Genomic DNA, 253,390 nt, shown 5'->3' on the forward strand with positions numbered 1-253,390 from the left:
ACATCTCAGCCTGGATGGAATCTGACCTTTTGACTGCTTATTATCCTAACAGAACATCTGGCAAAAACTCAAGATACTGATTGGACCTTACCCTAAAACGACCCATGATAGCCTTCCCTTAAGGACAAATATTTCCTTTCTTGTATCAGAGTACAGCTTCATGGCTTTTGCCTTTATAAGCCCCTGACTCCTTCTCTTCCCCTGAACACTCTTTCCACTTTACCGGAATCTGTGTCTCCTGACTTGCAATTCTATTCTTTTTTTTTCTTTAATTTACTTTTGGCTGCGTTGGGTCTTCGTTGCTGCGTGCAGACTTTCTCTAGTTGCGGCGAGTGGGGGCTACTCTTCGCTGCGCTGCGCAGGCTTCTCATTGCGGTGGCTTCTCTTGTTGCGGAGCACAGGCTCTAGGCACACGGGCTTCAGTAGTTGTGGCACGAGGGCTCAGTAGTTGTGGCTCGCGGGCTCTAGACAGCAGGCTCAGTAGTTGTGGCACACAGCCTTAGTTGCTCTGTGGCATGTGGGATCTTCCCGGACCAGGGCTTGAAACTGTGTCCCCTGCATTGGCAGGCGGATTCTTAACCACTGCTCCACCAGGCAAGCCCCTAACTTGCAGTTCTTAAGACCCCAAATACACTCTTTTCTTATTTGCAGCCTTCTGTGGTTTTCTGGTTGATACTCCATGTTAAGACAATGAGTTCTGACTTTCCACATGCCGTGAACCAGCATATGAGTTCGCCAACCCAGGCGACATTAGACTCACAGAGCTGCCCAGATTAGCACAGTGAATTACAGAACCTTGGGCTAGGGCATCCAGAGTAATAAGTTCAACCTGACACAACATTTTACTCTTGGTGGGGGAGCCTCAACATCTTTTCTCACAATTTCTCCCCAGATCTTTTTATAATACGAATTAGCAAATTCTTTTGACTCTTTCTGGGATAACGCTTCTATTTCTTACTCTAGAAATTCTAAACTAGAGCTCGCTGTTTAGTCGTGCATGCATTTGCTCACTTAAGTGCCTACCTTGTGCCAGGCATTGTTCTAGGCACTGGAGGAAGAACAGTGCTCGAGACAAAGTGTCTGCCCTCAAGGAACTCACATTCTATGAGGGGAGAACAGAAGAAATAAACAAATCTGACATATAATATGTTGCGTGGTCCTGGGTATGATAAATACCTTCCTCTTTAACCAAATGCCGTCAAAACAATCATCCCGTCATGAGGTATTTCTATTCCTCATCCCTCTTAAGTTGTTGTACGTCAGCAAGCACCCAGCACGCCAAGCTTTGCCCTTGTGAGCAGGTGGCTGTTTAATGACTATGGGTACCATGGGCAGCTGGCATTCGAAAATCATGGCCCCGTCTGTGCCCGTTAACCTATCCCAGGGCCTATTGCTTACAACCTTCTTTCTGGTGCCAATTTCTATATGAAATAAAGGTTTTTGTTTGCAAGCACATTGAACGGTTACAGAAACCTACTCTGGTTAACCAAAGTCAAAAAGGAATTTGGTGAAAGGAAACTGGATGACTCATGAACTAGAAGAGCTCAGGGCGGAGTCAAGATGGCATACTAGGAGGACGTGGAATTCGCGTCTCTGCACAGCTAGGGTACCTACCAGGCACCGGTGGGGGACCACGGACACCTAAGGGGTCAGGAGGAACCCCCAGCGACCTGGTATGATGTGAGCGCGGGGGGGAGGGAGGGAGGAGGAGAAGTGGAGGCAGGAGAGGACTGGCACCCCTCAGGGGCGGCGCGGGGGAGGGGAAGGGATCTCAGGCCCGAAGCGGAAACTGGGAGGGCAGAGGATCAAACGGGAGCGTGGCCAGGTTTCCCCTGCCTACTTGGGCCCCGGGGAGCCTGCTGAGATCCCGGGCCTGATCCTCTGCCCACCAAGGCCCCCTCCAGCCGCGCGGGTCCTGAGGGAGTGGGAGGGAGGGAAGGGGGAGCAAAAGTAAAGGCTGGACCTCCAGGATCGGCACCCCTGAGGGGTGGCTGGAGGAGGGGAGGAGTTCCTACACCCACTTGGACCCACTCATGGCTAGGGGTCCAGCGGGGACGGGGAGACCCTGGGGGTGGACCGTGCGGGGGTGGGGGGCGGAGGAACGGAAGGGATGTGGCCAGCGCTTTCCCTGTGCACTTTGGCACTGGGGAGCCTATTGGGCTCCCAGGCCTAATCCTCTGCCCTTGGAGCCTCCCTCTTGCCAGCGCAGAGCCCAAGCCCCGCCCCTACACCCCCCCCGCCCCAGGGCCCACCTCTACACTGGGAGACCCCCTCCAGTGCGCTGAGTCTAAACTCCACCCACACCCCGTCACCCAGGGCCTTAGCTCCCAACTCCGGAACTCCACACTCCGGAGGCCCTCCTTTGGAGGTGCGGCCTCTCCCCTTCTGCACAGGTGCTAAGCAGGGCCCAGGCCCTGCCCCACGCCTGAACATCACCCCTCGACCGGCCTAGGTCCCACCTCACCCTAAACCCCACCCCTGCCTAAGTTCCTGCCCCGCCTAAACTCCACCCGCCATGGTCAAGGCTTTTTTTTTTTTTTTTTCTGTTGTGGTTTTATTTTACCTTATTGCAGTTGTTTCAATTATATTTTTTATCTTTCTAATTTTATTTTGTTTTTCATTCTTTGTTATTGTATTGCTCTTTTTTTTTTTTTTTTTTTTTTTGCCATGCCACACGGCTCGTGGGATCTTAGTTCCCAGGCCAGAGGTCAGGCTCAAGCTCCTGTGGTGGGAGCTCCAAGTCCAAACCGCTGGACTAACAGAGAACCTCAGGCCCCAGGGAATATTCATCAGAATGAGGCCTCCCAGACGTCCTCACCTCAGCACCAAGACCCAGCTCTATCCAACTGCCTGCAAACTCTAGTGCTGGAAGCCTCAGGCCAAACAACCAGTAAGACAGGAATACAGTTCCACCCAACAAAAAAAAAAAAAAAAAAAAAAAAAGTTACAGACAAAGAAGCAAGGTAAAAACTTACAAGACCAAATAAATGAACATGAAATAGGCAACCTACCTGAAAAAGAATTCCAAGTAATGATAGTAAAGATGATCCAAAATCTCAGAAATAGAATGGAGAAAATAAAAGAAACATTCAACAAGGATCTAGAAGAACTAAAGAGCAAACAAACAGTGATGAACAACACAATAACTGAAATTAAAAATACTCTAGATGGGCTTCCCTGGTGGCGCAGTGGTTGAGAGTCCGCCTGCCGATGCAGGGGACACGGGTTCGTGCCCCGGTCCGGGAGGATCCCACATGCCGCGGAGCGGCTGGGCCCGTGAGCCATGGCCGCTGAGCCTGCGTGTCCGGAGCCTGTGCTCCACAACGGGAGAGGCCACAACAGTGAGAGGCCCGCGTACCGCAAAAAAAAAAAAAAAAAAAAAACCCTAGAAGGAATGAATAGCAGAATAACTGAGGCAGAAAAACAGATAAGTGAGCTGGAAGGGAAAGTGGTAGAAACAACTTTCAGGGAGCAGAAAAAAGAAAGAAAAGAATTGAGGACAGTCTCAGAGACCTCTGGGACAACATTAAATGCACAACATTCAAATTATAGGGGTCCCAGAAGAAGAGAAAAGAAAGTGTCTGAGAAAATATTTGAAGAGATTATAGTCGAAAACTTCCCTAACATGGGAAAGGAGATAGTTAATCAAGTCCAGGAAGTGCAGAGAGTCTCATACAGGATAAACCCTAAGAGAAACACGCCAAGACACGTATTAATCAAACTATCAAAAAATTAAATACAAAGAAAAAATATTAAAAGCAGCAAGGGAAAAACAACAAATAACATACAAGGGAATCCCCAGAAGGTTAACAGCTGCTCTTTCAGCAGAAACTCTGCAAGCCAGAAGGGAGTGGCAGGACATATTTAAAATGATGAAAGGGAAAAACCTACAACCAAGATTACTGTACCCAGCAAGGATCTCATTCAGATTCGATGGAGAAATCAAAAGCTTTACAAAGCTACGAGAATTCAGCACCACCAAACCAGCCTTACAACAAATGCTAAAGGAACTTGTCTAAGTGGGAAACACAAGAGAAGAAAAAGACCCATAAAAAGAAACCCAAATCGATCAAGAAAATGGTAATAGGAATATACATATCAATAACCACCTTGAATGTAAATGGATTAAATGCGCCAACCAAGAGACACAGACTGGCCGAATGGATACAAAAACAAGACCCTTATATATGCTGTCTACAGGAGACCTACTTCAGACCTAGGGACACATACAGACTGAAAGTGAAGGGATGGAAAAAGATATTCCATGCAAGTGGAAATCACAAGAAAGCTGGAGTAGCAATACTCATATCAGATAAAACAGACTTTAAAATAAAGACTGTTACAAGAGATAAGGAAGGACACTACATAATGATCAACGGATCAATCCAAGAAGAAGATATAACAATTATAAATATATATGCACCCAACATAGGAGCACCTCAATACATAAGGCAAATGCTAACAGCCATAAAAGGAGAAATCGACAGTAACACAATAATAGAGAGAGACTTTAACACCCCACTTACACCAATAGACAGATTATCCTGCTTTGGGTAGTAGAGTCATTTTCACAATGTTGATTCTTTCAATCCAAGAATATGGTATACCTCTCCATCTGTTTGTATCATCCTTAATTTCTTTCATCAGTGTCTTATAGTTTTCTGCATACAGGTCTTTTGTCTCCTTAGGTAGGTTTATTCCTAGATATTTTATTCTTTCTGTTGCAATGGTAAATGGGAGTGTTTCCTTAATTTCTCTTTCAGATTTTTCATCATTAGTGTATAGGAATGCCAGAGATTTCTGTGCATTAATTTTGTATCCTGCAACTTTACCAGATTCATTGATTAGCTCTAGTAGTTTTCTGGTAGCATCTTTAGGATTCTCTGTGTATAGTATCATGTCATCTGCAAACAGTGACAGCTTTACTTCTTCTTTTCTGATTTGGATTCTTTTTATTTCTTTTTCTTCTCTGATTGCTGTGGCTGAAACTTCCAAAACAATGTTGAATAATAGTGGTGAGAGTGGGCAACCTTGTCTTGTTCCTGATCTTAGTGGAAATGGTTTCAGTTTATCACCATTGAGAACGATATTGGCTGTGGGTTTGTCATATCTGGCCTTTATTATGTTGAGGTAAGTTCCCTCTATGCATGCTTTCTGGAGGATTTTTATCATAAATTGGTCTTGCATTTTGTGGGACCTCGACATTTCTGATCACGACAGAGCCGGGTCCTCTCCTCCATCCCACGAACCTCCAGCCAAGCTTTGAAGCCCGGCCTCAGTGTTCTGACCCGACGATGGGGACAGCAGCTCTCTCTGGGGGCCAAGTTGGACCAGGAGGCTACTGTCTCCCCGACCCAGGCCCTAAGATGACATCAAAAGGATGGAAGTTTCCAGTTCATGCCGGAATGTGGGTTTTCCAGCTGAGTCAGATGGAGCCTGTTTCTATGGCAGCCACGCTCCACCACTACTCGAGGGTTTGGGGAGACAGAATTCTTAACTGGGAGTATTTTCGCTACCTGTCAAACAAGCAGGAGCCTGCCCAGGAAAGAACAATAAAGAAAGAACCCTAAGCCCAGCTGGCTGAGCGCCCAGGCTTTGCATTCTAGGTTCTTGGACAAGTGGCCCCCTGCTATGGAGTCAAGTTGCCATCACCACTCAGGGGCTGGTTGAGGGGCAGGAAGGGGAGTCGGGGCCATGCTGAAGTAGCTAGCGTCATGGAAACAGGACAGACTTGCCCTTGGTGCTCCCTGGCCAACGGAGCTGAGAACTTAAGTTTCTCAGCCTCTCTAGGCTGCATCAGTAAAATGGGAATGAGAAAAAGACACCAAGAATGAAGAGCGCCTAGCACAGCCAAGACATATAGCTCCTCGGTGGGACCAAGCACGGTGATTTGGGGAAAGGAGGAGGGGAGGGGAAGGGCGGAGAGAAGAAGGCCCACAGATCGACCCCCACCTTCCCCAAACTGCCTGGAAGCAGAGCCCACAGGCCCCAGGCTGGCTCCTCCCCTGGAGACTTGGCCAAAGTGTCAGACCAGGAAGTATCATTACGTCACTGGGCATTCAGGGGTTAATGAGGGGGAGTGGACAGGACCCTGGTATTTAACTAATGCAGAGAGGCCTTGAGATCAGAGGCACCCCTGCTGACTTCCTTCTCCTGCAGCCCAGCTTCTCTACTCCCTGCACCCCTCCCCTCCCAGCAGAATGAAGCTTCCCCCTCTTCCGACCTTACTTTGCCTCATGGGTAAGTAACCTTCCTGCCTTTACCCCTCCCTTGCCCCAGCTAGGAATCCCCAACTCCCTGGAGGCCCCTGAGCTGGGCCCTGAGGAGGGTGTGATTGGACATCCTGAGGAGGCCAGTTCTTCCGGAGCCATCACTAGTCAGTGGAGAGGGGGGAGAGGGGAAGACAGCAGCCCGGATGGCCCGGTGGGGTGGGGGAGAGGGGCTGGCAGGGATCCCAGACAGCACACGAGCTCCTGCCACCCCCGCTCCATCCCTCACTTAAGTTTCCATTTTTGACTCTAACCTGCCCGGGCCAGCAGCCCCCCATTGCTGCATCATCAGGACCTAGAGGAATTTGGGGAAGTCCAGGTGGTTTGGAAGCTTATCCAGTGACATCTGATGGGACTTGACAGGGACAGAGTTCCTGCGGGGATGGGGCTGACACCTGGGGAGGTGATCAGGAAGGGTTGGGACCCGGGAGGATGAGTGGGTGGTATTCTGGGAGATGGTGGAAGGAGAGCGGGGTGGGGGGTAGGGGGTCACGTGTGCTGACACGACGCGGGTGAGGACTAGGGGATCAAGGTGCGATGATGTCATGGGGACATTATTACTGCTTAGCATTGTTAGTATTGGGAATGAGGTGCTTAGGGAGGTGAGGTCACCTAGACAATCGGAGAGATGTCTGGACTCAGATTTGGGGGCACATCAGGGGCAGCTGGCTGCAGAGGGTGGGGCCCTGAGGGATCTGACCTCCTCCACCCTCCCTCCCAGCAGTGGCCCTGGCTGTCGGGAACCTGGTCCAGTTTGGGGTGATGACTGAGAGAATGAAGGGGCAGCCTGCGCTGCAGTACATTGACTATGGCTGCTACTGTGGTTTCGGCGGCTCCCACGGGCCAGTGGACCAGACAGACTGGTGAGCAGGTGGCCCAGCAGGTAGAGCACCTCGCTGGAGGATGGAGAGGCCGGGGGAGCATCCTGGGAGGAGAAAGGGGCTGGGGGCACCTAGAAAGTTGGGGCCGACCTCCACTTTGAGCCCCTTTGGGCACTGAGCCCCCCAGGCAGCCCCTGGTTCTGCCCAGCCTGGCTCACAGGCCCCTCCAAGCCAACCATGACCCTTACAGGTGCTGCCACGCCCATGACTGCTGCTATGGGAGTCTGGAGAAGCTGGGCTGTGAACCCATGTTGGAAACGTATCTTTTCTCTGCCAGCAGGCACGGCATCTTCTGTGGTAAGTGAACAGCCCTAGACTCCCCCAGACACCAGGTTGGGGGAGAGCTTCAGCTAGGAACCCTCTCGTGATGGAGCCCCTTGAGCCTGGCCACCTGGGCTGGGGCGGGCGTGGGATCTTCCATCATCACGGAAGTGGGGAGAGACCTGTCCATCCACCCAGATGCTCCTGTGGCACCCAGCCTAGAGAGCACGTGACCCATCAGCTCCTGCCCTGACCCCAGGCACTTTCCCCAGCCAGAGCCTTCCCAGCTCCAGCCTCTGGGGAGAGGAGCCAAAGGGGGTAGAGCTGAGCCCCAGAGCGGCTGTACCCACACAGCCCTCCCCAGGGCCTGGGTGGCAGCTAGAGGCAAGGTTCCCAGGACAGAGCCTTGAGGGCAGAGCCCCAGACAGAGAGAGCTGGAGCTTGGATTTGGGACAGCAGATCCTGCTCCCAAAGGCTGAGTGCACCGGTGCTCATCTCTGCCAGGCCCAGTGCCCACTTGGACCAAGTAGCTTTCCTCTGGTCCCCGGCCTGAGGAAGCAGCTTGCCCCGAATCAGAGTGCGGAGGGCTCCACGCAGCCCAGCCCCGTGGAGGGAGCTCAGATCAGAGAACCAAACCTTCTTCCTGCCGCAAAGCCAGGAGCAGCCTGGAAGGAGGGCAGGCCCAGCGTGGGGCACAGCAGGAGGGTCTAGGAGGGTCAAAGAAAACTCAGCTCAGATCTCTAAGGTCTGTCCTGGGGGAGGGGCAGAACAAGGACCAGAACCACTGGAGGCAGATTTGGCTCAGAGATGCCTGTTCCCAGCAAGGCAGCTTTGACAGGTAGTAAGCTCCCCATCCCTGGGGGTTCATGCAAGGCTAGGAAGCCACCTGTCAGGGACAGCACTGAGAGGATGAGTGAGGGGAGGTGTTAGGTGAAGAGGGACACCGGGTCAGGGAGTCACCTACCCACTGTATGTCTTTGGGCAAGTGACGTAACCCCTCAAAAGCCTCTACTTCCTCATCTACAAAAGGGAGACAATCACTCAGTTCCCTGGCTTAGTCCAGCTTCTGGTAAGAACCCCCCCAAAGGAGCTGACGTGGCTGTTAAGCCCCTTCCAACTCTGACTGCTGCTGAAAGAGCAGGTGAGAGCAGAACCCGGATGGGGAACGAGGCTGACCTTTGCAAAGCACAGTGAGGAAGCTGGTTATTTCTGAGCTGGGGGATGTCTTCGCGGGGACAAAAAGGAGCCAGAGCCAGTCAGGGCAGACAGAGGCAGTGGAGGGAAGAGGAGGCTTTGGCGCCCCTGGTGCCTGCAGAGCTGACGTCAGCTCTGCTCCCCAGGCAGGGTGTGGCCACGTGTGGAGGGGGAGCCCTAAAGTTAATGCTAGGAAAATGGGCTTCGTCGGCTCTGAGGGAGATAGGCACGGCCGAGCAGGTCCCAGTTTCAGTCCCTCTGGGGCACGCCGAGGCCATCTGAGGTTGAGCTGCTGTAAGCTTCCCAGCTTTCCTCTCTGGCTGATGGCTGCCTCACTGTCAGTAACGCATTACATGGGAGAAGGAGTTGCCTGGAAATGCACTCTCCCTGGGCTGAGGTGGACGACAGTTAGTGAACCAGATGGTTTCCCCATGGGGGAAAGGGCTAAGGGCAGTGGAGTGGGCTTGGGAAAGGACAGGAGAACAAACTTCCAGCCTTCCCAGCATCCTGGGCCCCAGCAGGCCCTCTGGGACTCTGCCCTTTCTCTCACCCATCCCTGGAACATCCCCCATGAGAATGGGCTTCCAGCAGAATGGGGCTGAGAACAGGGACCCCAGAGCAGTCCCCTGCATGTCTGAGAGTGGCAGGACCGAGGCGCCCAGGCCCTGACTCACCTCGTCCCATCCAGCCGGCAGAACCACCTGCCAACAACAGACCTGCGAGTGTGACAAGAGGGCTGCTCTCTGCTTTCGCGACAACCTGGGCACCTACGACCGCAAATACGCCCGTTACCCCAACAAGCTGTGCACCGGACCTACCCCGCCCTGCTAAGGCTGTGCTCCGCTTCTTCCCTGCGGCCCCCTGCCCTCCAGCTGCTGGAGCCCCAGACCTCCGGAACGTTGGCACCAGAGCCCCTCCCTCTGGAAAATTCCTTTCCTGCAAACCCATCCCTCCCTGAGAGCTCCCAGATGAGGAAGAGCCATGCCCGGGGGCCCTTTAGCACCCAGAAGATTCTATAACCCACCCCCTGGGATCTCAGTTCCCTCTTCCGAATATGTGAATGATATTTTCCCATAATTCTAATACTGATCCTCAGATTCTATCATTGTAGGGCTTAATTAGTCTACAGTTTCGTTCATTCATTCGTTTCTTGAGCACCCACCATGTGCCAACAGTGTGCTAAGTGCTGGGACACAGCGTGGGTCTGACATGGGTGGCCCCTGTGCACAGCTCTGACATTCTGTCCTTTTAATTTCCCATTACAGTGACTTTCTGTGATTCTCTTTTTCTAACATTCCACCATCTTATCCAAGATAATAATGGCAGTCTCTAGAAGGAATGTTTCTGGCCATATGGCATAATGTGAGAAGCACGCAAAATGCCAACCTAAAAATATTGTCCCCACCATGTCATCAGGCTTCAAATCCCTCCCATTAGAAGACTGGCTCAAAGTGAAAAGAAGCTCTCAAATCACCTTTTTCGAAGCCCTCCCTTGACAGATGGGCATCCGGGGCTCAGAGAGGGAAAGTTCTACCTGAAGGGGTGTCCTCACTCCCATGCCAGTGTGCCTTCATTTCCTCATGAGTGTGGGTATCAGTCACTGACACTCTACCCCTCTGGTTGTCATCTTGGACAGCCTAGGGTGCCCAGGGAAGGTCAGCTGTGAGGATGCCCAGGCCAGGTCAGGCTCCTGATACAGGGAGGGGAAGAGGAAAGGTTTCAACATCCAACACCCTAGGGCCAACTCTGGAGCCAATTTAAAGCACCAAAGGATTCCCATCAAATGGAATGCAGCCTATCTGGGAAGCAATGAACTTCAGCAGATTCTACTCCTAAATATAGATATATCTCCTCTATTATAATATTCTGATAAAATCTTCCAGGATTGGGATGAGACTATTCAATGAGATAAAGCATGTAAAAAAGCATCGCACAGGCAACGCTCTCAGCGGCCAGGTAATAAACATCCCCTCCCTTTGTCCATTTCATGGAACGTGTGCAACTTTCAGGACTTTGAGGGCAGGAAGGAGCCTGAAGCCATCAAATCGATGATCATCATACATTTTAAAAGGTGAAGAAGTTCTGTGCTAGCAAAACAAACACAAACAAACAAAACATGAGGGGGCAGATGTGCGTGCTTTGTTGCTGTGACTTGACTCAAATCCTTGGCGAATAATCACCGGGAGACCAGGCCGTAAAGCACAGTGTGTGTGGGTGGGGAAGAGAGCCCAGTGTTTGTTGGGAAGAGTGGTCCTGAGGCGCCCTCTGTTGTCCATTTTGTTCAGGCTAATAGGTGGAAACAAATTTGGCTTAAGCCTGCATTTCCCTTCATCATGGGGGCAAAGTATGTTTCTGGGCTAGTGAAACCGGTCGCTTCGCACTTTCAGTAATCATATGCTGAGAAATAGTCAATAAGTCCTTACAGACATCTTAGAATGATGGTACGACTGCATACACGAGAAACACAGGAAGAAGGAACTGACCTGGGGGAGATGGAGAGAGGTGGTGCTCTGGGCGTTACGGATTCAAGGCAGCGATGGAAGGAGTACCTTGTGATGTTACAGTTGCTTAACCATCTGACAGGGTGAAAATTGGAACTTAAGAACAAGCCTCGGTGCAGTCTGTTTTTTGAAGAATCAACAAATATTTGGTGAATGCAAGAATGATTCCGTCTAAATCCTGTTTGTGTGTGTGTACAGTACATACGCTTGATTTCCAGTGCAGACTTGGTGGAAAAGGCTGAAAAAAGGAAAGGAGAACCCTGAACTTGATGTCGGAGCTTCCAGGTAGAGCCCTCTGCTCTGCCAGTTAGCAGTGGTGCATCTGTTCTAGACCTCGCTGCTCAGGGAGCTTATTAGAAATGCAGAATCTTGGACCTGACCCCAGACCGCCGAGTTAACAAGACCCCCAGGTGACTCGTGTGCACACTGAAATCCAAAAAGCACTGATATATGGCCACAGACAGCCTCAGTGTCTGCACTTGTGAAATAGAACAATGACATTTCCCTGGTAGGTTGATTGTAGCGAGGTTTTAATAAATTAGCATGTGTGGATGTACACAAAATAATGCCTAGCACATTATAAGCATCCCATAAATGAATGGATGATAGTCATAATAACAAAAAATACCTAACATTTATTAAGCATTTGGCATTCACCAGGCACTGTTCTGAAGGCTTTATGTTTATTAATTTATCAAACGAATGAATGAGTGAATGAATGAATGGCTGAATGAGGCATGGGGACTAAATCAAGCCTGGGGAGGGGACTTTGTTACCTGAATGTTTCATAGCTTGCGTCTCCAATTTTGATGATAGGATTTGGATGGTTTTTGCTTTTGTTCCCACTTGGCCCCTAACAAAATCTATCAACCAAGTGTTCAATTAAATAACTTGCTGAGTAAGCGATTAGAAATCAAATCACGTTGGAATTCCAGAGTTAAGTCCAATCATTATTTCATGGACATTCGTCCACTTCTTTAGGGTTCTTCGCAGCGTCACTGCTGGAGAACTGAATACTGTATTAAATTCCATTCTTTCCCTCAGTACGCTTTCATACAAACCATGCTCCTGGCCCCTTGCTGAAACCTGGAGACAGAGCTAAATCTGACGTGGCCAACCTATAGACAGACAACACCAATTACTCTACACTGGTAAGTGTCATAATAGAGCTAAGATCAGGCTCTCAGGACCTAAGGTTCTTCAGCCCTCCGTTCTCCATCCAGCCTCCATCCTGTCCACGATGCCAGCTTCATTTTCCCAGAGATTGGTTTCCATCATATCACTCTTCTGCCCCTGAACCATCAGTGGCTCCCCATTGTCCACCAAGCCCTGGCATTCAAGCTTGGTATCATCTGCTTTTCCCGCCATATATATTTCTCTATGCTCCTCGCCACTGCCAGAACATGCCCACCTGTCTTCACACCTCTGTGCAATAGCTTCCTTCAACCAGGAAGCCTCCCTCTCACAGGCTCCTTATCACCACATTCACATCCATGTGCTTTGAGGCACATCTCAAATGCCACCTTTCCCATGTGCTTTTCCACCTGGAGAAGATTTCAGCCTCCTCTGAACAGCCAAGCAATGTGTTTATACTTTTCTTAGGGATACTTACCCCAGCTATTTGGGCTCTTGTTTTGGGTTCCTATATGGGGAAGGCAGACTGCCCTGGGTTCAGTTCTGTGATCTTGGACCCATTATTTATTTCCTCATGTGTAAAACTGGGATGGGACCATCAGCCTCACTGGGCGGTTTTAAGGTTTAAATGAGATAACTTATTCAAAGTGCCTGGAGCATCATAGATGCTCCATCTGTGCTAGGACACTTTGCATTTTTATCTCCCCTATTGAATCCATCACATGGTGGATGCTAAATAAATATCTGCTTAATTGAATCCACAGATACAAGATAATTGTGATTATACACATGATAAATACTATACTAATTTATTTGAATAGCCCCTTGGCCCACTACTCTGAGTGCCATTTATCTTAAAACATTTATCTTAAATGGACAAGTGTTTGGAAATCATTAACCTTCAGTGCCCTGATCTGTTGTCCCACAGAGGCAATGAGGTAAAATTGGCTGGAGAGACGGTACACAGCACTCTTCCTGGAGGGCTGTTACCTGTGATGTGTTCCAAGGTCAAAATGCACATACAGGCTGACTCGTGACACTGTAAGAAGAGGTCAGGAGGAACCAGGTATTTCTGATCTTTGGAATTCATTCAGTATGCACAGCATCAGTCTTCCAGTAGCAAAAGGCATGCGACAAGTGTTTGAAGAAAGGAGTTCCCAGTCCTTCTCCAAACGAATTGTATACCCTTAATAAACTGTCCCAAACACGTGGGACATCCTACTCTCCCACTGGAGGGGTTTGCTTATGCTGGTCCTTCAGGCCCAAATATCTTAGCTTCCTATTTCCACCTCCTATCTTCCCTTTCATGCCTCGTCTAAATGTCACTTCCTCCACGGAGCCTTCCTTGATTTCCCTTCTGAACTCACAGCCCTCCTATCAGTACCTCCTTTTACGGTCTGTGTTCTCTTGGGTCATAGTTAACATATCCGCTTTCACTGCTGGGCTGAAAGGTTTTCGAGGACAAGGTCCATGTCTGATTCAATGCCCAGAAACAAAGACTCCAACACAGCACAGGTTCAGTAAATGATGGATGGATTCTTGGCTGTTTGGATTGGTGAATAAATTGAACAAAAACTGAGCATCTTGAGATATCTAAATCCCTCTACCACAGGGAAATTCAGACAAGCTTCTCCAAGGTGGAGAATTTTTCCTTCTGCCAAGCCAGAATCCATGAATCAGCAAGATCGTTCTCGATCCTATTCAACCCAGAAAGTTCTAAATCGCTGCATCACTATGGTCTGAGGGCCCACCCTGTCCAGCAGTCCAGTCAAAATCATATCGGAGCAGAGCATTTGATGACAAATTTTGGTTGTATCTCAAGGCCAACATGCACTTTCTGTGCATCTGGCAAACGGGTAACTTTAAACCTGGGGGTTTCAACCCTGTTTTCTCCTAGACAACCATAAGCAGTTAACAAGAGGGGACACGGGAGCTGCCACTTTCCCTCTTATGGTATCTCAATCTTTGGCACCATAACTTGTCACTCACCCAGAGTAAGCGAGGCTATAGCCTGGAGGAAAATGTAAATAATAAACTGTGTTCTCTAATTATCCCCTATGTGGCCTGAGGACACTTCCGCCCTTACAGACTCATCCAATCTCACGGGTCACCGAGACCCAGCCAGGAAGCCCCACGGCCCCCCGCCCCAGCTGAACCACTGCGGAATGGAATTAAGGAGGCCACGGAAGTCTTCCGACGCGGGGAGGGGACACTTACATCGGGACAGCACTCCGGTTCTAGCAGATCTTTCAGAAAGATTCTCAGTTGGGTTAACAGAGTCCAGAGTCTGGGCCTCGGGGGCTCAGGAACTGGATAGCATTTGTGCACCCAGAAGGCTCTTGGTCACGGAATGAGGCAAAAATCACACAGGGAGGACAGTGCCCAAGGGGGGTCGGCCTTGCCAGTAGCTGGAGAATTCTTCCACCCAGGGTGGTACCGGACACTGTTCAGTGCCAAGATCCTGCAGAAACAATTCAAAGGCTGCTTGATGAGCACAAACATAGACCAAGAACGAGCAGGAGGCTCGAGGCCAAAATCATGAGGCCGCGGCGAGGCTGGTGAGATGGCAGCGATCTTGACCTGTGACTGGCCCTGGAGCCCTGGAGCCCTGTGCGAGCAGCGCCCTGCTGCACGGGCCAAAGGGTCCCCTCCCTCTGGTTTTCTGTGGCCGCCCTTCCCCCTCCCGAGGACCTCTTCCAGGTGAGTCCGTGCAGTCACCGCTGCCCACGTGCGCCTGGGGGAAGATGCTCCCTCCTGGAATGGGATCAAACCAAGCCCCCGAGTTCTAGAGAAACCCCAAGGTGGAAGCCAAAAGACAGCTGCTCTGTATTTAGACAACTACGAACTATCAGAGACGTTCTTAGATACCAGGCAGAAATCTGAGGGATGGCCCTGCCAGTGTGTGCGGCGGCCATACTCCCCTGGACGGAAGCTACAATCAGCTGCTTAAGCTCAGTGAGACCCCAGACGAGCATACACTTGGAAGAACGGGCACATCTTCCGTGCCAAGGTCTCTAAGGAGGACATTTCCCAGCATGCTCTGTCTCATGCAAACGGCGGCCAGACAGTGACAAAAACAACTTGAAACTTTGTCTTTAAACTAGAATTTACTGGTATACAAAACTCCATTTCATAGATAAAGTGGCACATCTTTGCAGCTTCTATTGCACCAAGTATTGAAGATTAAAAACACAAAAAAAGAAACATTTGGTTTTGAAAACACTGCAAATAGCCAAGTACAGTACTTTGGTAAATAAAAAATAAAATGGTTCAGAGTAACACAATCTGAGGAAAGAAACATCCTGGAGGAAATGAACTATGGACATCAGACAATGGTCACATTCCCCCCGTCCAGCTCCACAGATAAGGCAAGACTTGCTAAGTCTATGGATCATGACCCCACAGAGGTCTTAAATATCTTCGGACTGCAGTGAGGACAAGTATAGTGCAATTAGAAAAAAAGAGAAGGTGGCTGAGCCTGTGAAGGCCCCTGTGTTCTCCACAGACCCACCTGCCCTCCTTCATAAAGGGGATTAACACCCACCAGCGCTTCTACATCAGCAAGAGGAACACGGAGGTTTGATGTCCGACCCCTGGCTCTTTTCTTCTTCTCACGGAGCTCGGTGCTGGTGGCGGACGCTGGAAGGGTAGCCAGGGAGGCCGAGGGCCCTTCTCCCCAAGGAAGATGAACCATGAGAGGAGCCCACACCCGCATTCCTCAAGTTCTGGTTGAGGGACCTGCCAGGGGATCAAACCACAGGCTGAGGTCTGTGACTGTGCTCAAACAGCTACCACAGATGACTGGCAACAGTGAGCTGCTGGATGTCGAGATGCGGAGGATGAGGGGCAGACCTCCGAGGTCTCGCCCAGCGGCCACTACCTTCCAGGGCTGCAGCACAGCGAGCAGGGATAGTTCCGGGCCCAGGGGCATGCCCTGCTTAAACCACAGTCACCACGCAGAAGGCCGCGCTCTCACAGAAATTGTTCTCTACCGGTACCAGCCCCCTCTCAGGTAACTTTGCGAGAATGCTAAACGTTTCAATCAAGCTACAGAGTAGTCTGAACTAGGAGAGCGAGGCTCTAGAAGGTAATTCCTCAGAGGAGATGGTTAAGAGCCTGAGGTTTTTACAGGGAACGTTACCTTGGACAGACGCAGCCAAGCGGTCAACGAGGCCCAGCTCCTCCCCGGAGCCGGGCCCTGTGCGCACCTTCTGAGTTCCGTACTGTGCAATGCACTTCGCGCCGGGTGCTCAATGTCTCCACTTCAATCCAATTATCCACTCCCCCTCCCGCACGTGACAGCAGAAGATCTGCTATCATTTACATATACCGTCGAGACCTTCAACTTAACAACATCAATGGAAAAATACAATTTGCTTTAGAGTCAGGAAAACACACCTTGTAGGAAGCGCCCTTATTAAATCACCTCAGAACAACCGTCGGAAGGCCCCAGAGTTCGAGCAGCGCCTGTTCTGAAGGCTGAGATGAACAAAACAGTGAATAATGAAAATGTCAAAACACAAAAACTGCATCAGACTCTGAGTCTAAAGGTTTGCTATAGATAGAGCCTTGAGGTAAAAACAGGTGAAGAGCTACGCATCCACCCAAAATGGGAGTCAGGGAGGGCCACAGATGTGACATTGAAACTACAAAGCTCCACCGTCACCCCATCCACACAGACCCTTCTGGTCAGGGTGAGAGTTAGTCAGCTCTGACTAGGAACCCAAGTTTCCTTCAACTGACTGCACATTCGAGTTGAACGTCTCACAGAGGTAAAACTGACAGCATTCTATGTGGACACGATAAAACCCAGGCAGTCCAGTTTCTCAGAATGAGAGAAACTGCACACGGATGACAGGGACTCACTACGAGCACAGTTCAATGCCAAGTCCATCTGATATCTACCTGTTTAACATGGGAGCAGCTCTCCCCCCTCAGCATGGCCCTCCCCCCACCCCAGGACAGTATCATTTCGAACCGTCAAAGCTCCCCAGGGAAGCAGGCAGCACCATGAGAAATGACCTACACAAAGGCCCACTCTAGCTGCCCCACGATGGAGCTCCCACTTCACAAGCCCTCAGAATCACAATAGGTAGGGAAGTGTTTTCAGAGCTTACAAAAGAAACTACAGACAAGCTCAACTAACACTTAAGATTCTTCTTTCTGCCACAATTCTTCAACCAGACTTCACTCCTGAAAGCGTGTTTCCTATTATTGAAAAATTAAATATACATATACATTCTTTCTCTAATATCTCCTGGTGGCAACTATATTAATTCAGAAGTTGCGATTCTATGTTGTTTCAATACATCTACCTCTCTAGTACAAAGCTGATGCTACTAAAATTTTATTTTGTATTTTGACCTTTAAAAAAATCTTTTTTTAAAATCCATAAAACCTTTATATACAGTTTATAAGACTAGTAAGCAGCTATGGACCACAGCCTCATCCCCCTTCTCCTGACCAAAGCTACCGAGACAATCGCACGTAACAAACCTCTAACAGCCACAGAGGTTAAGAAAGAGTCGCCTCCTACTACGCGGTTCACCTGAGTAACTACACCCGGTAACCGTCACTGACCAGTCATCCCAGGACTAAACATGCTGGGCCTCCATTTTGGCTGCCAATAAAGTAGTTCTCAAGTGCCTACCAAGGCAACCAAGTACTACATGGATTCCATCTACCTCGTACTTCGGTGGGACTGAGGCAGTGAAGGCTAAATTTAAACCCTTAGCTAGAAGTTATCACTAAAGTTGGATACACGTTCCCCATTCCTAATAATTAACATACTAAACACAGACCAATTATAACTGGAAAACTATGAAATGGTAATAAAAGAAAACTACTGAAGCCATTTGATTAGTTTTTAAAACCACTGTTATTTTACCCAAGAAATGCCGAAGCCTATGATCAGAATTAGGTAATTTATAAATAAATGTGCCCAGTATTCTTTAGCAACTTTTTAGCAACTTCTAAAACCCAACAGGAAAAAACAAAAACCCAACAGGGCCCAAGGCCACCTTCATTAACCAAGTAAATAAAGCGATCCTACTACTTCTGACAACGGGTCTCCCTCAAGCGATTTCTGACTCCTAATTCTGCTGAATTTCTGGTACGCAATCAGTCTTTCTGAGGGGATCTGGTCTCCTGTACTCTCACAGTACAAGACAGACAAGAAAGAGTGCTCGCTCAGAAACGCTCAGCCAGGGTCGGGAACGTGCCCAGAGTTAAAAGCCAAGAGAACAGATCCTGAAGCACTGGACCTCACTCCCTTGGAGACAGCGAGACAACGGAGACCCCTCACTTGTCTGGACTGAGTACTAGAGGCTCTAACTCAGGACTCCGCAGTGTGCAAAGAAAAAATGCTGTGCAGTTTCTAAATCTGCTACGTATTACGACGTGCTGTACCAGGATGTTCTGGGAGCGCCTCCAAGAGACTACTGATGCTCCAACCACAAAGTCACCGAAGCCAAACAAACGAAAAATTAAAATGCATCACCAAAACCACAGAAGGCAAACCACCTGCTGATAAAGGCAATCCAATGAATCCAAGGCCAGCCCACACGACGATATGTCCATACGTGTCAAAACCTTTTTATAGTTTTTCCCTTTGCCTCGGAACTCTGATAATTTTGAAATCTGAGATGGGGGAGGTAACTAATAATTTACCTTTTGATTCAGCATATATTATTTCTCCAAATATTAGGTCCCCAAAAGGCAAAGAGAGTCCAAGATTGGCCACTTCATACATTCGTTTTAAAGTTCACATTCACCTAATTCGGTTTGAGGAATGCAATCTCTCCACCGCCCAAATCTATTTCAGCACTGTGGAGTCATTTGAAGGCCTCAGCCAAAGTAAGTTCTCTGCCCTGCTAGTCTAACCTAAGTCACTGACAACTTCTGGAGGGTGCTGGAGAGTGTTTTGAACAGCAAAATCCCCAAACAGGGCTTAACTAAAAAGAAGTTAAGTGCAGCGTTTTATGGGATTTCATTTTCACAATACTAAGAAAATTCAGCAAAGGGTCAAGTTACCTTTTATCTCTCTGAAGGCATCTTTCTAAATCCAGAATAGTAAGGAAGAAAAGACAGTTACTTACTTAAAATGTGAACGTGAAAAGCCTTAGAAATCCTTCCAGACACCCCCAACCCCCCACCCCATATCAATTACCTCTTCAGACTTCTTCCTGAGCAAAATCTCAGGACTCTCTTGACTTCTGCCTTTCCAACTATGGCTTCTGCGCTCCCCGCTATCAGAATCCCAGAACTGTATCATAAGCACTGATGATACACTGTCTTCTCGTTGTCAAGAAACAAGTACAAACTACTCAGCAACACTACAGATTTTCCGGCAAAGCCCAGGCCTAATTAACAGTCTGGCCTATTTATCATATGGCTTGAGTGCAAACGAACCAACAGCACCTGCATCCCATCTGAGCATCAGAATCAGGAAGAAGAGAAACGCAGCTGTTTAATTTCCACCCTGACTACAGGCCACAACCTTCACATCCTATTACTTTGGGAAAACACTTCCTGAATTATTTTCTGATTAACTTGCATTAGAAGAAAGTTAATTCTAAACATGTACCTGAGTTGGACATCATTTATAAACTATCCTGCATATGAATGTCTGTTTGAAAATGAAAGAGAAACAAAGGAAACTTGTCATTCTGAATTTCTAGCAATTAATCTAAACTACTTCATGAACAATTACAGTGAAACCCCGAGTGTTAAGGAAAGATCCCGGGGTCACCAAACTCTGATTTTCAGGGCAAATAAAACCACACTTAAAAAGGGTTTTTTTGACCTAACTGTCCACCCCTAAAAGTCGATATTTTGATTATGGAACATGAATGGCTTCACTGCACTTTCATTAAATAAGACACATCACTGACAAAACTGAACAAAAAAGGAGGCAGCTTGAAGGAAACTAACTCAGTGTGTGATTCTGTGGGTTGAGTTTCGTTTTGTAAAAGGATGGCCTCGCTGGAAAGCCTGGCACACGGCCCTCCGTTTTCCATTCCCTTCTCACAACTCCCAGGAGGCCAGAGTCAGATGTTGAGAGCCGCGAAAGTCTTCACCAAGGTGACCTGGGTGCTCGCGTCTGCTTCACTTCTGTTGTTGTCCCTGTGGCTACTCCTGCTCTCCAGGGCTTTGTGACGGTGCCTCTCCTCCTGTCGTTTCTTCTTCTCTAGTCGCTGCTGTTCTCGCCTCTGTTTGTTCGTGACCTGAAAGAGAAGACTGCCACCTGAGTCGCCTGCACGGGGACACAGGCTGCACCAGTGGACGGGAAATGCAGGGCTGACAGATGCAAAGGTTACAGACTGCCTTTCAACGAGAACAGAGAAAACCCACCTAAGACCAAAAATGATTCATTTCCCATTACTGCTCAAATTTACATTTAAATTTATACCCTCTTGCTGAGCTAGCAAACGAAATCAATTCCATTCTCCTCATAAACCAAGTCAAAATGAACTAAAGAAACATTAACCCTAGTCCAGCAGGAGGTAACACTCAAACATGCCATAGGATGCCTTCCTGTACATAATTTATTGCCCCAGGGGATCCTAACAAAATCCTCAGAAGCTTATCACATCTTAGCCTCTGCCTGTGACCTTTTACATTAGGTTGCATTTTGAGCTCAGAATTTCCTGGTGAAAGTCTTTACGATAAGTTCCAAATTCAGTAAAATTAATGGTGTCTTATACTACTCGTGGGAGTGGGGTTCGGAAGGGAGCAGTACAACCCTTCAGGGAAGCATTTGACAATTTACCAAAAGACCTTAAAAAGATTCAAATATCCATGCCCTTAACCTGTTAATTCCATTTCTGGGATTCTAGCCAAGCAAATAATGCAAAATACTAAGACTTATACACAAAGATGTTCACTGAAGGTGATGGTATTTACACAAAAATGGGATTCAATCACATGGGTTAGCACGGAAAGCACCCACACACGCAGTAATGTTAGGCGGGAAATGGAGCCGATCCGCGTGTATGAGTATGAATTCACGGTATACTTCCTTCTAGCCATCACTGCAAAGTCCAGGCAGGACAAGTGAGGTCTTCCCTCCACTTCATGATATACCCTCATGCACTCCCTGTATTTCCTACAGTAACCGCTTTCATAGATCAAGAGAAAATCACACACTAAATTGAGCTCCAAGTTCCCTCCACGCCACCGAATTACAGCAGCCCATTTGCCCTTGCAGCCCCATCTTTCCTACCTTTGGGAGGTGATTTTTATTTGCTTTGTTTTCTTCACTAGGGCTGGCCCGAGACTTATCGTTTTCAGTTCTGCCTTCATTTAAGCCCTGATTTCCAAAGATTCTGGTGCCACTGCCACCCTCCTCCCATAAAGGGTCACACTGCTTCAGCACTCGGCCACTGGACTCAAGGTTCTCCTCTGCATCTTCCGAAGAAAGATATTTTGTTAAATTGAAAACCTAAGGTAGTTACACAATGCGATTATTGTTAAATGACTCCAAAATTACCCGGGTCCCTAGATCACTGGCATTTGGAGAGCAAGTTTCCTTGAGGCAAAATTCTAATATCAAGTCAATACAGTGGGGAACATAAGGAAAAAATAATTGGTAAAAATCGGAAGATAAATTTTAAAATAACCTGTTGACCACCAGTCTTATCATCAGCTTCCTACCAGCTGAGTGCTTTGTTTTGTTAGATTAAACCACTTTTTAACATGAATTTTTAGGGGGAAATCTTTCATTTGTACTCCAAAACCAGAAAGGAAACAAGATCTACAGCTGTGCTCTCCAATACAGTAGCTACAAGCCACACGTAGCTATTTAAATTAAAATTAAATAAAGTTAAATAAAATTTTAAACTTAGTTCCTCAGTCAGTCTCGCTTAGCCACATGTCAAGTACATACCATATGGGATAGCACAGACACTGCATAGCGTTATTTTAAAATCACAAAGACCAAGTTACTTACAGCTTTCTAAGAAGGCATAGCAAATATGTAAGGAGGATAATAAAATACCCAATCAGAAAACTATAATGCCAGGAACAGTATGTGGCACATAATGTCTGGCAATAAATATTGAAATCATTTAAAATAAATAACTTGAGAAAACAGTTCATTGTTAACAACTTTTTTCCTTCCTCTGAATCACAGAATTAAACTCAGTTCAAGCAAAAAGAAATTCTGAATTATCACCAGTTGACAGGTGCCAGTAATTTAAATATTTCCATTAGAAAAATAATTTTTCTCTCCATTCCATTTCAATGATCATTTTGGTATTATAACGGGATCTTATTTCTAAAAGGCTAAAGTCTTCCCTGACATTTTCCATTCCTCCAAAACTGAGCTAGGTGGCCTTTTCATGCATTCCCCTAGCAGCCTGTACCCACACTTCATTATGTCTTATTATACCAATTTACTTATCTCTCTCCACCAAGCCCCTCCCCACCCCAGACTATACTCTCTCTGACACAGGGCTGGCACCTAGTAAAAAAACACCTGTCATATATAAAGCTGCTGAATGAATAAATAACAATATAATTATTACCTGTCACTTGATTAAAAATAAGTATTTGGAAAATCACCCACATAATCATTTTGAAACCTTATAAATATCAATCATGGACTTACTATTTCTTTTCCCCTGGTTCATCTGGAGCATGGCAATTATCGCAGATTCAATATTATAATTTTCAGCTTCCAGGTTCTGGACTATCAAATTAAAATCCTATGAAAGAAACAAAGGAACACATCAAGACTCTGGGTATACTTTTCTACCTATCTCTACATCAATAATCTGACAAACAATTTTATAAACTTTTGCATGTAAAAGTGTAAGTGGACTCAAGCAATGTGCAGTCTATTCCTTAGAATGTTAATAAAAAGCAACCTATTCTAAAAATAAACAAAAGGATGTCATTGAGGCAAGGTTTCAAGACCCTCCATTTAGAAAATGTCTTAATTTTCAGTAAGGTTAATCACCTGAAATAACCATTTAATAAAATGAATTCTTATAAAACCGCACTAGTCAGAAAATAATAAACCCACATACTTCCTTAGGATTTTGAACAGTATTGGATAAAGTCTAGCAAACAAGAGAGAAATGAATGAACATCTCTCATTAAACTGTATCACATAAGCTAATTAAACTACAAATATCATGGGCCTATTTTGGCCCATCAGCTGTCAGCATGCTAGAGTGATGCCACAAAACTAGCAGATAAACTAGGCACAGCAATGCCTGTCTATAAACCACTGTTACTGCGTGACAAATACTAACTGAACATCCAGTTGCATTGCAAACTTTCTGGACAGCATCTTCTACTTCATCTCTCAGGTCATCTTCAAAGTCAACTCCCTTTGTTTTGATCTTCTCTCTTTTATTTGATTCATCTTGATGAAGCATCTGAAACTAAAGTACACAGAAAGAGTAATAATCATGAACTCCAGCAAACTATGTTCAGAATCTGCAATACAGGAAGACCCTCTAATCTCAAAAACATTTAAATATATGGGAAAAGATTCCAGTGACAATCTTAAAGGAATAGCAATCACTAGGCTAAATTTTATCCAGACACTGAGATTCCAGGCCACAACTGAAGTATTAAAAAGAAAGGCCCAAGATATGGGATAAACTGTTCAGTAAAAATGGCATTAGCGCGCCTACAGCTTCTAGAGACCAACATTTTGGCAATGACTGCTGACTCAGACAGCACATATCTGTCTCAGCCGGTTTCCGGAGCTGTGAGCTTAGTAACAGAATCGATCCTCTACACTAGCACCCAATGAGCTTTTTCAGCAGGACAACTCATCTTGAAGAAACACACATACAACTCTCATCTGGTTCCCTAGGCCCTATTTGATCATCAGCAAGCTGCAATGTGCTGGAGCTCCTGTCCCAACCAGATTATCACAGGTGAGCGTGACTCGTTTAACCTCATGTGCTATCACCACACTCAAGGGTACCTGTCAAATTCTAAAAACTTGAAGAGCCGCTCACTTGGTATCCACAGGCCTTTACAACCTAAACCCATTTCAGAAAAGCTAAAATCATCCCTCTGTGGCTCCCAATCACTTTCTCCCCCTGCTTGCTATTAATGCAGGGAGACAGGAAATGAGCAAGGACATCTCCACTTTTGCATGTAAAAGTGTAAGTAGACTCTAGCAATGTCAGTCGACTCCTTAGAATGTTAATAAAAAGCAACCTATTCTAAAAATTTACCCTAACCATTTGGCTATGTGTAGCAAGTCTTTGAAATTCATCCAAAGGAAATCATGTCAAGTATAGAAAGGATTTTTGTTAAAGCGCTCCTCACAGCGCCACTAAGAGTGGTGAATAATTGGAAACACCTAAAGGTTTCATAGTGTGAGTATGGTGAAATAACCACGGTAAATCCACAGAATGATGCTTCATTCCCATTCAAGTAAGGTACACAACAAGGATTTTCACCACCACCATGATTATTTAACCATGTCTTGGAGGTAACAGCAATGCAATTAGCGCCCCCCCCCAAAGAAAAGAAAAATTAGAAGCATAGAGCTGAAAAGGAAGAAGTTATCGCTATCTGCAGATAATATAATTCTATACCTTAAAAAAAAAAAGAGAGAGAGAGAATCAACAAAAAAACTACTCCAAACAAAAAGAATTCTGGAAAATCCTATGTTTATAAGGAATGTAAATTGATACAGCCACTATGGTAAACAGTATGGAGGTTCCTTAAAAAACTAAAAATAGAATCACCATGTGACCCAGCAATCCCACTACTGGGCATGTACCCAGAGAAAACCATAATTCAAAAAGACACATGCACCCCAATGTGCACTGCAGCACTATTTACAATAGCCAGGTCATGGAAGCAACCTAAATGCCCACTGACAGATGAATGGATAAAGAAGATGTGACACATATACACAATGGAATATTACTCAGCCATAAAAAGGAACGAAATTGGGTCATTTGTAGAGACGTGGATGGACCTAAAGACTGTCATACAGAGTGAAGTAAGTAAGAAAAACAAATACCTTATATTAATGCATATATGTGGAGTCTAGAAAAATGGTACAGATGAACCAGTATGCAAGGCAGAAATAGACACAGATGTAGAGAACAAACGTATGGACACCAACGGGGGAAAGCAGTGGGGGGTGGGGGCGGGTGGTGGCATGAATTGGGAGATTGGGATTGACATGTAGACACTAATCTTTTAAAGTACATGTATCTTTTAAAAAGAAGTAAAAATAACAAGTGCTGGTGAGGATGTGGAGAAAGCAGACCCCTCAATACGCTGCTGGTGGGAATGTAAAATGGTGCAGCTACGCACTGTGGAAAACAGTGTGGCAGTTTCTCAAAGAGTTTAAGATAGAATTACCATATGATCCAGCAATTTCACTCCTAGATATACAGTTGGCGGGTTTGGGCTACACGGTCCACTTATACAGATTTTTTTCAGTAGTAAATACTACAGTACTACACAATTCACGACTGGTCAAACCCAAAGATGCAGAACTGCAGATACGGAAGCTCAGATACAGACAGTCAACTATAAGTTGTACTTGGATTTTCAGCGGCACATGATCGGCACCCCTGACCCCTGTGTTGTTCACAGGTCAACTGTATATCCAAAAGGTTGAGAACAGGTACTCAAATACGATACACACATATTCATAGCAGCACTATTCACAACAGCCAAAGAGTATGAAACCACCCAAATGCCCGTCAACAGATGAAAGGATAAACAAAATGTGATATATCATACAATGGAATATTATTCAACCTTGAAAAGAGCGAAGTACTGATAAGTGCTATGACATGGATGAACCTTGAAAATATTATGCTAAGGAAAGCCAGACACAAAAAGCCACATAGTGTGTGATGCCATTTATAAGAAATGTCCAGGATAAGTAAGTCCACAGAGACAGAAAGTAGACTGGTGGTGGCTGGGATAGAAAAGGAATGGGGAATGACTGCTCAACGGGCACCAAGTTTTCTTCACGGTGACGAAAATGTTTTGGAACTGGATGGAGGAAGTGGTTACACAGCTTTATAGGTGTTTTCAGTGCCACTGAATCACATACTTTAAAATGGTGAATTTTCTGTTGTGTGAATTTTACCTCAATTAAAAAGTAAGAAAATTCTCTAGCATAGCTGGGTACGTACATAATTAACATTTTGTTAACAAATCTCATATATACAAATATAAAGGGGAAAAAGATCCTTTCCTAACAACAGGAACAGAAAACATAAAACATCTAAGAATAACTCAGTAAAAAATGGGAAAGAGCTATATGAAAAAAGTGCTCCCGCAGATCGCCAAAAAGTCAACGAAACAAATAAAAAGCGTATCAGGTTCCCGGCTAGGAAGATTCAACATCATAAAGATGAAAATTTTTGCTTGTTAATCTATTAATTTAATGAGATCCAATAAAAGCAAATTATCAACAGGACTTCTTTTTAACTAGACAAACATATTCTAACACTCATATATAAAACAGAAAAAGCAAGAATATACAGGAAATTAAAAAAAAAAGTAACAATGAGTGAAGAGTTCTACTAGATTTTAAAATACACTGTTTCTTAACTAAAACAATGAACACATTAACATATGAAGAGTAAAACCAGTGGAATAGAACCAATGTCTAGAAACAGACCCAACTACACATGGGAATTTATTATATGAAAAAAGCAGCATTTTAAATCAGTGGACAAAAGACATGTAATTAATAAACAGTTTGGGTTCCACTAGGTAACCACAAGGAAAAATATAAAGTTGGATCCAGACCTCACACCTGTATATCAATATAAATCCCAAACAGAGACAAGATCTAATTTCTTTTAAAAAATGAAAGTACAGAAGGACTAAAATAAACTATGGGAGAATTCTTTTTAACCTCAGAGTGGGAAGAGCTTCCTAATCATGACCCAAAACCCAGAAGACATTTATACGTTGTCTTGAAAACTTGATAAATTTAGCCACATAAAAATTTAAAATTCCTTCAGAGCAAAGACAATATGGGAAAGAATAAAAAGACAAATGACAGACTGTGAAAAATTTGCAACTCATACCACAAATAGAGGCTAATTTCCCTAATACATAACGATTTCCTAAAAATCATTAAGAAAATTGAACAGGAAAAAAATGGACAAAAACATGAATACAGTTCACACAAAAAAGGACAAAAGTAGGTTTTAAACACAAGAAAAGATGCATAAGCTCACTAATAAGAAAAATACAAATTAAAACTATGTTAAGAAAACTATTTTTTCCCTAACAGTGACACAGATTTAAAAACTTGATAACACACTGTGCTGGCAAAGGTGCAGAAGAGACACATATTGCAAGTGGGAGTGTAAACTGACTAAGACTTCTACAGAGAGCAACTTGGCAATATCTACCAAAATTATAAAGGCACACATCCTCTGATGTAGTAAGAACCTTCTAGGAATTTATTCCACAAATACACTCGCACATGTGTGAAAAGATACACATATAAGGCACTGCATGTTGTTTGTAAAAGCAAAGTTTGAAAGCCATCTAAAAGTCCATCAAAGGGATTATTCAAGCACATTATAATGCATCCATACACTAGAACACTATGGAGCCATTTAAAAAGATTTAGGAAGTTCCTTATGTACTGCTATGAATTAAACTCCGAGATATGTTCCATTCGAAAAGCATGGTGCAGAACGGTATACAGAGGATGCTACAATTGTGGATAGGAAGAATGTACTCCAGCAAAAGTGAAATACATGCACATACTCACATATTTGCTTGATATGTAAAATATCTCTAGGTAATTTTATGATATACTAATAACATTGGTTGCATCCAGGGAGGTAAACAAGGGTGAGAGAGTGACATTTACTTTATTTTTTTAATTACAAAGAAAGTGTCTAATAATGTGAGGAAAGGCTTGTGAAATAATGTTAATGGCAAAAAAGCAGGAAACAAAGCTATACAAATACGAAAACAATAACAAAAATTTTTGATTCTGTGCATTTTAAATTTTCTTCTCTACTTTTTCTATAGTTTCTGAATTTTAGATACAAGGCATGGATTAATTTTAAAACATAAAAGTTATTTTAAATGTTTATATAAATTATATTCATGCAATCATAGCCATCAGCTGTTAGGGAAAGCAAAAGAACAATAATTTTATCTGCTGCTCTCACCTGAACTAACAAAATTTTAAAAAAAATCAAGCCCAGAGATTCTTAAAGGCAACTTTCTATTAAAACATCACTGGTTTTTAGCTCCAGGGCACACAGCTCTCAACCTGGTTCCTGCAGGGCTGAGAATAGAGAAGAAAACGGAGGCTTCACTCACATCAGTCTGGAGGTGTGCAGGCGCTTCTGAGTTGTCGTTGACCCTCCGAACGCTGTCATAGTGCTCTCCGTACCGGTACGCGATGTGTAACTCCTGCACGTTGCTCTTATCCGTACCACGAATCTGCAGGCAAAGGAAGGGGAGATGCCAGTGCGGATCTGCACAGTGTCCACTTCAGAAGAGAAACGCCACCTGATTGCCCAGGAAGCCCAGTCATCAGGCTCTATATAGAAGGAATTGGGAATATGACTGCGATATGTCCTAAGCAATTTCTGAGTTATCTTTCTTCCACTCATGTATATATGATTCATTGTGCTTTAATGTGCAACTATATGGATATAAATCCATACAAAAATGCATATTCAAAAACCAGGGGCAGATTTACCATGAAGTTAAATAAGCTTAAGTTTCAGGAGTGTTAGTACCTCTCAGCCCCTCAAATGCACAGGTCCCTTCCAAGAGGGAAGGCCCAGGGGCAGATGCAGATTTGTTGGGCTTGAAACTCAAACAATTTGGGACCCTCTTCGAGAAAAAGAATATAAAATTACATATATAAAATTGCTAGAACTCCTCCCAAGACCTTGAACGGGGCCCCATAAAAATGAAGGACCTGACACTTATGCTTCACTAGCTTCACAGTAAATCCAGTTTTTTTTAACAAAAATAGCATTTTTCATCAAACACATACTGAGAAACATTAACAACTCAAAACATCCCACTTATATCAATTTCAAAATAAAATTATATACAGTCAGGCAGTACTACTGCACTGCACAACCTGGAAGCACTACGCACAAGGTGTTCTGTGTGAATGGTGCCCCTGCAGCACAACCCAACCAGAATGGTGCTCCCTGGAGTCATGCAATACAGACGGCCTGAAGTGGAGCCTGGGCATCCCCCCCAAACCACCAACTCTGCAGAAACTCTACAGTAATTCTGAATCTGTCCTTTAGAGAGCCCAGTAACTGTCTATTTGTTAAAACCCCAAAATATCAGCACCTCCTTCTTGTTTTTGCTGAAAGTCACAGGCAGTAAGATACTATTATTAATTTAAACAATATCTGTGGTCTAAAACCACAGCAAAACCATGGAACAAACAGGAACTGCACAGGTCTAGAAGTCAGAACCACGCAAGTTTTCTCCAGGTAGAATATCTAGGTCTCAAAGGGCAGAGGGTCTGGTTTTGACACATGCAAAATAGAGAGAGCACCATTCATCTCCCAGGAAGACTACTGGAAAGGAAATTAGTTGATCAGAATCTCTGAATGACATAATCCCTAAAGCACTTATATATTTAAATAATAATAACACTACATATGCATTATGAATAAGAAAAAATAACTTGACGAACAGTCACCAAATTGTGATGCTCATGGAGAGGGAGACCACAGAGGACTTTCATTTTCTAAATCACACGTGTCTATATTGTTTACAGAAGCATATATTCCATTTGTAGCCAGAAAAAAAAAACGTACGTTGTGAGTATAAACCTCCTCATTATTAATGTAAGAGCTCTTACCCATGATGGTAGCAACCAATTCAGTTTCAATTCTCAAATTTTATAAGGTGCTTCACTGGGGTGGGGAGAGATGGGGAAAACCTAGTAGACAATTCCAGTATACAGGAAATGTATTTATTTTAAAAACATATACTCTGAATGTTTAGCAAGAGGACACTACAGAAATAAATGTATTTGAAAAAAAAATCTAGTTATGCAGAATTATCTTCCACAACTACCTAGGTAATTAAGAAACTTTAAAAATGGTTATCAAAGGAGGAAAAGGCAACCTACAGTTACTGAGTTGGCCCTGAGTATATTCCTTCAAGAAGAGGATCATTATGCTGTATATTCAAATGATTTTGATGACTTCTGCTAAGCAGTAAAGATTTCAAGACAAAAAATTGGGACAACGAAAGAGGTAACCAGTCTTCTTGGCTCAAAGACATCCATAGAAAGAGAGAGCCTCACTAAAAATATGATAGCTCTCCCCGGTGTCAGTACATGTGACAACACTACCCCAAAGAACAGCACATACAGATATTGTTTCCCATCCTGCTCACTGTATCCCTGCAACGTAAAGTCCTTACCAACCCATGGAGTATCTAATTTATTTTGCTGTAGTGTAATTTTTGTTAAAAGGACATTATGCCAGACACAAAAAGCTATATACTTCCATTTATATGACATTCTGCAAAGGCAAAAACTGTAAGAGACAAATCAGATTAGTGGTTACAAGAATCTGGGAGTGGGGGGAGGGGACTAGTGACTGCAAAGGGGCATGAGGTAACTTTTTGGGGTGGTGGAAATATACTGTATATTGATAGTGGTGGTAGTTACATGACTATGTTTGTCAAAACACATAGAACTATACACCAGAGAATGGTGAATTTTGCTACATGTAAATCATATCTCTATAAATGACTTTATTTTTAATGAGCAAAGGCTAAGCAAAGGAATAAGCAATTTACAAAGAAATATATATGCAGGTGGTATAGGAAACCAATGAGGAAAAAAGGCCATTGGTGCCTTGATAATAATATAATATATAGGGATACACCGTGTGTGTATATATACACGTATGGATGTGTCTGTGTGTGTGTAGACTTCCTTAAAACGTGTGACATTGTGATAGTCTCTTCCCAGTCATACATGAATGATTTTATAGTTAAGAGTGTGTGTGAATAACAGGGATACACACTAAAATGTTAATAGTAATTATCTCTGGGGAGTATGATGACTCTGAGTGACTTTTATTTGCCTTTTTTTATTTGCCTTTAATGGGCTTTTCTGAATTTTGAAATTGTTCTATAACCATTATGTTTTACTTTCTAATTAAAAAAAACAAAGTTAGAAATGGGGGAGTAGTGGAGCAGGGGAGAGAGGAAGACTGACAGGAATCACCTGACCAGTCTCCAGGCGCTGAGCCACAAAGTGAAAAGCTCTCTCAGTGCAAGGAGGACGAGTCAGGGGTGGCAGCCTGTGTACAGTTTCACCCCGACCTCTGACCTTCCGTACTCCAGAATGTTCGGTTTGATGGACTGTTTGGGAGACTAGGGTACTTTAGAATAGAATACCAAAGGTAAAGGAGGGTAAGGAAGGCCTAAGCGACTCAGCAGCAGCGTGCTCTGCCATCCCACAGCACAAACGCAACATTTGTTGTAAAATCTTACTTGCTGTAGAAAAACCATTGGAACCGCTATGTATAGCCGGGCAGGGCACAGAAATAGAGCTTGACACCCTAGGCCATGAAATAAATTTTGTTGTTCAGAAATTCTTTTTAGCAACAGCTATTATAGTGAATTTGGTCTTTGTTTTCCTCCATCTAAAAAACAAAAACATATACATGGAACAGATATATTTCAAACTAGAATATGTACGCAAATCCTTTAAATTCTCACTGAGGTATTTTTACAAAATTATCTAAGTTATTTCCACAGGAGGCTCTCCACCCCAAACTACCCAGTTAACTGACTGCTGAGTGACATTTCTGGCAGTTTAAAGGTTTTTGAATTATACTTCAGACTCCATTCGTAATGCAGGGTTTAATTCCAAGCCACCACAAGCTTCCCATCTTGGGTTAAAGTTACCCTGCATAGTTCAATATCATAAGTCAAGCCCCATCATCTGAGGACATCCCCAAAGCTAATTTATAAACAAGAGCTTCACATAAATTCCTGAATAGGCGACCTACCTGCCACAAAGGGGCATTAAGTTGATGAATCACCACATTCAACTGATGATTTCTTGCGAAGGCGACAATTGCATCATTGCCAGCAAATGTTCCAGGCTTTGCCAAACTGGCCACTGCATGGAAAGAGAGAAAGAAAAATGAAGTCTTTATCATAGAAAACTCCAAATGCAAACATGCTTTGGTATAATTTAGTTCTAAATAATGAGAAACAGTGAACATACCTGAAAAAGTCCATTAGCTTTGTCAGTCTACGAATTGAAGCTGGTTAAACAGTACATAGACTCCTACTCAGAAGGGCACCAATCACTCATAAAGAAAGGATTCATTTATTCATTCCTTCGATAGACATTTTCTAAATGCTTCCTAAATGCCTAACTCTACGAGAGACACTGGAAACGTGACAATAACCGTAACAGTTTGCATTAGTGAGGCTTATTATGTGGCAAGCACCGCTCTACTCACTTCTCATATTCTTTCAGATTTTATTAATTTCTTCTCACAAATCACTTTTTAACGTTTTTATTGGAGTATAATTGCTTTACAATGGTGTGTTAGTTTCTGCTACATATACATATACATATATCCCCACATCTCTCCCCTCCTGCATCTCCCTCCCTCCCACCCTCCCTATCCCACCCCTCCAGGTGGTCACAAAGCACGGAGCTGATCTCCCTGTGCTATGCGGCTGCTTCCCACTAGCTATCTATTTTACATTTGGTAGTGTATATATGTCCATGCCACTCTCTCACTTTGTCCCAGCTTACCCTTCCCACTCCCCGTGTCCTCAAGTCCATTCTCTAGTAGGTCTGTGTCTTTATTCCTGTCTTGGCCCTAGGTTCTTCATGACCTTTTTTTTTAGATTCCATACATGTGTTAGCATACGGCATTTGCTTTTCTCTTTCCGACTTACTTCACTCTGTATGACAGACTCTAGGTCCATCCACCTCACTACAAATAACTCAATTTCGTTCCTTTTTATGGCTGAGTAATATTCCATTGTATATATGTGCCACATTTTCTTTATCCATTCATCTGTCGATGGACACTTAGGTTGCTTCCATGTCCTGGCTATTGTAAATAGAGCTGCAATGAACATTGTGGTACATGACTCTTTTTGAATTATGGTTTTCTCAGGGTATATGCCCAGTAGTGGGATTGCTGGGTCGTATGGTAGTTCTATTTTTAGTTTTTTAAGGAAACTCCATACTGTTCTCCACAGTGGCTGTATCAATTTACATTCCCACCAACTCACAAATCACTTTTAATCCTCAAAACAATCCCCTGAAAAAAGGGATTATCATGTACACCATCTTATAGATGAGGAAACCAAGGCACACAGTAGTTTGCAACTGTGTCCAAGGTCACGAGCCGGTAGAGAGCAGAGCTGAGTTTCACCCCAGGCATCCTGAATCCAAGACCTTGGCTCCTGGCCACTCCATTATACAGCCTGTCACAGTTTGCCCTGAAGGGGTTTATAACCAGTGGGGAACGAACAACAAGAAAATGGACACTGCTGATGTGTAGGTGCTTTAGGAAAGAAACATGTAGTAAAGAACGTGGCCTTACCCAAAGAGAGGTCTGGCCTTTACCCCCCCCCACTCCTGGGAGAGAACCTCTAAACCCTTGGGATTTCCCAAGTGAGAGGGGTGTCTTTGTTATCCACAGTAGGCCCCTCAGCCTCAGCTGACAGCTGATGCTAAGTTTATGCACGAGGCGACTCATGGTGGACCTCTCTGGCCGTGTGATATTAGAAAGACCTGGGGGACTGGGGAGCTGGAGACTGAGTTGAACCACTTAGGCAATCGATCAATAACATCTACATAATGGAAGCCCTAATAAAAATTCTGGACACTGAAGTTTGGGTGAGGGTCCCTGGTTGCCAATACTCTTTGTACAGTGTGTAACCTTCCCAGATTCTACCATTTGGCTAACTTTGATCTGTATTCTTTCCTTGTAATACACTACAACTGTGAGTATAACAGCCTTCAGTGAGCTCTCTGAGTCTTTCTAGCAAATTATCAAACCTGAGAGTGGTTCTGGGAAACCACAAACTTGCAGCTGGTGTCAGAAGTCAGAGAAGTCTTGTGTAAGACCGTGTCCTTAAACCTTGCAGCTTGGCTAACTCCAGGTGGGGAACATAAGCCAGTCTGACCAGTGGGGAGGGGAGGCAAGGTGTACCAGATAAGCTTCTCAGCTGAGACAACTACGCTGCTTCCCAAAGGGCAGATAAAAGACAGAAGAGGAACGGATGATGTTCCAAGCAGAAGTGAGAAAGAGCATGGTGAGCTTGTGGACTGCACAGTATTGGCAGGGACTCAGAATGCTGAGATGGCAGGGTGCGGAAGCAAGAAAATATATTGGGAAATGACAAGAGAAGAGGGTAGGGAAAGAAGAAAATCACAGATCAGAAAGGGCTAAAGAGTTGGTACTTTCCTGGGGTCAACGGGGAGCTGCCAACAGGCGTTAGACAGGGGAAGACCTATTCGATGTCCATTTAGATCACCACTCTGGCTGCAATGTGGAAAACAAACTGAAGGGGTCAGGAGGCAAAGAGCATTGAAGAAATCTAGGCAAATGGCCAAAGAGGCCTGATTCTATGAGACAGTAGAATGAGAAAAAAAACATTGAGGTAGAAGTGACAAGACTTAATGAATGACTGGGTATGAGGAGGGAGGGAGAGAAGGCATTAAGAACATTCAGGTTTCTGATCTGGGTATCTGTTTAGTTAGGGAAAAGATGATGCCGATTCTCCAAAGCCACAGTCTAAAGGAAAGAAAGAATCCTAAAGACACAGCCAGATGCAAGGGTAACCAGGTCCTGAAGAGTTAAGTGAGCCATTCAATGATTCAGTCAACAAATATGAGTGCCTACCATGTGCCAGCCATTGCCACAGTGGGGAAAAGACACAGTCCCTGCCCTCAAGAATATCATAGTATAACAAGGTAGGTAGACATTAAAAACATAACTTGGGGCTTCCCTGGTGGCACAGTGGTTGAGAATCTGCCTGCTAATGCAGGGGACACGGGTTCGAGTCCTGGTCTGGGAGGATCCCACATGCCGTGGAGCAACTAGGCCCGTGCGCCACAACTACTGAGCCTGCGCGTCTGGAGCCTGTGCTCCGCAACAGGAGAGGCGGCGATAGTGAGACACCCGCGCACCACGATGAAGAGTGGCCCCTGCTTGCCACAACTAGAGAAAGCCCTCGCACAGAAACGAAGACCCAACACAGCAAAAATAAATAAATAAACTCCTACCCCCAACATCAAAAAAAAAACCAAACATAAGAGTAATAAATGTAACAAGTCTAGTCTTCAACTGACACACAAGTAGAATGTGCAGACTTCTAGGTTTCTTTTCCCTTCTGCTATGGCAGTCAGTCACTTCCCACTTCTATGATACTCAAACTCTTATAAAGCACCAACCAACCAGCAGGCACGCACAGCGACATTTCTTGAAAACACCTTCCCACCGTACACCTAGGGTCCTGCCATACCCCCAAATCTACCACGTGAACATCACTGAAGATGTTCCAAGTCACAAACTAAAAACTCTCTTCACCTAAAATATTTTAATTGGATCAATGACACAACTCATTTTATATGGCATTAAATTCCCAAACTTGCTCCATACACCCACACTTAAATTGTAAACTGGTGGCCATCTGATTAACAGGTGTCTGCTAGACAAAAAGTGACCCAGGAAGAGACCATCAGAACTCCGTGACTATGACTAGAATAAACTAATCGCTAGGAGTTTCGCTACCGTTTCTCTTTTGCTGCTTGTGCCTAATGAACGAGTTCTTCCCCAGTGAGGAAAGAGAAAGGCTTTGGGATCACAGATAGCTTCCCTCCCAAATGTCTTCCTCCTGCTGCCCTCTAGTTTATTAACAGTACAGCAACTTGGTCTTTCCCCAGGCAGAAACTTCAGAATCGCCTTTGTCTCCCCCACCCCTCCCCTCCCCCCACCACCTCCCAAGTCCTGTCAATTATATTGCCAGACTGTGTCTTGGTCTGGACGCCACTCATCATCCCCAGTAGCTGCCTTGGTGGAGACACGCTTATGCTTTCATCTGGCCAGTGTGCAGAGCTCTCTAACTCATCTCCCTTCTCAGTCTCTCTCCCCATCCTCTCCTGACATGGTTCCCAGAGTTAGCGCTCTAAAACGCAGAATGAGTCTCTTGCCTGATAAGAGACAGACAAGACCATGAGACCTGTAATGAAAATGTTATTTGTAAAACATAAATATATCAGCACCCAGCACAGTAGATTCTCAGTAAACATCTGTCAAAATCAAAGCTTAAAAGCTAGTATTTTCTTACTAGCTTTGAGCCTATTAAGGAACTAATTTAAGTCACTAACTGACGTGCCTCAAAGAAACCAGGTTGTGTTTGGGTTTGGGGGGGAAAATTTAAATGACTTCATTGATTTTTCTGATTATAAAAGTAACGCATGATCATTTAAAAATCAGAAAAATCTACAGAAGATAATTTGAATACTCACAGTCCCATCATCCCCAGATGGCTGACACTTATTAAGAACTTATTTTAATTGTATTAACTAATTTAATCTTTACCAAAAACCCCTATAAATTAGGCCCTATTATTATCTCCCCTTAATAAGAGTTGTTGAAAGAGTGAGTGGTTTCTGAAAAATAAATGGAGCCAGGAATTAACCATAAAATGTTAGTATCTTTCCAGACTTCCTAATTTGGTTCCGTGTGCACACACCTCTTAAAAATAGGATCAATCTATACACACTATTTCATAACCTGCTTCCCCCCTCCCTCCCCACCACTAAATAAGAAGTCACGAATAGCTTTTCAGGTTAATTAACATCAACAATTTATTTTTCAGATTTTACTTATCTATTCATTTATTATTGGGGCCACACCACACAGCTTGGGGGATCTTAGTTCCCCAACCAGGGATCGAACCCGCACGCTCGGCAGTGAAAGCATGGAGCCCTAACCATTGGACCACCAGGGAATTCCCAACATCATCATTTTTATTAATGGCATCTACATCTAAACCTAATGATTCCCAACTGCCTAGCACGCTGCCTATTATGGAGCAGACAAATAAATACTTGTTGAATAAATGAATGCCATAATTTATGTAATCAAACCCCCAGCTGGAAGGGTAGGGGATCCTGATGGATTTAATTACCCAATGCATTTACTCCTGGAGGATCCAGTGTCCCACGGTGAACCTACCATGTTTCTCAAAAGGAATGTCATCTTCTACAAAGGGTTCAAAATCTTCTCGCTGCTTTATCATGTAGTCCACTGTCTCTTGTCGGTGCTTGAGGTGATTTCGTGAGTGTCCCTCCAACTGATCACCAAGAGCTCTGAAGAGGCAATTGCTATCAAAACAAAACGCTGGTCAAGACCTTTTAAAAATGAACTTAGTTCATCTAAAACAATGATGCTTCATGCTAGGCCATCCATGGAAATCTTTCCACAGAAAAGAGATAAAGCCTCAACTCTGACTGTCCAGGTTCCTCCCAGATACCAGAGGGGAGAGCACTAGGGAAGATATTCAAGCACATTACCTTTTTGAGAGGCATCAAATAAGAATCCCATTCCCCACTTACCAGCTGGCTGACTCAGGAGAGATACTGAACTTCTCTGTACCTTTGCTGCTTCAACAAGTGAAGTTTGGTGATGTACTAACCACCTGAAGACAGGGTCCAGACACTACAGGCCATTCCACACCTAAGGGCTATGACTCCCAGATCCCCTTCCAAAATAATAAATCATATCCACTGCCTCTTTTCTGAAACCCTTTTCACTATGGCTGCTCAGCTATTCACCTAACAAGTCCCAAAAAGATAGCAATTTGTCAAGCTCCCAATAGAAACAGCTGAGCTGAACATCCTCCTTGAGTCCTAAGGACACAGTGGGGAAAGCTGTGGGAAGAGCACCTGGACAACACACAGGCATAGTTCACAAGGACACTCTCCCTCCTCGGCTCATCGTCTCTCACCCAAGGGCCACAATGCTGTCCTTATTCCTGACAAATGGAAACTCTCCAAGTTTTCTTTCTGTTTTGTTTCTAAAATTAAAATGCTAGTAATAAATTGTAAGAGTTATCTTTACTTTCAAACCCCTTAAAGGCTTCTAAAATTCCAAACTATACCACAAACACAGAGCCCAGATACACAGGGACTGAACAAGACAAACACTGGTATCCTCAAAACTAAGGAAATAGCCATTCTAAAGCCAAACGTTTGTCCACTTTCACACCAAACTGTTTACTCTTCCAAATGAAAACCTATGATATTCTAATTCCAAAATATAAACTCATCACACTTCTGGAAGGACTTCAAACCTAAATGTATGGGTGACGGAGGTTTTCTGTTTTTCAACTCAGAAAAGTGAGTTTTCAACAGAAAGTTATAGAGAGGTAGGAATCTCTTCAAACATATAAGGAGATATAATATATATATATATATATATATATATATATATAGTTTGTTTGTTTTGGTGGGGCGAAGGGGAGAATTTAGACAACAGATTCTACAAACTAGAATCCAAGAAACTCTACATCAACCTGGGGCAACATTCTAGAAGGGACTGGAACATAACAGTTCTATACACTAGAATGAGGGGTCTGTTGCTAAAATCTAACAATGGCAGTCTTTTTTCAACCACAGGAATAAAGTAAGCTAGTGGATAAGATGTTCTCAATTTTAAGCTTCTCTCTCAAACTCTTCTTAAAACTTTAACACCTGCCACCACTAGTTTATTCTTGAATCCAGTTTAAAAGAAGGCATGATTTGGTGCTAAATTACATATTTAGTTGCTTTACATTTGATATCTCAAAATTCATGGTGTTCTGCAGAAAGTAACATGCTTTCCATGAACTTTCAGCAACAGAGGCAAATGTTCTCCACATAAGCGAAAAAAGTAGGCATCACACTGTATATACCGCATGAGCGCAAGCATGTTCGTCTGTATACTATATACACAGATGTAGAAACACATACAAATGTATGCAAAGAAAAAGCACTGAAACCATCACTTCAACAGCTCTTACCATGTGCCAGGGACTGTTCCAAACACTTTATATGTATTAAATGTGTTTAGTCCTTACAACTCTATGAGATGGGCACTATTACTATCCCCCTAAGGTAACTGGCCCAAGGTCACAAAATCAGTAGGTGGTGGACCCAGGATTCAATCCCAGGCACCAAAATGTTAGTAACAGTTATCCCTGGGGAGTGGAATTAGGATCATTTGTTAAACTTAGTTTGATATACTTTTCTATATTTACCAAACTTTCCTTGAGCTCACTAAAAACAAGTAGTCAAAATGAAAAATCAAGACAGACAAATCACTTCCTTTTCTGACAGAGTTACAAGGTAGTAGCCCATGAAATGTGAACAAACTCTACAAACAACCTAGGTTCCCTTAGGGAGCCCAGCAAGCGCACTCACGATCCTCGTGAGAACAGGGCGGCCAGGGCCCAAAGGGCCTCTAGGAGATCCCAGCTGTTTCCTGAGTCCACACCCTCACCCAATACACTAGAGCAGGGCTTCTCACCCCTCCCACACACACTGTTGACATTCTGGAATAATCCTTTGTCCTGTGCACTGGAAGATGTTTAGGAGCATCCTTGGCCTCTACCCACTAGACGCCAGTAACACCACTACCACCATGTTCCCGCCAGTCGTAACAGCCAAAATTATCTCCAGCCATTGCCAAATGTTCCCTTGGGGGAAAAATCATGCCCACTTCAGAACCACTGCACTATAGGGATATATGTAGTCTTGCATTTGAGTTCACAAAACTAACCAATTACATTAATTAAGGGTTTTGGGTGCTCAGTAATTTAGCATGAGACAATACTGCAACGTTAGGTGTTAAAAAAATTAATGGGCTCTTAGGCTGCAGTAGTGGCAGTAAGTATGCAGAAGTCGGGGGAGAGGGGGTCAGATTTTGTTCTGTTCTTTGAGGTCAGACCCCAGCTAAAGTACTGTATATGATTCTAGTTCCTACATTTTAACATAGGTTCAGATGAGTTGACGTGGCTTTAAACTAAATAATATGAAGAACATAAACAACGAGTGACTTCCAGCCTAAAGAAAGCTCAGGGGGACATGAGAGCTGCCTCCAACTATCCGTCATGGTGAAAGGGGTGTTATCCTTGTACAATAAAACTAAACTAAAACAAGGAAGCTACAGGGACATAGATTTTGGCAAATAAAAGGTAATTTTATTTTAGGTCTAGAGAGACGGACGGCACAGACTAAGGATTTTGTACATTTCTACTGACAAGCCTCAGGAATTGCCTACATGTGTGTTATACAATATGGTTGCCACTAATCACAGGTGATTACTAAGCACTTGAAATGTGGTTAATACAAATTGAGGTGTGTTGTAATTGTAAGAGACTTACACTTTTGGACGTTATTTTAAAAACTTGTTTCATTTTACCTTTTTAACGTGGCTAACAGAAAAATTTTTAATTATTGTACATACGTGGTTCCCATTTCATTTCCATCAGACAGTGCTGGTCTCAATCACTGATTCTCCAAGTGTGACCCCTGACCAGCAACATCAGCATCACCTGAGAATTTGTTCAAAATGAAAATTCTGAGCCGCCTAGCCCAGCCCCAGCCCTACTGAATCAGACACTCTGGGGTTGGGAACCCAGCAATCTCTTCCCTCTGAGGGTTTAATTAGCCCTCCAGGTGATTCTGTTGTATGTTAAAGTTTGAGAAACACTAGTCTAGACTCTAGACTCTAAATCAGCAGTTCTCAATTATACTGCACATTAGAATCACATGCGGACATTTTTAAAAATTATCCCTAACCAGGCCCCACTGCCTGAGATTCTGGTGTGGCTGATCTAAGGGAGCGCCCAGGTGCTGTATTTTTTCCAAAGTTCCCCAAGTGATTCTATTGTGACACCAAGGTTGAAAACCACTGAGCCAGACACAAAAGATGAGGCTGCTGTACAGGTGACGCAGGTACTAACGGATAATCAGACAAGATGACAAAGTGTGAATGCCCTTCTAGCACTAAGATCCTACGATTATAAAAATAAGGTAAAACTTTCACAATAAAACAACCTGAGACAGAGACAAATGGCTAAAATTAGTGATTCTTTAATGCTTTAATATTGGAACACTACTAATTAGCAATGTACTTTGAGGCTACATTTAGGAAGATACAACTGGATATAGTTCAGAGAGATGTTAATATTGTACTGCCTAATCCAATTAGCGATTCTTTTCACGCTACATCCAATCATGTTTTTAAGGACAGCATCAAGGTTAAAATATTTCTTGTTTTGAAACGGAATCCAATTTATGTCCACCCTCCAGAAAACATAACAAATATGAAGGCGGGCCACGATGCATTACAAAAATCCATAAGTAGCTCCCTGATTAATCTATGCTACATTGATTTCACGTAAAGGCTACATTAGAGAACACCAGCTAATTTCTTCCCAAGTACCCGAAGGTTCCAGAATGCTACAAGTACCATACTGCCAACAATGAATACGCCTATATAGTGTGAGATGCTATCTCAGGCTACTCAATATTGTAATCAGACCAGAATGGAAAGACAGAAGACTGGAGATTGTCAACTATTTTTTTATTACTGTAACTTTATATTTCACCAAGAGTACTCAATAAATGTTAACAAATAAAAGAATCTGTTGATGCCCACTAACCTGTAACATACACAGGACGCACCATCCACTGCACAGTGATAAAGCCTGTCATCACCATATCCCAAAGTACCACAATACTGAAGAGCGCTGAACAGTCCATGGCACCCGTGGGAAGAATTTGTGAACAGAAAGGGGTTAGCTTCATGGAGCCCCCAAAGGAGAAATTATCATTATCCTTTTATCCATCTAACATTGTCCAAAGAATAGGGACATCAGAAGTGAGAGACATGAGCATTGCAGTCAAGCTGGCCTCTGCCTCTACAGCCTCATTGCCGCTGACTTCCACCCTTGTACCCTATACTCCTGTCATCCTAAACAACTTGCAGATGTCTCAAGAATAATGTGCTCCTGTGCCTTTCCATGTATTACTCGTCAGCCTGGAATGTTCTCTTGGCATATTTTTATTGGTCCTTCCTGACCCAGTCTGAGTATGACCTCCTCTGAAAGGCATCTAGCACACGGTAGGTTTCGATGAACGTTTGATGAATGAACAAGGTTTCCCTGACCACTTCTGGGAGTGTTGGCAACTTCCTTCTCAATAGTACCACTATAATCGGTCACTGTTAAGAATATATCAACTTGCATTTTAATTATTTATATCATCCATTCTTAAAGTGTGGCCCAGTTTGGGAAGGGAGGGTATCTCTGAGAACCTTTCAGGGTATCCATGAGTCCAAAACTAAGATGTTATTTATCTTTTTCACTCCCATTCTCTCACAAGTGTCCCGTGGAGTTTTCCAGAGGCTACCTGACATATGATACTCGATGTTATCACTCTGAAAGTTAATATAATGGGTGTTTGTGTATTATGTTTTTAATTTTTATTTTACTTTCTAATACAGTAAATATTGATACCTATAACCCACATAAACAAAAGCTCTTTGGAGTTCTCAGTAATTTTTAAGAGTGTAAAGGGATCCTAAGACCAAAATGTTTGAGACCTGCTGTTATGTCTCTCTTACTAAGCTTGAACGTCAGTCATCAATGTGTTCCCAGCATCTCTGTGCTGCAATTCCTGCTCATAAGCAATCTTCTGTTGAGTACTTCAGTTTCCTGGATACCCTGCCAGTGGGAAGCCCATGCCCAGTACAGCAGACACAAGCAAACCAATCATTTGCAAGGAAGAAGCAGACCCCAGCCCAATCCCACCGGAAAGTACTCAACTGGTATTTCAGTTTATAGAGCAATGTCTGTGCTTGTGAGTTTGCTCAGGATAAATAAGGCCCTGAATATTTATTAACTATATTTGACAAAAATCAAGGTACTAGGCTAAAAGCAAGACCCAGCAAAGCAAGCTTTTAACTGTAGCGACTCCACCAAGAAAATGTCTCTTTGAGGGGCCCTGCTGAGGGTCTAGTTGGCCTCCCTCTATGATATTCTTATCATTCATTCATTCAACAAAAATGCCCAAATGAAGGGAGGAACAAAAACAACCAGGCTGTTATTAATACTATCTCTTCAAGAGTGCCACACTCTGGCCTCCAGACCCCCTTTTACCTGCCCCTGCAATGGGGATGCTAACTGATCTCCTGCCCTCTCCCCTACCCTTTTTCTTCTTCCCTCCACGCTCCTGAATCCATATGCCCCTTCCCGAGGCCATTCTTCCTTCCCTTCGCCCAGTCCCTCCCTGCCACCCCGTTTATTTATCCCGTGTTCCCTAAAAAAGTTGGACACAGATTCCAGTCTAAACCCCAAGCAAACTTGGGTAAGCGCCATTGCTTACAGAGAAACTGAAGCCCATATAAGTAAGAATTAGAGAAGCTGCCTTCAGCTCAGTAAACAAAGGCCCTCACAGACCTAATTTCCCAAGCGTAAAAGGAGGGCAATATCCAAGAGTAAGGACTCAAAGGAGGCCAAGCGTTATACCAAGTGGGGCTTACGCCTTTCTATTCGTCTGATGGTCATTATGACCGCTCTCCGCGCGGTCCTGCTCTTCGGCTGACTGGCTCCAGTTCATTCGTTCAGGTCTCAGCTTAAATGTCACCTTCCAGGGGGGCCTTCCTGAGCACCGATCTAAAGGAGACCTGCTCCAGTATTCTCTCTCAGGACCCCTTTACAGTTTGCTTGGAGCCTTTGCCACGATTAGGGCAACTGGGGATTACTCGAGCGTCTCGAGGGGAGGGGCCTGGCCGCCTCGCTCGCCGCCGGACCCCCTGCATTAGGAAACGGCTGGCTCGCAGCTGGCGCTCGGGGCCGCCCGATGAATGGATGGGCGAGAACCGGCGACGGTCGCCATGCCCGGCGGGTCCCCCGGCGCCGCCCCCCGCGCTCCCGGGCCCGCCTCACCCGTCCCCCGGCACCTCCCGCAGCTTCAGCCCCAGGGCCTGCAGCTGGTTGGCGAAGCTGACGAACTCCTCCTCGCAGCCGCCGCCGCCGCCGGGCTCCGGCCGGTTCCGCCGCTCCTTAGCCAGGGCCCGACGCGCCGCCCGCTCGTCCCGCTTGCGCTCGGCCTCGGCTTTCCGGCTGCCGCTGCCCGGCCGGCTCTTCGCCGCCTGCTTCCGGGACATGGCCTTGGCCCCGCGGCCCGCAGCGGCAGGAGCGAGAGCCGCAGGACCGCCGGGCGGCCGCCTCAGGTGCCGAGGAGGCAAAGCGGCGTAGGCTACGGAACCCGGCGACGGCGACACTGCCACCCCGCCGGCGCCGGCGCCGGGGACCCAGGTCATGTGATGGAACCCCGCCCCCCGCCCGGCTAGTCTGACAGGCGCCATAGAGAGCTCGCCTGGGAGGGCTAGAGGGGAGCCCATCTTTGTTTGTTTCGCTCCTCCCTCTATCGGTGGGTGGTACTCCAAGTGAGCCGCCGGTGGGACCAGGGAGAACAAAGCAGGAAAAGGTCAAGGAGAGCCGGGGAACTAAAGCGCATACACTTTATTTAATCCTGGCGTCCTCTGCTTCTCTACCTTCCCTCATAACTCAGGGGGAGGTAGCCCTTGTCCAAAACTGGCTCCTCTTGTAATCTTGATTCCACCGTAAGGTGACCAGCCCAGGTTTACCTGGACTAAGGGTTTTCCAAGGGTGCAGGACTTTCAGTTTTAAAACGGGGACAGCCCCAGGTAAACCAGGGTAGTTGGTAACCCTAATCCACATCCACGTACCCTGGAAGCTAACTCCAGCAGTAATCCCCTCTCTCCTCCTGTAATCCCCTCTTCTCCCTCATCCTGGACCCTCTTTCTTAACTCTCTCTTCCCACGGTGATGCCACTGTCTCCTCCACGTCTTGACCCTCTAACCAGTCTCTTTCACCATTTCTGGGAATGTTCCTAATGTTTCTGCCCTTAATGATGTTAGTTTCCCTACCTACAAGTTCCCCTTTGGGAATAGCCTCCATTTCCTCAGTTTCAACTAATGTCTGTACTTATCTTCAGTGTGTAAGTACCTCTCACTTCAGCCCTTGTGGTAGATACCAGGTGTAACGCTGAATCAAAGAGACATGGCGATTGCCCTCAGGGAGCCCAGATTCCAATGAGGCATATGGGCAAGGACACAGCAATTTCGATACTGCATGACAAATTCTATCAAGGGTGCAGTGGGGCAAAAAGTGGAGTGAAAAATGCAGAAAGGCTTCCCAGAAGAGCTGGGTTCTAGGCTGAAGCTTAAAGGATGAGTAGGACTTGGCCAGACTAAGACAGTTAAGAGAGAGGGGATTGTGTGTGCAATACCAGAGTTCCATTTTGAGGAACTGAAGAAAGTTCAATCTGACAGGAGCCCAGGACTTGACCTATGAGACAGGAAATGAAAGGAAGGCGCAGATCTGGACCAGTCTTGTGGGCCCTGTGAACAGGTTTAGTCCCAGTACTCAGAGCCATGGGGAGCCATTGAAACACTTTAATCAGGAACTAACCTGAGCAGGCTTATGTTTTAAAAATGTCTTTGGCTCTAGTTAGGAGAATGGGTTGAAGGAGGGATGCCAGGTAGGAAGTTCCTGTAGCTATCCAAGGACAGGTGATGGTGATGGGGTTGGGGATGTGGACTGGGATGGGATGCTGAGTCTGGGATGGAAGGGAAGAGAAGTAGATCGGAAAGATAAATTCACATGCTAGTAAAAGTTCATGAAATGGAACTGGACTGAATTGTTGTAGAATGTTTCACATGCTTCTCTGAAGTTGCTGAAATTCCTCCTCTACAGATCCCTCTTTCAGTCTCAGAAAGAAAGAATGTGAGTTATGCCTGGCCTCGTCTTTTCTTACACAGACACCCCAAGGCCTGCAACAACCCCTCTGCTTGTATTTAGTTAAGTTGGGAGGCAGTGCTAGGAGTGGAAAAACCACTGCACAGGATGGCAGAGCCCCAGGTACCAGTTCAGGTCTATCGCTAACTCATTCCATGATCGTGGGTGAGTTGCTTAACATCCTTTTCCTCATTTGTAAAACAGGAATAACAGTGAAGACCACATACGATCATAATGATAATAATGACAAACTTTTATGGTATTGACCGTGTTCAAGGCACTATTCTAATTGCTTTACAAATACTACCTTATTTAATCATTACAACAACCCAGCGAAATATGTGGGGTTTTTTTGAAAGTGGACTTTAAAAAAATTTTTTTATAATTTTTATTGGAGTATAGCTGATTTACAATGTTGTTTTAGTTTCAGGTGTACAGCAAAGTGAATCTGTTATACATATATCACATATCCACTCTTTTTTAGATTCTTTTCCCATATAGGTCATTACAGAGCACTGAGTAGAGTTCCCTGTGCTATACAGTAGGTCCTTATTAGTTCTATTTTATATATAGTAGTGTATATATGTCAATCCCAGTCTTTCAATTTATTCCCCCCCCACCCTCTGGTAACCATAATTTTTTTTTTTACATCTGTAACTCTATTTCTGTTTTGTAGATAAGTTCATTTGTACCCTTCTTTTAGATTCCACATATAAGCAATACCATATTATATTTGTCTTTCTCTGTCTGACTTACTGAAATCTGTGTTATTTTTAATTCCCACCATCTAGGTGAGAAAACTGAGGCACAGAGAGGTTAAGTAACTTGCCCAAAGTCACATAGCTAGTAAGTGGCAGAGCCAGGATTTGAAGCCAGGCCACCTGGCTCCAGAGTAACCACCGTGTTATAGGACACATATAACTTTTTCATAAACTACTCTATGAAGAGTCCTCTACAAAATACCTGAATTTATTTCATTATTAACTCCCTTACACTGCCCATAATTGTTGTCAATATAGTCTTTCTACTATATCTGTTGTCAGATATCACTATTGTCTGACTTTCTAGTTAACTTTCTCTGCATGAAAGCGGATCACAAAGATTTAGAGCCTGATAGGCCTGGGTTTCTATCCTGGTTTCATTTTAGATGAGTTATTTGACTTCTGAACATCATTTTTCTATTCTATACAATAACTAAGATAACATAAGAATGAGAGGGAGAGTTGTAAAGATAACATAAAAGTGTAAAGCTCTAGGCCAACAGTCAGTACCAGCTTAGTGAAGTTGTTTGAATCATTCTTCTGACTGTGGAAAACCCCTGGGCTCAGGGCAGAGTGACATTGCAAACTTCAGACACGAGGGAGGAAGGTTTTGTCACCACAAAACATGTGGAAAGGTGGGTGGGACATGTGAAAATATTGACAGAAATGCAAAGACTTGCCCTGTTACCGAATGCAAGTTCATGTGCCCGACGCACAGTGAGGCCAAACAAACCGAAATGTTGGAGTTCGGAGCAGAAATGTTTATTGCAGGGCCATGTGAGGAGACGGGTGACTCATGCCCAGAAAACTGAACTCCCCAAGGTTTCAGCAAAGCATTTTTAAAGGCAAGCTGAGGGAGGGGCATGGTTGGTTTTTGCAAGCTTCTTGGTGTAGGAATCCTTTGTTCTTGCAGCTGTCCACGTAGGTCAGGTCATGAGGTAAACCTCCAACAAGATAAATGTTTTTCTCTGTTCTACAATTTTTTATCACTGTATGAATGGAAAAGTGTTATACCCTTAAAAGTCAGAGCCTTGAGAATGGGCTATCCTGTATGTTTCAGGCTATAGGCAACATTCTTAACTGGAAGCAAAAGCAATAGAACACAAAGGTTAAAGTAAAAGAAACAGATCTAATATGGAGTCAGGTTTGTTCTTCCCTATTACAGTCCTTCTTGTAAAATCTTTTCTTGCATAAGCCCTTGACCTGTCAGGCCATGCCTAGAATTTTGAATAAGCTCATTTCTCTTCTGTCATCAGAGGCCTGTCTTAAACAATGTCTCCCTTTGAGGGCAAATCAATACTGCTTATAAATTATATCTAAAGGCCAAAGGGAGGGAGGACTTGTGAATTAAATGAATTAATTAAAAGAATCATCAAACCTCATTGAGTGGCATTTAGTTCAAATTTAGTTCAAATCAGTTTTTTAAAAAAAGTGTGACTAGTAGAATTTTAGGGAAGAAATGCAGCTTTAAGACTTGCAAGAACATAGTATCAAGGATATGGGGAAATGAGAAATCTCACACACTGCTGTTGGGAGCTAAACTAGTCTGGCCACTGGGAAGGCTGTTTGGGCAGTCTCTGGTAACATTTTAAATGCCCGGTGACCCAGAAATATCACATCTCATTAACTGTCCTAAAACAAATCTTGCACACATGCATTAGGAAGTCTGTCCAAGGATATTTAAGGCGTAGTGGTGAGTAAAATAAAATCATTATAAATAGTGTAAATATCCGTCAATAGGAAAATGGCTTCTTCAATTATGAAACAGCCATTTATGAAATACTCTGCAACCATTTTAAAAAATGGTGAAGGGGAAAAGAGGTAGGTCTAGATGAGTTCAAATGGATAGCTCTCCTGGATGTGTGCTGGAATGAAAGAGCACGTGGTAAAGTGATCCACTCCGGGTAGCCTTTATGTAAGACAGAACAACAAAACAGAAGAACTATATGTTTTCTACAGGTACACATGTGTACGGTCACCCCTCAGTATCTGTGGGAGATGGCTCCAGGACTCCTGCAGTACCAAATGCACGGGTGCTTAAGTCCCTATATAAAATGGCTGTAGTGCAGTTGGTCCTCTGTAACCACGGGTTCCCCATCTGTGGTTCAACCAACCTTGGATCCACCATTAGTTGAATCCATGGGTGTGGAACCCCCATTTACAGAGGGCTGACTCTTCTAAATATGTAGAAAATGGTCTAGAAAGGTAAATACCAAATTGATAAAAATGAGGAGGGAGGAAAGAGTGAAAGTGAACTTACATGTTTTTTTTTAAATGAGTGCAATATGATTGTGTATTACGTATATAACAAAATTAATAAAATTATTTTTACTAGACTAATAAAATCTATTCTTTCCTTCAAACTGAAGCCAAATAGACTTCTTTGGGGGACCTCTTTATCAGCTAAGCCAAATTTGTAATAAGCATATTGCTTTTCCCAAGAAGTGGGTATTTCTTAAGTCTTTAAGTGTTCTCAGGGGCTTCCCTGGTGGTGCAGTAGTTAAGAATCTGCCTACCAATGCAGGGGACAGGTTTGAACCCCGGTCCGGGAAGATCCCACATGCTGTGGAGCAACAAAGCCCGTGCACCACAACTACTGAGCCTGAGCTCTAGAGCCCCAGAGCCATGACTACTGAAGCCCACGCGCCTAGACCCTGTGCTCTGCAACAAGAGAAGCCACTGCAATGAGAAGCCCGTGCACCACAACGAACAGTAGCCCCCGCTCGCCACAACTAGAGAAACCCCACGCAGCAACAAAGACCCAACACAGCCAAAAATAATAAATAAATAAAAATAAATAATAATAAAAGAGTTCTTGGCATCTTGCTTTCTTGCCTTTCTCACCATGTCACCTTTGGATCAATCTCGTTTTGCTGTTAATTTGCTTTTCCTGTAAGGACAGGGCTTCCTAAGCAAAATTAAATATCAACTCAGCCATGTCCAAACTGTCACAGACTGTGTAGTACCAAATTTGAGTTAATGATACATCGTTCTATTTGATGGACATAAAGCACATACGTATACATCAAATACTCAGGACAAGGATAATCCCCCCACCCCACCACCCAGAACCCCTCTGCATGTTCACTTGGGCATATGTGCACACATACACATGAAGCTTTGTCACCCCTTCACCTCTTTTTCCATTTGTGGCTCCTGTTCTTGGTGGTGGTTGGGCTCAATGGGTGCCTCTGTCCCTCTTACTTCCCCACTTGTCCTCTTTCTCTGGATTTCCAGCGCCCCCTTTGTCTCACCCACTCAGCATATGGCGGACCGAAAAGAAAGGACTTTTGGAGTGGTCAGACTGAATTAAGTCGCAATCCCATTTCTGCGGCCCGTGTGACCAGCACTCTTTTCCATAATCTTTCCAAGCTGCAGTTTCCTCATCTGGGAAATGAGAGCAGTGGTGGTTCCTTCTGCGAGTTGTTCTGAGGAATTAATATCACGACCCTAACAAAGTACCTGATCCATTAAATATTAGTTTCCTTCCTCCTCTCCCCCTTACTTCTCTTTTTTCTCTACCTCAGCACTGCCCATTCTCTCCACTTTCCCTTAAGTGGCTATAAAACCGAAATATATTACATATACCAAATTATTTATATATGTAAAGTGAACAGTTTCATATCCTCCATTGCTAATTTTTCCGGCAACTAAATAGACTATTTTACCCTGCTCTTGAGGGGATTAAAAGACATCAGTTTCTGTTTTCATGTGATCCTCGCTTGATTTCTGTTTCATCAATGACCCTTGAAGAGAGAAGAAGGTGATCGGTGTGGGAAAGGGAGTTCCTGTCCCTGAACTAGATGCCCATACTCATTCAAAATGACTTTGCTAGTCCTTGAGCTGCAGGATTTATCTTTACGGCTCCATAATAATTGCTCTGTCTGGTATCTCTGTGCCAAAGATCCTAATTGCCCTCAGAGTCTGTTGTTATCATCATCCTGCGTAAACCACCTGCAACTGTTCCATCAGCACACGTGCCAGGCCCCCACCCTGTGGTGCAGATTAACTAACCTGGCAGGTGAAAGGAAAGGGAGCCCTGTGCTATAGGGCACACAAGGGGGCAGCAGAAAGACAGCTTTCTCTCTTTCTTTTCAAACGATCCACATAGAAATTTTTCTGATATGGAAAATATAACCTGTTCATGGGAGAAAATCGGAAAAGACATTAAAGAATTTTTTTAAAAAATCATCCATAAATCTACTCTCAGAGATAGTGATTGTTGCCATTTCAGTGTATCAGCTTTACCCATATGAGATTGCTGATAACCATTTTTTAACCTACAAAAATGACAATTTCATGTGGTTTAACCTAATATTTCCTGCTATCTTTTCTCTATGAGAACATAAATGAACTTTTAAATATAAAATTGAGATGGGACTATATGTGTGTATATTTTTAAAACCTGCCTCTTTAAATGAAATATTAACAGCTACAAATATGGATAGGGAATTCCCTGGCCATCCAGTGATTAGGACTCGGTGCTTTCACTGCTGTGGGCCTGGGTTCCATCCCTGGTCAGGGAACTAAGATCCTACAAGCCACGTTGTTTGGGGAAAAAAAAATGGATAAAGAATAATGCAATTACACTAACACGCCTAAAAAAATGTCACGTAAAACTGAAGCCCCACATACACTGCTCCCCAACAGCTGCCCCCTCCCTAGCTCCTTGGGGCAGCCATGCTCATACGTCTGGTGTTTATCACACATAGGTTTGTATCATTACACAAAACGCAGTATGGTTTAACATTTTTAACTTCACGTAAATGATACCAAAGTAAATGTGTCATTCTATGACTTGTTTACTGAACATTGTATTTTTAATGTATTATTTCTTATTGAAGTATAGTTGATTTATAACATTGTGTTTGTTTCTGGTGTATATCAGAGTGATTCAGTTATACATATATATTCGTTTTCATATTCTTTTCCATTATGGTTTATTACAGCATATTGAATATAGTTCCCTGTGCTATACAAGAAGGACCTTGTTGTTTATCTATTTTATATACAGCAGTTTTTATTTGCTCATCCCAGACTCCCAATTTATCCATCCCCAGCCCCTTTCCCCTTTGGTAACCATAAATTTGTTTTCTATGTCTGTGAATCTGTTTCTCTTTCGTAAATAAGTTCACTTGTGTAATATTTTAGATTCCACATATAAGTGATATCATACGGTGTTTGTCTTTCTCTTTCTGACTTACTTCACTTAGTATGATCATCTCTAGGTCGATCCATGTTGCTGCAAATAGCATTATTTCATTCTTTTTATGGCTGAATGGTATTCCATTGTATATATGTACCACATCTTCTTTATATATTCATCTGTCGATGGACATTAGGTTGTTTCCATGTCTTGACTATTGTAAATAGTGCTGCTATGAACGTTGAGGTGCATGTATCTTCTCAAACTATAGTTTTCTCCAGATCTATCCCCAAGAGTGGGATTGTTGGATCATATGGCAATTCTATTTTTAGTTTTTTAAGGAACATCCATACTGTTCTCCATATTGGCTATACCAGTTTACATTCCCCCCAACAGTGTAGGAGAGTTCCCTTTTCTCCATCCTCTCTCCAGATTTGTAATTTGTAGACTTTTTAATGATGGCCATTCTGACCGGTGTGAGGTGGTACCTCATTGCAGTATTGATTTCTCTAATAATTAGCGATGTTGAGCATCTTTTCATGTGCCTATGGCCATCTGTATGAACAGTAAATTTTTTAAAGTTATCCATGTTTATACATGGAGCTTTTGTTGTTTCATTCTCAAGTTTTTGCTATTAAATATTCAGAGTTGCTATCTGCCTCTCTCCACTAGACTAGGCTCCTCCATGCTAGAACTCTGTCTTAGTTATCTATGGCCTAGGAGGCTCCATTAATGGGAGTGGACTGGACAAATGCAGAAAGTGAAAGAGTGAGGACCACTGTGCTAGAAAAATCAAGCCTAGACTCCTTTGTTGGGTACCCAAGGCAGAGAGCACTGGTGACAAGAAGGCTCTCATGTCTGGGAGAGGCAGACATCAAAGGTGAACATGTCATTGTGATGTCACTTCTCTAGTGCCAGGCTTAGAGTTCTAGGGCATCCCATCCAGACTGAAGGGGCAGAGCAAGAGCATCTGGGAAAGCTTCCAGAGAGGGTCCTGTGCCCATTCCTGAAAGATGGTGGGTCCCTTTCACCATGGCAACCAAAAGCCCACATTTTTAGATAAAGGCATTGACATGTTCTCAGGATTCTCTGAGTATTTATCTCCAGTTTTTTTGGACAATTAAAATGTATGATTGGTAGAAAATGGCATGCTGGAGTCTTAAAACATAGACAACCAAAAAACACAATTCCTTTAGTAGCCAAAATCTTCCTAACCCTGATGAGTTTAAAGTTTACCTGTAAAACACAAGGATAACAATAAATCAGCGTAGAAATGAGGTGTAGCAGAAAATTTAGGGGCTCTGGAATCACTGAGAGTAGAGTTAGAATCCTGACTCTTTAGCTTCCTGAACATGTGATGCTGGGTAAGTTAGTTAACCGTTCAATTCTTGTCTCTTCATCTGCAAAATAGAGATACTAATGCCCACCTTGCAAGTTGAGGGTGTAAACTGCCTGGTCTATACCGAGCACCCCGTAAATGGGAGCAGCTTTTATTGGCAGGCTGAGTTGGCAGGGAACTGTCTTTGACACTTGAAGCTGGACCTGGTCACTGAGAGAGAAAGAAAACTCCTCACAGATACTAAACCCCAGAATCTCACGGTGACAGCTGCTGCCAGCTGCTGGTCCTGGAAGTCACTGTCCCCAACCCTCCTCAACAACACGTCTGTCCCTTGAAGAAGATACATCTCTGACATCCCAGGAAGCTGCCTTTGGTTCTGTGTCCACTTCTCTTCTTGGAGAAGATGGAGGGAATAAAAAGGTGTGTATCAGCAAATCTCAAAAAAAAAAAAAAAAGTGAATGTTCCCAAGCTCACCTAAGAATCCTCTGTGAAACCTCCAGGTGCAAAAGCACAAACTCAAAAACATTTGGGAAGTGAGAAAGGCTGGGACCTGGAACCCTTTGCTGCAATGCTTGCACCTGGACAAACGTCTTTTCCTCGAATTCCAAAATACAAAGAAACTTAGGGGACAAATTCTGGACAACAAGATACAAAGAGACCAAAAAGTCCAACCGCCACTCCTGAAGAGCCGGGAGCAAAGCAGTGTCCTGCGCATGCCCCCGGCACACAACACCACCAAAGGGGTGGGCAAACCACTTAAGCTACCCCTCCGGCCCGACACCTGGGCACAGCCCTACCTTCACCCCATATAAGGAATCAGCTTGACCTCCCTCCGAGAGCAAGCCAGTAAGGGAACCTGTTACTTGTTCTTGCTGCCCCCTGCTGTAGCAGGGGTCCCAGTAAAGCCTGGCCTGAATTTCTTGTCTGGTCTCTGATCAATTTCTATTGATTAAGGAGGCCAAGAACACTGGTTGGTAACAAAAGGAAGTAAAATCTGGTGGTTCCATAATACCTACTACTCCCCTGGCAGACATCTTTATTTTATTTTATTTTTTTGGTTAGATGAAAAAGGAATTGGGGCCAAAATGACCCCGGTGGAGTAGATCTATTTAAGGAAATGAACACTTAATTTTTGTATTTACAGTTAATCTCTCTCCCTCTGTCACACACACACCCACTTTATTTAAATTAGTCTTTATTTTTATTTGTTCAGCTAGAGCCGCTAGAACTTCTCTACTTTGCTGGTAAAGAGCTAGTCATGCTTTTAAAAGCATGACTTTTAAGGTTAGGCATCGAGTCACCCTTTGACTCGATGCCTAACCTTAAAGATAATCATTACAGCATTTGTTATCATGGGAAAAAATGGTAAACAACCTAGATATCCAGCAAGAGTGGGTTTTTCAAATAAACTAGGATGTCACCGTACCACAGAATATCCCTCGCCATTCCAAATAGTCTCGTAGAAGGTGATCGATCCAATGAAATGGAATGGAATAATGTATACAATGTGTTATTAGGTGAAAGAAAGCAGTTTGCAAAGAGACAAGGATCTTATTTCTGTTAAAAAAAAAAGAAAAAAGAAAGACACACATACGCACAGAAAGAATGGAAGAGTAGATATCAAAATGCTACGCTGATGACCTCCGGGCTCTTGCAAATGGAGGTGATTTTTATTTTCTTTTGTTTGTTTGTATTTTTCTGGATTTCAGACATTGAAACCTTATTACAGTGGGAATAAGAAAAACATCCCCCAAAAGATGTGAACGGTCCTCGGAACACCTGGTTCTTTGCTCTTATCCTGTTTCCTAAAGCTTCCCACTGGCGTCAAAACTCACAATGCCAAGGCTGGAGCAGCCTCTTACGGGGAAAGGTCAAATACATCATTCTCCAGCAGCCGACCCTAACTTTGATCCGTGCCAGACATGTCACTTGTGACATTATCTAAGCATATTCATTGTATCAGGAATGGAGTAGCTGCCATACCCACTGACGTGACTTACCCAAAAAGAAAATAGGAGTGTAGGCGCTCAGATTTCTAAGAAAAACATTGAGTACCTCTCCTTAGGGACACTGATGCCTACAGCTGTAACATTTGCATTGCTGTGACATCAGGACTTTGAGATGGGCGGACCATCATATGGATGGCTGGGTCATTTTTATTTATAGGCTAAAGAAAGGTGCCAGCCCTTTGCTATGAACTAGCATCTGCCCTTGGCCCCCTCTAAGAAAGACAGAAAGAGCAAGCCCACCTTGTCCCATTGTGAGTCCATTCTCTACTCTTTATATTGTGTATAGTAGAGGTCCCCAGCGTTTTTGGCACCAGGGACCAGTTTCATGAAAGACAATTTTTCCACAGACGGGGGTGGGGGGTGGGCAGAATTGTTCAGGTGGTAATGCGAGTGATGGGGAGCGATGGGTAGCAGCAGGTGAAGGTTTGCTTGCTCGCCAGCTGCTCACCTCCTGCAGTGCAGCCCCATTCCTAACAGGTACCGGTCCGCAGCCCGGGGCTTGGGGACCCCTGGTGTACAGGGCTCAGGAGCTTTGCCATCATAAAGTGGTAGCCGGGCTGGTCTCCTTGCTGAACAATGATGGTTTTCAAAGCCCAGGGAAGCAATGTATTTGGTTACAGACCAAATGAAGGTGTAAAAGCATCAAGAGAAGTAATATGACACCCCCTTCTCTGAGGCACAATTAAATACTCCCTCCAGCTCTAATATTACCACCTACAGGAAGCCTTCCAGGGTTTCACAAGTCACCCTTAGACCAAGGACTATCATCTCTCTATCCTTAGATTAGGCCCTGGCATTTTAGAAAGAGTCTATGAATGAAGGAAGGAAGGAAGGAATGACTAATACATGAGTGAATGAATGTGAGAATGAATAAATGAATGCATCTGCACTTTGTGGAGACGTCTACTCATTCTTTTCACAACAATTTATTGAGGATTTACTGTGTGCCAGACTCTGTGATGGTCACTGGGATACAAAGTGAGCAAGACAGACAAGCTCCTTGCTTCCAGGGAGCTTATATTATAGTCAAGGACACAGTCGATCCACAGGAAACAAATATGTGCCTGATTTCAGATAGACAGTGCTACAGAGAGAATACACAAGGTTACACGAAATAGCGTATCTGGAGGAGCAGGGTGGTTGGAAGAAAAGGGGAGCAGGGAAGGCCTCTCTGAGAAGGTGGCATCTGAGCTCTGAACGACTGTGAGAGCACTTGTTTTCAAGTACTTATTTAGCTTATTTCAAGAGCTTTTTTTTTTTTGGCCACACCACACAGCATGTGGGATCTTAGTTCCCCAACCAGGGACCAAACCCGCACTCCCTGCAGTGGAAGTGCAGAGTCTTAACCACTGGACCGCCAGGGATATCCCAAGAGCTTTAATCTTGAAAATAAAATTTCAAGGGTGTGTCTGACTTTGTCTTTTTCTTGACAGTGGAGACTACATCTTATTCATCACTGTGAACTAGCAGGATACAATGGCAAGCACATGGGATTTGAAAATGGACTACCTGGGTTCAAATCCAGCCTCTACCACTTATCAGCTTTGGACCTTGGGGAAGTTATTTAAATAAGTCTCACTTTCCCTATCCCAAAATGGGGATGATGATGATGATACTTTTACAAAAGAGATAACTAGCTGTCCACCAAAAACCTATGCTTCCTCTTCCATAGTGTGAAGTTGAAATTGTTTTATCAACAACTTCAACTGCCCAACCATGGTTTCCATTTTCCAGCCCCTTTTGCACCCAGATGCAGCCAAAGACAAATTTTTGCCACTGAGATGCGAATACCAGTGATGTGTGTCATTTCCAGGCCTGGGTCCCCGAGTCACCATAAAGAGGAAAACCACCCATTGACCAGGAACACCCTCTTTGGACTGTTAAGTGAGGGGAAAAGCAAACTTTGATTGTGTTAAACCTCTGAAATTTTAGGTTATATTTGTTAGAGCATCCAGTATTATAACACTAACTAATACAACCTTAAAGCATTACGAATATTGAATGAGTATGTCATACAGTGCCTACTCAGAGTGCTTGCTGGGTGAACATAACTAAATACAGGGCTTTGAATCCTTTGAAACCAGCCTCATGAGAGTTTTGACCCTCTGCCCCCCTCACCTTTCCAGAAAGAGATGGTTTTTACTATAATATTTATTTCTGAAAAGGTTAGTGACTATAGGATGAGGAATATTGGGACCCTGGGACCTTGCTGACTTGTGCTGTCAAAAATTTTTTTAATTGCCTGGGGATACAGGAGGAGAGAATCTTGCTCAACAAAGTAATCTCTCTCTTCCTTGAGATCAGACTTTGCAGTGGAACTTGAAGATCAAGAGCTTCTTGGGACTTCCTGGCGGTCCAGTGGTTAAAACTCCCATGCTTCCAATGCAGGGGACTTGGGTTTGATTCCTGGTCAGGGAGCTAAGATCCCACATTGCTGCAAAGTACGGCCAAAAAATTTTTAATAAACAATTTTTTTAATTAAAAAAAAAGAGCTTCTCCCAAAATCTAAAACATCTTTTCTCTCTTCCTCTTCCTCCTCCTCCAGGACACTTCTGCGATGAGATCCCTGCAAGGTTTTTAGTTCTCAGGCATCTAAGAGAGAAGAAGAGAACTATATGTCTCATGTTTTCATACGCCTTAAAATAAGGTAATGGATATAATGCTCCTAGCACAGCAAATGGCACATGGTAGGAATTCAACAAATGGGCCTGGCCTCCCTTTAGCTCATTTAACTCCCATTAGCTCACTGTCAACTGTGACGTGATGGATAGCCTGTCTCAGCCTATACTAAAAACAACCCAACTGGAATTATTTTCCTCACTAGACAAATATGAAAACAGAGTCTTAAGGTGTTCAAATATATAGCGTTATTGTATCAATAGAGGTCTGGTACACGTTTTATCTAAACTTAATTCTTACAACCATATACAGAATGCATGATATTGGTATTATAGTACCCATTTTCCAGATAAGAAAACCGAGGCTCAAAGAGTTTAGATGACTATCATTCTTGGACACACATTTTTTTAGTGCTTTTCTGTGTACCAGGCTCTGTGCTGGGGTGCGGGGTCAACAATGAGTAGTGCACACACATTCTCGCTCTCATAGACCTCACAATCTGGTGTAAGAGGCAGCCGGATAAAGAGGCAATTTCAGGTATGATAAGTAAAAAAGTCTGAGTAAGCCCAGGATGCTGTGGGAGCAAAGAAGATGGACCACCTAACAAGAAGTGGAGCGAGAAGGAGGGACATGAAGTATTTTAATTTACATTAGATGTAAAATAAGATGTGACTTGTAGGTAGGATTTAGCTAGAATGGGCATTGTGGAAGAAGGTTCCAGGAATAGGGAATCACTGGGGCAGTTTTACCATTAGGTGTTCCCATGTGAATTTCTTTCTGTTTACCTTGCTTGGGAATGTTTGGGCTTCTTGTGTCTTTGGAAAGATGTGTCCTCATCTCTGGAAATTTTTCTGTCATTTTTTTCAAATATAACCTGTGCTCTGTTCTGTTTTTCCTTCTGGGAAACATACTTTTCTGGAAAAGCCAAATTCAATTAATCCTAAATTAGACATTCTGCGTCACTTACTTCTCTTCTGTAGTTCATGCCTTTTTGACTCCCCATGCTTTTTTCTGGAGATACTCTTTTTACCTCTCTTACAGTTTCTGCTGTTAATTCTTTCTTTAGCTGTGTCTAATCTGATGTTAAAACCATCCATTGCATTCTTAGTTTTGGTTCTTATATTTTTCAGTTCTAGAATTTCTATTTGGTTCTTTTTCAAATCTGCTATGTCACTTTTTATCACTTCCTGTTTCCTGACGGAATTTTCCAGTTTTAATGTGTATCTCTTTGAACATAGTGAGTGTAGTTGTTTTATTGTTGTTTTCTGATCATTCTAACAACACTAGTCCCTATCGATCTGTTTCATTGTCTCTTGTTTCTCTTAACTCTTGTTCATGGTGCCTTGTCTTTTAGTGAGCTTAGTTATCTTGAATTAACTGTAGAATACTGTAGTTTAAAACATCTTTGGAAAACAATTTGTGGCCAGGATGATGTTATATTCTCTCAAAAGAGGATTTTCTTTAGCTTCTATCAAACACCTGAGGGCACTAACCACCTAAGATGATTTAACCAACCAAATCCAAAAGACTGACGTTTTTCTGGACCACCCTGATGACTCAAAGACTGGCTACAGTCTGAGATACAGCTTGTTTATTTCCATCTCACCCCTTCTCCTAGGGTATAGCCCTTTTGAGTCTCAGCTAAAAGTGGAAATGGTTTACCAGGATTCTTACCCTTGATGGGATTCAATATTTTACTTTCGTTCCACCGTGTCTGAGAGAGCTGCCTGCTTGATATCAGCAAATGTATGGAACAATACAAGTGGCCCTGAGTGTAATGCTCACCTCTCTGGGATCCTGTCTTTTCCCAGATCTCAAGCAGTACCCCTCACTGGCTTGTTAGCTATTTGATACTTTTAAGATGTTTTTGTATTTTATACAGCTCACTTAAGTATCTCCAGCTTCCAGCCATTACTGAATACAAAAACTTGAGAACAGTTGTATCCAGAGATCACAGAACTTTTGAGTAGTACAGGCAAGATTGGAATAAAAGGTATATATGCTTCAAATCCTAGATTCTTTCCTCTACATTGCACTGTTCAGTCCAGATGATAATGATATTGATAAACAGATGATAGATAGATAGATGATAGATAGATAGATAGAAACTAACACTTATCAAACCCCCTACTCTGTCAGGAACTCTGTTCTAAAAGCTTTAATTTTTTTAACTCATTCAATTTTCACAACAATCCTATGAGTTAGGTACCATCATTATTCTTGTTTTACAGATGAAGAAACTGAGGCATAGAGAGATTAAGTAAATCAGCCCAAAGCCACACAGCTAGAAAGAGTTGAGCTGTAATTCAAACCTGAGAGTCCAACTCCAGAGTCTGTGCTCCTAACCACGAAGTTTTAAACAAAACTTTCCTGTTGCCAAGGGTCTGAGAATCACTTATCCTACCACATCGATTCAGACACAAACATCAATTCTAAGACTATTGGTTCTTCAAGATTGAGCTGCATGCTACTTCCACCTATACCTGCCTGAGTCTGTATAGAACAAAGTCTTCAGTTCAGGTATCAGGAAGTGTTGCTCTGAAAACAAATCTTCATTTCTGTAAACTGCAACCATCCTCATCGCTTCTTTTTTTTTTTTTTTTAACATCTTTATTGGAGTATAATTGCTTTACAATGGTGTGTTATTTTCCGCTTTATAACAAAGTGAATCAGTTATACATATAGATATGTTCCCATATCTCTTCCCTCTTGCGTCTCCCTCCCTCCCACCCTCCCTATCCCACCCCTCTAGGTGGTCACAAACCACCGAGCTGATCTCCCTGTGCACATCGCTTCTGTTAGATATTTTTCTCCAAGGGAAACCACAGCAGTTTACAGGCTAATCAGTTCTCCCGCCAGCCTCATAAATTGGGAGAGAGGGTGGGGCAGTGAAGGGGAAAATGTTTTATTGTCCCCATTTTGCAAAGGCAGCTTTCAAGCAAAAGCAGGTGAGTCATCCACAGAGATCAGATTCCAATGCCCACTCCATTCCACCCCCCTGAATTCCCTCCAGCAGTGGGGGACATTACCCTATAGAGAAAGCTACTTGTCTTCTTAAGAAATATGCAAAGTAGACTCTGGACCGCCAGGGAGAGGGTGATAGGAGACAGATGCATGCCGGGTCCATGAGTCTCCCTAAGGATTGGATGATCCCATATCTTGAATTTTCAGCACATTAATAACTATCCAAGTTAATATTTTTTTATATATAAATTTATTTATTTATTTTTGGCTGCATTGGGTCTTTGTTGCTGCATGTGGGCTTTCTCTAGTTGCGGCCAGAGGGGGCTACTCTTCGTTGCGGTGCGCGGGCTTCTCACTGCGGTAGCTTCTCTTGTTGCAGAGCACAGGCTCTAGGCACTCGGGCTTCAGTAGTTGTGGCACAAGGGCTCAGTAGTTGTGGCTCGCAAGCTCTAGAGTGCAGGCTCAGTAGTTGTGGCGCACAGGCTTAGTTGGCTCCGCAGCATGTGGGATCTTCCCGGACCAGGGCTCAAACCCGTGTCCCCTGCATTGGCAGGTGGATTCTTAACCACTGCGCCACCAGGGAAGTCCCCAGGTTACTATTAACTGAGCATTCACCACTGTGTTAAAGCACCTTCGTGAATTACTTATTTAGTTCTCACATAACCCTGTAATGAAGATCCTATCATGATCCTCCCTTTCAGATTAGGAAACTGAGGCCTGGGGAGGTTAAGGCACTTGCCATGGCCATCCAGTTAGGAAGCAGCAGACCTTTGGTTCAACACTCCGAAGTCAATGATCTTCCATTGCCTTTCCTTCCCCACCTACAGATGTGTTTCTAGGTATTGAGAGACAGAGTAGGGACAGACGGCTTCCCTGAGGCCCAGGCTCACTCAGAGACATAGCTGAGGAAGCTAAAACCCAGAGCAAATGACACCAGGAAGAGGAGAGGGTTTCTCTGAAAACAGCAGGGTGGGTGCAAACTGACGTACTTGTCCACATGGCAACCTGGACACACCTGGAAACACCTGCTCCACCTCTCAGGTGGGGCCAGTGCCGCTCGGGTCATGCTCTTTCAGTTGTTATTCTCTTCTTATTTCTTCAGAGTTGTACAAAGGTCAAGTCCCACCAAGGGGGCCCCCGAGGACCCCTAGTCCCACCTTATCTTAGGAAGAACCTCGGAGAATGTTTTGGCACTGAGGCCCACGCATTGGAAAGGCCTCTCCAGGACAAGGTAGTGCCGCCTCAATTGCATGGCTTTGGAAGGGTATCCTCGCCGCCAAAGAGATCTCCTATCTTGAAATGTCACGCGGCTTAAATTCCACAATTAGAGCTACCTTGGTTGGGTAAAAAGAAGTGAAACCTCTTTCAAAATGTGAACATTCCCAGAAAGGTTCTAAATTTTTGTCACTCTTTTTTCTCACATAAAGATTTTTTTTCCCCCAGACTTTTGGAACTTACTACCATTTGTCTACTGAGAATCTGACCCATAAAAGGCCCCCAATAAGTATAGTATTTATTTACTATCTGATGAATGCTCATAAATGACTAAACAAATAAATAACAGATTAAAGTTAGAGAGAAAGCTAAAGAAAGACATGTTTCAACCACTCTTTTTATTTTAGTGGAGTTGAGCATATAGCATAGTTGCATTAATTTGTTCTTTGGGGGCAGTATGTATAAAATTTTTATAATGTTCCACAAAGAGCACTGTGACTAAAGGTGCTTTAGTTGCTCCGCGGCATGTGGGATCTTCCCGGACCAGGGCTCAAACCCATGTCCCCTGCATTGATAGGCGGATTCTTAACCTCTGCACCACCAGGGAAGTCCCCTGAACAATTTTTAAAACAATTGGATTCAGGTGATTGGTCTGGCTAGCATTCATCCATCCATTCTTTCTTTTTCTTTTTTTTTTTTTTTTTTTTTTGCGGTACGCAGGCCTCTCACTGTTGTGGCGTCTCCCGTTGCGGAGCACAGGCTCTGGACGCGCAGGCTCAGCGGCCATGGCTCATGGGCCCAGCCGCTCCGCGGCATGTGGGATTGTCCCGGACCGGGGCACGAACCCGTATCCCCTACATCGGCAGGCAGACTCTCAACCACTGCGCCACCAGGGAAGCCCCATCCATTCTTTAGAATAAACTACTTTGTGAAGCTGTCTTTCTTCAAACACCTTTCTGGGTGTCTCAGCATCAACAAGAAAACGTATCAAAAGGGCTCAGTACAGAGCCCGGCACAGAGTAAGCACAGACAATATTGCAGCTGGTATTATTGATATTTGGGGACTTGAACTTGGAGACTCTTAAAATTTGGTCTAGAGTATTTTAATGCCACCCCATTCTGCCTCTTAAAGAGCAAGAGCATTGATGGAGAGGCAGTAAACACCTCCATGCAAGATTCCCTGCAGCCTGTGGGCACAGAGCACACAGCAAGCCAGCAAGAGGAAAAGCACAACCAGAAACTTCTCTTACCACCACAGACTCATCAAGATTGTGTACAACGAGAAGAAAAGTAGAAGTGGAGTGTCAGGGGAAGAAAGGAAAAGAGAACAGAAGAAATGGAAAAGACGGTGGCAGAGGAGAGAAGCTGCAGTTTGATACTCCATCTGTAAAGTCGATAGGCAATGCTAGATGATTTTTAATGTCCCTTTCTAGTACTTTATGATGGGAAAGTAGTGAAAAAAGTTGGGGGGTGGGGGAAGCAGAAAGAGGGTTTGCGATAGTGAGGAGTCATCCAAAAGCCTAAAAGAAAATGCTGAGCCCACGAGGGCTATGTTGCTTATCCCGGGCATTGTATCCAGTCTACAAATAGTGCAACGCAAAGAGCGGGAGCGAAAACAGCAACAGCGAAGATACCATGCTGTCATCTCAGCCTGGATTTTCCACGAAGACCTCAATTGTTCTGAATTTATGCCAAGCCCCCAACACAGCGCCCAGGACCTGGTGGGTGCCCTGCAAACATTTGTTGTTTCAAACGTTATTATGCTTTCACTTTAGAAAATAGGAGAAAAAAGACCAAAGAGTATAAAGAAAAAATAACCATCATTCATGAGCTCATCACCAAGAAATAGTAATAGAGAATGCTAGTTAACATGTCTTTGAGTGACTATTACGTGATAAGCACTTTACGGGATCTGCCTCATTTAGTCGTTTACTTAACTACTGTGAATATTTCTGTTTGCTTTCCAAGTGTTTTTCTATACATGATACATAAATCTTTCCAACAGTTGTGCAAGCCTTTTACATGTTTTCTTATTATCATTCTTCCCACTATTATTGCTTATAATCCTCACAACAAACTTGTGAGATATCTGTTTTCTCTCCAATTTTACAGATGGAATCACTGAGTCTCAGGAGTTAAGTTGCCTAAGATCACAAGGCTAATAAATGGCAAGGCTGGGATTTGAAACAAGTTTGGACTGGCAGTAAAGCCTATATTTCATTTCTTACTTGATTTGTTTCTCTCTCTCTCTCTCTCACTTTCTCTCTCTCTCTCTCTCTCTCTCTCTCTCTCTCTCTCTCTTTCTTTCTCTCTCTCAGCTTCCCAGATTTTCTTCACCATAGGATGTGAGTGAAGAGTGATTGGCTGAATGTTCCCAAGGGGTCTTAAAGACACACCTTCAAAACAGTACAAGGGTTAAACACGTGTAAGATGTGTTTATTGCTGTAAATGGCCAAAGAGACCCTTGATTCATACTGCCTTTCTGCCAAAGAGATAGTCTTGTGATATCCAGTGACCCAAGCAGAAAGGTGTGGGCAGTACCAGGGTCCATCCAGGGCTTCTGCTGTGGGAAGCAGAGACGAAGTTACCAAGATCTATAATCTGATCGACATACGTTTACAACTGCCTGGACAGTTCAGCCAGGTAGAGGAGAGAACTCACCAATGTCCTGAGTCTAGAATTGCCAGATAAAATCCAGGATGTCCAGGTGAACTTGAATTTAGCCATTTATTTAACCACTGTCAACATGACAGATATACTCATAAGGCTAATAATGGAGATATGCTTACATTAAAATATTACCTGTTCTTTATCTGAAATTGACGTTTAACTGGGCATATTTGGAACATATACTAAAAAATTATTGTTTAACTGAAATTCAGATTAAACTGGATGTTCTGTTTTTTTGTTTGTAAAATATGGCAACCCTAGCAAAAGCTCCCCTTTTAAATTTTACTTTATTTTTTCCTTTCCCTTTCATCCTCTATTTCCTCTTCTGTTCTTCCTCATTGTAAGCACTCAAATTGATTTTATTTAAGTCCATCTAATTTACCTTCCATTTGTTTATTTTGGTATATACATACATTTGAAACTGTATCCTACTGATTTTTTTAATTCACACAAATGGAATTGCACTATAAATCTAATTCTGTTCCTTCTTGTTTCCTCAACACTTTCTTCTTGAGATCTCTCCATGTTACTACATATGCATCTGGATCATTAGTTCATTAGTTCTGCGTTCTATGTAATATTTCATTGCATGCATAGACCAGGTTTTACCTAACAGTCCCCCTCTGGGGGACACCTAGGTAGCTTCCACCTCTTGGTTCCATAAACATTTCGGGGTCAAATTGTGTGCATATTTGTTGAGTGTCAAGTCAGTCATGTTGTATTTATTTGTATTTCTCTGGTTATCTTACAGATGTGCATGAGAGAGTTTCTCTGGGGAGCATTCTTAGGAGTGGAACAGCGGGTTCACAGGGTATACACGTATGGTATTCAAAATATTTAACAACCATCAAGATACAGACACTGATCACTCAACACACTCACTGCCCATGAGCCATATTGGTGCCCACAAACTGAATCTCTGCCTTGAATATCCACAAACGTAGTTTCACCAGGCAACTAGAGTTACTTGGGGACAGCTCTGCCAGTCTACACTCCCACCAGCAGTGCATGAAGATCCTCTTTTATTGATTTATTTATTCATTCATTCATTCATTTGGTTGTGCCAGGTCTTAGTTGTGGCAGGCAGCCTCCTTAGTTGCAGTTCACCAGCTCCTTAGTTGCAGCACGTGGGCTCCCCAGTTGCGGCAGGCAGGCTCCCTAGTTGTGGCATGCGAAATCCCAGTTGCGGCATGCACGAGGGACCTAGCTCCCTGACCAGGGATCAAACCCCAGCCCCCAGCATTGGGAGCACAGAGTCCTCTCCACTGCGCCACCAGGGAAGTCCCGAAGATCCTCTTTTTTTCACATTGTCCCCATTGGAAACTAACTTTTGACTTTTGCTGATTTGAAGGACGTTGAGTTACTCTCATTGTTGTACTTTACTTGTATTTCTCTGGTTATTATGAGGCTGAACATTTCTTCACACACTTTTTAGCCATTTTGGTTTCCTTTTGTAAATTGCGTGTTCATACCTTCTACCCATTTTTCTCTTGGGTTTCCACTCTTTTTTCCTCCAACTATATAGGAGTTTCTCATATAGTCTAGAACAGCCCTGTCCAATAGAAATATAATGGGAGCCACATATGTAATGAACATTTTTTTCTAATAGCCACATTTAAAAAGTAAAAAGCAGATGAAATGAACTTTGGCAATATATTTATTACAACATATTTAAAATATTATCATTTCAACATGTAATCAATATAAAGATTATTGAGATGCATTACATTCCTTTGTGTATGCTAAGTCTTTGAAATTTGGTATGTATTTTACATTTACAGCACATCTAATTTGTACTAGTCATATACAAAGTGCTTAATAGCCACATATGGCTAGTGGTATATTGAATAGTTCAGGTCTAGAACCTAGCCACCACATAATAGTTCCTGCTGGTTTAAGACTGAAAATACCTTCTTCTGGTTCATCTATCTGTTAACTTTGTTTAAGGTATCCTTTGTTTAGAAAACATGTTAATTTATATGTAGCTAGGTCCATTTTTTCCCCTAAAATTTGTGTTTCATGTTCTTATTTTTGAAATCCATACCCATGCCAATGTGTCCAAAATATACAATGGCACTTTTCTTCTATTAGTTTTATAATTTTTCTTTCACTGGTAGGTAGTAAATCCATTGGAGGATTTTTTTTTTCATATTGTAGGAAATAGAGATTCAACTTTTTTTTAATAGAGTAGGCTGATTTCCCCAACACCATCTACTAAATAATCTGTTCTTTCTCCACTCATTTGTGAAGACACGTCTATCATATATCAATATCCCATATATACAATCTGTTTTATAGTTCTCTATTCTGATATTTAATTATCACCATAACCCTTGTTTTTTAAAATATGACAATAACTTGCAGATAATTTGGGTAAATGGCCCAAAGTTATCCAGATAGTGTTAGAGTTATGATTTGAACCCACCCAGGTATGTATGATGCTGTACTAGTTAGGATTGTATTTGGCCCCATGTAACAAAAGCCAGACTAAGTGGCTGGAACAAAGGGGTTTATTTTTCTCAGATACCAAGAACTCTAGAGATCATCCAGTACAAGTGTAGTGGCCCCATGATGCTGCAAAGGATCCAGGAGTCTTCTGTTTTTCCAATCAGCCATATTTATGTGTGGTTTTTTCCTCATGGTTGCAAGATGGCTGCTGCACCTCCTAGAATCTGTCCTCATTTCCAGAAGGTAGAAAGGGGAAAAGAAAGAGCAAAGGCAAAGGAGTGTGTCAGCTGAATCTATGCCTTTTAATCAGGAAAACAATTGTTTTTCTACAGGTTACACCTACTTGGCAAGAAGTAGGTCACACAGGCATGCCTTGCTGCAAGAGAATCTAGAAAATGGAAGCTGTTATTTTTTCAGCTGGGACCATGTCTACCTGTTCTAGTCTGTTTGGGCTGCTGTGACAAAAATACTATAGACTGATGACTTAAAAACAATAGAAATTTATTTCCCACAGTTCTGGAAGCTGGAAAGTCCAAGATCAAGGCATTGTCCTATCCAGTATTTGGTGAGAGCCTGTTTCTTAGTTCATAGACAGCTGTCTTCTCACTATGTCTTCATAAGGCAGAAAGGACTAGGGAGCTCTCTGGGGCCTATAAGGGCACTAATCTCATTCAGGAGGACTCCACCCTCATAACCAAATCACCTCCCAAAGGCCCCATCTCCAAATACCATCACATGGGGAGTTAGGTTTCAACATATGAATTTTGAAGGGACGTAAACATTTAGTCCATAGCACCACCCAAACAAAATTTGGGTTCTGTTAAAAATTAAGTGGAGAATGGATATGGGGTAGGCATCAGAATAGGTTACTGAAGAGCTAATGAAGCATAAGGTTCAGAGTATCTCATTCATCAGGCCCTTTCCAGTGCCCTATACCTAATTTTATATACTTAGTTTTATATTATTTTTCTTAACACCACACCCCCCAAATTGCATAAGCTTCAAGTTCCATACAACTTGCATCTACCCCTGGTGGGCACCTAGCAGTACCTGCCACACCTGTCAAAGCCAACATTCTGCTTTTTGCTTTGAATTTTTCTGGTTTTAGTGGGTGATAAGGTGAAATGTGTGCTTAGGTTGTCGAAGTGAAGTACACATTTCCAACTAATTCCCCCAGGATCTACCTTAATGCTTTTTTGGCCAAGACGAGACCTGAGAAAGAGCATTATTTTAAGCAAATGATGACAATAGTAATAACTGCCACTTCTGAGTGCCAAATACTTGCCAGACACTGTGCTAAGAACTTTCCCATATGTGTTTTTCAATTAATTCTTACTAAAAGTCTTTGCATTTCAGAGGGGTTAAGTAACTTGCCCCAGATCGCAGAGTCGGTAAGTGGCCAAATTAGTATGTGAACCTAATTTCAAAACCTTTCCATGTTTTCCACTGCATTATAGCTAAAATTTTCCTAAGGGCTTTGGACTCATGCAAGATTGTAAGAAGATTTAGTAAATAAAAATACAGTTACAAAATGAATAGTTTTTTAGTATAATTATTATCTGTTGTTTATCTGAAGTTCAAATTTAACTGGCTGTCATAATTTAATTAGGCAATCCCATGTTTTACAAACAGTTAATTGTGCCATGAAATGAAGAGTATATGAACTGATTCACTTTGTTATAAAGCAGAAACTAACACACCATTGTAAAGCGATTATACTCCAATAAAGACGTTAAAAAATAAAAAGAGTATATGAATTCTGTGCACATATCTTTCTTACAAGTGAAACAAGATGAAACATGTGAAGTGTCTGGAACTCAACGCAGTTTAACCCCTTGGTATTGGACATCAGGATTTCAGGGATTGTGGTCTTGGCTGGGTGATCTAGGACAAGTTGGTTTCCCTTTCTGGGCTCAGTTTCCCCTTCTGTAAGATGAGAGGTTGCTCTGATCATCACTTAGGACCCCGAAGCTGCAGTGTCCAATGGTGACTGGTCATCGTCTTTGCCTATGAAATTCCACCATCTTTGCATGTGAAGAGAGAGGTTTGATGATCAAATAAGTTTGGGAAACAATATCATATATATCCACCCCATACATCCCTCAGCAATTCAAAAGCATGTGTTTGTATAAGAAGAAATGAAGAATCGAGTTCTATTTAACTTTACTTAACACCCGATTACCCAAGATGTTTAACAGTAGAATTCCTGTTTGCAAATCATCCTATGCAATAGTTGTTCCATGGGACTCACTTTGGGACACTGAGCTGCAAGAGCTAAACTTGCTATTACAATGATGTGTCTAAGATAATAGTCAAAACTGAGTTTCTACTCCTGGGTGACTTTAAATCAGGGCAGGTCCTAACACTTAAGTTGGGATTCAGAAGAATACAGCATCGATTTCCTTTTAACATTTGTCTTATTTTCTCTTTGGAAATGGATGGAGAGCCTGGCAACGATCTAAGGCAACTAGGTGGGGTTAGTAGGCTCAGACCCAGAAAAGGAAGGTGTGAATTCCTGTTCTACAACTTTCTAGCTGGGTGACCTTGGGCACAGTTCTTGACCTTTCTGGATCTTAGATTCCACATCTAAAAACCAGGCACAGGTATACTTCCCAAATGAAGTACCATAGGAGAATATCTCCCAGCATGCCTGACCCAGAGGACGTGCTCATTATGTCTGTTAGATCTGAACCAATTGTTGAAGCAAAGAAACAGAAGTGTCCCCATGTTGAAAAGATTAGAATTGATGGGGATAGCAGCCAGGCATGGAGTACCAATGGAGGACAGAAACAGAGCATGGGGCAGTCTTGTACATATACGGCAAGCAGATCAAAGGAGTGAAAGTTAGAGAAGCAAAATGTTGGCAACATTTAAGGCCAGTAGGAGCCCCGAAGCCAGAAGTGCTGGTAGTCAACCTCGAGGTTGAGTGACCCAGCATGGGGCCCAGCCCAGGCCTCCCTGGGCATAGAACGAACCACGAAAGACCCATCTATTAATCAGCTTGCTTTCTGGGCTTCAGCAAATTAAACAACACTTGCCTTATTCACCATCAAAGTGTAATGTGAGGTACAATGACATTTTGCATGTGACAGGGCTGTATTGGAATCTCATAAAGTACTCAATCAATAGAATACACCAAAATTTGAAAGTAAAGGAGATATAAAGATGGTTATGTGGATCAAAGTCAGTATTTATGTAACTGAACTCCCTAACAATCTGGCATAAGAAAAATGCTCATTCTCTAATGAGCCCCACCTGCCTGGCTACCCGGAAATTCCATCTCGATCATGTTTGGGGAGTCCCTCTTCTCTCCAGGTTTGTGCAAATGTCCTTGGGAGCTTATGCAATCTAGAACATTTGGGGAGAGACACTCCGATGATCAGCTCACGCTGAACTCTTCTAGTTCCACCATCCCAGCCTACCTTGAAGGTGGCATTTATACTGCCTCGGAGCCACGCTTGAGCACAGGAGGTCATTGCCCAGGTGGAGAGTCTCTGTGCCTGGAGTCAGAACTCTCTCTGCTCAGCCCATCAGAAGTCCTGCCAGTCCATTTTTCTGGAACCCATAAAATCTCTCTGTCCTGCCTTTCCTATTCTCTGAGGAAACTCTCCCAAATTCCTCCTCTTTCCTCTTTTCACTGAGGGCTACCTCTCCCAACCCTGGGAGACCTGTCCCAGACAATCCCACTCTGGTCACCCAGGGGAACTCAAGTCCTCTGTGGGGGTGGATCTGATTGAAGGGGCCTGGAAACTTCTGCTCTGGCTACCTTCTTGGGATGAAGGAGGGGAAAGTCTTCACCATGATGAGAACAAAAACACAAATCAATATCTCAGTAAATGATCACAAATACACAAGTATTACATCCTTCACACTCTTAAATAAGGATTTAAGGTGAATTGTTTGGATTGAGTTTCATTATATTTTTAGTAAGAGATCCATTTGTTTTGTAAGCAAACCACGCCACTGGCAGAAAACTTACACTGCCGACCACATGCTCTGACCTCATTCCCATCACCAAATGCACGAAGGTCTCCCTAGCTGCTGACTCGGTTGTTTTAAGAGTCAGATAAATTCCTTGAAGATGAATAGGTGACAATGACCCCATAGTGTGAAGACAGTCCCCAAAGAAGGTGAACAAAGAAAGGAAAATACTCCAAACCCCACCCTTTGCCCCCTCACACCTCACATTCTTTCTTACATTTGGAAAATATTCTGTCTCTCCTTCCTCCTCTTTTTGGGTTACAGCTGTTTATTTTAGAGCACAAGGTCACTGTCAAGGAACAGCTGAACAAGCCTGGTGATTTTTCCTGTGACATGGGGACAAGGCTGGGGCCAAGTCTACAAGCCAGGACTTTATCCTGAGATGGAAATAAATTTTCTTGAGGCCTCTGTACAGAGGAGGGTGGCTTCATTGCTGGGGAGATGACTGCATGCTTTTATATGAAAGAGAGGAGGAAAATCAAGGTCAACAGAAAGAAGAAACAGAGGAGGTGGGTGGAGCTCACTCCCAGGGAAAACACGAATGCGCCAGGATTGTCAAAGCTGGCCATGAACTTGCCACCCACTATGGTTCAGAGGGAAACACAAATACATTGAAATAGGTCTGGAGGAGGAGAACAAATTGATATGAGAGGCTACCCCCGTAGAGGGGATGCGATGGGGGCCATGGAGGGGGCTGTAAATGTGGTCAAGGAGAATTTAAGCTTACCTGTAGTGCATTAAATTTTAGGATGGATTTATAGTCATGTGATACATGTGTAATCAAAATTACTGTTTAAAAGTTTAATTTAGCAGAAAAAAATATGTGAGATTTGGAGTTGTAAGTTTTGGATTTGAGACCTATCTTTTCTACTTGGAGATATTCTGCCATCATTTTTGATGCCATTTTTATATGCCAAGGAATATGCCGGGCACTGAGTGTACAAAGATGAAGAAAAAGAGTCATTGTCCTAAAGTCTAAGAACATGACTTATCTAGATCTCAATTCACTTGTCTCTATAATGGGTATGATAATTTCTACTTCACAGGATTGTCAAGAATATTCAATTAAAGTATAAAAATATACTTCTGTTAACTACAAAACACTATACAAATGCTCTTTATATATTTATTGCAAGTCTTGTTCAAAGGAGGGCTTGAAAGAGTAACATTAAATCTTTTCTCTTTTTTTAGTTTAATATTTTTTTGAAACAATAAAAACTTCACAGAAAAGTTTGAAAGATGCTACAAAGAATGGCGTTACTGATACATGTTCAACAATCAGCTCTCCAGGGTAAAAAAAAAAGACCTGAGTTGTAACATTTACTAATTTCCATGGTGTAAATACTCCCACCACAGCCAATTTCAAGCTACCAACATGATGTCACTGAGTGCAGAGTTGGAAAGATATAAGCATAATGGACTCTAGCATACCACTGACAAAAAAAAATAAACTTTTTTTCCTGAACCATTTGAGAATAAATAGCCAATCTGATGCATCACCCCCAAATACTATAGTATGTATTTCCCACAAACACAGACATATCTTTATACAACCACATTAAAACTCTAAAAATCAGGAAATGAACACCGTCTAATCCAGAGACCCCATGCAAATTTCACCAATGTCCCAACAACGCCCTTTATACCAAAAAAGATCCAATTCAGAATCACACGTTGCATTTAGATATCAAGTCTCTTTAGACTCCTTAAATCTGGAAGTTTCTCAGTTTTTCCTTGACTTTAATTACCTTGACATTTTTAAAGATTACAGGCCATTTAATTTACAGAATGTCCCTCGATATGGATTTGAACTTTATCTCCTCATGATTCTACCTAGGTTTTGCGTCATTGGCAGGAACACTAAGGAAGCAGTGCTGAGCTCTCGTTGCATCCTATCAGGTGCAGCATCATTTAGTTCTATCCCTTTATTGATGATGTTCACTTTAATCTCTTGATTATGGTGGTATTTGCTCGGCTTTTCCACCATGAGATTATTCTTTTCAGTTTTGCCATTGGTAAGTATTGTGTGGAGAGGTACTTTGCAACTATGTCAATATCCTGTTTTCCATGACACCTTCAAGTTATTCCTTTATTGATTTAGATCTATATGGACTCATGGTTTCCTATTTTATTTCATGTGTTTGAATCCATTATTATCATTACTTATTTCTATACCAAACTGTCCCTGGCTTGGACAGTGCGACATTTTTCTTTAAGCACTTCCTTACTTCCTGGCATATGATGTTCCAGGCTCACCTTGTACTGTTTCCACCCCAGCCTTGGATTCAGCCATTTCTCCAAGGCGTCCTGTTTCCTTGGACTCCTTAGCAGAGTAGTGGAAAACGGTATTTAGAAACCAAGATCTGAGTTGGCTAGCTGTGCTCATTGCTATGAGGATGTCACTGCTCCCAGGCCCTTTCAGCAGACAGAGATAAGGAATGCACACACACACGCGTGCACACACACACACACACACACACACACACACACAAACCTATATTTATTTCTGTATCTAATCATCTATATATACTGAAAGCCATGAGTTCACATGTGACCTCAAATTCCAATTCAAAACCTCAGAGTTTATTCTAATTTTCTCCCTTTCCATACTTGTATCTCCTCTGACAGTGAGAAATTAGGTCCCTTTTTTTTTTAAGATATAACTCACATACTATAAAATTCACCAGTTTAAAGTTTACAATTCATTGGTTTTCAGGATATTCACAAGGTTGTGCAACCGTCATCATAATCTATACCTAAAGGGTTTTTTTGGTTTTTTTTTTTTTTGTTGTTACGCGGGCCTCTCACTGTTGTGGCCTCTCCCGTTGGGGAGCACAGGCTCCAGACGCGCAGGCTCAGCGGCCATGGCTCACGGGCCCAGCCGCTCCGCGGCATGTGGGATCCTTCCGCACCGAGGCACGAACCCGTGTCTCCTGCATCGGCAGGCGGACTCTCAACCACTGCGCCACCAGGGGAGCCCAATACCTAGACTATTTTTATCACCCCAAAAGGAACTCCAAATCCATTAGCAGTCTCTCCCCAAAGCTCTCCTCTCTATAACCTTTGTCAAACACTAATCTACTGTTATAAATGGGATCAAACAATATGTGACCTTTTCTGTCTGCCTTCTTTAGTTTAGCACAGGGTTTGCAAGGTTTATCCATGTTGCGGCACGTGTCATTACTTCATTTATTGTTATAGCCGAGTAATATGTCATTGTATGGATATTCCACATTTTGTCTATCTATTCATCAGTTAACGGACAATTGGGTTGTTTCCACTTTTTTGGCTATTATGAATAAAATGCCTCATTTACAAGTTTTTAGGTGAACATGTCTTTGTGCAGTTGCTGAGCCATGTGGCAATTCTATGTTTTAGTTTTTGAGGAACTGCCAAAATGTTTTCCAAAGTGTCTGCATAATTTTACTTTCTCACCAGCAATGTAGGAGGGTTCCAATTTCTCCACATCTTCCCCCAAACAGTTATTGTCTGCTTTTTTTAAAATTATAGTCATTCTAGTGGATGTTAAGTAATAGCTCACTGTGGGTTTGGTTTGCATTTCGCTACTAACTAATGATATTGAACATCTTTTCATGTGCTTATGTATATGTCTTCTTTGGAAAAATATCTATTCAAATTCTTTGCCCATTTTTGACTGTGTTCTTTGTCTTTTTACTGTTGAATTATGAGTCTTATATGTTATATGTTCTAAACACTAGACCCTTATCAGATATAGAATTTGCAGATTATTTTCCCAATCTGTGGGTTGTTTTTTCACTTTTGTGATCATGTCTTTGATGCACAGAAGTTTTTCGTTTTGACGATTTAATCATCTGTAGATGATTTAATCTATTTTTTTCCTTTGTTGCTTGTGCTTTGTGTGTCATATCTAAGAAATTATTGTCCAATCCAAGGTCATGAAGATTTGCATCTATGTGTTCTTCTAAGAGTGTTATAATTTTAGCTTTTACATTTAGGTCTTTGATCCATTTTGAGTTAAGTTTTGTATATGATGCTCAACTTCATTTTTTGCATGTGAATATCCAGTTGCTCCAGCACCTTTTGTTGAAAAGACTATTCTTTCCCCACTTAACTGTTTAATCCTAGTAGAAAATTAAATTATCATAAATGTATGACTCTCAATTCTATTCAGTAGATCTATATGTCTTTCCTCATGTGAGTACCACAGTGTCTTGCTTACTGTAGAATTGTATTTAGTTTTGAGATCAGGATGTGTGAGTCCTCCAACTTCACTCTTATTTTCTTAGTGGTTGCCCTGGGAATTACAATTAACATTTTAACTTATCATTATCTAGTTCAGGTAAATGCTAACTTAATTTAAATAGTATACAAAACCTTTGCTCTTGTATAGTTCCATTTCCTTCCCTTCCTTTTGTACTGTTGATGCCATACAAATTATGATTTTTTATGTCCAACATGTATTTATAATTATTTTCATGTAGTTGTCTTTTAAATCAGATAAAAAATGAGTTACAAACAAATAATACACTTTATATTGTCTTTTGTATTTCCCTATGTAATTACCTTTATTGGTGCTCTTTATTTCTTCATGTGGATTTGAGTTACCGTCTAGTAACCTATGTCACTAGACACTAGACAGTGTTTAGTGTCTAGTGTACTTTCATTTCAGTCTGAAGTACTCTCTTTAGTGTTTCTTGTAGGTCTACCAGTGAGAGTTCTCAGGGTTTATTTTTTAATCTGAGAATGTCTTAATTTATCCTTCAGTTTTGAAGGATACTTTCGCCGAGTATAGAATTCTTGGTTGATAAATGTTTTTCTTCCATTACTTTGAATGAATATGCCATTCCATTGCCCTCTGGCCACTATGGTTTCTGATGAGAAATCAGCTGTTAATCTTATTGAGGATCCCTTGTATGTGATAAGTACCTTCTGTCTTGCTGCTTTCAAGATATTCTCTTTGTCTTTGGCTTGTGGCAGTTTGATTATAACATGTATAGGTGTGGAACCCTTTGAGTTTCTCCTTCTTGGAGTTCATTGAGTTTCTTCGATGTGTAAAATATAGTTTTCATCAAATGTGAAAAGATTTCAGCCATTGTTTCTTCAAATACTCTTTCTGCCCCTTTCTCTCTCTCCTCTCCTTCTGGGACTCCCAGTATTCATATATTGGTATATTTCATTGTGTTTCACAGCTCTCTGAGACTCTGTTCATTTCCCTTCCTTTTTTTCCTTTCTGTTCCTCCAACTGACAACCTCAATTGACCTATCATCAGGTTCTCTGATTCTGTCTTCCACCTGCTCAAATCTTCCAGTCAGGCCCTCTAATGAATTTTTAATTGCGATTATACTTTTTGACTACAGGATTTCCATTTGGTTCTTTTTTCATAATTTCTTTTAAAAAATTTTTATTAACATTCTCTATTTGGTGACACATTGTTCTCATGCTTTTCTCTATTTCTTTAGTCATGGTTTCCTTTAGTTCTTTGAATATATTTAAAATAGCTAACTCAAAGTCTTTGTCTAGTAAGTCCAATATGTGGGGTTTCCTCAGGGAAATACTCTATTATTGCTTTTCTCCTTGTGTATGTGCTATACTTTCTTGTTTTTGGTTTGTTTGTTTGCATGCCTCTTAATTTTTGGTTGAAAACTGGATGTTTTAAATAATATAATGTGGCAATTCTGGATATCAAATTCCTCTTCACTTCTCCAAGGTTTGTTGTTGTTGATATTTGTTATTTTTGCTATTGTTGTCTGTTTCACGACTTTTATTAACTAATTCTGTAAAATCTGTATTCTTTGCTGTGTGTGGCAACTGAAGACTTTGCATAGTAACCTTAATGGTCAGTCAACGATTAGACATAGATTTCCTTAAACACTAGGAACCTATAAGTCTCCCAGTCTTGGCCAATGGGCTCTGTGCATGTGCTGAGACATGCCTTCAACATTCAGCCAGAGAGATAACAGCTCTGCCTTAGTCTTCACTTCCTGCTTGTGCAGAGCCTCAAGGACAGACAGAAGTAAGAGCTTAGGGTTTTCCCAGATTTTTCCTGAGCACATGCATAACCCTTCACATGCTCACAGCCCTCACATGCATGTGGTTTTCTAGATTCCCAGGAATATGCCAGAGCTTTTTATAGACCCTATGAATATCTCATTCCCTAATTTTTCCTTTCAAGCTTTTTGGTTAGCCTATTGTTTACCCCAATTCTTATTCACTACCTCAGGCAGTCACAATTCACCCTAAATGTTTCTGACAAATACCTTTGGAAAAAAGGCTTTTCAAACTGGGTGAGCTGCAAGTTAGGTCAAATAAAGACAGGCTTGCAAGTGGCGTCTTCCAGTTAACCACCAGACAAGTCAAATAATGACAAGTCTCTGAGAGTAATACTTTGAAGGCTCTCCAACCCTATTGTAACCTCTCCATTGGCTGCCTGGCTGCAGGTTTTCACTGAGATGGTAGGTTGTTAATTTTCATGGCTACCACAGAGCTAGAGAGGCTAATGGGGATAACATACATTAAAATACCATAGGGAATTCTCTGGTGGTCCAGAGGTTAGTATGTGGGCTTTCACTGCCATGGACCTGGGTTCAATCCCTGGTCAGAGAACTAAGATCCCACAAGCCACGCAGCAAGGCCAAAAAACTATATATATACCATAGAGCTTATTATTCTTACCAAGAGTTAGCCATTTTTCTTGAATAAATGCTCCCTGCCCTGCTGCAAGCCTTTGGTTAATTTCTAGAGTTCTGCAAAAATTATTTCTGAGAATTGTTGCATATTTCCTTTTTTCCTTTGTAAAGGAAAGAAATTTCAGAGGTCTTTACTCTGACATTTTCACTGACGTCACCTTGATCTCATAATTTTTAATATATTTACTTATTTGGGCAATCTTCATTTGTCACAAAGCTCCCAAGCATACCAACACCTCAACCTGTGCAGATGTCTCCCTCACCCCACTAGGCTTTGATATCCTGTGCTAGAGTATCCTACTCACCCTGCTTGGGCTCTGACAACACACGCCAGGTCATACCTCACACAAATAGTCTCCTCTCCTTACTGACCTCTGACTCTTCGTACCAGGCTGCACCTGTGTGTGATCACCCTCCCTACCCTACTCCAGGTCATTGCAGCTTCCCATCTCACCTCCTACCAGGGCAGACACCTACCTTGCTCTGCCCTACATAATGATTTTAGAACTAAATTGTTCAGGAAAAGAAGGTGAATGGGAAAGTTTTCTTTCTAAGAAAAGAAAACAAGGAATTGGAGCAGCTGAGTGACTTGCTCAAGGACACAAAGCAAGTGAGGGCCAGGAACAGACCCAGGTCAAATTACTCTTGGTGACTCAGTTCTTTTTCCATTATAATACCTAAAAACAATGGCTATTATATGACTGAACACTTTCAAGTTATTCAGATCTCAGCATAATTGTCACTTCCTGACCACCCAATCTAAATAGCCACCCAGTCCCTTATGACCATGTCACCCTGTTTTAATTCTCCTTATTTCCCTCACCACTAACATTTTTCTTTATTTGTTGGCTCCAAGTACAAGGACTGTGTTTTTCTTGTTCACCACTGTGTCCTTAATACCTAACCTGTTGGCTGTTTCATAGTTGGTGCTCAATATATATTTGCTGGACAAATGAATAAACCATGTGTCTGACACACACTAGTTTCTCTTATAGTTGTCAGAAGAGAGGCTCAAAGAGGTTAAGTAATTTTCTTAAGGTTACATGCAAGTAAAGGCCTTACTAGTTAAATTAGGTTTCTATAAGTGACAGTAGTAAAACTGAAATTTTAACTGGGCCCATGGCATCTTATACAAAGACACATTCTCCACCCTCTTTTATAGGTAGGTGTGGCCATGTGATTAAACTCTGGCCAATACAATGTAAGTGGCATTGGTCTGTGCAACTTTTGGGAAGTGTCCTTAGTGGTGGGACCAGTGCTCTCTGCCCTCCCTTTCCTCCTTTCTTCAGGCTGGAATGCAGACCTGAGCAGCCATCTTGGAGTACGAGGTGAACTTGGGGATGGGGGCCACTAAAGGTAGAGAAAGATGATAGACATCCTTGACACTGTGAAGCACCACACCAGTCCCAGATCACCAATCAACACTTCATGGGATAGAAAAATAAATTTCTGTTATGAACTAAATTATGTCCCTCACCTCCAAATTCATATGTTGAAGCTGTAATCCCCAATATGACTGTATTTGGAGATAGGGCTTTTAAAGAGGTAATAAGGTTAAATGAGGTCAAAGTGGTGGGTCCCTAATCGAACACGATTGGTATCTTTATAAGAAAAAGAAGAGACACCACAGCCCTCTCTCCTTGCATATGCACAGAAGAAAAGCCATCTACAAGCCAGGAAGAGAAGCCTCACCAGAAACCAAGTTTGATGACACCTTGATCCTAGCCTTCTAGACTCCAGAATTCTGAGAAAATTAATTCTGCTGTTTAAGCCACTCTGTCTGTGGTATTCTATATATTATGGCAGTCCTAGCAGATTAATCCAACTTCCATCTTGTTTAATCCCTTGTAATTTAGCATTTTGCCAGCAAGCAAAAAAGACAAGGAGGGTAATGGCTATTCAACAACCAAGAAAAACATGATCTGCCACAGAGACACACAGAGCTACAGCTACATGCTCATCAACAAATATTAAGTGCCTACTATGGGCCCAACTCTGTTCTAGGGATTTAGGATACTTGAGCGAACCAAAGAGACAAAGATACCTGCCCTCTGGGAAAGCTGCAGGTAGATTGGGTTCTGTGGCTGGAGTTACAGGAGTTTAGTTTTGGACATACTGAGTCTAAGACATCAATCAGACATTCAAGTAGAATGGGGAATAGACAAACAATAAACATAAATTATTTAGTATGTTAAAAAGCAATAACTATGAAACGGGTACCTAGAGCAGGATAAATGGAAAAAGGAGTCCGAGGTGGAAAAGACAGTTTGTTGTAATAAATAGGATAGTTAGGGAAGACTTCATTGAACAGATGACTTTTCAACAAAGACTTGAAAGGCAATTCGATATCTGGGGGAAAAGAAGTCCAGGCAGAGGGAACAGATAAAGCAAAGGCCCTCAGTTTGAATTGGGAGTCAGTGTGCAAAGTGTGGTGAGAAGGAAGAGAGTGGTAAGAGAAAGTCAGAGAGATAACAGGGCCACTCATGGGGAGCCTTGTGGGCTATTGGCCACTCATGGAGAGCCTTGTGGGCTATTGGCCACTCATGGGGAGCCTTGTGGGCTAGCACAGGCCCTAGGCTCGCGGGCTTCAGTAGTTGCAGCACGCAGGCTCAGTAGTTGTGGCTCACAGGCTCTGTAGCACAGGCTCAGTAGTTGTGGTGCATGGGCTTAGTTGCTCCACAGCATGTGGGATCTTCCTGGACCAGGGCTCAAACCCAGGTCCCCTGCATTGGCAGGCAGATTCTCAATGACTGCGCCACAAGGGAAGCCCAACAATCATTTTTAAAGGATAACTGTGGAGACTTCCCTGGTGGCGCAGTGGTTAAGAATCCACCTGCCAATGCAGGGGATACGGGTGTGAGCCCTGGTCTGGGAAGATCCCACATGCCACGGAGCAACTAAGCCCGCAAGCCACAACTACTGAGCCCAGAAGCCACAACTACTGAGCCCACGCACCTAGAGCCCATGCTCTGCAACAAGAGAAGCCACTGCAATGAGAAGCCTGAGCACCACAACGAAGAGTAGCCCTGTTCACTACAACTAGTGAAAGCCCGTGCACAACAACGAAGACCTGATGCAGCTAAAAATAAAAGTAAATAAATAAATTTATATATAAAAAAAAGATAACTGTGGCTGTTGTGTGAAGAATGTGCAAGGGAGATCAGTTCGGTGCTTTGTGACCACCTAGAGGGATGGGATAGAGAGGGTGGGAGGGAGGGAGAAGCAAGAGGGAAGAGATATGGGAATATATGTATATGTATAACTGATTCACTTTGTTATAAAGCAGAAACTAACACACCATTGTAAAGCAATTATACTCCAATAAAGATGTTAAAAAAAAAAAAAAGAATGTGCAGAACACGGGTGGGAACAGGAGGACCTATCGGGAAGCTATTGCCAGGAGTCCAGGCGAGAGAAGATGGTGGCTCAGACAAGGGGGCGGCAGTGGCAATGGTGAGAAGTGGTTGGGTTTGGGATATAGTTTGAAGATAGAGTAAATTAGATTTCTGACCAATTGGCTGTAAGTATGAAAGAAACAAGAACATCAAGGACAGCTCCAAGGTTGGGTTTTTTGTTTATTTGTTTGTTTGTTTGTTTTTGTCTGGGCCATGCAGCATGCGGGATCTTACTTCCCCACCAGGGATCGAACCAGTGGCCCCTGCAGTGGAAGCGCGGCGTCTCAACCACTGGACCGCCAGGGAAGTCCCAACTCCAAGGTTTTTTTATCTGAGCATCTTGAATGGAGTTGCCATCTACTGGAAAAAAGGTTGAACTGGGGGAAGGTTGCAGGTAGATTGGGTATTTTGGGGGTAGAGGGAGAACAGGAGTTTAGTTTAGGACATGTTGAGTTTGAAACGTCAGACATCCAAAGAGAGACGTAGGCAATTGGTTATGCAAATTTAGAGTTCAAGAGTGAGCTTCAAGGCTGGAGACATAAATTTGGGGGTTGTCAGCATCTAGGTGATATATAAACCATGAAATGAATGAGATTCCCAAGTAAGCGAATGTAGGTGGAGAAGGGAAGAGAACCAAAGCCTCTTGATAAGGAAGATAACAGAGAAGGCTGAGAAGTGATTGGTGGTACTGAGAGCCAAGTAGAGACACGAGGGAGTAATCAACTTGTGTTAGGTAAGTAAATTAAGGACTAAGGATTGCCCATTGGATTTAGCAATATGGAGGTGATTGGTGGGATGGTGGAGATGAAAGTCTGATTCAAGCAGCTTTAAAGGAGGATAGAGCTAAAATATGTGCATTTCATTATATGCAAATTATTTCACAAAAGAAAAAATCTGTAAACAAATATGTCTTAGGTAGTAATATGCATACTAAAGTATTTAGAGGGAAGTATACTTATATCTGCAATTGACTTTGAATGTATTAAAAAAATCAAATGGATTGATGGATGGACAGAAGAATGGATGGATAGTTAGATATATAATAAAGTGAGTACAATAGCATATTGATGGTAGAATCTAGGTGGTGGATATATAGGTGTCCACTGTAAACTTCTTCAACTGTACAGTATTTTATTTTTCATAATAAAATGTTGGGGGAAAAGAACAAGGAACAGATACTACAGATGACTTTTTCAGGGAATTTTGTTCAAAGGAAAACAAAGAAATAAGATGGCAGCTGGCTGGGGAAGTGAAGTCAATATAAGTTTGATTCTTTTTTTAAGATGAAAAAAATAGATGTGATTCTGTCACTAGGAATGATCCAGAAAAGAGCAAAAGAAGTTGTAGAAAAGAGAGGAGTGAATTTCCTATGCAGTGTCCTTGACCAGACCCAAAGGGATGGGATCTCACAAGTGGCGGGGCCAGCTTTAGCCAGAGCACAGTAGTTCACGACAGGAGGGGAGGGAAAAATGTTGGCGGGGGCGGGGGGTAGATCCTGGTGGGTGGGCAGAGCAGGAGAGGGAAACTAGGGAAGTTCTCTTCTGATTGCTTCAATATCTCAATAAATGGGCCACAAGGTCAACAGTTGAGAGTAAGGATGGGGGAGGAGGCGGGGGTTTCAGCAGAAGATGTGAACTAGCCATCCTGGAGAGGGGAGAATGAATGGACCAAGGGCATAGCAGGTCCTTGCCTGGAAGCATTAAAGCCCCATTGTAAGATCATGGTCAGCATGGCCGTGCATTTGTCTTCAGCCTTGTTTACCTTCACTGAGACAGGCGCAGAACAGGTGGAGAATTGGATTTTATCAAGGAGTCAAGTGATTATAATAACTGACCATGGCATTGGAGCTGGGGAAGGACATTAAGAGATGAGGGGCCATGAAATGCTGATAAGACCACTGGAGGGTCCAATGTCCAAGGATTGTCAGAGTTTGGATACTAAAGGGAGAGAGCTAGAAAGACAGGAAGTGGTAGGTAGAGAACTGGATGCCTGAAATTGAAATTGTGACTTATTGGTAAAAACTAAATATGATCAGGGGAGTGAGAGGCTGCACGGAAGTCAAGATTGCGGAAGGAGAGGTTGTCGAGGAACCAAGAGGCCTGGGGTTTGGAAGGATCATCTCCACGTACATTGCCACCATATGAATTCAGTCTGAGTCAGGGGAACAAGCAACAGTGAGCCAGGAGCCCAGATCGCTGGGAAACGAGGGGCCAGAAGTCAGTGGGAGACAGTGACAATGAGGGGCAGTAGAATGGAGAATCTGATGATGTGAGGTTCAAAGCCAAGGAGTTTTAGGATGAGGGGCGGGAGAAGGGTCTGTACATGACAGTCAGGAACAGGAGGACAGCTGCCCACCTCCACACCCAGCAGCACAAGGGCAATGGGAGGGAAAACAGCCACAGCTCCAGAGACAGCAGGGTCCCGAGGGGGAGCCAGGGTCCTGTTAGAGCACATGGGTGATGGGAACTTCCAAGGAAGAAGTCAGGATACGGTGGCTTTTGCTTGTAACCAACCGTGAACTCCAGAGAGCACAGTGGGAGGTTCTGGGGAGTCGGGGAGGGGCAGAGAAGGGACAGAATAGGGCATGATAGAGCCTCTTGGAAATTAGCAAGCCCAAGATGGTGGGTGACCTGGGAGTCTGGAGTCCCAGTGGTTGTTGATAAACACCAGGATAAAGGGCCACATGAGACAAGTCCGGGGGCTCAAGGCAGATCTCGGAGGCCAGGTGAGAGTGTCAGAAGAGGGGAGGGCTGTGTGTTTGGGACTCCCTCTCTACATGAGGGTACAGATGTTCGCTCTCATGCCCTACCAGCAAAAGAGGAATCTAACTCAGCATGGTGTCATGGGGTAGAGTCAGACTTCCCTGACTGCATTTTAGCTGCCACTTGCCAGCCATGCAATGCCACTTCACCACTCTGTGACCTAGTTTCCCCACCCACAATGTAGAAATAATATTTCTGTCCTACGTGCGTTGTGAGGAATAAATAACTAATCCGTGCAAGCCTTCAGGAAATGGTAGCTCTTGTGAGAGCCACACGGTCTGACTCACCTAAAGCCATACCACCTCCGGACTTCTCAGTCACACGAGCCAAGATATGCCCTTTCTTTGTGGACTATGCTAGCTTGAGTTGAGTTTTTTGACTCTTATGACCAAAAGATTTCTGGCGCAGACACTATTTTTGTAACAGGGATGAACAAATCTGACTCCATATTGGATCTGTTTCTTTTACTTTACAAGTTAATCACTAAAGGCTTGTTGCCTATAAGCTTAAATTATGCATAATGGTCCATCTCTGGGAACCCTGCCTCCCATGTAATGAGTGTTAAGCTAAAATACCTTTGTTTAGCTCACAGGAAACATCTTGCCCACACCTACCTGTGAATGGCTGCAGGAAGGAAGAAATTAACACATCCCCTCCAGAGTCTGACCAGAAACAGGAAATGTTTGACTTTACCCTCTTCCCTTTTAATATAAAAGAAGCCTGAATTCTAATTCAGGCAAGATGGTTCTTTGGGACACTAGTCCACCATCTTCTTGGTCTGCTGGCTTTCTGAATAAAGTCCTGGCCCCAACAACTCGTCTCTCAATTTATTGGCCTGTTGTGCTGTGAGCAGTACAAGCTTGGACTCAGTAACATTTGGATCTCCATTAGGCAGATGAGGAAACTAAGAATCAGAGAGGTTAAGTTGGTTGCTCAGAAACACACAGCTGAGATTTGAACACAGGTCCATCTGACCTGCCAGTCTGCTCAGAAACAGCCATACTACCACCAACTCAAAGTCCAAGTGCCCAGGATCCTTTATTATTTCTAGTCAAGTGTCTTCCTCCCAGGGGAACCCTGCAAAGGCCAGGACTCAACATTTTGAGAAAAAAGGGGAGCTGGTTTGACAGCTTCCCAACCTTGGGCAGATCACCCTGGAGAGTAGTTTAATGAGTCACAGGCCATGCTGGGGAGGATTAATTTTCACATAGTTCAGTGTTACAGATCGCAGGTCCACACTTTTGTGGCGAGCAGAGGACAAGTGGAGAGGTATTCTGATAGGCACACATCGTATCCAGGACAGCATGAGTCGAAGGAGGCAAGAGCCCAAGGGTTTAATCTCAAGAAAGGGATGCCAGGTTACACACCTACACTCTCCCTGCCACCTCCACCCCCCATCTTAAACAGGCATACCTTATTTTATTGCACTTTATTGTACTTCACAGATAATTCATTTCTTACAAAATTGAAGGTTTGGGGGCTTCCCTGGTGGCACAGTGGTTAAGAATCCACCTGCCAATGCAGAGGACATGGGTTCAAGCCCTGGTCCAGGAAGATCCCACATGCTGCGGAGCAACTAAGCCCATGCACCACAACTACTGAGCCTGCACTCTAGAGCCGGTGAGCCACAACTACTGAGCCCACGTGCCACAACTACTGAAGCCCGCGTGCCTAGAGCCCATGCTCCACAACAAGAGAAGCCACTGCAATGAGAAGCCCGTGCACCGCAACGAAGAGTAGCCCCCACTCGCTGCAACTAGAGAAAGCCCGCACAGCAACGAAGACCCAACGCAGCCCAAAATAAATAAATAAATTAATTAATTTTTTAAAAAATTGAAGGTTTGTGGCAACCCTGTGTCGAGCAAATCTATCAGCACCGTTTTTCCAACAGTATTATTTTTTAATTAAGATATGTACATCGTTTTCTTTACATGTATGCCATTGCACACTTAATAGGCTACAGTATAGTGTAAATGTAACTTTCATATGCACTGGGAAACCAAAAAGGTCATGTGACTTGCTTTATTGCCGTATTTGTTTTATTGCAGTGGTCTAGAACTGAACCCTCAATATCTCCAAGGTCTGCCTGTATTTTCCAATTCTTCCTTATTATTCTATCATCATTTCTTTTCTTCTTCTTTTCCTACCTCTCCTCTTTCCACAAACATTTTGGAATCATTACAAAAAATATATAAAAGTGAAATCTAAATACAAAGATAAAACATCAGACTTCAGGACTAGGTAAACCATTAACTAGACTTAGGGAATGGGAATGGACTGTAGCACCACATGCCAAATGTGATATTCCAGAGTTGCTATGGTTGAGCTTCCTGGTGGCCAAAGCAAAACGGGAAACTACAATTAGGTAGTTCAGAATAGCTGAACTACAGCTAGTCGTGTGAACAGACACAAACTGACCTCAGAGGAAACAAAGCTTTTCCTAGCACTTAGCCCCAAAATAAAATTTTCACACATTTATACATATGACATTGAATAGTGTCATGCACAGGTGTCCCTGGCCACATTCCTGAATGTACATGCAGTAATGGGTTTCCTAAGCCTATTTTTTGGAGTATGCTTTGAAGAAGCCGGTGAAACAGTTCTAAAATACAATTCAATGAGAGCCTTTAGAAAATAGAGTCAAATGCAACTTTCTAATGGCTTAGCTTGATCCAACAGCATTTCCCAAACCGTGTTCCTCAGAAGCCCAGATTTGCACACAGTATTAATAAGTGTTCTGTAAGAAAAGGGTTCCATAGGAAATAAATTGGATATAAAATCAGGATTAAACAAAATCACGCAAGTTTTTAACTGCAGAATTTCTACAAGTGTTTAATACTCAAGTGTCCATGTGAATCTCCAAGGTCAGGTGAAGGATGAATTATTTTCTGTCTTCATGGAACCTTCCTCTCCACCCATCCCCAATTTTTTCAGGAGTTCCTTTTAGAAGCTTACAGAAAGCTAGAGACGCGAGGACCATAATTTGAGAGGTGCTGATATGGAGGAATGGATGAGCTAAACTCCTCCAAATCAAATTTCTCTCAGCCAGGCATTTGACAGAGTTAGCCATCTGATGGTTTAAGGCAGGGGTCCCCAACCTCCGGGCCACAGACTGGTACTGGCCCATGGCCTGTTAGGAACTGGGTCGCACAGCAGGAGGTGAGCGGCGGGCAAGTGAGCAAAGCTTCATCTGTATTTACAGCCGCTCCCCATCACTCACATTATCACCTGAGCTCCGCCCCCTGTCAAATTAGCGACGGCATTAGATTCTCACAGGAGCGTGAACCCCACCGTGAACTGTGAATGTGAGGGATCTCAGTTGCGCGCTCCTTATGAGAACCTAATGCCTGATGATCCGACGTGGAGCTGAGGCAGTGATGCTAGTGCTGGGGAGTGGCTGCAGACACAGGTTATCATTAGCAGAGAGGTTTAAGTCAGAATCCGACACTTATTTTAGTCCACCCGTGGCCCACCCATTATTTTATTTACCACTTCCGTCCGCGCCTCTTTCCCTCCCTGCACACTTGTCTCAGTCACAGTTTTGGTAAGCCCACAAGCTAACCCTAGCCAAAATGAGTAAAAAACAAACTTCGCTGGAGAGCTTCTTTGTAAAGGGGGAAAGACCCAATGATGAAATGGCAGGCTCTAAGTCTGCCAGCAAAACGAAAGCTGCATTTAAAAGAAAATACCGAGTCCTACTTAAATTCCGGGTTCATTGCAACAGGTGATTCACATTCTCCAAGCCCGCTTTGTATAATATGAGGCAACCGTCTATCCGACGAAGCCATGAAAACCTCAAACTGCTTTGCCACTTGGAGACCAAGCACGCTGCGTTCAAAGACAAGCCTCTGGAGTTTTTCAAAAGAAAAAAATGTGAACACAAAGAACAGAAGCAATTATTGAAGGCCACCACTTCATCAAATGTGTCTGAACTGAGAGCCTCATTCTTAGTGGCTGACCACGTTGCTAAAGCTAAGAAGCCCTTTACTGCTGGTGAAGAGTTGACCCTGCCTGCTGCTAAGGACATTTGTCCTGAACTTTTAGGAGAGGATGCAGTTCAAAATGTGGCACGTGTTCCTCTTTTGGCTAGCACCATAACTAGACAAATTGATGAAATAGCTGAAGATACTGAGGCGCAACTGGTAGAGAAGATTAATGAGTCACCATGGTACGCAATCCAGGTTGACAAGTCTACCGATGTTGACAACAAGGCAACAATGCTTGTTTTTATGCGATACGTTTTTCGGGAGGATGTGCGTGAGCACTTGTTGTGTGCACTTTTGTTGCCAACCAACACCACAGCTGCAGAACCATTCAAGTCTTTGAATGATTACATATCAGGAAAACTGAATTGGCCATTTTGTGTCGCTACATGCACGGATGAAGCAGCTGCCGTGACTGGACGGCTTTCTGGTTTCACTACTCGGTTCAAAGAGGTCGCTTCTGAATGTGAGTCTATGCACTGTGTCATCCACAGAGAAATGCTGGCTAGCCGAAAAATGTCACCTGAACTTAACAATGTTTTGCAGGATGTGATTAAAATTATCAGCCACATTAAAGTATGCCCTTAATTCACGTCTGTTTGTGCAGCTCTGTGAGGAGATGGACGCAGAGTACACACGTCTTCTCTTATACACAGAAGTGAGATGGCTTTCCAAAGGTAGATCACTGGCCAGAGCTTTTGAGTTACGAGAGCCGCTCCAGAGATTTCTTTTAGAAAGACAGTCACCACTGGCAGCACATTTCAGTGACACAGAATAGGTCGCAAAACTTGCTTACTTGCATGACGTATTCAACCTGCTCAACGAACTCAATCTGTCACTTCAGGGAGAACAACAACTGTGTTCAAGTCGGCAGATAAAGTGGCTGCATTCAAAGCCAAACTGGAATTATGGGGGGGACAAGTGAACATTGGGATTTTTGACACGTTTCAAACATTAGCAGAGATTTTGAAAGAGACTGAGCCAGGGCCTTCTTTCTCCCAGCTGGGGCATGATCACCTATCCCAGCTTTCTAAAGAGTTTGAGCATTACTTCCCAACCACAAAAGACCCCCGAACTGGGAAGGAATGGATCCTCAACCCCTTTGTGGATAAGCCAGGTGAATCGACTTTGTCCGTGCTGGAAGAGGATCAACTGCTTGAGATCGCAAATGACGGTGGCCTTAAAAGTATGTTTGAGACTTCAGTCTCCATACGTTCTGGAGTAAAGTCAAGGTGGAATAGCCTGAGATTGCCACAGAAGCACTGAGAAGCCTGCTTCCATTTCCAACGTCCTGTCTTTGTGAAGCAGGGTTTTCTGCAGTGATGGCAACGGAAACGAGATTACGGAGTAGATGCACAGAAGCAACACACGTCAGGTGTCACTGTCTCCCATCACCCCCAGATGGGACCATCTAGTTGCAGGAAAAGGAGCTCAGGGCTCCCACTGATTCTGCATTATGGTGAGTTGTATAATTATTTCATTATATATTACACATAATAATAATAGAAATAAAGTGCACAACAAATGTAATACGCTTGACTCATCCCGAAACCATCTCCCACCCACCCTGGTCCGTGGAAAAATTGGCTTCCACGAAACCGGTCCCTGGTGCCAAAAAGGTTAGGGAGCGCTGGTTTAAGGCAATGGAGTCTGACAGGGGCCAGACTCGAGGTCTCCCGATACTCTCATGGTGAGATGAAAATGCCTCTTCCACCAGCTCCTCTTCCAGGACTCACATTCTTAGTCCAAACAACTAGAGAACATGCAAAACAGGTTAAGAGGGTGAGGATGAAAATTTCTCACAACCTGTGAGATGCTCTGTCTCCACTAAGGGGGCCAGGTGCACTCCCTGGGGCCTGGGCCAGCGGCAAAGGTGGGGGTCCCTATGCTTAGCTGCATGGAATTGAGGGGGCAGTTAAGGGAATGCAGACTCAAAGACATGCCAGATGTTTCCAAGGAGATATTCAGAAGGGGGTCAAGGGAGAATTCCAAGTTGAAGGGTTAACTAGAGCTAGCCAGAGAGATAGGGGGAGGGAGGGACAGGAAAGGAAGTTTAGAGGTGGCAGTGAGAAATGGGTCTAGACTGTAGAATCATTCCAAATTCGAAGAAAATGTGGCCTTAGGGGATCACTGTCTGATTTCTGTAATCCAGGCGTAGACGCATTTTGATAATTCTGAGTCAGACGGAAGTGGTCTTACCTATTGCTCATGAGCTGATGGTTCCAACCTTCATGGCTTAAGTCAGGTTCATAAACAACTCAGCACAGATCCAAGTTTAGGACCTGAACCAGCAGATGCTCCTCAGCCAAAAAGGCAGATCAAGAAGATATCATAGGGGCTTCCCTGGTGGCGCAGTGGTTGAGAGTCCGCCTGCTGACGCAGGGGACGCAGGTTCGTGCCCCGGTCCAGGAAGATCCCACGTGCCGCGGAGCGGCTGGGCCCATGAGCCATGGCCGCTGAGCCTGCGTGTCCGGAGCCTGTGCTCCACAACGGGAGAGGCCACAACAGTGAGAGGCCCGCATACCGCAAAAAAAATACCGCAGAGGGGGAAAGCGCTATTTCCAACCTCCCACAGTTGATACCTGAAGCCCTCACTTTCTTGCATGGTCTCTCCCTCTCCATCCTTATCTTCACTCTCCTGTTATTGTCGTTTTGGTTCCAAGTCCTGCCCCTCCATCTCCCCCACCCATCCACCCTCAGACACACTGACGCTTTGAGAGGGGTGGAGGCATAGCCGGCTGGGCTCCGAGGAGCACAGAGGCAGGAATTCTGGGAGAAGAGTCTGAGCTAAGACACCAGCCAGCCTGGGGTGGGGAGGGGAATGAGGCTGATGGGGTGTTTGCTGGGACATGGCTCTCTGGGGCCATTGGGGTGTGGAGCGAGGGTGGGCTGGTCAAGATCAGAGGCCAGGCAAGGATCAGGCAGCTTGACTCATGACAACACCGCCCTCTCGCGCCTTTGCTAGTGAACTTGATACAGGACCTAAAGGTCACATCAGAAATGTCTTTGTAGGGTGAGGGTCTGTGACGACCTGCAAAGTGGGGTGTCCAAGGTGGTCCATCAGGAGACCTGAGTCTGGTTTCCCCACTCACAGGAGGCTATGAAATTCTAACCTCACTGAGGCTGTGCTTCTCAGATTCCTTACAACCCAGGGGCTGTGTGAAGCCACAGGATGGAAGAAACTGCATTTCAAAGGGGGGAAAAAAAGTTTTACTGAGAATTAATGAATTCGCATTTGTATAGCAATTTAAAAATTATGTTTTATTTGAAGATTTGGAAGGACTCAATTTTCTAATTGTAATATTACTGCAAGTACACATGTAACATGGAGTAGAATAAAAAACCGAGATGAATTGAACATTTTGAAGGCTCCAGAGACATTTTTTCCTTCCCCTGGGATAGATCTGCTTCAGGCTGTGCTTCAGATCCTGCCCACCTTCACTTCTCTTTAAGAAGCACTGGCTGGGAACTTCCCTCGTGGAGCAGTGGTTAAGAATCCACCTGCCAATGCAGGGGACACGGGTTTGATCCCTGGTCCGGGAAGATCCCACACGCCGCAGAGCAACTAAGCCCGTATGCCACAACTACTGAAGCCTGTGCGCCACAACTACTGAAGTCCGTGCGCCTAGAGCCCGTGCTCCACGACAAGAAAAGCCACCGCAGTGAGAAGCCTGCACACTGCAAAGAAGAGTAGCCCCAGCTCACCGCAACCAGAGAAAGCCCGCACACAGCAAAGAAGATCCAACACAGCCAAAAATAAATAAAATTAAATTAATGAATTTTTAAAAAAGAAGAAGAAGCACTGGCTAAACAGATCACCAAAGTGTCTTACCTCTGTGTCCCTGGGTGCGGTCAATTACACTGAGGTCAGTTAGATGGCAAGGTGTATAAATTACTGTCTCCCCTGAGCAGGGTTTGATGGAGGTGGGAAGGGGTGCTTAAGTAAGCTCCCACAATTTCCTACAGTGTTACTGTCTCCATTTTATCAAAATGAGAAACTGAGCTTCGATGAAGTTGGAAAGACTTGCCGAAGGCCACGCAGCTGGCAAAGTGACAAGAGCTGGCTGTCTAAGTATAAAGCCAGTGCAATTGATGTTTAAACCAAGGCACCTTTAGAAACAAAGTAGCTCCCAAGCCCAGATGGTAGGATGGGGGCAACGTGAAGGAACGTGCTGTTAAATGCTGTCATTTCTCAGAAAACAGAAGTTTTTCAAAGGAACTTTCACGTTCTCCTTTATTTATTTCTGTAATATTTGGGTTGTTATAACCAATATATATTTTCTTCATGGTGGTTGCCCCCCAACATCAAAAAGTTATTTAGACACTAACCCCAAATCACTTCCCTTGGTCTGATTACAACCTCATCCAGCTACCTTCCTGATTATTTGGCTTCCAGTAGAACGGGCTAGCAGAGAGGGGGTCAATGGCCAAGCTGACCAAACCGTGTTGCCCACCTGATTTTCTATTTCTCATTATAAATGAATGCAGCTCAACAAATTTTTTCTTCTCCTATCTCAACCCTTCCTCGGGTCTAGCAAACAGAAAGGAGCATTACATAATGCGGGTCAAAGCAGGAAGGAGACACAAAGTCTCTTTCGGCATAGTAACCCACAGGTGTTAGTTCTCCCTTGGCCATGTACAGCTCGATTGTCTTGTGTCAGGTAGCAATTAAAGGCTTCTTTTCTTCATCTATTGCTGCATTACTCAGATGTCTTTCCCTTGCAAGGGACAGAAATCCAACTCAAGCTGACTTAAGAATAAAAATCAGAGTAAATTTTATTGGTTATTATAACTAAAAAACTCCAAAGAGCTCTGACTTCAGGTATGGCTGGATCAAGGCATTCAATGTCATCAGGCCTTTTTCTGACTCTTTTCTCATCTTTCTTTTGTGTCACACACTGTGTTCCTGGCACTTCCAGGGTTCCATCCTCTAGCTTGGAAACCCAGCAGTGAGAGAAACTTGTGAGCTGTTCCAACAGAACTCCCAGAACTGAATCTCGTTGGTTTGGCTTAGATCACATACCTGTGTCTGAACCAATTCTTTTAGCCAGCGGGGTGGAATATGCAGATTGGTCTGCCCTGAATTACATCGCCTCTCTCCTCCCACAGAGCTTCGAACCACACACAATGACAGTGGAGAGCAGTGGTTGCCCAAAAGGAAAACAGGCCACTGTAGAAGGAGAGATGGATGCTGGGCTTGGGGAGAAAACAGATGCCCAGTGCTAGACCTGAGGCACCTTTCAGCTTGATCTGGGGGAGAACAGAATAGAAAGAAATAAGTGATTGTCAGGCTGATGGCTGAGGAGGAGAAGAGATGTGATGGCGAGGGTAGAGGGTGGAGAATTCCATTTCAGAGACAGGGGACCCAGGGGGAGGGTGAAGCAAGAGAGCAGAGCCTGTCCCTTAGGACGGAGGAAAGCACTGGGTCAGAAGAGCTGGACTCTGTGGACCTCAGCTGGTGACAGAAGCTGCAAAGGACGGTGCAGCTCGTCCTTCTGGATTTGGCGTGACGTAGGTGAGGCATTACTTTGAGGAGGTGGATTGCACCACCCCACCCTCTGACGTTCAGGGCAAAGTGAGGAAATCGCATTTTCTTTTTTAATTTTAAATTTGCTATTAAAGCGTAGTTGATTTACAATGTCTTGTTAGTCTCTGGTGTACAGCAAAGTGATTCAGTTATACATATATATTTTTTTCCTTTTTCCTATTCTTTTCCATTATGGGAATCACGTTTTCTTAACTGCATGCTGTGTATGTCTTTCAGTCCCACATGAGTCCTGTTAGCTTGAGTCAGCTGCCTGAAGGCCAACTGCCTCTACACCAAAGGACGAGATTGAGTTCCTGGACGCAAGAGGCTGGGAACCTGACCTTGGACGCTGGTAGATTCCACGGGGTCCTGACCCCATGAAAGACCCCTTGACAGGCAGCTGGCAGGCCTGCCCTGACCACACCCTGCCTTTGCTTCCAGACCTCAGCCACGCCTTCCTTACAGGGCTGTGCCAGGATGCAGGGAGATGGCAGGTGAAGATTCTGTCTCGAGGCTCGGCTCCAAGCAGGCCCAAACAGACAGCAGCTGTTTTTATTACTACTGGCTCTGCAGTGTGCCCGGCACACAACAAATTGTACCTGTTAGTAGGTATGTGAAGCGCACAGCTGGATAGGGATGAGATGCTTGGGAACCGGTAACGGTTAATACAATTATTGTGACTGTAAAGGAACAGTTGGCAGTAGCAGGTGATACATAACCTATGGACTGTGTCGGTTTTACTGTTTGGCTGGACTTTTTCTCCCCTGCTACTCAGAATACTTTCCCCATCACTTCTTTCTTCTTCGCAGGGCCACCTGCTTGCAAACATTCTCAAAGCACAAATAAACTTTTTCCCGCTGATCCTGACATCCAAAACCTTTTGGGAAACACCCATGGCCGTGTTTCTCAAAGTGAGGTCCCCCTGGTCCACCTGGGTTAGAATCATCGTGATGTTTGTTAACTGAGCAAATTCTAAGATTCCCATCCAGACCTTGCTGAATCTCAACCTCTGGGTTTGGGACCTAGAAACCTGCATTTTAAAAGGCTCCTGGGGTGGGGGGCAGGGGGTGGCAGTGGTGATTCTAATGTACCCTGAAGCCATAATCCCGCGGGCACTCATGAGGCACCAGATGCCACAGGAAAATCCTGATTCACGCACTGGCCCTGCCCCCTTGGCCCTGCCCCCTTGGCCCTTCCAGGCCCTCAAGTTACTGATTAACCCCAGGTTTCAAGGAAAGAAATAATAATAACCGAAGGGACAACGTGAGCCGAGAAACAAGCTGAGCAGCCCTGGGAGAGCAGTGCTAGACGGCTGATGACGACGAGAAGGAAACAGAGGCTTGAGAAGCCCAGCCTGAGGTCAGACCACATCCAGGTCCCAGTGACACCGGCTGACACTTCCCTGTCGATGCCCAGGTCCTGAGCCGCGTCCCAGTGGCTCCTGTGCCCAGAATGGCCTGCACTGAGCTCCTGCAGCAGCCCCAGCTTACGTCCAAAGAAGCCACCGCCTCTGACACCGCGGCCCCTGCTGGGGGCCATCGCGGCTCCGCGGATAGCAACCTGGAGTGCCTGGTGTGCCGGGAGTCCTATAGCCGTGCCCGGCTGCCCAAGCTGCTGGGCTGCCAGCATACCTTCTGTGCCGTCTGCCTGAAGCTGCTGCTGTGCGTGCAGGACGACACCTGGTCCATCACCTGCCCACTGTGCCGCAAGGTCACTGCCGTCCCCGGGGGCCTCATCTGCAGCCTGCGTGACCAGGAGGCCGTGCTGGGGCAGCTGGCCCAGCCGGGCCCGGAGGTGCAGCTCTGTCCTCAGGGACTGGTGAATCCTGCTACCCTGAGAGCAGGGCATCCCAGCTTAGCCGGAGAGGATGAACGGGACACGGAGAGTGCCAACTGCGTGGCAGCGCGGCGCCTGGCGGCACACCTGTTCCTGCTGGTCCTGCTCCTCGTCCTCATCCTGCCCTTCATCTACCCGGGCATCATCTGGTGGATGCTCACCTTCATCGTCGCACTGGCCCTGCTGTTGTCCATGCTTTTCTGCTGTCGCCGCAGCAGCCAGGCCGGCTACTGGTCCTCCCCCAGGACTCTCTTCTGCAGAGAGCAGAAACCCAGCGAGATCTCTTCCATTGCCTGAGAGCGCTCCGACCAGGCAGTGTCTGGGGACTTCTGTCTCTGCGGCCCGTTTACTGTCACAGTGAACAGGGTAAGGGGTTCTGCATCAGACTGGCTCCCTTGGGAGAGTAAACGCCAGCTGGACCTGCAAGCCAAAGCCAGAATGGCAGTCTTGGGTCAAGAACCGTGTGTTTGGACGATAGACTTACACCTGCTCAGGGAACAGCATAGCTAAACTGTTCGGGAACGGGGAAGAGGCACAGACTACTTGAATGCTACAGGGGTGGGCGACCTTCTGTTCTGCTTATTCCAACGCTCCCGTTTCTCCTTCTATACCTTGATAAAAGTATTACAAATATTGACGTTATTGCACAACAAATAGAACCGGAACTCCTTTTTCTGCAGTTTATGTATCTGGTTGTCTCTTGCTTGCTTTCGGTTTGGTTTTGTGTGTTTGGGGTCGTTTGTTTCTATTTCTGGCTGTGACACATTTTCCCTCTGGAGAAGTCAGAGCCCACAGGAAGTCCTCCTGTGCTCCCCCGGATGTTGTCCATCTCATGCCCATCCCACCTCACCAAAGGTCCTGGGGGTTCGGGTCTCCCATTGAGCTGCCCCCAGGAATGGAGAGGGAGAACTTGTGTGGAGGAGTGGGTCTTCTGCTGCTGCCAGGGGATGCCCACATTTGGTTGGCAGAGTTGGGGAGGGTTGGAGAGGACACAGGTGGGTCTGGGAATTGCTCTCAGCAGCTCCACCAGGATTTCTCAGCTCCATGTCATCAGGCCCTAATTTAACAGAGAATCACAGCGTTACAAGAACTACCCCTAACCCCCCACAGCGGGTCCAGCTGCCCACTGGTTGCCCATGATCCCACACTCTAGAACGAAATCTTTATGGGCATTGTTTCTTTCTTACCGCCTCCCGATGCCCATTTGAGCTTTTGTCATAAAGATAAGAGGCCCCATAAATGAAACAGTCCTCTCCAGTAACCCCACATTTCCTGCCTCTCCCTGAGAGTCACAGCCATCTAAAAGGCTTTTGTGTCTTCTCTCCACCGTTTCTGCTCCATAACAGAGAGGAGACTTCTGCCAGAGTCAGGCGTCAGCCATGGGGGGACCCATCAGGGTGCAGGGGAGTAAAAGACAGGAGATGTCACATTATTTCCTTCCAAAGACCCTGTAACTGGGAAGCAGACTTGAAACCTCAGAAGGGTTCATTGAGTACAATCCATTGTCCCTCCTTGCCCGCCTTTCCTCCTGATAGGATGACAGCTGCAGGCTGGACGTGAAGTTCGCGGTGACCGTCCCTTTGTCAGGGAGGGATGAGAGAACACCGCCACTGCAGCACGTGGAGGGGGCTGGGGGGGGGGGTGCGTGCAGGTTGGCCCCGGCCCAGCCGTTGCGTGTGTGTTGTTGAACAGGGCCTTCTGGCTCTCTGAGCTTCACTTCCCCCAAATGAGCCAGTAGCACCGGACTATTCCTAAGTCCCCTGAAGCCCAGAAGCTAAGGATGCTGCTGGGCTCCCAGATAATGAACGTGGGGTCACATCCCCTGTGGAGTCACACCCAGAAAAGTCAAAATGTAAGTCTGTATGCAATTAGCTGTTCTTGCAGTCTGCACACACACACAAAATCTTCCTTTTTCTTATAAGGTACCTTCAGGGCACACTGTGACACCCATGCTATTGGCCTTATTAACTCCTGGTGCTGGGAAAGAGTGTGGGTGAGTGCGTGTGGGTGTACATGTGCCCATGCTTTTAAGCCAACGCCAAGCGGGCCTGGAGGACACCCTGTCTCCATAGGATGGCTAAATGACAAGAATTGTTTGGCATTTCCAGAGCTGGCCTTGGGCATGTGCAGTTTGGGATGGTTGCCAGTAGGAGAAGGAAAGAACATCCTTTCCTCACTCACCTCCACTCCCATTCCATCTCATTCTTGGACCCTCCACCAAGAAGAAAACCTCCACCAAGGTTTCAGTTGCTAATGACAACACCATTTCTACCAAAGTAACGGTGGGCTCATGTTTACGGAGTGCTTACTGTGCACCCAGCACTGCATTAACAGCTTTATGTCCATTATCTAGCTGAATCTTCATAACAGCTTTATGAAGAAGAGACCATCTTGCCGATGAGGATACTGAGGATCAGAGAGGTCAATTCATCTGCCTGAGGTTGCACAGCCAGCCACTGCCAGAGCCCCCTAGGAAATCAACCCATTGTTCTTTCTGCTCCCACATGTTTCCTCCTTTGTGTGCAGTTTCAAAACAACCAGGAAGCTGGTCACTGCTCGTGGGCTTGCGAGAGAGAATAGGAAACTAACCACAGGAGCCTCCAAATTCCAGTAGTCAGGTGCTCAGAGAAGCCCGAGAATTCTGGAATCTATTGTCTATGCTAAAGAGAAAGAAAAGAGAATGATAAAAGTGGGATGGCTTTCCTGACTTTTACCACCAAGTGCCAGCCTCCCCTGAAGGGAGCTGTGTTAGCACATGACCAACGTGCCCTCCATCCCCATGGGCAAAGATGTCTCGACACTTCTGTCCCATTGTCCTGAAGCCCAGCTGGTCCCCGAGTACTGTTGGCCCCTGGCAGTGTTGGGGCAGAGAGCACCAGGGGCTAATTTCAGCCCAGGCTGCCCTGGAGAGGAACAGAGGAAACAGGCAGTGCTGCAAAAGGGTGTAAGTGGAAGAAATCGGAGGGGCAGGCCAAGGCTCAAAGGCAGGCTCTGACCCAGTGTGTGGCCAATAGGAGTAACAGAACTTCTCTGAGCCATGGTGTGCCCACCTGTAACGCAGTGTGTGTGGAGGATGCCACACACCTCCCAGGGCCTCCGTGGGGATGCAAAGTGCTGCTGAATGAGAATTCCGTGTCCTAACAGTCTGCCTTTACCATCAGACATTGACCCCTGGGGGTGAACGGGTTCCACGGGGCCTGTCCGGTGTGATAGAGCAGGGGGCCAGCCTTGGTGATGGGGTAGAGAAGCCAGTCCGGAGTAGGTGTTGTCCAGGACAGGCCGATCTGGTGGAGAACCTTGTGCTTAGGTCCTAAGGATGGAGAGGAATTGCAGGGGGAGGCCACGTTTCATCCCCATCAGCCCCATCACCCTATTCTGTGACCTGGAAGTCAGACATACCTGGCTTGAATTCCAGCTTCACTGCTTAGAAGTCACCTCGCCTCTCTGAGTCTCAGATTCCTTATCCATGAAACAGGTTATACACCTATTTCACAGGGTTGTGGGGGAATTAGCAAAATAAGCCATGGTTGAGCACTGAGGACTGCAAGGAAGTAAAGAAGGAAGGGAGAAGACAAGGAGAGATGGGCTGAGTTCTAGAAAGCCCCAACAGGAATGATGAGAACAGACTCGTCTTATTTTATTCAGTCTTATTAATAAAGAAATATATTAAAACCCAGGCACTAGAATTTACCTCCCCCATTAACCAGCCTCAATGGCAGCAACATCTTCATTAATATAAGAAAACAATCATCGCTAACATGGTTTGAATGCACCACGCAAAGTGTATTACATATGTTATTACATCTGCTAGAACGTAGATGCTATTATCAATTACCCTCAAATTACCAACAGGGATGCTGAGGCAAAGAGAAGTTAAGTAACTTTGCTCAAGATCACACAATGAGGTGATGGTGAGGCCAAGACCAGGTCCAGCTCCAGAGTTTAGGCTTTGAGTCACTTTGCTGTATCAGATGAAACATTCCCAGCACACTGTAAGCACGCGAGGTATGTGGGCCCCTGGCCCCAAGGGTGAAAAACTAAGAAGAGACGGCATCCCCTCTTTGGATGGGGGACTCAAGGGTAGAAGTTTGTGGAGGTCACCTGTCCCGTTACCCACAGCCATGTTCTCGTCTCACCCTAAAGGACCTGTTCATTATTGGAAGCCCTTTTCAAATGACTGGAGGAAGTCTTGCAGTCTTTTCTGGAACAATGAATTCTCTGTGGCGATGGAAAACATTTCCGAGGATGAAGGACATTCCCACAATCTCTCAGGCTATGGGAACAGCATAGAGCATAGTCAAAGAGAGGTGAGATCCAAGCTCTTGAATCTGCCTGGAGCTATTCATACGAACTTTATATTCTTGTCCAAAAACCTCGAAGTTACTTTTTTTAAGGCAGAATATTTCCTGGGTCAGTAGAGAACTCTCTGAAGAATGCAGGACACCATGGAAGCTAAGATCCATCTGAGCATTTATTCAACAAATATTTATTCAAGGTCTTCTCTGTGCCAGGTACTGAGCAAGACATTTCATCTTATTTGATAAGGAATTTTGATGAAAAAGGAAAACTAATAAGTGCAAAGTTGAATTGTGTCCCCCCTCCCCCCAAAATATATGTTGAAGTCCTAACCCCCACTACCTCAGAATGTGACCTTATTTGGAAATAGGGTTTTTACAGAGATAATCAAGTTAAAATGAGGTCATTGGGGTGGGTCCTAATCCAGTATGACTGGCATTCTTATAAAAAGGGGGAAATTGGACGTAGAGACAGACATACAAAGAAGAAAGACAATATGAAGATACACATGAAGAAGACAGCCATGTGAAGGTGAAGGCTGAGACTAGGGTTATGTTCCTATAAGCCAAGGAATGCCAAAGATGGCCAGGAAATGACCAGAAGCCAGGAGAGAGGCCCGGAAGAGATTCTCAGAGCTCTCATCAGGAACCAATCCTACCAACGCCTTGATCTTGGACTTGTAGCCTGCAGAACTGTGTGAGACAATACGTTTCTATTGTTTAAGCAACCAGGTATTGTGGCATCTTGGTATGGCAGCCCTAGGAACCAATACAGCATCTATCCTGTGCCTGTGCTTGCAACAGGCCCCTTAGCTGGGCTGCTTCAAGTTCAGCTAAATAACTTGCCCAGAGTCATACGGCACATACATAGAAATGTCAGGCTCAGAATCAAGTCTGATTGATTCCCAAGATTAATTCCTCACCCCCATTGTGTAGATAGGAAATCGAGGCTCAGAGAAGCCCTGTGATTTCCCCCCAGACAGAGCCCAACATGTCAGAGATGGAGCTGGAATCAGAGCCCACAGTTCCTAAATTATCCTTAATCTTAGCAACAACCATATGAGAATTACTGAGTTATTGTCCCCATTTCACAGATTAAAGAGTTAAAACCCAAGTCATTAAGATACCTGACCTTCAGGTCACAAGCGAGTAAGTGAGATACTAGAATTTGAACCTACTGTTTGACTCTAAAGCTATGTCTGCACTTCCCACTGCCCCACACTGCTTCTTAGCACCCTGTCTGCATTGAGAAGCAGGAAAGCGTATCTTTCAGGATGCTTGAGGAACCCACCATAAGAGCCTGTACGCTCAAAGAGGGCAGGACCAAAGTGGACCTTCGTCTTGTTTCCTTTGACTGTCTTATATTCAGCTGAGCCCCCCTTGTTCCCCCACCTCCCTTACTAAGGAAACTGCCCTGTAGCTCATCTTGCCCAAGGGGGAGTTCCACCAGCAACCACTACACCAGTTGGGGCGCTTGGTCCTTCCTCTACCCACCTCCCGTTTCACCTGAAGCAGTCACATGATATATGTCATATGATCTTTTCCAGAACTGGAATCTGGAGCTAGGGATGAAGGAGAGATGAGTGTTTAAAGTGGCAGCAACATGGGACTTCCCTGGTGGTCTAGTGGCTAAGACTTCATGCTCCCAATGCAGGGGGCCCAGGTTCGACCCCTGGTCAGGGAACTAGATCCCACATGCCTCAACTAAAAGATCCCGCATGCCACAATGAAGATCCCAGCTGGTCAGGGAACTAGATCCCACATGCCTCAACTAAAAGATCCCGCATGCCACAATGAAGATCCCAGCCCGCATGCTTCAACCAAGAACTGACGCAGCCAAATAAATAAATAAATACATAGTTTTTACGTTTAAAATAAATAAAGTGGCAGCAACAGAGCAGATGGTCCCCATAGCTTTTGGTGCTTGAGGGTCAGTAAACCCTCAGGTTCCTTCCCCACAATTATTATTTTTTTCTTTAGATAGCCAGAATCAGTTTCTGTTGCTTGCAACCAACATTCGTGACCTAATAGAGGAGCTGTCCACGCTCCTGCTTGCTGAAAAATCCCATCATGAACTTCAGCCCCTCCCAAGCCTGGGAAAGGAAAGCTGCAATGCCACAGGCCAGGTAGCGGAAGCCCTCTGGTACCCCCACCCTCAGCCCTCCTGAGAGCCAGCCTGACCTCGTGGTGAGGCTGCCCTGATATCAGGCCCAGGAGAACGGTGCCCGGGTCAGCTCTGCTCAGACGTGGGGTCAGACGGGAAAACAGGGCATTGGATCTCAGGCCAGCCACTTTGGGAGGAGGCTGGTCTCTGGTCTATTGGCCTCAGAATCCCCAGAAGAAACAAGCTCTAGTAGACAATCAGCCAGAGGTCCTTCACTGGAGTCAGATTGCAAAAGAAAACAGCCTGCAAAGTAGCTGTGGGTGCAGCAGTTCCAAAACAACTGCGGCAATCATCCTGGCTAACGTTTATCAAGTGCTCACTACATTCAGGCCGCTGTTCTCAGAGCTTCCTTAACCCTTTTGTTCTTCGCAACAGACCTGTTATTCTTTATGCTAGACATTTGACGTGTCATCTCAGTGAATTGACACAGAGCTCCTATTTAGGTAGGCAGCTGAGGCAGAGAGAAGGTAAGGAACTTGCTTAAGCGGCAGAGCTAGGGTTTGAACGCAGGTGGTCTAATCCAGCTCTGCCTCATTCAGTCCCTGCATTTACCATCCCCCTCCTACCCTCACCTCTCTCCCTTGCTTCCTCACCTTCCCTGCTCCAATCAAAACGTACCAAAAGAAAAGAAGGAAGAAAAAGAAAAAAAAGAAAAGAAGGGCCCTCAGTAACAGACACACCTGGGTTCAAAACCAAGTCCCTCCATTTATTCTCTGTGTGACCTTGGGTGTGATACCTGCCTTCCCTGAACCTTAGTTTCCTTGTTTGGAAATGCAAGCTAATCAAACCTACCTGAGGGAAGTTCTGTGACAATTCAATGAGATAATGCGTAAAACACGTGGCACAGTTCCCGACATAGAGTAGGTGCTCGCCCATTCCAGTCAACCTGTCAACAAATGTGCGTGAGCACTTATTACTCACCTGGCAAGTGGGGGAAGCAAAAAAATACAGGGGTAGTGATGGTCCTTACCAGCAACACCCCTGTCAGCCTCTCCCTAGCTAGGGAAAGAAGATATGCACATAGGTGCTAAAATCAGACCCCAGCGTGAGATCTGGACCGTCTAAGACAAAGGGTAGCCCTAGAGGAGGCGGTTCTCCCTGCGGAGAGGCAGCCAGTGGGGCTCTGGAATGCTGCTCATGTTCTATTTCTGGACTTAAGCGATAGTTACACCGATGAGACTTATTTTCTAATTAACAGTGCCTACATCTTGGATGTGCTTTTCTGTACATATTTCATAGTGAAAAAATAAAACTTTAAACCTAACTTAACAATGCTACAGAGTGTAAGCAGCTTGAGGGCAAAGGCCGGGCCTGAGGCTGGTACCCAGCGCTACTCCCGCATTCGGATGCCTGCCCCATCCACAACCAATTCACCCCGGGTTTTAGAGCTTTGTGGGTTGCTCTGTCGATGGTCTGTCTGGTTTGAATCCTGACTCTGCTACTTACTGGCTGTATGAATGAGTCCCTCAAACTCCCTAATCCTCGTTCTCACACCTATAAAATGGGGAAATAATGATGGAGTCATGAGCATCAAAAGAGATCACCTGTAGAGACCATTTAGCACCGTGTACCAGCACACAGGATGGGCCCAAGAAACGCTAGCTGCCCAAGTTAGGCAAAAAGATGAACGTATTGGCTCATTTAACCAAATGGTGGCAAAGGCAGTTTCCTGTTGGGTCTTGGCAACGATGAAACTAAGGTATGGGGCTTCATTCAGACTGTTTCTCTCCATTTCCATCTCCTGTTCTCTCTGCATTTGAGTCTTGTTCTCACCGACCAGCTTTGTCCATGAGATTGGAAACTTGGCCAGCTCCTACTCATGTCTTCCTAGCTTCACCTCCAGAAAGAAAGGAGCAGACGTTCTTCCTTTGGTTAAATGATGAAAAATCCCAAGGAAGGAGTCTGATTGGTCATCTTGGGTCACACGCCCCTCCTCTGTGATCAGCAGGGCTGTGACTAGCAGCCCCAAGAGAATCTTGTGATTAGGAAGGAGAAGGACCTCAAACAAAGGAGAATGCTATTTGCAGAAGAACAAGAGGCGTTGAGTAGAGAGAGCAGCAGGTGTGAGTCAATCCCCACCCCGTCACAGCTAATTAGAGATGAACTCCAACTTGATTGGGTCTCTTTTTGAGAGGCCTGCCTCCTCCCGACCCGATCTCAGTCCAAGTGGGTTCTGATAGTAACAATACCATATTCGTCTTTTATGGGTAGAGCATGTGTCTCAAACCTGCCAATCAAAGCATCATGTCCCCTGGCCACAAGGTCTGGTTCAAAGCTAAGCCAATGTCAGCTCTACCCAGGAATATTACTGGAGCTACCTAGAGGAAGTATTTTCTCTGCCAGAGTCGCTACGCTGGTAGAATGTTTGGACTTTCTGGTCACCATCTTGCCCCACTAAGGGAAGGATTTTTCTATGGGTGAAGCCAACCCAGAGCAAAGCTGAGCCCAGTGATAGAGAGGTTCCTAATCACATTATTTGAGTACCTAGATCTGGACACACCTGAAACCTGACTTCCCTCTGAACTTCTCAATAGTTACATGGGTCAACAAATTCTTTTTCTTTGCTTAAACCCTTTTGACCATGTTGTTTCACTTCCAGGTAAAGGAGCACTGAATCACTCATGGGTGCTTGAGTTGTGAGGTCATAGAGAGGGAAAGCTAAGATAGCCAGTCCAGAGCCAGATTTATGTCACAGTACAATAGAGAGTTGGATGTGAGTGATGAATGAAGCTGATACAGAGGCAGACAAGAGGGGGCACGTGTCCTCTGAGAGGCAAAGAAAAAAGCCTCAGGTCCTGATATCCCAAATCGCCCGTCTCAGTGAGGCCTGGCCATTTGCCCATCTTGTCCTGCCTGTCCACGAGACCGCCTGTCATATCCTTCAATATCCCTCTTTTAAATAAGCTAGCTAGGGCTTCCCTGATGGCGTCATGGTTAAGAATCCACCTGCCAATGCACGGTACATGGGTTCAAGCCCTGGTCCAGGAAGATCCCACATGCCACGGAGCAACTAGGCCTGTTTGCCACAACTACCGAGCCTATGCTCTAGAGCCCACGCACCACAACTGCTGAGCCCACGCGTCACAGCTACTGAAGCCAGTGCATCTAGAGCCCGTGCCCCACAGCAAGGGAAGCCACCGCACTGAGAAGCCTGCGCACGGCAACGAAGGGTAGTCTCCACTTGCAGCAACTAGAGAAAGCCCGCTCACGGCAACGAAGACCCAACGCAGCCAAACATATACAAATAAAATAAATTTTTAAAAATAAATAAATAAATAAGATAGCTACCCAGAGGATTCCGGTACCTCTTCATCCCCTCCCCTAAGACCCGGTGCTCGGTGAGGTCTACAACCTCTGTTGAATGTTAAATGGAAGAGTGCCCCAGGGCAGGACATGGCATACGTGAACTCCTAGGGAAGACATAAGGAAGGGGGTTTTGGTGGCCAGGGCAAGCCTCAGGAAGGATGTGGGAACTGGCTGGGTCTTGAAGGAAACGTTTGATTTGAACCGACAGCAAGAATGGGGTGAATGAGGGTATTGCAGGAATAGTGTGAGAAAAGTATGGAAGTTGGAAAATACAGAGTATATTCAGGGACAGAGAGTGGGCCTGTCTAGGTCAGGAATTTATCAGGAACAGGGAAGAAAGCTGGGCCTGGCGGCAGAGGGTCCGGTGTACCAGGCTGTGGGGTCCACTATGGCACATGAAAGGCTTAGCATGGAAGTGCTCAGAGTCATCCAGCAGCACAGAAACTCTGAAATAGCAACAGCAGACTCTTGCTGGCAGGCCCTGCAGCTGTCCACCGGAGGTGAGCATGGTAGTGGGTCGGGGTGCAGCGGGAACGGTGTCCAGAGTGCTGGGGTTTGCTCTGCTACAGACCCCAGATAAACTTCCTTGGGACTTGGCCTCCAACAGCATCCATCCCTGTGGGAGGGGATGCAGGACAATTTCAAGTGGTACTAACACAGATATTCATTCATTCACTCACTTATTCAATCATGTAAGCATGTATTAAACACCTACCATACACTAGGCATTAGGTTAGGTCCTAGGGAGATGAGGGTCAATAAAACATAAGACTCCTGGTCCCACTGAGCTCACACTGGGGCACTAAGGGCTGCCTGCTCAATAGCCATTCCACCTTCTCCTTCAGAGGAACCTGATTTTGTCTGTGCAGCAATGTGTCCCATCAATACCGGCAAGAGCAGTCTCTGCTCTGGGCCCCATCCTTTACAGGGCCCCCCTCTGGCCTCTTCCATCCTGATGGAGAGAGGAGCCTACGAGGCCAAGAGGATGTGCCCACCTAAGCCCACACTCCGGGTACCTGGTACCCCAATATTCCCTGTCCAAACTGCCCCAAATCCACTTCCAGACTGCAGGATTGAACCTCTCCCCTGACCCATTCTCCTAAGGGTGCAGCCACTACACACATTCCTAGGTTTGAGGAGCGGCCAAGTGGCAGCTGTTTGCATGAGGGGTATTCAGAGCTTGGATGCATGGGCTGGAGTGTCCACACACCCGTGTGGGAGACCTCATGTGGTACGGGATGGAATTGGGGCTGGGAAGAGAAGGAAGATGGACAGTAAACCAGGAGTCACATCATGGCGTGGAACTCTGAGGTGCTGAAGGATTTCTAAATTCACACCTGATATTCCATGTGGTTTGAAGGTGTGTCTGTCTGGTTGGAAGGTTAGGATGTGTTTTTTTTTTATCACTTTGTGTTCTTGCCCTGAGCTCTGCAAATGTTAGGACTGGCCTGAGCCAATCCCCTTTGCCAGATTCCTTGCTTTCCCAGACTCCCTTGCATCCACGAGTGATCATGTGATCCAGACATGTGATCCCAGCAAAGGGGCTTCTGGGAAATCGTTTCCACCTTGACCATGGGAGAGAAACCATGAGGAAAGGCTCATGAGGAGAGCTCCCTATTTCTCTTTTCTGCTTTTGAACACAACTGCTTAAGAATGCTTGACACTGAGGGAGCCATTTGGGCCACAGCATGACACAGTGAAGGGCAACAGCCAACATGCTGAGGACGATGAAAGATGGAAAGAGCTTAGGTCTTTGAGCTTTGGGGCCAACTCTGGAACCATCTACCTCTGGATTTTATGTTCCATAAATCATCAGTGTCATTATGATTTTGGCCACACATTGGGAAGCGTTGGATACAACAGTGGCCAGACATCCTAACAGAAACATGCATTCTTTTTTTTTTTTTTGGCCACTCTGCCTGGCTTGCAGTATCTTAGTTCCCCGACCAGGGATCAAACCCAGGCCCCTGGCAGTGGAAGCGCAGAGTCTAACCACTGGACCACCAGGGAATTCCCAGAAACATACATTCTAATGACTAGTGAGAGAAACCAATCTGGCCACCTTGACAGCCTATGGGGAGGATTTTCCCATGGGTGAAGTCAACCCAGAGGAAACTGAGAATTTTTTGCTACATCTGCATGTTACTTTTACTATTACTGTCTTTTTAAAATAATCTCATTTTGCTTAATGTTTTAAAATGATGTCTCTATCATAAAGAAAAAGCCAAGGTCATTTGCTGTTGCAGAAAGTAATAAAAAGATTTTTGGGGACTTCCCTGGTGGTGCAGTGGTTAAGAAACCGCCCGCCAATGCAGGAAACACAGGTTCGAGCCCTGGTCTGGGAAGATCCCACATGCCGAGGAGCAACTAAGCCTGTGAGCCACAACTACTGAGCCCATGTGCCACAACTACTGAAGCCCGCATGCCTAGAGCCCGTGCTCCTCAATAAGAGAAGCAATGAGAAGCCTACACACCACAGCGAAGAGTAGCTCCCGCTCATCACAACTAGAGAAATCTCACGCGCAGCAACAAAGACCCAATGCAGCCAAAAGTAAATTAAATTTAAAAAAAAAAAAGATTTTTTAAGTGAAATCAATGCTGAAAACAAACAAACAAACAAAAACATTAAGTGCATTGTGGTATCCCAGATGGGATTCTGGGACTGTAAAAGGACATCAGTAGAAAAACCAATGAATAAAGTCTATACTTTAGTTAACAGTAATGTACCAATGTTGTTACCAAGTCCAGGTTCGTACTGCTCACAGCACAACAGGCCAATAAATTGAGAGACAAGTTGTTGGGGCAGGGAATAGTGGCTTTATTCAGAAAGCCAGCAAACCGAGAAGATGGTGGACTCGTGTCCCAAAGAACCATTTACCGGAGGTAGAATTCAGGCTTCTTTTATACTAAAAGGGGGGGGGGGGGTGTGTCTGGTTGCTGCAAATTTCTTGGTGTCAGAATCCTTTATTCTTGCAGCTGTCCACATAGGATAGATCACCATGTTTCTCTAAACCTCCAACAAGGCAAATGTTATTCTCTGCTCTGCAACTTTTTATCTCTATATGAATGGAAAAGCGTTAGACCTTTAAAGGTCAGAGCCTCCAGAATGGGCTATCCTGTGTATTTCAAGCTATAGGCAACATTCTTAACTTGTAGCAAAAGCAATAGAATACAAAGCTTAAAATAAAAGAAACAGATCCAATACAGAGTCAGATTTGTTCTTCCCTATTACAACATTGGTTTCTCAGTCTTGAAACATGTACCATGGTTATGTAAGATGTTAACATCGGGGAAACAAGGTGAAGCATTATATGATTCTTAGGTAAGAATTCTGTACTGTCTTTGGAACTTTTCTGTCAATCTAAAATTCTTCCAAAATAAAAAGGTTATTAAATAAATAAATAACAGGATGTTTAAATCCTAACTCAATATTTTGGAGAGTCGAAGACTCTGAGCTAAGGCCCGTTCTCCCTTTGTTAAAAAGGAAGATTAGCAAATGTTATAGGAGTACAATGGCATACTATTCAGCCTTAAAAAAAGAAGGAAATTGCCCCACTTGCAACAACGTGGATGAACCTGGAGGACCTTGTGCTCAGTGAAATACGCCAGACACAGAAAGACAAATACTGTATGATCTCACTTATGTGTGTAATCTAAAATAGTCAAACTCATAGCGGCAGAGCGTAGAATGGTGGTTGCCAGGGTTTGGGTGGAGGGAGAAGGGAGATATGAGGACATGTTGGTCAAAGGGTACAAAGTCTCAGTTATGCAAGATGAATGACTATGAGTTCTGGAAATCTAATATACAGCATGGTGACCATAGGTAACAATACTATATTGTATACTTGAAATTTGCTAAGAGGATAGATCTTAAAGCAAATCTTCTCAACACATGCGCGCGCGCGTGCGCACACACACACACACAAATGATAACTACGTACACGTGATGGATTAAGTTATTTAGCTTGACAGGATGATCTTTTACAAGGTATACGTATACTATCAAAAATTCAAATTGTATACCTCAAATATATATAATTTTGTAAGTCAAAGATATCTCAATAAAGTTGTGTGTTTTTTTTTTTTTTTTTTTGGCGGTACGCGGGCCTCTCACTGTTGTGGCCTCTCCCGTTGCGGAGCACAGGCTCCGGACACGCAGGCTCAGCGGCCATGGCTCACGAGCCCAGCCGCTCCGCGGCATGTGGGATCTTCCCGGTCCAGGGCACGAACCCGTGTCCCCTGCATCGGCAGGCGGACTCTCAACCACTGCGCCACCAAGGAAGCCCAATAAAGTTGTTTTTAAAAAAAGAAATATATATACTTTTTGTGTGTTTGTGAACCTGTAAGTCACAAAGAAAAATGGTTTAAATATGAGTTTAATTAATGGCCTTGATTATTAGTTTATCAGAAACAAATAAAAATTGTACCTCAACAACAACAACAAAAGATTCCATAGCATCAAACTGTGTTCTCAATAGAATAAGGATTAAAGGGAATAACTTTCTCATGCATCATTCAAGGTGATTTAATGCAAGTTCATGTACCAGCTGAAGATACCTTGTGTACCACCAGTGATACAGGTCTCATGCACTGAGGTCCATATCAGTGCAGATCAGATCAGGGATAAGTGCAAAGCGTTCTTAGATGAGAAGCAGGTAGAGGGTCATCACTCAAACTTCTGTATAAGAGATAAGGCAGAAGACTACAAAATTATTACCTAACAGACAAGAACAATGGGGGAAAACACTAACCCAAGTGTCTTTGACCCTAAATGGCTGCCACTTAGATTGGCCAATTCTAGCTGATAGTCCCGTTAACAGACAGATGTTTAGTTCTTTGGGTCAAAGACACCTTAGAACAAACAAGAAACTGCTCAGCGATGTAACAATAGCCATAGTAACCAGAAACCATCCACAGCACCCTCCACCCCGACCTTCCTCTGTGGTTGTGTCCAGTCCCTCCCCATGGTAGCCCTGTTTATTTGAGTGTCATTAGGAAAGAAGTGACCATAAACGAGCTTCTGTGTCATTCAGTCTCAAGTTCAGCACAACGGCATCATAAGGATATTCTACGGGAAGGGATGTGGGGTTGCTTTCAGTGACATCACCCCAGAATTCAGTACCATTCAACAAAGGCTCATGCCAGGCCAGCCCCCACTCACATCCCGGAAGGACAGACATCAATGGAGCATAGCAAAGGAGCCTCCTTCTTTGGGGGAACCATCATCCAAAACTGATCTAAGTACCTTTGAACCTGCACTGATGTTTGAGCCTACGGGATGGCAGGATAGCAGAGTCAACCAGATCTGGGATTAAATCCTGGCTCTGCCATCTTGTAGCTCAGTGACCCTGCCCAAGTTATTTAACCCCGCTGAGCCTCAGTTCTTTTCTCTGTGAAGTGGGGCTAATAATAGCACAAACTGCATAGGATTAAATGGTATAAAGTATGTATGGGACATGAAGAACCAGCCACAAGGATAATGGTCCCTGAACAATATTCATGGTTATTTCTGTAATTTCTGGAAGAATCAAATCCAATCAATTGGTTCTTCTACACCTGGTGGAACACCAGAATCACCAGGGCAACTTGTTAAAAATATAAACTTCTAGGCTTCCACACCCCTGAGAAATTCTAAACTGGTTTGGTGAGGGGCAGGACCCAGGAACCTATGCCTCCATGATATACTTTTATTGTGCCTAGCCCATAGTAGGCACTCAACAAATACAGGCCCCTTCCCCGACCTGGACCGTTGAAACAGCTTCCGAAGCAGTCACTCGCGCCCACTCTTATCCATTAGTCCACCACCAGGAGCCAGTGGGATCCTTTGAAAAGGTGAAAATATGTCACATTGCTGCCCCAAGCCCTATACAACTCTCCATTTTATACAGATTAAAATCCATAAACAAGGCCCTACATCAGTGGCTCCTGGACACACGTTAGAAATACCTGGTGAGCTTGTGAACAATAACTAGGCCTGGCCTGACCCCAGACCAACAGAATCAGAATCTCTAGGGGTGGGGCCCAAGCAGGGTTGCCAGATAAAACAGAGGACACCCAGTTACATTGAAATTTCAGATACCCAATGAATAACTTTTTAGTATAAGTATGTCCTGGGAAATAGTGGGACATACTTGTACTAAAGAAGTATTTATTTCTTGTGTATCTGAAATTCCAGTGTCACTGGGTGTCCTGCATTTTCACTGGCTAAGCCTCGCAACCCTAGGCCCAAGCATCAGCCTTTTTATAAAGCTCACAGTGACATGGCCCTCGTTGCCTCTCTAAGCTCATCTATTCCTCTCCCCCAGCTCTCTCCACTCCAGCCTTTTCCTTGAAAGTGTCAACCCCCTTCCTCCTCTCCACAGCTTTGCAGTTGCTGGCTGCCTGTGAGACAGGCTGGGACCTGGGACCTGGGACCCTTTGCTGCAGTGCTTACACCTGGACAAACGTCTCTTCAAGGAACAAAATACAAAGAAACTATAAGGGACTAAAAATAACTGCATGCATGTGCAGTTGGGGCAAATTCTGGACAACAAGATACAAGAAGACCAAAAAGCCCAACCGCCACTTCTGAAGAGCTGGAAGCAAAAGCAGGGTACTGCGCATGCCCCCTGCACACACCACCAAAGGGGAGGGCAGATCCCCTAAGCCACCCCTCCGGCCTGACCCCTGGACCCGCCCCTACATTTACCCCACGAAAGGAACCAGCTTGCCCCCGCTCAGGGATCGAGCGAGGGAACCTGTTGCTTGTCCTTGCTCCCCCCTGTTGCAGCAGGGACCCCAATAAAGCCTTGCCTGAATTTCTTGTCTGGCCTCTTAATCAATTTCTATTGATTAAGGAGGCTGAGAACCCTGGTCAGTAACACCTGGGATGCTCTGTCTATGCCAGATGCCAGCAAGCCTCCCTGACCACTGCACCCTCTCCCCCAGGTTCCCCTCCCCTTGCTTTACTTTGTCTTTATAACACTGACACTGATGGATTATCTACCTGTTTGGTTATTATTGTCCATCTCCCCTCCCTCACAAACTAGACTGTAAGCTCCGTGACTTTGCTGAAAACACTCTGGTTCTTACCTTGCTGTATCTGCAATGCCTAGAACCTCACCAGCTACTCAGTAAATTCTGGTTGAATTAGTTAATGGTGATGAAAAGGCTTTTCCTTCCAGCACGAACCCCTAACCATTCCTTCCGGAGGAGCTGACAGAAGACCTCTTAGCAGAAGTATCTTTTACCAAGAATGAAAGCAGCTAATTCTTACTGAGCATGTCCTGTGTGCCAGACACCATTCAAAGCACTTTACCTGCATGTCCTCATTTCATCCTCATGACAGCACTGGATGGGGTCATAATTATCCTCATTTTACAGAGGAGGAGAGTAAATTCTTCAGTGTCCAACACCAAACCTCAAAAATCTCAAAGGCATACACCAGAGGGGTAAATATACTTTCTCCACCTTTCCTTCCTGTAGCCTTCATTCCGGATTAGCTCCCGTGTGCTGTTCAGTGGCGGGGACTGAGGTGAGGGATGGGCACTGGGCAGGGCTGTAACAGATCCAAAGTCTGGAGTCAACAGTGTTTAACACAGAACCTCTCTCGAACTAGAGACGGGGCAAGGCTGTTGTGCAAAATGGTGCCTGGTCCCACAAAGCCAATCCGGCTAGAAGGGGCCAGCGGACACTGAACGAAGGAGGGATGGCTGGAAGTTTTCTGCTGGCGTCCACTTCCATGTGGTTATTAATACTGCAACTGACAAGACCCACGTGCTGAGATATAGCCCCTATGCCCCTGAAGGGTGCGCGCTACTAACCCATTTGACCCTCACAATGGCCTTGTAGGTAGGTAGAGCTGCTGTTCTTGGTCCTGAGTGGCCAGTGGAGAGACGAGGAGACAGAGGCCTAGAGCATTCCACAAGAAGCATGAGTCACAGACTTTGTATTGGAAGCTGGTCTCTGACCCTGGCCAGTGCCTTTTCTGTTTACGGTACTGGGCTATCTTTACCTGGAGAAACAGTAAAAACCTTGTGGCCACAGTGATTCACACTCCAGCTCTGGCACTCATCATTAGTTCTGTGGCTTCTGCACAGCCTCGACCTGAGCCTCGGTTTCCTTTCGTGTAGCACAGGTGTGATGAGATTCACAGGACTGCTAGAGGAATGAGATGCATTCATTATACGATTCTGAGCACCTATCAAGTGCCAGGCACGGTCCCTGGGGCTGGGCACACAGCAGAGGACTCTCCAGGCTTTTAAATTCTAGTGGGGATGGCAGGCAATCCACTGCCAACAGGAAGATAAACCAAACAATTCCACAGAGTGAGAAGTACTGCGATTGACACAGAACAGGACTGCGCGCCAGGAGTGGGATTCCCCAGAACTTAGAACAGTACCTGGCACATAGTAGGTGCTCAGGAAGTATTTGTTCTCTGGCTGAACGTGCTGGGTGGTCAGGGAAGCCTCACAGATGCCACCCTGCGTGGACACCGGAGTGGAGAGCTGGGGCCACAGGGCCAGGCACGGGAACCTCAGACGCAAAGGCCCTGAGACCAGACCAAACTTGGCGTTAAAGAAACTGAAAGAAAACTCAGGGAGCGCATGGATATCTCATCACGCAGTAAACTTCCAAGCACTGTATACACATGCGGGAAGGCTGTTTCTGTGCCTGGTTCTTCGATTGCAACTGATTTACTTTTGGCGACCGAGCCCCTGGCAAGCAGTTTCCGCAGAGCCGAAGCCCTGTGGCTTCCCCGAAGGCGAAGAGACCCACAAACCGAGTCTCGCGCCGGACTGGCCCGTCACTTCCTGAAGCCGGCACCCTCTGGCGGGATGGCGGCGGGGCGAGCGGCTCGGGACACGCATTTCGGAGCCCGGAGCCCGGAGCCCGGAGCCCGGAAGGACCAGCCGCGCACGGGGCGGGCGGCGTGGCGTCAGGACCAGTCGGGACCCGCGCGGGGGGAGGGAGGGAGGAAGGGAAGGAGGGGCGGGGCCGGGGCAGCCGGGCCGCTTTCGCCGTCGCCTTCGCCGCCACCTTCAGGTAAGAGGCCCGCTCCCCGCCGCCACCGCGCCGGCTCCGCGCGGGGAGCCCCAGTCCCGGCTGGCTCGGCCCGCGGACTCTTTGCCCCCGCCCCGCCCTCCGCGCCGACCTCCCCGGAGTCAAGGCCTTCGTGTGGTTGCTTGTTTTCCTTCCGAGCCGGAAGTGCACGTAGGAACCACACGCCCGGGCAGCAGATGGGGAAACTGAGGCCGGGCGCAGCACTCAGGCGTCCCCTGCCTCCCTTGATAAATGAGGACGCTGGTCCGGGCCAGGGAGGGGAAGGGACTTGCCCAAGGTCACCCGGGGTCAGTGGGCTTCCACTTGGCTCACGTGGCCCCTCCAGCGCCCCTCACCCCCCCTCCTTGCCCCTCCAGACCTCTGAGCTCACAGGACACACCTAAACTGAGAATTCCCCGGGGGGCGGGGGAGGGAGGTTGGGAATAACCTCTGCAGAAAAGCCCCGGCCCCAGTGTCACAGGGAGCCCAGGTCGCCTCATCCTGACCCCTGCTGTTAGAGGAGGATGAATTACTGATACTAACTTTGGAGTGGATTTTACACCTGGGTAAGCTGAGGCTCAGAGAGATGAGGGAATTTCCCCAAGACCACACCGCTGGGAAGGAGGTCACGATACGAACCTGGGTTCCCCGACTCCACAGCCTGGCCCAGTGCCTGGCACAGAGGAGGCCAGCACAGTGCCCGCTCTCTGCCCTGCTCGGCCCAGCACAGGGAGTCGGGACCACAGCTGGGCTAGACTGGGGGCCTTGGTCTAGACACTACTGCCTAACATGGAGTAGGAGTCAGCAGTTAGTTCTCTTTTCCCCTAACTCGGTGTTCATTTCAGGGCAGAAACATGAAGCCTTCTAAGCTTTGGGGGCATCCAGCAAATATTTATTGAACACCTGCTGTGTGCCAGTGTGTGCACTGTTGTTTGTTTGTTTTTAACATCTTTATTGGAGTATAATTGCTTTACAATGGTATGTTAGTTTCTGCTTTATAACAAAGTGAATCAGTTATACATATACATATGTTCCCATATCTCTTCCCTCTTGCGTCTTCCTCCCTCCCACGCTCCCTGTCCCACCCCTCTAGGTGGTCATGCACTGAGGAAACAGCAGTCAACAAGACAAGTGGTGCCCTGGGGTGCGGGGGTGGAGGGGGGGTACATTCCAGAGGGTGGAGTAAAACAGGGCCCTTCAGCCTGAGGGGCAGGCGGGGAAAGGCTGAGCCTAGAGGAGGGACCTTTGGAATCTTCTCTACCATGAAGTCTGAGAAGAGGGCGGAGAGAGATCAAACCTCACAGCCTCAAGCCCTCTGAGCCTCCAGCCCCCCTGGGCCTGGTTTGAGATGCTCTGTCAGCCTGAGCTCCCCCGTCCCACCACCCAGGGATTTGGGGGAGAGGGCCTAGGTGGGTAGAGAGTGGGCCAAAGGGAGCCCTAAACTGACCTCAGAGCCTGGAAACCTAGCTGTGTGATCTTGGATATGTCATTCTACCTCTGTGGGCCTGTGTTCTTATCATAGAATGGGGGTCATAATACTTCATAGCATTGATGATGGTATGCCAGAATGCTTCAGAAATGGGAAAGCAGGGTCCAGAGTGTGGCCCCTATCAGAGACCTTTTGCCAAATCAGGCGTAAGCAAGGGGGTAGTGTTTATTTAGAGTATATTTATTTAGAGACCCTAGTGACCCTGTTGATAACCTGTGAGTGCTCTCAGTAAAGAAATACATGAGGCAGAGGGAGGGTGGCTGAGCTCAAGGCGAGGAGTTTGAGGCTCCCTGCTCGGCTCTCTCCGGAAATAGAATGCTTATGTCACTGTCAGCATTTCAACTTCTCATTTTTTTATATTTTTAACATCTTTATTGGAGTATAATTGCTTTACAATGGTATGTTAGTTTCTGCTTTATAACAAAGTGAATCAGTTATACATACACATATGTTCCCATATCTCTTCCCTCTTGCGTCTCCCTCCCTCCCACCCTCCCTATCCCACCCCTCTAGGTGGTCACAGAGCACCGAGCTGATCTCCCTGGGCTTTACGGCTGCTTCCCACTAGCTAGCTATTTTACGTTTGGTAGTGTATATATGTCCATGCCACTCTCTCGCTTTGTCACGGCTTACCCTTCCCCCTCCCCACATCCTCAAGTCCATTCTGTAGTAGGTCTGCGTCTCCATTCCCATCTTACCCCTAGGTTCATGACCTTTTTTTTTTCTTAGATTCCATATATATGTGTTAGCATACGGTATTTGTTTTTCTCTTTCTGACTTACTTCACTCTGTATGACAGACTCTAGGTCCATCCACCTCACTACAAATAACTCAGTTTTGTTTCTTTTTATGGCCGAGTAATAGTGCATTGTATATATGTGCCACATCTTCTTTATCCATTCATCCGATGATGGACACTTAGGCTGCTTCCATCTCCTGGCTATTGTAAATAGAGGTGCAGTGAACATTTTGGTACATGACTCTTTTTGAATTATGGTTTTCTCAGGGTATATGCCCAGTAGTGGGATTGCTGGGTCATATGGTAGTTCTATTTGTAGTTTTTTAAGGAACCTCCATACTGTTCTCCATAGTGGCTGTATCAATTTACATTCCCACCAGCAGTGCAAGAGTGTTCCCTTTTCTCCACACCCTCTCCAGCATTTATTGTTTGTAGATTTTTTGATGATGGCCATTCTGACTGGTGTGAGGTGATACCTCATTGTAGTTTTGATTTGCATTTCTCTAATGATTAATGATGTTGAGCATTCTTTCATGTGTTTGTTGGCAATCTGTATATCTTCTTTGGAGAAATGTCTATTTAGGTCTTCTGCCCATTTTTGGATTGGGTTGTTTGTTTTTTTGTTATTGAGCTGCATGAGCTGCTTGTAAATTTTGGAGATTAATCCTTTGTCAGTTGCTTCATTTGCAAATATTTTCTCCCATTCTGAGGGTTGTCTTTTGGTCTTGTTTATGGTTTCCTTTGCTGTGCAAAAGCTTTTAAGTTTCATTAGGTCCCATTTGTTTATTTTTGTTTTTATTTCCATTTCTCTAGGAGGTGGGTCAAAAAGGATCTTGCTGAGATTTATGTCATAGAGTGTTCTGCCTATGTTTTCCTCTAAGAGTTTGATAGTTTCTGGCTTACATTTAGGTCTTTAATCCATTTTGAGCTTTGTTTTGTTTATGGTGTTAGGGAGTGTTCTAATCTCATACTTTTACATGTACCTGTCCAGTTTTCCCAGCACCACTTATTGAAGAGGCTGTCTTTTCTCCACTGTATATTCTTGCCTCCTTTATCAAAGATAAGGTGACCATATGTGCGTGGGTTTATCTCTGGGCTTTCTATCCTGTTCCATTGATCTATATTTCTGTTTTTGTGCCAGTACCATACTGTCTTGATTACTGTAGCTTTGTAGTATAGTCTGAAGTCAGGGAGCCTGATTCCTCCAGCTCCATTTTTTGTTCTCAAGATTGCTTTGGCTATTTGGGGTCTTTTGTGTTTCCATACAAATTGTGAAATTTTTTGTTCGAGAAGAGCTAACACCTATCCTTCTCAAACTCTTCCAAAATATAGCAGAGGGAGGAACACTCCCAAACTCATTCTACAAGGCCACCATCACCCTGATACCAGAACCAGACAAAGATGTCACAAAGAAAGAAAACTACAGGCCAATATCACTGATGAACATAGATGCAAAAATCCTCAACAAAATACTAGCAAACAGAATCCAACAGCACATGAAAAGGATCATACACCATGATCAAGTGGGGTTTATTCCAGGAATGCAAGGATTCTTCAATATACGCAAATCAGTCAACGTGATACATAACGAATTGAAGGAGAAAAACCATATGATCATCTCAATAGATGCAGAGAAAGCTTTCAACAAAATTCAACACCCATTTATGATAAAAACCCTGCAGAAAGTAGGCATAGAGGGAACTTTCCTCAACATAATAAAGGCCATATATGACAAACCCACAGCCAACATCGTCCTCAATGGTGAAAAACTGAAACCATTTCCACTAAGATCAGGAAGAAGACAAGGTTGTCCACTCTCACCAGTATTATTCAACATAGTTTTGGAAGTTTTAGCCACAGCAATCAGAGAAGAAAAAGAAATAAAAGGAATCCAAATTGGAAAAGAAGAAGTAAAGCTGTCACTGTTTGCAGATGACATGATACTATACATAGGGAATCCTAAAGATGCTACCAGAAAACTACTAGAGCTAATCAATGAATTTGGTAGAGTAGCGGGATACAAAATTAATGCACAGAAATCTCTTGCATTCCTATACACTAATGATGAAAAATCTGAAAGTGAAATTAAGAAAACACTCCCATTTACCATTGCAACAAAAAGAATAAAATATCTAGGAATAAACCTACCTAAGGAGACAAAAGACCCGTATGCAGAAAATTATAAGACACTGATGAGGGTTTCCCTGGTGGCGCAGTGATTGGGAGTCCACCTGCCGATGCAGGGGATGCGGGTTCGTGCCCTGGTCCGGGAGGATCCCACATGCCGCGGAGCGGCTGGGCCCGTGAGCCATGGCCGCTGAGCCTGCGCATCCGGAGTCTGTGCTCCGCAACGGGAGAGGCCACAGCGGTGAGAGGCCTGTGTACCGAAAAAAAAAATAAAAGACACTGATGAAAGAAATTAAAGATGATACAAATAGATGGAGAAATATACCGTGTTCTTGGATTGGAAGAATCAACATTGTGAAAATGACTCTACTACCCAAAGCAATCTACAGCTTCAATGCAATCCCTATCAAACTGCCACTGGCATTTTTCACGGAACTAGAACATTTCAACTTTTAGAACCCTTGCCATCACATGTACTACATCAGACAGATGTGGCTAACTTTGCAGCTTCCTGAGTCATCTTGAACAAGCTAAGTGACCTGTGCCTCATCTGTAAAATACCTGTCCCCAAGGTTGTCATGGGGGTGAAAGCGGCCAAAGCCACAAACAGCCCTGTGTAGAGCTGCCACTCTGGGAGCCTTTTCAGTTTTTAAGCCCAAGGCCTGGGAGTGGTTGGATGGGCACAGTTGACCGCATAGGTTGCCATAGCGCAGCATGTACCAGCATGAGCACTGTTTAGACGCTGGAGGTACAAGCGGTCAACAAGACAAGTGTTGGCCTGGTTGCGGTGACGGGGAGGTGCATCAGGGTCAGAGCCTGGAGAATTTCTGACGAGCCTGAAACCATCTCTCCCTGCACTGGTACCACCAGGCTACAAGTGCCTGGATCAGGCTCCTGGGCCCACACATGTGAGACCTGAAAAATGTCATTAGGTGGTTTATCATCACTCTGTCCTTTATGACCTGAGGGTTTTGTAAACATTGCCATACGTTTTAAACTGGGGCTACAGATGAAACAGGGGCCTCGATGCCATGTGTTACAATGGGCAGGAGGGGACTGGGGAGAGGATATTACCCACTTGCCACTCAGCCGCCCTCCACTTGGCAGCCAGACCCATCTTTGGTACCACCATCCGCTCAAAATCCTTCTGTGGCTTCCCACTTTCTTAGCATAAAGAACAAAACCCTTAGCACGGCCCATAAGGCCCTGTAGTCTGGGCCCCACCTACACCTGGCCTCCTCCTCCAGCTGCATCTCTGATCACTTTATCAGCAGTCCTCTGTGCTCAGGCATGCTGCTCCCTCCAGCCTCAGGACCTTTGCACGTGCTCTTCTAGACCGTTCCTCCTCCCTCATCTCCCTATTCCCAGGTTAACACCTGCTCATCCATCAGATCTGAGCCCAACCTAGACCTGCATTCCAAGTTCCTCAGGCCACAGGACATCCCCAGGTGTGTGGGAGGTTTAGCTCAAGGTGGAATTATACACTGGATATTGCTGGGATTAATTTCAGCCTGTACCCTGTCACCCACCCAACCCCCTCCACACACACACACATACACCTTGCAACTGTAACCTTCATGACTTCCGGGACTGGTCTCAGTTTGCTCATAGGTGCTCAGTAATGAAGTCTACCTTTGGGAGTAGCTCTTGAGCAAATATTGGGACCTTGCTTTGTATAAAACCGTATTGTCCTTCATCAAAAAAAAAAAGAACACTGAAGTCACTTCTTAGTTTTGGGGGTAGGTGTTCATGCATTCATCCTTTCACTTACTCTGCCAGGCACTGTTCTAGGAGCCATCAGAGAGCTTTCTCTAGTGGGGCCACAAACAGATAAACCTGTAACCCATTGCCAGGTGGTAGCAAATTTGATAAACAAAAGTCACGCAGGGTCTGATGGGAGCAGGCAGTGGTGGCGCCTGCTGTCTTAGACCTGGATGAATAAGGAGGGAACTCTGCTGGGGAGGTGGGGAAGCACAGATGTTCTGAGTGGCATCCACTCCCACCCTGAGCCTCCTTGTCGGGGAAACAGGCACAGGGGCAACCAGCCTTTATACCTGAGAGGTATATACCTGAGAGGAGGTGAGGCAGCCCAGAGAAAGCCTGGTGGGAGGTTGGGGGTGGCTTGAGAGGTGGCAGGCTGGACAAATCCAGGAAGCCTCATGGCAGCTCCTGAGGCCCTTTAGTAAAGTGGAGAAGAACTTGAGTTTGAAGTCACACATGCCTGTGGAGGGTATGTCCTACCTGGTCCTGCCTTTTGCCAGCTGTGTGGCCCTCACCTCTGTGAGCCTCAGTTTTCTCGTCTGTAAGATGGGGACAGTGTTAATCTCTTCCTTGTAAGGTTGTTGTGAGGCTGAAATGGGATCAGGATGCTTTTGAAGAAGGGCACCATTTGGACATGAGGACCCACATCAAGAAAAAAACAGCATGAGGTGAGGCCCTAGATGAGAAACCCAGCATGGGCTGGAAGCAGCAGATGGTTCAGTTTGGGGCAAGGCTGGCTGGAAGAAGGGAAGTGGAAGAAAACAAAGTTGAAAAGTAAGGTTGTTACTGAACCAAGCTCAGCTCCGCTCACCCACATGTAGTAAAGCCAATCTACTGACGCTGGGTTGTGGTGAAGGAAAGCACAGCGTTTATTGTAAGGCTCCAGACAAGGAGTCTGGGGAAGTCAATGCTCAGAAAAAGCCAAACTCCCCGTTGGGTTTCAGGGAAACTTTTTTTTTTTTTTTTGATATATAGTTGATTTACAATGTTGTTAGTTTCTGGTGTATAGCAAAGTGATTCAGTTATACATATGTATATATATATATATATACACACACATATTCTTTTTCATATTCTTTTCCATTATGGTTTATTACAGGATATTGAATATAGTCCCCTGTTATAGTAGTACCTTGTTGTTTATCTATTTTATATATAGTAGTTTGTATCTGCTAATCCCAAACACCTAATTTATCCCTCTCCCATGCCCATTCCCCTTTGGTAACCATAAGTTTGCTTTCTATGTCTGTGAGTCTGTTTCTGTGTCGTAAATAAGTTCATTTTAATCATATTTTAGATTCCATGTATACGTGATACCACGTGGTATTTGACTTTCTCTGTCTGACTTACTTCACTTAGTATGATAATCTCTAGGCTATCCATGTTGCTGCAAATGGCATTATTTCATTTTTTATGGCTGAGTAGTATTCCGTTGTGTAGATATATCACATCTTCTTGATCTGTCGATGGACGTTTAGGTTGCTTCCATGTCTTGGCTATTGTAAATAATGCTGCTGTGAACATTGGGGTGCATGTGTCTTTTTTAATTATACTTTTCTCCAGATATATGCCCATGAATGAGTTTGCTGGAGCATATGGCTACTCTGTTTTTAGGTGTTTTGTGGTTTTTTTTGTGGCCACACCATGCAGCACGTGGGATCTTAGTTCCCTGACCAGGGATCAAACCCACACCCCCTACAGTGGGAGCGTGTCGTCTTAACCACTGGACCACCGGAGAGTCCTATTTTTAGTTTTTTAAGGAACCTCCATGCTCTTTTCCGTAGTGGCTGCATCAATTTACGGAGAAGCATTTTTGAAGGCAAGATGAGGAAGGGGAGTCACAGGGTGTGTGACCAGCTCATGCACTTCTCTGATTGGTTGGTGGTGAGGTAACAGTGTGTCACAGGTGTTAACGTTATCAATCCTCAGGCTCCAGTGGGTCTGGGGAGCTACATGCTCAGGGTCATCAAGTAGTTAACTTCTTCCATTTGGTGGGGGTTTTAGCATCTGTAAAACAACTCAGGAAATGTGCATCAGTTACTGTTATCTAGGTACCTCAGAGAGGAGCTAAAGATTCTGTGACTGCCGTGTGGCTGATTTACTGTTTAAATTATTACCCGTTCTCCTGGCACAACTACTCCGTTTGTCACTACACAATCCTTTCAATCATTAATTCTTGAGCCAGGCTTTTGTGGCTCAGGGGAGGCCTGGGACACTACCGCTTTTCCATAAACAAGAGGCAGGCAGAGGACATGGGGGAAGGCGTCTGTCGCAGGAAAGCCCCACGGGGTCCTGCTCGGTTCAGGGTGTTAACCTGTGGACAGATGGAGCTAGTGAGATTCTAATTCGGAGGTTTTCAAATTGTGTTTGAAATCTTTTGGGCCACCTCAATGTATAAACTAGACCAAAGAGGAGCCGTGTAGCCTCGTAGTTAAGATGGCTGCCCTTGGGCTAAGACCCAGGTACAAGTTTAAATCCCACATCACTTATCCAGTGACCTTGACATTCATTTCTCAGGGCCTCTTTCTCCATCTGTAAAACAGAGATAATAGCACCTACCTGGTAGGATTATTGGGAGGAAATGAGATGATGCATGGAAAGGGGTGGCATTTACTAACATTGACCAAGTATTGACTGGTACGATTTTTTTAATTAAAAAAATTTTTAATGGTGATGAAATAGATACAACATAAAATTTGCCATCTTAACCATTTTGAAGTGTGCAATTCAGAAGTGTTAGGTATAATCACATTGTTTTGCAGTCGATCTCCAGACCATTTCAACTTGCAAACCTGAAACTCTGTACCCACTAAACAACAACTTCCCATTCCCCCTCCCCCAGCCCCTGGCAGCCCCCACTTTACTTTCTGTCTCTATGATGTTGCTTACTCTGAGTACCTCATATAAGTGGAGTCATACCGTATTTGTCTTTCTGGGACTGGTTGATTTCACTTAGCTTAATGTCCTCAAGGTTCAGCCATGTTGCAGTGTGTTAGAATTTCCTTCCTTTTTTAAGGCTGAATAATGTTCCATTGTGTGTATATAACATTTTGTTTATCCAGTCATCCATGGATGGACACTTGGGTTGCCTCCACCTTTTAGCTATTATGAATAATGCCGCTATGAATATGGGTATACAGATATCTTTTTGAGACCCTGCTTTCAGTGCTTTTGGGTGTGTAGCCAAAAGCGGCATTGCTGGGGCATTCACTGTTGAAATTTGGAGTTGGGCATGGATGGCTCCCCACTGTCTCTCCTCTTGCCCATCAGAGTAAGAGAGGTCCCTGGGACCTTGTGGAGCAGTTTGAAAACCAGTAGGTCAAATGAACCATTAGAGATTTTGCCATTTCTCCCCCTTCCTTCCCAGGAAGACTTCCCTCTTGAATTGTTTTTTAATTATCCCTAGTGGAAACCACCCTTCATTCAGCAGATGTTTATGAGTGCCTGCTATGCTTCCACGTGGGCAGAGGGAGAGGTAAACAATAAGCAATAAACATAAACAAGGAAAGGATGTAGTGAGTCAGACAGCGATGCGTGCTCTGGACCAAGCAGAGGAGCCAGTTAAAAGCGATTGGGATGAGAGGCTGGGGGCAGCATGGCTTCCCTGAGCTGTGAGATTTGAGCAAAGACTGGAAGGAGATAAGGGAGTTGGTCATGTGGTTATGGGGGAAGAGCACTTCCGGCAGAGGGAACAGCCAGTGCAAAGGCCTTGAGGTGGGAGCAGCATGCATGGTGGGATCCAGGAGCAGCAAGGAGGATGGTGTGTCTGGAGCAGAATGAGTGGAGGGGAGGGGAGGAGAAGGGTGCGCTACGTGTGGCCCGGGTGCCTTGATGGTGACTGTGGGTGAGAAGGGAGTCACTGAAGGTTTGGAGCAGGGAAGGCACATGATCTGATTCTAGTTTGAGGTGGAACTTTCTGGATGCTGTGGGGTGGATAGCTAGGGGTGAGGGCAGAAAGAGGCGGGAGACTGGTGAGGAGGCTCCTGCCAGAGAGATGATGGCAGCTTGTACGAGGATGGGAGTCAGGGAGGAAGGGCGCAATGATAAATGTGGACAAAACGTCCTTCAACCTGGGCATCCACCCCGATAGCACACTGTTACCCTCCCTGCGCCAGCACCCCGCCCTTCCTCCAGGCCACTGAAGTGAGGTTGGGATGGGAACTTGCCCTCCATGCCAACATCCCTGTTTTTTCTTTTGGTCTGTAGTGGGATTGTCCAAAACCCTCTGGGTTCTTCTATGTTGGAACTGTTGCCATGGAAACCTCCTGAGTTGCTGCAGTTACCACTGACCTCCAGTTTAACTTCCAGATAGAGGTATAGAACGAATGGGTTTGTCTCCTAAAATGCTGAGAGTGGGGAGTAAATTGGGCCTGCGTAGAATCTCCACTTCTAGGACCATGTCAAGATTGTCTTACTCTGTGTGTGTGTGTGTGTGTGTGTGTGTGTGTTTTAACTTTGGACTACAATCTTCAGAGTTTCTGGCTTAAGAACAGTGCTGTAGCTGTATTTGTTATAAAGGATTTCTTCAGCCAGATGTTCTTCCTTCTCCTTGGCTCCAGAATAATTAGTCTCAGCCTTCCTGTGACACGGTAGCTATCTCTCTGGTAATGATTATCTCACTGTACTGCAGACTCATTAAAAAATGCAGCTGTGGCCAGTTAACTCAGAAAAAGAGGAAGAGAGAGAGAAAAAGAACGCCCGACCCCCACTGGGCTCCCCCCCCCCCCCCCCGCAACACACACACACACACACACACACACATATCAAATTTGACCTTGGCCTTTACTGACTGCTCCAAGTTAAAAAAAAAAAAAAAAAGCCACAGCTGACTCACGTGTAAGAAAAACAAAAGAAGTTCATTCTTGCATGAGATCTTCTAAAGACCCAGGTCCCGGAGTTTTAAGGATGATTTAAAGGATTTTCAAGGATGATACTGACCACATTTGATTTTCTCCTTGGTGCTGACTTTGGAAGTTTTTCTTGTTCCAAGAAGAAATCCCACTGCATCGTTTATGGTGTCCGTCAACAAATGTGGGTTGAGCACCTCCTGTGGGTGCCTGCAGAACCCAGGTCAGATGTTCGGGAATGACCGTCTACCTCCACTACTGACAGAAATAACCCAGTCCGTGTTTTCTTTGGTGACAGATAACGTGACTGGTGAGAGAAAAATCCTGATTGTGGTGCATCAAAACGTGGTCCCGCTCCAGACGAACCGCTTCCGTCCCACTTCTGGGCCTTGCAGCCTAGCCGTTGACTGGTGTCCTCACCGTGTACATGTTGTTTCCCTGAGAGTTGGGGCCCTCCTGGGTCAGGTGTGGATCTTTCTCAGGGTTCCTTGGTGTCTTCACGGCACTTGGGCAGAGACAAGACCCCCAGGGAGTTGGGACTTACTCCATCCATTAGGGATGTCCTGAGCCCAGGGTGCTGCTGGACTGGCCCTGTGCACACGAGGTGGCCCCAGGCACACAGACACGGCTAGCCCTGACCAGCGGGGTCTTTTTCTCACCACAGGAACCCAGCTCGCTCTCTCAGAATCAGTCCAGCTTCTCAGACGTATTTGAGAATATCAGACTGGATCCTGGTCCCTAATCAGAACAAGGGGTGGAGGCCCCCGGGGACCAGCATACACAGTTCAGGTGTCACACCACCCACGGCTGCCACCACACTCCCTCAGCTGGAAGAGTCTGGGGCCCATCCCTTCCGCCTGGACAGTCCATGGCGGTGGAACCCTGGACTCCTCCATCCCACCGGCATGGATGGCTGAGAATTGCCCTTGTCCATCTTGTTGATGACAAGACCTGTTGGTCAGAGGAATGGGACTTCACTGTGACCTGAGCCCCACTGGCTTGGCTGGGCCACATGGGGCCAGGGCTTTCTGAGACTAAGCACTCCCCTTCTAGGGGTCAAGAACACAGCTGTTGGGCTTCCCTGGTGGCGCAGTGGTTGAGAGTCCGCCTGCCGATGCAGGGGACACGGGTTCGTGCCCCGGTCCGGGAAGATCCCACATGCCACGGAGCGGCTGGGCCCATGAGCCGTGGCCGCTGAGCCTGCGTGTCCGGAGCCTGTGCTCTGCAACAGGAGAGGCCACAACAGTGAGAGGCCCGCATACCGCAAAAAAAAAAAAAAAAAAAAAAAAGAACACAACTGTTTTTAATTCTTTAAAAAAAATGTTTTTATTATAAAGGCTCTAATAAGCTCATGACAGAAAATGTCAAAAATTCAGAAAAATAGGAAGAATAAAAATCGATTACTTCTAGGCCCACAGCCCCACCACCAAGAGACAAGGATCATTAGCATTTTGATGTACTGCCTTGTGATCTTTTTGCTCTGTGAAACATTTTTTAAAAACATAACTGGAGGGCTTCCCTGGTGGCACAGTGGTTAAGAATCCGCCTGCCAGTGCAGGGGACACAGGTTGGAGCCCTGGTCCAGGAAGATCCCACATGCCGCAGAGCAACTAGGCCCATGTGCCACAACTACTGAGCCTGCACCCTAGAGCCCGCGAGCCACAACTACTGAGCCCGCACACCACAATACTGAAGCCCGTGGGCCTAGAGCCCGCGCTCCGCAACAAGAGAAGCCACCGCAATGAGAAGCCCGCGCACCGCAACAAAGAGTAGCCCCCGCTCGCCGCAACTAGAGAAAGCCCGCGCGCAGCAATGAAGACCCAACACAGCCAAAAATAAAAATAAAAAATAAAATAAAACATAACTGGAATCGTACTGTATATCCAGTGGTGTACGTTAACCACCTCCCTGGAAAATAGAATCCCTTTGTTTGTAGCAGTTTCCATTTCTGTGGTGGAAATACTCCCTCTGTGGCCCATTTCAGGCTCCCAGCATCACTGAACACGGAGCTGGGAAGAGATGCCAGTATGAACCGGCATCAGTACACCATATTATAATTTAAAATCGTATCTATTTGTTCTGATCTTGTAAACAATACACAGTCGTTATTGAAAATTCATAAAACTTGAACATATAAAGAAAAAATTAAAATCATCCAGAATTGGACAACCACCGCCCCACCCCCCCGGCTTAGAGACAGTCACTGTCACCATCCCAATGTGAGTCCAGCAGTCCCCTCTGTACAGATGGAGACATAAACAAAATAACTGTCTTCAGAGTTGAAAAGTAATATGTATCTGTGACAGAATATTGGGGAAATCCAGAAAAGTCTCTGGTATCTCACCTTTCAGAGATCACTATAGGGGCTATTCATCTCGACATTTTTCTTCTCTGTGTCTTTTTAATATGGGTGGACTTGCGGCTTGAATCTCCTGGTTTGCAGGCATAGTATATACATTCTCATGCCTCATAAGGTAACCTCCAGGGGAAGGGTGTTGTCACTACTAATTGATTAAACACCCTACGGAAGCTTGAGAGGCAGAAAATATTCTGGTTCCTTGAACATGGCAAATGGCCCATTAGGATGAAGCTCAGGTGATTTGAAGTTTGAGGTAGTCCCTGAGCATCTTTCTGGCTCTTCAGAAGCATCTTCTCTCTTCTGCTGGGCTCTGGGACATCCCTGGGTAATTCCAGATGCTTGGCCCTTGTTCCATTCTCCCTTTCTCATCTGATGCTTGATGGGAGGGTAAGAATAGGAGTGCCTTTCTGGAGGAAATAACCTAGCTCTTGCTTAAGCCTGAACACTAGTTCATTCGTCGTGTCACGGGCAATTTCTGAGCACTCACCCTGTGGCAGGTAAGAGGTTGGGCACCAGAATACTGATATGGAGTAGATCCGGTGCCTGCCCTCTACTGCCAGGCTAACCAAGGAGCCAGTGCAGCACCCACGGCTCAGGGTAAAAGGACTTAGAACCGACAGTCCACGCACAGCGCGAGGGCTGTGCCCAGTGAATGGTAGCTGACTGCAAACCTGCGGGGGCAAAGCCCAGAAGAGTGGTAGTGGTGGTAGTAGGGTTAGCCCTGAGCCCCGGGCTAACCGATCCCTCTTTCCCACAGGCCTCCTCCAGATCCCACACCCTATGGACCCATGGGCTTGTTTTTCTCGTTTGCTCCTCCAGGGAAATTTGCATATTTCTCCAAAGAACCTTCAAGAAGCTGGACGGCCTGTTTTCAGACTTAGAGGGGAAGCCCACGGTTGTTTCTTGAAATCTGGGTAAGTATTATTTAAGGTTTCTTTCTCTTCAGAACCCTTGTCATTACTTAAAATGATCTTAATTTAAATGTCGTGAGTTTACATGTTGTCTGTCTCCCCAACTAGAATGTATCTCTATGGTGGAAGGTGGTTGTCTGTTTGTCCTAGTCACCGCTGTGTCCCCAGCATGTAAGACAGCACCTGGTACATATTTATTGTACGTATCTGGTACATATTTGTTTCTTTATTTATTTATTGGTTTTTGTGGGGGTTTTTAGCTGTGCTGTGTGACATGTGGGATCTTAGTTCCCCGACCAGGGATCGAACCTGTGCCCTGGAAGTAGTGGAAGCGTGGAGTCCTAACCACTGGAACGCCAGGGAATTCCCCGGTAGATGTTTATTAAATTAACTAACTGATTGGTTTGGAGTGGAGGCGAATATCTATTTTGGATTTACTTAGAACTTAAGGTTTTCATATTCTCTAGTGACATCCCACCTTTCCTTTTTAAATATTTATAGATTCACAGGCAGTTGCAGAAGTCATACCAAGGGCTCCCGTGTACCCCCACTCAGCTCCCCGCATGGCCATTGCCTTTGAGGTTAAGTCGGACTCCTTAACTGGAAGGACTTGGTCCTGCAGGGTGTAGCCTCTGGCAGCTTCCCCTCCAACCTCATTTCTTCCCTCCCAACCTCTACACCGACCCATTGTCCAAGGCCTGGCTACACTAAGCATCCTTTTGGTTCTTCAAAAGCATCCTCTCTCTTCTCCCTCTGGGACTTGACAGATGCTATCCCCTCTGCCGAGAACATTCTCTCCCCACTGACCCCACCCCTGTCTGATGTCACCTTCTCTGGGAAGCCAATTCTGGGTTCCCCTCTTTGTATTCCTCTATCTGTGTTTTCTCCATCACAGCATTTATCCCACTGGGTTGTCCATCTAGCTCTACCACTGTCCTGTTTCTTCTACTGGAATACCCTGTCCCATCCATCTGCAGGGCTGTCCCCCTTACTTCCTGCAGGCCTCTGCTGGAGTGGCACCTTTCATCCGATACTGTTGTCACCCCCCGCCGTCCTGATCACTGCATATCCCCCTCTCCCTAACTGTTCACTGCCCAACTGAATGTTTATATATTTATTTATTTACTTACTTACTTATTTAGTGGACTGTTACATCCAGATCCTCTGAGTGCTAATCTCAGTTCCACCACTTAATAGCTATGTGATTGTGGCAAGTACTTAAATGATTTGATCATGATGTATTGGTGTATTATTGCCTGTCTCCCACCAGAATGTAAGCCCTTTGAGAGCAGGGAATTTGTCAGTTTTGTCCCCTGATTTGCCTCAAGGCCCTTTTCATTCATCCAGCAAGTAGTTATTGAATGCCTGCAATACTCCAGGGCCTGTTCAGAAAGCTAGGGTTACAGCAGTGAAAACACAACCAGGGGCTGCCTCGAGAAGTTTATGTTCTACTTGTTTACACAAGTAAACAATATAATTTAAAAATATATTATTTAAGACAGGAGTAAGTCTTATAGAAATAGAACAGGGTGCTAGGATAGAGAGGCAGAGTAGCATGGCCTGGGGAATCAGGGAAGACCTCTCAGAGGAGGTGACATTCAGGCTAAGGCCAGAATGATGTGAAGGTCAAATGTAAAGTGTCCCAGACTGGGGGGAATGGCAGGTGCATAGGCCCAGAGGGAGGACCAGCTTACGTATTTGAGGAGCAGAAAGACAGCCAGCATGGCTATAGTGTAGTGAACAAGGCGGGTGTGGGGGGCATGAGCTGTAGTTGAGAGGCGGGCAGGGGCCAGATCAGGACTCTGTAGACTATCATGAAAGGATTGGTGTTCATCCTGGGGTGAATGGGAGGCCTTCGGAGGCCTTTAAGCAGGTGAGTGACGTGATTGGTATATAGGACAGCAAGGCCACTCAGGGTACTGTGTAGAGAATGGATTATAGGGCATCAGGAGAGTATTTTGTTGAATGAATGAATGAATGAATTTGGCCTGAGCTGAGCTCTTCATGCACGCAGCGCAACCCCCTGTCCCCTGTGGTTAGAGACAGGCCAGATCATGCTTCTCTGATTAGAAGGCCGTTTCTTCTTGAGCTGAGAACTAACATGGGGCTCCCCAAATACCAGCCCAATAAAATACCATCTTGGGTTCTTCTGGGTAATAGGGACAATTACCCCAGCTGCCAAGTGGCACATGGAGTTGTTTAAAGGTAGTAGAAATTGCTAAGCCTGCTACCATCAAGGCCAGGCGCTGCCCCCGGCGATGTCCTCAGTTCTTGGCTTATTGCCGTCCTCTTTGCCCACTGACATGGTCTGCGCTGATTACCTGAGCCAGGGAAATCTGCTACAAACAGATCTCCAACTTGGGTTTCTGGAGCAACCATTGGAGGCCAATCTTGCTGGGTGACATTGGGCATGGTCTTAACCTCTCTGGGCCTCAATTTCTCCATCTGAAACACCCTGTGCGGGTGTACAGGAGAGAACACGGGGTTTAGAACCAAAGTCTGGTTTGACTTTCATCACATACTTACTGTGTAACTGTGGGGAAATCGCTTGGCCTCTCTGAAGCTTATAGTTAAAGGAGAGAATCATAACGCCTCACGTCCTACTTAACCTTACATGGTAGTTGTAAGAATTAAATGGATTTAAAGTGCTCTGTAAACTGTTATGTGCTGTCCAGATGTTGGTTTGTGGCTTTTAACTACCTCAGAGTTATTTTGAAAAACTGATGCAATATTAGTTGTGGACAGATTTTTAAATAATCCCTCCACGGAGGTGATACTTTGAGAACAAAAGATTTTATTGCTCAGCTGGATGAGAACAAATTTGTGGACCAAAGTCAGTGTGGAGTATGGGTATTAGACTAGAAATCTCTTGGCGATAAGACGAGTGTTCGAAACAGAGATGGTGGCCAAGAGCTCTGGCTTTGGGCTCTGGTCTGCCATTTACTGGCATGTGACCCGGGCCCAGTTCTTCTCTGAGCCTGTTCCCCTCCGGTTTGAAAACTGGATGCTATGGTATCAGTAGTACCTGGCTCGTAGAGTTGGCTGGGACCATGCATGTTAAAAACTGTAGCCCCAGGGCCTGGCATCCAGCAATGGCTCAATAACGTTGCCTCTTACTATTACTTATACACCTTTGCTGTGTGCCAGGCACTGTGCTGAGCATCTTATTTACTTGTCTGTTGATTCTTTTTATGCATTTATTTCTTCACGGCCATGTCATTTATTGCTTACACAGCTCTTCCAGACACGTACTGTTATAGTCCATTTTTAGGCAAAGGAATCTCAGTGCAGAGAGTTGAGTTGCCCAAGGTCCCACATCTATGAGTTGGAGGCACTTAGATTCACACCCTGTCTGTCTGGTCCTGAGCCTGCATTCGTATCCACAGTGCCCTATGGTCACGGCTGGTACCCTTCCCAGCACCCGCTCCCAGGGCCCTTGGATGCCTGACTTGGCTTGCTTTGTCCCTTCCCCAATCCTCCCCACCCATCCCTTCCCTTCTTCCCCTTCTGCCCCTGGGAAGGAAAGAGAATAAAGGGAGGGACAGAGGAAGGGGAAGGAGACCTTGCTCCCTCCCTTCCTTCCTTTCACTGAAGTATAACATACATAGAGGACACAGATCGTAAGTGTACAGCTCAGTGAAGTTTTAAAATACATTTATGCCCATGTAATCACCACCTGGGTCAAGATATAGAACATTTCCATCACCCAGAAGCCTTGCTGTCCCCCTTCTAAGCCAATATTCCCTCCCACTGGCAACCTCTCTTCTGACTCTTCTCACTATAGATTGGTTTGACCTATTCTTCAAGTTCATATAAACGTGATCCTACAGTATATATTCTCTGGTGAATGACCATCTGCTTACCATTGAGATTCACTCATGTTGTGGTGAGCCAGACTTCGTTCTTTTCATTGCTGTGTAATATTCCATGGTATAAATCTGCATGGGTTGTCCATTCTGCTGTGGGTGAACGTGTGGGTTGTTTCATTTGGGACTATTATGAGTGAAGCTCCTATGAGCGTTTGTGTCTTTTGGGAGACATAAACCTTCATTTCTCAGGAGTGGAGTTGCTGGGGTGTAGGGAAGACACATGTTTAAATTTAGTGGATAAAGTCAAACCATTTTTCACAGGGTTGTACCAATTTACACTCCCACCAGCAGTGTATGAAAGTTCTATTTGCTCCTTATTCTCTTAGTATTGTAGATCTTTTTAATTTTAACCTTTCTGATAGGTGAATGGTAGTATCTCATCGGAGTTTTAATTTCCATGTCTCAGATGGCTAATTTACACTCCCACCAGCAGTATATGGAAGTTCTATTTGTCCCTTATCTTCGTCAGCACTTGGTATTGTCAGTCTTTTAATTTTAGCCATTCTGATGGGTGAGTAGCCGTGTCTCATTGGGGTTTTAATTTCTGTTTCTCTGATGCCCAGTGATGTTGAACACCTCTGCGTGTGCTTATTGGCCATTGGATATCTTTTGTGAAGTACCTATTCAAGTCTTTTGCCCATCTTAAATTTGCCTTGTTTCTTTTTCTTAGTGACTTGTAGGAGTTGTTTTTACACTATGGATACAAATCCTTTGTGATATACACATTGAAAATATCTCCCCCAGCCCCAGTCTCTTAAAGATGAGTAGAAGTTTTTAATTTGAATGAGGGCTAATTTATCTACCTTTTCTTTTATGATGTGGTAGTTTTTGTGTCCCGTTTAAGGAAGCTTTGCCTACCTGCTGAAAGCATTTTTCACTGGGATTTCTCCCTGCAGGGCTGGAAATGGCCACAGGGGACGGGTCGAGCCAGAGGCTGCCCCAGGTGGTCGAGCCAGGTGTGGAAGGGGAGCCACATCTGCCCACAGGCCGGGAGCTGACCGAGACCAACCGTTTTGCCTATGCCGCCCTCTGTGGCATCTCCTTGTCCCAGCTCTTTCCAGAACCTGAGCAAAGGTGAGTGCTTTTCTCTCACAGAGGGATGGTCATGCTTCTTCAGGGAGATGATTCTCGGCAGCCAAGCAGCCTGCCAGGTGTTACTGGACACTACAAAGAGGAGAAAGCCATTGTCCTTGCCTTCAAGGAGCTCACAATGTGGTAGGGGGCTAGGGCATCCCTCATTCAGTACCCACTTATTTATACCTTCACCAAGCATTTAAGGAGCACCTACAAGCATTTCACCAGGCACCGTTTGAAGTACATGGAAAGTGGACATGAGTAAGACAGACAAGGCCGGGGCTTCCCTGGTGGCGCAGTGGTTGAGAATCTGCCTGCTAATGTAAGGGACACGGGTTCGAGCCCTGGTCTGGGAGGATCCCACATGCCACGGAGCAGCTGGGCCTGTGAGCCACAACTACTGAGCCTGCGCGTCTGGAGCCTGTGCTCTGCAACAAGAGAGGCCGCGATAGTGAGAGGCCCGCGCACCACGATGAAGAGTGGCCCCCACTCGCCACAATTAGAGAGAGCCCTCACACAGAAACGGTGATCCAACACAGCAAAGATAAATTAATTAATTAATAAACTCCTACCCCCAACATAAAAAAAAAAAAAAGACAAACAAGGCCGACACTATCCCTGCCCTCAAGTAGGACACACCCTAATAGGGGGATAAGATATCTACATTCAGTGAGCACTTACTATGTGCTGAGTGTAGTACAAGGCCCCGTGGAGAAAACAAGGAAAAGCAAGGCCTGGTTTCTACCCTCCTGGTGCTTACAATCTGGGGGGGGGCGGGCACCCAAATGAGTGATTTTAACAGTGGACAAGTGGGCTGAGTGCCACGATGCATCTCAGGTTCAGTGACACTCAGTATATGGAGTCGGAATAGTAGAGTGGCTAAGAGCTTGGGCTTGGCCTTCAAGCCCTTCAAGGATTTTGCAGGGAGAGAGTTTGGAGACCAGAGGAGGGCGTTATTTGGAGAAACCAGGACAGTGACCCAGAGGTGGAGGGACACAGGTGAGCTGGAGGGACACACGCAGTTTTGCTCAGGGAGAATGCAGTTGACCTGGAGACAGCTTGGGTGCTGTGGATGGGGCAGAGGGAGGAGCTAACTCTGGCCCCAAAGGTCCAGATGGGGAGGGGTCCTGGGAGGACAGAGATATCATTCCTGAGACAGGGAGTGATGGGTTGGGGGCAGGAGATGGCATCTGCAGTGTTTTCAAGAACCGCAGCCCTCAACCCCAGCCATGGTCCCCAGGAGTAAATTTCCCCGTGCCTTGGGTCTTACCTGGGTTTTTGTTTGTTTTGCTTTTTTTCTTTGTCCCTCCCACTGGCCCAAACCTTTAGCGTTTTCATCTCCTTGGGGGTCACTTCCAGGAAGCCTTCCCAGACCCTCCTCAGCCCCCCAGACAGGAAGCTTCTCCACCTGTCTGTCCAGTGACCTGTCACCACAGCCACCATGCTGCACTGTAACTCTTCCCTGAAGGGCAGGAGCTGCCTCGTTCATCTCTGAGTTCCCAGTGCCTGGCACACAGCTTGGTGTAACACACGCCCTCGGTAAAGGTCTGTGAAAAGAAGGGATGGATGAATACTGACTTTCTTGGCACAGGAGACATTCCATGGGATTTGGACTTAGATCTGGGTTCAAGTCCTACCCCTGCCACTTTCCAGTTACATGTGGCCTTAGGCAGTTTATTTAACTTCCCTATGCATCAGTGTCTTCATCTGTAGAATAGGGCTAGTGATACCCACCTGCTGAGTGATTACAAGAATCAAATGAGATGATATAGTTAAAGCACATAGCATCGTGTTTGGCCCACAGTAGGTGCTCAATAAATGGCGGTGCTTGCTGAGTCTGTGACGTAATTTATTTGTTCAATTTCCTCATCTGTAAAATGAAGACAATCCTGGAACTTACCCCTACCATTCAGGGTACTTTGGGCTGCAAGTAACAGTACACTGTACTAAAAGAGATTTAAATAATAAAAGTTACAATGACCATCATCAAAAAATCTAGAAACAATAAATGCTGGAGAGGGTGTGGAGAAAAAGGAACCCTCCTGCACTGTTGGTGGGAATGTAAATTGATACAGCCACTATGGAGAACAGCATGGAGGTTCCTTAAAAAACTAAAAATAGAACTACCATACGACCCAGCAATCCCACTACTGGGCATATACCCTGAGAAAACCATAACTCAAAAAGATACATGTAGGGACTTCCCTGGTGGTGCAGTGGTTAAGAATCCGCCTGCCAATGCAGGGCACAACGGGTTCGAGCCCTGGTCCAGGAAGATCCCACATGCCGCGGAGCAACTAAGGCCGTGCGCCACAACTACTGAGCCTGCGCTCTAGAGCCTGCAAGCCACAGCTACTGAAACCAGCGCGCCTAGGGCCTGTGCTCCACAACAAAGACAAGCCACCGCGATGAGAAGCCCGCGCACCGCAACGAAGAGTAGACCCCGCTCACCGCAGCTAGAGAAAGCGTGTGCGCAGCAATGCAGACCCAACACAGCCAAAAATAAATAAGTAAATAAATTTATTTTTAAAAAAAGATAATGTACCACAGTATTCATTGCAGCAGTATTTACAATGCCCAGGACATGGAAGCAACCTAAATGTCCATCAACAGATGAATGGATAAAGAAGATGTGGCACATGTATACAATGGAATATTACTCAGCCATAAAAAGGAATGAAATTGAATTATTTGTAGTGAGGTGGATGGACCTAGAATCTGTCACACAGAGTAAAGTAAGTCAGAAAGAGAAAAACAAATACCGTATGCTAACGCATATATATGGAATTTTAAAAAGCAGTACTGATGAACCTAGTGGCAGGGCAGGAATAAAGAGGCAGACATAGAGAACAGACTAGAGGGCACAGGGTGGGAAGGAGAAGCTGGGATGAAGTGAGAGAGTAGCCTTGACATATATATACTACCAAATGTATAATGGATGGCTAGTGGGAAGCAGCTGCATAGCACAGGGAGATCAACACAAAGCTTTGTGATGACCTAGAGGAGTGGGATAGGGAGGGTGGGAAGGAGGTTCAAGAGGGAAGGGATATGGGGATATATGTATACATATAACTGATTCACTTTGTTGTACAGTAGAATTAACACAACATTGTAAAGCATTTATATTCCAATAAAGATGTGAAACAAATTCTAAAATCTAAAAATAAATAAACAATAAGAGATTTGTTTTTCTCACTTAACAAGAAATCAAAAGGAAGAGAGTTCCAGCATTGATACAGCACCTCAAAAAGCCTTTGGGTTGGCTTTTGTGCAGTTCTCTTAGCCTCCCCCTCCTGATCATAAAATGGCTGCTGTAGTGCCATACATCACAGAACAAGACCCAAGGCCAAGGGACGAACGCCCAAGGAAGAGGAGGACAGGGATTCTCTTCAAGTCTCTCATCAGGGAGGAACTCTTTCCCGGGATACCCTGAGAAGGCTTTCCCTTTTGTGTCATTGGCTAGGTCTAGTCAAATGCCCTCGCCTCACCTGCAAGGGAGGCAGGGAAAAAAATAAAGGCACTTGACATACTCTGTCTCCGTCATGGGAGGGGGCTTCTACTGGTCAGGAAGAAGGGGCTGGGGAATCACTGCTGCTGAGAAACGGCCATCCATCAGAGAGGGTGGTCTTGAGGAAGGAACGTGTTGATGGCCCCTGCAGAGCCCGGCACAGAGCTACTGCCAAACAAACGTTGGATGTTCTCATTATTAATAATGAAACCACGTTCTCTATCTAGAGGTTAGAATATATCTCGTTGGATGTTCTGTTCCCAAGCAAGCCAGGGTCCCATCTCCTGCAAGGGTCCAACTCTCTCCCTGCTCTAGCCCATACCTGTGCCATGCATGGGAAGCTCTGTCTTTCCAGAAGCTTCTCAGATCTGATAAATCCCTACCTGATAAGCTGGTAGATAGGTGGGGGAAGAGGTCTGCATACTTTGTTCACATAAACAAATATTTATGAACCTGAACTGTGTGCCAGGCCTGTGCTGGGCACCGCCAGGGAGGGCACGTGGAGAAGTTGTTCTGTGTCCCCCACAAAATCCAAGTATGGTCTTAAGCACATGTGGCTGAGCTGGAAGCATCTGCCTTGGGAGCAGTTTCCTTCCTGTAAGTTACAATGCTCTATGCCACCTCTTTCCGCTTGGTTGATCTCAGTCTTCTTAAGGCCCAAAACACATTTTAAAACCAACCTCAATCTGGGTTGTAAATCCCAGATATGCTGTTGGTTTCAGTAATCTTTAGAAAACATTCTGTGTTTATGTCCACATGGGGCATAAAAGCAATTCTTTAAAATATTTCTCTCTCTTCCATGCTGTAAGCGTCACAGACGCTGTTCCTTACAATGAACTCTGTTTATTAAACATGGAGATATTAACGGTGTAGAGCAGGGGTCAGTAAGCTTTGTCCGTGAAGGTCTAGATATTTCAGGCTTGCAAACCCTGTGGTCTCTGTTGCAGTCACCCAGCTTTGCTGTTGCATGTAGGCTAAAAGCAGCCGGGAGACAGCATGTAAAGGAATGTGCGTGCTGTGTTCCAATAAAACTTAGTTTCAAAAAAAAAAAAAAAGGGGCTGCAGCCCCCTGGTGTAGTTTTCCAGCCCCTAGTGAATAGGAGGAGCTTTGGACTAGGAGTCGGGAACCTGGATTCCAGATGAGGCTTTGCCCTTTCCCAGCCAGGAGACCCTTGATATGGTGTTTAACCTCCATAGCCCAGGGGCTCCATCTCAAGACATGGCAAGGATGAGAGGGGAGGGATGCACCAGCCTAGCCGGTGCCCAGCACTCGGTGGATGCCAAGGAATGTGATTGCTGGAGAGGGACGATCTCTGCAGTGGTGAAGCATGGCCTCTGGAGTCAGAGAGAACCCTGGACCCTGGAGCTGTCACTTAACCTCTCTGGGGAATACCCTGGCAGTCCAGTGGTTAGGACTCCGCGATTTCACTGCTGAGTGACCTAAGATCCCACGAGCCATGTGGCATGGCCAAAAAACACAAAGCAAACTAACAAAAAAACACCTTTCTGGTTCTGGGTGTCTTTATCTCTAGAATGGGGGTAAAAATAGTACCTCCCTCCCTCATGGGGCTGTAATGAGAAGTAAATGAGTCCGTGTGTATGAAGCACTGAGTACAGGGACTGACAGATAGTTGCTCTGTGATCACCATTTATTATCATCATTGCTACTGATTTTTATGTGGTTCAGCTAGATCACCAGTCACGTTAGAAGCATTTACCAAGGCCCTGCCGTTCTACAGTGCTATTTCTTATTTCATAGATTGCTGTCCTGGCACTTTACATATATATTTATTAATTCATTTGTTCATTTAAAGAAACACCTATATAGGGCTTTATGTGTGCCAGGTTTTGCTCTAAGCACATGACAAATGTTAACTTAGCTTTCAACAACCCTATGCAATAGGTTTCATCGTTATCGCCACCGTTTTACAGACAAAGAAACAGAGGCACAGAGAGGCTAAGTAACTTGTCCAAGATCACACAGCTTGTGGCACAGCTGGGATCTGAGCTGGAGTTCGTGCTCTTCACCCCTCCACTCTTGTTATGAGAAGCTTCTCTACATCCAGGGCTTCCTTCATGGACACAGGGCCAGGCCGTGCCGCTGCCCTCGGCACTACGTATATGTTTACCCCGAAGTAATGCTCAATTCACTTAGTCATCCCTCCCTGCACATACACTCACACATCATCCCAGGGTAATCCCAGTAATTGTAGCGGGGTAAGTTACAGTAATTGTCACAGCAGTAGCTAACATTTATTGAGAGTTATCAGGCACTATTATCATGTCAGTTAATCTTTCCAGCCAATCTATGAGACAGGCCCTATTATCATCCTCATTTTACAGCAGAGGAGAGTAAAACTAAGAGAGGTGAAGTAGGGCATGAAGCCAGTCACCGAGGGAGCCAGGACGCCCCCGAGGGGTCAGACATTAGAGCCCGGCTCAACCCTCTTCTCCACTGCCTCTCTTGGTCACCTTGTAAATAAAATAGTGATGCTAACTAACATTAGTTGAGTATCTACTGCATGCCAAGCCCTGCTCGGGCTGCTTTACATGTATCATCTCATTTAATCCTCAAACAATTTTATGAAGTTGGTTTCTTAGACCCATTTGCAGATAAGGAAACTGAGGCACAGAGAGGTCGAGTTACTCGCTCAGATGTCCTTCAGGAGTGAAGGACTTTCCTTGGACTTCCCTGGCGCTCCAGTGTTTAAGACTCCACGCTTCTACGTCAGGGGGCGCAGGTTTGATCCCTGGTCAGGGAACTAAGATCCCTCATGCCCCGTGGCATGGCCAAAAAAAAAAAAAAAAAGGAGTGAAGGACGTTCCCCCAGCTACTGAGAGGGCTTTCCGGCACAGCCTGGGTCTGCCTCAGCTGAAGAGAGCCACTTCACCCAAGGTTCTGCCGCCTTCTTGGGGCAGCCTTTGTCTGGTGACTGTCTGAAATAAGGGTATAAAGGCCCAGCCCTGTTGCCCCACTGGGGGCAGTTCTCAAGGGTCACCCCATCTTCAGATCTCCCCACAGGGTCAGCTGAGGCTTCTGTTGAGACTGGATGTCCCTGCCCAGTCCTCCATCCTCCCTGCCCATTCACAGCCGTTGACCCCAACAGAATCCCCAGTAATCATTTCAGAGCTGCTTCCCGGGGACCTGGACCAAAACAGTGGTAGGGCCAGGATTTGAACCCGAGTCCAGCACTGCTCCTGTCACAGGCCCGGCCTGCAGAGATCTCTCTACTTGGGCTTTGGCAGCAGCAGCTCTAAAGAATGGGTTGGGTGGGCTGCCTGGGATCCACGGGAACCGGAGCCAGGCGGTGCAAGCGGGGAGCTTCCCGAGGTCGCCCTCTCTACCAGGGAGCTCTGCTTGTCTCTGGGAAGCCTCTTCTCTGCACTGGTCTAATCCCCTCTGATCTGATTCCCTTTCCCGCATCCCAGTGGTGGCTTTGAATCAAAGCCTTGTGTGGACTCTTCTGGGGTCCCCAAGATGCCATGTGTTTCCTGTAGCTCCTGGGGTCCCTTCTCTCCTGGAGCACCCCATCCATCCCCCACCCAGGGACCCCCTCAAATGACTGCTGTGGACAGAGCCCCCATGGCGGCGGTGGGCCCGGCTGGAGGACAGACTTCTCTGCACTTTACCCACTTCTACAGCAGCCAGTGTGTCTCCAGAAAGCATGTCCGTGGCCGTTTCCACAGCAGCCAATCTCCATGTGTGGGAACCTTTTCTGGTCACTGCCTCTCATCTCACAGGTGGATTTGGGGCTCCGTCTCGACTCATCGGGGCTTGATTCCTGCCTCTGTCCTAGCATATCCCACGGCCCTGGATCAGTTAGTGCCGTCCAAGTCTCCACCCCGCTGCGAGCTTCTCATCCAAGGCCCATCTTGCTCATTTTTGATTCCACAGCCCCAGGGCAGGCCGGCCTCAGGGCGTGTGGTCAGTAACTGCTCGTTAGCCCGGTTCGTGTGGTTTACCAGCCCTGTGGTCAAAGTTTTGGTGGAGGAAGAAGCCCAAGTCCACACACCTGAAATCAGGTTTTGGCTCTTCTGTATTCCCTGGGCCACAGTCGCCGTGGTTTTTTTAAGTGCCACGTCTTCACATCCCTGCACACAGCTCATATCGTGAGATGCACGGTCCAGGATCTCAGCTGTGTCTGTCTTTCAGATCCTTCTGCACGGACTTTGTGGCTGGCCTGGTGAAGTGGCTGGACTTGTCCGAAGCTGTCTTGCCAACCATGACTGCTTTTGCCAGCGGCCTGGGAGGCGAAGGAGCAGACACGTTTGCTCAGATTTTATTGAAGGACCCCATCTTGAAGGACGACCCACTGGTGATCACTCAGGTACACCCACCGCCCAGGTGGTGGCTGCCAGGGAAAGTAGAACAGAGAATTTCCTCTCAAAGTCAGCCTGAATATCGCTTCTAGTGGCGTGGGGGGAATTGAAAGATTAAATATTGCATCATAATTTCATATGATGATGACGATCATAGCTAATGTTGAATTATCATTATTGAATATTTACTATCGATTTATTACTTAAACAGTACTTATTATATGCTAATACCTTACTAATATGAACTCATTTAATTCTCAAAGCAATTTTATTAGGTAGGATGATAAATGGAGGCACAGAGATGTTAGGTAACTTGCTCAAGGTCACACAGCTGATTTGAACCTTGGCAGTCTTACTCCAGAGCCCGTGCTCCTGACTGCTAAGCTGTGGTGCCTCCTTTTGGAAGTAGCAGCTTTGCTGTGTGCCCTTGGGCATGTCACTCACCTGCTCTGTATGCATTTGAAGCAGGCAGAAGCTTGACACAGGCTATCGGTGGGTCAAGAGAGCAGATTTAAAACAGCCCTTCCCCTCCTTCATCTGACTCCCTGAAATTCTCACGCATTTATTCAGTTATCTGCCTACTTGTTTGTCTGGCTCGCCCCTCGAATGTACGGCGGAGGTATTTTGTCTGCCTTGTTCTCCCACTTTTTAAGGGTCAATAAACATTTGTCAAGTGAGCAGGCTGGTTACAAATCAACCTATTGCTAATTCCTGTTACTCTTCCCTCAGGACCTTCTGAGCTTCTCACTCAAGGATGGTGAGTTGATTTCATAAGTTGTGGGGCACGTATCTGCACCTCAGCCAGTGAAGCCAGTGGTAGGTGTTGCCCCTGCGGTCCCGTCCCCAGTGGCCTTTTTGGTGCAAGAAAGGAAAGGGGGCTTCCCTGGTGGCGCAGTGGTTGGGAGTCCGCCTGCCGATGCAGGGAGCACGGGTTCGTGCCCCGGTCCGGGAAGATCCCACATGCCGCGGAGCGGCTGGGCCCGTGAGCCATGGCCGCTGAGCCTGCGCGTCCGGAGCCTGTGCTCCACAACGGGAGAGGCCACAACAGTGAGAGGCCCACATACCGCAAAAATAAATAAATAAATAAATAAAAAGAAAGGAAAGGGAAGCCAGTAGAGCTGGGGAGCTGGAAGCTCTCCATTCATGCCAAGCGCCGGGTGGTGCTTCTTAGCGGTTCTGTTGATTCCGCACAGTGCCCTGTGGTTCCCCCTTCTGAGTGGCTCTGAAGTCTGGCTCCTGCCCTCTGAGGTCTGTTCTGCTGGCAAACAGAAGGAGCACAGAATTGAAAATGAAATCCCAACCACGTCTACACTGTGTAGGAAGGGAAGTCCCACCCACTCCCCACCAGAACCCGGGCTCGTGCGGGACTGGAGGGGTAAGAAGAGGAGGAAGAACAGAATGTCAGGAGCAGAAACAGCATGTGCAGGAGGCCTGGCTGGAAAGAATGCTCGGAGGAGGGTCACGGGGGCCGGAGCTGAGCGGGTTCTCCACCTACACGAGATCCCAGGCTGTTCCCGTGGAGTTTATAGTCTGAGAAGTGCAGCTCTAAGGCTCAAACCCCACTATATATTTTTGGCCCTAGTCTAGCCGCACAGAATGCTTTCACTCCATATCTCAGAGCCAGAGGAGAGCCCAAGGGTGATCTGGCCCAGTCCCTGCTTTCAGGCGGGCACGACCTGAAGTAACACTTCTCTTTGGCCGGTGAGGCCACGTGGCTGAGTTGTGGTCTGAGGATGTGGTGCAGTTGGTCTGAAAATCCTCAGCTGTATCACTTGTGTTTTTTCCAAACGGAAGTAAGGGAAGAATAACAATATCCGATCGTCCTGGACGCTGTTGGAGTGAGGGGTGGGTTTGTGCGGAGGTCTGAGGCTCAGGAAAGGAAGGCAGCCCATCAGCACACACACCCTCACGTGATAATCACGGGAACAGCAAAGCACCAGTTCTTGAGCGCTTGCTGGGTGCCCAGCGTGCCGCCAAGGGCTGTACAGGCACGGAGCCCTCTCAGCCCCCTGAGGGGTGTTGGAGGTCGTTGTTCCCATTTTGCAGGTCAAGGTCATCTTGGATGGGACACCCATATTTCCAGGTGGAGAGGTTGAGGCCAGAGAGGGGAAGGGGCTTTCCCGGAAGCACACAGTGGCAGAGGTGGCCTGGTGGTCAGAACCAGGTCTCCGGCCTCCAGGCCAGCGCTCTGCCCCACGGCCTTGTCACGGGGGAGAAGAAGCTGCCCCAGCACTCCTGTGTCGGCCTCAAAAAAAAAAAAAAAAAAAAGAAAGGAAAGGGAAGCCAATAGAGCTGGGCCACAAGCCCAGTGAGCCACGTTCATTCTAGCCTGCTTCCTGCCCCCGCCTGCCAATCACAAGCCCTCCTGAGCTCCCAGGAGCACCCAGGACACTTTAACTTACCCCTTTGCTGTGGGTGACCTTGGCCTGGCTCTCACAGAATAATTGGAGCGGGTTTGAAACAGCCTGTCTAATGTCATCACCTGGTACTTCATTCCCTCCCAGGGGTGTTCTCATAGGCAGCCTCTAAACCAGCATTGCCTTTGAAATGTCTCTTGAGAATAACCACCACTTATGAAGCACCTGTTAACGCTGGTCATGGTACCTGACCCTTGTCAGGCATTGTTTCACATCATCCTCATAGCCATCCTTTCATGTAGACACTCCCACTTTCCAGATGAGCAAACTGAGGCCCAGAGAGGTGAAGTAACTGGCCTAAGCTGGTAAGTGGCAGAGCTGGACATTCTAAAACAAGTGCTATCAACAAAAACCTTAGCAGATTTTACCCACAGGGGTTGAGGACTGTGGCAGCATCCCCACGGGAATATAGTAGTACCTCGTAGCTAAAGAATACCAGTCTCTGACAACATCTGGGGGGTGCCTTTGGTTTATCTCAAAGCCCCACCAGATGCCGGCATCTACGAACAGGAGGAGCTTCACTGGCACGCCGGGACCCCAATGGGAGTGGGTGCTAGGGCTCAAAAGTTCCCCAGAGGTCAGAGGTAGGTGGCCCCTCAAACCATCTAGATGACCCTCTCATCAGACGCAGACCTCGGAGATATTGCGGGTTCCGTTCCAGACCACCGCAGTAAAGCCAGTCACGTGAATATTTTTGGTTTCTCAGGGCATATAAAAGTTATATTTACACTATACTGTAGTCTATTAAGTGTGCAGTAACGCTGTGTCTAAAAAAACAATGGACATACATTAATTTAAAAATGCTGTTGGAAAAATGGCACTGATGGACCTGCTGGATGCAGGGTTGCCACAGACAAGGCAAAGAGCAGTAAAACGAGGTCCGCCTGTAGATGAGAAAAGGAGGCCCCGAGTGGGAATGGCTACAGTTGTCATGTCCAACTCTGTCCGTATTAATGAAGAACCAGGGACCAAGAACTGGGTGCATCTGGGGATCAGGCTGCCTGGTGTTAAGATGCAAGCTCTACTCTGGCGAGGTCCTGAATGTCTCTGTGTCTCGGTTTTCTCAGGTGTTAAATGGGAACAAACAGTACTTTTTACCTTATAGGGCAGCGGGGAGGATTAAATGAAATAACCCAGGTAAAGCGCTCAGAACAGAGCTGGCATGCAGGAAGCAGGCCATGAGTGCCACTGGGGCACGGTGGTGGTGAAATGGGAAAGCCCTGGGAACCAGAAAACCTGGACTGTCATCCTGTCTCTCAGACTCTCATTGTGTGACCTTGATCAAGTCACTTAACTTCTCTGAACTTCAATTTCAAATACAAATGAGAGGCAAGAGCCAGATGCTACTTCAGAGCAAAACAAAACTGTCTTTGGTCCTAAGAACACAGTCAAGGATCTTGTAAGGAGAAGGTCAGTGTCATAGTTGGGCCGGTTGTTCAAGGCCTTTCCCATAAGCTCCATGAGAGTAGGGCCCTTGTCTGGCTTGTTCACCATCATATCCCAGTGTCTGCAACACTGATGGACACGTGGCAGGCATTTAGTACTTGTTGGGTGAATGGATGGATGGATGAAGGGATGGAGGAATGGATGAAGGGATGGAGGGACGGATGGATAAATGGATAGAAGGTTGGATGGATAGAAAGAAGGATGGATGTCCTTTCCTTAGAGCACAAGCTCAGATACTAGCAAGGTGGTTTGTCTGAACTTGAGGGTTAAAACATCTTTTTTTCTACAGAGACTGATGGGGTAGGACACACAGCACAGAAGGCTCTCTGTGCTACTGCATTTCTCTCTGGGTGTGACACAGGGTGATTAATCATGGAATCAGCCCAAGACATCAACACAAAAAGCCGCACGTCTCTGAACTTCCTGGAAGGTTGACCCATACTGACAATATTGGGATCTTAGTCACAAAACAATGCCATCTTGGCAGCTGGGTGGAATTTTTTATGCATGCTAATCATTTCCTTCTCATCCAGTAACAACCCATGAAGCTTCTTGCCCACACAACTGGAAAAAATAAGCCTTTTATATGTTGAAGGTTAAACTACATCTGAGCCAACTCGAGACTGGGTTTCACAACTGTGGCACTATTGACATTTGGGACTGGATAATTCTTTGTTGTGGGACCACCCCGTGCCATGTAGGAGATTTAGCTGAATCCCTGGCCTCTACTCACTAGATGCCAGTAGCACTTCCTGAGTTGTGATAACCAGAAATGTCTCCATGCTTTGCCAGATATCCTCGGGGGGCAAAAACATCCCTGGTTGAGAACCATGGGTTCAGGACCCCAAATTTGGCCGTCTCAGGTGGGGCTGGTTTATTTGTAGTTGGTAATCTTTATAAGTTACCTAGTTGCTCTCCTAGGTCCTATACACAGATGGTGAATTATTGCATCATATAAAATCCTCAAATCAACTGCTAGAGTAGATACTGTTATCCCCACTGGTAGGAAATTAGGCTCAGGAGGTTAAGTAACCCGAGGTGGCATTTCCAAGTAAGTTTCAAATTCCATTTAAAGCAGTGAGTCTCATGGTGAACGTGCGCAGGACACTTAAGCTGAAGCATGGTTCTTGCCCTCTGTACCCTGAATCCAAAGATAACATTGACTCCAGGCCATGGGACCCGACGACATGCAGCCACATGAGATATAACAACCTTCACCGCAAACTTGGCTCTACTTTCTGACCTGGTCTTTATTACTGAGTTGCAAACCCTACCTCCCCAATGAATCAGAAAGGTTTGAGAGGTTGGTCGTTGGTCGTGGTGGAATGCGTTGTCAGCTGGCGGCTAGGTTCTTCATCAGGATCCTCAAGGTTCGTAAAGCTTGCTGTCAGTATTGAAGCTGGCTGTTCATCCATTCAGCAAATGAGAACGGAGCCCGCACTGTGTGTGCCAGGCCGTCTGCTAGGTGCTGGGAGTAGTTCTAACCAGGGCCGATGCTCATTGAGTGCCTACTGTGTGCAGGCCCTGAGAAAAATGCTTTACAATTTGTTTAAACCCCTCAACAGCCCTGGGAGGTAGATGCTATTCCTGTCCCTCATTTTACAAAAGAGGCAGCTGCGGCCCAGAAAGTGAAATCACCTGCCTGAGGTCACACAGCAAGGATTCAGACCCAGGCAGTGTGGTTCCAGAGTCCATGCTTAACTGCTGTTCTGCTTCCTACATGGAGATAAAATGATAAAGTCCTCATCCTTACAGCTGACTTTAGGGGATTTGATGAGGCCAGAATGAAGCGTGGGCACCCCATGTGGTAGAGGCCGGAGGAGGCCAATCTTGCCAGCAGCTGAGAGGGTGGAGCTGGAGGAGGGCCTCAGATGGGCCCCCTTTGCTCCCATGACCACCGGCCTTGAAGTAAGCTCGTTGCCACGTTGAACACCCTTAACTGTCCCCCCAAAATGAGCCGTGAAGAGAAAAGGCAGGAGTCGTACCTGAAACCATCTGAGTTCACGTCCTGCCCTGAGACAGGGTGCATCTTAGAAGTCGTGTCCCTTGGGACTTCCCTGGTGGAGCAGTGGTTAAGAATCCAACTGCCATTGCAGGGGACACAGATTTGATCCCTGGTCCAAGAAAATCCCACAGGCCGCAGAGCGACTAAGCCCGTGCACTACAACTACTGAGCCTGTGCTCTAGAGCCCATGAGCCACAGCTACTGAGCCCACATGCCACAACTACTGAAGCCCGCACGCCTAGAGCCCGTGCTCCGAAACAAGAGAAGCCACCACAATGAGAAGTATGCACATCGTGACAAAGAGTAGCCCCTGCTCACCACAACTAGAGAAAGCCCACGCGCAGCAACGAAGACCCAATGCAGCCAAAAATTAATTAATTAAATTTAAAAAGAAAAAAAAAAAGTCCCGTGCCTCCAGCCACACTCTGCCCACCAAAGTGAAGACCCTGGGAAGACTTGTAAGTCAGCCCAGTGCCCATGGGGGAGATGGGGGGAGGACCGTGGGACTAGAGTAAGGTGTGGTTTCCTTTATATGAAAAAAAAAATTCATTGAGGGTGAAATTGGGTATAAATATTCTAAATGTTACATAAAATGTACAATTAGAAAAGTTGGGGGAATTCCCTTGTTGTTCAGTGGTTAGGACTCGGTGCTTTCACTGCCAGGTCCTGGGTTCAGTCCCTGGTCGGGAAACTAAGATCCCACAGGGCACGCAGTACGGCCAAAAAAAAAAGTCGGTCCATCGAGGGATGGCAGTGCAGTAGGCTGGGTAATCAGTTGAATGAATATGGCCTGAGAGTGTCCTCGGACCGCAGGGAAAGGCGAGACGAAGGTTCCCCGTGCTGACACAGCAGCAGCAGCTCACAGCCTCACCCCAGCAGCCCTGGCTTCTTAGCATCTAAGGACAGAGCAAATTTGACAATTTACCATAAAAAGAGTACTATTAGCCACCCTTTCTTGATCACTTACTGCATCCCAGGTGCTGGCCAGTCTCATCACATGCATCTTCTCACTGTATCTCAACAAACGCCAGATTAAAAGGGTATTCTTGCCCCCATTGTACAGATGAGGAAACTGAGGCTCAGAGAGGTCAAGAAACTTGCCAGAAGCCATTCAGCTAGTAGGTAGTCAGATGAAAATTCAAACCCCAGTCTGTGTCCCAACAAAGGCTGAAGTTTCTGCCTCTGAATTCCTTTTTCCTTTGGTCTGGAGGGCAGTCCCCAAAGGGAGGGGATTGGCCGTGATCTCTTCCCAAAGGTCTGGGATTCTGCTGCTCTCCGAGAAGAGGCAAGCTCAACCCCAGGCAGGTCATTCTGGCTCCCGAACTCAGATCCATAGTGAGAACAGAGGCTGGTTCAGTGCCTGGCAATGGAGGTTGTACTGCTCCCTGAGGAGGTGCATTTGGAAATGCAGGGCAGGTGGTGGTGGTTGTCACGGCGCCGGGGGTGCACCTGGCGTTTAGCTCCAAGGGCGCTGTTCATCCTTTAATGCACAGCACAGTGTTGGATGGTGAAGTGCAAAGTGCTTCAACTTCTCTATTGAGATGCTGGTGAGAAAAGGAGCCCAGAAGTGTTTGTTCTGCCCCCGGGTCTGTCCAAACACACTGGGTGACTTTGGACATGTCCCTTGCTCTTCCTAGGCCAGAAGGACCAGTTGGGCTCCAAGGGTGGAGTCTGGGTGGGTGCTGGGGCTGCCCAGCAGTTGGAGGCTGGCATACTCCTGCCCCCTGGGGGCAGAACCAAGATCCCTGAGCCCGCCCCCCACCAAGATTTTCCAAAGAACAGGCTGCCGGGTGATGGGTCCTGTGTGTGCACCTTTGGCCCATGGCCTAGGGCTATGCCTGGGATTGTGGGTGCACCCCCCATATCCCATGCACCCAGAAGGTAGGATTCACAGCTGACCACATGGGATTGACCTGGAATCCCAAAACTTCACTCCTTCACTCGAGTAGATTTGCCTTATTCTAGTCTTTTTTTTTTTTTTTTTTTTTTTTTTTTTGGCTGCACTGCTCAGCTTGTGGGATTTTAGTTCCCCAACCAGTGATCGAACCTGGGCCCTCCCAACCAGGGCAATGGCTGGTCCTTGAAGAGCGATGGCAGTCACAGTGGCCGTGCAGCAGAGATGGGGAGCCGTGGTCAGACTCAGGATACGTTTTGGAGGTGCAGCTGTCACCATCAGCTGGTAGATTGGATGTCTGAGGAGGGGCAACGAGAAAAATCAAGAACGATGCCCAGGCTTTTGGCCTGAACCCCAAGTTGGGCTTTTTATTGAGACAGGATGGATTGGCCCTTGAGGAGTGAGTTGGCTACCTGGCAAGTTGTCCTGGGTAGCCCAGGACTCCTGCCCCTCCTCTACCACTCACCACCTGCCTTAAATAGAACCTCAGCTCCAAGTCCAGCAGCCTGGCTGTCAAGGTCCTTGAAATGACCCTTACACGAGGCTGACATTCCAGAGTCCCGTGCCTGAGAATACCTTGGGAGGTTTTAATCACCTGTGCACCTGGCAGTCTGTATTCCAGAAACTGAATCACGGCAGCCTTGACCAGTGGAGTATGAATTAGTGGCTGATGATAGCTGCCATCAGTTAATCACCACGGCCAAGGCTTGTCAATTGGCACAGGTCGATTACGGCCTACGTGCAATAGTCTGTGAGCCTAGGAGGGAGCTCCTTTATTTGTGGGACATTAGCTGATCAATAACCCCAAGACGTGGCCTGTGGTGTCTGTTTCCCGACACACAGGTCCTCATCCAGGGAGGCGGCCGAGGGCAGCTGGGCAAGTGCTTCCAGACCACGGCTCGCTCTAAGGACCCTTGTTAGTGGAAGGAACTGGTTTATTTTGCAGAAGCTGAGGTTATCGTAGCTACTACGACCTTAGTATAAAATTACCATGCAGCATTGCAGACACCTAGCAGAGGAGGCCAGTTCTGCATCATTCATTAAGGACCCGTCATGGACCCAGAGTCCTCTCCTCAAAACTTTGTGAGGGCTTCCCTGGTGGCACAGTGGTTGAGAGTCCGCCTGCTGATGCAGGGGACACGGGTTCGTGCCCCGGTCCGGGAAGATCCCACATGCCGCGGAGCGGCTGGGTTCGTGAGCCATGGCCGCTGAGCCTGCACGTCCGGAGCCTGTGCTCCGCAACAGGAGAGGCCACAGCAGTGAGAGGCCCGCGTACCGCCAAAAAAAAAAAAAAAAAAACTTTGTGAGATGACTGTTACTATTTCCACTTCCACCTGAGCGAGGATGAGCTTTGCCCAAGGTTAGACACAAATAGTATCCGTACCCAGGTCTGTCAGGTCATCAATTGAACATTTATTCTTTGTGCCGAGCACTCTCCTAAGGACTGGAGATAAAGCAGTGCAGAGTTTATACTTATCAAGTTTATACTTCACGGGGAGAGACAAACGAGAGTACATGGATATGATGTCAGAGCAGGGCAAGCTCTGTGTGGAACAAAATGCAGGGTGAAGGGGTAGAGTAATGGGGGCCGGGGGTCGGGAAGGCCTCTGTAAGCGGGAGGCGTCTGAACAGAGCGGGAGGAGCCTCCCAGGAAGATCTGGGGAATGAGCCTTCCCGGTGGTGGAAACAAAACAAGTGCAAAGGCTCTGCAGCAGGAACATTCTAGAAGGTGAGGTCGTGGAGTTGGCCAGGGGCCTTGTATGTCATGATGGAATTGGATCTGCTTCTGATCGTGCTATCATGTCCTCAACAGCTTTGGGATGTGAAAATTTGATCTTTGCTGATTTGGTGAAACACGCCACCTTTCTTCTGATCCATATGGGTAACAGTTGCACACTGTTCCGCCCCAGAAGCTGTCTTCTTGTTCAGCTGACTGGTTCTCGGGGCTGTGCACTTCGGATGTATCTGGGGTTTGGGTTTCATCCGTTGCGCTGCTGTTAACATCTCTGTGCTTGGAAGCTGAACTGACCCCGTGCTCTTTCTCTCTTTGCAGGACGCTACGATGCTCGGGCCCGAGTCCTCATTTGCCACATGACCTCCCTCCTCCAGGTGCCCTTGGAGGAGCTGGACCTCCTCGAAGAGACGTTCCTCGAGAGCCTGAAGGAAACCAAAGAGGAGGAATCTGAGTAAGTGTGCCCTGCGGCCCTGGCCACCCTGCCAGGAATCAAGGACTTCCACTCTTCAGATAACAGCATCCTGTGTGTCCCCTCCCCCCATTAATAAATGGTGCACTGAGGTGGGAAGAGCACTGGACAGAGAGTCACAGTGCAGTCCTGACTCTCTGTGTGGCCTTATCAAGTCACTTCCCGTCTCTGGGCCTCCATCCTCATTTGTAGGGAAGGGGGATTGAATGGATGAATGCTAAGGGCCATGAGTTTGTGACTTTAACATTCTGTGGCCCCAACACCCCACTCCCCCTCAGTTCTTGTGACACCTTGTCTGTGGGCCAGAGTGGCCTGGGTTCAAATCCCACCTCTGACACCTGTTTGCTTTTTGACCTTGGGCGGGTGCCCCCCCACCCCCATTCTCTAAGCCATAATATTCTTATCTGTAAAATAGGAATAAGAATAGCATCCTCCTAGGGTCATTGTGGAAAACAAATGCAATTGTATTATCAAGTGCTTGGCCCAGGGCTGGCATGTAGCAAGGGCTCAGTATGTATGAGTCCTTCCCTTCCCCCACATTCCCCCATACCTGCCAGCTGTCAAGAGGCTTTGCTATCTGTGTATGGTCAGGTGTGTGTTGAGGGAAATTTTCCTGGTAACTTGGCCAGAGCTCAGCTCTTTGCAGAACACCTTACACAGGATCTAATCCCAGGGTAATAAATCGATCCCAGTCACAGCCTAATTGCGGGCTCCTTGTACCAGGCACATCTCCCAGCCTTGGGTTTTGTTCGGCCATGAAGGCTTTCTTTGAGCAGCCAGGCTGTGCCCAGTTCAGCCCAGCTGGGAATTTAGCTTTGAAGCCAAATTCAGAACTGGAGCCGCCCTCCCGCCAGGGTTTGTAGGGCAAAGGGAGGGGGTCGATTCCTTGAGAAAGGAGGAAACTTGGTCTGTTGAAATAACCTGAAAATAGACTTGTTTTGACTCCCAGAGCTGTGTCAATAAAGAAACAGCTGGATCCAGACCAACACCTGGATCCCTCAAGTATGCCTTGAAATGAAGGACACTCTTAAGTATTGTCTGGAAATCTATTGTCAGAAAGAAACACATTACCCAGAGGGTCTGCTCTGATAATACCAGTAATGCCAGATGAGGGAATGTGTAAAACAGCCCAGCTCTGCCACTTACCAGCCGTGTGATCCTGGGCAAGTTATTTAACTTCTCTGGGCCTCAGTTTCCCCAGCTACAAATGGGGATAATAATAGCACCCTCTTCATAGGGTTCTTGTGGGGCTCAAATGAGTTTGTACACATAAAGCGCTTCGAGCAGGACTTGCACAGAGTTACTAGTTGTTAAATATCAACATTTGCTATAGTACTGTTATCATTGCTGTTATTACTGCATGGGCCATTTCCTCAGAATAATACTCCACAGGTGTCATTTTTTAACTCAATTTTAGGGACTTTGGCAACCTCTCAGATTCTATCTATGGTCTCTGGAGGGGTCTGAGACGCAGGGAAAGCATAGGGACTGGTCAGCCAAGGGACCTGGTTCTCTGTTTGATTCTGCTACTAAGTCCCTGTGTGGCCCTGGGCACGTTGCTTTCCCTGTCCAGACACCAGCACCAGTTTTTTCACCTGTACAAGTAGAGTATCAAGTTGTATGTAGGTTTCTTTTAACTCTAAGGTTTTGTGTTTCTGCAAGGTGAGCTTCTCACTCAGCACCCCAAGGTGATCCTTTGCAACTGGAGTTCAGGGTGTGATGTACCACCTTTCTGTTCTTGGGTCCCCATCTGAGCCCTGAGGCCATCCAAGCTTCCCCTACTTGTTTGGTGACTTCACTTCTCTGTGCCTCAGTTTCTTCATCTGTAGCACAGGGACAGTGGTAGGATCTCCCTCATAGGGCTGTCAAGAGGGTTAAATTAATTAATACGTATCAAAGGCTTGGAAGAGCACCTGACACATAGTAAATGTTAGCAAGTGCGGTGCTGGACGTTGATACTGATCCCATCATAATAACAGGGTCAACATCTAACCTTTATTGAGCGCTCTCTAGATGCAGGTACAAGATACCATCTCACTGGGTTCTCATTACAATCCCCTGAGGCTTTTGCAGAGGAAGAAACAGAATGTCAGAAGGGTGACGTAATTCACCCGAGGCCACCCAGCTGGCCAGTGGCACCATCTGATTCAACCTCCTTATCCAGTCTGAGCATTGCTTACTGCATCCCTCAAGGCATGGTTGAGAATCCGAGGTTTCATTCTTAATTCTGAGGAAGGCGGTGAAGATAATACTTTTGCGGGGCTTTCTGAGCGTTTACTAGGAATGTGTCTCTAGACTCCCCAGAGATAAGCACTCCCTCTCTATCTACTGGAGAAGGTGATTTAAAAAAAGAAAAGGGTGGTGGTGAGGGCAGTAAAGGTAAGGAACACCCTCTCATGGGAGATAAGGTGGCAGTGAGGGAAATTTCTTTGTGGACCCATGAGATAAGCAGTGCGGGTGTCTCTGCTCTTCTCAAGGTATCTGTGACCTCTGCCTGGGATTTGGCCCAAATCTGCATTTTGGCTTCAGCCTCTGTCTTTGGGAAGCTGACATGGAATGTCAGCCCAAGGTCACTTCTGACATCCCAGGTCATGAGTGTGGCCAGAGGCTATGTGATGACAGAGATTGCCATGGTGCCTAGTCAGCAGGCAAGTCAGTAATAGGAACAGGGCTTCATTTGGATTCAGTGTCGTGCTCTGAATTCTCACTTCCCAATATAGGAAGCGTCATAGATGTAACTCAGAGCCAGCCTCTCCTCTTGTGTTTTAGAGGTTGAAATTCAATCAGACAACTGAAGTTATTGCAGGAGTGAAGTGCTGTGATAATTAATGATTAACGGGAAAGCTGTTCGTTTTGTGTACAAAACAGTTACTAAGAGCGTTCAAGTACTCAAATAAGGAAATCGATTGGCAGTTCAGGTGTACATTAAGAGAGAGTGCCTTAGCTAAATAACTTTTAGGAAAAATATTACATTCTTTTTTTGGTAAACATTCAAATAATAATACAAAGCAGGGACTTCCTGGTGGCGCAGTGGTTAAGAATCCACCTGCCAATGAAGGGGACACGGGTTTGCAGCCGTGGTCCAGGAAGATCCCACATGCTGCAGATCAACTAAGCCCGTGGGCCACAACTACCGAGCCTGTGCTCTAGAGCCCGCGAGCCACAACTACTGAGCCCATGTGCCACAGCTACTGAAGCCCGCGTGCCTAGAGCCCGTGCTCCACAACAAGAGAAGCCACCGCAATGAGAAGCCCGCGCACCGCAACAAAGAGTAGCCCCCTCTCACCACAACTAGAGAAAGCCCACGTGCAGCAACAAAGACCCAACACAGCCAAAAAAAATTGTTTTAATAATAATACAAAGCAGAATACTAGAGATTAGAGTATATCATCAATCCAATCTTTATAAAATTGATCTGATATACTAGCATTTATACATTTAAATAAAACAGCTTCAAGAACGATATTTACTCTTTAGTTATTTTATTCCCTTTAGGCTATGAGTTTCCCCCTCCATAAACTCAGCTAAAAGTGATGACTGTCTAGTATCCCAGATGTGCAGGTGTCACTGCAGGAACAATCTAGAAGCAGACTGTGCTAAGAAATGTCAAGGGCACCCACTCAAGAATTTGACTGTGTTCTTAATAACAAATCTGTACTAATCATGAAAATGTTGTAACATCCTAGATTTGTTCTGCTATCCCAGAAATTTCATTCTTGATGGTGATTGGCCTACACTCTGGCTAAATATTTTATTTAGCCAAAATGTATGTACCCCCTGGTTTTCATAGAAATGGACAGTGAGTGGGAGAAAAGATCACGGCAGCAAGATGTTCACGTCCAATTCTTGCTGTGGAATGAGTAGGTTCTTTTCAAAAAACGTCTTCTGAGCCCCATCCAGGTGCCAATCCCAGGGCCAGCGGCTGAGGGTTGAACACAGGAAAGGCTTTATCTGTGTCCCAAAGGTTCAGCCCTGTGATTCTCAAACTTGAGATAATTGGAGAGCTTGTTACAGGTGGTTTCCTCACCCAGGAAGTAGTGCTTTTAACAGCTACCCCCTGGGGATTCTGATGCAGTTGATCCAAAGCCCCCCCTTTGAAAATCAATGGTCTAGAATTCCAGGCTAATACCGTACAGAGGGTTAGGGAGGCCTGGAGTCGGAGCATGTAGGCAACCTTGAGGTTCAGGCAGGCGAGGAGGTGACTCTGGAACGATGAGTCATGTTTAGCCAGGCAAAGGAAGGTGAGAAGGTCCTTGGCAGCCGAGGGCCAGCAGGAACACAGGACTGAGACGTGGGCAGTGTGCCTGCAGGCAGTTCAGTGTTTCTGGAGGGTAGAGTGTAAGTTAGGAATTGATGAACGATGAGGCTGTGAATGAGGCAGGGACCAGGTCACGATCCCTGAGTGTGGGGGTCACGGTCCCCCATGGGAGGGCCTGAGTGTCCTGCTGGAGAGGTGACTCTATCCTCGAGGCAGAGGGAGGACCAGGATGGAGGGAGAGAGGGGGGCAGACAGTTGTGATTGTACTTTCCTGCTTGACACTGGTCACGTGGTGGTGCTCGCATCATCCTCCCATGTCCAGTCCCTAAGTGAGAAAATTGAGGCTCAGAAAAATCAGGGGAGCCAGCGAGATCATGGCGGAGCTGGGCTCAAAGACCTCACCCCGAATTTGCAGACTATTTCCCAGGCAGTGTTTGTCGAACAATTTGCTGCTGGTTCACGGAGCCAGCTGCTCGTAGCCCCTGTGTGTTCCTCTTGTACGCCCTCAGCAGCTGGAATTTCTCCTCAGGCCTTGAACTCTGCCGAAAGCAACTAATTTCCAGCCTTCCTGTTTGCCCCGATTGGTACTAGCAATTAAGGGCCAAAGTATATCTCCAGCCTGTGGAGGAAATTGTCATAACCATGGAAGGAATGATGATAGCAGTAAACATACTGAACGATGACAGTATGCCAGTCACCGTAAGTTTAGCCCTCCTAGTACCCCTGGAAATTCAGCGCTATTATCATTCCAACTTCATGGATGAGGAAACTCAGGACAAGTCATTTGTACATAGTCCCAAGGTTAGTAAGTGGCCCTGTCCAGCAGGATAGCCTAGGTTTTGCTGCGGTAACAAATGACCTCCACGTCTCGATGGCTTACAGCAACACAAGTGCATTTCTTGCAAGTTGGCTGTGGCTTTAGTCCACACTTCCTTGGTTCTGGGTCCCAGTTGACAGGGTGACCTCTATTGGGAGTGTTGCTGGTCTCGGGGCAGAGCAAAAGGAGACTTACCAGGAGCTGCACTGACTCATAAAGATTTTGCCAGAAGTGACTCATATCCTTTCCAGCTACTGGCTAAAGCGGGTCATGGAACCACTCAGCTCATCGGGGCAGAGGTGTGTAATTGTTCCATAGGGAGGACCAGTGCAGGAGGGATAACTGAACACCTGGAGGACTGTCATGCACCACCACAGCAGAGGGAGGATTCAAGCCTAGTTTACAGGATTTGAAACCTCACACCAGAACCCACGCCCTTCATTGCCGTCCTGCCGTCCGCTTTGCTAAATGCCTGTGGTTCGGCCTCTTCCCGCACATCTGAGGGCGTGAATTTCAGTCATGAAAAACCAGCACCTGTGATCATGGAGAATTGGTTTCCGCTCAGTAGTGAAGCAACCGAGAAGTGCTGTGCTGTACCCCCAGGACGTGCTTAGGAAAGTGGGTTGAGGTGAGCGGGCAGACAACCAAAAAGCATAGCGGGTCTCCGAAAGCCCATCTCAAATCCAACTTCTTTTCACTGACCGGAGGATGAACTGTTTCTTTCTATCATGTATGGTTCAGGAGGCGAGAGATGGGAAGGAAACGGCTCCGGTTGAGCACTGCGTTGTTCTGCTCGCCGACACACAGACGTTCCAGCCTGCTGTCCATTCTCCATAAAAGTTTGTTGATCAAAGGGATGAAGAAGGAATTAATTTAAGCTTTACAAACCAACATCCTTATGAGGGAGATGTTATCATCCCCATTTTTACAAAAGGGGGAACTGAGTTTCAGGGAGATGGAGTTTCACGGCAACAGCCACTGTCTCGGTCCCCGCTCGCGGGGCCAACTGTCAAGCTCTGCGCTTGACAGACATTGTTTTTGCTGATCCCCACTGCCACTCAGGAGGAGGGCACTCTTATCCGTGTCCTCGTCTGTGATACGCAGACAATAATAAAACTGCTTCTAGGATAAGATAAACCATTCGAAGTGCAAAGCACAGTGGCAGGCATGTTGGAAGTCCTCAATAAACATTAACCCTTCTTTTATCATCATCATCATTGGCCATCGCTCTATACGTTGAGTTGTTGTCCAAACTCCAAGTTCAGTTCAGAGTTCCCACTGGTAGTGACCGCACTGCCCCACCCTTGTCTCCCATCCTTCTCCTTATTGCCCCAAAGCACAGGGGGCCAGATGTTGGACAGGAAAGTTGGGTTTAGTGACTCTCCTGGGCCATTCTCAGGATTCACCTGACCCCAGTTTACTCCATATGCTTCCCTTTTGCTACATTTTGTCACTTTCAAATTTCAAGTCTGAAGGGTTCTAGCTATTGCCCCAAGGCCAAGGTCTCCAGTACAGACATTTCTCTAACCCCTCTTTGAAAAGATAAATCTGAAGGAAATTGGTTCCCAAATTCCTTCCAGAGGGAGGTGGGCTCTGATGGCGGAGTGGGGGGGAGGGGAAGGAAGGAGTGAGGTGATGATGTCTGTGACTCTATCTGGTACTCATTCTGGGTCCATCTGTATAAAGATAGTTTTGTGCTTCTTTTGCCACTATTATTATTTTTTTTTTGTCTTTTCATTATTCAAATTGCAACCCTGTTAGGATGGATCCGTTGGGTAAGTAGCACATCCCACGTACTGGGATTCCCCAGCTGGGTTTTAGAATGTTTTCAGCTTTTTAAAACCATAGATGGGTCCAAGGTAACCTTGGTACCTCGCTCTGCATGACAGAGCACCCAGCACTGATCCCAGTTTGGGGCTTGGTGAGGCGGGGAGGTGTCAGGGGATCCCAGACACAGCCAGTCCTAGAGAGCAATCTCTCCCCCCACCCACCCCCAGAACGGCCGAGGCATCCCGGAAGAAGAAAGAAAACCGGAGGAAGTGGAAGCGCTATCTCCTGATAGGCCTGGCGACGCTGGGAGGCGGGACAGTGATCGGTAAGATGAGATGGTGGCACTGGCCAGGGCAGCACGGAGTGAGGGATGATGCCAGGCTGGGAGCAAGAGTGGGGAGTGCAGGGGGATCAGCTGGGAGCCCACCCCTCCTCGCATGCGCGTAGTAGGTGTGCTCACTAGTATTGTCCGTGAGAGGCAGTGGGAGGGAGGCCGGTGGAGGAAGAGCGCAGCAGGCCCCGTCCGCACTCCCACCTCTACCCACCACGGGCCGCTTTCCTCGCAGGCGTGACCGGGGGTCTGGCTGCCCCTCTTGTTGCTGCCGGAGCCGCGACAATCATTGGCAGTGCCGGGGCAGCGGCTCTGGGCTCAGCGGCCGGCATAGCTGTCATGACCTCGCTGTTCGGTGCAGCTGGAGCTGGCCTGACAGGTAAGGTTCCAAAGGAGTGGTGGCCCAGATTCTCACCAGTGAGGGCTCCCTGGGAGACGGAGGAAGAGGACATGGCTTTTCTCACTCTGAGTCCTGGCACTGCCAGAACGTATAGCGAGCTTCACAGAGAACTGGGTGGATGGCTTGGCCTGGCTCGGGACAAGGCTGAGTTTGAGAAACCGCACCTGGTGTAGACTTCTTAGAAAGGGTCTGATTGGACCTGCTTGTCACCATCTAAGAAGTTTCCAGGCAGGCTGCCTCAGAGACGGTTGAGCTTCTTCTTGTAAGAGGACACATGGCTACCCCTCATTTACCGGCATCCCGTGGGGGAGTGTTTCCAAATCATATGTGTCAGTAGCTCCCCAGTCACACAGAGTTTCCTGTTAAGTGGCATGTTGCTTCCCACATTGAGAATCTTGGTCAGCTCAAACCACTTTCACTGAGAGGAGTGTGTTACACTCCTGAAGTTCGTGGGCGGGAAAAAAATGTAGTACCCACGGAATCAGGCCAGAGCGGTGGTTATGAGCTTGGGCTCTGAGTTTCAGCTCTGCCAGTTGGGGGCTAGCCAGCCTTTGGAAACCTGTTACCTTCGTCTGTAGTCAGGACGATAACGGCACCGACCTTAATGAGTTCAAAAACGGGACGCTTGTCAAGGGACAGGGCACACGGTTGGCAGTCACTGTGAGTGTGTGAGTACACAGAGCCACTCTAACGTTCCCCAGCGTCCCCAGTGACCCCCATTCTCACTTTTGTATCTGGTTCTTTAGGATACAAGATGAAGAAGCGTGTTGGGGCCATTGAAGAGTTCACGTTTCTGCCTCTCACAGAAGGCAGGCAGCTACACATCACCATCGCCATCACGGGATGGCTGGCATCTGGCAAATACCGTGAGGACCAGGGACAGAAAAGGATGCAGAAGCGGGTGGATGTTGGCTGAGCTGGGTCTGTTGCTGTGGGCCAGACCCTGGCCTAGGCTCTTGCCTGTGTATGTCTTTAGGGGGTGGGTAGGGGGGACCTATTTTTCAGAGGAGGAAACTGAGACTCGGAGAGGTGAGATGACTTTATCCCACATCTGTCTTCCCCTCCACCCATCCATCATCTGTTCATCCATCCATCCATCCATCCATTCACCCATTTAACCACCCACCCACCCACCCATCAACCCATCCTTTCCACAGAGTTTATAGAGCATGTGCCAGACACTGAGCCAGGGAGCAGCCCCTCAGTGGTCTGCATGTCAGCAGAGCACCCTCGGGTAGGGACGAGGCCTTCGGGTCGGGCAGGTCGAGGCATGTGGCTGAGCCAGAACCCGAAGCCTCTGGGAAGCTGGCTCCACTGTTCATTCATTCATCCTGTGTTCATGAGGCTTTGGGAATCGAGTGCTTGGCAGACAGACTGCAGGACAGACGTGCACTAAACAGATGACACAAAAATAAATGGAAAATTGCAGACTGTGACGAGAACTCAGGACGCAAAAGTGCAAGGTGCATTAGATCCCCCTTGTCAAAGGGGCCGGGAAGCTTCCCCAGGGATAAGGCGAGTGAGCTGGAAGCTCAGAGACAAGTAAGGGTGGAAGGTCACTTGGGCCATGGGCAGAAATGCACGGGGCCCCTCGATGCTCCCACGGCCCAGAAATGAGTGACTACATGATGTTTGCATGGCCCTCTCCCTCCTCAGGCTGAGAGCACTTTATCTGGATGGCTCAGCCTCCTCAGCTATGAAATGGGGCTAATTGTGGAGCCCCATTTCAGAGACTGTGTTGAGGTAAATCAGAGAGTGCATGGGAAATCCCTCAGCACAGAGCTGCCCAGCACTTAGTACTTGCTCACTAAACGTTTCCTACGATGATGGGTGTCTGTATCCTCAGGGTCAAGCGCCTGGCCTGGCATAGTCTAGGTACTCAGTTAAGGTTTGTGGTATGAATGAATGAATGAACGAGTGAACGAACACAATCAAAAGCATGTGTTTCTGGAGGGTAACCTGATGGTTGCTGAGGCTGTGAAGGAGGCAGGGGCCAGGTCACAGGGGGTCTGAGAGTCCTGCTGGAGAGGTGACAACATCCTCAAGGACTAGGAGGGAGAGAGGGAGGCAGACTGTCATGGTTTTATTTTCCTGCTTGACGTTGGTCACGTGGTTGGTACTGTCATCATCCTCCCATTTCCAGTCCCTAAGTGAGAAAATTGAGGCTCAGAAAAATCGGGTGAGCCAGCGAGCTCATGGCAGAGCTGGGCTCAAACACCTCTGCTCCAGATTTGCAGACTATTTCCCAGGCCGTGTCTGTTGACTGAGATGCAGCCGGTTCAGGGAGCCAGCTGCTCGTGGCCCCGTGTGTTCTTCCTGTGTGCTCGTAGCATCCTCGATGCCAGAATTACTGCAGAGTGAGAGAAAATAACACTTTACACACACGGTAGTTGGAATACTTAGTTCTTATAACTACTCTATGAAAAGAGATAAATGCTAGTCTCCCGACTCGACAGCTAAGCAAAGTGAGGCTTAGCGTGGGATAGTGACCCAGGGTGCCCGGGGTCGCCCAACTGCTAATGAATGCAGGAGCTGGGTCTCGAACCCCAGCCTGCTGTCTCACAGCGCGGCCCTGTGCTCTGTCTGGGAGCGCGTCTGCTCTGCTGTCAGCTGCCGTTCAGTGGCAGGGGTGGGCCTCTTGTCTCCTCGCAAGGGTGAGTGGGCCCCTGTCGCCGACTGCCTGGGAAAGGATGAGAGGCCTCCTCTGTCACAGGAGAGACCCCACCTACCTGTGCTCTCCCCAGGCACCTTCAGCGCCCCATGGGCTGCCCTGGCCCACAGCCGTGAGCAGTACTGTCTGGCTTGGGAGGCCACGTACCTGATGGAGCTTGGCAACGCCCTGGAGACCATCCTCAGTGGTCTTGCCAACATGGTGGCCCAGGAGGCCCTAAAATACACGGTGTTGTCTGGTAAGCCTCCCCTCACCCCCACCAGCAGCATTCCCACCACTCCCAAGCCACACTGGTTCTGTACCTTTGCATGCCTGAGGCCCCCAGTGAGCCAGGCACAGTGCTGGTCTCCAAGAACACAGAGAGGCAAAGTTTATGGTCCTTATAGGGAGGAGACAGATAAACAGCCCATCACATTATCACATAGTGTGTCAGTTAGCAATTGCTGCATAACAAACAACCCCATAACCCAGTGACTTAAAATAACAACCATTTATCACAGTAGCTCAGAAGTGTTGAGGCTTCATTTGGCTGACCTTTGCTGGGCCTGCTTATGCATCTGTGGGTCAGCTGACTGTCCACTGATCTAGGCCAGCCTTGCCTGGGGCAACCAGTGCAACTCGGCTCTGCTCCATTTGTCTCTCCTCCCCGTCCTGGGATCGCAGGCTATCCCACACCCACAACAGAAGTGCACTAGAGGCACAAGTCCATTTCAAGCCTCGCGTCCAGTAACATCTCATTGGCCAAAGCAAGTCACATGATTGAGCCTAGAGTGGATGGGCAGGGCAGGAGCAGGGGGCATTGCAGAGTTATGAGGCCAAGTGGGAGGATACAGGGTGGAGTGACAAACTGGGGCCATCTCTGGAATCTCACACATGGCAGATACTTAAACATAAGGGATCTAGGCCACGTATCAGAAATGTGTGAGCTTCAGTTTTCTTCTGTACTACTTAGCAGTTTGACCACACGTGGAAAACTTACAGATTCCAAGTTAGAGACTCTGGATGCATTCACTCAGGCATCCGTTAGCCAGCCGATCACTTCCCTAGAAGGACCGCCCCCCCCCACCGTGCCACCACGGCCTTCATCACCGATATCCCTCCTCCCCAGGCCTTGTGGCTGCCCTGACCTGGCCAGCCTCACTCCTCAGTGTTGCAAGTGTCATCGACAACCCCTGGGGTGTGTGTCTCCATCGATCGGCAGAGGTTGGCAAGCACCTGGCCCACATTCTACTCTCCCGGCAGCAGGTACCTGGGAATAGCTGGGGCGAGGAGTGGGGGGAGCGGGCAGGGGGCGAGGAAGCAGGGAAGCATGGGGGCTGACTTGTGCACAGACGTCATACCTGAGATAAGCCCACGTGGGGGTAGCCCAGTGGCTTTGGGGGGGTGGGGGGTGGTCGTCATTGCTCCTCCAGTTCAAGTCATAAAAGCACCTTAGGGGGACTTCCCTGGCGGTCCAGTGGTTAAGACTTCATGCTTCCACTGCAGGGGCCACGGGTTCGATCCCTGGTCAGGGAACTAAGGTCCCACAAGCAGCACAGCGTGGCCAAAAAGATAAAAAGTGTCCTAGGATGGACCAGTAAGAATTACAGGCTGTGCATCTCTAGCAAGCAATCAGGTGAAAACTAACAGGCCTCTGCAGGTGTGGACAAGACCAGCTCTTCCTTTCCAGAAGTATAGAGCTACCCTCTGAGCAGATCTCCAGTGGCCCAAATACCACGTTAAACAGTGAGGGTTCCATCCACATTCCAGACAGTCCGAGGCAGGAAAGTAGAAGGGAAGGGCCTTTCACATCCCTTGGCCAGGACTCAGCCCTGCGGCTATCCCTGGCTGCAGGGCAGTTGGAGAAACTTCATTTTTGGCTGGGTAGCTGTGGGCCCAGAAAAACTCAGGAGTTCTGTTACCAAGGACAGAGGGAGAATGGGTGTAGGGTGATGACTGGTAGCCTTTGCCACAGAGTTCCTGCAGAATTGGAATATTGTCTAATGGAGGGTCTTCCATGGCAGTAGATGGAGGTAGGGGGGAGGGTGGGGGGAGGGTGGGTACATATACCGGCCCAAAAGCAAGGGAAAGGAATGGAGTACTGAGACCAGCTGGACCTTTGGAACTCATCTGCCCTCTCCCTCCATGTAGAAGTTGTACCCAAATACCTCTCATGACTTTCTTTTTCAAGTTGCCTTTCCTACAAGTTCTTGAGTCAGAAAATTCCTCTTCGCATCTAACTTACAACCTCCTCTTATAGCATAAGGCCAACATTTCATGTCCCCACTTCCTATCTAGGAACAGAACAGTTGTGTCCCCCCACCCCATGTGACTCTTTGCCTTTTTCTCCCATCACACCCGGGGTACCTCCTGCCTCCTCTCTCGGCTCCAGAAGGGTCCCGCTTCACTGCAGTCATTTGCCACAGGTAGATGGGGAGGGAGCGACGGCCACTGGGTAATGGTTTGAGATAAAACCAGGGAATTAACCCAGCCAGATGCTGCCTGTCAACCTGGGAAGAAGCCGGTTCCTGAGCAGGTGCCCTCCTGCATAAACGAAGCCCCAGACTCTCCTGATGGAGACATCAGAGCCTGGGGCCGGGAATAGCACAGGCGTGATTCATTAAGCGGGAGGCAGGTGCTGAGAAGTGTGCAAGGGCCACCGTCATCGGGGCTGATGTTTTTCTAGAACTGGCTGTGCACCATGCCCCCAACACCTGTGTCCTTTCTCCCCCAGGGCCAGCGGCCTGTCACCTTGATTGGCTTCAGCCTGGGAGCCAGAGTCATCTACTTCTGTCTGCAAGAGATGGCTCAGGAGAAAGGTAAGGCTGGCCCATTGTCACAGGTGAAAACACTTCCGGAGTCCATCCCCCAGGCCAGAGGTTCTGCACTAGAGGTCGCGAGTCTTGTGACTGTGTTCCCAGATCTTAGAGTTTAAAACAGCTTGAAAAAGAAAAAACAGTCATTTGGAAAATTGTTTATTTCTTCCGTACGTAAATTAGAGTGGGTGTGAGACAGTTTTATAAAAATGGCCTTTGCATTCTGATGCGGGTGCTTGAGTGGGAGGGGAGTGGAAGAGTCCGAAATCGGCGTGTTGGCAGGGCCGCGCTCCCTCTGAAGGCTCTAGCGGAGAGCCGCGCCTCTTCCAGCTTCTGGTGGTGGCCAGCAGTCCTAGGCTTGCAGACGCCACGTTCCATCCTGCCTCGTCTTCACATCACCTTCTCCTTTGTGTCATCTCTTCTTGCCTAAGGACAGTGTCAGTGGCTTTAGGGCCCACTCAAATCCAGGATGGCCTCCTCTCAGGATCCCTCACTAATTACGTTTGTGTGATTTAATTACATCTGCAAAGACGCCTTTTCCAACACCTACACAATGGGTGTAGGGTGATGACTGGTAGCCTTTGCCACAGAGTTCCTGCAGAGGTGGAATACTGTTTAATGGAGGGTCTTTTCCAAGTAAGCTCTCACTCACAGGTTCTGAATGGACACATCTTTTGAGGGGGCCACCATTCAACCCACTACAGACACCTTTGGGAGTGTGTCATGCCATCCGAACACATACTTTCAGTGTTGACGCAGTGGAAAGCTTGAGGGCCCCTGCCCTGGTCTCGGGCCGGTGAGGCCTCCAGGACTGAATGCCGGTTTGGGGCAGATCTGTCACCAGGGGCTGCCATAGCAAGGGGTTAGGGGGGTGAGGTGCAGAGCTCAGGGCACTTGGGGTGGTCCACCGTGCGTGGGACCCGGGCTAACCTCTCTCCTGGTGTAGCACAGCAGCAGCAGAGAGAATTCCTTCTCTGGATGGGGGGAAGTAGCAAAGAATTTTCAGCAGTCTTTAACGCACATTTTGCTGGTCAAAGCAAGTGACAGCCAAGCCCTAGGTCAGTGGGGTGGGCAGTCCCCGCTGCCCCTTAGCTCCTTCTGTCCACAGCGGAGGACGAGGGGAGCAAATGTTTGCCAAACGGTGATCCAGACTCTGACTCGGGGATGAAGGAGGGCATGGGCTTTGCAGGCAGCTGAGACCTGGGTCTGAGTCCTACCTCTGCTCACCTGGGGAGCCTGGGTTGGGTAAGGACTCAGCCTCCCTGGACGTCGGTCTTTCCCTTTGCAACAGGAGGTTCTTGTCACCTCTGGGCAGTGTCAAAGGCCAGAGAGCATGGAGGTCAGGCAGATGGCCCAGTGCTGGGTCCTGGTCCACACATCCTGTAGCGGCTTTTAGGCTGAAATATCTCTGCCGGTGTTGGGGGTAGCTGCGCTCGCCCCCTACGCTCTAGAGCTGTTGCCGCCAGGGAGGCCCCTGGCAAGTTGTCACGCTCTGCGCTGTCATTGTTTTGCTCCTTTCCTGGTCATCCCTCCCCCAGTCCATGCAGCAGACCCATCTGCCAGGCTCCTTATCACCTGGATGACGTGGTCTGGGGGACAAAGGCGTGTCTTTGGCTCCAGTTAGCATAAATTACATGTTAACTTCAGATCATTAATATAAGCCAAGTCTCCAGGTCCCCTCCTGAACAAATTAATTACCATTGACCATCTGGACATGGCCATTGGAACTGATGTCCCCATCAGCTGCCTCCGGCAACTGAGGCCGGAAACCGGTGGGAGGGAGATGCTCCGCCCTCAGCCCTTGGCGGGTGGTTCTCAAAGCAGCTTCCTTCCCGCCTCTTTCCTGGCCGCTGCTCCCTCCCCTGGCTCTTCATAGCCCACCACTGAGAACTGGGGCTTTGGTATCAGGCAGACCTGGATCTGGGTCCCAGCTTCATCACTGACGAGCTGTGGCACCTTGGGCAAGTCACTTAACCTCTCTGAGCCTCAGCTTCCTCATCTGAACGTGGGACTTAGTACACTTACCTCGAAGGCTCTTCAAGTGATTAAAACGAGACGATGAATGTGAAAGTACCTGCTGCAATTTGGGTTCACTCGGTAAACGCTTCTTCCTCTAATCTGAGGACCTACTGTGCACGGGGAACTGTGGTGAGTGTCGTGTAGACGGAGGCGCTTGTCGTTTTCTGTCTACTTTCTGGCGCACACGTTAGATGGTGAATTCCAGGCAGGCGGGATCTGCCTGTGCCCCACCACCTCTCCGGCACATGGCACGTTCTGAGAGCTCGGGAAGGTGGGTGGACTTGACTTCGGGCTGACAGGCTCAAGATCCTGGTGCAGACTCCCCGTGTGCCGGGCTGTGCACTGTGCAGGATCTCGGTCTCCCGGCAACCCCCTGGGAGGTTGTTATTCTTCCTGCTTCCGGGATGAGAAACTGAATGAGGCTGCGAGGGAAAGCCAGGCGGATCCTAAGAGCCAGAGCCGGGATTCGACGCCAGGGTGTCTGGCTCCAGGGCCCTCGCTCGTAACAACTGTGCTATACTTTGCAGAGGACCCAGACCTTGAACGTGGGTGGGGCTCCTCCAGAGGATCTAGAGGGAGGGGAATTCCAGAGAGTCCGGCCCGCAGGGAAGAGGAAGGGCTCTCAGAGTGTCTGAAAACGTTGAGTCTAGTTTTTCTGCAGCCTGTGAGAGGGGACCAAGGTGGAATGTGGGAAACGGTTAGGACAGGAGCCTGGCACAGGTCTCGAATGCCGGGTTAAAGTGCTGGAACCGACTGGTTAGACGCTCGGCCTCTGAATTGTGGGACGAATGAACAGCTGAGCATAGTCCTGCAGAGGGAGGCGCTGGGGGCAGGGGGTGGTCAGTGCTGGGCAGCTTGTGGTTGACCCCCCTACCCCCGTGCACACATTCTCTTTCGCGTGCGCGCGCGCGCGCGCACACACACACACACACACACACACACACACACACACACACACACACACGCGGCAGCAACTCAGCCGACCCCAAGGGCCTCTCCTGAATGGATGGCAAGCTTCCCAAATAACAAGAATTGGGTAGGAATCTGAATAGAAGCCCAGCGGCCAAAAGTGCAGCTGGTTTTCTCCCCATCCGGTCACCTTCCGAAGGAGGAACTCACGGCCAGAAGACTCTGAACAAGAGTCTTTATTCTTGATCAGCCTGATAGTTTCCCCTACTTAATAACATCCCATGCCACCCTGTGTCTGGACGGGAGGTAATAAAGGACCCTTTGCCTTGACCTTGGTCAAGAATCCTCCAAGAAGGGGTCTGCCCCTCAGTGGCTGAGGCTAATTCCAGATGTAAACAGCAGCTGCTCTCACGTGGGGGGAGCTGGGGCCCGCTTTCTCTCTGGGGCAGAAGAAGGCTCCCCGTGCCATGGGGCACAGGCACGCTGTCTAACCCTGCCGGCCCTGCCGGCCTTCTCAGCTCCTCCAGGTGGACGGCCAGCCCCTGATGCCAGGCCTCAGAGCCGTTTATTTCCCCAGTTTCCCTCTTCCTTTCCGGAGATTATGTAAGGTAACTCCTGGTGGCTTATGGAAATGGGAAGTTGGAAACAAAACACACCCACGTGCAGAGGGGAACTGAGGGGTCCTGAACCCGGGAGCTGGGCGCTTGTGCGTGGCCTCCCTGACGGCCCCCTGGGGGGCCTGGGCCCAAGGCCACCCGGACTACGAAGTAAAATGAAGAAAAACATGGACGTACACACACTCATAAAAAGAGGCTCAGATTCCTGCGTGTTGAGTGTGGCCCTCATCTTCCTGTGTTCTCTTTCTCTGTCATCCCCCGTGTCCCCTTGCCAGCCATCCAGGGAGCCTCTGGCCTTCAGGGCTTTACCACTTACCCCCCGGTCCCCACCCATCAACAGACGGGGGACCAGACACAGCTGGAAGGATGGCACAGATGCAGGCCTTTGCGTCATTAGGTGACGGGGCCACACAGCTCTTCCCCACCGAGAAGATACCAGCTCAGGTGCTGCAAATATGTGGGCTGTGGAGCCAGGGCATCTGGTTTGAATCCCACACGCACTGCTGGGTTCACCTACCCGCTCTGAACTCCAGGTGACTCGTGTGAAACACAGGGAATGATAACAGTATTGGCATCAAGGTTGTAAGGATGAAATGCAATAGTGCTTATAAATGCTGGCATATAAGAGCCTGGTAATTCTTACTGAGCATTTATATTATGCTAAAATCTGTCTTAAGCTTTATAAAAGGGAGCTGGCTTGGAATTTCCTGGTTGTCCAGTGGTTAGGACTCCACGCTTTCACTGCCGAGCACCTGGGTTTGATCCCTGGTTGAGAACTAAGATCCCACAAGCCATGCACGGCACAGCCAGAAAACAAAAGGGCGGGGAGCTGGCACCTAGGATTAGAGCACCACACACACACAGGTGACCTTGTCCCTGGACCTTGTTGAGGGAAAATCAGCCTCCCACCAGCGTGGGGGCCCACAGTGTCTGTTCCTTTCTGTTCCTACACCCGCCTTGCCCCCTCTTCCTAGACAACCCCCTCCCAAGTCCTGGCCTTGTATTACTGATGGCGCACCTTCAAGTCTCCAGCTGGCTGTCTGTGGTTGTGAATGAATTATTCACCCTTTTCCCGGAGCTGCTCTTTCACATCTAATTCATTCCAGCTCAGCTGTCTGGTTTCAGGCAGCCCTGCTTGTTTAACACCCAATTAATCTGCACACCAAGGAGACCCTCTCCTAATTGCAGGAAAGCTGTCATTATCTGAGTTAGGGGAATGTAAAAGAGGAATTACTCTAATGCAGTTGAATCCACTAATTGTTTTCTGGGTTCCCATTTCAAGTAATGAAATGTAGCAATAAATCCTAGAGTCACACAGAGTACAGAATCCTTCAGCTAGCCTACCCCCACCCCCTGCCCCCTCCTAGCTGCAGCCCATCCTTTTTCCCTCCCCCAAGAAAAGCTGCCTGTAGCATTAACTATCTCACAGTTTCATTTCCTTTTTGGGCCATGTTGCAAACAGCAGGGGGTTACTGCTTAGGGGATATGCAACCATTCACAAGGTGTCCCTCACCCGGGCCTGCCCCTCCCTCAAGTTCAGTGTGGGCAGCTTCCTTACAAATGGGTGTCTAGACTACAAGCCCCTTGAGGGCAGAGATTGTGTCTGACCAACCTCTATGCCTCCTGTACCTGGGATAAAGCCAACAGAGAGTGCTCTATAAGTGAATTGTCTAACGTTATGAACATTCACATTGTATCAGTCAGGATAGGTGAGGTTATGCTGCAGTAACAAACATCCCCCAAATCTTAGCAGTGTAACACAGCAAAGGTTCATTTCTCACTTGTGCCATCTGTGCACTGTGGGTGGGCAGGGGGTTCTGATCTTTATAGTCACTCACAGATCCAGGCCAATGGAGCCTCCTTCAGTAGGAGACAGAGATTGTGGTGAGTTACACACTGGCTCTTAAAACACTTTCACCTGGAAGTAAACGTCACTTTCACTCATGTTTCATTGGCCAGAGCAAGGCACGTGGACATTTCTAACATCCATGAAGGACCAGTGGATGTATTCCCACCATGTGCTCCAGCCAGAACACCTTATTGGATTCTGGCCTCTGTAATTAATTCTCAGCTGAAGCCTCAGTTTCTTTATCTACAAAATAGGGAGTTTTCTCTCTTCCTCCACCCTGCCTCACAGCTTGCAGGATAGACGTACACCTTGATGGAAAGCCAGAGTGTGGCAGAGGATGCTTGGGTGAGAGCCCCAGCGATTGGTGGTACCCAGGAGCTCGGCCAAGGGGCCCACACACAGACAGAAGCAGCAAAGATTCCCCACACGTTACCCACTGGAGGACCAGAGCTGGTTCCAGTCTGGCTGGGAGCAGGCTCCAGGCGGACAAAGCTCTGAGCTGTGTTGATGGTGATTGGCTCCAGACCGTGCCCAGGGCCCAGAGAATCAAGGGAGATGACCTGGTGAAAATGCCTTGAAAAGGTAGAGCTGCCCACAAATGGGAATGACTGTCATAGCAATAGTGTAGCAACGGCTGCCACTTACGAAGGCCCAGCTCTCTGGCTGGTTCTTGCTCACGGATTTATGTACATTCGTGTCAACCCTCACAACAACCCCATAAGATAAGTAATCCTGTCCCGTTTTTCAGATGAGAACAGTGAGATTTAGAGAAAGGTGGAGTAGCTTGCCCTAGAACTAAGATTTTGATACCTTTCTCTGACTCCAGAGCTCCTATTCATATTGTTGTTTTGAGCCCTTCTGGCTGGATGTTTTCACTCAAAGCAGTATCTCAGATCAGACCTTCCCAATGGAGAACTTGTCACAATCAAATTCACTCCATTAACTCATATTCATGAAGCACCTACTGTGTGCAAGGCAACATGCTGCGCTTTGGGGAGATGACAACAAACTAGCCAGTGCAGCCCCCGTCCTCATGGAGCTGACAGTCCAGTCTGTTAAATAATCTGCCCTCCCTGAGACATGAGTTGGGGTCTTGCAGAATGGCTGTGGGGGTGGGCAGTGATGGACGTCAGTCATCCGAAAAGCACTTGGCATGTAGTAGGTGCTCAGTAAAGGGAGCCTTACTGTACTTGCATACCAAGTTCTAGGGTAGCCGCCTGGTTGGGGCTGACACCCTTAATGTGAACCTCCTGCCCTTAGGTGGAGACATCTGTCTCTACTTAAAGCCCGTAAGTACTTGGCTTACGAAATAGAGTCACAAGAAGCCAGCCCCCCAGGACACAGTCAGATGCTCAGCAAGGCTTCCAGGCCTGCTGTGCTCCTCCCACAGCCCAGGTAGGTGGTTTGGGTTTGCAGGGGTACCTCGGGGGCTGGACGCACCTGCCAAGCTTCCTCCATCAGTTAATCGGATTCTCAGAGCAGTCTTGCCACATACTCAGACGTGGGTGGTGGGAAGGACTGACTCCCAGTGGGAATCCCTCGCCTTCTGGATGAGTATTTGAATGCTTCGTGTGGCTGAGGAATCTTCTCCGTGCAGAAATAGACAGACCCAGGTTCAACGGGAGTTTACTGAGACCCCGCCTACCTGCTTCCATGATTGATTCATTCTAATCATCATCATCATCATCTCAACAGCTAACGATTTTTGGGCACTTACTATGTACCAGGCACAGCTAAACACTTTGCATGCCTTATTTTATTTAATCCTCCCAATAATCCTATGAGGTTTTAATTAGCCCCATTTTACAGATGAGGAAACTGAGGCTTGCTTACAGAGGGGAAGTAATTAGCTCATGCTTACAGGATTAATAATGATGAAACTGGAATTTGAGTCCACAATGGCTGAGCCATGCCTCTTTCATGACATGTTCTCTAATTCTTACAGTAACCCAAGGTCAGGATAATTATCTCCATTTTACAGCTAAGGTTCAGTGTGAAGCAAAGCAATGTGCCCAAGTGGGTCCATTTGGATTTTTTGGTTGCAGGTCCTGAGAGTTCCATCAACTGCCCTTCCTTCAGCCACACCCAGAGCTCTTCTCTCCCCAAGAATGAAAAAAGGGGGTTCAGGGTGACTCCTGTCTGCTAAGGTCCAGGCATCCCTTGCCTTTACACATGTTCTCGTGCCTTTACACTTGTTCTCGCTATCCAGAATGCTCTCCCCTCCCCTGACCCCAGGCATGGAGCCAGTTCAGACACATCCTTCAAAATGTGGCTTGCAAGTTCCCTCCTCCATACTCCATGTGGAAGGAAGACTCAGACTCGGGAGCATTTAGGAAAGGAAAGTAGTTTTTGCAAAAAGGTGTAAACTAATTAGACTTTGGAAGGTCTGGTTTGCCAAATTACACACACGCACGCACACACGCACACAGCAGGTTCTTAAAGGAAAACACACACCTCACAATCACCAGGGTTGCCAAGTTTTCATCAGTTTGTTCTTGATGGAAAAGCAGGCATTTCTCCTAATGTTATTCTTTCTCATGAAGCCACAGGGACACCCAGAATCTTCAGACATCAGCGTTCCAAACACTGGGGACAGGATTCTCATTAGGGAGTCAGCAACTTATGCGAAATGCTCCTTCATTTGGGAACTCGCACCGGACAAGGTGCCCCTGTTATTCTTGCTTTATCTCAGAGGGTCAAGTTTGGGTTTGGTTTTGGTGTCGGTCGCCACAGATGGGATGCCTGTGCTGATGCCTGACGGTGACGGTTTTATTAACTCTGATCCTCACAACATCCTCATGGGGCAGGCATTTGATTCAGCACATTTTACAGAGAGTCTCAGACAAGGACACTGAGACTCAGAGAGTCTAAGGGATTTGCCCACAGTCAGAGCTGGGAGGTGGCAGAGCTGGAAGGTGGCAGAGCTGGAAGGTGGCAGAGCTGGGATCTGCGCCCAGCGCCCAGCCCCTAAATCTGGGTCATTCTTCTTCGTGCAGCCACGTCCCTGCACCCTCCCTCACCCTTACTCAGCTGTCTGTCTCCACACTCACTCACAGCTCTGGGTCAGGCATTGTCTGTTGTACTCACCTCTGTATCACCAGCTCCTGGCCTAGGCTTGACACATACAAGGAACCCAGTACATGTCAGTAGTTGATGCATTAACGAGGGATGTGAAACCCATGAAGTTTGCCGTGAGCGCTGCCTGCAGAGAACGGTGCTGAGGCCTTTGGGTGATGAAGGGCTCAAGCTGCCTCATCACGGTGGACCCCACCAACTCCGAGACCGCGGCCAGCTGATCGGCATGTCGCCCAAGCCTCCTGGTGACCCAGGGCCACTCCACTCTCCAACTTCCCGGCAGGCATAATCAGCCAGCATGTGCACGGCCCGGGTAGGACTCCTGCCCACCCAGAACCAAGACAAAACGTGCGCCTGCCAAACGTGATACTTTGGGCAGGAAATGAACATCGCCAGAATTCCCAGAGATGAACAGTCCGCTTCCGACAACGGTCCATCTGCCAGCCGACAGGATGCATTTGCTTTGGGAGCGACTGATCCTCTGACCAAGAGTATTTTGGGCCCCAGCAGGTGGCAAGAGTGGTGGGCAGTGCCTGATGCCAAGAACAGCCACAATCCAAGTGCTCACCAAGAGACGCTGGGCCCCACATCAGTGGATTGTTCATCTTTCTAGGTATTTACTTTCAAAGTTCTCAAAAATTGAGTAGTTGGAAAGAGAGCTCCATTCAGACTGACTCGTGGTATCTGAGCCAGGAAATGACCACATGAACCGAGAAGTCAGTTCTGCTTCAGCTATTTAGGCATCGATTCTCCCCCTCATCCCCAGAAGATGTGAAGGGAATTAGTAGGTGACATTGCATGTTGTCTCTGGCTGGTGGCCCTGTCCATGCAGTTGGCAAGACATCACGAGACAAGCCAGCTCGCCTGTGCGTGTTCTCACTCATCCAGTGAAAGCCTGCGGGGCCTGCTGCACTCTGGGCACCGGAGCCCATTCATGACATTGGTCCCGGTTCCCCCGTCCCTGCTCCATCTGTAAGCTGGCTCCATTCGATTACTTCTCCTTGTGTCTTCAGGATGCAAGGGACTGTGACCTGAGTTCAGATCCAGCCCCTGCCAGCTACTGTCTAGATGCCCTTAGGCAAATCGCTTCACCTCTGAGCTGCAGGTTGACGAGTCAAGTGGGACCCCCTGAGGCCTTTGGGGCTTGCTCTGGACTTAATAACTACTGTTTATTGAACATACTACGTACCAGGCACTCTGCTAAGTGCTTTGCATATTTTCCCTCCTTTAATGTACAGACAACCCTAAGATGCAGGTGTGGATATTCCTTTTGCTAATGAAGAGTTTGAGTGCAGGGACTGTGTCCGTTTCCTTCACCCCTGCGTCCCCAGCACCTGGTGTGGGTCTGGCACAGAGAAGAGGTATAATAATGTACGTATGGAGGGCCTGGGACTCCAGCTTGAGCCAGTCTGATGGCACAGCTGGCCTTGCGGTATGGTAGATGTGACCACACAGTGCTTGGCGTGTGGTCAACCCCCAGTAAATTAGAGTCCCTCTCTCCCGCTCTCCATCAGTCTATCCAGATGGATTTTCCAAGGCTGTGGCTCTCAGCTGCCTCTGAGCTCACTAAAAGACAGTAACATCTTCAGTCTGGAGGGAATGGAGCAAAATGTGGGATTCATTTGCTTTTTTTTTTTTTTTTTTTGGCTGCTCCGAGGGGTTTGCGGGATACTAGGTCCCCGACCAGGGATCAAACCCGGGCCCCTGGCAGTGAGAGTGCCAAGTTCTAACCGCTGGACTGCCAGGGAACTCCCTCATTTGCTGCTTTAATCTAAACTAACGGGGTCTTTCTGACAGGCCTGTAGCTGCAGACCATGCCAACCCCCTTTGAAAGGCATCTGCATCCTCTTGGTGATGCAGATATCCTTGACCTTAGCAGTCACACCTGCTGAAATGCATTTGCTCACACATGGAACCTGGGTCGTCTCAGCTGTGTAAAGGCGAGGATTCAGGAGCTTGCTCCGGCCTCTCGGGGGCCCGGCCTCGCTGCTCCACCATAAACCCTCAGGGCTCAGCCACCGGTCGACCCACGTCACCCTCCTCCCACAGGTTGGCCGTCGACCCCCGTGCCTACTAGATAAATCCACTCAGCTTCCAGGGGCCCCAGGTCTGAGCTGGAAGAGCCTCCAGAAGTGGCTTTGTTTAACATCTTCATCTTACAGGCAAGGAAAAGGAGACCGGGAAAACACGTGGTCTAAAGGCAGTGATGACCGGTGTTTGTGTTGGGAGTTTGATGTTGTTATGATAAGAGGAACCCAGAAATGCCCAGATCCTAGCCCTGGAAAAGATCCTGTCTCCCCACAGGATTCCCAAGAGTGATGAGCACGTAGACTCTAGCTAAATGTGGCCAGGGTACCTACCGCTGACCACCACCTAGGCTGGCACCAGAAACCCCTGGGGAAGAGCTTGGCTGAAGCTGTGCTGGGTCACACCGCAGGCTCAGCCCCCAAAAGCTCCACACCTGTTCCAGGGACCTACCTCATCCTGGCCGGCGGCAGCATGGAGGAAGGGAGTCAAAGGAGAGAGGGGGACAAAGTGGGCACCATCCCCACCAAACAGGATGGAGACGGGGCCACAGAGAGAATATGTGGGCCTGGTCCTCCTCGAGGGACTCAGCTTGGAGAGGCAGCAGAGCTGCAGTCTGACTTCCCGATGTACAGTGACCTGCCCACAAGTATATCAGTGTCCTTGCACTTGACCAGTCAGACCAGCACCCCCTCTTCCCTTGGGGGCAGTAGTGGGAGGCCTGGGAAGAAGGTGGGCAAAGATGTGCTGGTAGAAAAGGAGGAGAGGCTGTGAATTTCACTGCTCCTGCAGCTGAGACCAGACAGAGCCCAGGTCCTTCACTCCAAGGCCAGAGCCTGTGCCCTCCGTCCAGCCATCTCAGGACCATCAGCATGCCCTGGACCTGTTGTGCAGAAGCTCCCCTGGGCTGCTTTATTCCAAGACCTGTCTCCCTAGCCTGCCTTTCCTACCACCTGTCTAGCCATCTATAGACACACTTCTTACTCCTAACTCAAATGTATACGGGGCGTGAGGAGTGGGTTAACCCCTCATTAGGAAAGTCGTAGAAAAGTCTGCTAATAATTACCCAGAAAGCCACAATTCCCCACACCACGGGAGTCAAAAAGGCCTGGTTCAAATCTCAGTTGCACCATTTATGAGCTCTATGACCCTGTGCAAATTATATAAGTTCGTCAAGCCTCCCTCATAGTAAAAATAGATCTAATGACACCCACCCATCAAGATACTTAGGGGCTTCCCTGGTGGCGCAGTGGTTGAGAATCTGCCTGCTAATGCAGGGGACACGGGTTCGAGCCCTGGTCTGGGAGGATCCCACATGCCGCGGAGCAACTAGGCCCATAAGCCACAACTACCGAGCCTGCGCGTCTGGAGCCTGTGCTCCGCAATAAGAGAGGCCGCAATAGTGAGAGGCCCGCGCACCGCGATGAAGAGTGGTACTGTAAGGACAGACAAAACAGCACGTGTAAGGCACCTAACACAGGGCCTGGCTCACAGTAAATGCTTGGTAATTGGCTAAGGTCGTTGCACAGCAGGTGGTGTGCAGTCTTGAAAGCATTAGAACACTGTAAAGGGCACTTAGCACTCAGTGTAATCACAGTTTGATAATCCAGAGACACTTCAAGAACATCACCTTGGGGTCAGTCAGTATGATGGGCCTTGGTTCATTCTTTTATCCCATGGACATCAGAAATTATGGAGTCTTAGACTCAGGGTTCCAACGGACATTTGGAATCATCTGATTCAGACCCCTACACATACAGGACCCCCTTAACATCATCCATCAGAGGTCTCTACTAGTGTCTGCTTACTTGCTTCCAGGGACGGGAAGCTTAGACTCTGCCCAGGGTAGTTAGGACCTTAAGAACAGATCGATTTAACCTGAGAGTCAGTGGCTTGTGGGCCGTGCACCATCAGGCCCTGCTCAGAGAGTCTGTTAAGGTGGCTCATGTTCATCTATTTCCAGGGAGGCCTCTGGCACCGCAACAGGGCCCCGAGTTCTTCAGTGCCTGCGCGGCCAGCATGTCCTCAGATCTGCTGTTGGCTTTTCAGAAACATGTTTTTATCCATTTTGAACTCAGAGCTGATCAGAGTCCCATTAAGTTCACAAAGACAGTGTTGAGAACTGAATGCTGATTCATTTCAGTCCACCATAATTGTCACTTTCAAGCAGATGGAGCAGATGTCTGTGTTCACTGTCCGAGCTCCTGGGGAAACAGATTATCTGCCAAAGCTTCTCTCCACAGGGAGAGGAAGGGAATTCTTTTCCTGGCCATGGTGAGCCCTGATGACCCATAAACAGGTCCCTTGCGTGAGTCCCAATTGATAGTAACTGAAGAATCCAGACCCTCTGCAGTGAAGGAGCACCCCTCTGGGGCTTTGAGGATTCCAGGAGGGGAAGAAATCATAAGTCTCCTTAATTTACATATTACTGAAGCATCTCAGTTCACAGCATTCTGTAATGGAAACTGTTGGGGTTTGTTTCCTTGTATCTAAGATATCCGTGACCATCGAGCCTGCTTAGCCAATATCACCAAAACGGTTGTCTTTTAGAAAATTGCCAGGCCTGTTTTGCAGGACAGAAGATTAGAACGTTCCTGCCTGTGGGTGGTATGTTCCCTGTACTTTGTGTTTTAATGACAGGGTCTGAGTTTGGGGGCCTCCATCCCTGCCACCCCAGCACAGATGTCCCTGTGTGAAATCTGACCTTTCAGGTCTCTATTATGTTCCTCTTCAGTCTTTGTGTCTTCCATCTTTGGTTCACTCATTTACTCAGACATCCATTTATTTATTTATGCAAAGCCCATCTCCTGGATTTGCAGAACTTCTCAGGAAATACAGATAAATATAAAACATCAGGACCAAAAAAACACAGATGTGAACAGGAGGCATGAGCCAGTTGGGAAGCCCAAATACAGCAGAGTGGACCCTGCAGCTAGGCCTGGACTTGAATCCCAGCTCCGCCACTTACTAGCTGAGCGCATGTACCCAGTCACTGTGCCTCAGTCTCCTTGCCTGTGAAATGGGTCTAGTAATAGCTTCTTCAGAGCTTGATTGAAAAGATTAAGTGGGATAATATATGTAATGCACTTAGCAGAATGGCTGGCAAGGAGTAGGCATTCAGTAACCACTATCTTTGTCCCTGTTACTGTCATTACATATTCTCTTGTTATTACCCAGTTGCTATTACTGAGCTGTGCCTTCAGCTACTCATTTCCTAGCAATCAAAGCAAAAGCAGAAAGCACTGACTGCCTGTTTCTCAATTCTGTGAGGGGATATGGAGATGCGAGCTCCAGGGGTAACAAGACCTTCCATTTCAACCTGACTCACTCTGTCTGAGTGTTGCACCCTCTCCTTTTAGGAGCTAAGTGCCCAGGTTCAGGCTTCATTAGACGTTAGAGCTTCAAACAGCTCTGCCTTTGGCTAGCTAGAAAGGTTACAAACCCAGAACCATGAGGATGACGCCATGGCTGAGAATGACCTTTCCGAGGTGCTGCCTAATTGTCAGGAGGGTGGTAGCAGGGGCGTCTGCAGAAACTCAGGAGATAACGATGTCTTCAGCTTTGAGCACCTGGGTACTTGGAAGAATGTTAAATAGGCAACAGGTCCCAAGTTGGAGTCTTATTTGGGGTATTTTACATTTTGTAATTTAGCAATTGCTGGAGATTGAGGCTTCAGGGGACTGTTGCCGAACCTGGCTCACAGCTTAGAGCGCAAGGTTTTTATTCTTCCTGCCACATTTCTCTGCAGAAGTTTGATGGAGAACAGCTGCTCCTCTTCAAAATGAGAAGCCATCGTTCCAAGATGGGGAGGGGGGAAGGGAGTGGATGTTTATTGAGCACCTACTGTGTGCCAGGTAGGAACAGAATCCACCTTGATCTTCTTCCCAGTCACCTTGAGAGGTGTGAGCATTACTACACCTGGATGCAGGTGTTACATTTTCCATTTTTACGAATGAGGAATCAGATGCCCAGGGAGGTTTTGTGACTTGGCCAAAGGCACACAGCCAGTAATGAGCAAATCTGGGATTCTAACCCAGATGCGTCTGACTCTAAACCACTTCCTATTGACCCTTCTTTTCTGCTGCCTCTTATGATAAGCTTGCTACCCTCAAATTGCCTGTAATCTAGGTAAGAGAATGGAATCCAGCCTTAAAAAAAGGTAGATTAACAGTACCACATGCTTCACTGCAAGGGCCTAGACATTGAGCAGTTCAGAAGAGAGAGCCTTCTCCTTCCAGGTGGCAGGGAAGGCTTCAGGGAGGAGGTGGCAGGCCTTGAGGAACAGGTAAGCCTTGAGAGGCTGTGAGGGAGACAGGAGGCCTTAGAGCCAGAGACTGGCAACAGCAAAGATCCAGAGAGAGGAAGTGAACGATATGGGGAGGGCAGGTGACCTGAGCCAAGATTGCTGCTGGGAAGTTGGGAGAAGTAAGCTGGGAGAGATGAACAGGGTCCAGGATTCCAGGGCTTGACTGTTGAGCGGACGCAGGCTCTGACTTGAGTCTTTCATGTCAGCACTTTCTCTTAATGTATTTATCCATCAATCAGCAGACATCTTCTGAGGGCCTGCCAAGTGCCAGGACCTGTGCAGGGCACAGAGGGGTCAGAGATCAGCCAGACCCCATCCCCGCCTGCGGAGAATTCGGGTGGGGAGGGACTCCCTTCTGAGCGTGCTCCCCACTCCATCCCCAGCCATCCTGCCTGCAGCTGCGCAAATCCGCCCATCTGCTGGTCCTGGAGGCCACTCTTCTCTCTCATTCTGCTTCCTGAGGCCAGGATCTCCAGCCCCCGGTTCGGCCCAGCCTTAGATGCCCCTTAAGAGTATTTGTTGAACTGCAGCAAATGAAGCCAGTTGATTGAGTGCCCTTCCTGCCAGGCCCTTCCCATGAAGTGTCTCTTTGATGGTCACAGCCAACCTGGGTAGGCCCTAGGCCTGCCTGACTCCCCCAGCAGGGCTCTCTCCACTGCCCCGTGGGGACTGTGGACCTGTCCGTTTCATTGTACAGCTGAGTGTTTACCCAGCTTGTCCATGCTGCACAGCTAGTAAAAGGCAGGGCCAGGGGAAAAAAAAAAAAAGGCAGAGTCAGATCTAGAGCGGGCTTCTCTCAGGGACCCCGGGGAGCAGCGGGCGCTCTAGGCTGTGGTCAGCCCACCCCTTGGCAGGTGGCCTTCCAGAAAGGTCCTGGAGGAGTGCCAGGCCCAGGAGGCGCCTGGAGCATTTGTGGTTGCCACAGCACCACCTTGTGGTCACTCTTGGGGCGTGCACTTCACAAGCCCAGCGTGGAGTGGGTTTCCAGCAAGAGCTCGCTGGGGAGTGTCCACCGGCTGCCTTCCACTGAGGGCTTGTGAAGAACTGAGCAGCTGCTCCTGCTTTCTGAGAATTTCCATGTCACCCAGCTACATTCTCCTTGTTTGCATTTATTAGGCATCAAAGATACAAAGTGGTGGGTAGGAGAGCTCCCTGGCGGTCCAGTGGTTAGGATTCGGCACTTTCACTGCCAGGGACCTGGGTACGATCCCTGGTACGGGAACTAAGATCCCACACGCTGCACGTCATGGCCAAAAAAAAGAAAAACAAGATACAAAAAGGAGGAGGAACTAATATTTACCAAGTACCTGCTGTCACAGGTGGTTCCAGACATCATCCCATGGCCCCTTCCCAACAGCCCTGCAAGTTAGCAATTCTTGGGCCAGTTTCCAGATGAGGAAATGGAGAGGCGTGGTCTGGCCCAGCCCAGGCAGTGCAGGGCCCATCAGACCCCTGCTCACACGTTATCAGAGCAGAAGTTCTGCCCGCCTAAGTATGGCTGGACCTTCCTGGCAGCCGCTGCCCAAAGTGTGCTGTTATTTCAATGAGCTTTTTTATCCCCAGATGAAAGTCAGGAGGAAATGATCTGAAAAAGAATTTCTTATAAGAAAAGAAAGAAAAATCAGATCCCATTAGTGATGTCATCTTTTTTTTAAATGACCAAAACTATACAAGATCACGGTCCTGTGGCACTTTTTTTTTTTAAGATGGAAGGGAACTCAGATGGGGTTGTTTTTGAGAATTCCACAGCATCCCAGACATCACTGGGGGGGCCCCTGCCATGTGGCAGACCTATGTGGAGAAAGTCATTGGCAGAGAAGAGGAAGAGCAATGGGTATCTCCCATTACCCGTCCGGGGACCTGGGCTCAGGCTAAGGAGGTCCGTGGACACACACTCATGCTCACGGGGACATTCAGAGATGCAGGCTGCTGCCAGGTCCGAGCCGCTTAGCGATCCGGGGCTCCACGGGTTGGCAGAGCTATTCATGCAAGGAGATGGCGGAGTTCGTGAGAAAGACATTACTACCAGCAGCCTTATCAGTGATCTCTGCCCTGACTGTTCCTTACCAGCAGTCACTGTGCCATCTGTTTCAGGAACGGAATAAAGGGTTGTAAAGCTTGGGAGGGGGTAAGAGGAAGCAACCATGGGAAATCTTATTTTGTACCTGGATCCAGTCACATTAAGTAAATGACCCAGTTGAAACATGACCACCTTTTAAAATAACTGCTGTCAGAAAGCAAACCTGACACTGTAGCCCAGAGAACATCAAAAGTTCAGTGGACTCAGACTTGCTAAACTATAGCCAATGCTGTGGACACCAGGTTGTAACCGCTAGCAGAATGATAATAACCACTGTGGGTTCACAACCAGGTTCCCAACCACAGGCATTATCATACAGGATCATGATTTGTGTTGTTTCTATTTAGCATGGGTGTTCCAATTTAATATTTTTATATCAATTCATAATCTTTACCTAAATATATTTATTTTGTAAGGAATCATTACCTCAGCTGGAAACCGAGTATTATCATACATGAAAAGAATCATTAAAAAATTAAAACATTAAAAATAAAACAATCATATTAAGATCTAGCATGATGTCACCTGCCAAAGGCCCTGAGCCTGAGACCTATCCTTTTTCTTTTAAAGAGGAGATGGTTAACATACAGTGCAGAAATATTATAGCTATATTAGCAATTTCTGGAGTGGCTATAGTGTGAACTAATCAGCTTGAAAATTCTCTCACTACAAATACTCCAGAAATGCTAGATGAACTATAGCAAATACCTCTTTAAATGCTTAGCTGGGCTCCCAAAAAGTAAAGGAAATCACCAGAGGTGAGGAACAAGGAGGGAGCAGAAAACCAGATTAATAAGCATGTTGCCCTGACTGGGGGGAAAAAATATGTCTTCTTGGGAAATTCAGAGACACAGGGCCATGCCTCACTCGGGTTTAGGGTTCACATTTATACCATCTGTGTGATCCAGGAGTTCCCCAAGTCAAAAAATTGACACCAGACTAGTCTGGGGAAAACTAGGTCTCAATCCAAACTACACAGATTCCCATGTAAGAGCAGCTTTAAAGATGAGCTCGTATTCCAGACTTAAAAAACACATAGGGGGGGAAAAAAAACCCATGTGGGAAAGTCACAAACAAACATCAGGATTAGATGCTCAGTCTAATAGCACAGCTTGAAAGAGCTCCCCCTCAAAAAATAAGCAGGTTTACAATTATTAAAGATATAAATTAAAACATTGAAAAATAAGTGGAAAGAGTAAGGCATTGAAAAAAGAACAGGGAGATTTTAAAATAAATCAAATGGAACTTTTAGAAATGAAAATACAGTCATTGAAATTAAAACCTTGGTGGATGGGGACTTCCCTGGTGGCTCAGAGGGTAAGAATCCGCCTGCCAATGCAGGGAACACGGGTTCGAGCCCCGGTCCGGGAAGATCCCACATGCCGCGGAGCGACTAGACCCGTGAGCCATGGCCACTGAGCCTGTGCGTCCGGAGCCTGTGCTCCACAACGGGAGAGGCCACAACAGTGAGAGGCCCGTGTACCGCAAGAAAAAAAAAAAAAGAAAAAAAAAACCTTCATGGATGAATTAAACAACAGATTAGACAAATCTAAAGAGAGAAATAATGAACTGGAAGATTGATTTGAAGAAATTACAATGCATCACAGAGAGATAAAGAGAAGATAGGAAAGGGAAGTTAAGTTCAACATTTGCCTAATACCAACTCCAAAAACAAGAGAGTAGGAGAGAGATACTGTTTATTGGCTGAGAGTTTTCCAGACTTGATTCCTGAGGTTCAAGGAACATGAGTCTTGAGAAGGATAAATATTTTACACCTATGCACATCATAGTGAAGTTGCAGAACTCCAAAGATAAATTATTTAAATGATTACTTTAAAAATGATTTTGTTAAAATGATTCTTACAAAGAAAGTTCAACTAGACTGATGAGACTTCTGAAAACAATAGAAGCCAGAAAAGAAAGAAAAAGAACTGTCCATCTAAAATTCTATATCCAGCTAAACTATCATTCAAAATGGAAGCCAAAAAGTATTTTCAAAGACTGAGCAAGTTTACCTTTAAGAGACCCTTGCTGCAATACCTACTCAAAGATCTACTTCAAAAAACAATGAATATTACTGTGATAACACAGAGAGAATAGCCCTGTTCCCAGAATCCAGGGCCATGCTGGTAAACACTAGCTGCCTTTATCATAATTGACTAAGAGCCTCCAGACCCTGTTCTGCAGCTGTGACCTCTGGCCCTCTGAATCTGGTGTCTGTGCTTGATCTTGAACTTGATCGAGATCAGTACTTGAACACCCCACCTTGATCTTGCCTAAAGGATTCTTTGGCCTACTTTTCCAGTTCTCTAGGCGGATCCTGCCTTCACTCAGGGTCCCCAAACCACATCCCTGAAAACAGCCACTTGGAAACAGCCCAGCTAGGCCACCCCAGCACCCTGGCATCATTCCCACCCAGTGTTCTTCCCACTCCTTCCCCTTCTCACTAAGTGAGAATTCAAAGAAACATTCATCTAGTACTGGTATCATCGGGGATTTTTAACCCTTTGCTTATTGCACGTGACCTATCAGTACTTTGCAGTGTTTTAGATATATTGTGTATTATCTGTGGTAGACTGATTGCAAAAACTGGCCCTACTTCTCCACCCCTCCCTGAACCCACATCCTTTTCAATATGACCCTGAAGCTCTTCCCATCAAGAAGTGGAGTCAGTTTCTTCACCCCTTGAATCTGGGCTGGCCTTGTGACTTGCATTCACTAAAAAAGGTAGAGGAAATGACATCATGTCAGTTTCAAGCCTAGGCCTCAGAAGGCCTTGCACATGGATTCTACCCTCCTAGAACCTTGCCATTGTCTTAAGAACGAGTCAAGACTAGCCCACTGGAGGATGGAGATTACATGGGGTAAAGCCAAGTTATCTTAGCCAGCCCCCAGCCTACCTACCAGCTGGTTGTAGACACATGAGTGAGCCCAGTGGGATCAAGCATGCCTGGATAATCTCAGCAGAACTGCCTAGCCCACTGGTAGGATCATGAGAAATAACAAATGGTTACTTTAAGCCACTGAGTTTGAGGATATTTGTTACACAACAATAGCTAGCTGATAGAACATATATGACGTTTTATTTATGTATATGTGTATATATAATGAAATTGCTTGTTTTATACTGGCTCACAGCCTACAGTTTACCAGCAGCTGTACTTCCAAGTTATGTCGTCTTAGTCAGTTTGACCTTTCTGATGGGGAATTGAGTTTGGGTGTTAGGGTGTAGGTGGATTGCCATAACTCTCCATTAGAAAACAGAAAGTGTGTCATCTTTCATGTGGACCCGCTTTTCCTTTTTCTTTGCGTTATCTTTTCGCCCACTTGGTTTGGCAGATGTTCCTGAGATTACCAAAGCAGAAGGTCGTGTGCCTTTGGTGTGGTGTCCACATCAGGATATGAATCTTCTAGCAAAGTCTAGCCTGCTAGTGCATCTCTTGGCTCAGCCAAATTGGAACTGTTCATCTTGGCAGGGTGTGTTGTTCTGTTTTTAATATACAATTTTAGAAGATGTCACAGTTATCAAAAGACATATGTTTTAAGTCAAGATTATGTTTCATAGCAAAGGGAAGTAGGACAGGAGAGTAGGAGAGAAAATGTAGGAATAACTGAATTCCACTCTGCCACTTACTCTGTGACCTTGGGCAAGTTACTTAGTGTCTCTGAGGCAAGCTTTTCCCGTCATAAAATGGGAGTAGTACTGCTTAACTCTTAGGATCATTATGAGAAGTAAATGAAATAATATATGTATAAAGCACTTAGCCTATCCCGAGGTAAGCTGTGATGATGGTGATGATGAAGAGAAAGAAAAGAAGGAGGGGGATTAAGAAATAGAATACCAGAACTTTGTTTTAAAAAAAAAAAAAACAACTTTGCAGCAAAATCTCTCTCTCCAATTTCATTCCCAGCCCCTAAGAAGTTAGACCAACATTACTGTCCATGATGTTTGAAGGACAAAGCCAAGGCAAAAGAGTTTGTCACTAAGCTCAGATACATTTAAACATCCTGACCCTTGAATTCCTAAACTCCCACTTAGCTGAAAACTATTTCTGGGCTGTCACTTAGATACCAGCTGAAATGCAGAACAGACTGTCATTCAGTCAACTGGCTCTTTTCATCTCCATGATAGCAGACATCGCATTTGATGGGATTTCTTTCCCTTCCATGGAATTGCATCTATCAGTTGCTTTGTCCTCAGGCAGACCCGGCTTTAGCCCACCGCTCCCCACACACCTCCAGGAGAGGTCAGGCATATGCAGATTAATTTTGTGGGTCCCGGGATGCTAGTAACAGCCTTACCACTTTGCCAGATGAAAGGGATGGAAATCAAAAGGGAGAGATGAAGGCTTACTCCTTCCATAAAGAATTCATCCCAAATCCTTATAATATATCCAAACGGGCTCCCTTAAACGATTCTTTCCAGTGTGAACCTCATTCCACTGGGGGCGTCGAGGGGTGGGGGACAGTCAGAGCCTCTCTTCATCTCCCTTTATGCCTGGCTCCTGCCCTCTCCCTCTCCCTTTGGCCACGTCTGTGTGTTTATCATGCGGGCGTATGTGTATCTTTGGAATGGATTTCGTTTTGTGTTAGATGCAGTTCATATCATTTACTTCAAGGTCTGTTTTCTGGACTCGCAGTTGGGAGATCATTTCCTCCCTCGTTTCCCACCTTATCACTCACTGCACACATGACCCCCCGCCAGGAGGGAGAAAATCCTTCCTTTTTGCTTCTCAAACTTTGGTCTTTGCAGCCCAGGAGAATCTCATTATTGACAGTGTGATAGGCCTATGGGAGTTTGTGATGTTGCCTTTCTGGCCGTTTGATGAGATTTCTGTGTAACTCCTAGAGGAGGGTGTTTGGAAAGACCTGGAAAGCGCTGCCTGGGCCTGCCTCACTTTCAGAAAGCCCACTGTATGGAGAGGACAGAATGACAGAGGGGAAGCTGGGACTGGTTGTTCCCAGTGACAGTTGGTCCTCCCTCATTGTACAAAAGGATTCTCCGTGGGACGCTTTGAAAGAGCTGGCCCTACTTGGTACATTTTAAGAATGTTTAGTTTAACAAAAGCTCAGTTTATATATGATTTTCAAGGCCAAGGCTCTAGTGTAAAGGGACTCTTGCCGTTGTGAAGAACAGCCTATTCTCAACTCTTGGGTTTTCTTTTGAAAAGCTAAGACAATCTCCAGACCGCCAGGAGCGCCAGGTGGTAAAAGTGTCATATCAGGAATTGGCGTGAACTGCTGAAGGAGTGATAAGAGCAGCTGACAAGATAGAAACTGATTTATCTAAATTCTCAGTGATAAAAGCAAGTGAGGATGGTTGCACAACCATGTGACTATACTTAATGCTACTGAACTGTACACTGAAAAATGGTTCAGATGGAAAAGCTTATGTTAGGTGTATTTCACCACAGTTTTTTTTTTTTTTTTTTAATTTTGGGAATTCCCTGGCGGTCCAGTGGTTAGGACTCCGAGCTTTCACTGCCGAGGGTGTGGGTTCAATCCCTGGTCAAGGAACTAAGATCCCTCAAGCCGTGTGGCTCGGCCCAAAAAAAAAAAAAAAATTAAAGTAAATGAGGACGTGTTTAACCATTGTTTACAGCTCTTCAGCTGCTTCTCTCCAGAGGCTGTGCTCTGAAGGAGACCGATGCTACTGTCCACTGCTACCAGATGCCTGGCATCACCACTCCCCACAACAAACTCCTAAAATAGTGCCTGCAATTAGCAGCTGGCTAGAAACAGGCACGGTGACTATAACGGCTGAGCCATCTCCAAAGACAGTGCCTCATGCCCACCATTTCTACCTAGTTGCCAGATTGATCATCTGCACGGGAATAGCAGTGGACACCACGGACCAAGCCGTGTGCCAGACACCGCCCCGAACATACAACCTCACGCCAGCCCTGGGAAAGCAGTATTATTATATTATCTCCACTTTAAAGATGAGGAAGCTGAGGCTGCAAGTTATTATTTAAGTAACTGACTTCAGTTCACGTACAACCGAGATTTGAACACAGATTTCTCTTGTGCCAAAGGTCAAGCCGCTTCCCCTGGACTGGTGATTCCCAGCCTTTTTGAACCTAAGCCCTTTCTAAAGGCAAACACTTCACAGCCCTGCCTATGGCAGTCATCCCACTTTCAGCATCTCCTGGTGGAAAAAGTATGTAATGACCACAAACTACCGGAATCCAGGAATTCTGTGAGTTGCAACAGCATCTGATACAGTCTTAGAATCATGACACCTGCTGTGTGAGACGGGAGACATTTAATTGGACGACAGCAGTTCACAATTGTGTAGTTTCTTAGGCCCTCGAAGTTGCTGGGTCTTTGTCCCCAACGATGGGGCACCCTGAGCTGTACCATGAATCATCTGAAGCGTCTGGAGACCCTGAGCCTTCTTATTATGTAGGCCAAGCCTAAGGGATTTTTGTTAATACAGGTGATGTCAGGTGCTTCTTGGGAGGGTCACCATGTGCCTCTGGGTCACATTGTCGGAACCAGCAGAGGAGACTGAGGCAGAGTCAGCTTTGGAAGGACCGATCATTATTCTTGCCCACTGCAGACCGCAGTCAGTCACAGTAGCATCTGTTCCCCTGGAGCAGAGCTCTGGAAACCAGCAATTGAAGAGCTGAGAACCCTGGTTAAATACTCTTCCATTTACTTTCAGCCAAGTCAGCTCTCTTCATTTGCTTTTATCCAGTCTACAGAGATCCTCAACTAGAGCCTCTCGGAAGAAGTTATACCGGGAGGAAAATTTTAAAAATTAAAAAAATAAACTTTTTGCATGTATTCTCAACAGGAAGGGTTGCTGAGTCCCATAGCTTGCTTTCATTCATCCCACAAATACTTACTGAGCAGAGCATCTGTGCCAGCTGCTGTTCTAGGCACTGGGGATTCCCTGGCTCAGCCCTTGAGGAGCTCACGTGTAGTAGGAGACAGATCATAGGAGAGACTGTGAAAGTAAAATAGGCAGTAAGTCAGATGGTCTCAAGTGCTGTGGAGAAAAATACATCAGAGAAGGGAGATGGGGCACCTGGTAGGGGTGGGAGGTTGCATCTTCCTCCCTTTGGAGGGTGGCAGTTCAGCAAAGAGATGAAGGATCAGGTCGGGGGTGAGGCTTGTGGATGTTGGAAGGAAGTGTATCAGGAGGAGAGATCAGCAAGGGAAAGGCCTGGCATGTTCTGGAACAGCAAGGCCAGTGTGACTGGAAGAGAGTGAGCAAGGGGAAAGTGTGGGGAAGGTCACGCAGGGCTTCGAGGGCTGTTGAAATGACTTTAACTCTGACTCCACAAGAGATGGATCCCACAGGAGAGTTTTGAGCACAGGAGTGAAATGATCTGACTTTCCTGCAGTGTCATTTACATATGACACAATCCCCCCATTTTAAGTGTACAATTCAGTGATTATTAGCGAATGTGCAGAGTTGTACAAACCGTCACCACGACCCAGCTGTAGGACCTCCCCAGCACCCCCAAAAGGCACCTCATGCCTATGACTCAAATTTTAAAGGGATCTCTTTGGGTCCTGTGTTAAGAATAAAAAAAAGAGGGACTTCCCTGGCAGTCCAGTGGTTAGGACTCAGTGCTTTCACTGCCGTGGTCCCAGGTTCAATCCCTGGTCAGGAACTAAGATCCCACAAGCCATGGGGTGTGGCCAAAAAAAAAAAAAAGGAATGAAACTAAGAGGTAAGAGCAAAGACAGTGTGGGAAGGTAATGTTTCTCACCATACGGGCATGAAAAAAAGGACTGAAAGTGGAGGGATAAAGACAGGACTAATAAAGCTTTTCTTCTGAATTGCCCCAGGGATGGAGCCTCGTTAATGCCAAAGGCATAAGAATGAAAGGCCTCCAGCTTCAACAGTAAAAGTACTATATTAATAACATACGCAAGACTGTTTAAAACATGAGCAATCCAAGCTCAAAAGCTGAACCTGAACTTGAGTCCTGAACTTGAAGGTGACTGGTGCACCTTGGATCCCTGACTATTTATAAAACTATGGAACTATATCTTAACACCTTAAAAATTCACAAGAAGAAAAGTTGGTGGTAGCAATATAGGAATACATCCCAACATGTTTCAGCAAACATTCGTGGTCCCTGCAGGAAAAAGACAGTGAGGTCATCTTATGTTCGTTATTATTAAAATGTTAAATGCCAGTTTCTTGCGTTGGTCTTGAAAAGCGGGGGTATTCTGCGCTGAACTCATGTCATGATGTGACGGATCATCTGTGCCCATGCAGGGGGACTGCTTGACACTAAAAGTGGTACCTGAGTGAGGATTCTCTGTATTTTACCTGGAAGGCTGAGATCTTCTGGTATTATAAGGTTTTGGACCAAACAGTGAATTTTGACATTTTTTTCTCCAGCATCTACTTCAGCAGCCAGTTTTCCTAACTCAGGTTTCCCCTCCTGGACCGTCTCATTCCGGGAACAGTACAGGATTCTCCCTTGGGTGGGTCTAAAATGATTCTCACCAACTTTCTTTAAGCTAACACCTGTGCATTACCAAGAGCCTGCCACGTGGCTTCTCTCTAGGTATGCAACTTCCTAGAGAGCAAATCATCTTTTAAAACATAAGACAGGCACATCTGACTGTGGCAGCAGTCTGAGGATAAAGGGGAAGAGGTCTAGAAAGGCAGTTTAAAGCCAGGCTTCAGAGATAGGTAAATGAGTTTCCAGCTCGCCACCTACGCTGACTTGGTTTGACTGTGTTCTGGACTGTTTTGTGAGATTCAGCTACTAGTCTCAGCGCAGCAAAAGACACCTACCTTTGTTTGCTTTTCATAACACCTGTCTGATGGCTAGTCACAGGATCCTGACAGTTGCTCAGGGTAACCTGATAGGGAATGCTGCAGTTCCCCTGCCGGCCACAAGGAGGTCCCAGCCCTCCAGGCGTCGGCACCCAGGGCTGCGAAGCTGCCCCAGCTCCTCAGATGGAGAGATTCTGGGGGACAGGGCAGGTGCCTTGAGTGGCCGGCGTCCAGAGAGAGCTGCTAAGCTCAGTCGTTGACCCTGGGCCCACAGCCGTTTGGCACCGTGGGAGCAATGGTAACCCACCTGCGATCGCTGTGCTTTGAGTTGTTACCCGTACACAGCAGAGAGAATGGCCCCAGGCCCCGACAGCTCCCCGTGCCGGGTTCTGGGCCCGGCTGTATTCCCACTACCTGTGTGACCGTGGGCATGCCCCACCCCCTCTGAGACTCCGTGTTTCCTCATCTGCCGAGAGAAGGGGTCAGAATCAGAGCTACAGCCTTGCCAACAGCATAAGCACCTGAAACAGCCCTTACATCAAACAGTATCTGAGTCATCCTTGCAATTCAACACAAACTACCAGCTTCCTGAAGTTTTCCATCCTGCTGCCAGATTATCCTATCCCTGGAAACAGAGGAGTGAAATCAGAATTCTGTGCCCTGGAATCTTATAACTCAGGGCCAGAGAGGAGCACAGGGGTTCTCAAACTCCTGTTAGCCTGGAACCGTTTACTCAGACAAACTCTGACACAACAGCCCAAGTGGAAAACATTTAGACGCACTCTGGTTAGAAACCGGAGCCCAGAGAGAGGAAGCCACCTGTCCTGTGTCCCTCAGCAAGAGAGAGTGGTGGGACTGGCTGAGCTGTCCCTCCGGGGCCCACTCCCCAGGAATGACACGGATTATGCTACTCCCCAAACTTGGGGGGGCTCAGAACCTGCGGAGAGGCAGGGGCACAGGACAGGGAACGGGGCGGGGAGACACTGACTTCCACTGTGTGTTCACTACGCTGGGGTTTTCCCCACCATGATTTCATCCCCATAAAGACCACGAAGGCAGTACCATAGCCACCTGTAGGCTCAGAGAAGTTAAGTGACTTGTCTCAGAAGTCACTGAGCCGGGATTTGAACCCAGGGCTTTGCAACTGCAAAGCACATATCCTGGCTGTCCCAGGGGATGGCAATGTATTTACTCATTCATTCATTCACACCTTTACTGAGCCCCAATTATAGACTAGGCAGTGTCCTATACAGCTGTGACCAAGGCAGCCGGAGCCCCGCCCTCCCTGAACCCAGATATTAGAGGAGGAGACAGACGTAAACAAGTGAGGTGTGACAAGAGGAAAAATAGAGCCGGGTCAAGGGGTGACTGGGGGTGGAGGTGCACGTGCACCTCCAGGGGTCTAGAGCAGTGCTTCTCAAAGTGCGGTCTGCACTCCCATGTGTGAGCTGTTGGTTTCCAGTCTGCAAGATGATCAAAGAAACGCTGCTTTGCTGATCTATACTTATAAGACAGACAGCCCACGGGCCAGCCCTCATCCATGAGCTGCGCTCAGAGGAGCCCTGGCCTAAAATACTCTGAACCACTAGGTCATTGCAGCTGCTGCGTGGACTTCGTGTCCCAGGATCCTGAGCCCCCCTCTCCTCTCCACTCCCACCTTCCCGCCAGGCTGTACAGACCCCCGAGAACCTGTTGCAGAAGAAGGCTGTGGTGTCTCCTGCCCGGCACGTGCAATGCGCTAGGGGCCATCAGTCCCTTCTAAAGGGAGACACCATCTGAGTCCACGGCCAGTTGTGAGCTTCATGGAGGGGGAGATAGACCTGGGTCCCGATTTGGGCCGTGCCACTTACTGGCCATGTGATCTTGAAAATGTCTTTGGTTTTCCTTAACTGTGAAATGGGGATGATGATGCATTGCAGGAATAGATTGGGTGCTGGAGGTCCTGGAACTCAGTAAATGGAAGCCACCGTACTGTGTGGGCGTGTGTGTGTCTGTGTGCACGACTGTGTTTGCGCAGGTGCCTGAGCATATGTGTGCATGTCTGCATGAGTGTGGGTGTGCATATGCACGTGTGTGCGCGTGTACGTGACATCCATTTCCTCCACCACCATTGGAGAGTCGCTCTCAGGACCCGCTGTGGCCAGGGGTGCTGACAGTCATTTCCGGGGTCTCTCTCCAGATTGCCAAGGGATCATCGAGGACGTTGTCCTGCTGGGCGCGCCCGTGGAGGGAGAAGCCAAGCACTGGGAGCCTTTCCGGAAGGTGGTATCTGGAAGGATCGTCAATGGCTACTGCAGGTCTGTCCAAACCCTGTGCCTGTGAGGAGGTGACAGTGCTTACTGAGCACCTAGTGTGTTCAGGCCCTGTGCCCAGGACACAGATATTGGAGGCCAGGCCCTTGTCCTGGAGGATCCCAGGGGCCGGTAGGACACCAGCCCTACTAGAAGCAAGGCCCGGGCCAGGTGTTCTGACCTGGGCAGCATCTATCCCCATAGGATGATGGGCAGCAGGGACAGATCCTAAGAAAGGTTTCCCTGTGTCGGGCCTGAGACCAGTTTACAGGATGACACGAGAGGCCAGGCTGGTCACCGTGATCTGGGGGAAGAGGGTGAGTGGGATGAGACTGAAAAGCAAAGATGGGGGGTCTCTGAACGCCGACTGAGGAGCTCGCGTGTGGGTTATCCGGCAGCGCAGGAAGGGAGTGGGGAGCGTCCAGGCTGAGCTTTCAGAGCAGTGTCTTGGGGCAGGGCTGACAGCCATGGGGGAGCCAGCACCCACACCACACGACAGACCCTCCTGCAAGAGAGGGGGGCTGTGAAGACTGACAGCTGTGGGGCTGGAAAGGAGGCATCCCTGGGCTTGGCTTTGAGGAGGACTTGAGAGGTTTCAGCCAAAGCCGTGCCCTCGACTCTGGGGAAGAAGAGAAGATGAAGGCCCCCGCTGAGACCTCAGGAGATTGGCCTGAGAGGATGCCCGGGCCCTTCAGCCTCCAGATGAGGCAAAGGAGCGAGGTGACAGCGTAAACACGAGAACAGGGATTTGGAATCGCACAGCCCTGGGTCTTAACATCGGCCTCAGTTTCTCCATCAGTGAAGGGGGGATAATAGTAGTGACTCCCCCCAGGGTTATGATGATAGTCCAGCGATTTACAGAGTTGCCCATGGTGGGTGCCTGCTCCGTGAGTGACAGATGGTGTTACCGTTCGGCAGCAGCAGCATCGAAGCGCCAACCTCGCGCCAGGCACTAGCTGGAACCTCAACAGGAACAAGCCCCCACCTGGCCCTGTGCAACCTCGCACGCAGCAGTGCAAATAGGCAGGAAACAGGCAGCTCCGGGCTTGTCTGCGACACCCAAATCCAGAAGCTCTGAAACCAAAGGCTTTTCCCCAAGTGTGGTGCACACTTATTTAGCGACAGGAGGTGAGACTTGGGGAAACGGCTGACTCACGGGGCTATGAACATGAAGTGTCCAGCAGGGCGGCTGGAGATGCAGCGCTGGAACTGAGAGAGATGCAAACTGGAGCGAGGGCCAGTGGGAGGTCAGCTTCGGCTGAAGCCAGAAGGACAGGTGAGCTCATTTGAAAGGCAAAGCCTAGAGAAAGAGGGAGTGCTGGGTTCCTGATTCTAAGGAATATGGGTCAGGGTGGGAGGAGGGAGAGGCTCCAGCCTGAGGTTAAGGGCAACTCAGAATCATCCCACATACATGCCCAAGACGTCCTGCTGGACGTGGGGCTACAAAGATGAACAAGAGGAGTTCACGTCTAGCAGAAAAGACACATATGGAAACAGACAGTTATTCAAAAAAAAAACCATGAAAAATGCAATAATGCAGTGATGGGGGAGTGGATATGACAAGTATTAGACTCTTACCACCTGCCAGATCCTGTCTCTGTTGTCATTTTCTCCGTTAATCGTGCCCCAAACCCTAAGGGGTTTGTATTATTAAGCCCATCTTACAAGTGAGGAAACTGAGGCCCAGAGAAGTTAAGTCACAAGGCCAGTTAACTTTAATTTTGATCTAAGCCCAGCCATCCCAAGTAGAACCTGCAAGTGAATAGAAGAGATTTGGAAAGTCTTTATCATTTTGATAATTTAGCCCGTGTCTAGTTCAGAGCTAAAGATAAAGATCGTCTTTAGCCTTGGATAGAGGGCGTTAACCGGGACACGGGAGTTCAGCCAATCAGTATGGCTTTATCACTCATATTCTAAGCTGAGTTCTTAGAATCAGGATATGGTAGAAAGAACAAAGAAACAAAGACAAAGAGCTCATGCAAATCAATAAGAAAAAAAAATCTAATAAGAAAAATGGCCAGAGGGACTTCCCTGGGGGTCAAGCGGTTAGGACTCCCCGAGCTCCCAATGCAGGGGGCCCAGGTTCAATCCCTGGTCGGGGAGCTAGATCCCACATGCATGCTGCAACTAAGAAGTCTGCACGCCACAGCTCAAGATTCCACATGCTGCAACGAAGACCTGGCACAGCCAAAAATAAATAAATAAACAAAGATTAGAAAATGGCCAGGGACTTTCCTGGCAGTCCAGTGGTTAAGATTCCATGTTCCCAGTGCAGGGAGCACCGGTTCAAACCCTGGTCAGGGAACTAAGATCCCACGTGCCTCATGGTGCAGCCTAAAAAATAAAAAAATAAAAAGAAAGAAAATGGCCAAAGGATATCTACACATAAACATGGAATAAATACAGTCAATAAACTTTTGAAAATGTACTCAACCTCATTATTAGTGAAATAAATGCAAACTAAAATCGGTAAAATACTATTTATCATCCGCCACATTATCGAACATCTGACACATGAATAACATTCCGTGTTGGTGAAGATGTGGAGAAATGGGCGCCGTCACACCCTGTCGGTGGCAGCTGATTCAGTGGAGGATAGTTGGCAATATCTATCCAAATTTTTAATGTGCCGGATCTTCTGATCCCACAGATCCTGACTTCTGGGATCCTGCTGTACTAGATACATGGAGGCACAAAGGGGATCCTTGCAGCTTCATTTATAATTAAAAATTTAAAACAACCTGAATGACCGCAAAGAGGGGAACAGTTAAGGGGAAAAAAGCAAGTGCGACAATACGTACTATGATCCCATTTACGAAGGAAAACGTTTCTGCGTGTGCATATATGTATCTGTATGTCTGAAAATGGACAGGCAGGTCCAGAGGGACCATGAGAAATTAATAACAGTGGTCACCCCTAAAGAGTGGACAGGGATTGGAGGTAGGGCTTAAAAGAGACTTTTTTTTCATTGGTATGTAGTTGATTTACAACATTGTGTTAGTTTCAGGTATACAGCAAAGTGATTCAGTTATATATGTGTGTGTATATATATATATATTTATTAATAAAAGAGACTTTAATTTTTTAAGTAAGGACAGTTTAAAAAATAAGAAAAGAGCATCCTAATGTCCATAGCAGCACTATTTACAATAGCCAGGACATGGAAGCAACCTAAATGTTCATCAACAGAAGAATGGATAAAGAAGATGTGGTACATATATACAATGGAGTATTACTCATCCATAAAAAAGAATGAAGTAAAGCCATTTGCAGCAACATAGATGGACCTAGAGATTGTCATACTGAATGAAGATATTGCTTATATGTGGAATCTAAAAAAGGGGTACAAATGAATTTATCTACAACACAGAAATAGAGTTACAGATGTAGAAAATAAACTTACGGTTACCAGCGGGTAAGGGGTGGGGGGAGGGATAAATTGGGAGATTAGGATTGACATATACACACTACCCTAGATAAAATAGGTAACTAATAAGGACCTCCTGTATAGCACAGGGAACTCTACTCAATACTCTGTAACGGCCTGTATGGGAGAAGAATCTAAAAAAGAGTGGATACACGTATATGTGTAACTGATTCACTTTGCCGTACAGCAGAAACTGACACAAATTGTAAATCAACTCTGCTGCAATAAAAATCTTTTAAAATTAATTAATTAATTAATTAAAAACAAGAAAAGAGAAGGAATGGCCACCACATTGATGGCAGACAGCCCTCAGTTAAAATCCTGGCTCCACCACTTACCACTCAGGTGGCTTTGGACAAACCAATCTGAAGCTCAGTATTCCTGCCTGTAAGATGGGAATAACAGTCCCTCCTGCACAGGGCTTCTGGGGAGATTAAATGAGATTATGTAAGATGAAGGCTGGCGCTTTATACGCGCCCAGTAAGCGATAGCGGTTATAATTATTATTACTGGGCATATTCGCAGCACACGATTTTTTTGATGCTTTCATAAACAGCAAAGGGAAAGAATTAAAATTGCATGTGTGCAATATGAAAGCAGCAGAATCTTATTAAACCCATCTGTTCCGTTGAGAACCTGAGGCTAATAAGTTTGGTTTTCCATTATTTTGTGAGATCCTGAGCCATCTCTCTGGAGAGAAAAAGGAGGAGGGGGAGAGGAGGAAGAAGGAGAGAAGAGGGAAGGAATGCACAGACCAAAACAATAACTGTAATTTTTTGATTAAATTAAGCACTGACCAGGAATTCATATTCTTGGCCCCCAAAAGTGTTTTAGTTGCCGTAAACCTACTTAAAGACTGGGAGTGGAATGAGGGGCTGGGGGGAGCTTCAGGCCAACACTCCCAAACTATATACGTTTATAAATTTATCATGTACATTAATAAAGCTCTTTGCAAGTTTGTTAACTTGCTTGGGCTTTCACGAACCCCCTGGAAGCCAACCGGGCAAGTGATTCTGTTCCCTATTATACTGTGAGGAAACTGAAGCTCAGAGAGGGTCAAGTGCCTCACCAAGGTCACACAGCAGAGCCAGGATGTGAACTCAGGTGAGACTGTCTCCCTGATAGTTGGGATATCTGCAATGAGAGGGTTTTGTTCTGAGCCCCCGGGGGACTCCCTGTGTGGTGTCTGCTCCAGTACCGTGTGGGGATAATGATAGAAGGAGCGGGGAGGACCCCCTGCCCACAAGTGGTTCCAGGCCTGTCAGCAGCCACGGCACACCCTTCACCAGGTCATGCGGTGTGAATCAAGGTTCAGTTGTATGCATCCGCCTGGCCTGGAGGGCCATCGACGCCTGGCTTGCTGGGCACTGCACCCACCTCCCACCCCCAAGGGAGTTCCCGATTCTGCTCAGGATACAGGATTGCAGCACTAAGGCACAGTCCTGCCCTCAACAAGCTCTCTGCCCGGAAAAAGAAAAGACCCAGGAACGGACACACGGAGGACATGTAACAAAGGTCACAAGAGGAGCATACACCAGTCACGTGAGGTACAAAGGATTAATACTATCAAGTGGAAGGGCTCAGGGGCACTCCCTGGAGAGGTGGCATGCAAGCTGAATTTTGAAAAGATGGATAGGAGCCCATCAGAGCCTGGAAGAGTAGGCGGAGCAGGAGAGAGGCCACACTGCCCACGAAGGCCCAGAGCGGGAGGTATCATCGTACCCGGTACCTCCTGAGCGCTCACGTGTGTGAGCACTGGGTACACGACGTGCCATCTCTGTGCACGCTCCTGCCCGCCCCGGAAGGTAGGTTACAGCGAGGAGACTGAGGCTCAGAGGGGTCAAGCAACTTGCCCAAGGTCACACAGCTGGTAACTGACAGGGTGGGACTGGCTCTGGGTGGTCCCGAGGGTGGGCTCGTGGCCCACCCCAGGCAAAAGAGACAGATGCTGGGCGCAGAGGGTCTGGAATGCCAGCAAAGGCCCTGTGGTTTGCTGAGCACAGTTTTGAGGATGCGGAACCTTCTAACACGTTCCTGTCCTGCCCCTACATGTGTATGAATAAGTACATTTAACATTGTAAGTAGAGTGTTGTCATGTTTAAGACGGATCATTGGGAAGGAACAATCCTGACTTTGCTCCTTTGCTTTCTATGTCAGAACCGTATAGGGGCCTCCCTCACACCCCATATTGGATGCATGTAAGTCTCACGATTAGTTAATAAAACAACTTGAGTCAGTCTCCTTTCTTCTCCCCTTAGCCATCATTCTGAGGGACAGTGTTTCTTGGGCCTTCAATATTAGGGTAACCATTGCGACGTGCAAACATTGCTCTCTGGCAGTTAGGGAATTTTCTAGAAGAGAAGGCCTGTGGGTAGTGGAGAGTCAAGGTTGGCTTCTGAGAGGAGAGGGCCATGGTCGGATGAGAGTTGAAGACCCCAGTGGCTGGAGAGAGGTGAGGCCAGGAGCGAGGAGGAGGCCGTTCCTTTTGTCCGTGGGGGGCTGGGCGGGGAGTTGCCTGATCTCAGGGCTGGAACAGAAGGGATGGGTTTGGGGGGAGTGGGGAGTAGGGGCAGGTAGTACAAATCTGCAGGATTCCGTGATAAGTTGGCCATGGCGGGAAGGGAGGCCTAGGACATGGCTTTGCTGGCTTCTGCTCGAGGGACCTGGTGGACGATTCAGAGGAGTCAAGGCTGATGAGCTCAGGGTGGGGCACAGCAGGAAGGTCTGTTGAGAGCCCCTCAGTTCTGGACCCCAGCCTTCTAGAGGCTTCCAGGGTGGTAACCACGCGGGCACCCCTGTGGCCAGAGATCCCAGAGGGTCAGGCCTGGAGAGCCCACAGCACCCTGGGTCCCAGACAGCTTTGGGGCCTCGCCTGTGGGCACAGAGGGTCACGCGGGCAGGCTGGGGACTCCTGACCCTCAGCACATTCCCCTGCACACGCGGGGACAGAGGGCCCTTCTTTCACACAAGCGCACAAAAACGATGGGCTCAAATGGCCCTGCAACCGGAGTTGGACTCGGTCTAAACAAAAGACGCCCAGTGTGCTAAGTGGGGTCTCAGCCCTGGAGGCAGAGGGGGAACAGAGGCGTCCACGTACATGGACTTGCTGAGGGAGGGGCCCAGCTTCACCCCGGACAGGGCACAGGGGTTCGAGGGGCAAGGCTGTCCCGTGGACCCCACAGACCACGTCTCCCGTGGACAGTGCTCGGTGTACCTGAAGAATCAGGCCACAGAGTGTCCGGGGTTATCTCCTTGCCAGAGTGCAGGGTTTATGTCTGGATAGGGGGCAGGGCATGGTGTTCACAGCAGCCATGAGAGTGGAGGAGTGTTCCAGGGCTGTGACCTGCCCCGGGGGGCGGCGCTCACCTCCTAGGTGGCTGAGGGCAGGGAGAGCTGCAGGCTGGGCCAGGCCTGTCTCAGAAAGCACAGCTGGTCCCTCCAGCTCAAAGAGAGATGGGGTCCCAGACCCAGAGTTCCAAGCCACAGAGCACGGTGGCCCCAGCTCCCCGTGATCCTCTCCCCCCAGGCAGACGCCCTGCTGCCTCTCTTTCGTCTCCCAGGGAGCCCTGGACCAGCCTCCACCCCCCACCCTGGGAACTGGAAACCCTCCCCAGCTGAGAGCAGCTCACCCAGCCACATGCAGACTGTGGAGAACTTCATCCAGCTTCCTCAGTCACTCACTCAACAGATATTCGTCTACTGCCCACCAGGCCAGCGCTGTTCTCTGCTCTGGGGGCCCAGCAGGAAGCAAAGCAGCCTCCCTGGAGCTGCCACGCCCTGGGCAATGCTCCCGAAATGCTAGTGGCTGCAGCTCCCACCATCATACACGGGTGCAGCGGGGCCCTGGTCTCCCACAGAAGCTCCCGTCCCACCAGGCTCCCCCGGGGCGAGGCAGGGCCCTCCGAGGCTGACGTCCGCCCCTTCTCACTCCGTCCTCTCTGCCCACAGTGGGGACTGGCTCTTGGGCTTTGTCTACCGCACGTCCTCCGTGAAGCTCCGAGTGGCCGGCCTACAGCCCGTGCTGCTGCAGGACAAGAGGGTGGAGAACGTGGACCTGTCCTCCATGGTGAGTACCACCTGTCCCTCCCGGGGCTGGAGGGCTAGGCACTTCGTTACTCCAGCCCAGCAACCCAGGTCCCAGGGACACTGGCCCGGGCTCAGTCCACCCCAGAGGAGGGAGGTCATGAGAATTCACTTGGGAAGAGGTAACTCCTGTTCACGGGCACCATCCTTGTGCTGGGGCATTGTCCCCAGGCCTCTGGGGCAGGCACTATTATCCCCATTTCACAGATTAGGAAACTGAGACTTAGAAAAGTTCCCATCACACAACTAGCAACTAATAGCCTGGATTTGAACCTCCAGAGCCCATGCTCTTGCCCCTATATTACTGCCCTCCCACTACGCCTCCCCACTCCTCCTCCCACCGCCCCCACTCACTCCCCCAGCCGACATTACTGGTCAGGACAGTCTATTTCTCCTGGAAGTAACCAAAACAACCAGAGGACACAAGTGGAGGCATTCAGGATGGACCAGAGCAGAAGCACCCAATTTCCAGGCTGTGAAACCGTGGAATACAGAGCAGGGAAAGTGTGTTCCCAGGTCCCCCACCTTGGAATCACCTGGAGAGTTTATTTAAAATGCAGATCCCAGAGCCCCACTGCCCAGACCTCCTAAATCAGTCTCTAGGAGGTGAAGCCTGAAAGTCTGCATTTTAAACATACTCCCCAAAGATTCTTACATATCTCAGACTAGGCAGGGCAGACAATGAAAAGAATTCTTGCTGGGAATGGAATGCAATGCGAGGGAGCCCACCCCAGCAGCTACACAAACCTAATTTGAGTTTCTAGAGCCATCTTTTGGGCTTGAAGGAACCTCGTCCACCCACCACATGTCTGTCATAGGGAGTTAATAATAGCTTCATACCTTTTGCAGTATCCATATCCCCACTGTACAGATGAGGACCCTGAGGCTTTGAGAGGCTGAGGGACTTGCCCAGGGTCACAGAGCAGGGACAGGGCTGAGCAGGACTGAAGCCAGTGGGCATCGCCCCCGTTGGGTAGATGTGAGAACCAGTGGCAGAGGTGCCAGCTGCCAGGAGGATGAGGATATACTGAGCTGCAGTTATGTCCCCAGGCAAACTCAGCCAGTGAAAATTCCCGGGTTGCAAGGTTCACGAGAACAGGAACTTTGTTTTCCAATGATTACATTGCCGGCTGCCGTTTATCAAGTACCAAGCATTTCCTGAGCGTAACCCAGTTTCCCCAGGTACCACATCAGTAATTTGAGCCAGCCGCACCATCCTACCTGAGAGCAGACAGTCCAGGCCCCTCCCTGGGCATCTGAAAACTCCCCTGGGGAGGGGCACCCCGGAGGACCCTGGCTTCTCCCTTCAGCTTCAACAGCAGCCTGGCCCGGCGACACACACACGCACACACACACACACATGCACGCACGCACGCACGCACACACGCACACACACACGCACACACACTGCACCTCGTCGTAGGGGAAGCCGGGCACCCTGACCCACCCCCACCAGCACAGCCAATGCTGGGTTGCACGCTTATTGAAACTTGACTGAGGGTTGAAGAGAGCACAGGGGGATTCTAGCGCAAAAACTTAAAACCAGAACGTTATCAGGCACTGCTACCACTGAAGCTCGTGGGCCGTGACCTTGCCCCGAGGTCCCCTGGGCCTCCCACCCAGCCTGCCACCATGTCACTGGGGCCAATTTGTCCTGGCTTATATCTTCACTCCCCCAGACTCCCAGGGCCCTAGCTCACAAGTCCTGACCCACCAGACAACACGAGTGAAGCAGTCCCGTGTCTTCCTGACCGGCAGCTTTGGGGGCTGGTATTGGTCCAAGAATAAGAAGAGTTTCTAGACTCATCCACCCATGAAACTTATCACTCCTAATTCAGGAGGCAGTCTTCCCAGGACAGACGTGAACTTCAAGCCCTAGAGCCATCTCCTTAGATCATCTTTATCCCTGATAGACTTGCTTCACGTGATGTCAGTCTCACAGCAATCCCGTACAGTGGGTATTGGGCATCCCCAAGTCACAGACTGGAAAACTGAGGCTTGAGAGAATAGGTTCAGTGTAGCCAGAGAGTCATAGATCTGGTCTCTGAAACCAGGTCCAGAGCCTGTGCTGTACACCTCCCTGTAGGAGTGAGGAAAGCTGGGTAACAAGACCAGGAAACAGCAGGACTCAGTGATGCCTCCTGGCCCATGTCCAGGGGTCTCTGTCCTGTTTGAGGGTCCCTGTACCCTGATGGGGTGAAGGGGAGAAGTGACTTGATGCCTCACCACTCCAGGGGTCTTCCTCTGCCACAAGAATCAAATGTGAAAAGGAATGGCTGAATGTTCCTTTCAAATGAAAATTTCCTTTAAATGCTACAAAGCCCCTGAAAGACAGTTTCTGCCCTGGGAAGCCCCTGAATGGGATACAGTGGGAAGAGCACAGCCTTTGGTGCCGGAGAGGCCTGGCTTAGAATCCAGGCTCTGCCACTGGTATACTGGCTGTGTGGCCTTAGGCCAGTGACTGAACCTCTCTGTGCCTCGATTTCCTCATCCTAGAAACAAGAGATATCACCTGTCTTCCAGGGCACATGCGATATGGTTGGTGCACAGTAGGCCCTCGTTTAATGCTGGTTCCTGCGTCTCCTGCCCCTGTGTCCACCTTCAGTTCTGCCTCTGGGACCACAGCTTCAGAGACTCCTCTCCCCACTCAAAGACTGCCTTCACGGCAGCTTCCCAGCTCCTGCCTAACAATAGCTCTTTATCGCATTAGGAGCACATCACAAAAAGCAGTGCTTTCCTCTTCTGGGTAATTAGAGGTAATTAGCATTGCCTTTGTGCTGCCCTCCTCTTTTCCTTGAAAATTCTTGCTGGAAGAGAGGTTGCTGGCAAAAGAGTCCTCGTGACTGCTGTTGCGAAGCACTGGCTGCCCTGTGCTCGGAGCAGAAACCTACAGGACCTTCTACAGGAGAATTTCCTTCTCCCTGCCGGGCTGACGTGGGCAGGGCCCTCTGAGCCTCATCCCAGCGTCAGCCACGGGACACAAACGTGGTCTGCGGCGGCTCCTGATCTCAGGACAAGCCTGAGCAGGAGTGAGCCAGGGGCAGGTCCTGTCGCAGGCAGAGGGCATCTCTGGTGAACGGAGCAGACAAAGGCCAGGCTGCCTGCCCACCTTTCAGGCTCTCCTGTGTGGGGACTGGGTTGCAGCGCATGGGGGTTTCTGCCACCCCGGGGGCCACGTCACGAGGTTTCTCCAGAGCCCAGGGTCTCTGGAGTCTTGGTGTCCCAAAAGAACGCCAGCTGGCTTCTCGAGCTTAGCACAGGGCTTGGCACACAATAGACATTCAGGAATAATAACAATAATAACAACAATAGTCAGTGTCTGCATGGTTTCCAGACCTTATGTCACTTGATCCCCGTAGCTGTCCCATGAAGTAGGGATAATAACCCCATTGTACAGGTATAGAAACTGAGGCCGCAGGAAGGGACACTGCATGTGAGTGGCAGAGCCAGATGAACTAGGGAACCTACCTCAGAGCCTGGGCTCTTAACCAGTGCGTTCACACTGTCTGCATTCACGCATCTCTGTGGCTTCCAGTCAGTGACCTCCAACTCTAGGCCAATAAGCCTGTGACGTGTATTGTCTCATTGAATCCTCACAGCCAGCCCACATGGTGTATGGTGTACGTATCTTTATTAGCCCCATTTTACAGAGGAGGAAACTGAGGCCCAAGAGGTAAAGGAACCCCAGGAGGCCTGATAGGCTTGGGAATTGTTGACCAGGCAGAGACAGGTGGCAGCAGCTTTGGTTTGGGTAAGTCAAGGTGTCTTGCAAGGCAGGAAACCAGAAGCGCTGAGGCCCATTCATCCTGTGTGGCTCTGGTTACCCTGAGCACCCACAGCGTACAGGGCTGTATGTGGGGAGTAGAGGTGAGTTAGAGGTGTGCACTTCCTCAGCTCACACGGTCTATCAGAACACAGACAGAGGCAAGCAGATGAAGACGATGGTGTGTAGTGAGTGCTGTTGCAGGGGAGCCCCAGGAAGGGTCCGTAACCAGCGTGGGAAGGTCAGGGAGGCTTCTCAGCACCAGGGACATCCAGCATATCCGGACAGGTGGCAGACTTCAGTCTAGACAGCCAGGGAGATGGTCTTGGGCTGAAATCTTTATCCAGCATCAGCCACGCCAGAATGTTCCACTGCTCAGAAGGGATGCTTTTCCCATCCACTTCACTCCTGCTCTCCCACCCCTCTGGCTACCTGTGCAATTGGAACTCTGCCAGCCAGTTCTGCCTCTGGGTCTTTGCAGAATTGGCAGGTCAGGGACGAGGCTTGGCTGAGACCTGGACCAACCTGTAGCCAAGAAGGTCCAGAGCTCTGCATTCTAGGGCAGCTGCACAGTGGAATTTCCATCTGGAATCAGCTGTAGCCAGTAGCCATAAACACCTCCCTCCCTTCCTGTCCTGCCTGCCTCCACCCAGCCCGAGTACCAGCCCTTCACCAACATTAAAAAGGTATAGGGAGGTCATCCTTGTTTGTCCCTGTGGGTCTAGGTTACTGCTGGCCCAAATTCAGATGTGATGGCTGGAGCTTCAGCAGCCGTTTTGGGTTCCTGAATGGATCTGCCTAGCTCACTCCCTACCTTCTATCCCTCCTTCCAAGAAAATTAAATTAAAAGGAACTCATATTTATGGAGCACCTACTGTGTACCAGGTGCTGTGCCTTGTGGTTTGTATTATTTCTTCCCACCAACCCCATGCGATGGGTATCACTAACCCTAATTGTGTAATGTCCCTATAAAAGTGTTTGGGGTCATATATGGAACAGAATAGTTCCCACAAAGTCCCAGGCCCTTGGAGCTCTCATAGCAGACATTCAAGGTATGAGGTGTCATGATCCTCATTTTACAGACAGGGAAGCTGGGTCTCAGGACGTTGTACAGACTCACCCAGTTACTAGAAAGAGACAGAGCCAAGTCTGGAGCCCCCGTGTCTCTGATTCCAAACTTAGGTTCTTTCTAGCGCCATGCAGCCACTAATGTCCACCCGCTATGGAAAGATGCTGCCCTACCTTGACCTCCACCCTGAACCCAGGGATCTGAAAAGCCTCTTCTATGTGTATACATGTGTGTGTTTTCACTGAACACTCTTTAGAAGTGGTTGTAAAGAAAAGGACAAGAAGTAAGCAGGTTATGAGAAGATAACAAAACTGTACAGGGAATTGTCTTTTGTGTTCTTGCAAAGTCATTGGAATAACCCGGTGTGATTTGTGATTCGAATGGAAATGCAGGTGTTACCAGCCGAGCCTTTGTGTTGCTTCCTGAGCTCCCCAGCACAAGCCTCCCCAGTGCTTTCCTGTCTCCTTTTTAGACAAAAACCTTCCTCTTCAGCCTTGAAGGACTGTTCTGTCTTGTGCTTGCCTTTGGCACTAAAGCAGGCACCCTAGACTGGCTGGGGAGAGTGCAAGCCTCCATCTCAGGGAGGAGATTTGAGCGAAGCCCTCTGCTCTCAGTGTCTCAAGTGCTGTGTGTCGTTAAGCTAAACCACCACCCCTCTCTGGGTTTCTCTTTTCTCATCTGTAAAATGAAAATGATTTTTAAAGTCTTCCCCACCACACACCTGATTTTCTATGAAGTGAACAGGCCTGGATTCAGACCCCAGCTCTGACACCTGGGTGACCTTGGGCAGGTCACTTTACCTCTCTGCCTCAATTTCTTCACCTCCAATTAGCAGCCAGTACCTGTCAAAGGAGTATATTCAATAAACTCATTTCCTACAAGGTATTAAGGACCTACTGTGTGTCGACCATTGTCCATTTTCACAGTTAGGCATCGGGCACTCCAATCACACCCCTATTTTTCAGTCGCTGATATATGCCAACACAAAAATAGGGGAGTCTCTCTTCTCTCAAGAAGGGGGTGGGCACTTCTGAGTTCTTGACCCTTGTCTTAGTGAAGGTTCCATCCATAATAAAGGCCCAGATGAAGTGGCTTAAACACACAAGCGGTGATGCTGTCCCATAGGCAAAGGCTAGAAGAGGCAGTTCAGGGCTGGTGGCTCCATAGCTTTCAGGGGCCGAAATTCCCTGTTTTGCTATTCTGCCATCCTTAGTGAGCCAACTCGTGGCTCATGGCGGCTGCCACAGCTCTGGCCATCCTGTCTGAAATCCAGCCAGCAAGAAAGAGGAAATAGGGGGAAAAGCGAAGCACTCCCCCTTTTAAAGAGAATTCCAAGGACCGCCACATAACACTGCTGCTTCATCTCATTGGCCAGAACTCATCACCGTAGTACACTTAGCAACAAGGGAGGCTGGAGAACGTACCCAGCTATAAACTGGAGTTCTTATGACTAAGGGAAAGGGGGAGAGTGAATCGTAGAAAGTACCTGGCAATCTTTCTAGCCATAGTTCTATTTTAGATTTGGGGGCTTTTTCCTGGAGGAACCCTCACAACAACCCTCTGATGTAACTACTCTTACTGTCCCCATTTTACAGCTGAGGCACATGGAGGTCAGAGGCATACAGGGGCTTGTCCAAGGTCCCACAGCTGGTGATCCACAGAGCCCTTCCACTGTAGCCTAAAGCTGCAGGCAGAGAACAGGAACTTCCACTCCAACTATAACAGGAGGGTCTTTCCTGCCCCCAGAGGACCCAGATTCTGTAGAGAAGCTTCCTTCGTCTTTATTTAAGAAATTTTAGAGCAGCTTTGAACCCAGAGGCTTCCCACCCACTCTGGACTTGAGAATCATTGAGGGTTGGAGTCATGGCATTGGTGACTGGTTGGTGAAGATGCGGAGGGAGAGGCCCAGGAGCCCTGGGGAGGACTGGGGTCTGCCCACCACCCGTGGTCCTCACTCACTGTCCTCCTGCAGGTCAGCGGCCACTTGGACTACGCCAAGCAGATGGACGTCATCCTGAAGGCCGTGGGCATCCACACCAAGCCAGGCTGGGACGAGAAGGGGCTCTTGCTGGCCCCAGGCAGCCTGCCCCAAGAGGAGCCTCGCCAGGCAGCAGCGCCCTCCTCATCGGATAAGACCACCAACCAGGATGGGCAAACCCAAGGTCCCACATCCCCCTTGGGAGACACCCCCAGCGCAGCCACATCTCTTGACCCCAGCCAAGCCCAAGTGCCAGTGAGACTGGACCAGTCTGAAGGGGCCTCTCTTCCTGCTGCTGCCAGCCCTGCTGAGAGCCCCCCTGTCTGCAGCCATGGCGTGGGCCCCAACCCACTGGGCTGCCCCGACTGTACCAGCGAGACACAGGGGTCCTGCCCAGGGCTGGACTGACCCCGGAAGAGTCATTCTCCCAGATTTCTATATGCAGTGCTCTCTTACCCCACTCCACCGGGTCCCTCACATGAGCTCTGGAGATGCAGAATTTCCACCACTGTCTTTCCTAAATTGAAGACATTGGTACTGGAAGGAGGGGAATTGTAAGAAGACACCGTCCCCTCCCCAAGGAAGCAAGGCTAGAGCTCTGCAGAGTCAACCCAGCACAGTGTAGAGCCCCAGGACTAGACCAGCCGTGGGCCTCCTGTGCTGCGGGTCAGAGCTTAGGGTCTGGTTGCCCATCAGGTGGCTCAGGAGCTCTGTGGAGCCTGAGGCTCCCACCCAGCCACGCTCCCCAGCCTCACAAGCCTGGTGTCTGCCGACCCATTCGCCCACAGGCACCACTGCCACGCCTACAGAGCAGGGACAAGTGGGACAGGCAGCTTATTCTCTCTGCTCTTGGGAGATCCGATGAGGTCTGCCACATGCAGCTGTACAGGCTGTGCACCGCACAACTACAGGGGCGGCATCATAAAGACGTGATGTGAAGGGCGCCCCCCAAAGTTATGCCGCGTAGTGGCCCTGGATATAACTGTTACAGAACAATTACAGAACGTGGTGAAGAAGTGTTACAGAACGTGGTGGAAAATGCTGGATCAGCAGGCAGTGTGGACAGGGCCTGTGACGAGAATGAATTAGATGGGGAAAGGATTTCCTATAGCAGAAACAGAGGTGTGATGATTCTAACAATAAACAATAACAACAGCTACCATTTATTAGGTATTTACTGTGTACAGGGTGCTTACCTGCATTGTCTCAGTTGACCCTCACAACAACCCTATGAGGTAGGTTCTATTATTATCTTCATTTTCACTTGCAGACCCAGAGAGGTTAGGTAAGCTACCCAAGATCACACAGCTGGTCAGTCTCAAGCTCCAGTCAGTCGGCCTCTAGAGCCCAAGCTCTTAGCCACTGGATCTGCATCCCTGGAACCATCCCCTTTGGTCCTCCCACTGTCTCTGAATGAGCGGGCCAGAGATAATCCCCCCCCCACATCGTGCAGATGGGGAAACCAAGGCCCCGGCAGAGAAAATATTGACAAGCTCAGGGGAGGCAGCGAGGAGTGGGGAGAGGCAGGGGAATTAGAGTGTTGGAGCCAAACTGGTCCTCAGGGGTACGTGTATTTGTTTCAAAAACTATTTACAGAACTCCTACTGCTGTTAATCCAAACAGCTCATGTCACCCACGGAAAACTGAGGCCCCGAGAGAGGAAATGACGTTGCTGAGGTCCCAAAGCAAACTCAGGGCAGAGTCCGGACCAGAACCCAGGACACCTGCACCCAGAGTCTCTTCCCACGTCACCAGCTGCTTCTACAGCCTGAATTCAGTTCACACCACGGTCACCGCCTCAGCTAGTGTTTATTGGGAGTCCACTGGGGCAGGCCTGGGGGTAGAGGGGGAGCCCCAGTAGCACCAGGGCCCCTCTACAGCCAGCGGCATGGCCAGAATTGAGTCTACTCAGCACCAAGGAGAGCTCCAGGCCGCCGGTGGAGGCCCCTGGGAGTTTGGGTGGATGGAACTTGGAGGTGGGAAGCAGAGTAAGAAAAACCTCTGACTAAAAAGAAACCTAAAGTAGGTAAGCTTTGGGAACCAAGAGTTCCCCCGTCAGAACAAAGCAGGCCCCTGTGCCAGGGTCCACCTGCCTGCCCGAGGGCACCAGCCCACGCCAGGGGCAGCTCTACAGCTCTGCTGACCCGATGGCCACCACTCCCACTGAGCCCTGGGAAGGCCAGAAGGAGGTGGGCAAGGGCTGGTTCTGTCCCCACCAGCTGGTTCCCTTCTAGGCCCAAGGAAGTCCAGGCTAGAGGAACACCATTCCTGGTGCTGAGCAGAAGCCACCAGCTCTCCCTTCGGCTCCAGGAGACGCAGTGCAGCCGCCTGGGAGCTGGGGTGGGGGCCCTACCCAGCTTCCAGAGCGAGCCAGGCTGTGGGACCCGGGCCGGGGCTGAAGACGAGGAGGAAGGTGGAAGAACAGTGGGAACAAAGAGCCCTTCCTGGCCCTCAGCCAGAGGCCAGGGGGCTGGATGGCCAGGAGCTGTAACAGCAGGGACCACCAGCCGCCCACCTGCCGAGTGCCGGGCATTCTGTGTTCAGTATCCTAACGCTCAAGACACCCTATGAAGCAGGCATCGTTACTCCCATTTTGCACGTGGAGTAATAGGCTCAGAGGGGTTAAGTAACTTGTACGAGGACTGGTAGGTGGTGAAGCAGAGGTTCACATGTAGGCCTGCCTGACTCCCAGGCTCAGAGAGGTTAAGTAACTTGTACGAGGACTGGTAAGTGGTGAAGCAGAGGTTCACATGTAGCCTGCCTGACTCCCAGGCTCAGATGCTTTGTGTGTGGGCAGGTGTATCCTGAGAACCTGACTGGTCCAAAAACGGTCTAGCAAACCATCCTCGGGGTTAAAGATCACCTGAACCAGCACGTCTCAAACCATAACGTGCGCAGGATCCACCCGCTGAACACCAGGTCGGGGTGGGGCAGGGGTGTGCGTTTCTAACAGGCTCCCGGGAGCTGATGCGGTGGCCCACGGACCACACTTGGAGGACCGAGGAATTTGGCCCAGCGCCAAGCTGCCTCTGCAGACACAGGTGTCCCTCCCACGCAGTCTGACAGAAATGTGCAAAGGAGACGGTTGTCTTCATCCTAATCTGGGCCGAGAGGTCCTTACCCCACTCCCTGGAGTCCCCCAGCCTTGCTCTACACACAGCCACAAGCTACACTCAATAGTGGGGCATCCTGGAGAAAACTGCACCGAGCCAGCAACTAGCCCTCCAGGTGGGAGGCCTGGAGTGGGCACGGGGAGCTGGCTCCGTGCAGCCCCCTGGAGCTCAGCGGGCTCCCGGGAGACCTGTAGCATCCTGGTTTTAGCCAAGAGCTGGTCCAGGGCCTCAGGGACTTGGTCCCATCCGGTCCAGCTCTCCAAGCCTGTGTCAGTTCCTCGGGGTACCAAGCGGAGGCAGCTGCAGCTCGGGCTCCGCAGGATCACCGTTGAAGAAGCTGACTGCGGTAGTGGTCCCGGCAGGCGGCGGGGGGTCCCGGGTGGCCTCTCCAGGCAGCAGCAGCTGGGCCGTGAGTTGCAGGCCTGAGGAGCCCCCCGAGCCCGGGTCCGAGTCCGAGTCCGAGTTCGGCAGCAGGGGCAGCGGCAGCACGTGCTGCAGGCTCAGGCCCGGCCGTGGGCCGCTGTGAGAGGTACGCACGGAGGGCGAGGCAAGACTGGGCTGGCGCTCCCGGGGGCAGTGGGGACACGGCAGGAACCTGCCCAGGGCCCGCTTGAAGTCCCGCATGAAAAGCGGGTAGATGATGGGGTTCATGGTGCTGTTGCAGTAACCCAGCCATGTGAGGACATCAAAGAGCCCCGGGGAGATGCAGTCGCACACGGCCTGGAGGGATGGGGCACGTCATGCCTGGTCCTGGAGGAGGGACGCAGGCCACCCCACCCAGCACGGATGGGACAGACACATAAACACACGGAGAGGCAGCCCGCCCTCCTCCCTCCCCGGGTCTGGGCAGGGGTGGGGCTCAGGGCCTCCCCAACCAGGCGTGGACTCACCTGCCCCTTGTGGTAGCATTACCTGGGCTATGTTGACCACAAAGAAGGGCAGCCAGGTCACAAAGAACATGCCCAGCAGGATGCCCAGTGTCAGGCTGGCCTTCAAGGCCTTGCTGCTGTGCTTGGTGGCTAGACGCCCGCTGTCAGCCGACTCCACCCCGGGGCACGGGGTCCTGGGCACCTGAGGAAAGGAAAGCCACGTGATTTAGTGAAGAATGCGCCCCAGTCCGACCCTATTCCCAGCCACAGACTGAGCCTTCCTCCTAATTCTAGACTGAGCCCTACTACCAGTATTAAACTGCGCCCTGACCCTTGAATGAGCTCCAATTGCAGTCCTAGACTGAGGCCTGACCCTGACTCCCGACTGAACCTTGATCTTGGCTTCAGACCGAGCCCTGACATCAGCAATAAGCTAAACCCTACTCATGGCCCTGAACCCCTGATGCCCACCGTAGGTGGAGCCCTACATAAACAACATCTCAAACTGAGCCTCAACCCCGGACCAGACTGAGCCCAATTTTAGCACCAGACTGAGCCCTGATTCCAGAAACAGACGTAGCCTTGGTCCTGGTCCTGCACCGAGCTATGACCCTGACCCAGCGCTTCACGAGGAGCTCTAGAGAGTACAGTGAGATTTCCTAGGTGCCGGGGCTCATGGTCATGTGTGTTGGCCAGTGTCAAATGTCGTCCTTTGCAAGGCATGTGGGTCTTCTGAACTGTTGGATTTGTGTTTGGGGCCGTGTTGTCCTGCACTGCACTTTGGCACTACACGAATTAGCTGCAATTGAACAGTACTTGACAGAAGAGGACAGCTGCTGTCCAGGGCTCGGCAATCTCTTTGCCTACGGATTCTCTTCATATGTCGGAGTGATGGTGTTGTCTGCACCACTACTCTCAGACTCCACAAAATAAAGTGCATGTTTGAAAATATGTGCCCAAAACAAACGTGTACAATTAAATCTGTATAAATTACTAGGGATGCAAGCAACCTTGGCATTTTACACACAGATTTCACTGTGGAGTGACAGACATCTGCATTCGCACACGTGGACTCCGTGAGCGGGAACCAGGGGAGAGGAGGAGGAAAAAGCTAGGAGCCGCTCCATGGGGAACACGGCACGAGGGGTTAGAATGTGACTTTACAAATGGGAGCGCAGGCGTCCCAAAACGTTCAAAAGGCTCTCTGATCCCAGATGACCCATTAGCCCAGAGGTTCTCTTAATTTTTTCAACTTTGTGAGTCCATTGAGACTCTAATGAAATCTACAAAACCGCTCCTCAGAAAACAAAAGGTTTATAAAATTTTATAAATACACACACACACAGAGAAGAAAGTTCCCTCATGTCCAGAGGGTTCAGAGACCACTGTGAAGTCCATCCATGAAACCCCTAGGGGTCCATGAAAGCTGGAATGTGAAGCCCTCCTCTGAACCATGTATTGTAATCAATTTGGATTTTCCTATATCAGCTTTCCACAAGGCAAGAGCCACCTATATTGACAATTTTTAAGTAAATACTGGTATGCAGAGGTGCGCACAATTTATTGAATTGTGAAGGGGCATGTGGGCTGCCTGGGAATATACCTGGGCTTTGAAAGCCAGGGGCTTCCCCCCAACATTTCCTAAACTGCATGAGAGCCCAGCTTAGCTCTTGAGGCAACCAAGGATAGTTTGGGTATGGGAAGATGAAAGAGAAGGAGGCAGGAAGGGAACCAGATTCCCAGGCAACCTTCACAGATGAAAATGGGGTGGAGGAGGCAAAGGCAAGTTGTGTCAGCCCTTCGAGCACCAAAGCCGAACCCCCTACCCCATCCCCCTCCCAGCCCTTTTTCTCTCCCCGCCTCCTCAGGGTAGCCAGGCTTGGTTACTGTCCATGGTGCTGAAACCCCAGCTGCATCCCTACAATATCTTTCTATAGGGTCTGGAATGGCAGTGGCAGGAGAGGGGAGACAGGCACACTGCAACTCCCACCCTTCGATGTGTTTCTCCAAGTGAAATCTGGTTAGACAAATATCAAAGACACCCAGAGCAGCCTAACAGAGGCCCTTGACTTCTCCCCTCTGTCTTGGTGGGGCAACATTATGCAGAGGCAAGAGCTTGTTTTAAGACAAGTGATCTGGCTTCAAATCGTGCCTCTACCACTTACTCGCCCTGTGATCTTGACAGTCTCTGTTTCCACATGTGTAAAATGGGAGAAAATACTCACCTTACGGAGTTGCTTTGAACCTGTGGATATACGTGCATGCACAGTGCCTGACACAGAGTGAGTGTAGATACACAGCAGCCCCGATGTCGAGTCAGCAGCATGAGTATGAGGCTGGGGGAGTTTTTAGCACCTTCGGGAGCCCTGTTTTTCTGCCAGCAGCTTGAGCTTTCCAAAGCAGCACAGATGCCGGGACAAATGCTCTGAGCCACTATGCTACAGCAAGGAAGAAAAAGAGGATCTGCTTTTCTCTCTCCTTCTCATTTTCTCTTCTCCAGAGTGAACTCTATATGGCTCCCGTGGGCCAACCTGTTCAACCTGGAGGGAGAGGCTCCTGCTTCCCCATAAGAATCTCCTAGGATCTGCCGTGACTTTGAATTGCTGCCACCAGTGGGGACAGACATATGGGGAAGAGGGAGACACCGTCTCCAGAAAGCCCTAGCTACACGGGTATCCCCTGGCCCCTGGAGACCTGGGGAGGGGGCAAAAGACAGCTGTGATCTTGCTAGAGCTCTAGGGCACTAGGGTAGCAAGGTACTCAGGGAGACATTTGGGGGGCAGCCATCAGGGGAGGATGATCCAGAAGGACTAAGAGAGTCCTTCTCTAGTCTTCCTAGGAACAAACCTGTACTTCTCTTTCTCCTCTTCTCCCCAAAAAGTTGACCCAAGCACACAAGCAAGAGGGAAGAGAGAAGGAATTGAGGCTCAGAGATGGTGGGGGAACCTTCCCAAGGTCACATCACGCCAGTACAAAGCCTCAAATAAAAGTACCAGTGACCCCAAATGATCATCTCCACTTACTGAGCACTTACTATGCATCAGCAGGCGATGTTCATTCTGCCACTGAGTCTTTATGGGAGGAAGGTATTATAATCTCCATCTTGCAGATGAGGTTCAGAGAGGCAAAATAACTTCCCAGGAGTCACACAGCAGACAAGTGCTGAGTTAGGAATCAAAGTCATCTCTGGCTCCAGAAACTGCACTTCACCAGGCCGTTTCCGTTTTGGAGGATGGCATCCCCAAGTAAAACCCCACCACTGTCACTGAGGGTCCCTCATGGAGCAGAAGCCAGTGGCAACCGCCAGGCCACACCCTGGGTTCTGGCTGATGCCAGCCTCACCCTTCCCACTTCTCTCTGCCCCGTAGCCACCTCATGGCCCCGTGGCACGTTCTGTTGTTTGCATGTCCCTTATACATGTCTGTGGCATTTGTCACTGTCAGAGGGCAGCTACCGGAAGACAATTTGGCAGTGCCCTTCCAGGAGGCAAGTCTGCTTACAGATCCTTAGGTCCATAAAAACCCGTACCTGTGTCTCTACACTTGGCTTGGACAAGAGTGTGTACCACAGCACCCTTCATGATAGGAAAAAAATTGGAAACAGCCCAAAAGTCCATCAAAAGGAGAGTGGTTAAATAAACCCTGGTACATTACCACTATAGAACGCAACACAGATGTTTAAAAGAATGAATTGATCGAATGGAAGGATCTCCACGACGCATTATCAAGTGATAACGGCAAGTTGTACAAACAAGAGATACAGCATGATTCCCTCTGTTCAAAAAAATACACAAAGCAAAGCACTAAGTTTCTTTAGGTACATAAACAAATATGGAAACACACAGAAAAAGAACCGGAAAGACATTGAGAGACGTAGGAGTGGGAGGTGATTGGATGAGGTCAGAGAGGTCTTTTATTTTATCGTTATGGATGAATTTTCATTTTAAAGTGTACTTATGTATTCCCTCGTGTAATTTCAAATTTGTACGATCAACTAATCATAGTGTGAGGGTAATAGGATAGACCCTGGAGCCAGACTGCCTGGTTTAAACCATGGCTCTGTTACTCACTAGCTGAGTGAACTTAAGCAAGGTACTTTACCTCTCTATGCCTCAGCTTTCTCATCTGTAAAATGGCAATTACAATGGCATCTACCTCGTAGGGTTGTAGTAAGGGTTAAATAAGATAATAGAAAGTTACTTGAACGTGTGATTGTTACCTTGTTGTTTATCGTTATTTGTGTTCACCTCGGCTCCTTCATAATGGTGATGAGGCTGCTGACGGTAGCGAGGGTGATTTTTCCCCCTAGAAAATCTCAAAGGGGTGAGCTCCCCAGAACCATGCATTTTTACCATCAAGAGGAAAGGATAGGAATTAACATTTGTCAAGCACCTACTGTGCGCCAGGTTTATATATATCAACTCATTGATTCTTCAAACAGCCTCAAATGATAAATAGCATTACCCCTGAGATAGACGGAGGTGAGTGACTCATCCAAAGTCACCCAGCTGCGACGGGAAAGAGGCAGGATTTGAACCCGTGCTCAGCCAGACACACAAGCTCCTGTGCCCTGCCCCAGCTGCACCAGGCAACCTCGTTCTGAGCAGCAGCAAAGGCTGTCATGCTCGGCTCTGCTCCTCTGCTCCTCTGCCTCCCACTCAGCCCCCTCCTCCCCCTCCAAGATATTTCTGTGATCACAGCCTCCTCTGAGGAGGAAGCAGAGATGGGAGGGAAGATGGATCACTAGGACAGAATGATGCACAGCTGGGGGATGGAGCATGAAAAAGCTGGGGGAGGAGGAAAAGGAGGAGAAATTGAGGGAGAGAGGAAGATACGGGGTGCAGAAGGAAAAGAGGGGTGAGCTAGAATGGAAGGAGGGGGGATAGAGAAGGGGAAAAGATGCAGTGCAGAGGAAGAGGATAGGGAAAGGGGTTTGACCACAGAGACACAGGAATTCTGGCAGAGAGAGAAAGAGACTAAGAACGCAGGAACTCCCAGCTCAGCCTCCCACCACTGCTCCCCAGCAGGCTGAGCGCCCACACTGGTCCCTCTGGAATCCCCCAAGGATGCGTCCCATCCCCACATGGGCACCCACCTTTCACACACACACACACACACTCCTGCCCTGGCGGCATCTCACTCTGGCACCACCACCGCCTCTCACACCCTTCTCTCCAACCCCAGCCCATATGCCCCGCCTGGCCTCTAAGCAGAACTGTTTCTTACAGCCCCCGGGGCTGGGAAGCCCTGACTGAAACCGCTGAGCCAACCAGTGGCTTTTTAAAAGGCCATTCACATCAATAGGCAGATGTGGTGGACAGAGGCATAGAAAGATGGTCCAGCCAGCTCAGCTCCCTTGTCCGAAACCCCTGAAGAGCCAGGACTCCAGGGACTGGTGCCCAGCCCCCTTCCCTCTGTGGGGAAGCTAGAGGCTGGATCGGAGAAGGAGCTAAGGGTTCAGTGGGGCTGGAAAGAAGAGGAAAGGGGCCTAACACACCCCCAAGTTCTGGTCATTCTCATCAGTTCCTTTAGGTCCAGGCACTGAGAACGCCTCTGTCCCCAGGCTGGATGCTGCTGACTCTGGGGCAGGCCAGCTTGGGTGGGGTAAGTGGGTCACAATCCAGGAGGCCAGAGCAGAGGCAGCAACCCAGAAGCAAATTCCCCAAACGCAGGCAATTCTCCAGGCAATGAGGAAACTTGCCCTGCAGGAGGCTCGCTTAGGATCTGAGTGGGTTTGGAAGCAAGGGCAATGGTAGAGTCTGACACTGTCTCATTCAAATAAAGAGAAAAGGCTTTCCAGAAAGTAGGAAGAATTTGCACAAACACATTTCTGGCTTGAGATACTGCGGGTCATTCTGCCACAGCTAAATGACCCGTGAAGACTCCTCCCAGCCTTTGGTTTCGTGACTTCCTTGCTCTAGTTTGCAAACGTATGCACAGGGAGTAATAGACCCTGAATGTTTACTGGCGGAGGCACCCTTCTTCTAAGCTCCAGAGCCCTCCTCATGATAGGGTTTCGTGATCAGTGTCTCTCTCTCCAGCTAGAAAGTAGATTCCAACAGGGCAGGATCTTCTCAGACCCACTCATCCCTGCAACCACAGCACAAGGCAGGTACTCAACACAGTACCAAGGAAGTGAATCAATGTACTAAAAAGTGCAGGATTCATCAGCTACAAGAACTGCTTCTAAAAGTGGGAGAAAAGGAAGAGATGTGAGTTGGGATTGAATCCCTGGCTCTGTGAAGCACTGTTGTTCATTTCATTTCTCTCATCACCGTGCACTGACCACTCATGACACGCCAGGCACTGTTCTAAGTTCTGGGAATATAGCAACCGGGACAAGTCCTCACCCTCATAGAACTTACATTCTAGTAGGAGGAAATAAACAGTCAAACAGTAAATGGGAAAGTATATAATATGTCAGGCGGTGGTATTTGTTGCTGAGAATAACTTAGGAAATTAGGACTGGATGGGATCTGGACAAGTATGGCCGTTACTACTCTTGACGAAGTGATTAGGGAAGACAGCCAAGCAGAGGCCAGAAGAAAGTGATGGAAGTTAGGGGGAGAACCGTGCGGAGATGTGAGGAAACGGCACTTCAGGCAGGGGGAGCAGCAAGTGCAAAGGTCCTGAGGCAGAAGTGTGCTTGGTATGCTCAAGGAATAACAAGGGGGCCAGGGGAACTGAAATAGAAGGAGTGTGGAGGGTGGTGGAAGGAAAGGAGGCCAGAGAAGGAGCAGAGGAATGACATAACAGGTACTGCATTTTTTTTTTTTTTTTTGGCCATGCCTCACAGCTTGCAGTGAAAGTGACAAGTCCTAACCACTGGACCACCAGGGAATTCCCAGGACCTGCATTTTAAAGGGATCTCTGTGGCTGCTGTGTAAGATCAGAAGGGAGCAAGGATGGGCTTAGGAAGCCAGTGGGTGATCACTGCAATAACCCAGGCATCAGAAGCCCAGGGGACCAAGGGAGGCAACCGAGACATGAGAAGTGTCTTGAAAGCAGAAAGCACGCTGGGTGTGCAGTGTGAGAAAAAGAGAGGCATCCAGGCTGCCTCCAAGGTTCCTGGCCTGAGCAACTCATATCAGTTAGTCGACATGAGGAAGACAAGGGAGGAACGATGTCTGGAGCCTGGAAAATCCGGAGTTCTGTTGCGGGCGGTGGTAAGTAAGTGGCCCAGGCTGGAAGTCATCAGTGTGTAGGTGGTACTTCTGGTCATGGCACGAGACCAGCTCACTGAGTGAATGTGGGAAAAGAGCAAGGAGGTCAGAGGACTGAGGCCGGGGGATGCCTCGGTTGGTGGAGGAGCAGGAGGACCCAGTAGAGGAGACTGAGAAGGCACAGTCGGTGGCGTGGAGGGTCTCACACTGGGTGGCGCCCCTGAGGTCAATGTTTTAAGAGCGTGTCACTGTCCAGAGGCAGCACGACGCTCAGATCCAGGCATTGGCATCAGCCAGACCTGAGCTGGAACCTCACTAACCAGCTGTGCAACCCTGGGCGTCACCTGCCCTCGGTTTCCCCAGATGTCAAACAGGGATGATGATTACTTGTCCCGTTGGGTGTTCGGGGGGTTCACTCAGCTCAGTGCCTGGCAGGTAGAGAGCGCTCAAGGGCTGTGGAGCTGCAGCTGTTAGCATTCGGGGGACACCTGCCCAGGTGCTGAGGCCACAGTCTCAGGTACAATCCTGGCCAGTTAGCTTCATGGAAAGAAAATCTATGCATCACAGACACTGCTGGAACCGAGAATCCAGACCGAGGCCGGCCAACTTCTCACCTCCTTAGTCACTGGGGCAGAGCTCCCCAGAGTGTGAGAATTGGAGATACCCTTGGGTGGTAAGTGGACACCCTATAAAATAACTGAGTCACAGAGTAGGAACACAGGCCTTTACAGTTCCCTCCCAGCTCTTCTGGTTACGCCAAGAGAAAGTCTCATGTCAATGGTACTGTGTCTTTAACATCCCTCCAACGTCTAACAAAGAGAAAGCCGGCCTCAGGCTCAGCATCTCCAGCCACATCCAATCTGGGCTTTAGTAACACTGCTGGTGCTTCTGCAACCTCAGTGAGGTTGTGTTCGTGATCACCTTCTATTTATGGCCAGGATGCTGACTGTCCATTTCCGGAAGAGAAAAGGAGTTTTCTTTCTAAATAAGTTCATGGAAGTAAAAAGATAAATGAGACGTCTCCAAGGAAATGCTAAGGACATACGGATGAAGAGGCTTGAGGCTTGTGCGAGGGTGGGTGGAGGGGTAGCAAGGCAGATACCACAAGGCAGTTCTCAAACGCCTGACGTCTGGGAAACGCTCCTTTACAAGAACCCAGGGAGAGAGGACGGATGGCCCAGGGCAGCTGCCCTACAGCTGCAGAACCGAGTCAGGGTCACAGCCACCTGTTGAGACTCAAGAACGTTCTCCAGTGAGTACAGATGGGGGAGAGAGCAGGGCCGCAGCCAGGACCTCCTGTCCACCCAAGACCCTGTCCTCCTACTTGATGGGCGTCACTGCTGGGATGACACGGGTAAGCCGCTCTGGGGGGGCTGCCGACCAGGGTGGTAGCCTCTGAGCCCCCATCTATCCAGTGACCCCCCCACCCCAGGTACCTCCCATCCTGCAGGCACCTCCTCCACCTGAGGCTACACCAAGATGACACTGGAGAGCCCATCTGGGATCTTCTTGGGGGCCTGTGACCTAATTCTCTAGGGCTCAGGCCTGGTCAGTCTAAAGTCCCATCCCTTGGCGTGAACAATAGGACTCGGGTACCGTGTGACCCACTCCACTCTAGGCACTGCAGACCTTGAGCAAAGAGCGCCGACCCCATTCACAGGTAACCAGTGAACACCTCCTATGCACAGTGGAGATCAAAACTCACTCAGATACACCCAGCCCTCGTGGGAGCTTACACTCCAGTGGGGGAGACAGACAAGGAACAGATCAACAAATAAACTGGGTATCGGGATCAAGAATAAAAGGGTGGGGGAGGGCAGGGAGGTCTGCAGACAGTGTGGTCAGGGAGGGCCTCTGGGAAGGGGTGACATGTGAGCTGAAGAAGAGTCTCAGTCAGGCAAGGGTGGCTCCAGGGGAAGAACATTCCAGGCAGAGGGCACAGCCAGTGCAAAGACCTGGGCACAGAGCCAGTCTGGTGCCTACTAGGAGTGTCAGAAGGGCCACAGGACTGCTGCAGAGAAAGGGGCGGGGAGGGGAAGAGGTGCAGCTGGAGAGGTGGTCAGGACCGGATCCCGAGGCCAGATCCTGACACAGGTCTCCCCTTTTATCTTGAGAGCAATGGGGAGCCACTGAAGGGTCTGTAGCAAGGGAGTGAGGTGATCACGCTTCTGCTTTTGTTTGTGCAGAAAATGGATAGGAGGGGGTCTGGCGTGGAGGCAGGAGGAGCCAGCAGGAGACTATGAAAGGCTCCCGGGTAAGAAGCAATGGTGGCTTGGATCAGGAAAGTGGCATTGGAGGTGACACATGTTTACAGGCAGCACCAACAGGCCTTGCAGATGAATCCCATGAGCATGAGGGAGAGAAATTGTTCCTAAGTTTCTGGCGTGCGATGCCATGATGGTGCCATTTGCCACGATGGGGAAGATGGGGGGACAAGCAGGTGGGGAGAGGTGGGACCCCCTGAATTCCCTGTTGCACATGTTACCTTCGAGAAGACTGCCCCACATCCTGGAGCGTCCTGTGGACAGCTGGACATTGAGTCTGGAGTTCAGAAGAAAGGTGGGAACTGGGAATGACCAATCGGAGGTCGTCAGCAATTGTATATTACATGGCGGATGCCTAGTGGGCACCCAATGGCTGCTCATTCTTCTCCATCCCACAAGCCCGGGTCTCCCTGCGCGCCCCGGGTACCTGCAGCGTCTCCAAGGCCTGGACGGCCATGCCGGTGGTGAGGGAGGCCACCTGCACGGCCTGCTTGCGGGCGGCCAGCAGGATCCTGCAGTAGGTGAAGCAGATGGCGCCCGAGGGCAGGAAGAAGGTGAGGCCCGACGCCACCAGGACGAAGGGCAGGCTGGCCAGCAGGCGGCACTGGCCCGGGGCGGGCGCCCGCGCGCGGCCCAACTCGTGCCATCCCAGCAGCAGGGGCAGGAAGGAGGCGAGCGCGGCCAGGCCCCAGGCGCTCAGGACCAGCGCCAGAGCGCGCGGGGGCGTCATGCGCAGCTTGTAGCGCAGCGGCGAGAGGATGAGCAGGTAGCGGTCCAGGCTGATCAGGCAGAGGTTGAGGATGGAGGCGCTGCAGCACATCACGTCGAAGGCGGCCCAGAGCAGGCAGAGGCCCCGCGCCAGCACCCAGCGCCCGTACAACGCATTCAGCATGGCCGGCGGCATCACCACCAGCCCCACCATCAAGTCCGACGTGAAGAGCGACACCAGGAAGAAGTTGGACGTGTTGCGCAGCGTGGGCTGCGTGCAGATAAGCGCGATGAGCAGCGAGTTGGCCGCCGCCGTCAGCGTGATGACCACACACAGCGCGGCCGCCACCCAGCCGCTGCCCCCCGGCTCCGATGGCGGCCCCGACTCCCAGTCCAGGGTGCTGTTGTTGGCGGGGCCCTGCTCTGGGACCATGAGGGCGGAGGGCGAGGACGTGAGGCCCGAAAGGGGTCCGGAGGACGAGGTAGGGTGGGCGGGAAGACGGAGAGAGGGACCTGCAGGTGCAGAGGCTGGATGGGCGTAGTCGGTGAGAACAGACCACCCCCCGGGGCCGCAGATGGGAAGGTATGAATGGGGCTCTGGGTCAAGGGGCAGCAACCCGAGGAGGATGGAGAGGGGGCCTTTGGGCTCCCTCGGGTGTGATGTAGGGACACCTGGAGCAAACCGGTAAGAAGTCTGGGAGGAGGCACCTGATGAGCTGAGCCCTCCAGAAGGAGCGGGCCGAAAGTCAGGAGGACCGGGACGCTGACTCTGGGAGCGTTTGGCCGGGTGGGAGCAGAGCCCCTAGAGGGGACGGGCGGTAAGATGGGTCGAGGGCAGGGACCCAGGGAGGTGGGAACCCAGGGCGAGTGGGCGCTATCCAGGCCGCCCCGCGGCAGGTGGGCGTAGTGGGGGTGCGCCAGGTGGGGAGCCGTGGTGCTGGGGGTCGCAGGGTGGGGGGGTCCACGGGCCAGAGCAAAGCCCCCGGCGGGGAAGGCAGGTCTCAGAGCCAGCGCAGAGGCACCCCGGGCTCGGGCGGACACGGTCCCCGCGGCGAGAGGGAGGATGCCGGGTCGGCCCGCAGGGAGAGAGAAGGAGCCGCGGACGCGCCTCCGCCCCTTCTCCGCCCGGCCGCGGGTCGCCGGCCCCGCTCCCTCCCGCGCTCGGTACCTGGGGCGCTGAGCGCTACTCCGCCGCCGGCGACTGCGGCAGGAGCCGCGGGGCCAGGAGAGGAAAAAGCGGCCGCCGGCCGGGCAGGCGCCCAGGGACTGGGAGACTCCGCGAGGGGCCGGCGCACACGGAAGAGCGGTGGCTGCTTCCAGGAGCGCGCGGTCCCCGCGCCGCGGAGCCTGCGCCCAGCCCCGCGGTGGGCGGGGAGAGCCGAGCCCAGGACTCGCAGACGGGCGGGGTTCCTGGTACCCCCAGGTCTGCAGAGGGATGACCCGAGCACTCCGGCTGCGCCAGGTCGCCTCCCAGCTCTAGCAGCCTCCACCCCCCGCATGCCCCTCCCCACCCACACGGGGCACAGGAGGATCTCGGAGGAGGAGGCTGTGGCCCGCCTTCACCCAGGGCTGCTCCCCATTGTGGGACTGCCTACCCACTACCAGGGAGAGCCCGCTGGGAGGTATTGGGCAGATCGCTTGACATATATGTACACATATATAATACTACACACACGTACATATATCTATTGTATATAATATGCCATAGCCTATATAATACTTCCTTCAAACCTTTAAACAGATGGCTACCTCCCCCTCACAATCCTTCCGAGCAGAAACCATCCTGCCCCCTGACAGCTCCAGGCGCTAAGGATGAAGACCCCGAGGTGTTGGCACTCCTAGTCTACCCAAGAGTGGGAACAGATTGGGGAATCCCCTGGCCAGGTGGGGTGGAGTCACTGCAGGTAGAGGGGTGGGGCGGGGCACGCCCTGTGCAACGCTGCTGTGTATTCCACCCACCCCCAACCAGAACTAAGAAGGGTCTCTACCTGACATGTCACAGTTTGATATCGTGGATTCAACAAACATTTATACTGAGCACCTACGAGGTGTCAGGCACTGTTTTGCCCAATCTGGACACTACAGTAACCAAAACAAAGATGCAACTTCATTGAACTTACAGTCTATCGGAAGGAGACATACAATAATAAGCATAATAAACGTTTAAAGTAGTCATAGAGTGATAATTGCTATAGAAAGAAAGGAAATGGAGAGGAATGTAAAGGGAATCTAGGGTAGAACGGGGTCTTTTCCCCTCCACAGGAGCAGGAAAATATTACCTCCCATGTTTAAGGTTCCTGCGGTATTCCAGGAACTTTATTATACTATTCCTACCAATACAATAACGCTAAGAGGTAGGTGTTAAACTGGGGCTCAGAGAGGCCAAGGGCCTCACTCAAGGTCACCAGCAGCTAGTGATCAAGTGGAACTGAAACTCGGGTCTGCCCAATGATGTCCAAGGCAGAGAATCTTCAAGACCCTGCACACCCCCATGCTCCCCCCAAACCACTATTTGGCACCAGGAATCCCAGCCCTGCCTGCAGATAGGTCTATGCAGCAGGAGGAGGACTGTTCTCCCTCCCAATGCCACCTGCACCACTGTGACAATTTCTGTTGTGCCTCAGGGAACAGGATACCAAGCACTGGGCAGAGAACCAGAAAGACCAGACTTGGGATCCCAGCTCCACTGCTAACCAGCTCTGTGGACTTAGGGTTGGCGACTCCCTCTCCTTGGGCCACTGTTTTCTCCTCTGCAATAACTAGCAGAACAATACAGCACCCACTTACAGGGTTGTTGGTGTCACCTGTAAATTTTACAGTGCTGTGTCAATGCTGGCTATTGGCCTCAATGTTCCCATCTGTACAACGGGAATGCATTCAGCTCTTCAGTAATTCCTTCAGCCCAGGGATTTTTGATGTGAGCAATGGCAAAACTGAGAAGTGCTGTGTGGAACACACTTTGGAGCCCAGTGACCTGGGTTTATAATCCTGATTCTGCTACTTGCTCTGTGATCTTGGCAAAGCCTCTTCATTTCTCTGCTGCTATGAAACTGGGGTAGTGGAGATATACATGGGGTGAGTATTTAAACCATTTTGCACAGAGGAGGTGGCTGATAAATTTTAGCTTTGTGAAAATTAAAAGTATATAGTGAATAGAATATTAGTCCCTCTGCTTTAGCTCTTTCAGTTTGATTGCTTTATTTAAAACACAAAAAACTAGGGGGAGAGAGAGGGATGGACTGGGAGTTTGGGGTTGGTAGATGCAAACTATTACATTTAGAATGGATAAATAACAAGGCCCTAATGTATAGCACAGGGAACTATATTCAGTATCCTGTGATAAACCATGATGGAAAAGAATATAAAAAAAGAATGTCTATATGTGTATAACTGAATCACTTTGCTGTATAGCAAAGATTGGCACAGCGTTGTAAATCAACTACACTTCAATAATAAAATTAAATAGAATAGAATAGAATAATTTTTTTAAATCTAGGGAATTCCCTGGCAGTCCAGTGGTTAGGACTCGGCACTTTCACTTCTGGGGCTGGGTTCGATCCCTGGTCGGGGATCCAAGATCCCAGCAAGCCTCACGTCGTGGCCAAAAAAAAAACTAAAGAAAACATGACCAAAAATGTTAGCAATTGTTCATTCTTTTTGATTAATTAACAAATGCTTGTTATATTATGAGCTGTACTTTGCTATAATCAACACCAAACACTCCCATTTACCATTGCAACTAAAAGAATAAAATACCTAGGAATAAACCTACCTAGGGAGAAAAAAGACCTGTACGCAGAAAACTATAAGACACTGATGAAAGAAATTAAAGATGATACAAACAGGTGGAGAGATATACCATGTTCTTGGATTGGAAGAATCAATATTGTGAAAATGACTATACTACCCAAAGCAATCTACAGATTCAATGCAATCCCTATCAAATTACCAATGGCATTTTTTACAAAACTAGAACAAAAAATCTTAAAATTTATATGGAGACACAAAAGACCCCAAATAGCCAAAACATTCTTGAGGGAAAAAAAACAGAGCTGGAGGAATCAGGCTCCCAGACTTAAGACTATACTACAAAGCTACAGTAATCAAGACAATATGGTATTGGCACAAAAACAGAAATATAGACCAATGGTAGAGGATAGAAAGCCCAGAGATAAACCCACACACCTATGGTCACCTAACCTATGACAAAGGAGGCAAGGATATCCAATGGAGAAAAGACAGTCTCTTCAATAAGTGGTGCTGGGAGAACTGGACAGCTACATGTAAAAGAATGAAATTAGAACACTCCCTAACACCATACACAAAAATAAACTCAAAATGGATTAGAGACCTAAATGTAAGACCAGACACTATAAAACTCTTAGAGGAAAACATAGGCAGAACACTCTTTGACATAAATCACAGCAAGATCTTTTTTGATCCACCTCCTAGAGTAATGGAAATAAAAACAAACATAAACAAATGGGACCTAATGAAACTTAAAAGCTTTTGCACAGCAAAGGAAACTACAAACAAGACGAAAAGACAACCCTCAGACTGGGAGAAAATGTTTGCAAACGAATCAACGGACAAAGGATTAAGCTCCAAAATATATAAACAGCTCATGCAGCTCAATATTAAAAAAACAAACAACCCAATCCAAAATTGGGCAGAACACCTAAATAGACACTTCTCCAAAGAAGACATACAGATGGCCAAGAAGCACATGAAAGGCTGTTCAACATCACTAATTATTAGAGAAATGCAAATCAAAACTACAATGAGGTAGACTGGTTAGAATGGGCATCAACAGAAAATCTACAAACAACAAATGCTGGAGAGGGTGTTGGAGAAAAGGGAACCCTCTTACACTGTTGGTGGGAATGTAAATTAATACAGCCACTATGGGGAACAGTATGGAGGTTCCTTAAAAAACTAAAAATAGAATTACCATATGACCCAGCAATCCCACTCCTGGGCATATACCCAGAAAAAAACATAATTCAAAAAGACACATGCACCCCAATGTTCATTGCAGCACTATTTACAATAGCCAGGACATGGAAGCAACCTAAATGCCCATTGACGATGAATGGATAAAGAAGATGTGGTATATATATACAATGGAATATTACTCAACTATAAAAAGGAATGAAATTGGGTCATTTGTAGAGGCGTGGATGGATGTAGAGACTGTCATACAGAGTGAAGTTAAGTCAGAAAGAGAAAAACAAATATCGTATGTTAACGCATATATGTGGAACCTAGAAAAATGGTACAGATGAACCGGTTTGCAGGGCAGAAATAGAGACACAGATGTAGAGAACAAACGTATGGACACCAAGGAGGGGAAAGTGGCGGGGGGGCGTGGGGGGGGAGGTGGTGTGATGAATTGGGAGATTGGGATTGACATGTATACACTAACATGTATAAAATGGATAACTAATAAGAACTTGCTGTATAAAATAATAAATAAAATTCAAAACAATAATTTTTCAAGGCTGGGCCTGGGTGGTGGTGCCACCTTGTGGCCACAGTTATTATCTTGAATTTAAGAACTTCAGAAGTTCTGCGTACGCACCTGAATATGTCATTTCAGTCATGGAATAATACAGTCTTGAATGTCCTTAACATTTCAGGGTAGAGAGGGACCTTCAAGGATGCTCAGTGTTTTATTACTTCTAGCCACAGGGTGCTCCCTCCCTAGAGGAGAAGGCTTGTGCCACAATGGGACAGCTGAGTCTTAGGAAGTCCTCTGTCCCAGATCTCCATGCCTGTCAGTACATAGGGGACCAAGGAGAGCTGCTCATGACAGAGATGGAGAAACCAAGGTCCAGGGAGGTTGTGAGGTCTGCTCAGAGCTGCTCTCGCAGGAGGCATTAACCAACTGGTTAACTGAGGGCAGGGGCTGGTCTGCTTTGTTCACTGTTGTATCCTCAGCACATATTACGTTGCCATAAATATATGTTCAATGAATTAATGAAGAAAACTATCAGCCCAATCACCAGCAGTTGTGGGCCAATCATTTACTCCCAATAATTATTATTATAATGGTTGACATTCATTGAGGTTCTATTATATGCCAGGCACTGTTCTAAGCTCTACATGTACATTGATTCATTCCCACGACCCTGGGAATGAGGCGGTGCGATCATTATTCCCCAACTTACTAATGGGAAAACTGAGCCTCAGAGATCTTAAGTGACCTGCTCAAGATCACACAGCTAGGAAGTAGCCCTGCCAGGATTTGAACCCAGGCAGACAGGATTTTCCCAGAGGCTCCGAGCATGGGAGGAAAACTAGATGGGAGTTATTGGCTCTATATAGGCAAACAAGGAGGGAAAGCCGGTACTAATTACCCGCCCATCCGGAGAGGGGCCGGCGTGGACAGTGCTGCATCAGTGTTTATCCCTTGTAAAGATTTTCAATCCCGCCACCCTTGCGGGGATTGGGAAGAATGGTGGAGGGGGACCTTCAATTCTTCTTCTGGGCTGTCTTGGTGGTTCAGTTTGAGGTTGGAGAAGAGAAAAATTGGCCGTCACTAATCCACATCTCACTCCCGTTGGCAAACTGGCACAATTAGAGATGCTTCTCTGTTCTCGCAGATCTGGCTCTTCCCACTCGCTGCTCCCACATCCAATCAGCAGCGCCTCTCCTGTGTGGCCCCGCCTCTTTACCATGGCCCTGCCTCCCTAGGCCTCCCCCGCCCCCACCCAACTCTGGTCTCCATCACCTCCTGCTTGGACTACTGCAGTCTCCAGCCGGTCTCCAGCCTCCCCCTCCTCCTCCCCCCACAAGACTCCTTTTCGTCTCGCTGGAACCCAGTTCTGTGCAGACACCTCCAGGGCTCTTACTGCGATGTGAGTGAAGTCTGAACTCTGGCTAGCACTCCACGCCTGCCACCAGCCGTGCGAACCCACCTGCCTCCCTCCTTTTCAAGCAGCTCTTATTAATTTCTTTACATATCTATCCACTTGTACCCCACCTTGTTGCATACACAGGAAGAAGGCCGCTCCTGACCAAGACTCATCCTGCCAAGTTGATGCTCAGGTCTCAGAGGCCTAGTACCAAGGACACCACCCCAGGAAGTCCTTCATTTGGACCTGGTCTCTGAGTACTTGCTCTGTGCGCTCCAGTCAGTCCCCACCTCCAGCTGTATAGAAGGACTGTTAATATGGCCAAGGCTTATCCCTGCCTGAGAGGTCACTGAGGTCTGTGTGCAGGAGAGATATACTTTTCTCCAACCCAATTCCACATCAAAGGACACAGGACCACCCTGGATAGTTGTGTCCTGCACGACCCCAAGAAGCACCATTCTGTAGTTGGGACGTACACAACCTACACAACAGTACAGAGCCGCCATGAAGGGAAGGCTTGGTACCCGGAGGAAATCGTGTGTGTAGTACACAACTGTTATCATTAGAGGGCGCTAGACTGGAACCCGCGCGCACCGCTGCCTCCCAGCCTGGGGGAATCACTCCCAGGGCATAAAGGCCTCAGTTCACATTTGCAAAATGAAGATGCTCCGTGGATTAGAAACAATATATATAAATTGCCTGGTGTTGGTGGTCACAGCAATGTGTGCAAGGAAGAAAGAGAGTCATAGCTCTCACCCATCCCACCAGCCCAGTCTCGATGGAGAATCGGGGGGGCCCCGAGCTCAGCTGCATGCAGGTGATGATCTCAAACCCATAGGGTCATCGTGAAGGGGAAGGGACTCCACAGTTGTCAAGCACCCAGCCCCGCACATAGTAGTTGGTCAGCAAATGGCAGTTACTAAGGTTATACCGAGAAGACTGATTCAGCCAGACTGCCTGGGTTCAAGTCCTACTGGAGACATTTCTCAACCCTGGGCAAATTACTACATCCCGCTGTACTTCAGATGCCTCCTCCATAAAACAAGGGCAGTATTTGCATCGCAGGGTGGTGGTGAGGATTCAGCGAGTTAATTGATATAAAGTACTCAGTACAGCACCCCACCTCCTATATCAATTTGTAACCATTAGTTTTTGTCCGTTTCCCCTTCTCCAGAGGCCAAGCCAGCTGGAGTGCAGGGAAGGGCTGATGCAGTCACCGTGAGGGTGAAGAGGTGTCATGGGCCTAAGGGATCAAAGGTCAAAGACAGAAAAGGGGTTCTGGAGGCCCAACCAACGTATATGCGAGGCCAGAAACAGCCAAGGACGGAGGCAGGAGGTGGGGAGCCAGGAGCCGGCGGGGGGCACATCACGGCGGGAAGGGGAGGGCCACCAGGATGTGGGGAGGGGTGCTCAGGGCTCCATGTGCGTGCAGCCTGACTCCCGCCCCTTGGGGAGCCCTGAGTCAGCAGGGCTGCCCTGTGAGGAAGAGAACACAGGTGTTGAACGAATTTATTCATGAGAAAACTCGGGGTCCATCCTACTGGTTACAAGCTCCAGAGGCTCTTGTCGGAATAGCCGTGAGAGCCGGGGCGCCCCCAGGCAGGGGGCTGGCGGGGCTGGCAGCAGCCCTGGGACAGAAGAGCAGACGCAGGCAACTGCGGGTACGGAGGGGCGTTCTTCCCTGCCCGCCTGCCCAGCCCCCCACCCTGGGGCCCCGCACCCCCTCTAGGGCTAAAGTGCGGCTGCGAGGAGTGGGGGGAGGGGACTTGGCAGCTGCAGAGCCACAGTGAACACAGCCGCCCCACGCGCCCTCACCCCTCCTCTTCCTCGTTCCTTGAGGCTCATCCAGAATCCATCCCACCCAGGTCCCTCCTGGGAACCTCCGGGGAAGGGAGACCCCTCCCCAGCATCTGATATTCAGAAAGAGCTTCCCAAGAGGGTGAGGCTGGCTCCATCAGCTTTGAGGGGCCTAGAACCTGGGGGGCAGGGAGAGGCACTAAGATCTGGGAGAGGGCAAGGAGGGAAGGATGCCCTCTGGTCGAGGGCGTCATCCCCTCCCCCTGGCCCAGCAAGGCTCCTCCTCCCCTGCCTTCCTCCCCGCCCCCCCAAAGCCAAGGCAGGCAGGGAGCCTGGCTCCCAGCTCCAGGGCCGGGAGGCAGCAGGGTCCTGCCCAGGCCTGACTCCCAACCATGCCGCTGAGGGAGGGCCACCGGGGAGAAGCTGCCCTGGGGATGGGGGTGCGAGGCCTTTGGGGAAGCCGGTGGGGCTGGAGCGTCCTGCTTCTTTCTGCCAGTGGTCTTCCTAGCCCTGCCTCAGGGCTGCCACGGGCAAGGCGCCCAACCCCAGCTCAGGGCCCGGCCCCACCGAGGGGCCGTGCAGGCCTTGGCGCGTCTTGGACGGCCTCACCCCAACTCAGCAGCTTAGCCAACTATCCCCCTCCCCAGGGCACATGTCTAGGAGGCAGAAAAGAAGAGAACCCCCCTCCGATGAAGAACCCTGAACACCTCTGCTTCTTCCCCCCAACTCGTGAATATATTAAATTGTGCAGCTTGGCGCCAGTCCCACCCCCTTCAGATCTCCGTGGCAACCGGGAAGCATTCCAAGTCCAAGTCTGAATCCAAGTCCATCCAGTGCCAAAGGGGGGCTTCAGCCTCTCCCCCAACTCTTCCCCGGGAGGGTGAGACCCCACATTCCACAGGGAACGAGAGGGGAGGAAGAGTCGGGGGCCTCAGTCCTCAGCCCCCTCTTCCTCTGCATGGGGGGCCCCAGGGGGATCCTCGGGCTCGGGGGGCTGCCCGCCAGGGTGCGGGTGGGAGTGGAGGCCGGGCTGGGAGCCCTGCGCATCCTCGCCCTGCACATAGACGCTCAGCCCCTCGTGACTGGGCTCCTTGCCGCATGCCTGGCAGCTGCAGTGCAGGATCTTTTCCACCAGCTTGTCCACCCTGGGCACCTCCTCATGGCCAGGGCACTCCAAGGTCACCTGCGGAGGGCAGGAGAGAAGGGGAGAGAGGTTTCCAAGGGCCTGGGGCAGGCAGGAAGGCCCCAAGGGTAACACTCCTCATGGGACCAAGAATCCCAGAGACCCCAGAAGCCTGAGGCCACCTGGGACACCTGGGCCTGTCCAGGGGGAGGGGGGTGAGTCCCTGCAGGAGACACCTGACCTGTCTCCTCACGTCCTGCCACTTTCCTGCCCATCCCCACAGTAGCCAGAGGGCACCTTGAGGGGACCCAGGTGGTCCGCCCCTGCCTGAAATTCCCCCCACCAGGGCTCCCACTGCCCTCGCAGAAAAACCGACTCCTGACCCAGGCCACCCAGGACCTTGAGGTTGACCCCCGGAGGACCTCTCTCTCCACCCCTGACCTCCCCCCACTCCCACCAGCTCTGTCCTGCCTGATCTGCCTGAGACTTTGCACATGCCATTCCCTCTGCCTAGGAGGTCCTTGCCCCACCCGTCCCCTCCCCACCGCCCTAGACTTTGCCCACTTAACTTCTACTCAACCTTTGGACCCGAGCCCAGACATCACTTCCTCAGCGAGCCCCTCCCAACACCCCCCCACCCCGCCCAGCCAAGGCTCGCCCTGTACGAGCCCCGTTAGCGTTCACTCTTCCCCTGTTGTCGCGCCACTAGCTGCCCTTTCTTTTTCCTTCCTTCCTCCTTGTCTCTCCCTCCCTCCTTCCACAGAGCACCTTCTCCATGCCAGCTCTGGGGACACAAGGACAGGCATGGTCCTTCAAGGAACTCAGAGTCTAGCAGAGGAAACAGACTTGTCAAAATCACCCAAATGCAGATGAAAAACTGTGCGTGTGACAGATGCTCAAAGCAGAGGTACACAGTGCCTGGGGGATCAGGAAAGGGGTTCTGAGAAAATGATGCCTGAGCCAAGCGCAGAGGAATGACTAGAATTTAACTGGGGGGGGGGGAGGAGGAGAAAGGTAAGCCAAACGGGGAAAAGAGCATGTGCAAAGGCCCTGTGGTGGTCGTAAGCAGACAAGATAAGAGAGACTGAAAGGAGGCGGGATTGGTGTCAGGGTCAAGCTAGTGAAGAAGGTGAGAGGGGCAAGATGAAGCTAGAAAGCCTGGTGAGCCAGACCACGCCTTGTGGACAGGCCTTACGGGGTCTGGCAAAGATTTTGGTCTCATCCTATAACAATGGGAAGCCACCGAAAGGATTTCAGCATGTGACTGACATCAGAACAGAGCTTCTTGTCCTGTACATGCTGGCGTCGGACTTGTGAGCCATCACGTGGCAAGGACCATGTCTGTATCTCCAGCACGAGGCTCGAACCCTGCACACAGTGGGGCCTCACTAAGCACTTGTGGCCTAGACCGGTGCCGGCTCTGGGCGGAAGCTGGGCGGGAGCGGGCAGCCGTACTCACGATCTCCCACATGGACTGGGCCGGCATGCACGAGTCGCAGTGCACCAGGGACTCTGTAGACTGCGGGAAGGTATTGGGAACGCTGTAGCTGAAGCACTGTCCCAGGCACGCCCTGCGGGAGGAGAGCCCACCGCGTCCGTATCACCACGGTGGAGGCGAGAACGGGCAGCCCTGTCCTCTTCCTCCCTCCTGGGCCCGTGTCCTCATCCCTTCCACCCACCACCCCAGGATCCCACCTGTTCTGGATGGACTTGGCCTCACAGCCGCTGTGGCCCACGATCTGGGTGATGTTCTTGGCCTCGCACCAGGCGCTTTTATCCGGGAACAGTGCCAGCTTGTTGATGGGCGGTGGAGCAGCCAGCAGCATGGCGGGGAGGAGAGCCCCCACCAGGACCCGAAGCATCGTGCCCGTGACCTTTGGAGCCCTTGAACTGAGTACAGACTGCAGGTGAGGCCAGCAGGGTCCAGGAGGCTGGGCAGAGGGCAGGGGGGCAGTGGTGTTACAGCGTGGCTCTGACTGCCTGGGTTTAAATCCTACCTCTGCCACTTACTAGCCAAGCACAATCTTGGACAAGTTATTTCTCCTGTATGAACCTCAAAACTGGGGCTGCTAATAGCACGAGCATCAGATGGGTATCATGGAGATTAAACAAGGTATTTCATGAAAAGCCCTGAGTGGAGAGACTAGCAGATCATACACATCCCACATGTGTTAGTTATCTTTATAACTTACTTTGTAGCTTTGAGCAAGTTACTTTTTATCTCTGTGCCTCACTTGCTTCATCTAAAGGGGGATGGTGATGCTGTGTGTGGCAATGATTATTGCAAGTACTAAGCCAGACACTCAGTTTCCAAGCACCCCGTTGCGTATTGAACAATCATTAGCTCCCTCCTCACTGTGATGTTGTGGGTCCTTGAGGGGCTGGCCTGCCAGCAGGTCTCCTGGACATGCTGCCACGGTTGTCAGCAAAGCTAACCATCTTCATGTCACTGTGAATTCTTGTGCCACCTTGGATGCATGGACCTCAGGTGAAAAAACTAACCCCAAACTAGACTACTTCTCGTTTGGATGCCCCATCAGAGCCCCAAGCCCTGAGTCTACACACACATCACTATCTCCAGCTCCAACCTCACACCTGAGTCAAACAAGAGGCGAGGCAGTCCAAGCCAAGGGCTTGACCCTCTGTGAATTGGATGGAGCGAGGCACTAATAAGGCAATACCAGAATCTGCCAGGAGATGGCGGTGCAGGGCAGAGTGTGTTTCGCAAGCATGGACTCAAAGGGGATTTTCCCAATGTTCCCCAACTTCATCTTCTGTAGGTTTCGCCCACTCTCCCACTGCAAGAACTGTGGAGGAGGGAGGCTTCAGAGAGATTCGGAAATGAGGGCAATGCTCACAAAGGGGTCCTCTGGGGGCAGGACACTGGGGAAAAGGCACTGGACTGGGAGTCTGGAATCCACACATGCTGTGGGACCCTGGACACTGCGGCCTGTGTCCCCACCTGTGAAATGAGTGGGGTGCCCTGGACTGGTGGTTTCCAAACCTGGTAGAGCGTCAGAATTCCCTGAGGACTAGTGAAGTGAAAGTTCTAGGGTGGGGTGGGATTCTGCATTTTTTTAACGAGCTTCCAGGGTGGTTCTTATATGCAGGCCAGGCTTAAGAAGTGGTCCAGCTCGGTCAGCGTCTTGGGACAGTCCCCAGAGGGGCCTGGGTGGGGCCGAAGTGGGAGCAAGGGCCAAGTATGGTCCCACTGGTCCCACAGATGCCCAGTACTAGTCAGGCTGGCTCAGGGCTGGAAATGCCATTCCGAACAACGCTACCCTCAGCCCACCTTCTGCTGGAGTGGCAGGTATTTGGTAAAAAGTCGGGAAGTGAGAGTTGTTGGGGGTCTTGCGCGCTCCTGCAGGCTAACTACGTGGGCTGACTCAGCTGGGCTTGCAAGGAGGGCCCAGGCCGGCCTGCGGAGCTGTGAGTGCCTCTGCAGCGCCCCGCTCTCTCTATCCAGCAAGCTCTGCTCAGGTCCTGCCCCTTCTCCCTGCAGGAGGTCTCCGGAAGCAGAGACAAGTCCCACCTCACTGGATCTCAACGCCTGGGTGACCCCCACTCCCAGACCAGTGGGGAAGGGTGAAGAGGGGAGAGCAGTGGGAGGTGAGTCCAGACCGTCTGCCCCATCCCAAGGGAGTCTGTGTCATGACCCAGGCTCTCACCCACACATTTCCGGTCTCACTCACAAGGTGGACAGCAAAGCCCATGTTTTCAGTACAGCCACAACCTAAACAGAATGGACTTGTTCCTAACCGGCAACCTGATTTTTCAACACCCTTAGCATCCAGGAGGCTTTCTCACCCCACCAGGTCCTTTTCTGTCCCTGGGGAATTAGCCTCTGCACCAGGGTCCGACCACCGTAGCACACCAGCGGAGACCCACCTAAGGCCAGAGCTCCCTGGGCCTCCCCAGGCGAGACTGGCCCCTAGAGACCTCAGAGAGGTCCGGGGACGTTTGTCCTATGCCTGACCCCATCAGGATCCCTCAGGAAGGCCAGGTCAGGTGGGGCAGAGGGTGATAGGTTTCCTTAGGCTCGGGAACGGAGCCTGAGGTTGTAATGAAAGTAGCCTGGAGATGAGCGCTGGGGCTGGTTTGGGGTTTGGAATAGGAGAGGTTAGGACTGACGCTATGGGCCAGGCTAAGGGGGAGCGGAGTTGAGATGGGGGCTGAGGTTAATAACAAGGTGTAGTGGGAGATGGGACACCGGTGAGTGTTTCAGGGGAGTCACTGGTCTGGAGGGTGAGGACTGGTTATCATGCGTCAGGTTGTAGCAGACGCCGAGGGGAAATGAGATAAACTGAGGCAGAAGGCCACCTCCCTTATCTACCCCCCTCTCTAGGGCACAGCTGAAGGTCAGCTGGGCCCACAGAGGGGGTGCTATAACCCAACCCACCAGGCCCGGCCTCTCACCAAGCCCTGGCTGGGACCTCAGAGGAGGGGCCAGGCCGCGCTCAGCCTCCCCAGGCCAGCAGCCCTGAGCTCCAGCCGAAGCATGGCCCCGGGAGCCTCCTAAGTTCAAGTCCCAGGCCTCCCACCTAGGAGCTGCGTGACTTCCGGAAGTACAGTCTGCCTCTCTGCACCCACCGACCTCAGCCCTAAAACGGGGAGCAGAGCCCTTTCCTTGAAAATGACTGGGAGGATGCGATGAAAGCACCCAGCACCCAGCAGGGACCCACCTCAGGCCAGTTCCCTTCCCCCGGGGGGATGGTGGGGAGGCCTGGGCTGGCATCAGAGCCAAAGCTGGCCGCTGGAGCAGGGAGCCGGGGGGGATGCAGGGCCGGTCTCCCACACACGCCCCCGTCCAGCCCCCAAGAACCCCTGCTGCCCCCCCTTCACACTGGACTCGGCTCTTTGCTAGCAGGTTTTATTTTTTGTTGGCTTGTGTTTTGTTTTTTCAGGCAGCAGCTCAGCTGATTTTTTTTTTTTTTTGATCCAGCAGTCGGACCTTCCTTCCTGAGACTTGAGAGCCTCACCCAGATTCTCATCCCTTCCTCCCGCCCTGAAGGTCACACGACAAGTCACGGGAGTCCCAGAACGCCAGGGCGGGAAGGGGATCCCCCAAGCCGATCCTCTTGCTTTGCAGAGGGGTCGTCCCGAGGCCCCCAGCAAGTCAGGCCAAGCAGTGCCCTTCCCCAGGCCAGGCGGTTCCCCGCAGCTTGACAGTGGTTTACCAGGCACCTTCTAGGAGGGCGGAGAGGGCAGCGAGGGTGGGGGCCTGGGGAGCTCAGAGCCTGGAGGGGAGGTCGAGAGAGGTGGGTGAAGAGGAAGCAGCTGTTCAGTGCGGGGCAGTCGGACAGCTGGAGGGGCCGGGGGAGGAGAGCTTCTCAATTCTGGATTGAACTCAGGAGCACAATTAGTTACCCGTGGTTGAGGGAACTGCACAGGCAAGGCCAGAAAGGGGGTTTACGGGTATCAGCTCAGCACAGCCCTCCCAGCCTCCTAGGAGTAAGAGCTGCTGCCAACTGTGGGCCAGATACCGTTCTAAGGCTTTTATGTATATTCACTTATTTGGTCCTTAGAACAACCCTAGGAGACAGATATGGAATTTCCCCCATTTTACGGATGAAGAAACCGAGGCACTGGGTTTGCAAAAGAGATTTGCCCAAGCTGACACAGTTAGCATTCACTAAAGCTAAGATTTGAACTGGACAGCAGCAGGGTAACCACCAAGAGTTTCACAGAAGAGGAAGACAGGGTGACGGGGAATGACCTGGAGCAAGCAAGAGACCGGGGCTTCCCGCCCCAGCAGCTGCGTCTCTTACCCGTCAGCACTCCGGGGCTCAGCCACAGCCAGGGTTGGAAGCATGGGCGCCCCATGGGGCAGAGTTCAAATCCCAGCCTGGACTCCCCTGCAGAGGAGCACGCGGCCGTGGCCAACCCCTGGCTCCCCGGAGCCTTGCAGAAGGTACGGTGCCGCCCTTCCTCCGAGTTGTGGGGAGGCCACAACCAGGGCACCCTCAGCCCAGGGTGGGTACCTTCCTATCACCCCACCGTCCACTCCCCAATCCAAGCCCTCCGGATGCTCAGAGGCCTTCTGCCGACACCTGACACATCTGAGGCTGCCAACAGCACAGAGAGAAGGCCCCTGGGGGAGGGGAGGGGACACAGCCGACCCACTCCAGCCCCGTGGAAACTGAGGCACAGAACAAGGAAGTGACGGCCCATGTCTCCCACGCAGGGGACGAGGGCAGTGAGCAGACACAGGACACCTGCCCCGGCAGCTTCCTGGGGAAGGACGGGGGTGGGGCAGCAAGAACTCAGGCTTCGGGGTCGGGCCTGTGGAGTCCTCTCTACGTTTCACGCCTACCAGAACCTAGCATCTTCCCTGAGATGCTTGCCAACAACTCAGAAGCCCGGGCCCCAGCCCTAGATATCCCGACCCCACACTCGCAGGCATCTGTATTCACTCCCACATGATTCTGAGGACCAGCCAGGTCAAGAGCCCCCCAACTCCCCAGGGAAGGGTCCCCCGTAACAGCAATGCGGACAGGGGTCACCCACCCCACTGCCTAGGCCTAGTGCCTAGAATCAAACCTGAAATTCACCAGAGGGGCCTAGATTTCAAGGAAGACCTCTGGCCCGTCCGCACCCGCCGTAGAGCACCCATTGCACAACAAGGAGTCGATTTAGTAAAACAAGTGAATAATCACCCTCCCCGTTTCCTCTTCGGAATAAATCTGAATATTCAGGGTCCTTAAGGCCAGGTACACCAGAATGTTCTTGGTACAATGGTCCACTCACCCCCAAACACACACACACACACACACACACACACACACCAGGCCTTCGGTTCCCAGCAACCAGCCTGGTGTGGGAGCAGCCGGAGGGCAGGGCCAGCAAATGCTTAGAAGAAGGCAAGCCTCTCCCCAGCTTTAACTTCTGCTTTCCGAAACCTCTGGAAATCCTTCCCACCTAGGCCCCGGCAGATTCAGATGGAAGCTTCTACCTGTGGGCTCTGGTGACGTCTGCATTCGCACAGAAAGCACGTGGGGTGTGGGGTGAGTTATTTTTCAAACTGATCAGACCAGATGCTCCCAGTCCCTTCCTCTCCCTGTTCTCCCCCCACCCCCTGCCCCACCCTGACACACACAAAGGGCCGGGTCTGGGTCTCCTTTATTCACAACGGACTGTGACAGACCCCAGTTCAAACCCTAGCTCAGCCCCTTTAACTTTTCTGTGCCTCAGTTTCCTCACCTGCAAAGTGGGGGTAGCTGCCTCTTAGGGCAGCTGTGAGAATTGAAATGAAGAGGGCGTGGAAATTTCAGGAGAGGACACCTGTCACAGGATGTCCTCAGCAGAGGTCACTACGAGTGCTAGCTTTGAGTCACCCAGGGCTGCTCACCCTCCCTGAACTCTGCCTACACCCTTCTGTCTCCCCTCCCCCTCCCCCACACCCCCTTACCCTCCCCTCCCCTCCCCCTTTCCCCTCCCCTCCCCCTCCCCCTTTCCCCTCCCCTCCCCCTCCCCCTCCCTCCCACTGGATCCTGAATGCGTCCTGAGAATATCTAAACCCCGGGGTTGCATCTGCCTCCAAGAAAATGGGTTTAGGGGAAACTCAAACAAGATGATGGCTGGGCGAGGGTTTTATGAACTGTCTGTGCTGCCAGGGTGGGAGCGGAGAGGAAGATCCCACTCAGACTCTAATTCTTGGGCCACTGACTGAAGGGAAAGGCTCCCAGAGAGACCAGCAACTTCGAGCAAACAGGCTGGGCCTGGCTGCCGGGGCGTACATGCTGCTGGGTGCAGAGGGTGTGGCATCTGTGGCCGCAGCCCTAGGCTTGGGGGTCAGCAGGAGTGAGGCAACCGCCGCAGGTCTTGGAATGAGCGCAGGGGACTTCCTTGAATGGTGCAACTGAAGGGAGGGGCGAGCCAGGGTCAGACCCCAGCCCTGATCAGCTCAGCAGGCCCACTCTGGGGTCCAAGGACAAGTTCAGGCCCAAGCTCACCCGCTGACTCCCTGTGTGCCTGGAGGCAGGACAGTACAGTGTTTACAGGCCACTGACCACTCGTTTCACCTGCCCAGGCCTCCCATTTGCCCCTGTGCAATGGGAAGCACGGCCTGGGAAAGTCCATCCTAGCAGATTCCCTCAAGAGGAGCCTGGCTCCAGCGCGCTGCTTAAGGCCACTGTGATTCCATGACCCCAGTCACCACAGGGTGGCTTCCTTCCTTCCGTCAGCGCTGGCAGAGCATGAACCAACCGTCCAGGGGCGGACACGCAGGGCCAAGCCCGTGCCCCAAAGGCCTGCCCATCTCTGCCAAGCAGCTCCACCTCCCTGGCTACAGCCCCCCAGCCCAGACCACGGCCCGCCTGCCCGCAGACCCTCCTGACTGAAAACTGTCTCCAAAACAAATCGATGCTAATGAGCTGCTGCAGGGCCGGCCTACACATCTGCTCAGCAGAAGTCCCACTGCAGACTTCACCAGCATCCCTGCCCGCTCCCGCAGTCTGCGACCCTTGGGGGTGGGAGTGGGGAGAAGGAGAGAACTCAGTTGGAAATTTCACTCTAAAAGGATGAAGATATATGCGGCTAATGCACAGCACATCCTCCTGGGTCCACCCTCTAGCACACAGGCCCAAGAGAAAGAGGTCCAGCTCGCAAGGGTGGGGATGGGGGGGTCACCGACGAAATGCTCCAGCCTCGCCTTTTCTTTGGCCCCAACCAAAGGCAAACCACACCCAAGCGGCCCCAGCAACTGGAGGAGTTTCAGGAGGCTGGTGGTTTCCACAGTAACAAAGGGTGAGGGGCTCCTTGTTGACAAATTGCTTCCCCACCCCCATCCCCCGTCAGCGCCCAGCCTTTGGCCTCCGGCCCTGACCTCTGTTTTCCTGGGGTTCCCGTAGTTACAGGCTGGTGTCCTCCAGCTGGGCGAGGACCTCGGAAAGGCTGAAAATGTGCCCTTCTCCCCGGGTGCCGGCCAACCCCCTGGCCACGCCAAGGCGGCCAGCTGCCCCCTTTACTGCGGCGTGTAAAAGAGCAGAATCGCCCCGCCCAGGGAGCGGGGCGGGCAGGTGGCCGGCAGCACAGCCCAGTTGTCCAGGCCGCCTCGCGGGGGTGGAACGCTTAAGAAAACTGAGCCCCCGGAAAGGCTGGCTCCCCTGCCCCAGACTCAATTCCAGGGGGATGACCCAGGCCAGTCCCCCGGGGCAGGCGGAAGGTAGGAGGAGGGTTTCGCTTTTTTTTACCAGGTCTAGGAAACTATTCACGAGCCCCGGTGGGGGCCCCGTGCCTCCGACCCGGGCTGGGGGCGCTGTCCGAATTTGAGGGCGGGGGACCAGGAAGACGCAGGAACTCAGAGAGAGACTCCCACAGCGGGGCAGGCGGAGAGACGGAGAGAAAACATAAAGGCAGAGGCACAAACCCAGGGAAATGGAAAACAGGCAGAAGCGGAGAAACAGAAAGAAAGGGGCCAGAACCAGAGAAAGAGAGGAACGGAAATAGAGAGACGGAGACACGCAGATGGGGAGACAGAAACACAGAGAGAGACAAAAAGGAGGCAGAAACGTACGGGAGTGGAGAGGCTCGCGGCGCGGCGAGGCCCGGACAGAGCAGCGGGGACGCGCGAGCCCCGCGGCCGAGCTCCGGGCGCTGCCCCGGCGGCCGCGCGGCCCGACCCGCCCTCGACCCGCCCGGCTTTCTCTCGGCCGCGCATCTCCCTCCCTTTCTCTCTTGGCCGCGGAACTCCTACCGAGAAATGGAAACCCCTGTTGAGTCGGGGGACCGGCTCGGGGCGCAGGGGTGCTCCCTGGCCACCCCGTGCCGCGCCCACGTCCCCAGACCCGGCGCCCCGAGCCCCCAGCGCTCCCGGGCTCGGCGGCGGCGCCTCCGCACGGTGCCCTGGGCTGGCGGGCGGGCCGGGGGCGCGGCGCTGCGCCTGCGGCCGAAGCCTCTGGAAGCTGGGAGCCCGCGTGCCGGCCCGGGCGGGACTTACCACGCGCGCGGCGGCGGTGGGAAGCGCGGCGCGCCCGCCGGTTCCTGCGGAGCTGTCTGCGGGCCGCGGGGGGCAGGCTCGGCGCCCCCGGGAGGCTCGGGGAGGCGGCCGGCAGGGCTGGCGGCGGCCCCGCGAGGCTCGGCTGGGCTGCGCTGCGCGCTGTCTGCGGCCCCGGGCGGGCGCGCGGTGCGGGGGAGCGGCGAGCCGAGCGGCTCCGACGTCAGGGGTGTCTCCGCTCCAAATAGGGAGCGAGGGCGGGGGCAGTGGAGGGAGGGACGCGAAAAAGAAAGAGCGGGCGGGCGCGCTGGGCCGCTCCCTCCGGACGCGCAGGAGGGGGCGCCTCAGCCGCCCGGGGCCCCGGCCCCTTCTCCCCGTCGCCCTCGAGCCCCGGGCCGGGCTCCGGCGCGGTCCGACGGCACGGCGGAGCTACCGGGGCCGCCCTGATCGGCGCCCTAGGGGCAGGGCAGAGAGCCCGGCGCCCCGGCTCGTTCTAAAGCGCCCTCCGCCGGATTTCTCTGCGCTCGGACTTCTCTCTCAACTTTCCCCCAGCCCGGCCATCGGGCCGTGCCAGGCCTCCGGGTGACAAAGATGGAAGTATTCCTTTTTGTGGGAACCGGGTGCTGCAGTCTTGCTCCGAGGGTGTGGCGCCCCAGTCCACCGAGCCGCGGCACCAGGAGACTGTCCTCCCTCAGTCCTGCGGTGCGCCCAACCTATCCGCTCCCGGCCGTGCGACCCGGGGCTGGTCCGCGCTCTTAGTTCCCTAGTGTCACTTGACCTCCGCCCGGCCTCGCCTCAGCGCCAGGCACTTGGCTTAAGTGTGCAGAGAAGGGTCTGAGCGTCCCGAGAAGGACTATCCGGAACGTCGGAAACAACTCACTTCTCTGACTCCTGGGAAGAGCAGAGCGCCCAGCGCGGCGTCCCAGCCTCAGCTGTTGGGTACGGGGGTACCCAGCTTAACAGCCTGTACTTGGGCACTCGGGCGGGTTTCGGTCGTGCCCTCTCTGTTTGGTGTGCCAGTGAAGTGAGAAAATAGCTTTGCTCCTGGAAAGTAGTAGCCCGGTCCTGAGACAAGATTTAGGAATTTTGCGTTCTACCACAGTGGTGGGTGTCCATGCATCTCACCCCAGCCTGGCTGGAAGCCCCCAGATGGAAGCAGCCCTGCTCATCCAATGTCACAGGTTGCCGAGCATCCCGGTGGCTCCTAGTGGCCTGTCGATAATTCCATGGTGTACACTGACCTATCTGCCTCTCCAAACCCAGTATTGCGTCTCTATGCCTCCTAGCTCTTGCTTGTGCTGTTCCCTCTGCCTGGGGTTCCCTTCCCCTCCTTTCATCTCCTAGTAAAGGCATTCTTCAAGCACCAGATTGGAAAGCCTTCCCAAGACCCAAGTAGCATAAACCCCTCCCTTCTACGGTGTGATCCTGGAAGCACAGGATACATACCCTCTGTTCATGGTAATTTCCCTCTAGACTAGTTGATCTCTTTCCTCCACTTGACTGTGGGCTCCTTGAGGGCAGGGATCACCTGTGTCAGTGTCCCCAGGGCTTGGCAAACAAGGGGTACAATATATTTGGCTGAACTAAGTAATTAATATCCCCCATAAATGTTTCCATGAGTATAACTGTAATAATGCTCATAACATCTCAGGCATATTGAGCACCTTCCTATACTACGTGCCTGGTCCCATTCTAAGCACTTTCCACCCACACAACAAATCTGTGAAATAAACAGAATTGTTATCCCCATTTCATAAGTGAAAGTACCAAGACCGAGAGAGAGGTTAAGTAACTGGCCTAAAGCCACACAGTAAAGGGGATGCCAGCTACCGTCTGCTGGAGGAACACATCCCACCAGGTGTAGCCTCACTGCCTGGTACACAGTAGGTACTCAGGAAACACTGACCATTGTGCTCACCACTGCCACTCTCAATGTGCACCCCAGGTGGGGTGGGGACTGGATGTCTACATTTTGTAAGAACCCACCCCACTGTAAGAAGCCAATTGGGTAGCCTGATGAGTTTGTCAAGTCATACAGACAGCCCGAAGTAGAAGCCCTTGACAGTTCAGCCACCCAGCCACCTAATCAAGGACATGGGGTTTGGGATTGGGTCACACCTGTCTGGTGAAGACTGGTAATTACAGGAGGGCTACCATGTGAACAAGGGGTCTGGAAAGTAACTTGTTAATACTATCAACAGCTATCACTTTGTGCCAGGCATTATACCAAGCACTATGCCTGCTTTATTGTACGGAAACCTGACCATAATCCTATCATTATTCCCATTTTACAGATGAGAAAAATCAAGGCATCAGAAGCCTAGTTACCTGCCCAAGATCACACCACTAGTGATGGACAGAGTCCAGACTTGAATCCAGACCCAGCAACTGCAAAGCCCCTGCTCCTTTGCCCACCACACCCTCTTGACTGCCTCAGAGCCCCTCCATCAGGCTGCAGCAAGGATGCTGCACCACCAGGACCCAGGGTGGTGGGGCCCCAGCAGGAAAGGCAGAACCTGTCACGTCAGAGTCTCCAAGCACACGGAGATGCACCTGGTTGGCAGCGGTGCGCCAGTTGCCCCAACAGGCCTGGCTGGCCCTGGGCATGGGCTTGAAGCCAGAACCTGCTGGCCCTGGGCCAGCCTCTTGGGGCCGAGGTAATGTGGGGCCCAGAGCTGGGGTAGAGGGCTGAAAGCTCTCTCCCCAGCTCATTAGCAAACATCTGGGCTCAGGAAAATGACCGACCTGGAATGTGACTGGGCTACGGGGAGCTGCTCCCTCCCCGAGTCCTGGGAATGTGAGCTCCCTCCCGCAGGGCACGGGCTTGGGCCAGCTGTTTCCTCTAATCCCGTCAGCCTGGCCTCAACAGGGGTCCAAACCTCTGCACTCTCCCGGAGAAAGAGGGAAAACAAAAAAAGGCCTTCTCTCCCAGTCCGGCCCACTGACTCAGAAGGTTGGTATTGGGGCCTGAGACAACCACAGTCCCTCCCTCTTCTGCAAGATAAAGACCAAGAGAGTCCACATGTCCAAATGTGGAGGTGGAAGGGGCCGTGAGGACTCATCACGGAAGGTTCTGGAGTCTTCCTGCTTGGGTTTGAATCCTTGCTCCCATCACCCACTGACTCTGTGCCAGTTGTTTCCTGTCTGGGCCTCGGTTTCCTTCTTTGTAAAGTGCAGCTGGTAACGGCATATACTCTCTAGAGTCGTTGCCGGGGCTCTCATTTATTTATTTATTAACATAAACTTATTTGTTTATTTATTTTTGGCTGTGTTCCGTCTTCATTGCTGCACATGGGCTTCTCATTGCGGTGGCTTCTCTTGTTGCGGAGCACAGGCTCTACGTGCACAGGCTTCAGTAGTTGTGGCACGCGGGCTCAGTAGTTGTGGCGCACGGTCTTAGCTGCTCCACGGCATGTGGGATCTTCCCAGACCAGGGAGTGAATCTGTGTCCCCTGCATTGGCAGGCGGATTCTCAACCACTGCGCCACCAGGGAGGTCCCTCTCATTTATTTAACAAATACTTCTGTGCAGACTGTGTGCCAGGCACAGAGGTGTCAGGGACACAGTGGGCTGGACCAACAAGGTCCCAGCCCTCAGGAAGCTTCAGTTCTGCAACAGGGAGGTGGGGCGTGTACGGGTAAAGCAGAATGGGTTTCTCATCATCTAAGTGTCACGGAGGAGCTAAGCAAGCCAGAGTGAGTGATGGGATGGGAAAGCCTCAGAAGACATCCCAAGGAGGCGACGTTTACGGTAAGATTATGATGAGAAGGAGGCAGGATTCAAGGAGATAAATGGATGCAAAGTGCTCGGCACAGTTCCTGGAAAATAGCACGTGCTCCAGAAAATGAAAGCTATTTTAGGGAGGTGTATAGCAGAGAGAAGGCAGGGAGTCAGAGTCCCTGGATCAAACCCAGGCTTTAGCACAAAGCTTTCTCACCTCACTCAAGTAATGCACGTCCTGAGCCTCAGTTTCCTCATCTGTGAAATAGGAATTTTAATAGTGCCCAAGCGCACGCTTACTGGGAGAATTCACTGAGGGACGTGTGCGTGAAGCACAGAGCCTGGCACCAGCTCGGCCCTTAGGAAGTGAAAGCTACTAGTGTCGTCTTTTCCTTTCCCACGGAGGAAAAGGATTTGCCTACGTTCACTCAGCGAGTCAGTAGCAGATCCAGGAGCAGAATCAGATCTTCTAACTCTGAGCCCACCCCCTGGGCTGGCTCTTGCCTCCTCCTGTCCCTGGGGGCTCAGAAAGCCTCTGGGCCCCATCTTGGGCTCAGAGAAAGCAGGAGGAGGTGACAGTGCACTATAGGGTCTGCCCCTGAAGGCTACTGAGGGTGTGGGAGGTATGGCTTTGGCCGACTGGAGAGCAGAAATGAGGTCCCAAGGGGAACTAGTCCCCTGGAAAAATGTCAAATGCCCTTTGTAGGTAGGATGGGAGACCAAAAATCAAGAGGGATTAATTGCTAAGAAGGGGGAGATGAGAAGAGAGGAAGGTCAGAGATGAGATCTAAATTCGGGGAATTTCAGAGTGGAAATTTAAACTCAAGTCGGTCTGACTCCAAGGAATGTCCTTTCTCCACTCCAGAGAGGCAGTGGTGGTTATGGCTGTTTCCTCATCTGTAAGAATGAACATACCGACGTCACCAGGAATGTGACCTAAATGCCAGGGACAGGGTGCCAGGGGGCTACCCCCAACCCCTCACTTTGCTCCTTGTTTGTTTGCTTCCTCCCGCCATCACTCTCCCTGTTTCTTCAGCTGGGGCTGCCTGACCCCACGGTAACAACCCACCCACCTCCAAGTGACAGCACCAGAGCCGGGCTCTCAGGGAAGGGCCTTGTGCCTGGAATTCCTCCACCCTGTGGCTGTGGTAAACACGGTGAACAGGGCTGCCAGGGTGGTGGGCAGCGTTAGGCAAGTCAATTCTTTTACAATGTCCCTTCTCCGTTGTTTCTTCCATTTCTCAGCTCCCAGCAGCCCATGTATATCCACAGAGAGCAGGAGAATTTTTCTCTCTACTGAAGAGTTGGTCCTTCTGTATTTAATATCCCACAGAACAGCTTTTTTTCCGTAAGGTTTTTGTGCACCAGATAAAGTCTTTGAAAACTCTTCCTGTTAGGAACATGGGTATTGGAGAACTGGAAGGCACAAAAGAATATCACCTGGGTGTCTGTGCAGCCCGTCTACCAGGGAACCAGCTTCCAACCACACCCACCAGTCAACACAAGGTACCTCAGCAGCCAAGTCTGTCCTCCATGTACCTGTCCTCCTGTGGCCGAGTGACACCTGACCCAGGCTGGGCCAATCAAGTCCTCTCTCTGAGGAATCCAAACAGAGAGGCATGGGGACTGTGCCAGGGAGCTGAATCGCATTAGGGGCAGAATTCTAGAGCACTCTGGCTGCTGAAGGAGCTGATGAGGGGCTTGGTTCTCGCCCCTCTGCCCTTGATGTTCACCTTTCCCTGGACTCTCTGAACTTCTCCAGTATCTTACAATTTTAAGCTGATTGGAAGGAGTTTGTTGCCTACCTCCCCAAGTCTTGATTAAAACAACCTATTTTTTTTGACCACTTACTAAGTGTCCAGCGCAGCATCAGGAACTGGAAACAGAGTAAGGCATAAGGCCTGCCCTGGAAAGGAAAAGGGCAGACACACTGACAATGGGAAGTAGAGGAGCAAAGGAAAAGCTCATTGGCAGGGAAGCTGCCCAGGCATGAGGCCAAGGGGTTCAGAGAAGGCAGCAGTCCCAAGGAGCTGGCATGCCTAGGAAAGGCTTGCTGGAAGAAGGAGGATTTAAACAAGGGCTCTGAGGTATGAGCAAGACTTCGACAAGTCGAGAAAGCAGTCCACGCTAAGAAAGAAAGGGCCCGGAAAAAGGGTTTTGCGCTGGACAAAGATGTGGCCCTCAGACCTTCAGAGCACCACAAGAAGAGACCATTAACACACACTTTCTGGATTGGCCCAGATGTAGCCTCAGAATCCTTCTTAACACAGCTCCTCTAGGCAGTCACCAAAATGGATACATTTGGCTTGTGAAATAAACATATTTGTTTGAATGAATTTGTCACTCCTAGGAAAATGTGTTTCAGGAATAGATAACTAGTTTGATTGAAATAGAGGTAACAGACTAACATTCAGTTTCTCAGTGAATATTTATCGAGTGCCTACTATGTGCCAGGCTGTATTCAGGTACTAAGGATATGGCAGTAAAGAAGGAAACTCCAAAATAATAAAAATATCTACCCTCAGGGAGCTTACATTTTAGTGGGAGGAGACAGACAACCAACAAAATAGCAGGTAAAGATACAAACTGTGAGATCATGATAAAGGCCAAAGAGAGAAAGCAGAGAAGTGTGTTGGGGGGGGTGGGGCGGGGGGGGGTGAGGATTACAAAAACCAGAGCAGTCTGGAAGGGTCTCCCTGACACACACTGAGTAAAGACTTGAAAGAGATGAGGGAGCGAGTTGTGTGGACACCCGGGAGAAGAGAGAGAACATCCAACGTGTTCAGACACAGCAGGGACAGAAGGACTGCAGCAGAGGAACAGGGAGCTGGTGGTAGGAGTCAAGGTCAGACTGGCACCAGATCACGTAGGGTCTCAGAGTCCACTCTACTGACTTCAGCTTTTTTGCCAAGTGAGATGAAGGCTTTGAGCAGAGGACTGACATAATCCAGTTTATGTTTTAACACTGGCTGCTGTGTGGAGAATAGCTTTAAAGGGGGCAATAGTAATAATATAGTCTAACATTACTATACACCAAGCACTGTCCAAAAGGCTTTTCATATGTTCTCATAGTAACACTTTGAGGTGGGTATTAGCATCATTGCTCCCATTTACAGATGAAGAGACTGAGGCATGGACAGAGCAAATCACTTCCAAGGCCCCATAGCATCGAGTAAGTGTCAGAATTGGATTCAAACCCCAAAAGTGTGGCTCCAGAGCCCCTGCTCTTGGCCTCTATCTTACTCCATGGATGGGGTAGGGGGCATACAGTAGGTGGCAGAGATAGGGGCTACATGGTAGAGGACCTTCAATGCTAGGCTAAGAAATGTGGACCGATATTTTGTGCATTATCGGGGAACCATCGAAATTGTCTGAACAGAAAACAACACGCATTAAACCGAGTTAAAACTGGTAGGGGGAGAGGCTGAAGGCTGGGAGGCCCCTGGAAGATCTGCAGAGATTCTGGCAAAGTGAGAGCAAGCCCCAAGGGTCCCCTTCCTCAACTAAACTGAGGCTTTACAGATCACATGTCCAGGCCAAAAAGAAGTATTATGGCTGCTTTCTGGGGCCAAGGGAGAGGTGTCACTAGATGTGGCCACTAATTGACATGTTCTATGCCTCACCTTCTGTGGCTCTGTCTCCCGGTCTTCAAGAAGGGTATCTACATAGATTAAGGAAAGGTCTATAATTACCTTGATATTCCTTGACAAGAGGACTTTTCCTGGTAAAAAACAAAGCAGAACTTGGGTTTTATCCATGAAGTCCACTATAGAGAAAAGAGGAAGTAAAGTGGTGGGCCTTCTCTTTGTTTCTGGGGTGTGAAAGAGTCTGTCATGGGATATCACAATTGATAAACCTCCAGCTTAAAGGGGGATGATTCTTTTGACAATAATTTGTTACATAATTGATTATAAGAGACTCTTATTTAGCTGGCTATTTCACTTTTCTCCTCAAGAACACAATGCCTGACCTCACATTTGTACTGTGTGACAGGAAGGGATCATTACAACTGTCTTACAATGAGGCCCAGAGAGATCAAGTGACTTGCTCATGATTACATAGTGACCTAGGGAAGCAGCTCAGATGAGAACAGAGGATGCTCTATGGTAAGAATTTTGGGAAGCCTTTCTTCCAATTGAAAGTCACTGACCCATAGAAATGACCAGTCAGGGCCACCCACTTAAAAAGTAACTTAATTTAGGGGTTTTAAAAATACAGGAACATTAGGACTTCCCTGGTGGCGCAGTGGTTAAGAATCCACCTGCCAATGCAGGGGATACGGGTTTGAGCCCTGGTCCGGGAAGATCCCACATGCCGCAGGGCAACTAAGCCCATGCGCCACAACTACTAAGCCTGCGCTCTACAGCCCGCGAGCCACAACTACTGAGCCCGCATGCCACAACTACCGAAGCCCGCAAACCTAGAGTCCGTGCGCCACAATGAGAAGCCCACGCACCGCAACGAAGAGTAGCCCCCACTCACCTCAACTAGAGAAAACCCGCGCACAGGAATGAAGACCCAACACAGCCAAAAATAAAAACAAATTAATTAATTTAAAAAAAAATCAGTACAAACTCGAGGACACACACACACACCCCTATTCCCTAGCTCCATCTGCTGAGAGGCCTAGAAGCAATGACACACTAATAGCGATGAACACACTTACTGATCTTGGTTTCTAACTACCATTCTCCACTAAAAGGAATTAGGGCTCCTTGGGGAAATGGCTGACTCCAAGGGTGGGGCAAAGCAAATACAAGAGTCTGGAATATCTCGTGCTTAAAGAATGGACTAGATATGCCAAAGGATACAGGCAACAGCTTGAAAGAGCTCCTATTAGACAAATCTGAACAATTTGAGGAATAAATATTGACAGTAATGGATTATAAACAATTTAATAAAACAAGAATCCACAAGCCCACACTGACATAAATTAATGATCAAATAAATGGGGGGAAAGGGAAAGTTCTTCCTCATAGAATGTCAAATAATAAGGAATAATGAATTTAGAAAATTATCAATGGATGCTAAAACTATGATAGCTTGATAAGGAACAGGAATATTTACAGCCTCAAAAGTATCTCACCACAACTTATTTATAAATTACAAAGAGAAAAATAATAAATTTACAGTGGAGAAACCAGGCAAACACCACTTTAACTAAGTGACCAGAGTTCACATCACTAATGTTGAGACAAATGGACATCATGTGCCTCCTGATACGATGTACTGAAAAGGACACATCACCTGTGCCAAAACTGCAAAGCCTGAATCTAATCACGAGGAAACATCAGACAAACCCAAACTGAGAAACATGCCACAAAATAACTGGCTTGCACTCTTCAAAAATGTCAAGATCAAGGAAAAAAGCTGATGACCGGTTCTGGATTAAAGAAAGAGACTCGACAGCTAGATACAGTGCATGACCCTGGATTGGATCCTAGACTGGGGGAAATCGACAGACGGTATATTGTTTTGACAATTTACAAAATTTGAACATGTACTGTGGATTAGATACTATTTTTATCAACGTTAATCGCCAGATTTTGGGACTTCCCTGGTGGCACAGTGGTTGAGAGTCCACCTGCCAGTGCAGGGGACACAGGTTCGATCCCTGGTCCGGGAAGATCCCACATGCCGCAGAGCAACTAAGCCTATGAGCCAAAACTACTGAGCCCACGTGCCGCAACTACTGAAGCCTGCGTGCCTAGAGCCTGTGCTCCGCAACAAGAGAAGCCACCGCAATGAGAAGCCCGCGCACCACAACGAAGACCCAACACAGCCAAAAATAAATAAATAAAATTTTAAAACACTGCCTGATTTTGATAACTGCACTGTGGTTATATAAGAGGATATCCTTATTCTTAGAAAATATACATTGAAGTTAGGGGTAAATGGGCGTATTTCCAACTTCTCTCAAAAATACTATACATACACCAAGAATGATAAATGAGAAAAAATGTGAACAATTGGTAAACATGGGTAAAGGGTACAAAGGAATTCCTTGTATTATTTTCACAACTTTTCTGTATCAAAATCAAAAGTTATCAAAAAATTTAACCCCTTAAAAGTAAAACATAAAGGTAGTGAATATTACCAGTATACTTTATAAAAAGTGTTTCCATTTTCTACCTGGTGATAGGGGTGCATTTTACTGTCTATAAATTATGTCTTTAAGAAAAAAAAACTAGGGCTTCCCTGGTGGCGCAATGGTTGAGAGTCCGCCTGCCGATGCAGCAGACTCGGGTTCGTGCCCAGTCCGGGAAGATCCCACATGCCGCGGAGTGGCTGGGCCCGTGAGCCGTGGCCGCTGAGCCTGAGCGTCCGGAGCCTCTGCTCCGCAACGGGAGAGGCCAAAAACAAAAACAAAAAATCTGTTTCCTCATTTATAAAATGAAGATAATAGTACTTCTCTCACAGAATTGTTGTAAAAATTAAGTATCATGATATACATAAAGCCTTAGAATAGTAACTAGCACACAGTAGGTGCCCAATAAATACAAACTATTAGTAAGTATTCATTTGAAGAGATCAAATTAAGTTCTGCCAGGCTCAATCTGGCTAGACCAGGAATAAACATGAGTGACAGCTGATAATGAGCTGCTTTTTCTAGTCCCAGTTTCTTCCCTATTAAAGGCTCATCTTCTGCCCACTCCTGAACTCCTCCAGAATTCTTTTTTTTTTTTTTTTTTTTTTCTGTACGCGGGCCTCTCACTGTTGCAGCCTCTCCCGTTGCGGAGCACAGGCTCCGGACGCGCAGGCTCAGCAGCCATGGCTCACGGGCCCAGCCGCTCCGCAGCATGTGGGATCTTCCCAGACCAGGGCACGAACCCGTGTCCCCTGCATCGGCAGGCGGACTCGCAACCACTGCGCCACCAGGGAAGCCCCCTCCAGAATTCTTGACATCATCTTCCCCGACTTACATCTTCTGGCTCTGAACTCAAGTGATAATCACACTATTGAAGTCAATTATCCTGAATGCAAATGCTCCGGCCCTGTCCTGTTTCCTACCACGCCAGAAGCCCCTGGAGCTCTCGGGTTCCCGTTCTGTTTCTTCAGTGTCCTTTTCCCTCCTTCCCCTCTTGGCACAGCACTGAGGCCGTGTGCTCAGTAAGTAACTCTGGTCTTTGAAAAGCTCAGGTGGAGTTTCAGGAGGCTTTACTCGTGCATGTCTCAATGGAGCAGGGTGAAAACAAATGACACTGATGCTTATTCATGAAGATGCACAGTATAGTGTTTTCCAACAATTTTTAGGCTTTTAATCACCAGGAACTCATTTGAGACACCCATTCTCTCCCTCAGATCTTGCTAACTTAGACTCAAAGAGCCAACTCCTTGAACCCAAGGATTATGCCCTCTTCCTGTTCTAGAACAGTCCCCTGACTACCTACCATTAATACCATGTGCTCTATTCTGATTCAAATAGCAGCATCTGCTTTTTAAATACTTGTGTTAGCATATATATTTGACCCGCAATGTCTGTAAGGTAGAAATCATCCTTTCCTCTCTTTACAGATGAGGAAACTGAAGTTTGAAGAGACTAAGCAACTCCCACCGTCACATGGCAAGTTAAGTGGTGGAGGAGGGACTCAGACCCAGGTCGTCCAGCTGGGAACCCTAAGCTCTTCCCGTGGAGGCCCTGCCCCTCCCTTGTTCCCTGCTCCCTGCCCGTGCCCTCCCTTCGAGGCACTTTACTGCTGGAGCAGTCACCCTGACTCTCACCCATGTTCCACACAAGACTGCTCAGCAAACACGGGAACGTCTGCCCTGCTCCTGCCAGGTCTGTTCACCCCAGCAACACACTTTAGTGTCCGAGGGGAAGTGGTGCTTGCAACACACTTAGAGAAAAGAGTGGTGATAACTTCCAGATGAGCTTGTGATTCTAAATTTAACATTCCTTTCGGTACTGAGAATTTCCACTTTCCCCCTTCCACCCCTTGGCATTTATGTAATTATAAAGCATGCCACAGGAGCTCGTTTGTCTCAGCACCACTCGGGATGAAGGTTGTTCCAGCCCCATCAAGTACATCCTTGTGGAAAGACTTTGCAGAATTTATTTGGACAGGTTCAAAAATAGTCCTTCAACAATACAATCAGATTGAACCATGACAAGTAAAATATAATTATGGCTTGGTTACATTAAAAAAAAAAAAGTAAACAGTGAGGTTTGGGAAAACTAAAAGCAAAAGTACATAGATATTTCCTTCATCCCCAATTTCTGCATCTCCTGCAAGCAGGATTTCAAGACTGCATCCGTGGATCTTTTGAAATGGGTGAGAGAGGATGACAATCAAGGAGACAGCTCAACAGAGTGTGTTCTGAGGCCATTTCTCAGAACAAAGGCATACTTCTGCACAAGGCAAATGCAGCCTGATAAAGGCTCCCCCAGTGGGTTCTCAGAATGCCAAAGTCATTCACCTAAATGAGTTCAAAATACATATTGTTCTGGGCCAAATTATACAGTGTCAAGTTCAGACTGTATGGATTTATATATGTTGGCAGGGCAGGCCACTTTTGGGGCGCCACAGCTTTATCCCAGTATCCTGTGCCCAGTTGGGTTCCCATCACTCTCTCCCCAAACCCATGAATTTCCTTGTATTTAGTTCCAGAAGTGCAGACAAAAAGCAAAGTTTCACAGGCCCACAAGGGAACAGGGCCCCAGAGGACTTGAATTTCTGATGAAACTTAAAGTAGAACAGAATGTGTGCCTTTGCCAACAAGCTGGGACTTTCTGAAAGGTGATTTGAGACGGGAGCAGGGAGAGGGGACAAGATCGAGCATTGTGCTTTGGGCCAGTCTCTGCTAAGAGCTACAAGGCGGGAATACAAAGTACTCTGGAGTTAAAGCAAACAGCCAATGCTTCCCTTGGCTGGCCTTTGCCCAGAACTATTCCCTCACAGAGCTCAGTTTCTCAAAACACACAAGTGGTGTTTCAAAGATGCCGGGCAAAGGGGTCCATCCGAATAAATGCCTAAAACCTAATAACGAATGACATAGAGAAGTCTGATTCCAGTGTCCATTTCCACTCCATATTCTACTGACACATCTAGAGAATTAGTGGGCATGCTGTGTTTTCTGTTTTTGTCTTTTTTCGGAGGGGACCTGTTATTCTCTCTGCCTGAATAAAGATGGAAGAATTGGGAGGAAACAGTGACTTTTAAAGCGAATATGGAGAAAAGTGTAAGAGATGAAACGGGTTGTAAGGTTATTTTTCTTCCAATTACATGAGTGTCTTGATCATGGAATGAAGAGGGCAGAGTGAAAAGCAGCGGAATGGCTATGGCAGGCCAGGGCCATGACTTCCAGTCCTGGGCTCAGGCCATCTTTGGGCTTCAACTGATCCAAAGAAATGAAAAAGCCCAGAGAGCAGAGGAGCCTGGACAGTTTGTAGGGCCGAGAG

At 48.1% G+C, this 253,390-nt stretch overlaps 6 protein-coding genes across 27 annotated transcripts; 3 read left to right on the forward strand and 3 right to left on the reverse strand.

Annotated features, from left to right (window-relative positions):
• Positions 1-1,547: 1,547 nt before the first annotated feature.
• LOC101328189 (group IIE secretory phospholipase A2) lies at positions 1,548-22,080 on the forward strand. 8 transcript variants are annotated; one of them, XR_012327518.1, is made up of 7 exons: positions 1,548-1,673; positions 6,160-6,240; positions 6,991-7,132; positions 7,341-7,447; positions 12,151-12,257; positions 13,169-13,306; positions 20,433-22,080. XR_012327518.1 is itself a non-coding variant. In XM_033842093.2 (6 exons), exons 2-5 carry the CDS (start codon positions 6,201-6,203, stop codon positions 12,228-12,230), a joined length of 369 nt encoding a protein of 122 aa, XP_033697984.1. In that variant the 5' UTR covers positions 1,548-1,673; positions 6,160-6,200; the 3' UTR covers positions 12,231-12,257; positions 20,433-22,080. The 8 variants fall into 8 exon arrangements, 7 of the variants coding, with proteins under 7 accessions (XP_033697984.1, XP_033697966.1, XP_033697979.1 ...); XM_033842093.2 differs by lacking the exon at positions 13,169-13,306; XM_033842075.2 differs by lacking the exons at positions 12,151-12,257; positions 13,169-13,306; positions 20,433-22,080 and adding an exon at positions 9,294-11,769.
• OTUD3 (OTU deubiquitinase 3) lies at positions 15,328-44,583 on the reverse strand. Of its 2 annotated transcripts, XM_019918932.3 has the most exons (8): positions 44,203-44,580; positions 37,446-37,594; positions 32,235-32,347; positions 28,543-28,665; positions 23,499-23,630; positions 22,850-22,946; positions 21,464-21,648; positions 15,328-20,465 (listed from the first exon to the last, which is right to left on the reverse strand). In XM_019918932.3, exons 1-8 carry the CDS (start codon positions 44,577-44,579, stop codon positions 20,289-20,291), a joined length of 1,353 nt encoding a protein of 450 aa, XP_019774491.2. In that variant the 5' UTR covers position 44,580; the 3' UTR covers positions 15,328-20,288. The 2 variants fall into 2 exon arrangements, with proteins under 2 accessions (XP_019774491.2, XP_033697957.1); XM_033842066.2 differs by lacking the exon at positions 21,464-21,648 and having other exon boundaries at positions 44,203-44,583.
• Positions 44,584-95,021: 50,438 nt separating this feature from the next.
• RNF186 (ring finger protein 186) lies at positions 95,022-95,702 on the forward strand. Its single transcript, XM_004319667.2, has one exon. The coding sequence runs from the start codon at positions 95,022-95,024 to the stop codon at positions 95,700-95,702; it is 681 nt and encodes a 226-aa protein (XP_004319715.2).
• Positions 95,703-114,136: 18,434 nt separating this feature from the next.
• On the forward strand, positions 114,137-207,605 carry TMCO4 (transmembrane and coiled-coil domains 4). 12 transcript variants are annotated; one of them, XM_073794990.1, is made up of 16 exons: positions 114,137-114,194; positions 124,514-124,621; positions 128,271-128,427; positions 133,190-133,367; positions 141,029-141,203; positions 141,925-141,952; positions 151,011-151,143; positions 158,234-158,331; positions 158,573-158,716; positions 159,484-159,603; positions 161,482-161,646; positions 162,517-162,653; positions 164,122-164,206; positions 192,012-192,129; positions 199,499-199,616; positions 206,438-207,605. In XM_073794990.1, the coding sequence occupies exons 4-16, from the start codon at positions 133,198-133,200 to the stop codon at positions 206,849-206,851; spliced, it is 1,905 nt and encodes a 634-aa protein (XP_073651091.1). In that variant the 5' UTR covers positions 114,137-114,194; positions 124,514-124,621; positions 128,271-128,427; positions 133,190-133,197; the 3' UTR covers positions 206,852-207,605. The 12 variants fall into 12 exon arrangements, with proteins under 12 accessions (XP_073651091.1, XP_033697998.1, XP_033698008.1 ...); XM_033842107.2 differs by having other exon boundaries at positions 128,333-128,427; XM_033842113.2 differs by lacking the exon at positions 114,137-114,194 and adding an exon at positions 117,752-120,975.
• Positions 207,606-207,722: 117 nt separating this feature from the next.
• HTR6 (5-hydroxytryptamine receptor 6) lies at positions 207,723-227,252 on the reverse strand. The gene is made up of 3 exons (XM_033842137.2): positions 220,279-227,252; positions 210,469-210,627; positions 207,723-210,276 (listed from the first exon to the last, which is right to left on the reverse strand). The coding sequence occupies exons 1-3, from the start codon at positions 220,990-220,992 to the stop codon at positions 209,827-209,829; spliced, it is 1,323 nt and encodes a 440-aa protein (XP_033698028.1). The 5' UTR covers positions 220,993-227,252; the 3' UTR covers positions 207,723-209,826.
• Positions 227,253-228,911: 1,659 nt separating this feature from the next.
• NBL1 (NBL1, DAN family BMP antagonist) lies at positions 228,912-240,468 on the reverse strand. Of its 3 annotated transcripts, XM_019918963.3 has the most exons (5): positions 238,645-239,104; positions 233,869-233,872; positions 232,032-232,220; positions 231,796-231,907; positions 228,912-230,396 (listed from the first exon to the last, which is right to left on the reverse strand). In XM_019918963.3, the coding sequence occupies exons 1-5, from the start codon at positions 238,730-238,732 to the stop codon at positions 230,145-230,147; spliced, it is 645 nt and encodes a 214-aa protein (XP_019774522.1). In that variant the 5' UTR covers positions 238,733-239,104; the 3' UTR covers positions 228,912-230,144. The 3 variants fall into 3 exon arrangements, with proteins under 3 accessions (XP_019774522.1, XP_004319905.1, XP_019774520.1); XM_004319857.4 differs by lacking the exons at positions 233,869-233,872; positions 238,645-239,104 and adding an exon at positions 240,274-240,468 and having other exon boundaries at positions 232,032-232,226; XM_019918961.3 differs by lacking the exons at positions 233,869-233,872; positions 238,645-239,104 and adding an exon at positions 240,274-240,468 and having other exon boundaries at positions 232,032-232,267.
• Positions 240,469-253,390: the final 12,922 nt, after the last annotated feature.

This window comes from Tursiops truncatus, chromosome 1 (assembly GCF_011762595.2).
Source record: "Tursiops truncatus isolate mTurTru1 chromosome 1, mTurTru1.mat.Y, whole genome shotgun sequence".
Taxonomy (NCBI): domain Eukaryota; kingdom Metazoa; phylum Chordata; class Mammalia; order Artiodactyla; family Delphinidae; genus Tursiops; species Tursiops truncatus.

Bases quoted from the DNA above. Each gene is read 5' to 3' on its own strand.
- RNF186 (XM_004319667.2), top strand. From the start codon at position 95,022: ATGGCCTGCACTGAGCTCCTGCAGCAGCCCCAGCTTACGTCCAAAGAA.
- LOC101328189 (XM_033842075.2), top strand. From the start codon at position 6,201: ATGAAGCTTCCCCCTCTTCCGACCTTACTTTGCCTCATGG. The intron at 7,133-7,340 runs GTGAGCAGGTGG...TGACCCTTACAG, and splicing joins CCAGTGGACCAGACAGACTG to GTGCTGCCACGCCCATGACT. The intron at 7,448-9,293 runs GTAAGTGAACAG...CGTCCCATCCAG, and splicing joins CAGGCACGGCATCTTCTGTG to CCGGCAGAACCACCTGCCAA.
- NBL1 (XM_019918963.3), bottom strand. From the start codon at position 238,732: ATGTGTAGGCCGGCCCTGCAGCAGCTCATTAGCATCGATTTGTTTTGG. The intron at 231,908-232,031 runs GTGGGATCCTGG...CTCCTCCCGCAG, and splicing joins GCCAAGTCCATCCAGAACAG to GGCGTGCCTGGGACAGTGCT. The intron at 230,397-231,795 runs GTGAGTACGGCT...TGCCCTCCGCAG, and splicing joins CCCAGTCCATGTGGGAGATC to GTGACCTTGGAGTGCCCTGG.
- HTR6 (XM_033842137.2), bottom strand. From the start codon at position 220,992: ATGGTCCCAGAGCAGGGCCCCGCCAACAACAGCACCCTGGACTGGGAG. The intron at 210,628-220,278 runs GTACCCGGGGCG...TCCTTTCCTCAG, and splicing joins AGGCCTTGGAGACGCTGCAG to GTGCCCAGGACCCCGTGCCC. The intron at 210,277-210,468 runs GTAATGCTACCA...CCATCCCTCCAG, and splicing joins TTGTGGTCAACATAGCCCAG to GCCGTGTGCGACTGCATCTC.
- TMCO4 (XM_073794990.1), top strand. From the start codon at position 133,198: ATGGCCACAGGGGACGGGTCGAGCCAGAGGCTGCCCCAGGTGGTCGAG. The intron at 141,204-141,924 runs GTACACCCACCG...CTCTTCCCTCAG, and splicing joins ACCCACTGGTGATCACTCAG to GACCTTCTGAGCTTCTCACT. The intron at 151,144-158,233 runs GTAAGTGTGCCC...ACCCACCCCCAG, and splicing joins ACCAAAGAGGAGGAATCTGA to AACGGCCGAGGCATCCCGGA.
- OTUD3 (XM_019918932.3), bottom strand. From the start codon at position 44,579: ATGACCTGGGTCCCCGGCGCCGGCGCCGGCGGGGTGGCAGTGTCGCCG. The intron at 28,666-32,234 runs GTAGGTCGCCTA...CTTTGCCTGCAG, and splicing joins TTAATGCCCCTTTGTGGCAG to ATTCGTGGTACGGATAAGAG. The intron at 23,631-28,542 runs GTGAGTGAAGCC...TGTGTACTTTAG, and splicing joins CTGCACACCTCCAGACTGAT to TTTCAGATGCTTCATCAAGA.